This window comes from Manacus candei, unplaced genomic scaffold, assembly GCF_025592945.1.
Source record: "Manacus candei isolate 608988 ecotype Guabito, Panama unplaced genomic scaffold, ASM2559294v1 h1tg000113l, whole genome shotgun sequence".
Classification (NCBI taxonomy): domain Eukaryota; kingdom Metazoa; phylum Chordata; class Aves; order Passeriformes; family Pipridae; genus Manacus; species Manacus candei.
Window position 1 is genome coordinate 206,926 of NW_026138161.1, and position 288,358 is coordinate 495,283.

The 288,358-nt window shown below is 43.4% G+C and overlaps 4 protein-coding genes and 2 long non-coding RNA genes across 21 annotated transcripts; 3 read left to right on the forward strand and 3 right to left on the reverse strand.

Annotated features, from left to right (window-relative positions):
* Positions 1–18,558: 18,558 nt before the first annotated feature.
* On the reverse strand, positions 18,559–139,441 carry RTN1 (reticulon 1). 2 transcript variants are annotated; one of them, XM_051769872.1, is made up of 9 exons: positions 138,879–139,441; positions 71,118–71,855; positions 65,794–66,576; positions 23,400–23,607; positions 22,448–22,586; positions 21,498–21,567; positions 21,066–21,112; positions 20,917–20,975; positions 18,559–19,393 (listed from the first exon to the last, which is right to left on the reverse strand). In XM_051769872.1, the coding sequence occupies exons 1-9, from the start codon at positions 139,066–139,068 to the stop codon at positions 19,351–19,353; spliced, it is 2,277 nt and encodes a 758-aa protein (XP_051625832.1). In that variant the 5' UTR covers positions 139,069–139,441; the 3' UTR covers positions 18,559–19,350. The 2 variants fall into 2 exon arrangements, with proteins under 2 accessions (XP_051625832.1, XP_051625833.1); XM_051769873.1 differs by lacking the exons at positions 65,794–66,576; positions 71,118–71,855; positions 138,879–139,441 and adding an exon at positions 34,997–35,410.
* LOC127461834 (uncharacterized) lies at positions 33,260–38,268 on the forward strand. The gene is made up of 3 exons (XR_007900212.1): positions 33,260–34,384; positions 34,521–34,647; positions 37,753–38,268. It is a non-coding gene; the product is annotated as an uncharacterized LOC127461834 (long non-coding RNA).
* A 38,887-nt stretch (positions 139,442–178,328) lies between the features above and the next one.
* LOC127461810 (inositol 1,4,5-trisphosphate receptor-interacting protein-like 1) lies at positions 178,329–182,117 on the forward strand. Of its 4 annotated transcripts, none has more exons than XM_051769887.1 (2): positions 178,329–181,354; positions 181,445–182,117. In XM_051769887.1, exon 1 carries the CDS (start codon positions 179,480–179,482, stop codon positions 181,034–181,036), a length of 1,557 nt encoding a protein of 518 aa, XP_051625847.1. In that variant the 5' UTR covers positions 178,329–179,479; the 3' UTR covers positions 181,037–181,354; positions 181,445–182,117. The 4 variants fall into 4 exon arrangements, with proteins under 4 accessions (XP_051625847.1, XP_051625849.1, XP_051625846.1 ...); XM_051769889.1 differs by having other exon boundaries at positions 178,329–181,265; XM_051769886.1 differs by having other exon boundaries at positions 178,329–181,178; positions 181,359–182,117.
* Positions 182,118–217,795: 35,678 nt separating this feature from the next.
* On the reverse strand, positions 217,796–226,840 carry LOC127461830 (uncharacterized). Of its 2 annotated transcripts, none has more exons than XR_007900207.1 (4): positions 226,701–226,840; positions 225,582–225,721; positions 224,042–224,076; positions 217,796–220,958 (listed from the first exon to the last, which is right to left on the reverse strand). It is a non-coding gene; the product is annotated as an uncharacterized LOC127461830 (long non-coding RNA). The 2 variants fall into 2 exon arrangements; XR_007900208.1 differs by having other exon boundaries at positions 224,042–224,489.
* Positions 226,841–236,139: 9,299 nt separating this feature from the next.
* On the forward strand, positions 236,140–253,112 carry PCNX4 (pecanex 4). Of its 10 annotated transcripts, XM_051769861.1 has the most exons (13): positions 236,140–237,135; positions 237,597–237,758; positions 239,690–239,742; positions 240,378–241,104; positions 242,732–242,911; positions 243,000–243,514; positions 244,353–244,453; positions 244,602–244,724; positions 244,966–245,329; positions 248,500–248,603; positions 249,056–250,092; positions 250,614–250,800; positions 251,153–253,112. In XM_051769861.1, exons 4-13 carry the CDS (start codon positions 240,416–240,418, stop codon positions 251,402–251,404), a joined length of 3,552 nt encoding a protein of 1,183 aa, XP_051625821.1. In that variant the 5' UTR covers positions 236,140–237,135; positions 237,597–237,758; positions 239,690–239,742; positions 240,378–240,415; the 3' UTR covers positions 251,405–253,112. The 10 variants fall into 10 exon arrangements, with proteins under 10 accessions (XP_051625821.1, XP_051625818.1, XP_051625819.1 ...); XM_051769858.1 differs by lacking the exon at positions 237,597–237,758 and having other exon boundaries at positions 236,140–237,301; XM_051769859.1 differs by lacking the exon at positions 237,597–237,758 and having other exon boundaries at positions 236,140–237,290.
* A 1,817-nt stretch (positions 253,113–254,929) lies between these two features.
* DHRS7 (dehydrogenase/reductase 7) lies at positions 254,930–273,020 on the reverse strand. Of its 2 annotated transcripts, none has more exons than XM_051769928.1 (7): positions 272,867–273,020; positions 267,984–268,136; positions 262,372–262,478; positions 261,812–262,051; positions 257,468–257,590; positions 255,846–256,061; positions 254,930–255,140 (listed from the first exon to the last, which is right to left on the reverse strand). In XM_051769928.1, the coding sequence occupies exons 1-7, from the start codon at positions 272,994–272,996 to the stop codon at positions 255,105–255,107; spliced, it is 1,005 nt and encodes a 334-aa protein (XP_051625888.1). In that variant the 5' UTR covers positions 272,997–273,020; the 3' UTR covers positions 254,930–255,104. The 2 variants fall into 2 exon arrangements, with proteins under 2 accessions (XP_051625888.1, XP_051625889.1); XM_051769929.1 differs by lacking the exon at positions 272,867–273,020 and adding an exon at positions 269,006–269,051.
* Positions 273,021–288,358: the final 15,338 nt, after the last annotated feature.

Below are 288,358 nucleotides of genomic sequence, written 5' to 3' on the forward strand. Positions count from 1 at the left end.
TTCCAAGGAAGAACCTTTTGGTTATTTCCATTATAACTTTTTCAAAGCTTTACTTTTTTTTTTCTGATATGGTCATTTTCCACCGGTTTCATTAAAAATGGAAGGGCTGCTTGCAAGCACTGGAAGAACAAAGAAAGCAGGAGCAGGCTTCCCTGAAGAATGGGCATTGTGATTTATTTTCAAACAGCTCTAGCAGAATGGCAGAAGGTGACAGTAACATGAAATCTGGCAGGGAGAAAACAAATATCTCCCAAGTCTCCGTTGGAGCAATTCTTGAAGAGGAAGATAGATCTCCAGAACAGTTACTGGTTCAGAATTCATCTACTGACCTTATTTTTAACTGAAAACTATGATTTTTGATGAGGAAATTGCCTCAAGTTGTGCCAGGAGAGGTTTAGCTTGGATATTAGGAAAAATTTCTTCACTGAAATGGTGTTCAGGCACTGGAACAGGCTGCCCAGGGCAGTGGTGGAGTCACCATCCCTGGAGGGGTTTAAATGACATAGAGATGTGGCATTTAGGGACACAGGTTAGTGGTGGGCTTGGCAGTGCTGGGTTAACAGTCAGACTCAATGACTTAGAGGGCTTTTCCAACCTTGAAGATCCCATATCTCTGTGATCTTTGTCTGCAGTGGGTCCTTAAAATTAAATGTTGAAAGGGAAAACTCTCCCTGACAGTGTGAGCAGCAAAGCTGCAGACAGTTTTCCCTAAGCGAGCTCAGCAGGGCTGCAGAGGGCAGGCAGAACCAGCAGGCTCTGCTGTTCCAGAAAAAAAAAAGATCCTAAAAATCTGGCTTGTTGCTGCAGCAGAGAGTTGCCTAGGAACATCACTGGCTACCTGCAGGGGTGAGGGTCAAGCACTGCTCACCCTGTTCTGATAACATTTCTGTTTTCCTTATAATCTCGCCGGTATGATTTTCCATACGTACCACAACGCAGCATTCCGTCTTTCCAAAGGGTTTCTTTGATTCTCCCACAGGAATTCGATTCCATAAGCAATGCTTTCCAATGCAGGCTGCAGCTGATCCATCTGAGCCACACTGGATTCATGAGCAGCAGTAGTGAGGGCTAAAAAATAAACGCAAAACATGCAGAAGCTTCTTAGCTATAAAAAGCTATATAGATATACAAGATAAGGCATTAAGAGATTGATTCATAATCTTTAATTCTCTACTATTGGTGCTGTCAGCTGGTAAGGGATAGCTGTGATTCTAAGACACCAACACACCTGAAATCACACACTTTTTTCAGCAGTTTAGTCTTACCACATTTTTCCCGAGTCATCTGCATTTATCAACAAGAAGAAGCCTGCTGTGTTCTCACTGAACAACTACTCTTCATACTATTTATCTAAGAAACTCTCTAGACATATAGAAAACTGATAAAAATTACTCCTTTTCCCCCCAAAAAAATCTTCTGCACAACCAGCTCTTGCAGCCAGGGACAAGGAGCAGGATCACACGGCTTGGAATTCAGTATCTTTACTCCCAGCAGAGCCACTGCTGTGTGGAAGGGAAGAGCCTGCGTGGAGGCACTGGGGATGAAACTCCTCTGTGAAGGGGTGTTGTACTACAGCATCTCTTCAGCCTTGGAGATAACAGTCTCCTCAGGGTGCATGCACCCTGCAAAAATAATTTGGGAGTGCAGGATGGGAGCAGCAAGTACAAACAACCAGCTGACTGCAAAGCAGCCACTCTGCTGTGGGCAGAGAGAGGTGAGGGGGGAATCTGCCTGTAAGAAAGCAAACAACAAACACAGAATGTAGCTGGGAGGACAAAGAAAGAAAAAAAAAAAAAAAGAAAAGAAAAGAGGAAAGATCTGGTTGTTGCATCTTGATGAACTTAAAGCTGATCTCTAACTCCAAAAAGGAGCAGTCCCACCCTCCCTGGCTGCAGTGCTACATTCTCTTCCCTCCTCCTGTGCCACCACTAACAGTCATGCAGCCTCATGGTTCACTGGATGAACAATTCCAACTCCCTTGCTTCTCCCAGGAAAAAGAAACCCTGACATTTCTTTTATCTAGATCAGCTCCCTGAAAAATTTGTTTTGTGACTACAGTGCAAAGAGAAGGGTGGTGGCAGAATATACCTTGATCATCTTAAAAGTCAAGACACATCTGAGAAAAAAAGAGAAATAGAGCTCAAACCTTATTTCATCTGGACATCTATATTTGAGCTAAAGCTTTAGCCTCCTTTCATAGTCAGTGGAGAGTAAGAGGAAATTCCAGCTCACTGTGAGCTCCAGCCCAGAGAAAAAGAGGTTCAGGGGGGACCTTATCACTCTCTGCAACTCCCTGACAGGAGGCTGTAGCCAGGTGGAGGTTGGTTTTTTCTCCCAGATAGCAAGGGATAGGAAAAGAGGAAAGGGCCTCAAGTTGTACAGGGGAGGTTTAGATTTGATATTAGGGGAAATTTTCTTCATTGAAAGGGTAGTCAGGCACTGGCACAGTCTGCCCAGGGAAGTGTTAGATTCACTGTCCTTGGAAATATTTAAAAGACTTGTAGATGTGACACTTGAGGACACAGTTCAATGGTGGGCTTGGAAGTGCTGGGTTAATGGTTGGACTTGATGATCTTGAGGTCTTTTCCAACCTAAGTGACTCTATGATTCTTCTGACTCGCTTTAAACATCTATTCTGTGATGAAGGATTTCTAGAAGTGCCTCTTTCCCTTCACTGTCTAAAGGAGACAGTTGGCAATTATTTGGTCAGGTGAACCCCACCCAGAAGCAATGTCAGATCAGTATTATTATTATTCCTCCTTCACAGAGAGGAAACTTGCAGCACAGAGCACTCAAGTGCTGAGATCAGAATCGAGTGCTGCAGTTATCCAGTCATTCCTCTACTGCTTGTGCATGGTCTTCAGTGAAGATTTCTCTCATTTCCACTCTTGGGTGAGAGAATAACCCCTCACAGTAATATCATCAGCAAACTCCTATCTTCTTCCATCAATAAGTTAATATTGGAAGCTGTTTACTTTCAGCAGTAAGATTTTATAGAATACTTCAAATTCTTTAAATACACATAAAATTCCATTCTCTTGTGGTTTGGTTGGTTTGTTGTTGTTGTTGGTGGTGGTTTTGTTTGTTTGTTTTGTTTGTTTTGTTTTGTTTTTCCGGGGTTGGTTAAGTTAATACTACCTCTCATTTCTGCAATAATCTCTCCTGGAAAAATCTGCATTCTGAAGCAAAGATTGCTGTTATTTACAGTCTCTCCTAGACATTCAGATGTATGACTTCAAATTCATTCCTGATAATTAAAAAATCAACAAGTGAGAATGATGTAACACAACTGATGAAAAGACCACGTTTTCCTTACTAAATATATATATTTTTTTCAAATTAGTTGATACTGGATATTTTCCATGTCATTCCTCTTGTTATTCTTGCTCAACTGCCCAGACAAGCTGGGGCTGTCCCATCCCTGGAAGTGTTCAAGGCCAGGTTGGATGGGGCTTTGAGCAACCTGGTCCAGTGGAAGGTGTCCCTGCCCACGGCAGAGGGTTGGAACTAGGTTAGAACTGGTCTTTAAGGCATCACAATTTATGTATAAATCCAAACCGGTCCTTCTCCTTCAGTTTTCTGGCATTTACAATCACCTGCTGAGACACTGTGGGAAGAAATGATACTGTTGAACTTTGCTGTCTACAGAGCCAGTTCCGTATGCATGCACATAAATTACTCTCATTTCCTTGGGAAGGTGAAATATTTAGAGGTGTAAAATAAACGTGTAAAAGGTTTTAATTTCCTAAGAGTTACATCCTCAATTAGCTGAAGCACCGAAAAAGAAAACAGCTTTATGATTTCAGCACATTACATAAAACACTCACCTGGTAGACTAATGCAGTCTGAAATAGGTGATTTAGAGAGGCAGTGAGGGAGAAAGGAAAGTTTTAGCAGATTTACACCTACCTAGATAAATACATTATGGAGATGCTTTTAAAACACCTTCAGTTTGAAGCCATTCTGGCTTTGATGGCTTCAGAGGTCCTACAGCAGTTACCTATGAACAGCCATTCTCAGCTCATAATTGCTGTCAGGTCTTTTATTGTCAAGCCTGCCACAGTTCAAGAGGCATCGGGACAACACTCTCAGGCACACGGTGGGATTCTTGGATTTGCCCTGTGCAAATCATTTGAGTTGGACTCAATTATCCTTGTGGGTCCCTTCCAACTCAGGGTATTCTATGATTCTGTGAATTTATGATTCACATAACAGTCATAGGGCAAATCACCCACCTGCTGAACTCTATGCACCTGCAGAACCCGCTAACATCAGTGGGCAAATCCTCACAGCAGCCCTGAGAGAGGGAAGTGTTGTTTTGCTCCCTTGCACAGACAGCATTAAGATCCTTAAATTGTAAAAAGCTCTACACAAGCAGACCTTTGCCTTCAAGTGATTTCTGTGATGCTTCTACCAAGTTGCTGCAGATTCAGAGCACAAAAGTAGACCATGAAGACACTATAGAGTTGAGAACTTCAACCCTGAGTCCCAATTTACTTTGCTGACCATAAGAACTTTCCTCTTTTTATTCTGACAAAAGTCTGGGCACTCAGACAAGTTTCCCTACCCTTTGCTTAAATGGCATTTACTGTTCCCCCACAAAACCCCAGCAGCTGGGCTAAAGCTTGGATCAGCTGTGTGACCTACACTAGTCAGGCTGGCTGGTTCTGTTACAGTCAAACTTCTGCAGGCAGCAAAGCGTGTGCAAGCAACCCCCCACCTTCATCCAAAACTGCCTCTCTCGCTCTGGAGGGAGAATATAACTCACACAAGAGACCATTTCTAATAGTACAGCTGTGAAAGATTAATTCCACCGTTACCAACTAATTCATTCCCATGTATTTGAGACTAAATATTAAATTTTCCTTACCAATTTCTTAATAGAAGCAATTGTATCTTCAAGACACTGCACGATTTCCCCACTGAACGCAAAGCCTTCATTTTCCGAGTGTTCTGCTAAATGAAAAATACAGTGAAATTAGAATGTATGGTTTTTAAGTGTCAAATATTGCTCTATTGTTCTGCAAGAATTATTCTGAAAGAGGATTTATTTTTTTAATTAGTTGCTAAAGCTGGTTTCCCTTGTTCTAAAGTAGGTCAGCATCTTTCATGCTCCTCCTCTTCCTGGTGCACAGAAAAGGCAGATGCACAAGTGGCCTTTGAAGTCCACAGGACCTGGTAAAATTTTCAGACACAAAATGCTTGCAACTAAAATTCTGCCAAAATAATCTTTTAAAATAGTCATTCAGTGAAGTTTACAGAGGTTATTAAACTGAAGTAAAAGATGTGGATCAAAACAATTTCCCTTTAAGCAGGGTGTACCTAATCTTTAGAATTTTTCCAAGCAGTCATGTCTTCATTACTTCTCTTTCCAACCAAAAATACTAATCCGGATTCATCAAAGCCTGAAGTGAGATTTACGTTACTCCAGAAGCTACTCTTTGTGTTGTAAATTTTAATTTAGCTTGAGTTGGAATAATAATTGCAAAGATTTGAATTCATCCAAAAGATTATTGTACCTGTTACAGCGGCATGAAATTTTTTTATACCCTAATTTTGTAACAGAGTCTAAATCCTCGTAGGAGGGGGAGAAAGAAAATTTGTAATCCATGAATAAGTGAATTTGTAGTGAAGATGAGGCACTTGGCCAGCTGAGATTTGAGATCTGTTTTTTTAATCCAATCTACTAACTTGTTTGAAAAGTAGCAGCTGTCCCATTTCACTGGGATCTTTATCCAGAGGATCCAAAGGATCTGGTGGGAACAGAGGACAGCAGCAGCCACTACATCAGCTCTACCTGCCCCTCCTCATCCCTGACCACCCTACAGCACAGCGTTTTCTGTGAACTGTCACCAGGAGAGATGGAAAACAAACTCACATAAGCAGCAAACAGCAGTGTGTGTTCTGTAAGAGCAGAGTTACTGCTCTGTAAGGGCAGAATTTCACCAGTTTCACCAATTAGCAGCAATTCCAGGCAATTCTAACAATAGCAGTCTGAAATCATAGATTTTTACCACCTTCAAATCAACAGAACCAGGAGCTATTTTACTCGGAAAATAAAATTCAAGACATATTGTGTATAAATGAAAATACATGTTGAAATCTCATTTAAGTTCTTCTTGTGAAGACTCTTTTTCCAGTCCTTTAGGTTATCTCTCTTCCATAGTCCCTCTTGATTTCTTTTTATCTGTTTGATTATTTCCTCCTCTTTCATACTAATATTTTCTCTCACAAAAATCTATATTTCCCAGGGAAACATTCTCCTTCAGAAAAAAAAAAAATGGAGACAAAGCATTCAGGTATTTTTGGTTTATTTCTATGTCTGTTATTAAGCCAAAACTAAGTGCCAGATGTAAACTAACATTTGTGAAGTACAGGTTTCCCAAATGCAGGGTTTTTATTAAAAAAAAGATTCCTCCTAAAAGTCTTGCCATTTTTCCCCAACATCCTGCTCTAAAATCCAGCCAGCCTTTTATGCCTATCTCTTCACTGCCAAAGTTTTTCTCCTAATCAAACCTTTAAGCCTTTTAGAGGTGGCATAAAAACCAAGGTGATATGCAAAAAAAAAAGTTCCTTTTCCATCCCTCCTGGACTCACTCACTCAGTGCCACAGGCACAAACTTCTGGCTTCAGAACATCATCAGTTCTTCTCTGCACAGCTTGCACATCACGTTCTCAATATTATGGAATTATTTAGGTTGGAAAACACCCTTAAGATCATCAAGTGCAGTGGTTCCCCCAGCACTGCCAGGCCCACCACTAAGCCATGTCCCTGAGTGCCACATCTACATGTCTTTTAAATTCCTGCAGAGTTGTTGACTCCATCACTTCCCTGGGCAGCCTGTTCACTGGCATCACTCTCATGGACACAACTGAGTCACTGCTTTGTCCCACTTGAAATCCCTCCTCCTCCTCCTCCCCCTTGGCTCCTTTGGGCATGGGATGAACTGCAGTCTGACAGTGGCCAGGAGGATGGAGTGCTGAGATCATGGAAATTTACTGGTCAAGTGTTTCCACAGCATCTTAGATCTCATAAAACAGCTCATCTCACCCCAAGCCATTTGCCTCATCTGTGAATGCCTTTTTCTGACCTCCTGGTTATAAGCTCTTTGAGGGACATTACAAATGTACAGCATTTGAAATCGAGCTGGTGGGATAAGGCCCTGCAATTCATCCCAAAGGCAAGAGGGAAGCTCGGGGCCCCATTCCATGCAGTCCTTAACCTGACAGCTCTAGAAGTGAATATTTTGTCATACACATCTATAAGCACAAACTGTGCCCAATCCTCACTATTTGTAAGAAACCAGTTTTGTTAGACAGGAATAACTTGCCATTACAGTTAAGCAGATTTGACAGCGATGGAAAGTTTTGAATGTTCTGAAATTGGACAACTTGGAATGATAACCAGAGGCAGTGTGGAATCCATCCCTTGAGACCTATACATTTGTCTCTACATCTCAAAAAAGAGCGTTTTAGAGCCAGATAAAACTTGTTTGAAATGTGTCTCCTGGTACTTAGTTTATTTGGTGCTTTTTCTCTGGGCAACTTTATTACTCATAGTGCAATTTCCTTGCTTACATTTCAAGCAATCCTTCTTCTGCATGATGATTAATCTTGCCTTCTAAAACAAATTTATTCTGTTTTTAGCCATTACCTCATCTCCTTCACGAAGGCCTTCACACCGAGTTGCTGATTGCGACTTGTTCCAGTTTGGCATCCCTGTAATCCATCAAGGTACCTTGACAGCAGGCTGTATTTCTTACAGGAGTCACAGTGATAAATGTGATTTTATAGGTCACATTTATCTTCCAAGAAAGCTCCATAAGCAGGTTCTTGTCCGATACGGCACAAGGAAAAAAGAAATTAACATTCAAGACAGTTCGAGAGCTCCCAACCTCCCGAGACCTGAAAAGAACGAATTTGTGCTTGGAGTATATTTAAATTTCCTCCTGCCTTCAGATCCCACGCCACATGCTCACCTCAGAGGCGGAGGGGACAACGAGCATCTGTCTCACACCACCTGCCACAGCACCTGAACCACCGTGCGAGGTGCAGTCGCTTCCTCAACGTGCCACCAGACTTGCAGGTGAAGGAGAATTTTCCTCAGTGCTGCCCTACAACGTCAACACTGGTGACAGCGAGGTTTGTGTCACAGGTAGAGGCTGCAGCTGCCCGTGAAAACACTTTTTAAAGCAGGGTTTCCAGAAATAAGATGTAGCAGGAAGGCTCGAAGAGGAAAAACCCCAGACATCTTCATGTACGTGCCTGCCAAAAAGTCTTGGGAGTCCCACAGAGGAACCAGATGGCCCCATATGTGATAGTAAAACCAAAAAGACAAGGATGAAATGCATTAATAACCATGGCAGCCATCTCATTAGAAACACATGGACTCCACATGGGCTCTTCCCCACTAAACACTCACAGTGACCCTTCCCTTTGGGTTTTACATCTTCAACATCAACCCCAGAAGACAGGAAAAGACAGTCCATGGCCACAGTAGCCAGGGGGATAATGTTTGCCATATTTTCTTTGGCAGATATTTAAAATGGCAAAAAAAAAGTAAGGCAAAATAATACCCATTTCCCTATTAATCTTCGGCTCTACACATCCCTGCGTTAGAAAACACCTATAATACAAGGAAATTATCATCTTACAAAACACAGAGCATACAGTACCTCTAGGTTCTACCAGTTAAATGAAATAATTCCTGGCTTTGGAGACTACGGTGGCACCCCAACCTTTCAAAACATGCAAGATTTAAAAATACAAATAATAAAGCTTAGATTATTTTCTTTTCCAAGCCTGTACATTGCAGTTGAGTTGCATTTTAAAGCTTTCCCATGGATTTGTTTAAATGCAGTCACCTGTGTTTTAGATTTTTCATGGTAAAAAAAGGGGGTCTAAGAACAAATACCCTCTATTCAAAATGGTAGATAGAATAGTGATTCTATGAGGGAATATCAGGTGGCACTGCTGATTATTTCTGTGTGAAATAAGCTCGTAGAGGCAAAGAATCAGCAGGATTTAATTATCTAAAAAAGTCTAAGAAAATGTGCTGCAGGTTTCCTCTGGAGACAACCAGCTTGACAGGACATGGGTCCCTTCCTTTACACCATATTTATGGCTGCTGCCACCTTGCCAAGCTATTCCTGGAGACCTTTGTTCCCAATCAGTATCGATTTACAGCTCAGCAAGGGACAATCAGCAAAGTCGGCGCCATCCTTCACCTCCAGCACTCTGAGAAATTGCTCTGGAAATTGAGCAGTGCCAAGAACAGCCACGTGTTAAACGATTTGCTGTTAAACCTTTACGTTGGGCACACACACACACGCGGGACCTGATCCCAAGCGAGGTGAGCACCCTCCCAATCCCTCCTCCTCATGTTTGCAAAAGATGAGGGAAATCAGCATCCACTGCCTTGCAGACTGTCATAGTGCTCTTCTGCAGTATAAACATGCAAAATATCTCCAGTTCACCCACAAATGAGATGTCTTCAGGTCCCTGCAGGCAGAACATCATTATCTGGGTGAAAACAGTAATCCCTTACCATTATCTGGATGAACATAATAATAATCCCTGGACTAGCAGAAGACCTGCCCATAGACCTGGACTAGTAAAAAAAACTATCCTACCTGTCTCCAAAAAAAAGAAAAAAAAAGTCATTGTATGACAGCCAGATTGATAATTGCAAGTTACAACTTTGCTAGGAAGAATGGAAGGGCCCTCTTCTTATGAATATCTTTTTAATTCTGAAACAGGACTCAGGCCTCGATGAGCCTGGTGGTTGCAGTTTTGTACCTGACTGAAATTCAAGCATCTCTGGGCCAAGTAAATATTCATTTGGAATCATAGAATTATAAAATCTTTAAGGCTGGAAAAGACTTCTAAGATCATCAAGCCCAACCATTAACTCAGAAATATAATACCAAAGTACTGGGGGCAAGTGCTTAATTTTCCTGGTGAGTTTAGCCCCTCAGTGGGAAATCCCATTTGAGGAAGAACTATAGGTTGTTTCCTTTTTAAACAATAAAGCATTTCTAGGTAGAAAACTTATCTGCTCTTCCCAGGTTTTTTTTTTTTTGGTTACATTATGGTCACACTGTTGTGGCACAGAGAGCTTTGTAAAAATGTTTCAGTGGAATTACAGATTTTAATGGAAAAATAATAGTAATTTTCCTTTTTCTTTATGAACTATATAACCTTTTTCTTATCTTCAAAAACAGCCTCAAAATCAGGACTTGATATGAAATAGTAATTTTTTTTCCTGCAGATATTTCAAACCTGGGCTTCACTAGAACTTAAAACACTTCTGCAGAGTTACAAAGGACTTCAAGCCCTTTAACACCTAAATGAAGATGTCTCGTGACTCCTGCACAAAAGGCCCTCCACAGGGCTCTCTCCTCTCCTAGAGACACACCTTTTCCATTGCTGTCACGCTGCCTCTGCAAGTCGAATAAAACCTTATCTGCAGGTGCTGCTTTCAAACTCCTGTCAGAGATGAGGGTAGTAAATAAGGTGCAGACACATAAAGTGCATAAGCAAAGGATAAGTCATGAATTGGGATGGTTTTACTATTGCTGAAGGACACTTCAGCTAAGAAATACTCTGATTTCTGGACCCAGACTTCTAGGAATTTATTGCTGCCCTGTATCTGAAATAAATTTAGCTACTGCAATGATCATCAAATGGGGACAGATAAATCCCTGCCCAGCCTTAAGGTGAGAGTAGCTGGACAGTGCAGCACCAGCTAAAAGAGCCACCAGGATGTTAGGCCTGAGTAAGCAGAGGTAATTTTGTCTAAGAGGGTCTGCTCTCTCCTTCCTTGTCCTACAACTCACAGTCTGAACGTGGATAAAGCAAATGTAAATGAAAATTTACATCTCTAATAAATCACCTGCTTCCTGAAAGCTTTATTAGAGTAAAAGCCAAGAAGGGAATTCTAGTATATTTTTTCCACTTTTATTTACTTATGCCAAAAAACCCCTTCAGGTTTGTTTGCACTCATTTCTATTAACCTATCCATCACAACCTGAATCTAATCTGGTTACCCTTTTCCCTGAGAATGAAATCATGTCAGAGCAAACAGGATTCATAGAGGGAGACATGGACCAGTCTTTCTTCATAGCATCTTGCTAACTCTCAGAAAACAAGAGGAGGCATGAAGTCCCACCTGCATTCACAAGAATTGAGAAGCCACTAAAGTTTGTCAGAAGCCTAAGGATGGCATCACTGGTGCCTGCATGTCTCTGCTGAGCCTGGAATACCCTTGTTGGGATCACAAAGACTACCAATGAATAATAAATGGCAAAGGTAATCTTTTCTTCCCAAAGACAATGGTCAAATTTTGAATTCATGTGATCTGGAGAGAGTTTCTCTGACTTCAGCAGGTCTACTTGTCCATATCCATGTGATATCCTTTTCCTGATAAATATAGACAGAGGCTCTCTGATGGTTGATGCACTGGTGCAATAATTGCTGTGGGGAAAGAAAATGTGTGTGATTCCCTTCAACCATCTCTTGTAAACTCACTTTTTGTAAACTCAGTTTTCACATGGGGAATTGCCACCTGCTTATGTTATCAACAGGATGCTCAGCATCTTACATTTGTATGTAATCTATTTCCCACTTGGAATGACTCAGAGATTCACAGTGCTTGTTCCTAACTCCTATTTTGGAGCAAGTGTTAATTTCCACAACCAATAATAAATTTCAATTTACAAACCAAAACCTTGGAATGCAATTTTTTTTTTCCCTGTGTCATCATATAGCAGCTTAATTAAGCACCAGATTAAACAGATTTTAGTCTTCCTGCTTTTTATGCCCAGTGTATATGTAAAGAGCAATGGTGTCCCCCTTTCCCAGCCTTTGGTTTGCTTCAGGAATGAAGCTGAACTCTTCTGGACTCCACTCCTGCTATGGCCCCCACATTCCCTTGGATACCCCTGGCAGCACTTCTCTGCCCCACCGAGCACTTTCATACTGTGTTTGACCAGTTTTTTCATCAATATTTGTTTCTAACCACCAATGTTCTAGCCAACAGGGAATTTTCTGTTATCAGTCCAGGACAGAACCCTGCGATGCAAAAACATCACCTGATTTTTACTGCTCATAGGCTTCAAGATTGTCCAGCTTCTTCCCATATGACATCCCAATGGTCTCCTCTCTACACCTCACCACTTCTTATCTTGAACAAAGCTCAGTAGCTCCTTCATTTTCATTTTACGTGGGAAAAATTGAAACATGGCTGATATTTGGGAAACTTCAGTACAGACCTCTCAATTTTAAAGCTACCAATTACCATCTTCTCCTTAAGATCTCCTTAAAATCTTCTATTAATCGATGTTTTATCTGCTTCACTCGTAATTTCTCTCATGGCACCATATCCATGATACCACAGCTCCAGGAACATGACCCTAAAGCAGCTTTTCTGCTTGTTTTGTTTTTTGTTTGTTTGTTTGTTTTTTGTAAAACTTAAGGTATGAGACTGTAATTCATCCTGAATAACAGAGACCACAGCATTTCCCTCTGGAAGACCGACTTACTCAAGTCTCTTGTGACTGGAGAGCTGTAGGAGTACTTTGGCTAAGTGGCAGCAGGAACAATGTTTTCTTTTAATTTGCACTATTGGTGTAGTATGTGAGTCACAGACTTGTGATTGCTGAGGGGAAAGTGGGCGAGATAAAACACTTGAGACGAAGAGAGATTCTTGATTATATGATGATGTCAGAATTAAAATTTAAGCCGATTTCCTGAAAGTCTGGTGTTTAAAAGTGACAGTAGTAGTATCAGAATTTTATAGTCCTTAATTTTTTTTTTTTTAAGCTGGCACATGAAAACTTGGAGTATACATTTTGACAGTTTTGCTCTTCGTAGATAATCACATCTCTATACTTCAGCTGGGAAAAATAGTAAATTGTTTAGGGTTTTTTGGGGGGGAGATGTGAAGAAGGTTTCCAGGACTTCAGGACATTCCAAGAAGGAATACAAGAGGTACTTCTCCAGACAGGTTCTTCTAAGAAGGTTACAGCCCACCTCTTCCTAACTAAGTGGCTCAAAATTTGCTGATAGCTGACAAGTTAAGCTGATGTTCTGCTGATAATGGTTCAGTAATTATGTTCAGTCTGTGCCAAAAGTGATAGTTTTTCACTCAGCCTAACAATTGTGTGGATGGTTTCTCCAAGCAAGCATCTGTGGAATTAAGAGAAATGTAATTAGGCCTCATGTCTAACTTGGCAAATGAAGAATATTTTGTGTAAAGACATCTGCTATTCAAATCACTCCACTGCCTGAATGTTATATATCCTTTTTTTTTTTTTTTTGTCACAGCTATGAAACATTACAGTAATTTTTGATGATACTGTAGATAATAGACCTGTTGGAGTGATTCCAGAGGAGGTGATGAAGATATTCAGAGGGCTGGAGCACCTCTGCTATGGAGACAGATTGAGAGAGCTGCAGTTGTTCTGTTTGGAGAGAGAAGACTCTGGGGAGACCTCAGTGTCTTCCAGTGCCTAAAGGGGCTCCAAGAGAGCTGGAAGAGGACTTTGGATAAGGGCCTGGAGTGACAGAACAAGAGGGAATGGCTTCAAACTGGCAAGAGGGCAGCGTTAGATTAGATCTTTGGAAGAAATCCTTGGCTGTCAGGGTGGTGAGGCCCTGGCACAGGTTGCCCAGAGAAGCTGTGGCTGCTCCATCCCTGTGAGTGGTTCAAGGACAGGCTGGAGTCGCTTTGAGCAACCTGGTCTAGTGGAAGGTCTCATTGCCCATGGCAGAGGGTCAGAACAAGATGGTCTTTAAGGTCCCTTCCAACCCAAAACATTCTGAGATTCTCTGATTCTGTGGGTTTTTTTACCAGTCTGGGCTACTTTACATCACTTCAGCTAAATTAGAGGACTGTACAAAAGAAATAAAAATGTATTTAAATCCTCTTTACAGCTCCCTCATAAAGGGAAATATATGCAGGGGGACCTTACTCTGAATGACAATTAGTTTCACTGGACTGAATTATTTTTTCAACTAAAACAAAAAGACCCATGAGGAGGCATAAATTGCAACCTTGAGGCTGAAACACTTTGATATTCAATGAACACAAGAAATGAGCCTGACTTGCTGGTTAAAGGGCAGAGAGGAGGGAGAAGCAATGAAAGCATGCCAGCACAGTAGTGCTTTGTCTTTTGGTTTTCTTAGACAGACTCCTTCTACAGCTCTATCCATCCTCTTATCCCGACCCTGGTCCCTGCAGCATCTCCCGGTGTTTGGGCTGAGGCAGAGCAGGAGTGAAAGGAAAGATGAGAACATGGGCAATGCAGAAATGAGCACATCCCAGCTACAGAGAGCTTGCCTGAGTGCTGGACAGAACAGTCTACCCATGTACCCATCTTGCCTTGCACACACACGATGATGTCCCCAAATTATAAATCTGTCATAGATTGTAGATTTAGCACTTTCTAGGGGAGCTACAGAAGCAGTGAAGATAGCTGGCAGTTACTTGGATCAGATGCTGATGAGGGGGGAGCTCCAACAGACAGTGAGCTGGCTGTTCCCTTGTGAGCAAACACCAAAGAAAAGGAAATGAACAGCTCAGATAAGTGGAAGAAGCAGGTCAAGCCCACGTACCTACTTACAGTCAACTCCCATTTCCCTGTGCACCTCTGGGGAAAGGCCACCCACGCTCAGCATCTTTCCCCCTATTGTGCCAGAGAGCAAGGTATTGCCACCCTTTCTCCTGTGCAGGTGCTGAGCAGCAAGGAAACCTGGCAGGAATGAACAGAGCCCATTCCTCCTGCCATTTCAGGCACTGCAGCTATTGACTCTTATCAGTGGACATATCTCACCCCTATCCAAATACCATATGTCCCACAGTGCCTGCATGTGCCAGCCAGTCTTACCAGGCTCCCTCATGCCAGCAGCCTCACTCCCCTGATTCCCAGCATTCCAGGAAGCTTGTATGCAAGCTCCCTAATGGAGCATCTTTTTATTCTGGGCCTAAGAAAACAATATATTAAGAGGAGCCGGGAAGAAATACATCACACTTGGTCTTCTCAAAGCTGCACTGGGCAAACACTGGGCACAAGCTTGCCACACATTTTCCCAGGTCCATATGGAGAAGGAAAGGCTGATAAGCTCATAGTTGACTGACTTGTAGCCCACCAGGACAGGGATGGGGGCCAGGTGACATCTGAAAGCACGCAGGGAGACAGCAAAAGCTATGGGGAAGCAGATTTTCTTTAACTGGATTAGCTGCTCACAGAATATTATATCATTCTTATCTCCTCCCAATTCCAGGGCTTTCCTGACACTCGTGTTTTATGATCCTACTATCACTAGATTAGTATTAAAGAGCAGAGGGAGCCTAAAAGAAATCAGTAAAAGCTCAGAGGCAAATGCGCAGGCTAAAAGAATAGTAGAATACTGCTGAGGCACCAAGAAGCAGGGAATCAAAACAAATGATCTTAGAGAGTATTCAAATTTCACATCAAACTACCGATGGAGTATTCATTTCAAGGTACAAGGACAGACATTCAAGTAATAAAAAGCTCTGACAGAACTCTTAAATAACCATTGAACCTCTTTTTTACAGGCAGCAGGTTAGGACCAGGCTTATAAAGTTTCTGGAAGGTACAAGTGAAATAGTGGAGAAGATATTTTAAAGACACAGAGTATAAAAAAAGACACATGTAGATGTTCTAACAAAATTTTGTCTCCTGCCAGCACTCCAGCCACTCCTGATTTCATATCCCCCGGCCAGAGTTAAACTAGTTTCAGCTCAAATTAGCACAGTCATTTGGGCTGGATTTCAAAGGTGAGCTCAGCAGGCAGACCTGTTGCCTTCCTTGAAAGGCAGCACCATGTTGAGCAGATCAAAGTGCAGCTGTATTTACATTAGCCAACTAGTTCCGAGCCATGGAAAGGCCTGGTCTGTGACTGCTCCTGCATCTAAACAAGCCTCCCAGCTGTGACATCCACCTTAGAGACAGACCTCTTACCTTCTTCTCCAGAAAGGGAACATCAACATTGAAAACTCTCCAGAGATGAGGATAAGATGAGGATAATACCTGGCACATTGGGACAGGTATTTAGCACACACCTAACTCCAACCACCTGAACAATCTCACTTGTTTGGGGGGGGTGTCTTCAAAACATCCATCACTTGCCTATCTCATTAAAGCAGCCTCTGAACCAGGAGGACAAGCTGACTCCTGAATCACCCATGATGTGCTGTGATGTTCAGGTTCCTCAGGCAAGGAATATTTTGAAGAGAAAAGAATGGTTTAATATCCTCCTCTGCATTTTAATCAGGCAGAGTGAGCTACTTCCCAGGTTTCACCTGCCTAGAAACCTTCACAAGTTTGCTGGTTTTACTATGCAAACTTGGCTGCTGTTGCTCTTTGCTTTGATTGCAAATGAAGATCAGAAATGGCTTTACAGCCTCTGCATCTCAGAAAACAGCTCAGCTCATTCTGCTACCTTCAGCTACCTACTGTAATCACACTAAAATATTCTAAAAATTAGAGCTCATTGTTGGTCATTTCCCCCTGCACTTGTTTGAAAACCAGAAGAGATGGATGTACAACACCTCCTCAGGTACTGCTCTATGAACAAGACTTATCAGGGTATCACAAGCTTTCATTCCCCTTATGCACAGGGACTCTGGGATTGCAAGCTGTGTAGCAGGACCAGGAGTTAGTAGAGGCTGGCTTTCTCCAAGATTCCATGTTCAAAGGTATCATGGAAACTGCTGCTGTGATCCCAGTAAGGAGATAATGGCCATGGGCAACATGAGCAAGCCAAACCCTGGCTGAAGCCCTCTGTTTTTCCCACATCCCAGAATGGGTTCCCAGTTGGTTCCACCCACCAGATTAACCCACCCCAGCTGCTCAGCAGAACTTGCAGGTTGTTATTGCCAAATATGTGGTAAGTCAGAGGGGCTGCAAGATGGGATGTGAGAAAAGATAAAATGTATGGGTTTGAGAGGTGTGTGTGCAATCAAGGTGATGAGGGCTTCTTGGACTCTATTGATTTAGGTTCTTAAGAATATTTGTACTCTGCCAGAAGGTTTTATTTTGCTTTATTTCCAAGTATGAAGGAGATATAGCCTTTAAACCATGCTTAGGGTTCAGCATTGCAAAAGGCCAGTCTTGGATATGACTTGGTGTGAGGGAAGAAAACACTTCTGGGACCAACAGGATGGGATGTTGAATGGTCTCATTTTCAAAATCAACATGTGGAGCCCACGTACTCATCTGAATAAGAATTCTGAAGGTCAATATTTATCCTCAAAAGATGCTTGTATGGTCTGTACTATCTTCCTCAGAGACACAGGGAACTCTAAGGCAGTAAAAGCTGGGGGTACACATTGCATTTTTACTCCTGGTTGCAAACTGCACATGCTAAAACAAACACATTCCATTTGATTAAAAGCAACTTCTGCCCTTTCAAGGCACACAGTTTTTCACTGAGGAAAAATGTTCCTGTATAGCTTCAGGTAGTTTTTCACTGAGGAAAAATGGTCCTGTCTAGCTGCAGGTGACATTTAAAAGATGGCCCAGTATTTTTAAATATGAAAAAAAAAAAGAATTTTTAACATAAAGTATCAATGAAAATAAGGCTATTTGAGACTCATCACAATAATTAATTAGCCCACAGCCATACCACTCTTTCTAACAACTCCTCATGAGCATTTGGATTGTGCTTTTACACACGAACAGAACTGCAGCCTGACCTAGGACAGATATCACCATGTCCATGTGTAACTGAGATGGTGAATTAATGAACAAATCTAAGGGGACTTGAAATTCAAAAAGTTGGGTTTAAGTGTTGAAAGATATAGTTTTTTGTAGAAAAAAAAAAGTTCTGCATAAAAACTTTTGTGATAGAAAAAAAGAGATAAACAGTGATTCGGCTGAAAATATTTTGATGTTTGCATTATTATGCAAAAAAAAAAAAAAAATCCACAGGTGTGTTCCACAAATGGACAAACCAAACACTTAACCAACTGTTTGTTTTGAAGCACTTTGGATAACACTCAACAGCTATTTTTCTCATCTGATGGTTCTCGAACAGCAAATGCTGATTTTTAAAAACCTTCACCTTTGAACAAGAGTAAATGTTTATTTCAGTTCCCAGCCTCTGGATTAGGTATAGATTCCACAGTTTAAAGCAGGTTTCAAAAAACAGCTTTGGATAAGAGTAACTTGGTGATAAGGAAACTGAAAAGTCCTTTGTGTTGTGCTGATGCCTCCATAGTGTGCTGCTCATGATTTGCACGACCTGCAAACGGAGCATCAGACATTTATTCTGATATTTTCTACACCAGAAAAGCCCAAACTGTGTGCTAAGATCCTTCTTTTACTGCTGTAAAAGGATCAGGATGTGAAAATATTAGATGAGCTAAATACTACTATGCATCTACTACTTGTTGGACTGCACCATTGTGGTCAGGGAGTGTGTGCAGATGTCCGGGGGGGGAGGGAGAGAGAGAGAGAGAAAATGCTCCTTTTTGCAGAGTATGTGTCCAGTTTGCAAAAATCAAGATAAACCCAGTGGCAACAAGAGTGAGAACTTTTTACATTTAGTAACATTTATTTCTGCATTCGGTATCAAGTACATAAGTGCAAATATTCAGAGTCCATAATTAAGTCCATTAGGAACTACAGAGAATGTAATACAAATCGTAATAAATTGAACATGCTGGAACTTTCCAGTTACCATACATGTAAATCAGCCTGTCAATCCTTTACGACAAAAGTACTGGGTCTTGTTTTCTTTTCATTTTTTTTCTTTTTTTTTTTTTTGAGTTATACAAAACTGATTACCATAAGTACCGATTACTGTTTATTTTATTTGTGCTGGAAAACACTAAAACATCAGTCTACAATTCTATATAGTTAATAAAGATGAATCCAACCAGCAACCCAGTGACGTAGAAGCAATTTTAACTATTGCATCAAGTGCGCTAAGCAGGAAAGCCCCTAGCCACATGTAACATTAAAAGTTATAGAAGCAATGCCAATAGAAGAAGGAAAAACACTAAAAAAAAAAAATAAAAATAAAAAGGTCAATATTATTTAGGCTCTCACCATCATGCACTTTATAAGCAACACAAAAAACCACATCTAGTACACTTTTCTCTTTACTATACTTTTAGTGCTTGACACAAGTGATTGCAAATATTCTAAGTGCAGAAGCAGCAGGGGAAAAGCACTGCTTCTGAGTTTTATGTTTCTAAGATTATGGTGTTGAGAAAAAAAAAAGAATGATAAATTTGCAGTAAAGTGTAAGAACAGAGCTGTTTCACTCCAGATTTCCCCATTTTTTACTACTGTGGTCGACGAATTCTTGACGTCTGCTTTACTCTGCCTTTCTCTTAGCACCTGGGATTTTAGCTTGAATCCTAGAAATAAAGTAGAAAAAGAAAAAGAAGGATTATATGGTGAGGTAGTTATCCCATCCCAGTGGACCCCCACTTGGATTCTCATTCAGGGTTAACCTCTAGCTCAATTTCAGTGTGTTGTCTCAACAGGTGGACTAAAGTGTAATAAGAAAAAGAAATTATGGCCATCTAGGTGTTCTTGCAGGCCTGGTTTTTGGTGGTCCATGTAACCATGGGATTTTCTCAGTGATCTTCTCCCCCCCCCCCTTCATTATTCCTCCATGGTCTATTGTCTATTGGAAGCCAGGAATGAAGACTAAAAAGAAAATTTTCAGAATAAACTTTTAGTCCTGCCCAAGGCTAGGGATTTTGCAGAACAATAGAAATGTTTGCTACAAAGAGACCCTGAAAATCTTTGACTCAGCTTCCTACATGAGGCAGAACTATTGCCAATGCTAAATCATGTTGGCCACGTCTTTTTCTTGCTGCCTCTTGAAAACCTCCAAGGCAGGAGGTTTTGGGTCCTCTCTGTGTAGTCTGCTCCAGTCCCAATCTCCTAGTGAAAAAATTTCTCCTAATGTTCAACAACAACCTCCTAAACTGGATTTATGTTGTTGCTCCTTGTTATAAGCAACATCTGCCACTGCTGAGAAGAGGCTGGTTGTATCATCTTGTAACTTCCCATCAAGTACTTATAGGCTGCTGTGAAATCACTCCCTATCCCCCTCCTTGCCAGGCTAAATAACCCCATTTTCCTCAGCAGCTTCTCGTGAGTCACTTGGTCTCTGTACCTCACCATTTTGTAACCTTCCACTGGGTACCTGTTATGCATCCAGCTTTTGCAAAGCCATGGATAAAAACTGCTGAGATGTATGGATCTACCTTCCAGACCAGCTATCCCCTGCTTCAGTAATTCTCAAGTTTTGAGAGTAATGCTTAGACCCTCCCTGTGCCCTTGGGGATCCCACGAAAGCTTTTGGTAAAGGCAATGCATTGGGAACTAGAGCAGACTGCATCAAAAATGTCATCCAGGTGCTCCATCCATTCCACAGGGGTTTGAAACACTAAAGATGATGGTGCTTCCAGGTATTTTCTTGCTGTAACAGCTGTGGTGCTCTAATTCCCACTTAGTTCACTAATGGTAGTATTAATTCCCTGAATGCAAAAACCCAGGCTTAGACTGGTCAGTGGGGAAGGGAATTAACCCATTCCTTCCTGTTTGTCCTGGCCACGTATGTACATATGTATGGACTTCATACATGAACATCAGTCCCTGGTTGGGCTCCTCTGCCCACAGTTCCCCCAAATGGCAGGAGAAGGAAGAGAAGGATGTAGGGTCACAGCTCTGCCTTAGTCTGCACTCAGCTGAGGAGGGCTGTGTTCCTACAGGGGTCTGCCCTCCCACAGCCTCTCACATTCCAGGATCCGGGGAGGACATCACTGATAGGACACGGTGTCCCCTGGCTGACACCCAGGTCTCAGCCACCCCCAGTGCACCACGACCTCACAGCAAGAGTTCTGGCCAAGTCTGCTGCTGGACTCACTTTGCCACGACAGTGTTCATGTGGGTCCGCACAAGTCCCAAGTATTGATCAATCTGTGCCTGCAAGGAGCAAAAGGACACCAAGTCAAGCAGGCAACAACAAGGCAGAACCACCCAGACACCCGAACTGCAGCGAGAGGACAGACCTACCTGGTACTTGTCATATACAACGGGGAGAGTAAACATAGACACCACAGCTGAGGGAGAAAAAGAGCACACTGTTATATTCCTGCAGACCAGATTCCTCCAGAGAAGAGACCTACTTCAGTGACAAACACGTATCGTGCCACTTGGTCAGCTGATCCACCAGGGATCTCTGCATCAAAAATGCACTTTGCTGAAACCTCCCAAATATGGAATTTCCCATTGCTCTGGGACTAGTAGCTGCAAAGCCATAAACTGCAAAATAGCTCTGGCAGGAGGGACAGCGTAAGGGGATAATGAATATTTACTGGGAAGGCAAATAAACGTTGATGGTTTAACTGTGGGGGAGGCACGCCGAGGATAGGCTGTTTTGTCTAAGCCAAAATCATGAGGGAGTTCAAGTTAAAAGTAGATTTTAAAAGAAATGTTGATTTTTACCCATTATCAGAAGAGTCAGGCCATTGAAGAGGGCTCCCACGTAAGTCAGCAGCCACATTAGTACTGCAAACTAAATTGAAGATGGATCATTACATCACCTCCAGTGTCGGCATAAGAAGGAATTAGATTGCTTAACTAGCTAATATAACAGTACATTAGCCTTTTTTAATGTGGAAGGGAGTTGTTAAATAAGGCACATTAGGAACTAGGCAGTTTTTCTGGGTGTATAAACCCCATTCTCCATTCTAATCACTGCTTCTTACCCTTTTAGCTGATTTTCACGTATATTTAAGGCTTAATTGCATGCATGTAGGACTCTGCATTGAGAATGGCACAGACAGATTTCTGCATCCAGTTTTTATGATGGTAGGAGTCATCCCACACAGGTTAAGCACAGCCCCAAAAGTGATAATTTCAGGGACTGAAAACCCTTGACGCTGAGAGATGGGTATATTTTCCTAAAAGTTTTTACTAATTTAGGAGCCTAATCCACATCTGCTCTCTTAACGATCTTCCTTTCGCTCTGACAAACACCTGCCTGGGTTTAAGGCTGAAAATCAATAATTATTTCAGCAGGGAGTGAAAAAAGACCTTCCTTCATAGTAGAAAATGCCACAGGTAGAGGAAATACAGATTAACAGAGGGAAACACCATTTTGTGGCAAAGTAACAGAAAGCATAATGCAGAGAAGCTTCTAGAGCTGTGGTGGAGCTAAGCTGGTTCTGCACATTTATAAGTCCTGTATTACGCATCAATACATTCAAATGCAGAGACCCAAACCTCTAAAGTGCTGGAAACAAGCAGTTTTTAAATCAAAAAGGAGAGCAACTTTTATATCCGGAGCTACACAAAACTAGGTTTCGTGACAACCATGTCAACACGGGAAGCAACTCTTTGAAATGGAGATTGATCCTCTAGAGAGGGGTTAAAAATATTTAAAGCAATCCTACTTTTAAAGAGTCCACGAGGTCCTGAACGAGAAAGAGTCTCCTCAGCTCTTTGACTGTGCTGTTGACGTATAGCTGGAGACAATCTGTGTATTTCTGGATCTGGTCCTGTGAAAGATTCATCTCCATCTCCAAGTAGGCTCTGCCAGAAACACAGGTCCGGTTACAAACCCAGGCAGGTTCACCCCCTCCCCCCAAGCAGAGCCTGGTCTTGATGGGATTTGTCTCTTTAGCGCACCCAAAAGGGGATACAAATCCTGTCTGGGGGGTTTCCTCACAAATTTCTGTGCTCTTTGAGCTACACTCATGAGTTGCAGCTCAGAACTGACTCAAGTGAAGCAGAAAGAGGCAGCACCCCAACCAGACTTTTTTTTCAGTGTGTGTTTTTTAAAACCACACTAGTTCCCTGACCTGGTTTACCAAGTAGTTGGCACAGCAGAGGAGAATGGATCACTTGTTCTCTTGGAGCAAACCTCCAGGCCCTGCGGAGTGTGAAGAGTGCACCAGCATTGGTGCTGGCACCATCACCTAGGTAAGGGGTTGCTGCAGAAAAGATACAGGTAGTTTCCCCTCTGTGCCCCACAGATTCTGCCCAGAAACAATACTCCTCCTGCTTGCAGAGATACCGCATTATCATTAGCTCTAATAAAATCCTTTTTCTCTGTTTCCTTAAAATTTTCTGGAACTTTTGAATTTCAGAGGAAAAAAATCCCACGTCTTAGAGGACAACGATTTTTGCGTTGTCTTTTTTTTCCTTTTTCTCTCCAAGATCTGAGCCAACACAGCCTCACATCTCTCGAGACACTGAACTACAGAAAATATTTTATTATTTCCCGTTTCGTGAGCAAGAGGAGAATTTCATCCAGCAGAAAAGCTACGGAAATGCGATTTGCCACTGGGAATGGATCGTTTGTAAGACAAACAGCCCCCGGGGCCACGACAGCAGAGCACTCACTTGAAGGGGTGGCCCTCGTCCGTCTTCTGCACAGCCTGTAGGACCGATTTGTAGATTCTGAAGCTAATGGTGGCCGAGAGGCCGGCCAGGGCCAGGTAGGCCACGACACTGACGACGCTGAACTGGGTCAGGGAGAAGAGCAGCAACAGGAGGCTGCCGAACACGATCCCTGTCTGCTTGATGTCGCGCCAGTACAACAGGTCGATAGCTGCGGAGAGAAGACCGATACGTTAAAGGCGGGAGCTGGAAGGGCATCGAGGGCGGCCAGCGCGGCCGCTGCGGCGCTCGGAGTGCTTGCAGGGGGGTGAAGGGAGGAGAGGTGCTCCCGCTCACTTCAGCACCAACGGGAACTCCCCAACAGAAGCAGCAAAGTGAGTTGTGCGACACTCTGAGGAAATTACGACCAATGACCTACTTGAAATCCTTGTTTTCCTTGCGTCTGTGCCTGGGTTAGATAAGATGGATGAGTATCTCCAACCGCAGCACGGTGGGTGGGTCTCTTGCAGCAGCAAGGCAAGAGCAAGCCGGGGTTTGTGTTGTTGCTAGGGCTGTATGGAAGACTTCAACCTACCTTACTTAGCCCGGGAACTCCGGATTGTTTTTTTGCCACAAGTCCGAATGCCAAATGCTTGATCAAAACATTTTCCAATTTTGGTTGTTGATAAACGAATGAGAAAGTTTGGGACTAGCTACAATAAACCACTTTCCCATTCAAAGTTCTGATAATATAATTTTGTTCTTTTCTAAGTTTTGAGAAAGGAGAAGACTCCTGGTTTTACCACCGCTTAATAGTCACATGTGTAAGAAAGAATTTTTCAGATGAGGCCTTAAAATACAGAATAAACCTCTCTTGCTAATCTATTGCAACCATCTCAGAAACATTAAAAACAGAAACGCTTTCTGCTTGTTATGTAACTTTCCATGGGAGAAAGTTGTTCCATGGGGGCTATTGTTTAGAACAAAACAAGTGCATAAAACCATTTTCAACTAATGTCATTTTACATTCGTAAAGCAGTTAATTTTTACAGGGTTTTTCATACATTTTGTATAGTTTACTTCAACCTCTCCAGCAAAAAATCTTACCATCAGGAACAGACACTATAAAACCAAAGTTTTATGAAAGGACTGTGGAATATCTAGTCCAGAAAGGTGAACTGAATTTATTTTCTACCGACAGCTTTTTTCCTGAGAGGACTTTCTATCCAGCCAAAGAACATGCTCATGACAATCTAAACAAAACAGCTTTAATTTCACACACTGCACAAGTCCTCATGAACAGCTTGAACACAGCACCAGCCAAACAGATTTTAGAGATGCCTCTTGTCAAATCATTCCAAACAAAGAGTAAATTCAGGAAAATTGCAATCTGTACAAAATAAATAAAAAAAAAAAGTCACAGATACAAAAAGAAACAAAATTAATCCAGCCTAGTAGTTCTTATCATCTAATCTCCAAAAACTGTGAGTCACCATGCCTTGTTTGCCTTGAGTCAATGAGGTACATTACTCATTAATGTTCATGTGTAAGTGTTGCTTTTCAAAGTGATGGGCTCGAATGCAAAAATTGCTGTTGTATTACTGAGCTCTTTTCTCCTCATGTAACATTCCCATCCTGCTGTGTTCTCCATCAACATACACTACATAATAACCTTTTACTATTTTTGAGTGCCAACATTCAGCACCAGACCCGTGATCATGAGCACACATGACCAGATCTCTGGGCTGCATGGAAGCCACGGGACAAGGGACCTTGGTGCATGTTTTGGGATCCTGTGTGCTGACTTCATGGAACAGGGACTAGGCTGGAGTCTTTCCAGATATATGCCCAGGTCTCCTTCTTGCAGAAGCCCTGGGGCATGGATACTTAAACTTTCTATCACACAAAACCTCCACATTAAATTAAATAAGCACAGGTGAGCTAGCTCAGGATGCTGTACATGGCACATCATCTGCTGATGACAGAAAAAGGCCACCTACAAGTGGAAAACACTCCCTGGGATACAGGCAGCAGAGAGGCAAAGAAATGAGAGCTGAGCCAAAAAATACAAAACTCACTCCAGTAGAGCTCCCTTAGTCAATCCCAATTAATGATAAGACCCAAAATGAGCAACTAAACCTCTGATCTTCCAACTCATCCTCCTGCAGACAGGCAGTGGGCTGTATTCTCATGCAGAGAGAGGCCAAACTGCATTTTCTCGTTCCCCTCAAAAAGGAAGATCCTGAGTTACTCAAGACAGACTTGACCAGGTGTGTATATATCCTGAAAGTTGTTTAGTTCCTGCCATGGAAGGACTGGGGTATTTATTAAGCTGTATCAGGCAAGGAAAGGGTCAGAGCGAGATGGACAGAGGCCAAATGACACAGTTCTGGGGACATGTGCATGAGGGAGAGAGCAGATGAAAGGGCAGCTGGCCTCCTTCACCAGCCAAATGAGATCTGGGAGAGAGGGATCCTGCGCCTTTTAGACCTGAGGCAAATATTCCCTAGTGCATGGAAAGAATGTGTGCCAACTGCTAGGTGGAAAATCTCAGCATACAGAAGGGAGACATGAGTTGACTGATTTTTACGTGGTTGTCCCAGAGCCCAGGTCCAGCCTGGGAACACATTCCCCCTACCCACAGCCTGACAGGTCCATCAGGATCTTCAAGGGCAGGAAGTACATCTGCCTTCTCCTCATGTCCCCTGAAGGGATGGGGAGCTGCAGCAATGCTGCCATGTCCAGCTGTTTGGGCGGGATTTGCTGCTCCTGCAGCCACTCCTCATCCTCTTCCTTAAGGAGAAGGGAGTGAGCCAAACCACTTGGCAAAACGTGATGCAGGAGGGAGGTGATCCTCACAGCTCCTTGGGCAGGGAAGGGGGAGAAGAAGAGTACAGAGCTAGAAATCCATGGAAACTTGTGGAATCCAGGCGCAGTCAGTGAGCTTCCCTGAAGGAAACACTTTTTTTTTTTTTGCTGACAGGCTTCAGGGATTTGAGCCGTATCAGTTCCCTGGGAATTCAGATGCTGCTAAAAACACCTGCGCTGTGTCAGAGCCATGTTTTCTCCTTCAGCTGCAGCTTCAGTCACTCTAAAGGCCTTTTACATTATTGGAATGGAATGGAATCAAATAGAACAGACTAGACTAGACTAAAATACAATAGAGTAGACTATTTCAGCTGGAAGGGACTTACAAAGATCATCTAGTCCAACTACCTGACCACTCCAGGGCTGACCAAAAGCTAAAGTACACTGTTGAGGGCTTTTTCCAAATGCCTCTGAAATACTGACAGGCTTGGGGCACTGACCATCTCTCTAGGAAGACTGTTCCTGGGTTTGACCACCCTCTTGGTAAAAAAATGCTTCCTTGCTGAGTCAGTAGTCAAACACATTTTTGTCCTATATTTCCTTACATAAACAAATCTCCCTTATAAGCAGGCAGACGTGCACTAGGTGCAGAATGCAGCAGCTGGGATCCTTTGCCTGGCTTCCTCTCAGTGCCATTTTCCCTTGTAACCATTTACACCAGAGTCAAAATAACTGTCACATCAGTGGCTGGTGTTGTAAATAGAGACTAAGCGTCAAAGGAGTGCTCCTTCAACAGCAGGTGAACCCCAATTTGGGAATGAAAATGAAAGATGAGGTTGTCCACCACATTAATACATCACCTTTGAGTTTTACCTCATCCTATATTCACATAAAACTGATTAAGATACCAAACAACTCCTTCAAACATTTGTTGACTCTAAGAGTTTACTGCCCTTCAACAGGTCACTAAATATGGTTGCAGCTGTGTGTTCCTGCCTGCACCCCTTCCTTGGCACCCTGAAGACACAACCACCCAGGCTCAGACCAGCCTCCCTAGCACATGGAGACACAGTGGGTATGAGGATGACAGGGCTAGGAGCTGAGCTGGAGCTGCAGCTTTCACACACACACACTCCTCTGCAGAGACATTCACCAGTACACACTGGCCCCAGGCTGAGACAGGCTTTGAGCCCAGCTCTAAGGTGGGTACAGCATTCCCCAGATAAATTAAAGGACAGGGGATCCCTCACAGCGTGGGTTAATGACATAATAATTAAGTGCTTTGGTCAATCTGCAGGGAAAGAATGAAAGGTCCTAGCGTGGTGCAAGGTCCTGCAAGCACTGGGTGTGTTGCTGGTGGTGTGTGAGTGTGTGCACGGCGCTGCCCAGACCCCACCACAATGGCACAATTCTGAGCAGTGCACACTGAATATGCATGAAGCAGGAGGCTGGTGCCACGTGAGGCTGTCGATGTGTGATTTGCATGCAATTGGACAGGGGCTCAGTCTGTTTGGCTCAGCAAGATCCACTTCCGAGAGCCAAAACGCCAACTTCGAACCACCCAAAGTTTGCAGCTCGGATTTGTAAAAAGGGTTTGGGCACTGAAACCAGCTTTGGCTTCACTGAGGGTTGGGCTCCTGCTGTTTTGGAAATCACTACTGTAAAATCCTGGCCATGCCCATTAACATGCAGAAGCTGTTCAGCAGTAGCTTTCCATGATTTCCCTTTGGCCTCTTGGAAGGAGGGAAGCAGTGTCGGTCACTCTGCACTCTTTCCAGTACAACTCACCAGAGCTCTGACTCTTTTGCGGAGGTATAAAAGGACTCTGGGTTTTGCCAGAGCTGTCTCAAACTCAAAACTAGCTGTGTTTATTACAAAGGACTTGCCAGTCATCTGCAAGACACTGCCACAGCCTTTGAAGAATTTTTCTGGAGAAGTGCATCTGATGAGCTACTTATCTGCAACTATCACCTGCTTGTGTTTTTAACTCACAGCAAAACTTGTAAAGTGTTGCTCACGTAGTTCTTCTAGTTGAAAAAGTTTTCAAGGGTGCCAAATTGGTGTCTCAGCTATACATTATGGCATAATCTCTCCTAACTAAATTAATGTGACCCTCCATTTGGGGCCAAACCCCAGACAAGCGATGCAGAAAGGTGAACTCTATAATACAAGCAACCACCTGTTAATATGAGCAGCTGGTAAATACCCATGTTTGTGAGGCAAGCTAAAATTAACCCCACAAATATAAGAAACAGCAGCAGCAGACAGTGCTTGTGCCAGCAAGGAATGCCTCCTAACTACAGTGCCTCAAAGCTCTCACAGCTTTCATCGTGGCTTTCAGCAGAAAAATGTTTCTGCTCCTCAATATTTGGCATCAAAAAAGCCAAAAGACAGACCTGGGGGCTGGAAAGGGTAGTGCTGGAGCAAGGGGTGAACAATTTGAGACAGCTGAGGTGAACTAATCAATGATGCTCTGAGTCCATTCTCCCCAGGATCTGGTGGCTTACGTGGTCCCCAGAAGCATCATGGTGTGGGGCAGCTGCAGGCCCAAGGTCCTGAGGGAAGATCCCACAGGGAAAATAGAGGATTCAACCAACCTGTAGCTAAAAGGTCCTCACACCTTCAGACTCCTACATGGTTATGTTTTCAAAATACACTTTCGTAAGAGAAATGGGGATCTCTCCATTCCACATCTCAAGGAAAGATGAAAGATTTTAAGATAAAAATTAATGCAGATCAACTGAGCACAGGCTGGACAATTCACTTCTTTCACAGCTTCTCCCTCCCTTTCTCTGAAAACGTCTGCTCTCTCCTTCTGGTTCTGCAAGTTTTTCCTCTACTGCAACAACTGTGTGAAAAATGAGCACGCATCAAGCAGCATTTACATGGAAGTCCGTACAAGAAGTGTGGCAAACCCCTGGTATCCAGCCCTAAAATGAAGCTCACAGGTCTTGACGACTGCCTAAAAGGTTGTATGCTCTTCAGCATACTAACAGCACCCTTGAATGTCATCAATACATTGTACAGCTTCACTCCTTATCTAATGCTAGTTTTAAAGAGAAGTGAGGAAAACCTGTCTACACACAGCCTTTAATTCTGTACACAGTGTAATATCATGACTTCATAAAGCATTTCTCAGACCTACTGGGAGTGAAAAGAGCAGGAAACATAATTTAAGAACAATCTTGTTTACAGCACTGTCACAAAAATATTTGACAACAAAATGCAACAATTCTGTAGGTTTCTGAGTAGAAATAAATATTGCTCACACTCAAAGCAAGTCCAGTTTGCAGCTTTAACCACGGGCTGCAGGACCAGGCCTTCCCTCTTCTCTCCAGTGAAGGATCCAATGTGGACATTGCTCCTCTCACCACAACAGATCTGATTCTAATGTAATACAGATGGATACACAGTTGAATGAACAGTTTGGTGCCTTCAGGAGACTGCTGCGATGAACAGCAGAGCCAAGAATGAATATATGTGCTGTTTCATGAGGCATATCTCCGTATCCTTTATCTCCAGCCTTGAGGAATCTCTCCCTACGTCTACCTCTCGTACATGCTCTGCCCATTAACTTCCTGTTCTCAGGTCAGCTTTACATCTTTACCTGACCCAAGACTTAACTTGAAAGTTCAGACCAAGAAGATACCTGGAGCGTGAACAGGACCAGGGAAATGGAAAGTCTTGAAACAGTTATACCTTCCACATTATATCCTACTCCATCTGTGAGATCAGAATGTGAGCAAAAAAGTATTGATTGATTTTCTTACATGAGGCACCAGAGTGGGCTTGGGTAGACAGAGGAGGATTGGCAATAAAAATATCAGCCCTACAACCACACCTCACACAAGCCCATTGTAGCATTATTTATTATTTATATTAATTAGTATTTAGTAATGTTGTTTTTGCTGTTATTAATGATTATGCTGTTGTTATTTTCATGTTCAAATGAGAGGTGCTTGAAGACCTGGATTAAACACAGAGGCCAGAGAAACACACACCTCCTGCTCATCAAACTGTATCATTACCTGTCTTAGACAGTTTCTGTGGAGGATGATACTGCTCTCACCTTAAGTGAGCAGAGACCAAGCAGAGTCCCTGAATGCACATAATGCTATGGAAATGCTAAGATTTTCCCAAGATGCCCCTGGACTAAAATAACAGACCTGGACCCTCTCTAATTCTATCCAAACATTAGAGAATCTGCAGATTTTCAAAATGAATCAAGGTTCAAGCCTATATTATTTGTGATAATTAAGTGGGATGTGGAGAGTATCCCTTCTGATACCAAAAAACCTCACTGGAACTTATGTCCCAGAATCCTAATGAAAACAAAAGCAGCCCTCCAGTATTGCCTTCAGCTATTGCCCCATCAGCCTCTTGTTGGAATTTAAATTACTCCGAGGGGAATACCTTTAAATAATCTTATTTTTGCAGAATTTTCACCTTGTTGTAGCAATAAAAGAATATTGTCCATCTGTTCTTAAAAGACATGGCTCTGAGCAACCTGGTCCAGGGGAAGGTGTCCCTGGCCACGGCAGGGTGGTTGGAACTATATAGTATTTAAAGTCCCTTCCAATCCAAACCATTCTATGATTCTATGATGCACAGCAGGTATGCAGAGCACACTGTCTCATGGATTTTTTGACCTCCTAGGTCAAGGTGTTCTTTGGGATGGTTGGCAGACAAACAGTTTGAAGCACATCTAAGAGAATTTATCCTCTAACCTTAAGCTCTTGATCTTACAGTTGTATTGCCATCAACAGGAATGTGCTGGAAGAAGAACTGACACGAATTAAAATGAAAGTAAACCTGAAAGTGGAAAAAAATCTTGACAAATTTCAATCAAATTTCACAGGAAATCTTCTGTGAAATTAGGAAATAAATTCCTCCTGAGTTACTGTAGTTTTGTGAAACTATTAGTTAATTTGGTTACACCAGATGATGACTTGGTTACAAGATTTTAGCCCTACCAAGAACCAAACACTGGGACATATTTTTATTGCGTGCATCCCAGCTGAGAGATCAGCCCACACTATTTTCAGGAAAGCACTGAAGGTACCAACTGGCTAAAGTTAAGTTTTCATTATAAAGCTGTAATTAAACAGGCTTCACAACTGTCAATAAGATTACAGATTAACTGCATGCATCCATATTATTGCCACTGAACTCCTCTTTCAGCCTTAAAGCAGGGAACATCACCAGGAACAGCTGGTGCAGCTTCTCATCACCCTTTCGAAACCAATGATATATCAATCAAGCAAGAAAGCTGGTTCTCCAAAAACAGCTGTCAAGAAAATGCTAATCAATAACTCCAGTCCCAGCAGTTATGTCAGCCAGATGGATTTGATGAAGTCTGCAGTCCTTTTCCACATTAAGTTATAATTATAATGTGGATAACACTTAGGATCATTTCTATGAACTGTTCACAGGCCTGTTTCTCTGGATCTTTCCATGCTTCTTTTTTACTAAGTCTTGAAAGAGGTTGAAAGTGAAGGAACAGGCATGTCAGTTACTACCACACAAGAGCTGGCATGTAGAAGAAGAGAGTGGAAAAGGGAATATTCATGGGGACCAGTGAACTGACATGAAATAGCTCCCTCCACCAATTTGGGGCAAACTTGGGTTCTGATCTCTTCTCTCTGGTGATCAGTGATAGGACCTGAGGGAATGGCATGAAGCTTGGTCAGGGGAGGTTTTAGTTTGGATACTAGGAAAAAGTTCTTCACCCAAAGGTGGCTGGGTACTGGAACAGGCTCCTCAGGGAACTGGTCACAGCACCAAGCCTGACAGAGTTCAAGAAACTTTTGGACAGCACTCTCAGGCACATGGTAGGATTGTCGGACTGTCCTGTGAAGGGCCAGAAGTTGATCCTAGTGGGTCCTTTCCAACTCAGGATATTCTATGACTCTATGTCCTTCCTAACCCAGAGAAACCTCTCTAGCAGGGTGTGAAGCTGTGTCCTGCTGAGCAGGGCCGAGTGCCTGGGGAAGGCACCAGAAGCTGGAGGCACACCTCACCCAGCAGGGCCCCTCTGGAAGCTGCACACTCGGTGTGTCACACGGCTGACACTGGCTGTAGGTTGTCACACCAGGGCCCGCAGCCACCAGAATGCCCAGTCAGAGACGTTCCTACACACGCTCATGCATTATGCATGGCCCCATCCCAGCCTGCTTCACATGCATCACCTTCCAGTGCAGGGAGATGACTGGGGCGTGGAAGTCGGCTGCGACTCCCCAAAGCTACCTGTGTTAATATTTTGAATTAAGCAGACCCCCAGTGGGGCCAAATTACAGTCCTGCTCACCCAAGGGCTGGATTGTGATCTCCCATTGCTATAATCCTGCTGAACCTGCAGCATGGACAGGTAAAACACTCTGCAATATTCCTAAACATATGCAACAGCGGCAGTTGCTTCACAGCAAGGAAAATAACAGCACATTGGTCTAGTCGGGCAAAGCCAAAGCTTCACCAAGTGCCTCTGCAGCTCCTCAAGATCCCCAACCAGTTATAAGTGCCCTAAGGTCAACCCAATGATACAGCTAGTTGTAGGCTTGACTGTTTAGTAATTAAAACTTATGTAAACCTCAGTGTTGTATCTCCTTAATTTCAGTAGAAATACGCTCTGCATTTACTGAGGTTTCTGTCTGCACCTGTTATGCTCACAGACATTCCAGAGTTTTCAGGGAGGAACCATAATTCAATTGGCAATGAAGCTGGCAAAATTATACAACTCCAGGTTTGCACGAAACTGATATTCTGGGTTGAGACAGAGACTACATGAATAATAGATATTAAAAGAATCAATGAATTGAGTCTCCATTCTTTTGAATTTTAAATTTCTTCTATTTTATCTGGACTGATCAAAGAATTTTGCTGACAGAAATCATATTCTGTGACTATTTCATGTTTTCTGCAGGACCATTTTTGAATCATAAAGCACCACCCAAGAATAAGAAAAAAATATGCAAATTCAGTGGAAGTGAGGCAAGTGATTTATTTTAGCTGCGTTGATTTTTTCAGACCTGGGGCTTTTTTTTCAAACCAGCATGGGACATATTTTGTCATGTAATTTTCAGCAAACCTACCACAGTTTCAAAAAGGAAAACGCTGAAGGAGAGAAACCACGCTATTATTATTATCATACACTAGCAGCATGCCCTTCATTATTCCCCTTATTTATTTTATGAAAAAAATTTTTTTTTCTGATAAATAAAGAAAATACTTCGTTTGCCTCTAAATACAGGTGGTTCAACAATCTGACTCAGCAAATCAATGTTTTTATAAAAATCAGCAAAATATTGAGCATTTTTGGGAAAAATAAACCAAACAAAAACCCCAAGCCCCACCCTACGAGGAAGTTTATCTGCAAAGCTCAGATGAAAAGACCCTGAAGTTTGGTTGTGGCTCTCCCGTGTAAGCTTAGTGAATCAGGCAGACCTGTGGAAAACCCTCGCCCTTGATAACGGCATGGAAAGCTGGAGCTGCTGGAGACTGGCATTTAACAGGTGCATCTGTTTACTTTCCAGCTACTCATCTTCCTTAAAAAACCCTCAGTCCGTAAATACAATTAGATGCTGAATTAAGATTGCAAAAATATCAAGCTCCCCAGAGACAACTGCCTGTCAGAGGAGATCTCCCCCTACCCAAAAAACACTTGAGGAAGGTTTTCCAGCTTCTGTTGCATCGAGCTGCGTTTATGAAACTATGTGTGCAAGCACCCTGGACCCTTTAATGAGATGATGCTATGGAGTAATCTCTCTCCCAGGGACCCTGTTGTCAGCATCAACATCATGAACTGACTATTCAGCATAAACACGCACTTTAAAATTAAAAAATACATCCAAACAAAGCCTGCCCGGAGCAGCCTGCCCGGCAGGATCAGCCGCTAGCTTTTCTCCCTCTAATCTGCCCACCAAGCAGCGTCACAGAGACTGTCTTTTATCAAAACAAAGGCTGGATGCTGCCTGGGAAGTGTGAAGCCCGACTAAAAATGGCTGAAAAGCTGTCCGAGGCACCCGGGAAGGTGGCCAGCCCCACCCAGCGCAGACACCGACCCGCTGGAAATACGCTGAAAATCAGCCCAAAAGGGAGATGCTATTGTTCCCCTCGCCTACGCGGCAGCGAGAGACAACATCATCGCAACATTTCACCCCCGAACGGCTCAGCGGAGTGCTCGGCAGCATAATGAGAGGATTAATGGTTTGTTGGTTGGTTGTTTGTTGTTTTTTTTTTTAAAGCTATCCTAGGGCAAAGTAGGAAGCAGGGGGCAATCCCGCGGCGCCCTGGAGCTGTCGCCCTCCTTGCTAAAGCTGCGTTTTCTTTGTGTCGACACTAGGCTAAGCCTGGCTCTGGGTGTGTCCGTGGGCAGGAGGCACCCAGGCGCCCAACGCCACCACCTCCAACCCTCGCCAGCCCCAGCGGGCACCAATTCACCGTCACCCGGCTTTCCTAAAGCCCGAAAGGTAGGAAATCATGCCAGCGATATCCCGACGGAGAGAGTCAAGGATGAGAAACGACGCCGCTAACGGCAAGGGCGGATGCTTTGGGAATGAGCTGTAAGGTGGGAAGGGAGGACCTGTATCCTGGATGCTTTCAGGGTGAGGCAGCTGGAGATGGGAGAAACGCATTCAAAGAATTAAGGGCTTTTTATCTTTCTTTCTTAAATTACCCCAAAAGAAAAGCTTCACGGGGAGGGAGAGAAAACAGCATGCAAAGGCCCACAGGTGAACAATGCAAAAATGGATGGATCCTGCCTTTGCCTCCTCTGCCATGCAGTCCTTCTAGCATGCAACACTAGAATAGATATAATACCCTGACATTTCCAGTTGCTCCAAAGACAGTCCATCTTGGTGGAATCGGCACTGGCTTGCATCTCGGAGAGCTGAGGAGCTGCCGGTCCTTTTCGTCGGAGGCACTGCGTTACCAGTCAGGCATTCCCGAGCATGGGTGGGTTAGTGGGTATCGCTCCCGTCTCCCCGCTCGGCTCCGGACTGATGCTGTAAGCAGCACAGGCGGAGGGGGAGGGCATATTGTACGCGCTGCGGTCTCCACTGCAGCAAATCAGCAGTGTGATGTGGTTGCCCTAGGGAGCAGGCTCCTTTGAAAAGGGGATGCAGTCCCTTTTCAAATCAAAAGCTTGCGCTCGGCGGCTTAGCCTCCCTAAGCCATGGAAATGGTTAAGGCAACCTGATGGCAAAGAAATAAAAACAAATTGGGTGTGGGTGGCAGGGGGGGGCGGCGGAGGGTGAGCAGTGTTTGCTATGTGTCTCTACGGTTGTGACTATTCGTGTTCCAGAAATTTCTTGACAGTGATGGAATCTGGTGTTTTCTTCACTTTTTTCTTTCTTTTTTTTTTTTTTCTTTTTTTTGGCGAGGGCCAAATTTCACCCAACCCCTTTAGGATTTGATGCCCCCCGCCTCTCCCCCCCCCCCCCATCTCTGCCCAGCTGGGTGAGATCAGGGAGCAGGCAGGAAAAAAACAAGGTCAGGATCTGACCCCAACAGAGCAAGCCCCATATTGCTATTTTTTAAAAAACAGTAGAAAACAGCAGAGTATCCATAGCACTGGGGATCACCCTTTTCCTCCTGTAGGCACAGGGTGACCCATGTGGCCCCTCATGCCAAGCCCTGCTACACCAAGATGCTGAGGACTGCCAGCTGCACCCAGGTTTGGGTGTTCAGTGTGAGTGTTGCCTTCACTCACTGCTCAAAATGCTGCATAAACCAGGATTTGAGGTGTAGGTGTGCAGGTATACAGGACAATTTGTGAAAATGTATCCTTTCTGTGAGCCCACTAATAGCTGAATTTTAACACCCTCCCCGACACTCCTCCCATGGTCTCTGCCTCAGTTACCCCACCAAAAAAACTACTGTAAGTAGCCTTACAGAGACATCATAACTAAGCACTGGAGCATACTTGGCAAATACTGGGAAAGAAAAATGCTTTGCCACCCAACTTGTTTGCATTTTCAGATTTTGGGGTCATTATTAATTACTGAGAAACTCCCCCAAAAGTCACCCCACTTCACTGAAGAGTGACCTGAAATACATCATATCTGACTTGGTCCAGTCATCATTGGCAGAACAATCCCAGCTGGGGACCTCTCCTCTCTGAGTCTGTATTTAATGTTTTAGATCATGACAGTTTGTGAAATAATTTTACTTTAGTCATGTTATGCTTAATTTAGCTTTTTTTTGTATAGAAGCAGACACCATTGCAGACACAGTGGGTCAGGTACCCATCAGAACAGGGAATAGAGTTTGAACCTCTGCTCTTTTGGCTCCAAAAACAGTCTTTAATGCCTGAGTTAACAGATACATCCTCCAACTGGCAGTAGTAGGTCACTTACCCTTCCCTCAGGTAACCCATCTCCTAGAAGAAAGCCAAAATTGGAGAGATTCACCATACTGTGATCTTTCCCTTTACCTAGGAAACTCTGCTGGGATGACAGAGGCCAACAGCTTTTATTCATGTTTCTAAACCATCTTTGATATCCCCTCAAAACACTTGCTTAGGCTTGAATTCCCCTAACAATGAAATAGTTAACTAATTGGTGCAGAACTGGCTTCAACTATCATTGCGTATAGTAAGATTAAATCATTGACAAACAATGTCACAAATCTGGATTTTGTGTTCTTCCTGGCTTTGTTAAAAAAGGGAAGAAACAGGTTGGCAAGGGATGACTTCTAAGCATGGCTGATTGGTTTAGACCCTTTGCAGGAGCAGAAAATATCCCTATTGATACATTTTGCCCTGCACACTGTTGTGATGGTGTTCCCAGCACCAATCCATCATACAAGGTATTTAGCAGTGTATGTAAAACAGAGCCATCACTCACATGAAACTCCTAAATCCTTGAGTACCTGGAAAAAAGCCAGAGACCCCAAACATAGTGCACAGGTGAAATTCATGCCTATTTGGCACATACCACCAGCAAAACAGGAGAGAGAAGGCAAAAGATAGCTGCTTAGTCTCACTGGAAACCACATTTCTCAGTCAGGTATAAAGGAAAAATTCCCTTTGGACAGAAGAGTGGGCCATGTACATTTAACATCCCACTGATGATCTCTCCTTGCCTCCACTGTTTATAGGAATTTGTCTTGCCCCAGACTTCATGTCTCCATTTCCTCTTCCAGGCTACTAAAATGAACCATATCATCAGGTTTCCTGCCTCAATTCTTACTTCCCTTTGGAAAAGCATCACTTCAGACCTGGCCCATGTGACTGGACTGTCCCACACTACTTCCAGAACTATTTTAATTCAACCAGAACCCATCACTTTACCACAGTAACAAGAACATTGCATTTGCACTCATTTATCCCAGGAGCTGAGGCAGGTGAGGGACAGAGGCAGTGTCTCACACATAACACTGTGTGTGTGACTACATAGGTGTGCACAAAAAGTGCCAATCAGCCCTGGTGGATCCAGGACTGAAACAGTTATTGATAAAAAATTTATTTCCACAATAAGAATTTAAATTATGCATTCAGTAAGTAGTGAGCCAATATTAGGACTAAGCAGCTGGTTTTCAATAGTCTGAGGGTAAGAACTGCTTCTTTTCACCAGAACTAAACCAGGACCACCAATTCAAGCTTTACTGAGCAGACTGGAAGGCACGAATAAGCTTGGCACTGCCTGGATCTGAAGGGTGAGACATGAACAGAGATCTTGGCATCAACTACAGGACACTGCAGTGTTGGAGGAGAACTTTCCTGTGATCATGGATAGAAGCAGGAAGAAAATCAGTAAATGGAATTTGCTTCCCTTCCTTTCAGAGCACTGTCCATTGGAAGCTGCCTTCTCCTGTGGATGTCACTGAAATTATTGCAGATCTTAAGATGTGTTAGTGAGGTCACATGAAGCGCAGTGTTGATGGCACAGCCACAAGCCAAGTTGGCTCATCAGTATTTGCATGTTAATTAGCTCAGCCAGAGATAATGACCAGTGTATGTAGGATGTGTAGGGTAAGGAGTCAGTAAAATAGTTACCTGGTTGTTTTCAGCCCTTTCTAACCTCCTTATTGCTGGAAACCTCTGGCCAAGTTAACTCATGTGTAGGGTACTGATGGCTGGATTGTTTCCTTCCATCCCTCCAACCTCAGCAGGGATCGTAGAATCATAAAATCACAGAATGGTCTGGGCTAGAAGGGACCTTAAAATCATCTATTCCAAACCCCTTGTCCATGGAGGGAGTTGCCACCCACTAGACCAGGTTTCTCAAAGCCCCATCCAACCTGGCCTTGAACACTTCCAGGGATGGGGCAGCCACAACAGGGATGACTGGATGAGGTGCAGAGTGCAGCTCAGCAAAAGACACAAGCACCTTGCCATGGTGTGTGGGCCACCAGGGTTGTGCTTTTTACAGGGGCACCAGAAGTCCTGCATCAGGACTCCAACCTTACCTTGTTTCCCTCCAAAGGTCCTCCCACTTCCATAGTGACCCAGCCTGCCTGTGCACCACTGATGAGCTCTGATGAGGTCAGAGTTAGCAACATTTAAGGCTTTTTAGGTAAATATACTTGAACTGGCATAACAGTCCATATGGGGTCAGAAGTACCCACTGTTCTAACACAGGAAGGATCACGCATAAAACTAAATAAACTTCAGGGCTGTCCCTCAACAATCCCGCCGGAGGGCGGGGGTGAAAATGAGCATGGGTTTCAAAGGCTATTTAATGACTTAAAACCCAAAGGCAGAGCTGAAACCACTGCTAGTTCTGCTCAAAGAGCAGTGACTTTGAAGGCACTTTGGACTGATTACGTTTTTCGGAGCAGCGCTCCGCATCACTCCGCGTCAACGCTCCGTGGGACACATTGAGGGCAGCGCCAGATCTGCAGGGTGGTGCTGTAAGATCCTGACACTTAGCACTTCAGGAGAACAATAGCATTAAGGGAGATCATTGGGTTTTTCTTCTAAGCTAATTTGTTCTTAGCATTAGCAACAAAAATAGAGAGGAGGCTATTTTAAAAGTTGCATTAATATGTCTCGAAGCTCTAAAGAGCAACGGGGAATTTTTGCCTGAGTACTCCAAGCCAAGGGCAGCCAGCAATTCCATTTTTGTAAGGAGGCTGTCAATAGCAGAGGGATGGGCCAGATCCTGGCTTTGCTTTCATCCTTTTCACTGTCTGGTGCTCATTCTTGCACATTTTGTGGTCTGCAGAATCACTCAGAGGCAGCTCAAGTGGCAAGGCCACGAGCCGGGAGAAGCCGATGGCTTTTTCAGGTCCATCACTACATCTACTGCAGGTAGAACATAGACAGCTCCGTCCTTGTTGTCTTTTGCCCCAGGTCTTTGGTATTTTCTCTTAGGAGATGTAATGCAGTGATGAATTACCTTTTTTCTCAGGTCTTCAGACCACAAAAGGAATCAATAAACTGGTAAAAAAGACAATATGGTATTAAACTGGTGCAATTAAAGTCTGGAGCTGAATACTCGTAACAAAAGAAGCCCCATGTCCCAGCCTGTCACACAATGTTCCAGTCTCCTTGCAATTTCTTTTATAAGTCTTGAAATGCCTGGGTTTGTAAGGGTTTTTTTAAATCATCAATCAAAATATTTGGATGGTTCATGAGGACAAGAAGTGTGATTTGGAGATGCGTTGCTACGCTTCTGCTCTGCTGCCTCTTTCACTTTCTGCTCAGCAGAACTATTCTTCGTAGCCATTTTTTGCTCCAAGTCTGAGATTATCATAAGGTATTCACCAGTAACCACGTTGACATGAGTCAAATAAGTGTGTGAAAGAATCAGGTGAGACACACTTTGCACTTGCTTCCCTTCCTGGCAACAAGGTGGCCCTTCCTTGAATCCTAGTAAATGAGCCATGTGGGGGCAAGTCCTTAGATTTGACGCTATTGTTATTAAACAGTTTTGAGTTTTGAACATCTGATGTGTCTCAGTGGAGCTGGCACAGACCCTCTTCACAGGCCATCCCAGAGATGGCCGGGACTCCTGTGGTGCTGTTTGAGCTCCCTGATTACTGCAGGTAACAGCATGACTTACACATAAGAATCAGTTTTGATTTATCTTCAGTGGGATAACTTCTCTTTGTTGTTTAATGTTATTTTTGAACTGTGAGGTTCATAGAAATAAAGGCTCTATTCCTGCCATTGACCTAGAAAAGTCTTTTGATTCTTTCCAGTGGGACTACTTTTTTTTCAGTTGCTGGGAACCTTAAAATTGTGTGTTTCTCTCCTCTGGGGGAGGTAGTGGCTACATTTTCATTCCTCCTTTAAGATTCGATCAGTAAAGCCGAAGAGACCCTAAAACTCTGGCTGACCTCCTGCACTCCCCCATTACAAAGGGCTCTCATGGCACTCACAGCCTACTCCCATTTTCAAGCCTTCTGCTTTTAAGTCTGTGCTGTGAAATTTTTCTCTCTCCTACAGCATTGCTGGTGCTGCAGCTGGCATTATTAATTCCATTTCATTAACTGATCTTCCTAATGGACTGGAAGACAAAAGAAAAGACAGTCCTGAGACCACAGTGTGGTTGAGCCTCAGGAGATCTGTGTTCAGTCCTTGCGTCCGCCACAGGCTTCCTACGTGACCTTGGGAATCACCTCCCTTAGGTCTCCGGGTCTGCTTGGTCTATTTAAATTTGGGGCATTGTCTGCTTTTTAAGCTTTGTTTTTGCAGCACCCAGCACAACATCTGCGGCTCTAACAAAGGAGCCTGACTCATTTTTGCAATACAACTTGCAGGCTGGTAGGCTGTTGTTCTTGGACCAGGGGGGATCAAGATTGTAAAGATGAATTGGGATTGCATTGCTCTTGGAAATGGTGAAATCCTGCCTAGTGCTGCGTAAAGATCCTGGGGGACAGAGGAGCCTCCTCTCTGGCCAACCATGCCCAGAAGAGATGACAATGATGCATTTTTAGCAGAATCTCAAAGCAAGGACTGGTGGACAGTGCCTGAGCTGGGAAATGAGGCCTGGGTTTTGCCACATGGCAGTGCCACAAACCACCAGGGCTCTAGAGCAGCTCATCTTGCCGGCTCTCTCCTTCTGCTGCTGGCACTCTGGAGGGCAGGCACAGCCCCTGAGATGCTTTGCTGGGAGAGGGAGAAATAAGAATGTGAGCAGGGACCATGCCACTACAAGCACATGGCACATGGTGCCCAGAGAGAGCCGTGCCCCAGGCAGGCAGCCCTCTGCAATCCAGACAAAGTGCTGAGCCAACACAGCTCTGCCACAGAGCTGCACTAGACAGATCCTGTCCTGCCCTCTGCTCCTCCACATATCCAGGTCCTGAGCTCAAGCAGCTCCAGTGCACCCCCAGGAAAGATGTTCCCACAGAAATGCCTGAAGCTTTGCTTCCAGCTTACATGGGCCACCTCGTGCTCCTGCCCTGCTGGGATCAGGCCCAAGTTGTGAAGCTCCAGGTGCCGATTCAGGGGCTGGGATGCTCTGTCCAAGTGCAAAATACAACTACAAACTGCGTGACCATGACTGCAAACTAAACCAACAGCCTGCAGGCAGAGGTTCAGGAGACTGAGGTTTCATTTGCAGCAGTGCCACAAGCCCTTAATTCAGGTTGAGATTCTCATAAGCAGCCAGGGGTGCTTGCAAATGAGCTGTGGTTTGCAGTGTTCTCTTGGTTCCTCTGCTCTTGTACCTGGTGCTCCTCCTGCCAGCCCAAACCTGGCAGGGGGGAGAAGGTGCAGAATGACTCAACATAGAGCAAGCCCCTTTCTCCAGCCCCAGTTCTTCCCCCAAAATAATTTATTTCAGGGAAGAGTGTAATCCAGCAGGCTCTGAGCTGCTCACCATGCTAGAGAGCTGCTTCAAACATCCCACCATGGGCATCTTTGCATCCCCCACCCCACTGAACAGGGAGGCTGGGAGGAATAAATGCATTAGTGAAGGAGGTGTGCAGATGCTGTGGCCATGCACACACAGGCTCGGCCGACACACAATTGTCATGGCAACCCCAGCTTTCCCTGGAAAACAGCAACAGATCACTAATACACTGCTGGATCCAATAGCCACACCGCCTGCTCCATGGATGCGAGACACCTGGGTACCAAGATGCCACAGCCCAAATCGTACTCAGGCTGGGAAGCCGGCTGTTAACACGCAAAAATCTTGGCTGAGGTTGCAGAGGGAGGGGGGACAGGTTGGGCAGGGGCAGATTAAGAAGCAGCTGCTTCTGTCCTGAGCAAAAGCAGCCCTGCAGCACTTGCAAAGGCGAGGGAGGAGGCAGAGAGTGTGGCTGCTTATTGCAGCAATGCCAAGAGTGCTGTGTGGCACAAAGGGATGATGGATAAGGAGTGCATTGGTGCTGTCCAAGGGGGGAAAAAAGCCAAAAGGAGAAATGAAGGACATAAAATACTGGCGTGTAAGACAGGAGTGTCAGTGCAAGGCTGTGGGAGGGAGAAAGCAAAGAAAGAATATGAGCAGGGCTCTGGTGAGAGTCGGTATGAGCACTGGCTACAGAAGCGCTTTGGACACTGAAGCAGCACTCTTGAGTTTTAAATGTTATTATGGGCCTCTAGGGTAATTTAGAAGAATTAGATCAGGAAATGATGTGCCAGAAGCATTGGCTGAAAAGTGGTCAGAATTGTGTTTGCTGGGGAAACGAACAGGGAAAATGGTTTTGTGGGGCATTTTAGGACATCGGTTGGAAGAAGAGCTACACAGAAAAGCAGCGGTGATTTGGGTACTGAGGGGCTCTCCCTGCCCTGGCACATCCCCTCACATGGGGCAGAGGGAAGAGGAAAGGATGGATCATATGTAATACGTATTTATCTTATGGAAGATACCATAAGCAAGGTCAAGCAAGCTTCCAGCATCCAATCAGCAGAATATGCAATGAAAATCCACACCCTGGAGCCAGCTCATTAGACACTTAAGATCAGTCATCCCTAAAACTAGTTATCTCACTCAAGCAGATGCAAAATGAGGAAAAAAGAGAAGGAAAAAAATGCAGAACTGAGTCTCCACACTGAAATTGTGGAAATGGGTTTCTCTCTGAAGAACAGATCCTATCTCTGAGTACTTGAACATCATATATCCTTGCTCCCCCTCTCTGCACACAATGAGAAAGTCCTGATTTGGATGCTGACATCAAGTATCTGAGAAAAGACAATTTAATTTCCCATTCTCAAGGCCAAAGGATTAAAGATAGGTCAGCAAAACTATTTCACATTTAGAAAACCAAAGGAAGAAAAACTAAGGAATTCAGATTTTCCTGATGATATCATTAAACACCATAACCCACATTTTCCTGAATGCTTCTGCAAAAGAAATGGTAGCTCTCTACTCTGAGATGAGCATGCATATAACAGGAGATATAAAGTGAATTTGAATATATATATATATATATATGCAAAATAGAGTTATTTTGCTATCTTTATCAATTAATAAGTGTCATGGAAGTCCACTGGACAAAACTGAATAAGGAAAAATGTTCTTCTTGTTGACAGTACATTTAACCACTCTGCTGCAATAATAGCTCTTCAATATGGTAAATTAGCAGGAATTTCAGAGTAACTGTGTAGATTTGCAGAGATCCAGAAATAACTGTTATCCCAGAGCACTGCACATGAGCAATACAAGGTGAAAGGATAACATACTACATTTTCTGCATGAATAGTGAATTCCCTTGCAACAGGTTTGGCTTTTACAGAAATGGGGGAATTCCAAAGAGAACAGTAAAATAGGTCTGGGCAAGCATTGCAGAAGGCCTGCTGGGATTTCAGAACTGCTTTCCCAAAGTGTTTCACTCCTTGAAAACACTGAAGTACACGGGGCTTTGATGAAACTCCCTGACTGAGACAGGTACCACCAAACATCCCTTTGTACTGCATCAGTTACTTCATTCTTAATAAGTGCATCCAGGGACCAAAAGCATGATATCTCTGTGTCCCATCTGAGATCCTCGCATTTCATATGCCAGGTACTTAACTTAATGCCTTGAAAATTAATCAGAGATAAAACATAATGGCATGATATTAATTTTAAATTATGAAAGATTCAAGAAAACCACAATCTTTTTTTTTGTTTGCAAACCAAACAAACCCAAACCCCAAACTCAATTGCCATATTTTGTTTTGGATGAACCTCCTCTGTCACAGGTGCAGTACATGTGATCAGCTCCTCCTGAATGGTGGGCAGGGCTCTGAGTGCTGCTGGTGCTCAGCACCTGCAGGTCCAGGCTTTGGAAACCTCAGCCTCTGCGTACCCCCAGCTTGAAGCTGAGAGACATCAGCTTAGGATGAGGGCCAGAAGAGAAGGATTTACTTAATTTTGGAAGCAGCAGCTCTTCCCTTTTCCAAAACACTTGATTTTCAGCTGTGCTTTTTTTCCCCCCTCGTTCTTTCCCCAGATCGCCTGACATTTAAAGTGATCAAAGTTTCCTGTGAACCGCAGCTTCTAAATTCCAGATAAATATAGCCACCCTGCTCTGCATTTGTTTGTTTTTCTCAGGTCGCAAACCTGCAGTCGAGACCTACTTATTTTGGAGCAGGGAGAGCTGCTTGCTGCCTGTCACCACGTGCTCCGGCAGCCGGGAGGGGGGAGCAGAGCCCTCCGCGCAGGATGCGGCTCAGCACTTCTCCCAGCACAGGGTCTAATCCTGCTCTGGCAGCTCGGAGCAAACAAACCGGCAGCCCCCGTGTTGGCTCGAGGAGCCAGAGGAGCCCTGGAGCGGGCAGGAAGCAAACGGAGGCGTGATGCTCGGAGGCAGACTGCACGGAGGGGAGGATGGAGATGGCCGTGGCCGAGCGCTGTGACATGCCCAGCCCACGCTGACACACGGGGGGGGACAACTCTGAGCCCTTTGAGACATGGTGAAGCTCTGTGGGTTCTGGAGTACGGGTTAAACCACATGCAAGGGCAGGAAGATCCTGCCCCTGCTTCACCCTTCCCACTCCCATACCCACCCACACGCACCCACTCAGCCCAGAACAATTTATTTTGGCCTCCCCATTAGCTGGGAAGTAAATGTGGCAATTACTTTGTATATCTGAAGTGTCAGAACCGTTTGGCACATTTCCCTGAAGCTAAATAATTAATGAAGTGCTCTGATTAGTGTGAATCCTGTGGAATCATCAGGCAGCATGGAGTGACATTTGTTTTTACCTCGATGCCTGAGACAAGGCTTTGTTAAGAGGCCAAGAATGGATGGGGCTTCCATACTTTCCTGCAGCTGAAAGGGCTTGGCTTGGGGTTTATTCTGGAATAAAAGGTTTCTGCCCTGCTTTGTGCTTAGGCTGCCACAAAGAGAAGCAGCCCTCAAAATTTAAACTCTTTGCAAGTGATAGAAGATAAAATACATTTCTTTTCCATATAGGAAAAATCTCCGATATATGTATCACCCAGAAACTTGTTTCCTTCAGTGCCTCATTAGAGGCACTACATCGAAGAGGGCTGTTTTACCCCTCTTACCAACAAACAGGGGTCAAGTAGAAAATCCTGGGAGTGCAGCTGCCAAGGTGAGGTTCAGATTCTGCCATCCAGAGCACTAAGCAGGATCCATCCCTGTGGAGTCAAGCCTGTGCCAGTGGGTTTCCAGCCTAACCTCCAGTGACAGAGTGAACTGATGCCCCTGTGGGGTCAGAGAGCTTCTGGTAAGAGACTGCTACATGAGCAGTGCAGGGGGAGCTGGTGGCTGCCACTTAGGGTCCATTTTCTCCTACAATTTCTTTCTTTCTGAATCAATTCCCCACACAAAACACTCCGGCCACCCAAATAGCTGTACTGAGCCCTGCCTGTGCCGTGCAGATCTGTGTGAGCTGCTGCCCTTTTCCCAGCCCTCCCACATTTTGCCATCAAACTGCAAATAATCTGCTTTCTGCCATGACCCAGGGAGGAGAGGCTGCCCAGAGAACACACAAAGCTATTACATGTGCAAATTGGGTGTCTTTGGGGTCCTGAAGTGCAATCTTCACCTCTGCAGGGAGGAAATAAAAGTATAGCAAAGGGTTTACATAAAAAGCTGAACCCTCCTGATCCCAGATGCCACAGCCATAATGACTCCAGCTCCAAACCTGCCTCATGCATTTCACCTTCTGAGCAGCACGTTCACATGCTCAGGGATGATACAAAAACATCAGCACCAGTCAGGCACCTCGAAAAGTTGCCTCTCCCTAAAGGGCTTTACCCCTCACACAGAGTTTTGTATAAACAAGGCGTAAAGGACTCCTTGCAAGAAAAAGCAAATAGTTTGGAAATCATGTACTTGAAGTCTATGCCTGGTTTTGCCTCATCCAACATGTGTTTCCATGGAAGCAGAGGAGGGAGCGGGCAGCCTGTGGCTGCAAATCACAGCTATCTAGCCGCCTGCTCCCGAGTCTGAAGAGACAAATGGATCATTAAAAATAAAACAAAACTGAAATTTAAAGCATCCCTTTTGACGGTAGATAGCTGGATATTTAGTGCTGCAGTTTGTTCAATGGGCTGAGGCCCAAGTGCATATCACAGCTGAACGAAACCAAACTTGGGCCCAACGTCAGAGGAAATGAGTATGCACCGAATAAAATGATTTCTGTTCTTGTGTTGATCACACTGGTGTAGTGGTTGTGTGAGCACAGAGAATGGCAGTGCAACACAAGAAGACAGTTACGTAAATGGATTAAAAAGATGTTTTCAGCATGGTTTGGAGGAGTGTGTTGCAGAGAGAGACCAAAACAAGGATGGTTTAGAAAATAGGAATTGTTTAGGAAAGCTAAAGGTTTATCTGTTGATCCAAACCTGGTTTTCTGATCTCAGGAGTGAGTCTCCTGAAGTCAGTCTGAATATCTGTCAGTTGCTCTTATCAGTATGTCCTTTGAGCAGAAACTTGTTTTTGACTATAACCATGAAGTTTTCCTGGCCTCAAACAAGCATTTTGAGGCATTATCACTTCCAAAGAAAACATGCAGTTCCTAACAGCTTGCAAACCAGTTGCAAATACATCTTGCTGCTGAGCCAGGGACATTTCACTGGGAGTAATTACCACATATCCTCAGGTAAGAGCTGCTTCTTACCCAAAATGTGGCACTCGGTGACTTGAATGTAGCTACTCTTGAGGGACCAAACTGGATCTTCCCAGTGGCCTCATGAGGGCTCCCAGCAAAGTACCAGGGCTGATATGTGTGTGTAGCCATCATGTGAGCAAATGCAAAATGTCCTTTCTGCACTTACCTCCCTCAGAAAAAAAATACATATCTGTTTTACAGCAACCTGCCTTGTCCCAAAAGGCATCAGGATTTCTCACCAGGAGGTACTTTTTTCTTTCTTGGCTACCAGGCAAGAAAAATTAGGCACACTTACAAAAACTGCCAATTAGAAAACATGGTTGCAGGCTCTAGTGAGTTAAAAATCCCGAGTTTTTAGTGCTTGTGAGATTTCCTCCCCATAGCTCTGTGTAATGGATTTGGAGCTGTTGTCTATAGCTGCCTGAATGTTGAATTTCTGAATGCTGTGATCAATACTGTATTGAATAACAATACCTATTATCTAATGACAGCTCTGTGTGCATCTAATACTTAAGTTTAGTAGATTGTTTTCAGGGGGAGAGCAGCAAAAGTTGAAAGAATGGGTCAAAGCAACTTGAGTTTGTTAGAAACTACATCCCAACAGGGAAATATGAGAGATGAAAATGAATCTATTGGGGAAAATGAAGAGATTTAGCTTGGATCAGGCTGAACCTATTTCCAGAGCCTCCAAAGGTCCTAGACATTTCTATACCACCAAATCCAATTGAGCAAATGGCAATATTACCAAAAGTGTCCTTCTTGCCTTTTGCAGCCTGTGAAGCACATTGCTAAAGGGGGTTTGAGCCAGCAGACCCAGACAGGGCAGGGCCCTGCAAACACCTTTATGTACAGGCTGGAGGCAAAGTTGCCATGGAGGCCATGGTGTTGAGTACCAGCAGCAAGTAGGGAAGCCCTGGGTTGGTTTTCATCTCTGGTTGGTGCTTAGTATTTTTCTTCATCATACCAATGTGAATTGCCTGCTGGTACTGGCTGATACCATGAACTGTGATAATCCAGGATTTTTATTTTTTTTTTTTAAATATAGATGCCAAATCGTAATAATGATCTGTGCATTTTTATGATTTGATCAAACCATAATAGCAATTTGTGGCTTGTTTCTACCTATGTCATGGGTAAGTGAGCCATTGAGTGTCCACTGGGCCCAAAGGCCTGAAGGTGAAAGGCTCCTCTATCCCATTCCCAACTTCGAGCCCACAAGGACATCCTTGGGAATGTTCAAGGCCAGGCTGGATGGGGCTTTGAGCAATCTGGTCTAGTGGAAGCTGTCGCTGCCCATGACAGGGGGGGTGAAACTATAAGATAAATTTAAGATTCCTTTCAACCCAAACAATTCTCTGACTCGGTGATTCTGTGACAAGGCTCTGCAAGTTTTGAAAACATGTAACTCAGCAAAGGAAGAACAGCGCACCTGAATTCTGGGATCAAGTAGGAAGGAGCTGAAAGGCGAACAGAAAACTAGTGCAGATTCATCTGCACTAGGAGGATGTCATTTGCTTCCAGACAGTGTGGGATATTGATCTGCAGTCACACAGCAGCACACGCTGGACAGGAAGCATCATCAGAAATTGGCTGAGGGAAGGGGAGAAAGATGTCAATAAAATCAAGTGGTGTGTCAAAGAGAGGAGGAAGGAGGAGGATATCAGGGCAGCCTGCACTGGAGCCACAGTGTTTACCTCATGCTGTGTATCAGTGACCTTGAGAGTGATGCCATTATCTAATGATGCCAAATTGTAAGAGGCACAGAACAAATTAATTACAAATAGGAGATTAGGCTTACGGTCTGATAAGCAGCTCACGGAGTTCAATGAAGAGAAGTTTTAATGAGATTAAGTGACAAAGCCATCACTTAGAAGGAGGCATTAGACAGACTACAGACAAGGAGAAAGAACTGGGGGCGAAGGCAGAGAACTATTAAAACCATCTGTGTTATTAAAAGAAGAGTAAACAAGGCCTGTGCCTCTCAGGGAGAAATGGAGATGATAGTAAGGCGTGCTGGCACCGCCGGTGGGAACTCTCCCCGTGAACGTATTGTGTGCAGCATCTGAGTCAGACTCGGGGGGGATAGTGATGGAGCACAGCAAGGGAAACCCAGCACGCACTTGGGACTAACAGGAGGAGCAAAGCACTGTCTGGCTTGGTATAAATAGTTGCAAACAAGAGCCCTGAGAAGCAGTCCAGGAGGCCTGGATGGCTGGGGTACGGCAATGGCTTGGAGCCGGCTTGATAGAGAAGAGCAAATGCAGCAGGAGATTGGATGGTAGCAAACAAGGGAAGAAAGAGGCTAGCAGTTGATATGTCAGCCTAAGAAAGGCAGCTCTTAAATAATAATAGCTAATTGGTAATGATGAATAATTAAAGCAGACCACTTGGTCCTCTGGCCCTTACGCAGTTCCGTTCCTCTAATGCACAGCAGAAGCATCATTTATAGTACGTGACAGGAGAAATCTTGTGCTACCAGGGGCTGGCTGTGCTTCATCTCCTAGCAAACCCACTGCACCCTTCTGCATGAGCTGTATTTAAAGCTGAGTCCAAATATGAAAGGAGTGGGAGCATCTTCGAATCAAACAGATAAGAGATTTGGGGCGTAGGGGTTGGAGATAATGTCCCATGTCCATGTTACTTACAAGTAAAAGGCCAAAACAGTTCCTGAAAAAGAGGAGAGACACATCTCTTCTTTCAACAGCAGTGGGTAGACTTCTGTATGTCGTTTTTATGAAGAAAATATTAGGCATGTTTCCTCATCTTTCCTCTTTGTGATGATACAGGTGCAGTTGGGGTACATGGCGCTGACTGACATTGTCAGGCATGTAGTGACTCACTAACACAAGAATTTACCAATTCTCTGGAATTAGATCAAGTGGATCTAATTAGGGAAAAGGTTTGGGAACACAGCAGAGCAGACCACAGATCCCTCATTTTTCTCCCTTCTCCCTCACCCACCACTTCACCCGAAGGGTAACAACCATGGTGAGGGGACTGGGGGACTGAAAAAAGGAGCGGACACCAAGCAAAGCAGAGCTGTGCCTCAGCCAACGCAAAATGGTGGTGTTTCCTGCATTTCATAATCCTCCTTATACTGAAATTCATCCTGCAAACTCTCCAAGGAAAGGACCTTACTGCTTGCTCTCATCTTGGCTAACAAAAGATCCTGGTCTTGGCTGCGTCTCCAGGCACTACAACTAAAATAAGATCTAAAAGCAATAATCAGCACAGAGCTTTCTTTTTCCTAAGAAATCAGGGAGCATTTTGTGCGTGCTAAGAAACACATGTAGCACTACAGCCTTTCAAAGTCATCTGCTATTCCCTTGACTTGCAATGCAGATTATCCAAATGCGGATCCCTGAGTGCTCTCTGATACACAACTCCAGTAAATATTTACAATCCCTCTCTTCCTATTTTGGGTTGAAATATGCTAAAAGGATGCACAGGGGGTGCCTCAGCATCTTACAGACTCTTCTCTTTGGTCAGCAAAAGCGAAATCCTGCTGGAGTGACAGCCAAAAGTGTGTTGCAGTCTCACCCTTCTGGAAAGATTCAAACCCCCACACTTAACTCTGATTTTTATAAAAAAAATGCATAAAACTAAAGTGTGGGGCAGAACCTTCTTCAGTGTTTTGATTTTTCACATCTCTTTTCCCTTTGGTGGGGATTACCAAGATAAGCTAACAGAGATGGACACTCCCTATTTCTTAGGGTCTATCCCTTCAGAAGGGAGAACCAATCTTAGGAAAACACAAACCTTGGTGGTTTAGGATGCACGTGGCTGTGCATACTTCCTCGTTGGTACCTCATTTTCCTGAGCCAGTGCTATAGGGATGAGGTGATGACTTGGCCCACAGGCCTGGTCACACCTGGCTGGACTTGGATGTGAGATCCTGAGGAAACCTGAGCACGGGTTGGGGACTGTGGGTCCTGCTGACAAGTCCCTGAGGTGACGGGGACCAGGAACTCAGGACTCACCACAGCACACTCCAGCAGGGATGTCTTTAGAGATGGGTCAGGTATGAACCCCAGCTGCCACAACTGTTTTACCACATTTGCTGGAAGTGGATGGGATGGACTTACCCCGGGTCTGCTGGGGATGGCACAGAGGCTTGCTCTGCTTTTGGCTCTGGAAACAGAAAGGAGCATTGGACTCTGCAGGAGCCCAAAGAAGCAAAAAACATGGTACTTGGATGCAGCTGAGCACAGCTGGTCATGCTGATGGTGGGTTTGCAAAAGCCCAGACAGTTCCTGCTGCATGATTCTCTGCTAAACCTCCGTTTAGCAGCACTGGGAACTCCACTGAGCAAGCACAGAGCAGGTAGGAGATAACTCAGGTATAGGACTATACATGCAAGTATGGTACAGATCTATGCCTGACTCAAATCCATTAATAGAAACTGCTGTCTGAGCTCCACCCTTGCCCACAGGGCAAAAGCATAGCTCGCATCTGAATAATTCCTGAAAATCTCAGCTGCTACCATCTCCAAATCAGAGCAACAACAGGAGCTGAAGCCAAGTGCTCTGAATATTTTCTTCCAAAATACCCAGGAGAGCACAGCAATATGCAACAGAGACATTTACACAGTGTTTGAGGCAACATTTCTAGTCTTAGCAGACAGAGAGGTGCCAGGAAATGATTCTACTCCCCAGGCAGGACTCAAACCACAGCATAGCCAGGGCTGTGAGGCCCAATGATTATCACATTGATCTTGTCAGCCCCACTCCATGCAGCATCAAGCAAGAGTTAAGTGAGGACTCTCATCCAAGATACTCCTCTTAGCTACTGCTGTGTGTTGTAGTGCAGTGAATACTACAAAGGCAATGTCCCTGCCCAGACTGTCCCTGAGAACAGGGTCAGACCCTAACCACACTAAATAGCCTTCAGTTCCCCCCTTTCCTTCAAATGTAGTGATGTAATGCAGAACAGTTTGACGAGCCAGTGTTGCCCTGTTTCCATGGGATTGGAAGTGCAGGGAAGAGGGGGAATACTTCCAGACAGCTGCCCAGATTGGTCAGGGAAAGGGGCTCTCACCTGGAGAAGAAGCACTGAGAGAAGGCACTGCAAAACTTGTGACTGATTTACCAAGGGGTGCAGGAACAGAAGAAAGCAAGACTCCTTTAAGAGGGGTAAGAGATAGCATGTTCCCCAATCAGATGTGTCAGATAAAGGTTAACCTTTCAGTCTTTATGGCTCTACCTGCTATATGACTTGCCCCATCAATGCCTCTGACCCTAAACAGCTGCTTGCTGGCCATCCCTGCTCTTTACACAATGCCTCTCCTCAAAGGTCTCACGTCCCAAAAGGTGCTAATCTGGGCCCACAGACATCACCAAAATCACCCCTGTGTGCACGGCCAAAACATCCACTCTTTCCTCTACAAAAGGCTTGCACCAGGCAGCAAATGGTACTTAAGGGGTGGGATCCCAAGCCTGATCCTCTGTGAACTCCGTGCCACTGGGACATTTGTCTAACACATCTTTTAGCATTTTTCCTCCGGCACCCTCATTTATTTCCTTTTGCAACATCAGTTTGCCCAGCCAGCTCAATGAATAATTCAGCACCATTAAGCACGTGCCAGAGCTCTTTCAGCACTTAGTAGGATCAGCTCTTTGGTCCTTTTCTCCATTTAAACTTCATTCCAACATAATCGCCCTTTCATTGCTGCTGGAGGAGCAAGATCTACAAGTAAAAGCACATTGGCATAGCTATATGGAAATATAACTATATATATGGAAATCACCCCTTTGATAGGACTGGTGTGCTGCTAACCATTCTGATGGATGCAGGGTGCCTTGCTGCTCCTGCTAACTGCTGCTTTGAATGATGGAAAAAGCTGCCTTTTTTTTTTTTTACAGACATCTATTGGATGTAATGTTCAATAACCAGGCGATAAAGATGATTTCACAAACCAGAATTCAGGAAAACCTGAGGTCATTTCCCGGTTTTGTTGTGCGTTCCTGGTGTTATTGCAGTGAAATCAATTCATCACACACAACAAATCAATTAATCATACAATGAATTAGCCAATCTCAGCCCTTTTTCAGCAGCTTTTCTAGACAAAAGGGTGTGCACGTGTTTCAGCATCCCATCTGTAAGATAATACTCATCTCCTTCCTTGCTTTGCCTGGAGGTTTGGACAGTGCCACTGTCCCTTGCTGCCAGCATGCAGTGCTGGGAAAACTGGGGCTCTCAGTGAACCTGTGGGTTCACTGCTTCCATCAGTCCTGTCACTGTGACTGAATCATCTTTACTCTAAACCCCCAAAATGGCACTACTGAGTATGGACAGGCTCTTTCCCTGCAAGGACCGAGGGCTGTTTCTCTGGAACATCAGACATAACTGCACACACAGTTCTGGGCCAGTTTGCATGATCATGATGTCTGAGAGCACCAGGCAGCAGAGTCAGTGTGTAACACCCAGCTGCAGTGACTGTCTGTGCACATGAAGTGTAGGGGTGAGTTCTTGTTTCAGAAGGCAACATTTGCTACTATGGCTTTTATTAAATCCCACTCATTTTATGACTCCCTGGTTGGAGCAATAAACCTTTGACTTTCAGCTAAGGGTATACAAAGTCCTGCTGTTCCAGCAGCAGCAGCAGCAAAGCTCCAGTGCAGGCATTCCAGACAAAAAGGGAAGGCAGCCCATTCTCTGCCTTTGGGAAGTAACTCCCATTCTTTGGAACAACTGCACTTAACCTGAGCAAGTAAGCATAGCTGCTTGTTTCAATGGTACATTACCTGACAAAGTAACCTTCAGAAATCCTGACTATCGATCTCCTCTGGCTTTTCTGTGAGCACTCCTACCTTGCTGGTTGCCCAGATACAGCCCTTGTTTTGCTGATTTCATCAGGGTGTATTGCAAGGACTCTCCCCTGCCTCTGTAAGGAACTGTCTGTATTTCCAAAGGAGAGCAGAAAAACCTGTCTGTGCAACCCCTGCCTCTGCCAGCATCACCCAGTGACTGAGCAGAGCTCCTGGGCTGCTTTGAAGTGAGTCGGTGTGAAAACAGTGTCTGTGGGATTGTCAGAGGCTGGGTTTAGGTCTTACACCACTGTGGATCCCAAGTAGCACCAAGCAAGGCAGAGTGTTTATACCAGCTGTGATGGTACCAGACCTTGGAAATCTCAATTTGGTTTATCCCTTGAATTTTACAATCTCATTGCACCCTCTATTCAAAAGATAAGCAGCAAACATCAAAAGCTGTTTCCCTGCAAATTATTCTTTAGGATCCATTTTGAAAGGGGATAGTCTTTACCGAGATTTCTGCTTTACCTGGCAATCTGAATAGTCTAATGCCAAATCCTTAATGCAAGCTCAGTTTGCTGCATTGGAAGCCTTATCTCTCTCTCTCTCTAAGACATGGATTTTTGCAAAGGTAATACTGATTATCTGTGTCCTTTTAGTGCCTCTCAAGTTACCCCAGCTCAGAGGACTCCTGAGGTCATCTCTTGCTGTACTTTGCACTCTCATGAACTGAGTTGTGGGATTATTTTCACATGAACTGTGAGAAACCTTGTACATCTTTTCAAGTGATGTTGGAGAATTGCGTGAAAGTACTGGAGGACTGGCAGCACCCAGATGGACCTAATCAGTTTTCCTGATACAGAGGACTCCTTACAGCTGCACATGGAGCAAACTCCACCTGCTGAAACCTTTGGAAGAGATCACCAATTCCAAATAAAACCTTATGGCACCAGCTGGGAAAGGGTTTCTCTGAGACAGTGACACCAAAGGGCTTTCAGTGCATAGACCTGTGAGTTAAGCTGAAGCTGCAAGGAAGATAAACTCTAGAATGAGGTTTATGGTTAAGAGAAGCAACCCAACTAGCAGGGCTTTTTCGTCACAAAATATTCACTGCTGTGTAAGGTAGCCTGAAATCAGTCATGATTTGTGTCCTCTGAGCCCTGAACAAGCAGGAAATGAAAGCTCAGCCCTCTTGAATGGAGAAACACCTATTTCAGAAGCATAAGGACCTTTGTATGCCAAATTTTCAAAAACGATGCTCAGCTGGAGCCTCCCTGACTCAAAGCACTTGTGAAATCTATCATCACTTCCAAAATGGCAAACCTTCACTTTCATTGCTACAGCTGATTTAAGCAACCTTGACATCCCCAGACATCCCCACCACAGGCAGGATTGTGTCTGGCAGACCTGTGGTGAAGGTAGAAGATTATTGGCATCCAAACCAACTTGTCTTCTTGTAGCATTAGTTTTTTTCCATACTTGTTTGTATTCCTCACACAGAAGTAAAATGCTGCAAATGCAGAACACCAGAATGATCTCTCACTGCTGCAGCTCCCATGTAACCACCGAGCTGCTGGTCAGAGCCAGAGGGGAAAGGGAGAGTATCTGTGATACCTCTCTGGAAAAAATAGCAGACTAAATTACCCAGGTTGGGTAAAGGTCAAGAGAGTTAGAAAAAAAATATACTGCAGAGGAATAAAACAAAGAAAAGTGGTAACCAAGGTAAGATTAAAAGTGACAAGAACATGAGACACTTTCTTCATGGGGGGATTCAAGACCTTTGGATTGTTAGACCATTATATATCTTGTATTTTCTACATTGTTGTGAACTGACATGAGCTCAGCAGCCTCCCAAGAAAAAACTAAATCCCCTTTTCAGTCAATATTGCTATTATGTCCCAATCAGCAGTGCACTCACAAGCTAAGGAAAAACACCAGTAAAATCAATACCCACCTCCAGGTTTTATTCCCAAAGGAAACCTATCGCACGCACACCCACCCTTCTCTACAGTCAAATACATTCATTCTAACCTCATGCTATCTATAAGACACAAATAGCAGTACTTAGGGAAGTCCTTATTCTGCTTAACATCTGAAAAATTAGAGCCATCCTGAAACAGGTAGACACACTCAGAAATTTGTATTCCACCTTGTCTTGAGACCTAGAGATGTATCCCCAGAGCTTAATCATAAATCTAAATCAGTCCCAAAAGGAGTCCAAACTCTTCATTTGAATTAATCAATGAAACTGGTGAAAACACGTGATTCCCAGCTCACAAAGCATTGCAGAGATTCAGAAACAGCATTTCTTGATCAAAAAGCAAAACGTTCCAGAAGTTCCCTGCAAAGCACTAAATTTAGGAGAGGACTGCATTGACAAGCAAAACATTCTGTGTTAATAAAAGCAAAATGTTTTGATTTTTTCTTCACCTAATCTGTACTTTAGTATATAAACTTCCCTAAGTACCTTCTGAGCTAAAAACCTGAATTGGTGTGGATGTCTCATCTCTGGAAGTGTTCAAGGCCAAGTTGGATGGGGCTTGGAGCAACCTGATCTAATGGAAGGTGACCCTGCTCATAGCAGAGGATTGCAACTAGATAATCTTTAAGGTCCCTTCCAACACAAATTATTCAGTGATTCTATGAAAGATCTTTAATATAATTTACAAAAAAAGCCTTGCAGGTCATATAACTTTTCTACTTCATTATATACAGCTTGTTTTTTTTTTTCCTTTCATGTTTCTGTATACCCAGAATAAACATCCATCCTTACCATACATTGTGTCAGCCACAGAAAAGCCATCATTGCTGGCTTAGAGATGTTAGATTTCTCTGTCAATAAGAGATCTCTGAGGTCTGCTGGAGTATCCAGGCAAAGCATTGCTACGTCAAGGCCTCTGCAAAATCTGGCCACCATCAGCCTGTCAGTGTCACAGCCTTCTCTGAAAGCTGAGTCACGGATCGCTGACAGCCAGAGACATTGAAAGGGACACAGTGTCAAGATCTTGGCCTTTGAAATGTGATTTTGCAGTTGAGGTGTGTCTGAATAAACAGAAAAATCACTCCTGAAGAGAGCCTTCCCCAGGAAGAGAACTGAGCCAGCCTTGGGTGCTTGTCTTGGCAGGACATGGATATGGATATGGATATGGACATGGACATGGACATAGACATGGACATGGACATGGGCAGAGCAAGCAGTGGGCTCCCAGAGACAGGTCTTTGCACATAACACATCTTACTTCTCCATGCCTCTTGTCAGCAGGTACCTGTTTGTAAGATACCCACCAACTTGCTGTGCTTGGCTTAGACTTGGCCATTCATGGCTTTGATATTTAAACATTTGACGTAACCATCGAGCGCCTGCACAGAGTTAAACAACTGGATTCTGGGGGGGGGGTTGTTTGGTTGTTTTTTACTGGTCACTATGTAATCTTGACTTGGCAGAAGGGTTTTGTAAACACCGTCTTGTGTCTTATTTATCAGAATGGTTTGTACACTTTTGTTTGAGTGCTACGACTGATGACAGCTCGTCAGAGGCAGCGCCTTGCTCTGAAAGGGAAGATATATGGAAACAGAAGTATAAAGCCTGTAATTTTTTATAGCTCAGTACTTAACACATACAGGCAGTGGAGTAGAGAGCAGTCCCGAGAGAAGACATATGATCCTCCTACATTAAGCTATGCCCAATTTTAAAAGCACCTCTGAGCATCCAGTCACTGTGGTTAAGACAGTTTGACACATACGCATTAGAAGTTTGACCTTACCCAATAGATGGGGAGTAATTTCCATGAAAAGAGACAAAAATCAGGGGAGTAAACAGATGCTAGAGGTGAACTGGGCCAAATACTCAGGCTATGGATAACACAGGTTGTGAACTGAAGGCGTGGGATTTACTGAGGCATTTCTGAAGGTCATATTAAGGTCATGCTCTGGTAAATGTACATGGTTCTAACTGCTTCAGGGATTATTGCAGTAATCACCACTGCAGTAATCCCAGTCACTGCCCAGGCAAACCATTATCTGGGGAGAAAATCCCCTGTTCTTTGCTTTGTTCTGATCCTTTCCAGGGTTCATGCATCTCCTCTAAGTGACCACTCCCTGCTATGCTCCCACCAAACCAGGACTCCAGGAAGAACTCCACAGTCAGCATCTGACTATCCATCAGTTCTTCTTGTCCCCTCTGCAACCACTCCTGAGGCCAGAAAGGGCCAAACTCACTCCTTCCTTCCTGAAAAAAAGGGGTCTGAGAGGAGTGAAGAGAAATCATGTACGACACAAACCTGCTGGTGTGTACACTATTCATTTCCACCACCACAACCTGCACGTCTCCAGGTCTCTCCTGCTCAGCTCTGGTGGAGTTATCACAGCTTGATGGGTATAACAAGCTGTAAGGTGGCAGCTGAATTGTATGAGCTGGCCAGAAAGGTGGGGAGGTGAGCCACAGCCTGGTTCAAAGGCAGAAATATGTAGCTGTGAAGTTCCCTCTCCTCCTCCATGGGCACAGGAACATGCCCATGAGTTGCTGCTGGGATAAGGAAACTCCTCCAGTCACAGTGGCTGGAGATAATGTCTCCCCATTGCCTCAGTTGTCCAAAAGTCTCTGCAGTGAGACCTTGTGAGTGTGTCTGCAGAGCCCATGTCATCACAGCTCCCTGTTTATGTACTATCATGTGTTCAGTTATTTTTTAGATTCCTTGAATGGAGTGAAAGCTGAATGGCAAAGCAGATGGAAACCAAGACCTCTCAGTCTGCCATCTACTGCTAAACCTCCCAAAATACCAAGAATGTACCATGGAAAGGTGAATCCCAAACTGTTGTCTGCAAGACAATCACCCCTCACTCTGCTGCAGCTCTGCATGCCTCAGACGCTTTCATTTAAAACTCTTTTCTTACTCTTTATTGGCCATTTTGATCAATCTAGCCAATAAATAGCTAATTGACCATTTTTGCCATAATTTCAGGTTGTAATTACCAGTTCCTGATTCTTGGAAAACAGCTAATATCTAACACATTCAAGTTCTCAATTTCTCAAAAATAGACAAAATTATCATAGTTAACTTCAATTTTCTGTTAGGCTTCTCCAACTCTTCAAAATTTCCTCCATTGCTATTCTCATGCAGAAAATTAAGAGTCAAATGACTTCAAGTAGGGAAACTTTGGTCAGCACAGCCTGTTGCATAAGTCTGAATAGACATTTCCAAGTCATATGGAAGAGATTCCTCTTGCAGCAATGGAACTCAATATCATAGAACCATAAAATCATTAAGATCAGGAAAGATCTCTGAGTCCAAACATTAATGCAGCATCACCACGTTCACCACTAAATCACGTGCCCAAGAGCCTCCACACACTTTTTGAACACTTCTAGGGATGGTGAATCTACCACTTCCCTGGGCAGCCTATTCCAATACCTGAGCACCCTTCCTGTGGATAGATTTTCCCTCATAACCAATTTAAACCTCCCCTGACACAACTTAAGGGCATTTCCTCTTGTCCTGTCACTTGTTACCTGGGAGAAGAGACTGACCCCCACCTGGTTACAGCCTCCTGTCAGAGAGTTATAGAGAATTACAGGGTACCCCCTGAGCCTCCTTTTCTCTGGGATAATGTTGTGCTGCTGCAGTGGGCTCTGGAAGCCCAGTCCCAGCCTGTAGGGCAGGCAGTAATCCATCATCAGCATGGATGATCTCCATGAAAGTAACCTCCAAGGATTCAACCACTGGCAGAAAAGAACAGAGGGAACAACAAGACAGTTCAGAAAGCTCCAAAATGTGACCACATAGGGGAAAAAATTAAGAAACTAGAATTGCTTAGCCTAAAGCAAAGAAGGATGGAAGAACAGCCAACTGTTCTTGATACAGACCTGGGAGCTGGTAGAGGATCTGCCAACAGAGGCCTTTCCAAATGAGTCACAAGCATCTGTCAAGAGTGCTCTACCAGGAGTCCTGGCTGAGGGCCAGGAAATGGGCTCTCAGGACCTTGTGAAGTTCCTGCCAGCCCACTCTGTCTGAAGATACACTGAGTGGTATCTGTTCTTTACCCTGCTCTGTGCTGTGCCTGCAGCTAATGGTGCTGAGGCATCATCACGCGACTGACCCAGATTTTCAGGCTCCAGCTCTCAGCTATCCCAAAACCTCTGCCTTTGCTGAGAAGATGGACAGGCCAACAAGACCCTGAGCAACCTGACCAAATTGCTTTGAGAGCCAGGGGTTGTACCAGAGACTTCCACGGGTCCCTTCCCACCTGAATTGTTCCATGTGTGAGGCAAGTCCACAGAGGTTCACCAATCTACTCCAAGATTTCATGGGAAGGCCAGAACTAGATTCACATGTTTACTTCTCTGGACAGATTTTATCCCACTCCTCCTACAGCATCACAAGGTGCAGATGCTCCACCCACAGGCAGGACATCCCTCTCCTGTACACCTTTTCCAAGCAGGGACTTTCCAAAGGATGCAAAGCTACCGGAGCCCCATAAAAAGCAAACTGAAGCACGCAAAACAGATGGGCCAGGGTGTGGAGGCACTTACAGCAGATGGCACTAAAATATTAAACTAACATTGCCGTATGCTTAAGCCTTGGCCTGGCTTGCTGCTGATTGCAGAGCCAGCCTGGTGAGAGCATGCAGATGAGAAATGAGCCTCAGATTGCTAAATCACCCAACCAAACACCCCCTTCCCGTGGAAAAATGCGTCACTAGCAACTCCACCAGCAGCAGGGATGTGCTATCGCAATGCAGACAATGTTTAGCTGAACAAAAATAATTCCCAATAACTTCAGATCTTTCCTGGATCTCTGCTGGAGAACCACCTCCTTGAGAAACTGTCCAAAATCAGTTTGTCTGTGGCACCAAGTGGGGGAACACAGTGAGAAATCAAAGGAGAAACGCCCACATTGCTTAGTGTTTGCCCACTGTGTGATGGGACAGCACAAGAGGCACCAGGGAGAAGGGAAAACACATTCTTCAACCCAGGGAATTCACCAGTGTCACTCCAAAATCAGAAGTGATCCTGACTGCAGCTTGTGACACCACCTGAGAGACACCAGGCCACCACATAAAAATGGGTGTCCCTGAACCCTGGTGTCCCTCATGGGGGCTCAGAGCCACAGCTGCCACCAAGGGCGTGTTTTAAGGACATGCCCTTGTAGGAGACTAACCAGAGTAATGCTATGAAAGCATAAGGCATCAAAACCAGAATGCCTCATAGCAGGGTGGCATAGGACTGTGCTGCAGAATAATGCACTTGAAATTATTAATTTTGACTGTGTTTTCATCAGGATCTTGCCTGGAGACTGGGTCCTGACAGTTGTGTCATCTAACATGTGAGTGACAGCCAACTCAACAGCCCCAGGCCTGTAGTTTCCTTTTCCTAAGTGAAATTTTGCCATAAAATAAAAAGAAAAACAAAGTTACCATTACTATGAATGTCCACATCTCTTTCTTTTTTTTATAACTTGGGCTCAGACATCAGATCTGAAAGGTAACAAGCTGCATTTCATGCAATGGATCAAGAAGAAGAAATCTAATACTGTCACTGAAGGAGAGGCTGAGGAGGGACAAATTGCTCCAGCATAAGGGAATTCTGCCCAGGACCAGGTCCATAGGCTGTGGGACACCAGCCAGGCCTCCCTGTCAGAGAGGAACCTGCAGGCACTACAAGAGAAGATAGGAAAGGACTCAGCCAAGAAGCTCCTTCCCAGCTTGCCTTGGTCCAGGCTTCTTTTGGGCTTCTTGCAGACTTCTCCAGGCCAAGGGATGCACATTTCCAGCACAGCAGGTCTTTTCCTGAAATTTCCTGTATGCCCAAGCCGTGTGGAAGCCCAGAACATAATGAAACAAAAATAAAAAAGAAACTGAGCTGGCACCCTCCCTTCCTGCAGAGCCACAGCCAGATGTGCCCTAAGCCCTGTTGCGTAAGGGCTGTGTCCACCTCTGGGAGGAGATGCCAGGAGTGATGTGAGGGCAGCAACAGCCAAGCAGCAGATGTTTGGCCACAGCTCTGCCTTCCCCTCTGTGCTCTGCAGGAGGGAAAGGAGTTGGCAGCACTAACACAGGTAGCAACTGCACAGCTCCAGCCGAAGCCAAGCCTGTGTTGCATCAAGCAAGGCGATTGTTCTGACCACGTGGAAAAGTGGGAGAGGCTGCTTGGCAGTTCATGGCATGAGAAGAGCTCCACTCTATGAAATCATGACAGTCAGCCCCAGTAAAATGGAGGTAGGAAGTCACTGCCCATTTTTGTTATTGCCACTGGATGGCAATAGACGTTAAGCAGAGACATTGAGTTATCACTGCGCAAACCACACGTGCACTTGCTGTGCTCCACCTTGTTATTTAGGGGGATGGCCCTGGTTTCAGCACGTCTGGCAGATACAGCAGAAAGGTCTCTGAGGCAGGAAGCCACAGACTGGCAGCAACACAATCAGCAAGACTGTTCCCGGGGCCAGATTGTACGCTGGGCTTTCCCTTTGCACAGCTTCTCCACGTATTTCCCACACTCAAAATCAATTTTTGTCTTGCCAGCCCAGGGCAAGCACTTCTGATGAGCCATGAAAAGTGTATTTAATGCCATGGATAGGAGTGAAAAAACACTTGGTGGGATTACAGTACCAACAGTGAAATAGTTAACGTTTCCGTGTGAAGCTGTTGGCTGACTTTTTTAAAATTACATATACCTGGCCAGAGGCCACAGAAAGATCTATAGCAGGGTGTCAAAAACACAGCCAGGGATGTTGAACAGCTTCATTTGATCATCAGTTTCCTAATGAATCTCCAGAAGTGCAGGGCTAGCACTGCTTGCTGTGGCCATAGGGGATCAGTCCCCACCTGGACTCCATGAACATCTCTAAAACCTTGCCTTAAGAAGGATGTGCAGTGGTAGCATAACACTTCCATTGTGATGTGTAACAAAGAGGTAACAGGAAACAATGAAGGCTTTTCTGTTTTCTGTTTTTAAGAAGTTCATATTCACATTTTGTTAGTATTCTTTTAATGACAGATAACTGTAATTAAGTTAATTCTCTTAATGAATGATGACACTGCTCCTGCATGATGACATCGCTCTGCTGCACCTCTGCTGTGTGCCACTGCCACATCTCCCTCTGTTCTCATCACTTGGGCCAAGTGTGGCTGGGGCCAAATGCCTGCCAGGTGCATCTGAGTTGGTGTATGATACATATGTGATGCCATGATGTAAAGCTCTGCCAGGACCTCAAGCTGATGTTATGAAAGCTGTTCCTGTCCTCTTGGATGTTCTCTGCCACATCATTTCCCTGCCAGCCAATGCAGATCCAGGCTGATGGATCTTGGGAGGATCCATGAGGGATGCTCTGGTTCCACCAAGCCACTTAACACAGCTTGCAGTTTACCTCTGCTAACTGATAAACTGCTGAAAGATTTCATGTGAATTCTCTGAGTGAGTGTCGTGAAACAAGTTGTCCCAGAAGAAGAAACCCATACTCTACCTTCAACACAAAAATTTAACTACTCCCCAGACAGAGCAACCCACTCAGCAAGTACCTGTGACTGGAAGGCAGCATAAACCAGACCCCACTATCATCCACACTTTCTTATCTTGACCACACCTCCCCATACCTTAAAATCAGCTTTAAAAAAAGATACACAGGTTTTAGCAGCAACGCCCTTGAGAGGCTTTATGTTTTTGTTTTCCTTGCCTTAGGCACCAGAGTGTCTCAAGGGAGAAAAGCACATACTGAAATAGTCTTCTTTGCACCGCCAAGCAGCAATTAGCTGTCCTGTGAGGAAAAGTTCCTGCCACTACTGACTGTCCTATGGGAATAAAGAAAGGAAACATGGGAATAAAGAAAGGAAACGCTGCTCATGCACGTGGATTTTCCCTGACCACCATATGAGAACAAGTCTCTGTTATCATCGGGCTGGGCAATGACAGAAATTAGAAGAGACATGAAAGTTAGACCCCAAAAAAATCTGAATACAATTAAGGGGGACTGAAAATTGTAACCGAGCCTGAAATCTCAAAACTGAGGGACAGGCCACTAGCTGCCCCTGGGATAGTCCCCAACTACTTTCCCCAGTCCAAGACCAAATTGCTGGTTGTCTGCCCAGAACATACAACACATGGTGGTTGCAGAGACCCAATGCCAGACACTGCGGGAGCAGTGTTTAAGGTAAATTTAATCAGCCCTACAGCTGCTGTGGTTTGGGCAGGGCCTCATCTAGTCCTGCAAAAAAGGGAATTTGGGAAGGGGGAAATAATGGTCAGAGCTCATCCTGTTTGTGAGGGAGATGAGATGCACAGCATGACATTGCAAGCTCTGAGAATCTGGCAGGAAAACACACGAGCAATAATCATATGTTTCTTGTTCAACCTATTAATGTCATTAGTTCATTACTGCTAAGAATCAGTATTAATGTATTTTTTTTGTTGCAAATCTTGCAGCCCTCAGCACATCATGCAAGTTCAGGCTGTTTCCTCACTAGACTTACACGGTTGAGTTCACAGCAATAGATAAATTGGTTTTAAGTGTGCCATTTTCACATTCCTGCCACATCTCCAGGCCATCGTGTGGGCAACCTCTGCACAAACGCAGACAGACAAAAAAGATGCTCTTTAAGCAGTGGGTGTGGGATTCTCCTCCTCCTCCAATCCCTATCCAGCTGTTTGCAAGGAAGCAGCAGCTCTCTGAGTTGCAAAAACAACACCTGACAAGAGCCATGGACAGTCTCTGCCCTTCAGCCCAGCTGGGGAGAAAACAGAGGGGCAGGCATGGGGCAGCCCAGTGGCCCTCCCTTCCACACCAGCCTAGACAGCCAGAGGCACACAGAGGTTCCGGCAACTTAAAGCTGACGTCTTGCAAAGAATAAAGTACCTTTTTCTCTTGTGTGCTTTGTGAACTAAGCCCGTTACAGGCTGCAGGGACCCCCGGCAGTGTCACTGTGCAGTGACCGTGTGCTGCCCCTTAGTCCTCAGGGTTCAGCTCAGGCTAAAACCTGGTGGTGGTGTGTCTAGAGGTTTGGTGGTTCCTGTTAGACCACAGTGCCTGGCACAGCAAGCCTGGACCTGGCTAGCTCTGCACTGGCTTTGAAGGGATCCCGTGGGGAGATAAGTGCCCTCAAGCTCATTTGAGTACCAGGAAAGTGTCCTGCCCAGTGCTGATTAGGGAAGGGGTTCCCAGAGGGGTGCACAGGATGCCCCCTAAGGAACGCAGAGCTGGGAGGAGCCACTCATCCCCCTGCACTGGAAGCATATGCAAAACCCCTTGTTATATTAAGGATGGAGGGTGTCAGTCACCATGAGAGAGAATCGTTTAAGCTGCACCAGTTTCAGTCATAGAATCACAGAATGGTTTGGGTCAGAAGGGACCTTAAATATCTAGTTCCAAATCCCTTTCCATGGGCATGGACACCTTCCACTAGACCAGGTTGCTCAAAGTCCCATCCAACCTGGCCTTGAACACTTCCATAAAAACCCAGACCCATCAAACTCAACTCCTCTCCTCCTCCGAATCTTTCTCTTTTCCTAAATGTATCCTGAAAATCATTAACCTCACAATTCTGAGAGGTGCAGCACCACCTCCCTGACTGCACTCCTTCCCTGGGACAAGGCAGGATTTGTTCTTCTTTGTCCTCCAGATGTCTGATATATGAATCAGCCTTATCCTACTGTGGTTCCTGCACGATTCTGTATCTATTTTCTTAAGCCTAAAAATTATTGTTGCTGGTTCCTTTTTCTTTCCCTGAGAGAATGGCCAGGTCAGGAATGATATATTTGTTACAGGCATACCCAGCTTTCAGCTGAGGATATCCAATGCCAGCAACTCCCCCTGCTCAGCACTACTAGCATCTCCCCTGCAAGGAACAGGCACTTCTCCCTCCTCTCCCTTCTAATCAGCACTGCAAAAACCAACATAAACATCTGGATTTACCTTTCTGCTTATTTAAAAACGGCAGTAGGAACGAAGCCAAGGGACTTCTTTTGCCAAAGTCCTTGGAAGACACTTTACTTTGGTTAACAACAGTTTCTTCGATGGGTTTCTTCAGGATTACTCTTTCCTTCAGCTCCTCGGTGCTGACGGCAGAGGTCGGGGGCTCAGCACCTATTTTTGGTGCAACAAAGGAGCTTTTCAGGTAGGACGAGGACTCTGCCAGGTTTTCCCTGTTCATCCTGCTCTCTGTCATTTTACTGGCTTCATAGTCTGAGGCGTCGGTGCGCGAGCTGTTCTCTTCCTTGATAATGTCCATGACCTTGGGCTTCATCAGAGGGGAGTCCTGCTCCCTCTTTGGGCTCTCTTCAGAGGCCGAGGAGGCGTCGCAGGACTCGATGATGAGCTCGCTGTCGAGCTCAGCCTCCCGCTCCTCCCGCAGGATGCTGTACTGGATGGAGGGGGAGGCGGGCGATGGAGGGGGCCCTCCAATGTGGCTGAAGGTCATGTAGTTGGAGTGCAGCACCTCCTCGGCAGCCAGGGGGTCCTCTGAGACCAGCTCGATCTCCGAGTCCCCCGACTCGGCGCTGCTGGCCTCGTTATCCCCGTGTGAGGAGCCCGCGGGGCGCCCGGGTTTGGCCCGCTGGTCTCTCTTCTCGGTGGGGAGGGCTGGAGACCGCTGTGCCTCTGAGGTCTCAAAGGAAAAGCTCTTTGCTTCCTTGATGGCACTGATGAGCTCATCCTCCGACAGGCTGCCTTTGCCCTGCGACTCTGAGCCGGACGGTTCTGCCACCAGGAAAAAAAAGTAGGGGGGGAAAAGAAAGAAAAATTAAGAATCATGTTTTCTGTCTGCTTAGGGAACAAACACAATAGATTTCACACCAGCGTATTTCCCTCTAGCAGGGCTGTAACACAGGCACAAAATCTACCCATCTGGGATGACTAACAGTAATAACAGCTTGTCCTTACAGAGTTTTCCCATGCATGTACTCTTTATAAAAGAAGTATCATTAACATCATTTACTGAGGAAAAGGCTGAGGTACCTGGCAGTGCTGGTCCCTACTTGACCAGTGGCTCAGCAACATGGTTTTCACCAAGAAAATCACCAGTCATGAGGAACATGGGCTCATGGCACATATGAAAGCATCACATTTTCTGTTCTGGGGATACTGATACAGATCTGCTCTGGGGACAAACACACACACAGGGCTCGTGGGTTCCTGACACTGCTGATCCTAACAAACCATGTGTAGTTACTAATAGCTTTGTCTATTTAAAAAAGCTATTTTTATTTAGCTTTCAGGTGTGGAAAGTTCCAGGTCAAAAACTTTTCTCAGTTGTGGTTTGGTTTTGGTCTTGGTGGCTTTTTTGTTTGTTTGCAGGTTTTTTGTTTGCTTTGTTGTTGTTGTTGTTGTTTGGTTTTGGGGTTTGTGGGGTTTATTTTGTTTGGGTTTTTTCCCAGGGTGTGGGTGGCGAATTTTTAGCTTGGTTGGGTCCAAGAATGAAACTTAATTTTTTTACCATAATTCTTAATATAATTGTGAACTACATTAACCAAGATAATTGCTAACTTGTCACCCAAAATTCAAAACAAAGAAAACCAAAACAATGTAGTCTGCATTTTCTGGCTCACTCTGGAAGAAGATATAATCAGAGAGTGAAAATGAGCAAGTGAAAGGTCTGGGTGGTCACACAGGATTAGCATGGAGCCCACATCCTGTTCTGGAAGGGATATATCTCCTTGTATATCCCTTTACCATGTGAGATTCTGTAATGAAATAAGAAAGGAAGTGAATTTGCCTGTAAAGTGTTCACAGTAAGCAGTGACAGAGGCAGCATGGGGTGCATCAGCAGCTGTCTTGAGTTACTCCATTGGGGAACAGGCTTTCCTTGGTCATTCACAGAGCATCAGCCAGCCCCAGAACCCAGACTGCACCTGGTGCATTGACTGTAAGGCCAGACAGGCCACCTGAGCCTGTCTGTGCCCAGAGGGGACCACGGCAGCAGTTTTACACCCATTCCCTGCTGTCACCTGGCCACTGCCACCTCCTGATCACCCATTTCCATCTTGCACTTTCCTGAGCCAGAGATCCCTGCTATCCACACACAAGACCTTCTCTTTGCAGGGGAAAAAAAGGGCTGAATTTCCCCAGTCAAGGACATGTGGAAATTTGCCCCCTGGACTCCTGGGTGGTCATTCTCTGATTTTAAGTCATTGTTAATGTGATGGCACTCACTAAGTGGCATTGCAGATTGTGGTGTGTCAAGAAAGCCATCAGGAGAATAGACCCCCAAGTTTCCTCCTGCAGATGCTGGTGAAGAGGCCCATGGTAGGACACTGCCTGCATCCACACAGCTGGGTACCCCAGCAGAGTGGAGGAAGGTTTCCAGCCCCTTGTTTACAGATGGGGATCCCTGAGCTGAACTGCCCCTGGCTCCTAGTGGATATTTGCCTTCAGCCCAGCCCTGCTTTGCAGCCACTGGCATCAGCCCCCTAAGCCCATCCAGCTGCCCTGGCCACATCTGGAAGCTCCTTTAAAACAGAGGGTGGGAAAGAGACTTTATTAGACCTGACCTGGGATAAAACAGCACCAAGGCTGACAGAGTTCAAGAAGATTTTGGACAACATTCTCAGGCACATGGTGTGATTCTTGGGGCTGTCCTGTGCAGGGCCAGGAGTTGGACTCAGTGATCCCTGTGGTTCCCTTCAAATTCCGAATGCTCTATGATTCTATGAAAACCATTATTTCTGGATACTTCCTGGGTTAATTTCTCATGGCAGTAGTATAGCTGATTTCTTCCTAATCCTATGCCTTCCTCAAGATGATTCAGGTAACGGGGGAGGTTTTGATGATGGCACACCCCTGTCATCACATCTTGTTGGGAGATGGGCAAGAAAAACAACCTCCCTACAACCCCTCCAAGCAATTTTGGTTTGTGTATCTAGCAATACATGTCATCAATAATTTCAAGCACATATTGTTGGCATATCTGCAGCTCCTCCAACAAAACAGCCCTCTTGGAGCACATCTCTCTTGCACAAAAAAGTCCGTCTGCACCCCAGAGCATGGCTGTGGATGGGATTAAGGTGTCAGAGCTGTAACAATGCACTCCTGTCTGGATGCTGGGAAGTTTCTGTTGCACTGGGAGCTTGCGCATCCTTCTCCTCTGGCTGCGGGAAGCCGCATGAGCCGTGCTGCTCTCTTTCATCCCGGCACAGGAGCATTTTCTCCCTGAGCGATGACTTAATCCGGCACACGTCCAAACAGACATGTGACTTCCAGCCCTCGTAGCGCAGCAACGCGCCGTCCCTGGGCTTCACCCCGCTCCTGCCTGTGCTGGCAGTCCGTAACTCTCAGCCATGGCATTTACCTTGTGAATAAAACAGCCCTTTGTGGCCAGCAGCAGGGTGTCACATTTACTGCTGGCACCGGCAAGCGTATAAATACCCGCGGCCTTTCAGCGCCAGCGCAGCGCAGGAACAGAGCCGCGTCTTCCTTCCCCAGAGAGATGACGGCCAGTAATTAGAAGCAAAAAGTTTTCAGAAGTCTTGATCCCAGCAGGGGGTAGCCGGGGGCTTTGCCAGAATGCTTGAGGGGCACCGAGGAGCGGCGACTTTGCTGGGTCACTGGGTGGGAATAGCGAGGGCAGGTTTTTAATTTCTCCCTCGCTTTTGAGTGCGGAGTCTGGGCGCAGCACATCCCAGGCTGTGGGAAAGGGGGGATTTCCAGAGGAAACACCCTTTGGGAGCCAGCCCTTAGAAGAAGACGCCTGCTTCTTTCCTTAATGTGATGGACAAACAGTGCTTCTGGCTTTCCAGCATCCCAGTACGAGGCAGTGGGACCTCCCAGGGCTGTTTGGGCAGTGCTGGGGATCTTTGCCCATGGAGGGGGACATTTCCGTGCTGTCAATTATGCCGGCCACACCAGTGCCTCCCAGAAAGGCAGCAGCCCTGAGGCTCTGCCACGGACTGTTCAGCTATTTTGCTGGGATACATTTATCAAGTGTCCCAAAGGCGGCCTTGAAGGGTTGCCAAAAACTGAATAAATAACAGTCAGTGCCTGAAGTCCTTAATTACCTTGAAGTGCAAAATAAATAATTGATAAAAAACGGCGTGTCTCAGGAGTAGCATGTGATGTCACCCAGTCAAATAAAAGAAAAATGGGACTCTGGAATCTATCCATTATCTAAAGTTTCTGGCTGATACAGGCAGGATAAACTCACAGCTGTGGTTGGTCCTTCTATCTCCTTTTCGTGTGTGAAAGTGTAGAAATGCACACTAAGGAACTAAATAATTCTCTGAGGGTAGGGATTTCCTCTCTGGGTGGAAATCCCAGACTGTTAATTTAATGAAATTCTAACTGAGTTTTTTAAATGCTCCTAGATGTCATCAAAACAATGAAAATTTCAGCTCAGGAATGTCCATTGTCAAATGTCAAGTGCTCATTGTCAAAGGATTTTGATCCAAGATGCTGAAATTTAATTTCCAGTTTGAAAACTCTGCTTCCTGTCACAGAACTTTATGATGTTTTAAAACATTATACTACTTACATATTTTAGCAGTGTATAACAGGGAAAATGAGGAATAGATGTTATGTACTACTGCAGTAACCAGACAATAAGAGAAGGTATAAACATGGGATTTTGGTGCCCCTCCAACAGAAATTATGAGCCTTTAAAAGAGACTGGCCCTTTTTCCCTCCAGTCCCCTTTGTAAATGAGGTGACAGCATTTCCCTCCTCAGCACTTCCTAAAAGCAGCACTTTCACATGAAAACAGTACTTATATTTAACAATGTAACCTTACTCTCTGCAAGAGCAAAGAGGTGGCAAGTCAGCCATTAAAATTTTTAGAAAATGAACCCAGACACTTGCACTGCCCTGATCCCACACACCTCATTTCCCTTGGGGAGCCTGGACAGCCAGGGTGACCAAGAGACCCCCACATCATCAGGATCTAGCTCAAGATGTTGCCTAGATGAAGACACTCCCAGAGGTACACACCAGTACACAACTTCCCTTTGAGGAGAGATCTCTGGGGAGACTGGGGTCAGCAGTCTTGGATCTCTTTCTATACAGCAAGGGCAGCTCATCCTGAGCGGTGTGTTGGTGATGGGTGACTCCGTTTGCATTCCCTTTCAGTTCAGCAACATAAAGTGGTGCCCAAGCAGAGCAGAAACACCTGAGCCATGGAGTCTCATTAACGTCCTACCACACTCCCTTACACCCACCACAAACCCATAGTAATTCTCCAGTGTGCAGGGCTACAACTGCAACCACTTTCTGAATAGCAAAAAACCAGTGCCCTGTCCCAGCATCAGCATTACCTGTGCCAGAGGATGGTGGTGTGACAGACCCTGGGCTCTCATCTTCTGGCTCTGACACCGTCACCGTTGGTACCACCTCACGGTTCGGCTTCAGACCAGTCTCTGGATGAGTGGGGCTGGACTCTTTGCTGGCAGCTTCCCTGGCGCTTTCTGTCTCAGTGAGTGTGATCTTGACAGGGGCTGTAACCACAGAGGCACCGTGCTGATCTCCAGACTTTCTGTCTTCAAGAGGGTCTTGCTCTTTGGCTGCCTTCGTGCCCTCTGGCGCCGTCCGCTGAGGTTCAGCAGTGTGGGTGGACCCAGCGGGTACTCCCCGGTACTTCTCGATAAGGCCTGGGCCCTCATCTTCTGAGTCAGAGTCATGCTTGTCTTGGTATTTTATTTCTTCTGATCTACTCATGTCCATGTATTTATAACCTTCTACTTTCATGGGATCTGCTAAGGTTTTATCGACTTCAGTAGACTCTGCAGGAGTCATCTCTATTCCCGAATCTGAGCTAAACAAGCCACGGGACTCAAACCCAGTCACATCTTGAACAGGATGCCCCAGAGTGTTAAACCCCTCTGTGCTGCCTGAGCAGGGAATGGGAGTGTTTTCCTGCTGATAAATGCCCATGTAATAGGTGGAGTCCCGTGGGGTCGTGTAGTGGACATCGGAGATCAGAGAGGTGTAGAAGGAGTTGTCGCCCCCGTTGGCAGTGGAGCCATAGTCAAAGAGGTGAGATGAGGCTGTTACACCTAAAGCAAAGACACAAAAACGAGGCACAGTAAGAGACAAGTGCCTGCATGCATCAAGTTTTCTGCAAAGCTGCACTTACCCCCTGCTGATTTTATATTTGGTCTGTGTGCCAGACTTGGCTTCGCTTGCAAGCTCTTTGGGACTGTCTCTTTTTATACCTTTGGGCAACATAGTAGTACAATCTGTCAGACAAGGCTTCCAGCTGCTGGTCTATCTTAAAATAGCCATAAATGATCCTGATAGTTACTAACATTCCCGGCCAATGTTTTCCCAGCTTGTGAATAAAAACTTCCAGTGATGGCAATCTCACAGCCTCCCCCACAATCCAGCTCAGGGGCTCAGCATCCAATATTTTATTCTATTCTAACAGAATATTCTGAGCTGGAAGGGACCCACGACGATCATTGAGCCCAATTATGAAGTGAATGGCCCATACAAGGGTCAATCCCGCTACTCGGTGTTATTAGAACCATGCTCTTACCAACTGAGCTAATCCTTGAAAGAAATATAATATCTAATACAAAAACTATTTTTAAAAATATATTTTAAATACGAAGCATTGGAGGAGTTTCATCCTAAGGAAACTTTTCATTTAGAAAAAAAATCTGCTGGACAGAAATCAAGAGGGAAAGTTGGTAGGCAGATTTAGATTTCATTTTCTCTTTTAGGAGTAGCCGACCTAAATTTGTAAAACACCAAGGCAGAGACTAAACAACCTAATTTAGTGATTTCCACATGTTCAGAAAGCTACACCCTGTGTGCATCATCTACAAATCATGCTGGCATGAAGGTGGTTAAACCTCAACCCACACCCATGCATCATTTTCATACACTGCCTCTAATTCCCTCTGTCACGCTTTCAGTTCCTGGGGATAACACTAATTAAATTAGAAGCAATGGCCACTCTCGCTTTGCAGCATTCATACAAAGCACAGCTCAACAACAGGAACAGCAAGATTCCCCATGAGGGAGGCGGGAAGACAGATCTTTATAGGGGCTGAGGGAACGGGATGAGAAGGAACAAAGCCAGTGTCTGCAGGAGTTGGTGCCTGCAGGAGGGCGTAGCCTGTTAACCCCTTGTGTGCTGATGCACCCTGCAACACAGGGGCGGCTTTCTCTGACCTCTCCTCATCACCTGCAAGGGATGGGGTGCTCCTGACCTGCTCCACATGTGCCGTGTCCTGGGCTGCCATGCACAGTGCAAACTTCACAGTGGCAAACTGCCCCCCCCAGTGCAAACTTCACAGTATATATTAAAGGGGACATTGCTGCAGTTGCAAAGCCAGAAGCTGGGAAATGTCAGCGTGAAAGCTTCTGAGCTACTTGCATTTGAGTACTTGCTTTCTCTTTGCACACACAGGATGATACTGTCTCTAGACACCATCACACTGCCTTTTCCCACAGTTCTGCATGCATTAGGCACACGCAGCTCATTTAGTGAGCCCTGAAGCAGTTTATTCTCCAATAACACTCTTCAGCCTATAGCTGCAGGCTTTGTTTTACTGCACAGCCTCACTGGATTTGACATGCACATCCCAAGCCCTGCACAAAGGCAGAGTGACCATTTCCCTCGTCATTTTTGCATTGTTGTGATGATGTGCAAGCAACTTCTCTTCCCTGGGCCTCCTTTGAGGTGGGAACAGCATGTTCCCCCTTTTACATGGGGAAACCCGGTAGCATAAGGGAAAAGCAACCCAGAAGTGCCACACCTTGCTTTTCAGCCTACCTGTGCTCCCTGATCCTGTGTCCCCACCCTCACTGGCTTTGGGTACTGCTTGTCCCCCACCAGCCCTCACTGCTCATCTGCTCCTGCACACAGGATGCTGACAGCAGCTCCATCCCCACACCCTGAGAGCCCAGGGATTCGTGGCAGCTTCCTTTGCCACGGGAGAGCACAGAATGAGGGGAACTGCAGCTAGCAAGTGAAAAATCATCATCACCATTCCCAGTCATTCCCAGCCTTCAGCTGTGTGTTCTCCCTACCGTGTAGCACTGCATAGAACTTTTCATAGAAACATTTATCATCAAGGCAAGATCTTGCCTCAGAGTGGAGAGGGTCACTGCAGGGATTTTTCCTATACATGTGAATTTGGGACTTATTCTTCCCTCTCTATCTATATAACTTTACCTACTCTAAATTTCACCTTCTATTATCCTGCCAGCTCACTCAGGGCTGCAAGATCCTTCTGTAACTTGCTGCGGGCAACTCTCATCCTCACTGCTTCAAATGACTCAGTCCCAACAGCAAAGCTACTTGAGAATGAAGCCTAAGAGGAAAACCACAGGGAAACCAAAGCAGAATAAGGGATAAACTGGGCTGCCAACACCCAGGTCTCATGTGAGGTCATCCCGTGCCTCTCAAGGACAGCTGATACCTAAGACACATTTCTAAATTATCAGCAAGCCAAAAGGGAGAGGTTCTTTTCCTCACAAATGCTTTTCTTGCTGAACTTGCTTTTTTGAAAATTATCCATAAACAGGCTTGGATTTTCACAAATGTGTTGGTTAGCTGGAATTATCTGATGCATTGTTTACGCCAACAAATCTCAGGCTGTGAATTGCTGACTACAGACTATTCGTGCCTGTTGCTGCCAGTATCTGCTGTTTGTAATTTACTATTTGTGCTGGGTGAGTGGCTGTCTAAATCACGGGGTTTCAGGGTTGCTCTTTCATTAGATGCTTCCTCAGTGCCTGCTGAACCTGATCCAAAGCCCACTGAATTCACTAGAAAAGTCCCACAGACCCTGAGTGGCTATGGACCAGCTCAAGATGGCTGTGGAATACTTTCCTGCTCATGAGAAACACACTGTCACAACACCATCAGTGAGCAAAAACCCAGTTTTACAACCATCCCACTCTTGCTAGCAAAGAGGGAGCACAAACAGAGTCAAAGGAGATTGAAGCTGCTGTCAGACCAATATTCATAGATGCTCTTTGCAGCTTATATTTGCGCTTTGTCCGCAGTATATGTGAGCCAGATGCACAAGCATTTGCAGCTCTTAGCGATGCTGATCAATAGAGCAGTGAAAGGGTTTCTGATGCATTTGTGTCAGGTGCTTCATAGCAGGAATTATAGCTAGTCAGAAGAGCTCGCAGAAGAGCTCCAGTGATAAACAGAGGCTGGGAAAATATCATCCTATTCTCTGGGCTATTCATCAGCAGGAAAAAAAAATAACCCTGAAATAGACGACAAAAGCATTACACTTTTAAATAGTACAAACCCAATGTTGTAGCAAATGTTAACACAAGAGCTGATTTAAAATGGAATCACTGTCAATCGCGAACCTTTTTTTTTTTCCTGCAGTGGTTTTGCAAATACTGCTGAAAGCAGAAAATGCATTTCCTACTGGGATTCAGGAGGAGACAAACTTACAGGGGTGTGAGCACGTTTGAGCAGAGAGAGGGTTCACATTAGCAGGACATACGGGGATTCCTGGTCTCAAGGCAACAGCAGAGTCAAAAGCACTGCAGACAGCTGAAATTGCCTAATTAATAGGATTTAATGCAACTCTCTATTTCCACTGGGAATGATTTAAAGCCATCGGTAAAACTGCCTCATTTGGGAAGCGTGAATCTATCAGCTATTAGGCTGCCTATTAAAGACATGGAAACCTGTAATAGCTGAGCAGGTTTTTGCTGAAGAATAGTGTATTCAGAGCCTGGTGATTAAGCAATGCCCTCTCTGACTTTTAGTTTATTTGGTTCAATATCCGTGGGAAGGAGAAGCCCTGAATAGCACTGGTAACAGATGACAGTATCAGGTCTGAATTTACCCTTGTTACAAGGAGCTGGGCTTTTTTTAATCTGGATTTCACTCAGAACTGCCCAAAAAACTTGCCTGCCAATTCAGGTAAAGGAAAGCTATTCAGCTCCTGAGAGCAGCAATCCTGCTTTCTTGTAACACGAGCCCTCGGGAAATAATTTCACTTCCTGCGACCAACTAAGAAGTAATGGCTCTGATTCAATCACTAGAGCACAGCTGAGATGCTCAGCAAGTTACATGTGTTTTCATCAGCTGTAAAGAAAAAAAAAATATTGGAAAATGACTGTTTTGTTTCCTCAGATTAAGTGAATGCTCCAGCAATCCTCTGCTACAGCACTGGGTTTAGAGCTATTCAGCAATTGACACAGGAAATAATTTAGAAATCATTTGTTTCAAGCAGAGTAACTCTTAATTTAAGAAATCCAGCTGAAAACCAGTTTGGATTAAGGCAAGGTGAACTGCTGCAGCACGCTGGAAGAAGAAACAAAAAGTTAGCTGAGGATCACAGACAAGAAAAAGAGCTAATTTAATTTCTTTTTTCCCAACTGTGTTAGTCTTATTAAAATTGATCACTTCAGAATATTGTGTTCAACTTTCAGTAAAATAACCTGTTTTCAGGTTAACCTGTTGAACTTCAATGGCACAGACAAGACTGACACAGAAGGACATTTGAGCAACCTGGTCTAGTGGAAGTTGTCCCTGACAGTGGCAGGAGGGTTGGAAGGAGATGATATTTAAAGTCCCTTCCAACCCAAACCATTCAATGATTCTATGACATGAAATATTTCTGTGATCCTGTGACATGAAATTTCAGTTCCCCAGAACAGCTGGCAGCCCTGCAATGCGAGGTTCAATATTTATTGCGTGTCAGTGATTTGGTCAAAATCATTAATTTTTCAGAAGAGGAGAGAGGGAAATAGTCTTTAATTAGACGATGCCATTTTTACAGCCTGGAGCTGTGCTGAGAAGAGAAAAGCTCTTTGGTTGCAACTGGAGGAATCAAGGTTTCAGTGACCTTTTCAGACAAAAGCAGAATAGCGGGAGCAAGCTGCTTCCAGCAAATTCCTGTAAGTCTTTTAAACAGTTGGCTCTGAGTTTTGCTTTGGATATTGAGCCCCAGGAGCCATCACCAGCTACCCCAGGGCAGCAGGGCTGCCAGCTCCCAGAAGCAGGGTCTCCCCAGGTCTCTCCTCTGTCCATACACATCACAGTCTCCTGGCAGCAAGGTCTGCCTTGACCCATCTGGACAGTCCCTGACCTGTGTTAATTCATGCTAGAGACAGTAAAAAGCATAAAAAAGGGGAGTACTGTTGTTTGCCTGACCCTAAATGATGCTAGAGGGTCTCTCATGCTGCATGTCACCTCCAGTACCTCAGCCCTTTAGATGTCACCCAGAGATCTTAGACAACAAAGAAGCCAAAGCTGAGTGACGAGAATTTTCCAGCACAGCAACTTTGCTCTGATCCAAGACTCCCAGAACTCAGGGATATGCAGTAACTAACTTTCAGCACTGAGACTGAAGCCTGACTCTTAAAAATATGTCCTATATTCTCTTAAAGGCTCAAGGACGTGGTGGGGCATTTTGGCAAGCTTTTTATTTTCTAATTGCCTAGACAGGCTGATTTCGCAGCAAGGCTGTGGAAGCCATCAGGGCATCCCATTGCACCTGACAGCGATGCAGGGGAGTCCCACTGCCCAGACCTTAACACCACCTAAACATCTGTATCTGGAGACCAAACCACAGCTGGGAGCCCTCTCTGATGACCAGCAGAGATATGTTTCTCTGCCCCACACCATCAGTTTTACATTCCAACCTCTCCTTCATTTTTGTCATTCACCCATGACCATCATGTAAATGCATCTTCCTGCTTTCTTCCAAATACACAACAAAAGTAGCCATTAGACAGTCCTGCCTTTTTTGTACCAAATTTATAATTTTGTCATCAGCCACTAGTTAAAATCCTATGCTCTTTGTGAAAAGCTTATCTCTTTTTATTCCTAACTTAGTCTTAGGAAAGACTTTTTTTTGTTCTTTTGACCCTGTTACATGATGTCTCATTGTTTCTTTTTACTGTCCCACTTCAGCCACCTTCCTCTTCAAAACTTATATTATGTTGCCTTACTGTGTTCTTATCTCTGTCCATATACATCTTTATACAGATGTTCAGTGTTTTATCACTTTTACACATCTCTTCATGGTTCACAGGGGGACTAGCAGTCCCAAGCCTGTCTCCAAATTCAAAGCACACTCTGTTTTCTTGGAACCAGACCAAGCTGGTTTTTCCTCTCTGCTTGATTTCAAGTCCAACTCAAACCTCATGAATGCTCCACAGATTTCCAAGTGTCTTTTGCTAGTACCTTCCTGGTAGCAGCAAGGGCATCTTGCACAAGGGGCAGAGGCATCTCTCAGCCCCAGCCCAAATCACACAATACTTCGAAATAGGTTGGTTACCCCCATTGATAACCACTCGGGAGCCATGCTCTCAATTCTGCAAAGACCCTTCTTCATGATTTTCCTAACCCAAAACACTTCAATATCCATGCCAAACTCAATAGTACTTGAGCACTTGTACATTAACTAAAGTAGAGCTTGAAACCCAAACAGTAGAGAACTTCCATGCCAAGCAGAGGCATCACTGTGCTGTGTATAACACCACTAGATCAGCTCCCAGTGTCCCTTGGATTAGCCTTTCTCAGTGTCCAGAGCCAGCTGTCAGCCCTGAGCTACCCCACCTCCAGATGCTCAAGGTTTAGACGCAGAGAGCAGCAAGCTGCCTGCAGGAGAACTGCACCAGGCAGTTCCAGGCATCCCTGGAAGCAGTGCCAGCTATTCCCAGCTGCCAGGAGATGGTGCTCTTTTGTTTTAGCTCAGGATTTCCAAACCCGCTTTACAGGATAGCAACTTCTTTTCCTCCAGAATTCTCATAATCCTGACTGCAGAAAAGGTATAAATCCACAAATCTTACACTGGCAAACGTGAATGGCAAACGTGAATGGCCATACCCCGAGAGTCGTTTTGGGATTCATTTGCACAATAGATGCTGTGAGAAAAACGGGTGTATCAGAAGGATACATGCTCCTATTCTGTTATTACTTCCCCCTGGTTCTCTGCATGGGTCCTGGATGTGTTGGGGAAACTCAGAGCAGCAGGAAGGCTGCGCCCCGCTGTCTCCGAGCAGCTGACAGTCTGAGCTTAGCTCCTGGGGACAGGAGTGAGTCAGTGCATCAGCTGTGCAAGTTATTCAGCCTTCCCTTCGAGATCCTGCAGCAACCAGAGGAAATATTGCCATGCAGAAAGGCAGGTTCTGCCTCCTGCACAGGTAGGAGGGCAAAAGGACAGGGTGGAAAAAACCAGACTTAATAGTATTGACAACCTGATTACTCCATTGATTTCATTGTAGTGGCTTCTGATTCCTCCTCCCCCCCCCCCCCCACCCCGAGATGGAAGCAAGTCCTAAACTCAAACAAGTTAATTATAAGTTTTGATGCATGTGAAACCCCTTCCCCAGGTAATTTTGCAGAGGATATGAGTTACTACAGCCTCCAGCCCCAGCTGGAGTTCTATCACTTTTCCACATCTTTAGCTGTCTATTGTAAACAGGCATTGCAGCTTCCAGTTCCAGGAATTTCAGTCCTCCATGGGCTAAATGTATGGGGGAATGGGGATCAACTGAGATCCCAGCCCCAAAAAGCTTGCCTGCTGGGGATGAGTATCCTTTATCAACTCCCCACCTCATTGTAAGCACAGAGGCTGGAGCAGGGGACAAATTCCTTTCAGGATCCAGTTCCTGGAGGCCCTAACACTTTTGGGAGTTTCAGTTTGCCTGGTTGAGACAGGTTTGCCTGGTTGACACCCCATCAGCAGGTGGCAGGTCACCATCATGTTACATCAAAGCTCGGTTCTTCCCTGTGGCTTCCCAAAGTTTGTCCTGTTGCACCAGCCAGCTCTGGTTTTTTCCAGCAGCTGGGCAGGCATGGATCAGGTCCTGGCTCTGCTGAGGAGTGCTACGGCCCTGTCTGTGGGAGAGATGTGCAGGATACACTGTTGAGCTTTTAATAAGATTAAGACAGATCCACTCTGGGGAGCGCAGGACACATTGTGCTGCCGGCACTGCCATCCTGGCATCTTCTCTTTTGTCAGGGATTCTGCACCACATCATCTGTTGTCTCCCTGTCAGTGCCTCTCCAAAAAGATACCAGGGTCCACCTTTTTGCTGCTACTGAGTAGCCACTGCGGGTGTCATGGTGCACCCAGACCAGGCCAAGTCAAACAGAGGAGCAGGGCTTGGTTTGGTGATGCTGAATATCCTCAGCTCCCATGGACATCCAACAGAGCTCACGGCATCTGGCAGGGGATGCTCAGCAGGTGCCCCAAAGCCAACCAGCCAGTGTGCAAAGTGAACCCATAGTAAATGATTTGACACTTCCCACCCCCACATGCCCTCCAGGCTTTCTGCTTCAATAAATGGTCTCCAATTTGCTCTGGCAGTGAAACCCTGGTATAAGGGCCGTGACAGCCCTCCACAGTACCCTGGACAGCATGAAAAATCCGGAACATTTTAAAAGGAGCCTTGAGGGGAGCACAAGAACAGTTTGAAAGATGCACAAAGTTGCAAGTGCTCCTGCTAGATGTGTGACATTATCAAAAGAAAGGAGACAAATATCATTTAGTGAGCTTTAACAAAAACCTGGTTCAGGAAAAACAAGGTTTCTACTCTGGTGATAGTAAAATGACTAGTCAGTAGGGTTCAGTGACACTAAGATACTACCTAAAACATCAGCAAATGCAATTTCCTAAGGATAATTAAAGCCCACTTATAAGATTAATTCATTCTTATTTCACCGTAGGGACATTTTCCCTGGAATGATAAAACTCCAAGTCCCAAAAAACTCCTCCAAGCACTTAAGTGAATTAGCATCTAAATCATGCTTTTCCATGACTTGAAATGGGGCCCAGCTCCCCTTAGAGCACTAGACACCAATCTCACAAAATCTATATGTGTTTGACTAAGTCTCATTCATCTTTAAGTTCTAAAACACCTAAATCCCCTTTCCAGCATGATTCAGGAACTTCAGCTGCTCACTGCTTTTAACTCCAGACTGCTCCAAAGCAGTCTGAACTCAGACCAGGTTGTCCTCCAATCTCAGCTGCAGAAGCACCCTCTCTCCTGGCCAGGCTCCATCCCAGAGCCCTGCCACAGGCACCTTTGGCCCATCCAGCCCCACCTTTGCTAGGTCCCAGTCACTTATAAATTCAGCTTCTCACAATTGCTGTAGGTCAATCTCCAGCCATGTGGCTGCAGATTCCAAATCAGCCTGGAAAAGGGAGAAATGCCAATGCCAGCTGCTTTTGATGCTGTGATAAACCCAGGACAGAAATCATTGCCCTACAGCTTCAGGCTCTTTCACAGGGAGGTAAAATCCAGTGTTGGAGAAAGACTTTTGCTGAAATACAAGTATTTTAGTAAGAATCTGATACAATCTGGAGGGACTGCTGAGTTTTCTCTAGGTTACTTATACCTGACCACATGGAAACCCAGCTATTAAAAACTGAGGAAAAAGGCAGAAAGGGTTGTCTTGCACTTGATCTTGGCTCCCCATCCCCCAGGGTTGAAGCCACTCCAGCGACATGAATCTTCCAGAGAGACAGAGCAACAATTGCAATGAAGTTCAGCTGAAATCACTGAGGGCTCTCGAGAGGAAAATTAATTTTGTGACAATGCATAACACCTACAGTAATGTGTCAGGCACAGTAATTCAGGGAGAAAACCAGCTGTCAGGCACTGCAGGCTGGGGTAAATCAGGAGTGACTCCACCAAAGGCACAAGAGTTACACCTGCATAAAACTGTCGCCAGGGAAGGAAATACGAGGCCCTGGGAGCCAACAAATACAACCTGAGGGCAAGGCATTGCTGGCCATAAATTAGGATCAAATCTAATGCCCAAGGGACAGCAGGGATATCTAGGTCAGAGGGCACACATCGGAGCGAGGCTGACGCAGGCACAGACAGAGCACAAAAAATCACCATGTAACCAACTCTCTTTTCACCCAAGGTTTCCCCTGCTCCAGAAAGACCTGCTCCACAAAAGACCTGCTCCAGAAAGACCAGAGGAACAGGTATGCTGGCTCCTGGTGTCTACTGGCAGCAACAGAAACATCAGGAGAGAAGACCCAGTATGGCATCAAGTAGGATCCGGAATACATAACATCAGAAAAGGCATAATGGAAAAAAAAAGAAAAATGGGGAGGTTCTGCTGAGGCGGGTGAGGAAGCAAACTCTGATCCAAGCACTAATGTGGTTTCCTTGCACGTTAAGTGATTTCTCTATTTCTAGAAGGTGGTGGCACCAAGGATGCATAAGAAAGTCAATCAAAGAGTTTTCAAAAGTATGTTAAACTTAAACCTCTCAAAGTAGTGCAGAATGTGGGGCAGGGCCACTGCAGTCATAAATCAGCATCAACCTCCTGTCTCCATCTTCTGCTTAAGGAGGATTGGGCCATATGTGCTATAACTAATGCTATAAATGTTCTTGCCTTCAAGGTATCTCCTTTCTTTACCTGACACTATCTCTCTTCTCCTATAAAATATGAGTTTACTCCAAGCCAGACAGAAAAAATCCTCCCCAGACATCTAATTTCCCTGAAGGACATTTTTTGAGATTTATCCCACCCCTCACTCTAGCTTAGTGAAGAACCAATACAACTACAAACCCTTCCATTTCCTGACTGTGAATACATGACACCAAAACTATTCATCCACCCAGGAAAGCAGCCAGAAATTTTTAAGTCTGTGCTCCAAGTGGAGGCATAATTAAGATATTAAAGATGTTTTGACATAGGTTAGTTTGACTGTCACCCTCCCTGAAAGGAGGTGCTCCTGCTCCTTTCTTACTTGGCAGCACTCCATTTCTTTTCATTTGCAAAGCTTGAAGGCTTCCAAGGGTGCTGTGGGACCTGAGCTTGGGCCTGGTCAACAGGTTGGCTTGTCCTTGAGCACCTTTCACAGACACCTTGAATGTCACTCACAGGCTCTTCACTCCTGGATAACCTGAGGATACTGCAGACTCACCCACTGCTTCCTGGGATAAGGAAACCTAGGATATGGGTATCTTTGGCTCTGGCCCTCTCTTGCAGCCAGCAGGGCAGGGATAGGGGCATTGCTTTGCTCTAGGGCAGGCAGCTGCTGATCACTGCTTCTCTGGAAGAGCGGAGGAAAGCCACAGCAAAGTCCCGCCACTGCTGTTTGCAGGCTGACCCAGCTCCCTGCAGTCAGAGTTGGTGGCTAAATCACAGTGTTCTGCAGGTTTAAAGACAGCAGAGGCTGCACTCCTGAAAGCTTCTGAGGTTGTGGTGGAGCAACCTTGAGCCAAACCACCTATTTGCTGGAATTACTGTGTGCAATTAAAGCAGGAGGGGGGCAGCAGCTTGACAGCAGCGCCAGGACCAACCTCTCCGTCAGGAGCCTCTCTCTGCATTCGGCAGCACAGTCTGGTGTTGGAAAAGCTGGGAATGATTACACAGATCGTGACGCCTCGTGCAGCTTTCCCTGAGTCTCTGCTGCAGGAGAAGGGTCAGGTGCTGGCAACTGTGGAAGCTGCAGGGAAAGGCAGGAGCAGAGATTTCTCCCCTTGTTCTTCCCCATCAGTGTGCCGACAGTGCTGCTGAAGTACCTGTGAAGAGGTTATTGCACACAACTGCCTCACCCACATCTGCTGGAAGATTTCTAGGAAAAGCTGCAATGAAAACTTAGATTTTCAGTCACAGGGAGGTCTGTTTTCCACCAAAGAATGTCCCTTCCCCCAGAGAAACACCCTGCTGCCACCCTGACCTGAGAAGAGGCAGAAAGCACTGAAATAGTTTCCTGTTCAGCCCAGGGAGGTTTCAGATCCTAAACAACTGAAGGTTTTTAAGAGCAGTTACAGAAGTAAATCTCAAATATTATCAGTAAAGGGGCTCCTGCTTGAGGAGACAGGATAAATACATGACCTCCACAGCAACTCTCCTGCTTCAGATTTTAGCAGGAGCTACTTTTGGGAGACAGCTACGGTCAGATTTGCGGCTGTGATGACTAACAAAAACCCTTCCATCCCAGCAGATACAGCAGGTATTGCACTTCAGCTGAGAAGAGAACAGGTTATAGGACAAGTTCTGGACAGGACATCTCTGCAGATATTGATGATTCACCCACACGTTTGTGCCACAATCATAAAAATGTCCAAAGGGAATACAAAAATATGGCAAGCAGTTTTTCTGCAGTGCTTTCAAAGAGAGAGAAGAGGACATCCAGAAAACCTGAGGGCAAGGGAAGCAATGTGTCTTCTGGGAAAAGCTCATTTTTAGAGTCTACCACTGTGAGCCAGAGGGTATTCAGAAGCTCACTGCTACTAGGTAAGATTAAGCATTAGAATCAGAGAATGTTTTGGGTGGAAAGGGAGCTCAACTATCATCTACTTCCAGCACCCCATCATGGGCAGGGACACCTTCCACTAGACCAGGTTGTTCCAAGTCCCATCCAGCCTGGCCTGGAACACTCCCAGGGATGGGACAGCCAGAGCTTCTCTGGGCAACCTGTACCAGGGCCTCACCACCCCGACAGTAAAGAATTTTTCCCTAGTATCTAATCTAACCCTGCTCTCTGTCAGTTTGAAGCCATTCCCTCTTGTCCTGTCACTCCATTCCCTTGTAAATAGTCCCTCTCCAGCTCTCCTGTAGCCCCCTTAGGTACCGAAAAGCTGCAATTAGGTCACCCCAAACAATCACCAGGCTGAACAATCCCAACCTTCTCGGCCTGTCTCCATAGCAGAGGTGCTCCAGCCCTCTGAGCAGCTTTGAGGTCCCACTCTGGACTTGCTCCAGCAGGTCCATGTCCTTCCTGTGCTGAATGCAGCACTCCAGGTGGGGTCTCACAAGAGTGGAGTAGAGGGGCAGAATCCCCTCTTTTGGCCTGCTGCCCACACTGCTTCTGGCTTTCTGGGCTGCCAGTGCACATGGCCAGGTCATGTCCAGCCTCTCTGTCTTGTGCTTAAAAAAAAAAAATTAATTAAAACTAATAGCCTTCATGGCTATAATCTTGGCATTAGGAAACAAAGGAAAAATAGTGAGTGTGGGAAACTTCACTTTCTCTTGTAATTTTGGCATTCAGTTCTCTCTGGTAACCAACTCATAACATACATGCAGTACATCAGTCAAATGGATAAAGTGATAACAAGAGAATTAAGACACTAAGATGTCATGGAGTGAAGTCTTCACATGCAGTATTAGGTATTGGCTAATCGTTCATTGCATTAAAAATCTCAGCCAGGGTAGTGTAAATGCATGAGTGGATAAGTCTTTCCTCAGGAATGCAGAATATTCCCTTTGGCAGAGGCTCAGAGTGCAAGTGTATGTTGAGTGCTGCAGACTGGGCATGACTGAACACCCATCAGGACACTAAAGGAGGCAACAGGCATCCTACAAACAGAAATAAAATAAGTAAGAGCTTATGAACTAACTCTGCAATAGAAAACAAAGAAGGTTCCACACAGGGATGGACAGGGCAGGGAGAAGAGACTCCTGCTATTTATCCGTTCCTTGTCCTCTGGCACAGGAAAACCAGGAGCCAGGTATTTGTGTGGTTTATTTCACTCGGTTAAGAAAAGCATAGAAAAATGCAGAGAAGCTACAGAAGATGCTGATGGCACAAGTACTAGAGGACAGGACACCTGGGACCAGCCTGGAGGAGGGAACAACAGAGATAAATTTATATTGTATGGAAGGGGGAAGGGAAGGGGAGAACAGGATCACAGTCTATAAATATTCTCAAGGTACTGGTAAAAGAAAAGGAAGGAATTAGTCACAGTCTTAGAGGATGGGAGAAAAAATGGCTTGAATTAAGATATAAAATTAGGCTGCATGTCAAGGTGTATTTTTTGATGGAAAAGGGCAGAGGAGTGGAACAGGGAGCGCAGGGGTGCCCATATACCATCTGCCTGTTACATCTGGATGGGCCTTAGCAGGGAATGAACTCCAGTTCTGCCCTTTGAGGTGGTTCCAGATGCCTTTTTCTGGCACCACTGCAGACAGCCCCATTTTGCTTCTTGTAAATTAGCACTACAGATGAAAACTGGTCAAATAAGAGACTCTTCAGTCTGGCAAGAGAGAAAATTAAAGGGAAGTAATTCTTCTTGGAACTGAGCTGCAACAGATTTTTTTTTTAACGATTTTTTTTTTTTACGTGAAACAAAAACAAACCAATAAAAATCATTCTAGGTCAAATCAATTTAATTTGACCTGAAGCTAAATGTCAGATCTGGTTTACAGCAAACTCTTAATGTAAAAGGGAAATGCTGTGCATCAGAGTCCCTCATGGCAGCACGTGCAACATGGTGCATAAGGAGGGTGTCCTTAATTTTCCCTACCCCACCTCAGCTGCACCCAACAGGCTGCAGCTCCCTTCAGAGCCAGAGAAGCACCTTTTATCTTCTACCCTAACTTCTCCCCAAGACCAATCAGGCCAGCATAGAACCCTCATGACCAAAGCCCTAAATGATGCTCAGACCCATCTTATCTCCCAGTGTTCTGGATTTAAGCCCATGAAATTATTCACCACATTGTATAGTTGCTATGGTAACATCCTATTGAGTATTAATATAAATCACTGTCCCAAAATCCCATCTATTGGAAGGAGTTGTGCAGGAGATGTAAAAGCCATCTTTGCCTGCACAGATTTCCATTCCCCTTGCTCCCAATAGCAGGTGATCCAGGCAGTGTCCTGTCTTTCCTCAGCATTATCAGTTGTGGGGCTGAGCTGTGGAGGGCCAAAAGCAGAGAGAACCCCACTTCCAATAGGCCCAGCTTGTCCAAAGCAGCTGCTGTTTAAAGCTGCCTCTTCACAGCAACTTGCTTATGCATTTTCCAGAAGTGAATGAACAAAATACTCTTTAATTTAAAAGCAGGCAATGGGCATTTTTATTAGCCCAAGCAAACAAGGAAAAACTGACCCCCTTTCCCCTCCTTTGTTCACAAGAATTTAGAGTATGACCCTGCAGACATTAAATTTTTCAGTGAACCTTTCTGAACGCTTCCTTTTCACTAAAAAGAACAATCAACCTTTTTTTCTTAATGTTGAATGCTAGAACAGTGCACATTCCTTAGCAAACATGGAATTAAGTCTGTTCAGGGTTGAGGATGGACAGAAATTGAGGAAGGACCATGCTGTACTCTGCTCCAAAACACAAGCCACTACATTCTTCCACTAATTTTTTTCAAGAGGAAAACTGGCTTTCAGTAGTTAAATACAACTAATTATTAGGCAATGGCTTTCCACAATAAATTAGGAATTTCAAGAAGTTTAAAATATCATGTCTTCTTATCCAAATGCCACATAGCTCAGGTGCTGCTTTTCTTACTGCCCAGCAGATGCTCACATCGGCCACAGGGTTGTAACACAAAACCAGCTTCAGAGATCCACACAGTTCCCAGACTGTCCTGAAATATCCCAAAGACAATAAACCAACATTGGGGTTGGGACTAGATGTTCTTCAGGGTCCCTTTCCAACCCAAACCATGACTTTTCTCCCTTAAAAACTGGAAATGGGAGATATGAGGGAAGTTGAGGATGGGAGACTGCATGAAGAGCATTTCCAGCAGGCTATTTATACCATCACTGGCTCGAATCCACTTACCCTGGAGCCATTTAACACTGTTTTGTAGTGTGAAAGGGTATTTATGTGGATAAACATTCAGGTCTGTCACTGTAAGGTACTCACAACATATGGGACGACTCTTCAGCTCTAAAGTTTTCATCCAGTTAAATACATCAGATACAGGCTTAAGGATTTTATGCCAGCTTTTGACCAAGTTGACAAGTGTAAACAGCCATTCCAGTGAGATATTTCTGACTGCACATCCAGGATGCAATGAAATGCCTCCCTTGGCTGCCATTCCTGCTCCCAAGCCAAAGGCTATGCTGGCAACCCAGGCCAGGCCTCTGTCTTTGGGGATCAAGAGTCCCTATCTCCTGCCCAGACCTGCCTCAGGGTATCTCCAGGTGGGTCTCACCCAAGCTGCAGACCTAGGTCAGCCTAGTCTTCAAGGGGGAAAGCAGAAATGGCTTTTCCATTCTAATTACAGGTTTCATCCCCCAGCCCAGTTTACCCAGTCTCTCCATCTTTCAGCTAGTTCTCAAGTCAGCTTTTAACTTCACATATAGTTTTTTTCCCACCTCTGTACCAAGTGGCTAAACTGCACTAGAGATCTTTTTCACTTGCTTACCCCAGAGGCTACCCGGACAAGGCAACCCCAACAGATTTTGGGTGTGATGATGAGAAGGAAACAGCTGAGAAATGAAGAGAAAAAGATGCAGAGACGAAAGTAAGAACAGGGAGCACTGGCTAAGAACAGGAAGAGGTGTTAGGAGGGAGGACAAAGATGAGGTGTGGAGGAGCAGGATGGAAAGCAGAGGGGGAGAAGGACAGTGATGTGGAGGGAGAGAAATAGGCAGAGCAGAGTGAGAGTTAAATGAAAGAAGAGTGATGCAGAAGAATTAAAGCAAAGCCATGGAAACAAAGGACAAGAGAGATAGAGAAGAAAGGAGAAACTGGAATATGAAATGGGTGAGAAGAGAACAGAAGAAATTTTAGAAGCTCTAGGACACACATACCTGTCCATATGTACACTCTGAAGGTTACTACATTTGATCTACACTTTCCTCATTCATATTTATCCATCATACATTTCTAGGACACTATTTTTAACCATGTACAAAAACACACTAGGAGCTTTTCTCACTTTCATTTTGGAGGAAGGGCCAGGCACTTCCCAGGCACAAGGCAAATCTCTTTTTAGAATAAATGCAGAGAGACTATCAGAGCAAACCCAACGCCTATGAATAAATAAGTCTGTTCCTGCGGAGGAGGCTGTGGCAAGGAGCTATTCTCAGATGAGCACACAGCCCCGAAGAGGAGGATGTTTGGGAGTGACTGAGGAGGTGGTGGCCTCCCTGCATGGAATTTTACCTGCCTCCTCAGGCATTTTACCTGTCTTCCTGCAGGAAAGGAGCTTTTCCAGTCTGGAGCAGCAAAGAGCATGTGTATGAAGGCACAGTGAACACATGTAGGTCCTGCTGCCTGGACCAAAGCAGCCACGCCAGTCTGCTGGATAACAGCCTGAGACAGGTTCAGCATCACCAGACTGATGCTAATTTTCCTCCACATCAGGTGTAGAGACCTTGGCTGGAGCAGGCACACTGCTGGAGGCAGCAGGGAGGCAGGATGCTTTGCTCTGTGCTGCTCATCAGCAGGGCTGGGATATTGCTGGCTAACATGGCTTTCAGTGGGAAACACTGGGCAGGGAGAGGATTAGCTTAAGGCAGAACTGTGCTGATTTAAGACTGAACCTTCCCCCAGTGTCATCTATGTGCTTGAATCAGTCAAATGAGCTGTTATGTCTGTTCCTGCACATTACAGCTGCTCTGCCCCTCACTATAAGCATCAGCTGAGGACGATTTAACCAGTTACAGGAGCAAGAACCCAGAAGTTTGTATAAAGCACTGATTCCTTCTTGGGTAGGACAATAAGGAAGGCAAGGACTGAGTCTGAGGAAACATCAGCTCCAGTTTGTTCCCCTTAGGGCTGCTAAAGTCTGACATAACTTAGCCTTGCCTCAAGGCTGATCTAACTCCAGTTGAGTCGCTCTCGTGACTCCACATGAAGTAGTGGAGATGCACAAAGCCATTTCTACCCACCTTTTCCCCCCAGACCCCCTTCCCCAGCCACATGCCATTGGACCATAGAGTGCATTCAGCCTGCTTTGGAAAACATCTGTCCCCCTGCCTGGGCAGTGGCTGGGGACAGCCATGAGCCAAGACACAGGAGCTAAACAAGGTTTGACAGGATTCATGCAACAGTCTTCCAACTATCCTTTTTCTACGTTCCTTCTTTTTGGCTGTTATATTTTATTGATTATCTAAATTGTGCAGCCTTGTTCACCTGGAAGTGTATGAAGGACACTGGTGAATTTTATAAGATGACATCACTTTCATGAGAAGTAAAAACAAAACTTTTGTCCATCTGCAATCCAGCTTTACTCAACTGCCTCTTACAGCAGCTAGGCTGACAGAGATGCATCCTCCTGAGAGTCCAGATGCTAAAAATATCAGTAATGTGCATCAGAGTGTGAGTGCCTGAATAGTTTATACTCATTAAATTGATGTACGATCTGAAGGTACAGATTCTTGCTCAAAAGCACTGGTAGGTTTCCCAATTCTGGTCCATTCCCAAAGTCCCTGGGATTGGAGCCCCAGAGGGCCAGACTGCAGCAGAGATGGCTCTAATGAGATTGCAGGCTGGGCTGTGTCCCGTGGCCAGAGGAGGATACCAGAGATGCAGGGAGAAGGCAGGAGGGTGAAGCTGGGTGGAAATGCAGCAGCAGCAGTGCTGAACTTCCAGACAGGGCTGTGGCTTAGCAGCAGAGGCTGAGAAGATGCAGAAGTGCAGTTTGATGGTTGGAAGCACATTTTCTTAATGAATTCTACTGCTCAGGCACATGCAAAAAGTGGAGAATGCACAACTGTCCAGATGGGAATCAGTCTCTCCCGTGGTACTCCTCTGCCATACAAAGCCATGCAGAGCAGGGGCAATGCAGGAACAAAAACCTTAAGAAGGTCTGAGATATGGCAGAGGCTGCAGAGTTTCAAACACAGCCTCCCAAAGAAGGAGATGGATATCTCAGATCTGAGGCTTGTTGCCAGCCTTAGAAATGGCTGAAAGTCCCTTCTGCTCATCAGCACTTCAGCCCTCAAAAATAAACCTATTTCCTATCAGTACTTGGCAGGAGATGGCAAGATAGCTTTTCTAATGGGCTAATGGAAGTGGGGTAAATGCCTCCCAGATGTGAAAGGGCTGACATACCCCAAGGTGATACACTCTAAGCTAAGCTCCTGCCTTCTCCAGCCCCACCACGACTGGCATCTCCATGACCTTCTTCTCAACTGCACTTTTTGGGGTCTACAGATGAGACGAGGCCATCTTATTTGTCTCCAGTTACAACACCTTTAAACCAAGGAGTCAGACTTTTGGAGGCTGCTGCTTTCCAACTCATTTTAAGGACACTTCATGGGCAATGGAACCAGTTTTCAGCAAAGTTTGAAGATATAAGTGGGCAACATTGGGACCACTAGGTAGAGCCATCCCCTTCCCCAGTGACAAACAGTGTCACAGGGCCCTTTTCAGGACATCAACCCCTGTCTTAAAAAGCAATTTGACTTTTGGTTCCTTACACTGATTAGAAAATTTTTCCACAACATGGACTTCTATGATATTTAGGAGTCTCCTAAATTTCCAGACTAAATTTATTCATCACCAAGCTACATCCATTAGTTATTTTGTCAGCATCAGCTCTTGCCCCTTGAAAATATTTATAGGAAGCAATCATTCCCTTGGAGCTCTCATTTTGCCAGACTGAAGAAGTTACTGTCACTATTCTCCCAAGGAAAGCTCTCCACCCTTGGACACTAAATCTCATGAAGAGTCTAGGATGCCTGGTACCACACTCTGGGATGTTTCTTCTATTTTTTATCCTAAATGTTTCTTTAGTGCTATGTACTTTAAGCCACTCTTTAATGATGTTTCTACACACAGAAATGCATTTTAGTGCAGTGTAGACAGCTCACACCATTATCTCAGTTGGCTGAAGTAGCACAAAAATCCACTGATAGCAGTGAGTTAGTTTCTGAAGCATTGTTCTTCCTGATTCAACCATCATAATTTCTGCTCTGGTATCATGAGAGGAAGAAAAGTACTGATAAGAGTCAGAAATGATGCTGAAATTGGAAGCATAAAGCACTGCCAGGGTCAAGAAAACAGTTTATCAGAGTTTCCATGGCGAGCGTGGCCACACAGTAAATACCATGTCAAAGAATCAAAACCTTCAAAACACATACATATGTACATGTGTGTATGTGTGCACCCACAGCTACATGCACATCCCTTTCTCTCTGGAACGGAGGGATTAACTCCCAATCTCTAAAATTGCTGGAATCACATTTGAGGATGACCACCACACTCAGTGCCTTTGTCCAGTCTCTGCCTCACCATACTTGAAATGGAAAGCCCTGTGTAAGTCAGCATGCTCACACTGAATTTTAGCCAGAGCATCCTGGACCATCTGTTGGAGATTAAGACCACAATGGAACAGAGCATTAATAAATGATCAGCAATTCCTAACCTCCTCCCCTTTGAAATACTGGGGAGGAAAAAAAAAACATATTCCCAACACCCAAATGCACTTTTCAGCAATAAATAATGATTTGGTTGAGCATTAAGCACACAAGAAAAAAGTTTAATGCAGAACCTGAGCACCATCCTGTCTCATGGGGCTATTGTTTCAGCATGAAGAATTATATATAGCTGAGTCTTTTTATTAGATTAATTCAATTCTTCAGCTGCTTAGACTGCTGCTGTATATCCTTTCTAAATTAAGTTTGGTTTTCTATACCTGCAGCTATGGCTATCCTGCGTATTTTCCCGTGTATTCCACTGTGAAAATCATGATTAAGTTCATTTGTCATAAAACAAACATGATGCCATGAATGATAAATAAGCCCAGAGTACTGCAGAGACTGGCTGTGCAGCTCGGCTTCCCTGGTGCCCAGGGGGTGGGGAGGGTTTCTGTGTCGCTCATGCTTGAGATTAGAAAGCTTCCTAATGAAGAAATCTGCCTAACAAATGATGTCATTTCTGACAAAGCCACAAGCCTAATTTGCAGGGAAAAAGGCCCAGCGACCCCAGCATCACCTCCCCAGGCATGCGGAGGAGGAGTTGCCTTCGCTGGCTCTCAGGCCAGGAGGACACAGCACGGAGGCAGCAGCAGGGGCTGCCTGCCTGGCCCCTGCCCCTCAAACCCACATGCATGAGCTGCATGCACCCACACACCACCCCAGGGTTTAAGGGGGGACATTCATCCCAAGGGGACACTGCCTTCTGTCACCATCACTGCATGCCGGGGGATCCAGGGAGCCCATCCATTCCCCCACCCCTGCTCCTTTCTATCTCACTTCCAGAGGACAAAGGGGATCAGTGTAACATTCACAGCCATGTTTTGTTAAATACACCTCAGGATAAACTGTCATATTAAGGAGTATTTCACCAGCACCCATGACAAGAGCCCCAGTCCATATCCAGCTCCAAACCAACTGCAGCTGGCTGGAGTCTCCCACCTCCAGCATGGTACCATAACCAACAAACTGTGGGATCCAAACCTCAGGAGGTGCAAAAGCAGCCTGATCCACCTCCAGGAGAGTCACCTCAGCAGCCTGATGAGATCCAGGTCACAGGCAGTTAGAAACCAGGTCCCTCAGCTCTGCTGAGCACCATAAGCTCCCTCTCCCAGTTCCCTCACCTTCTGTGTGCTGCCTATTTTATAACCATCCCTGGATTTCAGCACTTCATGGAATTGAAGCCCATTTTCCCCATCATGATTATTTAACTGAGGACAGGTTAAATGCTCAGATCCCAGAAACCTTCAGTGTTTTGTGGCATCCCATGTCTGGATATGTGTTGCAGTTCTTAGCCTGTGCTGCCCTGGTTCTGCTCTTTCTTCCAGCCTTTGTGCTGGAGTTTCCATCCCTGTAGACTTGATCTGCACCAACTTGCTTACTTTTGCAGAGCCCACAAGTTCTTACTCAGACCTCTTAATTACATGTTTAACACAAAACACAGAAATAGCCAGAATACAAGCTCATGGTTTGCTAAGCCATAGCAAATAGAAAAAGCTGTGACTCACAAGCTATAACAAGGTCTTTGCTGCCTATAAATCAATCCTACTCAGGCTCTTCCTTCTCCAGTTCCAAGCCCACCCAGAGAATTTTGTTGCCCTTAGGTTATCTCAGCCCTCTGGCTAGTTCTTCACCTAGCAATCCTCAATAAAAACATTTTTTTTGCCATTTTCACTGCCCTCTTGCTCCAGAGATCCCCAGGCTGATCAATGTGTTTTTCGCTAACCTCATGCTCCAAGGCATCCATGGGTCCTTGTGTTCAAGATCACCTCAGGAGATGACAAGTTCTAAACAAAAAAAATCTACAGAAGCAGCTGCTCAAATATTGGCCTGCTCAATGCAGGAGCTTCAGACCAGCTGAACACAGCAACACAGCCCCTGGGATGTGAACCCATGAGAGCTGCCTCCAGAGCAGAGACAACTCTCCTTTCTTCACAAGGTAATGGACAAGACTGAGATAGGAATCACCTGCAAAAATTCAGAGCAAATTTGTGACCTCCCTCTGTGGGTTGTCAGAACACTCACTCTGTTCAGCTGTAGGTTAATCCTGCTTGATTTACCTTATTTACAAGTACCATCACCATGTTTGCTTTATTCCCCAGTCCTTTCTGTCTTCTGTATTCTAGAGTGGGTTCAAATTCAGCTTTCCCTATTCCCAAAAATCTCTTTGACCAATTGTCTTCCCAGCTCCATTTAAAAATCTTCAGTCAGTGGCTGTTCAGTAACTTCCCATTAGTGCAGTATTTTCTCCTCCATCCATAATGAAGGCAAGATGCAAATATATCCTGCTTCCCTCTCCAAGAGCAACATCTCCTCTTTTAGAGCCCATCAGACATGTATTTTTTTGCCTTTCTGATTCGCTGATCGACAAGGTGTCCTCTCTTTCCTTAATTGCCCTAATTACATGCTGTCTGCTGTGCTGTGAGAAGCTGTAAATAAAAAGCTACTCACAGTATCATCTCAATCTATACTGTCCTCCAAAGCAGCCCATTAGTCTCCATAGCCTCTGCTTGCAGTGCAGACAGATTGGAGATACATTTCATGCAGAGCTACCTAAACAGTAGCTCTCTAACACAGAAAAGCAAATGCTATAGGTTTGTGTGTTTCTGTAGGGGCTCAGCAAAATATTTAGCTGACCACAGACCATTCCTCATGTACCTAAACTGCTCTCCACATCCAGCTGCCTGATTGCAGCAAACTGAGTCCAGGTCTGATACGAACTGCATTTTCACCTATAGTGTTTTTTAGGAATGATATCCCAGTTTTGCTGCTGTTCACATACTTTAGACTTAACTGAAAGTTCAACAAAGCCAGTTTGAATTGTTTCAACTTAAATAAAGCTTTCAGTCAGGTCACCTCCATCCCCCATAGGAACAAACCAGGGGAGGAATTAACAAGTTTCTACAGAACTTATCCTAGAACTGGTATAAAGACACATTCCAGCTACAAACCCCTTTGGAATTATCCAAACAGTACACAGGCAGACAGGAAGACTGTGCCAAGTGCTGGGAATTTTCCCATAGACATTATTAAATAAGGAGAGGCATTGCTCTTTGTGGGCAGAGGCTCACTGCTTTTTAAATTCTGTCTCAGGAAGACCCGCAGTGAATCGATGCTGCATCTCTAACTGCAGAGTGGAAGCTCCCCAGTCAGCCAGTAATGGGGTTTGTCAGAACAATTAAATTAGAAAATGCATTTTTAGGTGTCACCAAGTGACTGGCAACACCAGCAAGACAGACAGTTAAAAAAAAAAAAAATCTAACAACCTGCTGCTCAGTGAAGGAGACACAAACAGCAAAGCTCTCCATCAGGATGCACACAAACAACTCAGGCACCACACAGTACAGAGAGTGGAAATTCACAACTCTACAAGGCAGTGCTGCAGGTTTGTATCCCCTTTTTCCTAAGCCATGGAGCACTGCAGGCATGGCAGAGCAGGGACAGCCTCCAACCAGCAAGTCTCCAGTGCGGCAGCCACTGGGCAGATCATCTTTGCTGGAGAGAATGACCCCAGCCCAGGAGAGCGCTTCCTCTTCCCGTTTTACAGGTGAGAAATCATGAGACTGAAAATTAAAATGACCTGCCCAAAGCCACACTGAGATGTCAAGGAAGTGAATGGATGTCTGAAGTCACGGCTCCTCCTAAAAAATGGGTGTCTACCATGTGTCCCTTCACCGGTGTGCACTCAGCAGGTGACTCCTGACAGCCACAGCAAACACTGCTGTGTTTGCACAGCACCATATTTAGAACAGACCCAAGGTCTTCAAAAAAGAAGGTTTTAAAATCTAAAAATTGCTTCTAGGGCATTACTTTTGCATTTAGACAAAGCAGCAGCAATGGAGAGGCATTTACTGAGCTTGGTCAAAGTGTGATCATAATAGTTTCCCCCTCCAAAGGAAAGCTCCATCATCATAGCTTAAAAGTGGAGATAAATGGGTTCATGCAGACATTCAAGGCAACAAGCTCCTCACTGTAGCACAGACTTTGTAACCCACTAACCTGACATGTGATGGCAGAATAATATCTAGCTCTTAGACAGTCCTTTTCATCAGTAGATCTAAGAAAACTTTCTAAATGCTGGTTGTGCCAGTGTTTGTAACTGCCTGGGGAATAGGGAGAGTGCAGCGAGAGGGATTTCTGAAGATAGCTTTGGAGCAGCAGGTTTGATCGGTGCCGTCATACAATGGGAAAAATCGACTCAAAGGCTGCTAAAATTCAACATTCAACAGAGCCATTATGCAAACTTCAAGGGGCTTTGAAGCAGAACACCAGGGATTACCGTAACTTTTACTACAATTGCTTTTACAACAATAAAGCCACATGATGATAATACGCTTTGCCTCGTACACCCTCATATATCCAAGAGCTTAAAATGAACTCTCATTGTCTGCTCCCAAAGGCACATCCACAGCGCTTCTATGTGTCACATGTCCAGCTGTAAGAGATGATAAGGATCCTGCAGCAGACTAAAGAGACTTTAAAAGACCAATTTAAAAAATGCCTTTTCTAAGCTTCAGGGCTTCTCAGTGTTTTGCACAACACGTTTGAGCTTTAGAACAATGCCATCTGTCATGATGTCGTATTTCTTGAACTGACACCAAGAAGGATGGGATAGCTGAAAGCCCCATCAGTCCAACTCAGATGTCATTCCTCAATATCTGTACAACAACAGACCTCTTGGATGAATCATGATGCCCATGAAGTGCTTTGAGGTTTTGGTTGTTTGTTTTGCTTTTTAAAGCTAGTCTTGCTACAGTATCACACATTTGTGTACAATACACTCCTCCCAGAGAAGAATGAGTACACTCTTCAGATGCAGCAGGTCCTCTGTCTACATTTTCCTTCTAATTGCATTTGCAGACCAAGGACAAAGAACTTCATTTCAGGATTCCATAAGCAACCAGGCTGTAAGAAGGAAAACAGTTTTAGAGTAGAGGAATAGATATTAGGAAAAAAATTCTTGACCATGAGGGTGGTGAGGCCCTGGCACAGGTTGCCCAGAGAAATTGTGGATGCCCCATCCTTGGGAGTGTTGCAGGCCGTGTTGGACAGGGCTTGGAGCAACCTGGTTTAGTGGAAGGTATCCCTGCCCATGGCAGGGGGGTCTGGAACTGGATGGTCTTTAATGTCCCTTCCAATGCAAGCCATTCTATCAATATTCACCTACTGCTGAAATTGCTGCTCTTTTGCAAGAAAGAGTTGGACCAAAAGTGCCTTTAAATTAGCAAGTGCCACTTGTCCACAAAGCTGGCAGGGGTGACAGAACTATGTCCAGTTAGCAAGAATTCAGCTAGCAGCAACTCTGGTGGGAAGTGTCACCCTGCACGGAAAGGCTGGTGAATTACCAGGATGCATTTCCTTGCTGATTAAAAAAAAAACCCAACAAAACAACTCACAACTATATGTTGTGTTGCTCATCACTTTAGCTAAACCATACCATACAAAGGTTCAATTTTTATGCCAATCAAGAAACAACAGTGTCCAGTATGGGAGAATCTAACACAAAAAAACCCCACATAGAAACCAGTCAGTCAGACCATGCACTTGGAAGCATGAGGCACAGGCTCCACTGCCTGCTCCAAAAATCACTTTATACATCTTTAATAGCTTATAAATAAACCAGTACATGAGCAGGGACTGAAATTGGGTCCTTTGCCTTGGAGGTGTGCCTGAAGCACTAGTACTCTTCATCTCCAATTTGGCTGCATGCAGGCTCCTGCACTTACCCTTATGTGGTGCAGGTTGTACCCAGACCTCCCAAAAATGAGGATAAGGCACTGATGTCCTAGGCAAGGGCAGATTCCCAGCCTATCCCTTTTCTTCAACCCAAATCAGCTGCTTCATCAACTATTTGGGGTGTGCAACCTGTGTGCCAATGGCCTGGGTGCCAAAGTTGGACTTGCAGCTTTTTAGATGGCAAGTTCAGTACCTCCACTGTTGTGCAGATGCAGTTGGAGGTGCAGGTGACCCCCAAAGGAAGAGGTGTTTGAAGAAAGCATGGGTGGGACCAACAGCTCTGTTCTGAAATGTCTTTACTCCCCATCACGTTTATGAATATCTCACTTGTCCAGCTTTAAGGACAGGGCAATGTTTTAAGTGCTTTTACTAGCCTGGTGCCAAGAATAAATTAATGATGTATATTAATAATATACCACATTCTTAATGAAGCTAAGGCCATTTTCTGATGCATAAAACACCAAGCTAAAAAATGACTAATTTTAAAATCAATACAAAATTCACTCCCCAGTACTGCTGCATAAACTGTAACTTTTATGCTGTGTCTTAAATATTAGATGAAAGTGGATGGAAAACTGACTGAGAGAGTTCTCCTCCCCTTCAGTCTCAGAGGTGAGCTGCAGGTTTCCAAATAGTTTTGGGCCTCCCTAAAGAAGAAAAACAGGAGAATCACTGAACACAGTGAAAGACCATTCAGAGCACCAAGTGTTACCCAGTAATAATACATGAACGCTGGATAAACACAGAGATGTTACTTTAACTTGCAACCTGCAGCACAGGACAACACCAATAAAAAAATTTGGCTTTCTCCCCTCCAAATCATCCTATCTGGTCCAAATCCACTCCTAACACTCCTCTCTAGCCTCTATCCTCTTAATTCACCAGGACAAGCTCACAAAAACTAGTATGATCCTTCCCCACTGTGTCCAGTGCACTGGCTTAAATCCAGGAAAACAGGTTTTTCCTGTCTGCCAATGCAGGCAGAGGAACAGCTGGGGCTACCAGGGCTACCAAATACTCAGGTGAACTAGGAGCAAGGGAAGAGGGGGCCGTTTTTGACCTTCAGGCTTTGCACTGGAGCAGCAATCGCACACTGCAGTTTCCCACAGTCAGCTCTGACCCACCAACCGTGAAGCTCCGTGAAGCAAAGAGGTGTTTAACAAAAAACAAGCACTGCAGAGAAAACCACCCGTGAAAGAAACGTGAACAAACCCACCCCCATGAACAAAACATGAAGCAGCTTTTGCCAGGTTTACCAAGTACGTGCTCACCTTTATGTACCCTCGTCCCTCTTTTCACCCTCTTTTTAGTGCTATAGCACTAAAAAAATAAAAACAATTCAGAAACACCACTGAGTGCTTGCCCTGGGATTCCTCTTGTCCCATCTCTGGCCATAGTTTTTGTTGGTGTTTTTGGTTTTTGTTCTTTCGGATTTTTTTAAAGCCTTTTCTCATAGGCATGAACACAGGATGCAAAATATTAAGAAAAGCATTTTCAATGCTTTTGGAAGAAAAGAGCAAGCATTCCTGCTCTCAAATCTTTTTTGCTTCCACCCAGCAGAAATTCATCCTCATGCTTTTCTGACAAACAATGTTTCTGTCTGGCTGTTTTAATTTTGAAGAAAATGCCTGTGACCCTTAGCTATTTTAATCTGGACAGAACACTGACATTAATAGATTTCCATCAGTAAAGGACTGTATCCTCCAAGCACTTTGTCAGTAAGAGCAGGACTGATTTGCTCTGCATGAGTTCTTAACACACGGCAACCTTTACTGAGCACATACATGAACATGGGTGTGCAACACCACCATTAAACAAATTGCTTTGGTTACATCAATCAGGAGGATTTGAGCAGTTCCAGCACTAATTATGAGCCCCACACAGACCCTTATAGCATGATAAAGGTCAATTGTCTGTACTGCAGGTAACCATCATCTACTACAGAGAACCGGGGGCTCACTCCTGTCTCCCCTTCACACAGGAAACTATGCAGATACACTTTGGGCTGAAACAACATTTTCTACCCACAAACATAAGCATCCAGCAACATGCAGACAGAGAGGCAGATTCATCAAGTGTACATGAACCAACTAAATGGGTAAATCCCAGTTCTGCACTAAGCAAATGGAGTTTTTCTTATCATTAAGTTAATGTAATCTCTACTGACCTCCCTAAACACAAATAATTCTGAGCAGAACTAACACAAAGGAAAAAGGATATTCTTAATGTAATACAAATATTAGAGACAGAATAATTTGCTTTCTGGGTGTGCCTTATTCTCCACTGTCTGTAAATAGATCTTATTTCATTAAGTTAAACCAGAATGCCAACTTTTAAAATACTAAAGATAGATGAAATTAGTACTATCAGTAAGAGCATGATATCTTGGGTTATAAATATATTTAGCATCTCATAGTTATAGGCTCCTAGAAATATGCAGTGCTTCCTCTTATAACATGAAACCATTGCTCCTTCTAGCCATGTCCCCAGCTGGTAACAAGCAACAGAACAGAGTCTTAAAATAGATGTGGATGTAGGACACACTCTATTTCCCAAGGCAAACTACAGGCAAAATACCATGACCATTATAAAAAAGAAAAAAAATCCCAGACACAGTAAATTCACAGAAAAGAAATAGGTTGGCTGGCACAGTGACATTTTAGTGTAGGTGATGTCCAGCTTCTACATCAGCCAACAGAGTAACACCAGTGCAAGAACACACTCACACATCTTCCCAGTGCACAAAGGTGAGGACACACCACACAAACTCCAGGGAAGAGCTCTCCCCTGCTTCTCCACATAAATCCTTAGCTCTGGGCTCTTTGCAAGTGCAGAGGCAGCCAAGAGAGGTACTCCTATTTGGGTGCTAATTAGATAAAGCTGAGCTAATTAGCAAAAGCTGGTGTTCAAATCAAAGGGGAGACCAGAGGGTTGTAGGAGAGGAAATTCTGGTGTATGTGTGGCAGGATGAGCACTGCTGGCCACTGAACAGCTATGTCCTTATGTCCTCTCTGTGTATGTTTCTATTGCTTACATTAGCCCAGTGGAGCAGCTATTGCTGTTGTAAGCTCAGAGGTGGAAGAAGGCAGGACATGGATCAAGGAATTCCCTGTGGCTATGGGTCCAGCAGCAGCAGCTCCCACAGCTGCACAGGCACAGGCACCAGTCCATGCACCCAGCAGAGCTGCTGGCTCTCCCCACACAGCTTTAGAGTGTGGACAGCTCTGCAAAACCAAGCAAAGGATCAGGGAGCCATGTCCAAGCACAGGCACCTCTGAACTGAAAACGCAGCCTTGGTGTTTGCTGCTTATAAAACTGCACAGGAAAACCTTGGTGCTAAAGTTTTCTGCCAACACACAGCCTCCCTGAACTAAAAAAGGCACCTAAAGCTCTCAGGACGTTTTTGAGTTCAAGCAAGAGCTTTGGCTGAGCTTCCTTTATCATGTTATTCTGTGCAACGGGTAAAACCAGTGCATTTTCCAGGGTGGCTTCAGTGTCACACACACCTTTGCTGTGCACAGAGAGCCATCAAACAGAGATACATGTCACCTGCATCATGGACACAGCACTGTCACATCAAACAATGTGGTGAAAAGTTGGATGTTTGGGAAGATAATCAAGCACGGCGTGTTTCATTCCAGTGAAATAATTCATATGCATGATGCACCATGCCCTGTGGGGGGGGGAAAAACCCCCAAACACCCAAGAAATTGTACATGTAACTTGCTGAAATCTAAAGATTTTTTTTTCCTGGAGCAGCATGTGGGAGCCCCCAGCAGAAATGCCTTGCAAACCTCACAGGCCGGGCAACAGTTTTACAAGTCCTTCTGCACACATTATCTTGAGATCATTTTTATTCAAGTACTACACTGCCAGCCTGCATTAATGCCGGAATGTTAATATCTAGGGAAGCCAATCTGACTAAATACCATGCTGCTCTAATGAGCAATTTCTCTGTATTCACCAGCAGTGAGGCTCTGTTGTCGAATGTAGTTCTCCATAATTAGCACCCACTCGTCGCACTGCTGTGAGCTGGTGTCTGAAGGCAGAAATAAGAAGGGAAGCCCGTAAAGTTGGAAACGCTCCTCCAGCGAGAGCTTTATTGGGGATAAAGATGCTCCACAGCCATTTTTAGCACAGAGAAAGGAGAGGGATGGAGAAAGAAGGGAAGGTATCTTCAAAAAGATAAGGAATATCTCAGCAAAGCATATACTGGGCTGAAAAAAACCTGCAGCTATGCTTTGAAAGCTCTCTCTGTAGATACCTATAATGTCAGGGCACACCTTAGGCTCACAGATGAGTTTCCCCTCTGAGTCAAGAAATCCCAGTGATTTTTCCTCTCCTTGAGATAAGGGTTTTGGTGGGAGACTCTAGTAAATAAACGAGCCTCTGTATTGCACAATTCACCTACAGATCTCAAAGCAGTCAAAGGTTTTACAAAGCTTGTTAGGAACCAGCAGCTTTAAAAGGCTCTGGCTGACCCAGTAGGTTGTTATGTGGCTCAGAGGATGGTGTTAACAACCTGGATGGTTTTGATCTTGGGCACTGAATGAAGCAGATCTCATACTCTTCTGCTCTGAGCAATTTTGGAGCCATGCTGGGGGTTACAGAAGTGCTTCATCTGAGAGATGTGTTGAGGGAAAAGCAGTGTAAGAACGAGAAGTACTTGAATCACCTTTGGCTGTGTGGAGGAGGCTCTGCACAACCTGCTGGCATTAGCACTGGTGTTCTTGCTAACCATGTGTTAGCTTGCCATATCCTCCCTACCCATGGTCACTGAATAAAGATATATAAAATTAAAGCCAAAAATTATGTCATGGATTTATGGATTTTTTTTATTGTTAAAAGATCTTTTTTTTTAGGCTTTTAGAACAGCACCTACAACAAAATAGGGCACATTTGTGGACCATCAAGCACATATTCAACAGTTTCAGACATCTTTTCCCTCAAATCCCTGACTAATTAATTGCTAAAAACCTCAGGCTGAGGGGAAATTAATGTGTAACCACATGTGATAATCCTCAATACCACTTAAGAAAAGGGGGGCGAGGGTGGGATGCTGGGAAAGGATCTAGGATGCTTTTTTAGTTTCCAAGTTTTAGCTTTGACATTCCTGTTCTTCTGTAATTGTTAGGGGGAAATAGTGAGATTTGTAATCAGGCATTTCAGGCATTAAAGAAGCTGCTTATCCTGGTAAATGCAGAAGGCAGCACAGTTTTGTGTGGCTTGGACTAGCCCAGAGCCCTGTCCTTGCTACTTGTCACCCCAGGTCCTTCCTGTGGGACCTGGAGTCCACCCTCCAAGTGTAGCAGAAATGGGAGTGCTGATGCTCCAGTGCAGGGGAACGGGGCTGATTTCTTCTGCACAGGCCAGATCATAAGAAAGCTTAGGGTTGGGACAGAGCCCTGACTTTGGTATTTCAAATGCTTTGGCAAAAGCTTCCAAGATTTAAGACATGAAGATGTTAGTCTATACTGAGTGTGTTGCTGAGGTACAATGTGCTGTAAGGGAGGTATGCAGGACAGGACCACTCAAGGCAGGTGAACCCACTCTGCTTTGTCTCAGCAAGCGATGAAGTGGATCAGTGTGTCTGCTAAAGTATTTGGCTGTCAGCAGATGCATTCACAAGTAATGCATTGAAAACCTCAGCTCCCCATTTTTGGTAGTTTCAGCTCTTGTTCTGTAATAAATCTTCATCCAAAACCACGTTACCTCAATAGCATCCCCATTTGCAAACTTAACAACCCAGTGACAGATCAGATGTGAATCCTCTGCTCAGTTGCAGGCACATGTTTTGATGAGTTGTGAGCTTATGGAAACCATGTGTACCAGCTGACAGCTGAAACAGCAGGTCATGCTAAATCCAATCCCTTTTTAGCCCCTGATCTTCCACATGCATGAGACCAGCTGAGTCACTGCCTGTGCAGGGTAGAAAACACTGGCCTTTGGTAGTGACAATAAGTATTTTCCAAATAAAATCTCACTGCATTACAGGTCAATCTAACTCCCTTTGATACAGTCCTGGTACTGGACATCATAGTCATCCTGGTCTCCTCCTACAGGAGCTCCTCTCCTGCACATCAAGGTTATAAAATAGACAAAAGGGTGAAAGAGCATCAAAAATCAAATCACTTTCCAGTTTACCCTCATGATTCTGCATGTCCCCTGGTACTGCTGGAATCAGTGAGCACACAGGGCATAGCAGAGTGTATCACAGGGTGTTTTCATTCACAGGGTAGAAAACCACTTCCTATGTAGTGACCAGGCCACATACAACCCTAATGGGTCGACAGAGCTTTCACTGGAGGTTGCCTGTGTTTGAATACAGCAAATAATATTGTAATAGGGATGTATTTTTTTTTTCTCTCTCTCTCTCTCTTCCTCTTTCTGTAAATGTCTTATGTGTGAAACCCACGTCCTTGAGTGCCTCCACTGTGCACCCATCTTTTGGCTTGATCTTCTCCTTGCTCATGTCTCTCATTCAGCAGTCATTATGCTGATACATTCATAAACATGTATTTATAACTCTCTTCAAGTATACATCAGGCTACGCACAATGCCACCACTCAGCTGGCTTTTTTATAATGCTGTTGTTTTTACTATTTTGCTAGACCTTCCACTGTGTCGTGATAACTCCAATCCTCCATGAAGGCACACTAGCGGGATTAAGGAAAATACAGTTCCCACACATCTGTCATAGAAGGACTAGCAAAAGCCTACTGACTGCTAAAAGAACCTCTCCTTTCCTTTATTGCAGCAGAACAGGCAGCTTGTGAGTCTGCTCCCAATAGCCAGCTGAACCTGATTAGTGTCCTGATTTGGCCAACCATGTGGGAAAAAAAAAAAGGTTTCTCCCCAGGAATGCAACAGAATTGCTCACTTTTAACAATCACTCTGCCTTAGCTGAGCTTGAGGAGCTGGTCCTTTATCCTGGTCAGCAGGAACTTTGTGCCCTGAAGATGCAAATCTTCGTTCTGAATGCCCATGATGCTGAAGAGAGCCCCTGGCAAACAGGAGGAGACATGAGGGAGCACTTGTGCCTGGGAGCATGTCTGTTTTCCCAACCAATATTAGCTGGTCCATTAAAAGTTGATATCTCTCCTTACCAGTTCTGCCTCATGTATCCTCAGGCCACCATGGCTGCTGCACTGTTCGGACTCTGGCAAACAGCTCTGACAGCCAAGTTTGAGCTGTTACAATAACATAAAGATTGGGCTGAAGGGTAAGGGAGAGTAAACACATTAACTAATCCATGCACCCTTTTCCAGATGTCAATGAACTTGCAGCAACATTTCACAGGATGATTCCTGATCATTGCACTTGCTAGAAACTCCACCAGCCTTCAGTGTGATCAGGGTTCACTCATCATTTCTTCCCCAACAACATCAGTTTGACCCCTTCCTTCACCTAGATTGTTCCTTCCTTTGCTAAAAAAATAATAAGCTGAATGTCGTTTCTCTCTTTTTTTTTTTTCATTTCAACTATGGAACAAATAAAATCCTTTTCTTATTCAGCTCCCAAAGGCCAGCAAATACCTGCACATACCATGTGCAATCAAAGAGCACGTGGCTGATGGAGACAGGGTTAGCTATATGGAAAGAGTGCTCAGAGCACAGACCTGTTCATGGGGACCTAATGGAATCAGAAGAATGAAATTAAAACTTGGGGGTTTTTTTGAAGATAAGTATCTCACTCCCCATCAGTGTCCTCACCACAAAACGCAATATCTGCGATGAGGACAAACATTTATATGCAAAAGCAAAGAAAGTCCAACGTAGGCAGCAATGGGCTGAAAAACCTAAAAATAAAGGCACAGAGGAAGACATCTGGATTCTCTTAGGAGAGAGCCATGAGCAGTGTTTACTGCAAAGCAATAGTGGCGCTTGCAAATGCAAATGTGTGTGTGAATCCGAAAAAGCAACAGACTGCAGGAGCAACACGAGCGCGTGGGATGCGACACAGCATTAGCTGTATCTGCCTGGGGATTTTTCTTTTTTTTTTAAGGGAAGGGAAAGAAAAAGCGAGTTAGTAATGCCAAGGGAATTTAGCACGCTAAACCTTGCAACTATAAGGATTGATTCTGGCTCGGGTGTTTCAGAGAAAGAAAGAAACCAATCACCCAACTAATTCATTTATCCTTCTGCTTGAAGTCGGTGGCTGTCGTTGCCATCAAGTATGGCTAATGTCCTTTGATCACTGTGTCAAGGGGTCACTGATACCTCTAATAACTTAGATTTAGCAGACAATTACAATGAGATGCCCTTTGAAAAAGTCAGCTTAGAAAGCCTTGCCTGTCTCCTAAAAAGCAACATGGGAATTTCAAGAGCTCTTCAAAGGCTCTGTTGTGCTCGCTAAAAGCAGAGGTGGAGCAGTAGCAACTGCTGGTGCTGATCTACCGTCGGGAGATACAACTGCTCCCCACTCATGCTCAGTCACTGTGGATTGCAGGTGGGTTTATTGTCTCATGCATTGTCTGCACACAATACTGTTCTTAGAATACATAAGCTCAGGCTGCTCAAAATGGGTTCAAAATAGGTTCAAGTCTGACTTTCAAGACATACTTTCCAAAGAGAAATGCTCTCAAAAATGTCTTCTGCCTCTCTGGTGCACATCTGGTGCAATGGTACCTTAGGTCTGTAAAAACACATGCCCTTGCACACAAGAACACAATCCATTAACTATAGTGCACTATTATTATTAATAATTATTTGAATTTCAATAAACTCTAGGAGCCCCAATAGTGATTTATATTCCTATGTGCTGGAAACTGAGAAAAGAAGATAGTCTTGCCCCAAATGACTACAGTCTGAAAAGACAGAGGCAGCAAGCAAAGGAAAAATGGGGAACACAAAGAAGTCATGTCACTGTAATTGGGAGCATTTGCTATTTTGGATCTGTGCACCTCTGAGGAAGGATCTCTCTTATTACATATCCACAGAGTATCAGTCTCAATAGTGCCTTGACCTTGATTGATGTTATAAGCTAGATTTGATAATAAGACAGACATTTTCTGAGTGTGCTCACCTGAGATCCATGGTTTTCTGAGGGCTGGAAGTAAGAATCAAGCACTGCCTTGCTGAAACCCTGTTGGCAAGAAACTTACTTTGTAGGGAACTGTATCACCAGTGCCAGACAAAAAGGCTGGATTGTTTTTAAGCAGACACTGCACAGCCACATCTTTCACAGATGTCCTCCCACTGCTTTCAATAGGACCTGTGAAAGGCTTGAACTTTTTTTAAAAAGCTAGGAATTCCATTTGGGTTCCCAAATGGCATATCTGGGTTTTTAATCTGGGTCTCCTTTACTATCGTATTGCTAGTTCTGAATAAATTATCCAGGAACCTGGGCCTTTTTATTGTCCCTCAGTTCTGCTTTCTATAAATATGTTCATTATTTGCATGTTGTCACCGAACACTTAATACTCTCTCCTGTGGAGCTGTGGCAAATTGTTAAGTTTGGAATATATACACCACTCATTAGGCGCTGTGGAACTAAGCAATTAACTCACATTATGTCGTCTCCTTCAGCTGATGATGAGAATAACCAGCAGCATATTATGAATAAAAATACCCCCATTACCAAGGAATAGCCATGTACAAAGAGAAGAAAGGCATCACTTTCATACTGGTGCACTGGGGGCTGGATGACCCACCTAGCACTTGATCAGAACTCAAGCAAACACTTGAGAGTGCTGCTTTATCCCACTGTCATAACCATTTTATTTTTAAACAAAAAAGTTGTCAAAAGAGATTAAAAGAAGCTCTGTGAAATCATTTTCTGCTTTGAGCCACAGAGCAGAAGAGGACTTGATAAAGAAAAGTCTCCGTGTGTTTTCATACTGGTGTGTGGTACAGAAGATAGGGAAGGGGTCAGGCAGCCTGCACATGAAGCAAGGCAGCAAACTCTCATTCTGTGTCTCATTTTGGGAGAGCTGTGTGGCTATGGGCACCCTACTTAATTTCTCCATCTGTTCATTCAGTTGGCCTTGATGCTTCCACACCCGCTATGGGAAGAGGTGGCACGTGTGAATTAGGATCCATATAGAAATGTTGAAGAACCATACAAAATAGGGGGAGTTTCTTATTTCAAATATACCAAAATCTAGGAAGAAATGAAAAGGATTCTTCTATTTCCCATCCCTTTTAAATATGGACATGCACAGAAACACACTCTTCCTTCCAAGATAATTACTCACAGAGTGAGTTTGACCTTGCCATAGCACTGTAAGATGGAATATTTAAGTGTGAGTTCTGCAGGATGTCAGATGAAATGATGTAATTTTTAATTCTCATTTAAATCCGTGAAGGACCATTTCCTTCCACCAGTAATCCTCCATCCATGAAATGCAACTGATCTTTAGCTCTGCTTTCTTTTTTTTTCCTCTCTTCACATTGAAATGCTGCAGTGAATGGAGAAGGCCACGTGCTCCTCCACCTGAATCTCCGTCTCAACTCTGCTGTATCCAGAGTGCCCACACTGAATTCCCAATGGATTTTCAGCCCCCCCAGATACCTGAACTCTCCAGGGAGGTAACTATGATTTCAAGTTTTGTAACCTCCCAAGCCAAGGAGCAATGCACTAATGCATTAGGATGTCTCTGTAAGAGCCCTGGCGCAGCATATTGCTTATTACCTTTTCAATAATAGATGGATGCAAATCTATTCACTTGGTTTTAAAGAAGGAACAGTTTTTACTTTGATATATTACTTTATCATAACATCAGCAGCCATTAGGACTACAGGCTTTAGCATCTCATTGTCTACCTGTAACACAGCACAGGGCGTCTGATCTTCAGCAGATTAATCCCACTTGCAGTGTCAGTCCCAGCCCAAGAGCCCCAAGTAAACTGTGTCCCTGTGGGAATCAACCACCTTTGCATCTTGCTGCTCTGTGGCCCCTGGCTTACAGCAGATGTGGCAGTGAAAGAGCAATGACAGGAGTGTCCCAAGAAGTACCTCTAAAAGTGCGTTGGGAAACTGCGGGATGCTGATGACCTGTGTGACTCACATGGTTCCTGCCAGCAGAACCACAAGCTAAAGATGCATCAAAAGTCTCAGGCGTCAAATGGCTATTTTTAATTTTCACCTTAACCCTTGAGAGACGTGTCAGATGTTTATGGCTGACAGGATATGCCTGTGTTCCTTTGACCCCGCAGGGGGGACAAGCCACTGCCGCGCTTCACGCCGAGGGCAGAATTCTGATGCCACGTTGCAGGAAGATGGACTGAAGGCACAATACTAATTCCAATATACATGTGCACAGAGCATCTAGCAAAGGAGATAGAAGCTCTGGGCAGGGCAGTCAGGCATGTTTTGATGATAAAAGAAAGGAAAATTCCACCCAGGTATTCTATTAAAACTCCCTTCGCAGGTTTAATCTGGTCACATATTTACAGATTTACAGACAGTCTCAGACCTGCACCCCCCACCTCAAAAAAAAAAAGAAAAAAAAGAAAAAAAGAATGTTGGTCTAATTTAATGGGAAAGTAAATCCTGACACAGCCCTCGAAAACTGTGCTGGGGTATAGCCATACAAAAAATTAACATGTGAAACTGCCCTTAACTACTTGTGCATGGGCAGTGCAATGGTATTTTGCACAAGTGAAGAAGCCTCTTGGTCTGTTTCCGTAGCAGGACACTGTGTTTTGGTCTGTTTAGGAGCTCTCCTGTTTGAGTGCAATATGTTATTCACCACATGTGTGCAGTCAGCACCAGCCACATTGTGTTGTTCCTCTCTGCTCCGTGGCCAATGGCACTACAGAAATGATCTTTTTTGTTTTCCTGCTTACTTTGGTGTTTCAGCCTGTGGCAGTGGAAGCTCTGGATCCCCAGTGCACTGACAGCAGGTGTTTATCTGAACATGAACTGTAGACACATCTGGTATTTTCAGATATCCAGGTGCAGAGCTGTTGCTACAACGGGCTGGGACACCAGGCCTGTAGAAGTGTATCAAATCCCCTAATTCTCTTTGGAAAAATTTCCAGGTGGGAAAGGAGGTTCAGCTCAATATATAGATGATGTCTGCCCTCTGTGCAAGCCCTGCTCCAGCAGCCTCCATCCCCGGGGATCTTGCCCTAATTCTGCCCTAATTACTGAAAGCTGAAGGGTGCCTGGGGTCAGGCAGAGAGAATGGCTGGGGGGAACCAGCTGGATTGCTCTGCCCTACATGGCAAAGCGCTCCTGGGAATAAGGAACGGTGATTTCTATTCCTGGCTCTAGAAAGCAGTGTAGTCTCTTGATGATGAACAGCCAACCCACTGCAGGGACGGGCAGATGTCTCCTGCTCACTGCACTGGCCAGCTCCCATGGGATTTTATTCTTTATTGGTTTTTAAACAAGGTACTTTGTTGGAAGAACAACTTAAGCCAGGATTTTCTCATTCTTTTTCAAGCATAAATCTTACACTTAAAATAATGAGTTAATCTTTAAAAGAGCTACAGTAGGAGGCTTTAAAATGACTCAATGCTGTATTTTGAAAAGAACTCGTGGATCACTTGTGTCTCAGAGCTATTTATATGCTACCTGCCAGGGATATTCACAGATGAACGAACTAGCAAGAAACATGCTATTCAAGAGAGACATTCTTAGGATCTAGAGTCAAAAAAACACACATAATTGCATAAGGGTTCTGGTTCAGAGGGCTCTGCTTGCTCCAACATAATTTGTCCATATACTGCTGTAAAGGGGCTCTTCCTTCTGCCAGAGAAGTCACTACCAAGCACGTTTGGAATCCAATACATTCTAAAAAATTGTTATTGTAGCAGCATTATCTGTGCTGTAGCTGTCATGTGAAACCAGGCTGCAAAAAATGGAGAAATGCCTGTGCACTAACTGGTTCATGGCCTGTAGTTCCCATAGGTGAATAGTAACAAACAAAAGTGGAAATCCAGCATGCTTCCTTGCCTTCCCTTTAATAGTGCACCATTAAAAGATGTTATTCGGAGGGGGCATGGTCTCTGTGTGTCACTTTGCTCACCAACTAATAACCTAAAGAGTTTTTCCACAGGTGAAAGCTGGATTTAAACATGCTTGGTGCAGCCTGCAAAATGCTGGAAAGGCAAAGAGGGAAATTTTGGAAGAGGGGGAGAGGCAACAGTAAGACACCCAGCTCCAAGATTAAGATGCAGACAGGTACCTTGTGTTAGGCTCAAGTACTTACTGTTTTTAACAGCACCAGAATCAATGCAAGGCATGTCTCCAAATTCCTCCTTGGGGTGGTCCTGACAGCCTCAGCCTGGGCTCCTAATTAGCAGTTCAGTGCCTGCCCAGCAAGGGAAGGCAGGGGCTCTCCCACACATCCACATTTGGCACGGGGCAAAGATTAAATCTCTGCTGATGCTGACACAGAAAGCAGGCTGTGATGGAGCATTAGCATGGAACTGAGGTTTCAGTGCGGCACAGAAAAGGGGAAGCACGAGAAGCACGTTGCATCGGCAAAAAGAGACCTTTTGGGGACATCCCCTCTGAGAAGGGCCTCCCCACACCTCCCACTACATTGTAGAGAAGGCCTTGGAGATTTCTTCCTCCTCCTCCTTCTTTTTCTCCTCTTCCTCCCCTGCCTCCTCCCTGCAGGGCAGACGGCAGGGCTGCAATGCCTTGGGCTCCCAGGGGACACCCCAGTCTTGCTGCAGATCATGGCTTGGAGGCAAAGTCCTCAGGTTTTGTCCTCCTTGCCATATTTCCCTCTTTCCTCAGGTATTTTCTAGGCTTTAGGGAGGATCTGTCGTTCTTCATCATGGATCCCTCCTTCCTGGGTGGTTAAACAGACTCACTGCACAGTTTCAGCCAACACTTGTGTCTTTGCCCCCACAGCTTTTATCAAGCCTGAGCATTGCTAACCTCTGTGTTCCCAAACCAGCATTTATTTGTGTGAGAGCTCTCTGCAACCTAATTAATATGCACAGGGCTGTTGAAGTGATGCTTCACAATCTCTCTTTAGGCAGCCACAGAACTCTCTGGAGGGACTGTGGTGGCTGGGACAGCTGATGGGCACTCATCCACCTAACAAAGAGTAAAACCCATGCCATTTACCAGATCAGCTGCATAAATATTGCACAAGCTGGAGACACAGAGGTCATCCCTGTGTATCACTGAGGCATGCAAGCCTGCTAGGCTGATCTCTCCTGATGGGTAAATGGAGGCTTTACTTCCCTGCAGCATTGCCCATGGAGGGTGCTCTCCCAAGAGCACAAAGTCCCCTGTGTGGTACAGCCCAAAAAGCCTTTGTACTCATGCCTGACATACCCACTCACCAGCTGTAAACAGTCCAGCAATTTTCCTGTCCTCTCAGACCTGGGCTGGGTGGTGGTCGGTCAGATTTGACCCACTGAACCTTCCCTTCCCATCCCAAGAGAGACCAGCTGAGGGTGTTTGCCACTGGGAAGGTGGATAAAGTGCCTGGCATGCTCAGATGCCTAGAAAAAGCTGCTAGTTAGACATCTCAGACATCCCTGGAAAACCCCAGCCCACACAGAGTCAGCAGTCAGGGCCTGCCACCTGCACAGACGCCGCGTGGGGTGAGGAGAGAGGAGGGAAGCAGCACAGGGACCACAAAGCCCAGCCCTGCTGTGGGGTCCCCTGAGCTGCAACGAAACCACCACCTCAATAAGAGTGGTGGTCAAAGGGCATCATGAGGGCGAAACCACAACAAAAGTGTGCAATGTGCTTCCACTGTTCTCTTTTTAATACATCTGTTCGGCTCCTTGCAGGTTGCAGAGGAACTGGCAGAACTGCTCCTGGAAATTACACCTTCTCTATTGAAAAGAGTTGAAAAAAAACCCTCCTCCCTCTGTTATATGATCAGCTGTTCTGATTTTGTGTTTGATGAAGTCTTTGTTTCACATAACTCCCCCCATTCATGGCAAACTTACAATGGGCATATTTTAAAGTCAGCAGGATTACAACCCCGCGGGGACAAGTCCCTTCCTATCTACATCCCTTTACGCTGAATGTTAAGAGACAATGAAAGACAATTAATTTAAAATAGCCTCCTTTTGAAAAGGTATTTTAAAATGTTCTTAAGAGCTTCCCAGTAGCTTTAACAGGAGCAGTGCATAGGGGATAAATGTTAGGGGCCAACACTGCAGGCTCATCTATACAGGCAGGTGCCTATGTCCCTGTCTGTGCTTTGAGAGGGGACCAGATCCATTCACACAGAGAACTGCAACCCTGGACCATGTTTGTCTTTCTTAAAGATCTTCATGATCAACACCAGTCAGGGCTCCTGAGTGTGTCCAAGGGCCAGCCTGACCTCAGGCTCAGGAGAATTTTTGTCTTTTTAAAGGTGAACTGCAAAGCAACTGCTTCAAATCCAAAGGACTGCGAAAATAGCAGCATCCCAGCAGGGTTTCCCTGTTTGCCTTAAGATGCCTGGCTATTTATAAAGTGAGACACAAGCAGAAGGCTGAGGGGTTTCTATAGGCTTCAGAGCAGGTCAGGGCATTAAGGGCTAAACCCCAACAGACCTTTGAGGTCTGCTTGTTGCAGTATCCTACTTGTGCATCCCAGTGATGGAGAGGCAGTCAGACACAGAACGGGCAGTCAGACACATAATGGCTGTTACCAGGTGCTCACAGGCTAACAGGCATCGAATCATAGGATTGTTAAGGTTGGAAAAGACCTCTAAGATCATTGGGTCACACTGTTAACCCAGCACCAGCATGTTCACCACTAAACCACATCCCCAAGTGCCACATCCACGTCTTTTTTTGAACGCTTCCAGGGACGGCATTTACAACAATTCCCTGGGCAGCCTATTCCAGTGCCTGAACACCCTTAGGCACTGGGTGGTCATTTTTCCTAATATCCAATCTAACCTTCCCCCCTGTCCCCCCTTACGGCACAACTTGAGGCCATTTCCTCTCATCCTGTCGCTGTTACCTGAGAGAAGAGACCAATCCCCACCTGGCTACACCTTCCTGTCAGGTAGCTGTAGGGAGGAATGAGGTGCCCCCCAAGTTTTCTTTTCTCCAGACTAAACACCCCCAAGATCCCTCAGCTGATCCTTGTCAGACTTGTGCTCCAGACCCTTCCCCAGCTCTGTTGTCCTTCTCTGGACACGTGAATGGAGATAAGAACCTAATAACATAGAATATAAAAGAAACTGTTCCAGGGTGCACTTTGAGTTTTTCTTGGGTTGAAGCCTTTTTTTTTCATTCCAAACACAAAACAAGTTGCTGTCCAATGACATGGAAATTGTTCCAGGAAGGTTGTCCCCCTTCCTGACAGGGGTTTCTAACCCCTTTCCCTCTCCCTGTCCTACACTGTGTCTCTGTTGCTTTCAACAGCCCTAAATGAAAGAATTTTTATTTTCTGAGCAACAGGTTCCTGGAGATTTGGGCTTCTGGCTGCAAAGAACATGAAAACTTTTGTGGAAAATGGCAAGACAAAGTTATAGCAAATATACCATGTTTTTCCAAGACCTCCAGGATCTTTCCCCATTATGGATGGAGAAAATATTCCCTTGCCGTATTTACAGGGATATTTTTTAATGCCCGTGAAGATTACCAGGGCAGTGACCTTGTGCATGGTACAAGGCACTGCCATGTGCCAACCTGGGACTCTCCCTGGTTTAACATAAGAGCAGGGACAGGGGAGAAGGTTGGGAAAAGAGACTCTTCTTCGGGAGTGCAGCTCTGACTGTTGGAGTGGGGTTTTGCTCTCAATTTCAGTATCCCAGCTTGAGTCTTCTTGCACAGTTCAATATCTTCTGGAAGAGGCACCTTTCCACAGTTTATTTCCAAACCAAACACAAAAACAGCAGCTAATTCCTCTTTCGAGCAGACCAAAGAAAGCAGCAGAAATATTTCTGAAACTTGCTCAAAGGCCTCAAGGGCCATTTATTTTTCCTAGCTTATCTTGAAGATGCGTTTAACTATTTCTTGAGCCCCAGATGCCTGCCTGGGTGGGCCAGAGAGGCCACAAAAACAGCATTCAGTGTTGGAGAGTAAATCCTGTCATGCTGCTGAGCAGCACGAGTATTCAGCTGGAGCCACTCCCACAAGGGAAACAGCATCATACAGGGGGATCTGAAGTTTTTTTATCCTTCAGTAGAGAGGACAGTAAATACAATGTACACAACAATGTTCTTGGGTTCCCAGGTCTCTTACACAGGAGTTTTACCGGTTTATAACAGCCAAAAATCAAGCCTGTGGATGGTGGTTACCTTTCCATTCCTGGTATACATGATGTTCTCCCCATCACCTGCCCAATGCACCACCCAGTCCAGATTTATTTAACACGTCTTCCTGTCCACTCTCAACTGGTCCCATCTGCTTTCCAGGAGGAGCTCTCCTCTGCAAAACCCTGCCTGTCACAGCAGATAACGATGCTCTTTGTGCTTTTTCCCAGGAGACAGATGGAAGGGAGGGGAGCGGGAGGCATCTCAGACACACTGTCGTGGTGTTGGGAGGGTTCGGCTGTGACAGGCTGGTGGAGAAGAGTCCTGTCTGACACTGGGGCTCTTCCAGCAGGAAGGCACTGATGGGGCCCCTGTGACTGTATGTGGGGAGCTACAGGAGCAAATGAAGGGATTTTCAGCTAGTGCTCAGGGGAGGAAGGCAGATAAAAATGAGCCTGATGAAGTTACAGTCCCCAGCAGAAGCAGAACTGCAAGGTTGCTTGCAAGTAGGACACACTTGGATGCGAGGGACGACCTGCAAACATCACATATCCTTGGAAATGGCCTGGATAGCAAACCACATATTAACTCCTACAGTAACAGAGCATGGTGACAGGGGCTTTGTTTTCCTACTCAGAATGTAAACAAAGAAATCCTGCCTTGAATGTAACATTTAAAATAGACTGTGTACACTCTCCCACAGTGCATCCAGCTAATTTTACAGTGGGGGGAAACGTATTCCTGCTCCCAGCCTGTGAGGAGCTCAGCCAGAGCAGTTGATGGCCTTCAGATTTTATCCTTTCTGGAATAATCCCAGTTTCGTAACTAAGGGATATAGCTGACAAATTTCTCAATTTGAAGATTAGAGAAAGGTCAACCCCAGCTTAATCGGCTGCTGCGAAGGGTCAGGAGGCAGAGTAACTTGTAAACAGTGTGAAATTAATAAAATTATTTGGCATATTGTGTACGCAGTTTTCCATGCCTGCAATCCAAAGAAAACAAAAGGGGGGGGGGGAATCTTCCAAGCAATTGCCCAGTATCTTCTTGGAAAAATCAAGATAGGAATGTAGCAGGGAAAATTCAACAGAGTGCAAACTGTAAGGGATCAGATTCACCCTTCCCAAGGATAGGGTTTTGGAATAGGCCTTTGCAAGTCCATGGTCCACCTGAACTCAAAAAAACAGACATGAGACCTCAGTGGAGCTCTGCTGGCTTACAGTGACCAAGGGTCTGAGTCTGCCACCCCGCATGTCACCCTTGGTACTCAGGGAAAGACACAGCCCATATGGGGGTAGCAGAGATGTTATGGATGTCATTGGTCTTACTGGAGGAACTCCAGCAGAGATTTTTTAAAGGAACAACAGAGAGGCAGATTTGTGCAAAAAGAGGTAGTAAATGTCTGTGGTAAATATTTCTGCTTTATATAAACCTCCTTTCAAAACACATTTAGAGCTTAACAATAGGCTTCATATTTTGTTCAGGATTCAAATACATGTGTTCATCCACTCCATCCAATTAAGGGTTGCTGGGGTTTCTGCCATTATAAAATACTCTATTTTGTGCAGATAAATGGCACAGCAGATTATATTTGGGGCAGACTGTATTAGGGTACTTCAGAAACCAAGGCTCGGGGGCACAGCTTGACTTCTGGAAAACTGCACTCAAGAATGAAATGTTATTCAGCAGGGCTGCACACTTCATAGTTTCTATAAACCAACAGCAAAGCACAACGGAGGTTTCTGTCAATACCTTAATCCCTCTGTCCTACAAACCTTTGTGTGCCATTCCCATCCTCCACTTGACCTACAGTCTCCATGCAATCCTCCATAACAGGACGTCCTGATGAGTTTCCTGTAGTTTCCCAAGCCTTCTGCAGAGCAGTTACCACAATCTGGAGACCGACTGCCTCCTCAAACACACTCACCTTTTGCAAACTGAATGGTGGCAAGTGTCTGCCTTGTCCTTGGGCACATCTGCTCTGCCCAAGAATGCCCTGCATCCCCCCAGCAGTGCACAGCATCCCCACAGCACTAAGCCTCAGCTGCTCAGTCCTGCTGAGAGGCTTATTTTGTGCAGACGGGCAGAGCACTGCAGAAGCCCAGCTCACAAGGCCAGGATGGCCCCTCCACAGAGCATGGCACTGCCCAGGATGCATGGAGAGGTGGCTCATCCATAGGGCACTGCTTGCTACTGCCTGGTTTCAACTTCCTACAGCATCTCTCATACCACTTTCCTGTTCTTTCTCTACCTGGAGATCCTGCTTGTGTCTCCACATCATCTGCAGCGCTCTCATCCCTCTTAACTGCCCTCAATGCAAGCAGCTACTAGCTGAACAGATAATGGTGCTCCTTTTTCTTTTCTGTCCTCCCTTGTTAAAATGTTGTAACAACCACACAGTGAGCAGAACAGTAGGAGAAGTGGCTCATGGAAATTAAACCAGGAATATAAACAAGCCAAGCCACAGCAGGAGAGATGTGGCAGACACTCTTGCTATCCTCCCTTTGCCTTGGTCCAAACCAGCTGGTGTGAGCTGGATCCCACAACAGGACAAACGGAGTAACATTCAGAGAGGGCAGATTCGTGGCCAAACACTTTTTCCTCTGGAGGAATCAAGACTTCTCAGGTGTTAATCGAGTTTTCCGCCTGTGAGCTGATAGCACAGCACATGAGCAAACATCAGCACTTTTGTCACTGCCTTGCCCTTATTCTGTTATCACCACCCATCAGCACAAAATGCTGCTGGCAAAGAGTGCCAGTTCCAAGAGGAAACCATTCCTCTTCTCTGAGGATGGGGAAAAGAGGGAGAAGGACAGGAAAAAAGACATGCACAGAAGGGGTGCCTGTCCCCATTCCAGTTGCCCAGTCGAATCACCTCACAGCAAACTCACCACTGCACTTTCACCTTTTTCCCTGGCTTCAGTCCAACCTTTCACTGCTATAAAACAAGAAAAAACACTCCATACCAGCTTGTTCCTCCTTGAAGCCAGCAGCAGCTTCACCAGTGCAAATCTCTGCTTTACCCTGTTAAAAATGGAGTTTGTAGCACAAATAAGGGATACAGGATTTCCCCGCTGCTCTGCCAGAATTGAAGATGGGTGGGATCTGGGGGCTTGATAAGTCACTTGGTGGAAAACTCACACTTGATTGACCCCAACGTTTAGAATTTTCTGCCAAATTCAGGCAGTAATTTTAGCTAAGGAAAAAGAATTTGCTGCACAGTGGTTGTGGCAGACTGCACTGCAATTTATGTGCAGTGTCTTTTGCCCAAGCTGACTTTTGATAGAAATAATAAGTAGTTTCCAAAGTAAAGTGAAAGGAATTGGCAAGGGGAAAATTGAACACCTGGGATTTAATAAAAACAACTTTTTGTTTGTTTTTGTTGTTGTCGTTGTTGTTGTTTTTCTGATGAAAACGAAAATTCCTTGTCTCAGGCAGACCTGCAGAAATACATATATTTTTATTTCATTATTCAGCCTGTGAACCAGAAAGAGAGAAGAGCCTTACTCAGCAGAGCAACAAGACACACAGCTGAGTTTGAGAAGCAACCCAAGCCTTTTGTTGGTGCAGAATTGCCCTCAAGGGCCAGTAGCTAACTTTTAAAATAGCCCTAATTACCTTTATATTTATAATGGGAAAACAGGTGGAAGTGGTCAGGAATAGTAGGTAGAAGCACAGCAGAGAAAACAGTGATATAATAGAGTCTTAAATGTCAGAATCATAGGAAAAATCAGGCTGGAGGGGACCTCTGGAGGTCTCCAGTCCAACCCTTGCTCAAAGCAGAGGTATTTCAAAGCTATCTTAGGTTGCCCAATTCTTTTCCTTCTATCCACCTTTGGCTGAACAGAGGGAATAATCTCTTCTTTCAAATCCCTGGCTCTTGCTGAGTCCACACTGCTCACTCCAGCTCATATTACTGATCACCAGAACCTTTGCACATCATCCTGGCAAAACAATTGCACCACATGTTTGCAAAGTACCCATGTATGTCTGCAGGAATAAATGCATTATTCAGATCACGCTAGCAAAGTTTTAAATTAATTTTAAATTAATTTTTTATTAATTTATTTATTTATTTATTAATTTATTATTTTATTAATTTATTATTTATTTATTAATTTATTAATTTTAAATTAATAAAGTCCAATAAAACCCTGAGAAAGACCCTAAAAATTTTTAATACTATTCACTGCTTGAATAGGCTGTTATTTGCTTTCAGTGGCCCATAAGACAGATTTTTGGCCTTCTTTCAGTGACCTCCGTGACACCAGGGACATGCCACAGAGCAGGACAAGTTATGTGACAGGAGGGGGACTCAGGGCTGAAACAGGACCTGGAGCCCGCCCAGATGTAACACACCCACAACTGTGCCACATCCTCTCCTCAGCTCCCCAAAATATGAGGCTCTCAGCAGGTGGTGTTGCACCTGGGGGGCCCTGAGATGTGGTAGCATCTCGATTTACAGAGGTGATGTCCATCTGGCTGGGAACACCACATGGTGATGGCTCAGTTGGAGCATCCTCAGGATATCTTTGAGAAATCCCCAGCGAAAGGTCCCAGGTGGAAAATCACACAATAACTTCTCTAAATTCCTCAAAAATCGTGATTTTTCTCCATGGTATAATGATGCTAACTATTAGCCCCACTCAAATCCCAGCATTTGAATTTCAAACTGGATGGATGTTTTTCTCAGTCTTGCATACAATGAAATGAAAAAATACTCACAGTTCAACACCACTTCAACAGCATGACTTATAAGTTTAAAACCACTGATTTGTGAAAGAAAACTGAAACATTCTGTAGAAAATATAATCATTGTTTATCGTAGCTATCCAAGGTTATATAAAATGGATATGTTCCCTTCTAATTGTGGAAAACAATGTTGCCTCAAAGCCACATAACAAAAATCTAGGGATCTATTTAAAAATGGATTTTGTCCTTGGCTTTTCATGGTGGTTGATGGGGGAAAGTGTATGTTTGCAGCTGAAAACATCTTTGAGGGTCCCAAATCTCTCAAGTAACAACTGCCCCACCACCACCAAGCAGAAACTAAGAAAGCTGATTCCAGTCAATGCCACCCTGATACCAGCTCAGCAAGATTTTATTGTGGCAGGAACATAAGCTAAAATTTTCTAATCATGAGTGCCCTCGGTTTGCCTCTCTAAATAAAATCCTTTCTGTAATAGGGGTGTAGCATTCTCAGATGCCAGGAACTGGAAAGGGATTTTAGATGTTCCCAGCACTTCAAAATCTCAGTCCATTTAGGTTGAGTCAGCAAAGCACAGAATATCCAGATTATTTTAAGCATGCAAAGAGTTCTATTTGTGACCTTATTTTCCTTCTTACATGCAGACTGAGATCTGTAAATATTGAAAAACATGAAAATTGGGTCTTCATATTTTATGAGAAAAATACTAGTCCAGTCAAAAAGGAAACAACCATCTGGCACCACTCCTTCCAGATGTTTTCCTAACCATCCTCCATCTTTCCTTCCCAAATGCATGTTTTCTGCATACTCAAAGAACTGCCATGATCCCCTCTTGTTTATCCATGCCCAGTTTCAGATTTCCAAGCCTGTTATTTCTTTCACTTTTCTTCTTACTTAATCTGTCATCCCTTCAGTCAATGAGCAGAATCTATTCAACAAACACTACTGTGTTTTTGGAAAGAATTTGCTTTTTTGTTATGTTTGTGGGTTCAAGGGATTGTGGCTGACTTGGCAGCTGCGTTTGAAAGGACAGTTTGTTAATAATTTAAACCAACACCAAGGACCACAGACCGAGGAATTTTGGAAGTAACCATGCCACCAAGATGCATTTACAACATTCACTCGAACTGGGAAGTAATCATCAATGTTTGGAGTGGTGGATTCATTGCTGGAACAGAAAATGAGTGTATTGTACCTCTGGATTCACTTTCCAAATAGATAATCTCTCCTTTTTGTACCACATGAAAAAAAATCTATAACTTCTGCAATCATGTAGGTCAGGTATCGTGGACTGGTGCAGCTGTACTGACCTTTACAGTGTAAAAAATGAAGATTATTTTTCAATCCAGGCAGTTCACTGACTGTCTTGCATCAGCAGCAGCCTTTGCTGCTAGGCAGAGGGAAGATCACATATGTCATGTTTTATATTCATGAAACAGAGCTTTAAATCCAGTGAAAAGGTACTTCAGGGAAGGCTCTTCTGGAGTCTGTTGTAGCTGAATGCTGTAATGAGATCTTCAGGAAAGATAAAGTCTTCTATTTTCCCAGACTTAATAAACAAACTTCCATGAAAAACTGTTGCACAAGCAGTGTGTTGCAAATGGCAAAGCTACCTGACTCCTCACAGGAGGGTTGGAACTAAATGACTTTTGAGGTCCCTTCCAACTTGAGCCTTTCTGTGACTCTTTGGGGACCTTTTGTGGACCTTGTGATTCCCTATTAATGCTGCATGCAGGATGAGACCCAGAGATCAGCAGGAGATATGGCCTTGGAGCAGCTATACTGGAGCTGCAACACCCACTCTTGTTCTGAGGAGAGAATTACAGCCACCCTAATGCCCAGGAGAAACCTAAATACACAAGAATTGCAAAAAAAACCCAAGCTCCCAACTTACAGAGGTAAGAAAGCAAATTAATCAGATGTTTCTGAAGAGGGTTCTGACTTCACCTAATAAAATTCCCACAGGTGGACACATACACTGCTGCCACACAAATGTTTCTCACAAGTGAATCTCAGTGTTATGTTCTTAATTTTGGTACAGAGGGGATGATAGGGAAGTGGTTGAGCCATCATTCCTGCAGGGATTTAAAAACCATGTGGATGTGGCACTTGGGGACATGGTTTCGCAGTGGGCTTGGAAGTGCCAGGTTAAAGGTTGGACTCAATGATCTTAGAGGGCTTTTCCAACCTAAATATTTCTGTGATTCTATGACTCCATTACACATTTAAATGTTTTTTATATTTGTTAAATCCACGTATCATTTTTCCTCGATACTTGAGAAATGGTTTTTTGGCAAAAAAAGGTTTGCCAGGGCCAATGACAAACGTGTATGTATCAGCACCAAGAGAAAATAAGCCCTGAAATTGGCACAGTCAAGTATGTATAAAAGATGTGTTTGCTCATGCCTCCAATCAAGGATCCTCATTAAATAACCATGTGACTCATAGAAGAAGCTACAATGAAGCAGTACAGCTCACATTTCAAATATTCATGAGCAGTCCATGGATCCCAAATAGAAAGGGAATCATTTCCAAATTTGGCTCCTGAGCTAGTCTGAGGAAGTGCCGTTTGCTCACTGATATTAACACAGCTGGGAAGAGGTGCTATATTTCTCAAAACAAGGTTCATTGGTTATTTCTTTACCCTCTGAGGGGCATGGAAAATTTTACTTAAGAGAATTGTCTGGAAAAAGTAATTTCTATGAAACTGGACTTTTTTTTCTTTTCTTGCATTTTATTGAATTAAAACTGTTTCAAAGCAAATAAAAAACATCGAAACCGAATGTCAAGTACCTAACATTTCAGTTCTTTTTCTCTGAAGTCATTCTTATTGCTTTCACTGTTTTGTCAGAGGGCAATAGTGACTCTGTGCATAAGCAGTGTGAGCACCAGTGATGATCCCAAGGTCAAAGCAGAAGCTGAACCAGCACTTGTACAAGCATACACAACCTCATTCTAGAGAGGATACACTGCAATAAACACAGAGTTCTCACAAAAATATTTTACAAAAGTATTTAATAAAACAGACCCCAAGACTGACTGAGCACCCCACCAGCAGCTCCCACACTGCCCAAGCATTTTCCTTCCAGCACAAACTGTCTGCTCTGTAGGCAACACATCATATGTATTGCCCTCCATCTTCTCCAGCTCAGCCAGCAATTTTCCATGGGACTTTAAACTCATCCAGTTCCTATCCCCCTGCCATGGACAGGGACACCTTCCACTAGACCAGGTTGCTCCAAGCCACATCCAGCCTGGCCTTGAACAATTCCAGGGATGGGGCAGCCACGGCTTCTCTGGCAACCTGTGCCAGGGCCTCACCGCTCCCACAGGGAAGAATTTCTTCCTCACATCTAATCTAAATCTCTCCTCTTCTAGTTTAAAACCATTCCCCCTTGTCCTATCACTATCTACCCATGTAAAAAGTCACTATCCCTCTTTTATATAAACTCCCATTAAGTACTGGAAGGCCACAATGAGGTCACCCCAGAGTCTTCTCTTCTCCAGGCTTAACAGCCCCAACTCTCAGCCTGTCTCCATAGCAGAGGTGCTCCAAGTAGTACTGGGTTTTACACTTCACTGAAACCCAGTCAAAAAACAAACAATGTCTTACTGAAGTAAAGTATCAAGTTTGTCTTCACAGTGCACATTTATAAATCAATGATGCACTTTTTCCATTTTCCTTTCACCTTAATGTTCTTAACAATATTAATTAAATCAATTTAATAAGCCTGTACTTGCTGTATCTTTTTCCCTTTCCTCCTTCCTTGGATGCAGGCACTATGCTCTTAATCTCCAAGTATCACTGCACACTTCATCTTTTATAATTTCTCCATGCCAAGCCCGCATTTCTTTAAAAATCCTCATTATTAGTCATTTATCTTAGAGCTGAAAATTGCTCTGTTTGTCCAACATTAGCCACTGAATGCTGTGTTTATGTTTGTCTGCAGGAGGCAATTCAATCCCTCCCAAGGAAAGCAGGGCTTTTCCTGCAAAACAAACAAAAAACTATTTTTCTTTTAAAAAAATTACCCCCAAAAGACACTGAAACACAAAAATATCAGCCATTACTACTTTTCTGTGACTCATGGTTGATGTGCACTTTCAAAGGGTAAGAGATGAAGATGCTGGTTTGAACCAAACAAAGACGAGAAAAGAAGGTATCAGCGTATTTCCTGCTGCCATCCTTCCTCCCACCTTATAGACTCACCAAAAACAGGGCCAGAAAGGCCTGAAAGACATCACCTAGTTCCACTGCTGGCCCTGGGCAGCAGCATCACTTCCTATGCCATCTGAGTGATGCCCCTCTGCACTGCCCACTCCAGCAAAGGAGCTGCAGCCACCCACCCCCCAGAAACCCGTGTTTCTCTGTCCTACACGTCCACATTCTCTCGAAGTTTTTTCCAAATGATCAGTTTGGATCTCTTATGTTGCAACTGAAGCCACACCCATTCCTGGACATCACATTAACTCAGGCTCTTCGCTTGGGCTTTCATGTACTTAACGTACTCACAGACTGCTCTGCCTCAGCAATTCTCTCTTTTAGCTTAAACAAGCCCAGTTCTTTCAATCTTCTCTCTTAGATCGTATTTCCCAGACATCTGATCACTCTGGTCACCCTCCTTTGGGCTTTCTGCATTTCTCCTGAGGCGCTGTGCTCCAGACTGGACACCACGCTCCTCCCCAGACCATTTGCTGCATCATGCACACAAAACACCCAGCACCATATCTCAGTGTGGCACCTGCTGTTTACCAACAGCAAAACAGCACAAAATTTGCAGCCCATGGTGGCTTGAATTTGACTTGTGTCCCTCAAAACCTCAGTCCTTCTCTGATGGACTCGTCTGGGGTTTCCCATCATGTGTTTTTGAAATTGCTCTTCCTGATGAGATGCCCTGTCCCTGCATAACCTCTTCCTATTTATTCAGAATATTTATACAGGTGGCCAAGATCATTCTGATTTTTCATGGTATTCCTTGTAGTTTCCCAGTGCTAGAGGTAGAACTTGGGAGAGGTCAGCCAATCTCCAAGGGTCTGGAAAGTGAAGCCAGCACACCAGGTCCTGCTGTGGCACAGAACTCCTCCAGGTACTACTCACATGGTGAAAGGTTGAACAGATTTATCTCTGCCTTGAAGAATGGGGATTTCATGCCCTTCCAGCTGAGTAAAAGAAGTAACTGAAAAACTAAAATGCATTCAAAGGCATTTTTAAGAACAATTATGTTAATAGCTCCAACTGAACAAAAGGTGGAGGGAGATGGTTTTGCAGGCAAAGTCCGTCTCCAGAGCTCATGAGCACGGGAGATGTGGACCAAAAGGCACCTGCAGAGTTTATAAGCTTAACCCCCTGCCACTGTAAGCATCAAATTACCTAATTCCCTTCATAAATTTATGAGAAATCCATTGCTTGAGAAATGCAAACTCCTGAGAGGAGTTTGGATTTCTTTTTCTTGCTATTCATTTTTCTCGCTATTCATTTTTCTCTCTATCCTGACTTCTCCTTTACAGCTTGACACTCCTGTGCAATTTATATGATTTTATCCTTCTACCTGCACTGACTTTTAGTGTAGCTCATTTCTCCTGCCAGTTTCACCAAGCAACAGGAGAAAACACCCTTTTCCCTATCAACTTTATGTTGGACAAGGTAAGAAACCAACTCCTCTAACTTATCTTCTCAAAGATGGCCTTGTACCTGGCACTGCAGGGCAGTTGTCACCAGAAATCTGAGCAAGCAACTCTGCAGACAACATGGTGCTTTGCTCACATCTGGCTTTTCCATTCCTAAAAGCTACAAAAGCTTGGGACACCTGGTGCTGAGTGCAGGCAGGAGCAGAAGATTACTGGTAAACTTTGGATCTTTCCTGCTCTGGCAGTTGCTGCCATCCAGCTTAATGGGTCTGAAATGGATTGAAAACTTCTGGAACAGGCTATTTTTTTTCCTGAAAAGCTGGTTAAAACATGCAGCACAGAAAGTCTGAGGGTGCATTTCTCACTGCAGCTCCAAGTTCAGGGTGGGGAAGGGGAACCTAATGGCCTCTAGACTCTGCTTCCTAAGCATGGAGGACCTCCATTGCTTTCCTGCTCACACAAAGAGAGAAAGGGAGGGCTTTTCAAAAAGAAATTGTCTCGTATAGAAACTAGGAAGAAAGAGTCTGATTTGCTGTCTTCACAAACTTTCCTTCCCTTGTTTAGCCTTGACAGGCAAGTCATACTTGTAAGTAAGGGAGGGAGCACTATGTAATGGTGTTGACCTGTTTGAACGAATCCAGAGGAGAGCCACTAAGTGGATCACAGGTCTGGAGCACCTCTGCTTTGCAGACAGGCTGAGGGAGTTGGGATTGTTCAGCCTGGAGAAGGGAAGGCTCTGGTGAGACCTTAGTGCCCTGTCTAGTGCCTAAAGGGGCTCCAAGAGAGCTGGAGAGGGACTTTTCACAAGGGCCTGGAGTGACAGGACAAGGGGGAATGGCTTCAAACTGATAGAGGGCAGCATTAGATTAAATCTTGGAATGAAATTCTTATGGTAAAGTCACTGGAACAGGTTGTCCAGAGAAGCTGTGGACTCCCTATCCCTGGAAGTGTTCAAGACCACGTTGGATGGGGCTTTGAGCAACCTCATCTAGTGGAACGTGTCCCTGCCTACAACAGGACTGTTGGAACTAGATGATCTTTAATACTCCTTCCAACCCAAACCATTCTATGATTTATGATTCTATGCTAATTATTTAAATCCAAGGATGCTGGGCAGCTGCTGGCTTGGGGAACTGTTGTCTTCATGCCTTCTTCACCATAGAAGTGGCAAAGTCATCTGCCATAGAGAAGAACCTGCTTGGTGTTATAGTTCAGCAGCTGTTAGATGGGCTGGACCAGGAGGCAATTTCATTTTCACCAGTGACAGAGAACCAAGGTCACACTCCTGTTGACTGCATTAAATAGGTGCCCACAAATCCTACTTGTTGGTGCACTAGCTCTCAGTTTTAAAGAGCATTTTCAAGCTAGGAGTATTTATGTTGTTACTCTTCAGACAGCAATGTCAAAGAATAAGTCATAAATGCAGAGTTGAAATTAGGCCTACTGATTGCAGTGGTTTGTGTTTTTCCTGACATTAGCTGGAAGTGGAGCTATTGCAAAAAAACATTCTGTCCTGTGGGAAAATTTCATATTATTTTCAATTTTCTTTTCATCTCAAATCAGGGAGAAACAGAAAACCTTTCTATGGAAGAGAAAGCTCCACAGGAAAAACATTTGGAAATGTTGAAACACGTTGCTGCAGCAAATTTAGCAATGTCAGTAGAGATGGCAAATGACACATAGTATCCCCTCTGTGTTGCTGAGCTGGAAGGGTGAATGCCTTTGCAAAACATAACTAAGGATTCTTAATAAGAATTTAAAAGTGAAAACATGCAGAAAAAAATTAACTGTCTTCAGGAACCTAAATAAAAATAGCTGCCCTACATTTTTTCAGGAGAGAGGAATGACTTTTTGGAGTCTCAGCCTGAGAGGCCCCCCAAACTGAGTCACTGATGATGAAGCTGAAACCCCTTTTGGAGCAGCCTGGCACTGCCTGGGCCTCAGCAGAACCAGACCTAGTTCAAATGCAGCTTTTGGGGACTATTTATAAGACTTTTCACTCCACTGTGGACTAGTTGTCCTATCAACAAAGCAGTAATAAAGGTTTCTTACACCTCCCCAAAATGCAACCTGAGGAATAAGAGCTTAGTCTTGCATTCTGTGCTTTTCACTGACTCTTGGAAAGCAAAGGGAGATGTTGGCAGAGAGCTGGCCAAGAAAAAGAAAATAGAAACACACAGACATTATGAAGCAAGACTCCAAGTACAACAAACTACTAGTTCCAGTAAATGCCAAAGACCCAAGTGGGTTATGGGCAGGGAAGGGGAAAACTGAGGACTAAGAAAGTGCTGGAAGATGTGGCAGTTCCATTTCCAGCACGTTGCTTATATGCTGAAAAATCCCTTTTCTGCTCATTTAGCACAGCTGGAACATTGCTAAAATCAAACCTTCCCTGTGAAATATTTTTTGCAAATCAGCACAATCTGCAGCCCCTTCCCTTGTGGGGAGGGAGGTGTCGGGAGTTACCATCCGGCTGTGATGGAACAGTCAGAAGAAATTCCTGAAATCCTGGTTGCTGAAGCTCAGGCTCTGGCCAGTATCTCAGAGCGACTGTGTCCACTCTCTGCTGACAGCTGCAGCCAGTTATCTGCAGGCTGAGGTGGGAAAACAGGCACCAGATTTTATGCAGACGTCAGACTAAGGGAACAAGTAGTAGAAGAAGGAGCGACTGAAGCTGCACTTCTGGGATCAATTCACAGAGCAGTGTAGAAACAGTTCATCCAGTGCAGATCACATCAGAAATTATCTTGATGACAAAGGAAAAAAAATGAAGCTGTTCTGTGCGTCTTCCTGCTCTTTAGGGTGCAATCAGAGCACATCTTCAGCATTGCTATTAGCATTCCTCCACCAAAGAAATCTCAGCAAAGCACTGAGCTCTCATTTTCAAAAGATGATGCTGGAAACCTTCCCAGATTATATATTTTCCTCTTTAATTTATACCTCTGAGGATAATGCTAATCAAGGATGCAGCAAAAGTGGTGAGACATCCTCGGACCCGGGCTGATTTATTAACAGTGGTTGCATTATTCTCACTTGGAGAATGATGCTAGTATCCCATGCTTCCATAAAAAAAAAAAAAAGTCCTGCTTACTGGTAGGTTATCAAATACAGGCTGACAATGTACTTGCACAGCAGATATGCATAAGTGCATTGCACAGTGTGATTCATCTGCAAAACATCCAGCATGCTAGAAGCTCATTTTAAAGTAGGTTAGAAGAACGATTCATTAAAAAGCAAGGGCAGAGAGAAAGGAGGGGGGAAAAAAAGAAACCCAAACTCTAAAATCTCCTGCTGGGAATGATACATTTTCTTCTCACTCTTTGTTCAGCCCCCTTCTCCTCACATTACTTTTGAATAGAGTTTGGATGGCATAGGGATGGACAACCATGTAAAAATACATGTAGCTAGACAAATATTACAAATGCCATCTTCCAGGCCTGGCAAATCTACCAAATATTCCAGGGATTATACATGGTCTGTTTAGCACGTTCAAAGTGGAAGGAGGTTGCATATATTTCACAGAGCATAAATCCCCAGGCCTGTCTCCTTAGCTCTGACCTGAACTTCTACTACACAGACACTGGATTATAAAGGCTAATGTCAAAAGGACTTTCAAGAAAAAAAGGACTCCCAAAATGGCAACTGGCTTTTACTATGATAACTGCTCAGATAATCCGCCCTAATCTCCAGCAGTATTTTTTAGGATAGGAAAAAAAAAACAACAACCAAAAAAATGTACATGACATGGCAATTCTAAAATAGAATAAAGGACCTCGCAGGCCAGAATTAGTGCTTTTAAAATGGAATTTATGTGTATTTGGAATAAATGTGCTGCTATAAAAGCAAATGTAGGCAAGATACATTTCTAAACACTTTGGTGCCAGCCAAATGAAGTGAAACATATGAGTTGATTTCAGAATAATTTGAAAATATATTTTTATTAATATTATTTTAATCTGTGTATCTCTTGCAGAAACATTTTTTTTGGTCTAATGACAAGTTTCTAAAAAAAATTTAAATTTCAGAAAATTCGGTCCTTTCTCCTGGCAGCAGCAGAGGTAAGTATGCATTTTCAAAAGCAGGTTTCCTATGAAAAAATAAACCAGGTTTTACTCAGGGACTCCACATCTGTCCATGTGATCAATTAACTGTTTGCTTGACTTTTCAGTTCTGTGTGAAATATACACACATTAAACACACATGAAACTTTTTACATAGAGATTTAGGTACTAACTACTCAGGATCTCCAGAAATCCTATCTTGCCAGAAACAAAAGATGTCACTTACAGCCATTTTGCTACAAGGATTTAATTAAATTCATAAGCAGAGTTACTGCCCAGAGAATCCAACCCCCTCTTTTTTTTTTTTCATAAACAATGTGTTCAGAGGAGATGACTCCTCTGGAACTTCTCACTCTCACACATCATCTTGGAGCTTCACCTTTGGGCCCAACACCTTTCCTACAAACTAATTACAGTCTGAGAATCACAGATTATAAACACAGACTTTCAGGATAACCAGGAAGTTCTGAGAACTCAATTCTACATTCAACCCCAGTGATCATTTGCTAGAGCAGTAGAGAAATCAGCAACTATGTAAATACTGCATTATGTCTCTTTATAAAGAACTGCAAAAGCTGCAAAAGAGAGGAGTCAGCCTCAGCTTTAGGTCAGCCCTACATCAAAGGCAACTGCCTCAATTAAAGTTTAGTGCACAGCAGTACTGCAGTTTAGAGCATTTGGTCAATGATGTTTACCAAAGCTATAAACTTCTGTAATAAAAAGGGAAAAAACCCCAACCCATCAAAATGGCAAACATGGTACATCCTAAGAGAAAGATGAGCGCTAGCCAGAAGATTAAAAAATTGAGATACACATTTTTATAACTTTTCTCAGGGGCAGCAGGAGACATTTCCCTTTTTACTACAGTCGGCAAATAACAAATGATTGCTGCTCCTATCACACAGCTACACCTGCATGGAGCAGTTCAGCTTCCAGTTCAGCTGAAGTGCACATTTAATTTCCAGCATGTTGCATCGTGCTTCACTGCTGAAGTCAACAGGAATGAAAATATCCTGCAATGCAAAACGTTTCCTACGCACACAAGCAGCAAATGCATCTGTTTAGCCTCCACATCAAGGACAGCAAGGGAAAGGCCTAATTAAGACTGATTGGAATTCAGAGCCCTCCATGCTCCAGTAGTCAGTGGAGAGATGGTGCCTGTGAAACCTCATTGCCCCCTCCCAACAAAGCACACGGAATGCTGCTCAGGAGATGAGAGGAGAGATGAGACACTGCTCCCCAGGTCTGCTGGTTGCAGGTTTTCACCTCCCACTCTGGACGTGGCCTTGGTGCGTGTTGTTCACGCAGGGAGAAGGATGCAGCTGACCTGAATACGGGTGAACACTTGCACAGTGGTGGCAGATTTAGAGCAACTTTTAGGCTGTGCTCTGCATCCAGCCCTCTGCCCTGCCAAGGATAAATAATTTCCAAGCAAAGCTGCTCCGCTGGTTATGTGTGCATCAGGACCTACATGGGGTGAGGGACTCCCCACCCCCCTGACATACAAAATGCTGTTTGTGGTGTGCATGGGCATCCCCCCTGCACCAGCCTTGCTACCTCCTACTTAGGGGATGGGATTAGGCCTGTAAATGGCAGAACTCCCTTGCTGATCACAACCCATAAATGCAGCCTGTCTCTCCAGCAGCGCTTTTACAGATGCCCCTGAGTGCTCTTGGGAGCAGTGTGGAGGGGATCAGGCTCAGCTGAAGAACATCAGCACAAACTCTGATGGCTCGGGCTGTCTGCAGCTCTTCTCCAGACAGCTGTGCTGCAGAGACTGCCTGGGGTGAGGATTTTAAGGGGTGAGGATTTTCAGGCTGTTTGGTCGTGCAGCCAGTGACTAGCGCAGTGCAGGCAAAGCTGGGGATGTCGTTCAGCTCTGTAACTTCTGCATTTGTGGCTTTGGAATGTGCTTCCACGGGGTGAGGGACAGCACCCCAGGCTGTGTTTGGGATACAAAGCAGTGGCCAGACACTGTGCCCTGGTGCTGTGTTGTGTTTCCTCCTCCTCAGCCACGGGGCTCACCCAGGGGCACCCACATGTGCACCCGAGACATGGAGTGATATTTGCACAGAAAAAAACCTCAGAGACAAGCACAAGATCCCCAGGGGCTGGCAGGAGGAAGATTTCCAGCCTGACAAGGCTGACCCATACATTTGCTTTTTACTGGCTGCAGTTAACAAGCCCTTCTATGTCTTTTTACAAACAATAAATCAGCTGCAGTTAATAAATTCAGCACTGCTGAAAAAGTAAGCCATAATTCACGTCCTGAATGGCACAGTAAAGCCTCGAGATGACATAACTGAGGGTCTGCAGAGTCACCCCGGTGCAGAAACCATCCTTTGATGAGAATCCTCCCCTGCTCCATCCTCACCTGTACCCAGGCAAACACCCCACTGCAGCACTGCATCCAGGATGGGAGTCACCCTGTTCAAAGGACATGTTGGGAATGCTGCAGCAGCTAGTGGCAATTGTGTTGAAATAATCTCTGAAGAACCATCCACCTTTTCCAACACAAGATCTCATGACTGTTACAGGCTGTATCAAGGGCAGGCGACTCATTACAGCAGCGAAAGAAAGATTCAAATACCTCTTATATCAGCTGTTATTTAAATAAAGATGGAAAAGCCCACTCTTTAGGAATATTAAAGTATAAAGACAAATATTGAGATAACACCTCAATATTTGAAAGAGACAGGCTTATGAAGGCTGTAGTCATTTCCAACAATTTTTATTCTCACCAGGACGCATACAATGGATCAAAATAAACAACAGTAACATTATAAAGACTTTCACTCTAAGTTTTCAATGTATTTAAATGTTATTTTTTACAGTGCTGTAATGAGGTAGGTAAGAGCTGGTGCCTTCATTTTACAGACAAGTGACCTGAAGCAGTTTAGTCTAATGGGTAATAAAGCCAATTTATCCATGATATATCTTCTAATTCATTTACCCCTAAATTCAGCAAAACATATGCTCACCTTTTTGCATATGCTTAAGAGCATCCTAATTTTTAATAGCAGTTAAGAATATGCTTATGTTCCATATAATTAGGATCTTAAATACTTGATTGAAACAAAGAGGACTGAAAAAGGTGATTAAGGTCCCCTCTATTTCGAATCTTGTTTTGCAAGTGAGTGCCAAGAATTTACTCTCACTGTTTGTTGGAGATAGGAGGATTCTTGGAGGAATAGGTTGATCCTAAATCAGAAGTGTCTTAAAAGAACAAGAACACTAAATGTAGGGTGTGTTCCTGAGTGCTGAATCATGCCAAGTCTACAGAAGCACATACATTTACTTTTCCTAAATTAGAAAACTAATAACAAATAATGCTTCATTACTTGAAACGTGGTTTGCTGTGTGAGGGCTGCCTTTTCTTTTGCAAAAGACAACAACAGCCCAACAACAAGAACACTCAGAATTTTTTAAGCAGTCTTGATCCGGCAGTAAGAATAGAAAATGAAAAACAGACACAAGGACATAACTGCTGTATTAAAAATGAAAAAGCTTAGTATGTACTTGGCCCATTTTAGAGGTACTGACTACTCAGGAGGGAAAGTGAGGCAAATTCCTAAGAAGTCACCCATTTAAAAGTCTCCATTCCCTGTTGATGATGTGGATCTGTGGCACAACTCCTTGAATATTTCAGGAATTTTGAGCTAAAACACAGGTAAACAAAATAATTAGGTCCTGGGGCCAAATCAGGTCTCAGGGCTTAAAGCAGAGCCTAACACTAGTCCTGAGCATCGTGGGCCAATCCAGGCCACACAACTGGGCTGGCACTGTTTTGTGGGACAGTCTCTGAGGACATGATAAACAGACTTGTGGGATCTGCCCAAACTTTTCCAGGAGGGCTGAGACAGAGGCAACACACATTTGCTGGGATCACCATCTGCAGACAGATAGAGAGCACGTGCTGAGTGTACGTGTACTGCACACTGCAGCTTTGGGGGGAAAAATAAGGCATAAAAATAAGGCATAAAACATGTCATTGAATGGCATTTCCAGAGCAACACTAAAAAGGAGGCAGATGTGCCTCCCAGGACCCTTAGACCAGTGAGATATAATGAACCACCAAGCCCAGGGGAGATTCACAGCCCAGAAAATACCGCAACATGCCAAACCCAATGCTTGCCACAACTGGGACATCCAAAGCCTCTCCCCTCCAAGCTGTTCTCCTCCTCAACCTGTCCTCCTCAGTTTCTTGCCTATAAATAAAACATCTCATTACTGAGTGATGAAGATTAAAATAAGGCAGGTGAATCACCCTCCCTGGTACTACTTTGCTCTTTCATCTGCCTCATCATCATCCTCAACCTATTTGCAGCCCTGAAGGCTGAAGAGAACTCATCAGTGTGAAAGCCAAAGCAGGGATGGAGCTACCTGCATTCCTGTTGGGAACAGGGCAAAACCAGCTGCATTTTGATCTGTATGGAGTTGAGGACTACATTGCTGCACAGATTTAAAACCAGGAGTTTTTATGCACCTCTGAGTGCACCCTCAGATGCAGAGCACTTGCTGGAGGAGCTCAACAGCAGCTGTTGCTCCTACTTTACTCAAGTGGGAATAGAGGATGGTATTTCAATAGGAATTTTTTTTTTATGAAATAGAGGATGGTATTTCAATAGGAATTTTTTTTTTTTTGATGGCTGACTGTGGGCTTTGGCCACCTTGTCAAGCTTCATGAGGATTACAAAACCAGAAAGATCCAAGAAAAATCCGCTGTGTTCCTCTCTCTCTCTCTGCAAAATCTGCTTGCACTTACAAAGCCCTGGGGAATGCAAAGGGCCTCCATCAAACAATCTCTGTCACCTTCACTCAAAACCAGTAGATCAGAACGTCTGAGTGACTAATCCAGGGAGCAGAGAAAAAATAAATTCAATTCCCTAAATCAGAAAGGACTAAAATGTCAATAATAGAATTGGCTTGAATAGATACTCTTCCAAAGTGAGACTGAATCTGGCCTCAGTTGGCTAAATCTGAGCAAGATTGCCTAGCAGCTGAGGATATATTTCCAAACATCTGCTGAGGCTCCCCTGTGACATGCCAGCGAATCCACCAGATCTAGACTTTCTACAGCAACATGAAAAAATCAGGGTTTGGACTGTGGCCTTTACAGTGCACGTGGCGTTGAGCAGCAAATTGCCATGGATGCTCAGGGAGTGGAGCTCTTGACAAAGCACAGTACCTGGAAAGGGAAAGGGGTGGGAAGGCCACAAAAGAGCCAGTTGCCTTGGGGAACCTGCTGTTTGTTCATGATCTGACATCCCAAAAAGTGTCAGTGCCAAACCCAAGTAGTGCAGACATACATGTTCATACTCCCTTCTCTCCACCTAGATGAACCACTGAACTCTCATCTGCCTCAAAACCATCAAAAACTTCCTTTATACTGCAGTGTAAAGGTGTCAGTAACTCGCCCTCTCCAGTAACAGGAGAGAGACAATAAACTGATATTTACAGGTGATTGTTTTATCAGTGCAAACACAGTCTTTTGGCAGGAGCACCTCAGTGCAATCTCGTGTGGGCAGAGGGTTGGTGGGTTAGCTCATGGTGAGAGCATGAAGCTACACAGCACATGCCTTCAAACTCAACTTCTACAAATTAGAGAGATGCTTTTTAAATGTCTTTACTAAAAGCACTGAGCCTAGAGAGTCTGTCCTTGACATGGATCAGCAAGAGCCAAGTTTGCACATGGTCTTGGGTGCTGTATTTACGTCCATCAGGGAATGAAACACTCCGGGGGTCTGGTTCTCACTGCTCCTCAGCAGGCAGGGGCTGTTCCTCAACTCATCTGCCTCATCCAAGCAGCTTCTAGTCCCTCCTTTCCGCCTCTCCTCACTGGCACATACCACATGGGTGCTGTTCAGTCCCATAAGCACAGGACTTTTGTGCCACTGAGGCACCCCAGGGGACGTGGCTGCTATTCCAGAAGGGTTCTCATAGGCCATATTTGCCATTCCATTGTGTCCCTGTAGAAGTGTCCCAGTTATTAATGCCATCCCCTGTGACACTGGCCACCTCTCCTTTGGGCAGCTGGACTCCACATGTGAGCTGTCTCTGGAGGCAGCTGGAAATGAGATAGGATTGTCAGGGATGTCCTGACTGCTACAGCCTGTCTGATGGCAAAGAGCATCCTGGAGTGAATATCAGCAGGCAGGGTTCACTGGCAGCAATCTCAATCTCACCTACATGAACATAGGGGCATAACACCACTGCCTAAATCACTTCACAGAACCCCACCAATGCACAACACTGCCCACAGCTTCTGAGATCCTTCCACAGGAATCATCATTTTTATGACTTTCTGCCCTATTCCCACTCTTTTTTCCCCTAAGCACACCTTGCACCATGGAGGTACAGTCCGTTCTTAGATTTTGCCACTTCTCTGGAGGAAACCATATGTATTTATCTTGGGGAATTCCTGGTAGCCTGTGTAATATTTTTGAAAATAATTCTTGTCAAGGGATTTTAATCACTGTTGATGAATAAAAATGAAATAACAGAATCTATGACCAGATGGTGTGTTGGGTGGCATGGGGCTCTCTTCACTAACATGCAACTGCTCACCAGCCTTTCAGGACCACTTCACTCACCAGTCCTTGCAAGAGCTCCCTGCAATCTCCTCTCAATCCTGAACCAAATTAATTTTTGGGAAGAAGGAAATCTCCACATTTAAGGGAGAGAAACATTTTCAGTAAAATCCAGAGGCCAAGTACAAGGGCAAGAGAAACAGCTTTGTCCCTGCCTAGAAGCTACTGGAATTATCTTCATTGGATCTCTGCAGGAGGAGAAGCCAATGTGGGGTCTGCAACTTCTCATTGCCCTGACTTTGCTTGAGAAACCTCTGAGCTTTCCACTCTTCATGGGAATTTTTTCCTGCAGTCTCAATCATTGCCGATTTTGGTTGATCCAGAGAATGGGGAGTGAAATCCATTGCTTTTCATCATTCAGAAACCACTCACAAGGTTTTGACACAAAGCCAGCTTGGCTCAAAGCTGGGCCCACAGCCAGCTTGAAAATATTCCTGAACCTTTCAACAGTCCCTGGCTGGTTTTCAAGCTTAAAACAAAAGCCAAGATCAGGGAAAGTTTGCAAATTTTTAGGTTGTATAAGAAAATTTCTGTACAACCTGTGATAAATTCCCACCATTTACTTTCAGGTATTTTCATGCTGGGAGAACCTCTCAGCCTCCAAACCCTGCTCTTGCCTCAGAAAGCATAACCATATTTTTCACAAAATAAGACTGGTCTGATAGGTGTGGAGGAAGATATGGGATGTGCTGGGAAGCTACCTGAAAAACATTCTGTCCAGCTCATTCTTGTTTGGATGGATTGCTCATTGTCTCAAGTGTCCCCAGATGGCCCATTGTACAAGGAGTGCTCGAGTTTATGGCAGCCTGTGTCAGTGTCATAAAAAGCTGGAGTTGGGTATCTCCTGCTGGGTCCATTTCTACAGCTTAGAAACAGGCAGGAATCCCTTTCCAAGCAGGAGAATTAGAGAGTTTTCTGAAAAACTTGACAGTTTTAGATGTTCAGCAATATTACAGTCTTCTTATCCAGAAACTTATGAATACTTAGTCACACAGAGAGAACAGAGAAATTATTTACTTCCCTGGGTGAAGGGAGCAGGAGCTGTAGGTCTCTGGGTGGTGTGGAACAGAAATACAGATGCTGCAGCCACAAACAGAGACAGAGACTGCGTGCGCAGGACTGCACTGGTGGGGATGCTGCTCTGTCTGCCATGGTTGGCTAGACATGCACACAGCCACACAACAGTCCTTTATTGAACAGGGAGAACAAAATGGGAAATGTTTAAAGCACATTACTACTCTTATGATATCGCTAATTTGACAGTCTGACAACCCACGGCCAGCAAACACCAATAAAGGTCTGTATTGCTCACTTTACCTCCTGCTTGACACAGTTTGACACATGCAAACATGTCTAAACCCCCTTTGCAGAGGATTGCAAAAGCTGGAAATTTTCTTTGCTTCTCTTTCTCTCTTCTTTCTTTCTTCTTTCTTCTTTCTTTCTTTCTTTTTCCTTTTTCTTTTTCTTCTCTTTCTTTCTGCCTGTCCAATCTGCATTTTATAAGTGTTGGTCTACAGATCAGGTTAAGCCTGAAGAAGCCTTCATTAAATGTAAGCAGTATCACAGTGATTCCATTTGATGGGGATCTACACAATTTAAGAGACCACCTCTCTTTGTTCTGTATGCTAAGATTCAGCATGGCCATATTTTCATCCATCGGTGAACAAAAAAATCTCACAAGATTCTTTTCCCCCTTCTTTGTGTCATTATACTCTTGAGGCAACCCTACCTGGAGCCCCCAGTCCTGCCCCTCTTTGCACACTGTCAAACAGCCTCACATTGCCAGCCATCTGCCTCTCTCTCCAGTAGAAAGTCACGTTTCACAACCTAACACTCAGCTCAGCGAATGAGCAGCACATCAGCAGATTAGCTGCCTGCCCAAAGCTACAAAACAGCAAAACATTTCCCACATCAGCTGATGGGCGTTAGATCCCATTTTACTACTCAACTCAGTCACATCAAGCAGACAGAAAAGCACCAGGGAAACATCCATGTTGAGAGCACACACATGCACCGGTGTACGCTCAGACCCTGGAAAGCCATACATGTGGGCATCAGCAGAATGGCACATGTAGACACTCAGGCTGTGCTGTTTCTGGCCAGCTACCCTTTGTGCTGATTGACTGAGGGGATTAGAAGGGACTCAGCCCAAAAACGCAGTTCCTAATGCTCCTGCAGCTATTGCATAACAGAGATCGATTCCCATCCCAAGCCCTGACCCTCAACTTACTCAAGACAAGTTTAGTGCTTCAGGCTGTATAATGGAAACATCTACTTCCCAGTGAAGAGGAATCTAGATGGGATGCATCAGCTCCCTCAGGGCTGGGTTATTTGGCTATTTGGGTTCTCTGACAGGCAGCAATGGAAAAGAAAGTAAGAAAGTGGCACCAAGAAGGAAAGAGAGTCATTTTCCCCCAAGCATTTCTACCAGGAGCTACGGGAAGCTGAAGCCTTCTTGGATTCATTAATAGAGGTATACCTGCTACCAATGCAACTACCAAAGAAAGGAACCATAAAGCAAGGGAAATCGAACACTTCCCAAAAGTAAACTGAAAATCAGTGAACCTGCAGACCCTCAACTAAATGCAACTGAAGCCAAACACACCTCAAAAACCAAAAGGAGGAAAACACAGCAACCAAAAAGTCCACAATTAAATGAACAAGTCTCAAAAGCATGCAGAAAATGTACAAACACTTCAGAATAGGCACTCTATTAAAAGCTGCATGCTGAAATAACATAAGAGGCCACGCAGGAATTCCAGGTGCATGGGGAATGGCTGAAGTAACTCCGCTGAGATCTGTCACTCCAGGTGTGAACAGGTGTACGACAAACGAGGACAGAGCCACATCAAATCAAGTGAAATCAAATGGCCTCCAACATTTGACTGAAATCTGGGTGTCCCATGCCTAACAAACTGCAAAGAGCTTTAGTGAACTTGGCTGGCTCCTGCATCACTCCTCCCCCACATCAGCAAAAAATAACTATTTGCAAAGGCCGCAATTCCTCGTTATTTTCTGTTTTCCTACATGCTCTCACTAACTCCTTAGTAATGTTTCCAAGCAGCCAGGCTGGGAGAAGAACATAGGAAGGGATAGAAACGAGACAACCAAGAGATGCTGTTGCCAGGGCCCCTTTGTTGAGCATCTCTGGGTACCCCTCGCCTTTTACCTGGGGATGCAGTCGCCATGGTAACGGGCGGGTGTTCCCTGGCGGAGCCAAAAACCAGATGTTCCCGCTGCTGAGCCCCGTCGCCATCCCGCAGCGGAGCCCCAGTTGCGTACTGGTCCGCCCCGTCCGCAGCCCAGTGCCCGCCAGTGCCCGCCAGCAGCAGGTCCTGGGGGTCCGGCGGGGCTGACATGCTGCCTGCAAGGCGGCCGCTGATCTCCGGCTCTCGGGATGCAGCGGGAGCCACCGAAGGAGCTGCGGTGGCCGCCGGGCTCGACGGTGCTGCGGCCGCGCTGGAGTGTGGCCGGCTGCGGGGACCGGGAGCCGCCGCTGCCGCTGCTGCTGCTGTTGCTGTTGCTGTATCTCCACTAGCGCTTATTACGCAGGTGAAAATGGCTTGTTAGTTGGAGCCTTCCAGCCCTTGCGTCACCCTGTGGCTGGCATATCACAGGGCAGGAATCTGCCAGCCGGGCTGCTGCTCTCCCCCGTTTAACTGCTTCGGCAGGGTAGGCATCGGCTTGTGTGGATAAGGGAAGAAATGTCCCCCTTCCAGGCGGGCACACGCCTCCCTCTCCTCTCCTGCCGCCCCCCTCTCGGCGCGCATCCCCCTCCTCCGCATCCCTCCGCTCCAGAGCATCCCGCAGGCGCCGCAGCCGGGCACGGCAACGCGCCCGCCGGGAGAGCCGCCGGCTCCTCCTGCACCGCCGGGCTCGGCGGAGAGGGCACACAGCCCTCAGCGAAGAGCACCCTACAATCACCCCATTCCTGCCCGTCTCGGCCAGCCCCGACCCAGCGAGGGAAGCCGCGCTCTGCTCCCGGGTTTGTTTACCCTGTTGGCTCCTCTGTGTTTGCAGCCCCGCCGGAGACAAGATCACAGCTTATTGCATCTAAATGACACTTGTCAAAATAAACTCACAGCAGGTGCCTGTGTGCCTTTTTTTTTTTTCTCTTGTCTTTTTCTTTCTGTTGTGCCATTGTATTTGCTTATTCTCTCACGGAGGAAATGCGTGCTCACCAAGGCGATGGGATATGTCAGGGATCCTGGCTGTTAGTGAAAGCAGCAGCGGCAGCATGAGAAACAGGAAAGGTGAAAGCACAGGGCAGAATCTGTGCCACTTCTGAGGTGAACTAGAAACAAGTTTTCTTGCTATCCTTTTACACATGGGAAAACAGACTCAGGTAAATGATATGGGATCATTCCTGCATTGCACAGAGCTCTGGCACTGACAGGTCAAAGAAACTAACTCTGCCTTGTAGAAGGATCTCTCTCATGCCGTGTGACAGGTTAAGCTACAAAGTGGACAGTAATTGCCCCAGCCAGACTTCATTCCCAGCTACTCATTGCAGCAGCAGATCTCCATCTGTGATCTTTATGTCACAGCCTCCCTAGGCAGGCATCAGACCCTCTACAGCTCCAGCAAGCTTGTGCCTGGGTTTGAAAACTTAATGTGTTTCCACTTCTTCCAGGTAAGAGGGGAGGAAATCCAGGGTAAGCCCACAATGCAAGGTGAAAAGCCTCAGAAGAAGCCCTGAGCATTTGCATTTGTGTTATCTTCACATGGAATTGTCATCCTTGTCCTCACTCCAGTCCAGAATCTATTTTTGGGAGCTGTCCTGCTGCTGCCTGAGTCATAGAATTAGAGGATCATAGAATGATTTGGATTGGAAGGGACATAAGAGACCATCTAGTTCCAACCCCCTTGCCATGGGAAGGGACACCTTCTGCTAGACCAGGTTGCTTAAAGCCCTATCCAGCCTGGCCTTGAACACTTCCAGGGATGGGGCATCCATGACTTCTCTGGACAACCTGTGCCAGTGCCTTACCACCCTCACAGTAAAGAATTTCATCCTAAAATCCAATAAAACTACTCTCAGTTTAAGAACATCCCCCCTTGTTCTATCACTCCATGACCTTGTAAAAAGTCCATCTTTCCTGTGGGTTCCCTTCAGGTGCTGGAAGGCCACAATTAGGTCACCCCAAAGCCTTCTCCTCTCCAGGATGAACAATCCCAATTCTCTCAGCCTTTTAGTCCATGCTGTTCAGTCCCAGCTCACCAGGGCCCTTCAAATGTGGGTTCCTGTGCTGGTTTAAAAGTTAACCAGCAGGGGGAATGAACCCAACTCAAAGGAGAGATTATAAGTCAGAATAACAATTTATTAAAATAATACAGTAAGTACAATAATACAAACAAACAATTGGTCTCAACCCACAAAAACCCAAATGTGTAACCCAGTACCCTGGGGCCTGAACAAAGTGGTGTTCCTTGGGCCCTGTTTGAGTCCAAAGTAAAGGGAGAGGGGAAGAACCTGCTGGTGGGAGAGCTGCTGCAGTCTGGCCAGAACTGGTGATCGCAGTCCAGTGGTGGTCTAAGTCTGGTTGAGAGCGATGAGATGCAGCCGTCCTCTGGATCCCACGAGTGGGTTGAAAAATGTTCCAAAACTCCAAGATTATATATCCTCCAGTTCAGGCAGGAATGTTCAGTGCTCCCCTCAGGGCGGGGAGTTCCACAAAGGGTGTGAGGACAGAAACATCCTCCTATCTCACAGGCCTCTTAACACCTAGTTTATAGCCTGAGGAGTCAGGCTCTATGGGCAGAAGGTGCGAATAGTCTATTGACAACAATAGTCTAGTTTCTGGGAAATGACATGGAAGGCTATAGAATACAGTTTTGGGTTACACCCACCATGCTCTATGGGCAGAGGGTGCGAATAGTCTATTGACAACAATAGTCTAGTTTCTGGGAAATGACATGGAAGGCTATAGAATACAGTTTTGGGTTACACCCACCATGATGAACTGATCTCAGCTGTCCTAACTAGGACATTATCCACCCCTTATTCTATGCCATCCATGTCATGCCCAAATTAACCCCCTTTAAAAACTATATCCCTTTAAAACTATATACATCTATCTATCTATCTATCTATATATATACAATGAAACATTACAGACCATTCTCACTCAAAATTAGGTCCCCTTGTGGTACACAACGTGTCTCCCCATCTTTTTGCATTACCCACCACGTGGAACCAGGTCCCTGAGCAAAAACAATCCCTCGGATGGGTTTGCCTTTGCTTGAGGTGGGACTAATCCAAACAGTCTTCCCTAACATTCCTCTCATATGTACCACGGGGACTTTATCTCCATCTACAGTATGCAAAAGTTCTGATTGGGCAGGGCCAGCTCGATTGATGGAACCTCGGGTGTTGACCAACCAGGTGGCCTTTGCTAAATGCAGCTCCCAGTGTTTGAGAGTCTCCCCACACAGTGCCTTCAGAGTGGTTTTCAGCAGTCCGTTGCACCACTCAACTTTTCCAGCAGCTGGTGCATGGTAGGGGATATGATACACCCACTCAATGCTGTGCTCTTTGGCCCAGGTGTCTACGAGGCCATTCTTGAAATGGGTCCCATTATCAGACTCAATTCTCTCCGGGGTGCCGTGTCGCCACAGGACTTGTTTTTCAAGGCCCAGGATGGTATTCCGGGCAGTGGCATGAGGCACGGGGTATGTCTCCAACCATCCAGTGCTTCCTTCTACCATGGTCAGTACGTAGTGCTTACCCTGGCGGGTTTTGGGGAGCGTGATGTAGTCAACTTGCCAGGCTTCCCCATACCTGTACTTTGACCACCGTCCACCATACCATAGAGGCTTCACCCGCTTGGCCTGCTTGATGGCAGCACATGTCTCACAGTCATGGATGACCTGTGAGACAATGTCCTTGGTTAAGTCCACCCCTCGGTCACGAGCCCATCTGTATGTTGCATCTCTCCCCTGGTGACCGGAGGCGTCATGGGCCCATCGAGCCAGAAATAATTCTCCTTTGTGCTGCCAATCCAGATCTACCTGAGAGACTTTAATCCTGGCAGCTCGGTCCGCCTGCTCGTTGTTATGATGCTCCTCATTAGCCCGTTTCTTGCCTACATGAGCGTCTACGTGACGGACCTTCACACTCAGCTTCTCTACCCGGCCAGCGATGTCTTGCCACATCTCCGCCGCCCAGATGGGTTTCCCTTGGCGCTGCCAGTTGGCCTTTTTCCATCTTTCCAGCCATCCCCACAGAGCATTGGCCACCATCCATGAGTCAGTGTAGAGATAGAGTCTTGGCCACTTCTCTCGTTCAGCTATATCCAAAGCCAACTGAACGGCTTTAAGCTCTGCAAACTGACTTGACCCACCTTGTCCTTCAGTCGCTTCTGCAACTCGCCGTGTGGGACTCCATACAGCTGCCTTCCATTTTCGGTTTGTCCCTACAATGCGGCAGGAGCCATCCGTGAAGAGCACATATCGCCTTTCATCTGCGGGTAGCTTGTCATATGGTGGGGCCTCCTCAGCCCGTGTCACCTTCTCCTCCTCTTCTTCAGAGGATAGTCCGAAACTCTCACCTTCGGGCCAATTGGTGATAATTTCCAGAATCCCAGGGCGATTAGGATTCCCTATCCGGGTTCACTGCGTGATCAGAGCCATCCACTTACTCCATGTGGCATCGGTGGCATGATGTGTGGAAGGAACTCTTCCCTTGAACATCCAGCCCAGCACTGGTAGTCGGGGTGCCAGGAGGAGCTGCGCTTTGGTGCCGATCACTTCTGAGGCAGCTCGAACTCCTTCGTAGGCAGCCAGGATCTCTTTCTCAGTTGGTGTATAGCTGGCTTCAGATCCTTTGTATCCCCGACTCCAGAATCCCAGCGGTCGTCCTCGGGTCTCCCCAGGCACTTTCTGCCAGAGGCTCCAAGAAGGGCCATTCTCCCCGGCTGCGGTGTAGAGCACGTTCTTCACATCCTGTCCTGTCCTTACTGGCCCAAGGGCTACTGCATGGGCAATCTCCTGTTTAATTTGTTCAAAGGCTTGTTGTTGTTCGGGGCCCCACTGGAAATCATTTTTCTTCCGTGTCACAAGGTAGAGAGGGCTTACAATCTGACTATACTCGGGGATATGCATCCTCCAAAAGCCCACAGCGCCTAGGAAAGCCTGTGTTTCCTTCTTGCTGGTTGGTGGGGACATGGCTGCTATTTTGTTAATCACCTCCATTGGAATTAGACGGTGTCCATCTTGCCACTTCACTCCTAGGAACTGAATTTCCTGAGCAGGTCCCTTGACCTTACTCCGTTTAATGGCAAAACCGGCTCTTAGGAGAATCTGGATTATCTTCTCTCCTTTCTCGAAGACTTTGCCCGCTGTGTTCCCCCATACAATGATGTCATCGATGTACTGTAGGTGCTCTGGAGCCTCACCCTTTTCCAGTGCAGTCTGGATCAGTCCATGGCAAATGCTGGGACTGTGTTTCCACCCCTGAGGCAGTCGATTCCAGGTGTACTGCACACCTCTCCAAGTGAAAGCAAATTGTGGCCTGCACTCCGCTGCCAAAGGAATGGAGAAAAAGGCATTGGCTATGTCAATGGTGGCATACCACTTGGCTTCCTTGGACTCCAGCTCATACTGGAGCTCCAGCATGTCCGGCACAGCAGCACTCAGGGGTGGTGTGACTTCATTGAGTCCACGGTAATCCACCGTCAGCCTCCACTCTCCGCTGGACTTACGCACTGGCCATATAGGGCTATTAAAGGGTGAGCGAGTCTTGCTGACCACCCCCTGGGTCTCCAGTTCGCGGATCATCTTATGTATAGGGGTCACAGAGTCTCAGTCGGTGCGGTATTGCCGACGGTGCACTGTTGCTGTGGCTATCGGTACCAATTGTTCTTCAACCTTCAGCAGTCCCACAGCAGAGGGGTCCTCTGAGAGACCAGGCAAGGTGTTCAACTGTCTAATTTCCTCCGTCTCCACAGCAGCTATGCCAAAAGCCCAACGAAGTCCTTTTGGGTCTTTGAAATACCCACTCCTCAGGTAATCTATGCCAAGGATACACGGGGCCTCTGGACCAGTCACGATGGGGTGTCTGTGCCATTCCTTCCCAGTCAGGCTCACTTCAGCTTCCAGTACAGTCAGCTGTTGGGATCCCCCTGTCACCCCAGAAATGGAGATGGATTCTGCCCCTACGTATCTTGATGGCATTAATGTACATTGTGCACCAGTGTCCACTAAAGCCTTATATCTTTGTGGCTCTGATGTGCCAGGCCACCGAATCCACACAGTCCAATAGACTCGATTGTCCCTCTCCTCTACCTGGCTAGAGGCAGGGCACCCCTAGTCCTGGTCATGGTACTCATTGTGCTCTTCTTGTGGGTATGACCTGGAGGTCCCTTCAAGAGGATCAGACGTATCATTATTCCTGTACCGTCTGGAGTCTTGCCCACGAGAGACTGGAGCAACGTTTACCCTTGAAGAGTTCTTTATGGTATTTGTTCCTCTTTTCAGTTCACGTACCCGGGCTGCTAAGGAAGAGGTGGGTTTCCCATCCCACTTCCTCATATCTTCTCCATGCTCACGGAGGTAAAACCATAGATCGCTACGTGGAGTGTACCTTCTCTCCTTAGCTGGGGGACGCTGGCTCCTGATAGCAGAGACTCTTGTTCGTCCTGGCGAGATATGGAAAATCCCTTCCTTAATTTCTTCTCTTAGCTTCTGGTGTCCCTCTTCAATTTTCTCTTCTAGGCTTCGGACGTGTTCAGCCAGTTTGGTTTCCACAGATGAGACGTGGGCTCGTAATGGGGCGGTGACAGTGTCTTCATAAATCCTGAGTTTACTAACCAATGCTCCCACCTTGTCCTCTCCCTCCCTCCATTGCAGCGTTGCTAAGTAGCGGGAATACATTTCTGGCCCGAGTCGTGCAAACTTTAACCACATTTGGGAGGTGCACTGTACGCCATCTGGACTCTTAGGGAATCTTTCATCCTCTGAAAAGATTATCTCCAGTACAGCTAACTCCCTTAAGCACCGGATACCTTGTTCCATCGTGTTCCACTGTCCTTGCTGTACGTGGAGGTCCTCCTTGCAAAGGTATCTCTCCCTCACACTGGACAACAGTCGCCGCCAGAGGCTGAGAGTTTCCTGCCTCCTTCCAATCCCCTGATCAATGACTACATCTCGAGACAGGGATCCCAGCTGTCTGGCTTCACTCCCATCTAGGATCGTATCGTTAGCTGCGGCATCCCAGATTCGGAGCAGCCAGGTCAGAATGGACTCGTTCGCCTGTCGTGTGAACTCTCTCCGGAGCTCACGTAGCTCACCCAGGGATAGGGACCGAGTGATTATTTCTGGCTCTGTCTCCTCCGGTGGATGTGAAGGTCCCGCCTCTTCGTCATCATTTGCTATGCGAACTGATTTAGTCTTTGATTTCCTTTTCTGGACAGGGGCGACTGCTATTGGTTTTGCTTGTTCTTCTGGCTCCTCGATGGTTTGTGTGGACACGGTGCCGGTTGGTTTATTTCTTTCTCCCTCTGACTCAGCTGTGGTTTGGGTGGACGTGGTGTCTGCGGATTTGGTCCTTCTCTCCTCCCCCTGACAGTGCTGTATCATGTCAAGCAGTGCCCGGTAGGCAGTGGCCAGGGCCCAGCAGGTTGCTGTGAGCTGGCCATCTCTGGAGCTGCCAGAGCATTTTTCCTTCACCAGTCTTATCATGCTAACAGGATCCTGCAGTTGTTCAGGGGTGAATTTCCAGATCATTGGAGGAGAAAACTTTTCCAAATACTGGCTGATGTCCTCCCACTTCCCGTGCCACTCAGCATTATCTGCTCCCAGGGCAGGTGTCCAACCAACCTCCCTAAAAGGCACTTTTCTGACCCTAAACATGGTGTACACAGTACAGAGCAGACAGAGCAACACTAACAATAACATTATGCTGTCCTTAACATCAAAAGGGAACTCAATATTTTCAAAAACTGTTTTAGCAGGTCTGAAGGGGAAGAAGGAGGTGGGAGGCTGGAAACCATCCACCCCTGTTCCCCCAAAAAGCTGGGTACGATTTTTAATGAGGCCCCAGAGGTAGCAACCCAAACCAGGACAGGCAAACAGGACTGAATACACATTTACAATGAAACTCATTGCTTCTGATGTTAGAATGACATAAACATAATATACTAATAAAGCAATTTGGATCCCTCTCCCTGGTCTTAAAGAGAGCATCAAAAAAGGGAAATAATACGCCATCTGTGGAAATATGAACAGGCTCAAATACAACATCCATGTGAGTGCATCAAACAACATGGTGATCAGGGAGTTTCTATATTCAAATAGACAAATGCTTCAAATGAAATTGTGATTCTGACTTCTCTCTCTCTGCCCGACGTTTGGGCGCCAAAATGTGCTGGTTTAAAAGTTAACCAGCAGGGGGAATGAACCCAACTCAAAGGAGAGATTATAAGTCAGAATAACAATTTATTAAAATAATACAGTAAGTACAATAATACAAACAAACAATTGGTCTCAACCCACAAAAACCCAAATGTGTAACCCAGTACCCTGGGGCCTGAACAAAGTGGTGTTCCTTGGGCCCTGTTTGAGTCCAAAGTAAAGGGAGAGGGGAAGAACCTGCTGGTGGGAGAGCTGCTGCAGTCTGGCCAGAACTGGTGATCGCAGTCCAGTGGTGGTCTAAGTCTGGTTGAGAGCGATGAGATGCAGCCGTCCTCTGGATCCCACGAGTGGGTTGAAAAATGTTCCAAAACTCCAAGATTATATATCCTCCAGTTCAGGCAGGAATGTTCAGTGCTCCCCTCAGGGCGGGGAGTTCCACAAAGGGTGTGAGGACAGAAACATCCTCCTATCTCACAGGCCTCTTAACACCTAGTTTATAGCCTGAGGAGTCAGGCTCTATGGGCAGAAGGTGCGAATAGTCTATTGACAACAATAGTCTAGTTTCTGGGAAATGACATGGAAGGCTATAGAATACAGTTTTGGGTTACACCCACCATGCTCTATGGGCAGAGGGTGCGAATAGTCTATTGACAACAATAGTCTAGTTTCTGGGAAATGACATGGAAGGCTATAGAATACAGTTTTGGGTTACACCCACCATGATGAACTGATCTCAGCTGTCCTAACTAGGACAGTTCCTCAACCCAGGGAGGGGACCAGGGATGGGAATGTCCTTCTGGAGGTCTGCAGCCAAAGGTGCAAGTAGAGCAACATGCTCCAGGTTAGCCAAACCACATTAGAAGTGGAGTGAATGCTGTGAATTCAGATGAACCTTGCTGTCTCAAGCTCTAAGCAACAAGGGTGATTTTAGAGACTAGGACATTATTCTGCCTGTGTTGCATGGTACGATTCTACTGTGGAGGATCTGTAGGCTACAACCAGCAAGATCTGGCTTTAAAAAGGGGAAATCACATGACTTTTTCTATATTGTTACGACAAATCCCTTCAGGAGTATATCAGAAGTATGTTCAGAAGTATGGATTGGTGAGTTAGTACTTGAGGTACATCTCAACAGATAGTGTGGGTCTAACAACCAATAACTTCCTTCTTGTTTTAAGCTTCCTAGTGTGATCAATTACTGAAAAACAACAATATCAAACCAACTTCTCCCTTTTCTATGCTTTGTGCCCTCTTTCAAAATCAGCATTATTATATAGGTAATTTTACTTTCAGAGCAACATGTGCTTTAACACAGCATGCAAGACCATCGGGGCTAGACCAAAAATCTTGTCTGAAAATGGATATCTACAGGGTGAAGAGGGCAACAGAAAGTGAAGGGTCTAGAGCACAAGGCTTGTGAGGAGCAGCTGAGGAAGCTGCAGGGGCTCAGCCTGAATAAAGGACACTCGGGGGGGACCTTCTCCCACTCTACAACTCCCTGAAAGGAGGGTGGAGCCAGGTTGGAATCGGTCTCTTCTCCCAGGTAACAGTGAGAAGACAAGAGGAAATGGTCTCCAGTTGCACCAGGGAAGGTTCAGATTGGATATTAGGAAAAAATTCTTCATGGAATGAGTGGCCAGGCATTGGAACAGTCTGCTGAGGGAAGTGATTGAGTCACCATCCCCAGAGAGATGTAAAAGACGTGTAGATGTGGCACTTAGGAACACGGTTTAGTGATGGGCTTGGCACTGTTTCATTATCAGTTGGACTAATTGATCTTAAAGGCCTTTTCCAATCTAAATGATTCTCTGATTATCAGAAAACTTTCTATTTACCTACTGCTTTGTTAAAATAATTACAAAGGCAAGTGTCACACAGCATGGTCTATCAAATTCATCTTTACTTATGAGTTAATTCCAGGTAATCCATATTCCAAAAACACCAGAGATATCTAGAAAACATATCTTTGATAATAGTTTTAAGGTTTTTTGATCTAGGGTACCACTATGGAAAAAACTACCTAACCCATGCAGCTCCACTGAACCCGATTGTGAATTCTGACTCTCCTGTAACTCAAACATAAAGCATATTATTTGGCATATTTGGGAACCAATGGTGAAAATATTCCCCTCCAGTGTGCACAGCCTACCTTATACAGAATCACAGAATCATTTAGATTGGAAAAGACCTTTAGGATCATTGAGTCCAACAGTAAAACTAACATTGAAAAGCTCGACATAGAATGGTTTGGGTTGGAAGGGACCATAAAGACCACTTAGTTCCAACCCCCCTGCCATGAGCACGGACATCTTCCACTAGACCAGGTTGCTCCAAGCCCTGTCCAACCTGGCCTTGAACACTTCCAGGGGTGGGGCAGCCCCAGCTTCTCTGGGCAATGTGTGCCAGGGCCTCACCACCCTCAAAATGAAGAATATGCCCAGGTTCATTGGATTTTCTTTATTTCAAGGTAGGACATATTTGCTGCAAATCAGTAGCAATGGTTTCACTCATCACGTTTGTGTTGCCAAATCCCATACCTAGGGCTCACCTCATGAGCAAAAGAGATTAATTTTCCTAATTCATGGTTCCTCCTTTGACATGTACCATGTCATGCATCTGATGACGATTCTGGCAAGATTCTGATGACTTCGAAGTTCCTATTATGTTAATAATACACAATACAATATTTTTTCAAAAATATGTCTTCCCATAGATCTGAATACACATCCTTGGTCAGATTTTCTAGTTTTCTTTTGTGTCCATCCCTCTCTGGAGCTCCCTGTGATACTATTTGTGCGAGTGGGCAATGGACTGAAGTGCTCAGGAGAAGGCCTGTAAGAGCACTGAGCCCCTGACAGCTTTGCTTGTGTGAGCAATATGTGATCACAAAGGTCTTCTGATAATGCAGCATCATCAGAATGTGTGCACACCAGCTAGGAATGATTCATTTCTGCAGACCAAAAAGGTTATCATGGTCTGAGGGCTGCTGGCACTAACGCAGACAGTGTTACTACAGTAAAAGAAGAAAGAATGTGGACTGTATGCTCTGCTTATTGAATAGAAATGGGGACAAGCAGGAGCCAGCAGTGTGTGCCCATGTGACCAAGTAGGCCAGTGTGGCCAGCAGGACCAGGGAAGTGATTGTCCCTCTGTACTTGGCAGTGGTGAGGCTGCACCTCAAATCCTGGGTTCAGTTTTGGGCCCCTCATAACAGGAGAGACATGGAGGTGCTGGAATTTGTCCAGAGAAGAGCAATGGAGCTGGAGAAAGGTCTGGAGAGTGAGTCACATGAGGAGCAGTTGAGGGAGCTGGTGGTGTCCAGCCTGGAAAAAAGAAGGCTTGGGTGGACCTTCTCACTTTACAACTCCCTGACAGGAGGATGGAGCCAGGTGGGGGTTGAGCTCTGCTCCCAGGGAACAAGGGACAGGGCAAGAGGAAACGGCCTCAAGCTGTGTCAGGGTAGGTTCAGGTTGGACATCAGGAAGAATTTCTTCACAGAAAGGGCTGTCAAGCATTGGAATGGGCTGCCCAGGAAGGGGTGGAGTCAGCACTCCTGGAGGTGTTTAAGGAAAGACTGGACGTGGCACTTAGTGCTGTGGTCTGGTTGACCTTGATCAGCCAAAGATTGGACTTAAAAACTTTGGAGGTCTTTTCCAGCCTTAATGATTCTATGATTGTAAGTTAATAAAGAAAGAAAAGAAAGCTTTTTGCTTTAGGGATCTACACTGTATCTCAACCCAGGACTTTATTTTACCAGTTCCTGAACAGTCCTCAGGTGACCTGGAACAGTCTCACGCAATACGATCAGCTCTGTTCTCCTCCACATAACATCAGGTGGGAAATTAGAGGTCTGATTTCAAGCCTTGGATACAAATCCTGAGCTCCTGCTGACCATCACAGGCATGGTACATACATTTCTGATAGCAAAGCTTTGGTTTGCCAGGATGAGGGGGGAAACAGGAACAAGAAAAATACTCGAAAACCTTGATTAATAGATTTTACTGTACAGAAACCTCTAAACATGGTGAAACCTGGGCTGTCATGTATGAAGTTACTTTACAGGGGTTTTAAAGATTATCACAGGAAAATCAGGCTGGATGAAGATTTAATCAAATATGTACTTAAGACAGGTGTGAGTTTAAGTAATACTCAGCATAAGGGAAAAGCTGAATTCTTTCTATTTTCATTACGCATTTTCACTGCATTTACAAAAGCTCCTGGTAGTTTGTATTGTAGTATGCAGCAAACTGACTTGTGCAGGGCTCATCTATCTCTGCTCATTGGTATTTAATTATCTTGATCTACCCTTTGGACATTATAAGCCTCTGAGTGTATGAAGTCTGAAAACATAGACACACAAATTGCTTCCCTTTCCATTATAGCCCTTTGTGTTTTGGGCTGCTGCATGCTGCTGGGTCAGAGTGACTTTGAACCTCGAGGGGATTTGTGGTCTTAGATGTAACATTACCAGCAAAGAGCATAGAACCTGACAGGGTATATCAACAATTCAGCAACAGAAAAAATCATCTCCTCTTCCTTGAGGATTTATTCTTGAGGTTTTAGAATAAATGAATTGCAATAGGAAAGAGCAAAGGAGAAAAAAAAAGAGGTTTCTGACATAAATAGTAAAATGAAGATAAGTAAAACAACCTCCACTACCCCACAGAAAAGACTTCAGCACTGTAGCAGCTACAGCCTGGTTTTCAATTCACCACATGTGTACTGCAGACCACCTGCTTTCCATGTGTCTCACATCCTCTCCCTCAAACAGGCAAACCTCTGGGAGAGTATGGCAGCACTGGGCTGGCCAGTGTGCGTGACTTCCCTTCCAGAGCATTCGATCAGACCCCATTTTGGCACAGGTAGGAACCCCAGGAGCCATGCTGTGGGGCAAATCAGGCACATGCTTGCCCTATAAGGCACAGAGTGATATTGGGTCTCCCAAAAGAAAGGTTGGAAACCCGATGAGAGTAATGACTCCTCCTGGGAAAGCCAAACTACTCAAAGCTGTCACTACAGAGAGGCAAATTACATGAGACAAAAGGTGACCTTTCCCCACAGCAAAGGCCATCCATCGTCTTTCAATCCACCAAGCAACCCTTGCATAGTGGTCCTTCTGAGAGAATCCCTTGGACCTTATGTTTTCACACCTTCTCCCTCTCCATCCTCACAAGCTCTGGCAATGAAACAGGTCAGGGCAGCCTCTCCAAGGTCCTTGTCCTCTACTCCCATTGCTACAACTGCCAAGGCTAGTGCTTCAGTCCTGTTTGGAAACACGTACCCCAACCTCCTGCTGAGCTTCAAGGCATCATCCACCTCCCCACCTCCCCCACAGCACTCCTGGGACCCACCACACAGGCTCCTATCCCAGCACAGATTTGTAACGTGGAGTAAATTGCTGCGCCACTCAGTGGGTCGTAGACCCCACTTTGGTCCTGAAAGCACAAGCATCCCAGTGCCAGGAAAGTGGCAGGAAAGTCCAGGAAAGACAGAAGGTTGAGTACAGGTGTAATCACAGCCTTCCCAGACAGTGTGGAGTGTGCTCTTCTTCATAATGAATGGTTGCAGAGATGAGACAGGTACTCTGTCCAAAACTGCAGCCCTGGAAAATGATCTCCTGGAGAGTCTCACCTCTTACCACATGCTGTAAAATGGGGAGACTGGTTCAAGTGGGGCCTTTAGTAAGTGCAATTTCAAAAATCCCAGACTCTAAATAGGAGCATTTTTACTGCATATTGTGTAATTTACCCCCCCTTCACTTTCCAAGCTCACACCCTCGGTTTTTAACAGACAGTTCATTGCTCTGAGGTTCCCCTGGCAATGTACAAAGTCCCTGCCTGGCCCTTTAATTCCCACATCATGAGAGAGCTTTCAGCATCTCTAGCCCTCCAGTTGTAATGAAATGTGATTAAAGGTGGTGCTTTTCCTGGGTAAGCCTGACTGACTGCTCTGTCCTTCATCCCCCTCCACATCAACAGCCGCTCCAGGAGCAGTGAGGATTACCTCTGTTTCTCTGAAAAGGGAGTTTTACAAGGAAATCTGGTGACAGGAGCTTAAACAGCAAAACTATTGCACACGTGATCCGGCACAGCCATGGGGTGGGTATTTAGCAGGTGTCAGACAGGAGGAACCCAATGGGCCTCTGATGAACACGGCCATCTCCCCCTTCCTCCCAGCTTCAACCTCTCTGTAGAGAAGGACAGCTGAGCAGAGTAGACAGGTGAGTAGGTGGGAGCTCTGTATATGAAAGACACATCAGTAGTGGCCTAGTTTCAGCAGTGCTTGGTAGCTGGATTGCCATCCAAGTGTCTGAAAGGCTCTGTAGTCGCCTCTAGAATATATGTCTATTGAAATGACTCCTTCTCCTGGAGGATGCTGGACCAGGAATCTGAATCCGAATCCATGATTTTACCTTAAGATATTATTTGCAAGTGTATCCTCTATGTGGCAGCAAGGTCTGTATGCTATTGCAAGTGTTGTTCATGAGCATCTTCAAAACAGTAATATTTTTCTGTTTTTACAGTGCTTGTCCTGGGAGCCCAGCCCAGGGTTATTAAAAAAAGAAGCATTAGAATTTGTCCTGTAGAGATTCCCAGCTGCTTCTTTAAGCTCTGGCAGAGCAGTTTCAGAGGCCAGGCATCGCTGAGAAAAATATTCACACTGGCACCAACGGGTCTGGTGCTACTTAATTTCACTGTTAATGATCCAGCTGAAAAGAAAGTATGAGACAAGAGAGTCTGTGTGAGCTCTGAACAGATCACACAGTGACCAGAAGTTTATATGGTTTGATACTGGTAGAACAGTGAAAGTAAACCAAAAATAACTACAATAAAAACATCCACAAATTTTCTTCCAGGAGAAGCTGAAGAAAGTGAGGCAAAGGTCTAGCCAGAATTGTATCCATCATCAGATAGTTAGGTTGGCACCCAAAAGGTACAGCCAGAGATGCAGAAACAGGGTCTTTTTTTATGAATTCTTATTCCCTTGCATTACATCAGAAGGCATTTGTGCACAGAGTGCTCTGTGCACTTACACAGCTCCTCAGCAAGTCCATTAGGGGTTGGCTTTTGAGCCCTGATTTATGCTGATACATGCCTTTATCAGGCTCTGAGTGTTGATTATGTACCATTAGCACATCTCCGGAAACTCAGAGATATTGAAGATTACAGCTTGTGAGCTGGAGGAAACAGAAATGGTTTTCATTTGTAATTTGTCGTGGCACAGAGGGTATCAGAGACTCAGCCTATGGAGATAAAACCTACAATCACTTCTAAAACCAACAAGAGATTACTGCTTTTAGTGTAACTGGGCGGCACATCCACCATCCCTAGGACCCAGAACTGCTGTAATATGAAAATATTGACAAAATTGCAGTGATAGGGAACACATGTTAGATAAAAACAATGCTTTGTGCCCAGAGATACCTCTAAGCAATTGTCACCTGAGGGTAATCAAGGCTTCTGAGATTGCTATGAGGATATCCGTGTGCATGCCATTGGTTCATTTAAAGATACGGTGCCCATAGGTAACCTGAAAGATCAAATCTAATCTCAGTGGTTTTAGGACAGATAAGTTTGAATATAATAAAACTGAACAGTGCAATAGCTGCCTCAGTGTAACCTTGATAGCTGAGACCCATATTCCCTTAATGAGCAACATACTTGCCTTTTCTTCCATTTTTATAGCACAGACCTAATTTTCTTGCCTTGTATACAAATGAGAACCAAGAACTCCTTTACAGCAGCCACTGGGGCCAATCCATAAATCCAAATCAGGCTCAGAACTCCCCATTTCTAACTATTCACTTATTTATTTCATATGAGAAGTTACCTGAGCAAGACGCCATTGCCTGTTGCCATTGCCTGTCAACCCTGAGCATGCCTGCTCTGCCTCAAAATAGACAATAAATAATGGATGAGTCCAGCTGCCCTTTGGAGCTGGCTCTACCTTCCTGAAGGTTGGGTGTTATAATAGTGAACAGTTAGGCTGTAATACTGAACACAACCCTTTCCTAGTCAGTGCCCCCATCCCCCATCTATGGCATGAGAATTGCAAAGCCCTGCAGTGCAAAGTCAAACACAGTCCTGAGGGATTTGGATGCTGGAGACTCACAGATGTCTGAGTCAGGCAGGATTTGTGTTTTGTCAGTGTGAAGCCAAGCTAAAGTTGTTCTGAGAACTTCAATCTATTTTTTATTAAATTCGTAAAATTAAACTCCAGTTAACAAGAGTGCCATACAACCAGGCTCTATTTTACATTTGTAATTAGTCCCATTGACTTCAAAGAATCTGTTTTTGTATAATAGTTGCAGGGTTGGGATTTGGTTTTGCATCCAATTGATATATCATTTAGCACTTGATATCAGCCCTTCAAAGGGAACATTATTGCTTTACATTTCAAAATCACTTTGTAGTGCATTCTGTATATCTTATTATTCAAATTGGAGAGAACAACCTGCAAATTCTCACCAGCTCTAGTCATCTGTGGCTTTATTTTGTGAACTAAATGTCTGTGATGAACACAAGGCTACATTCCCCAAACTCTAGCTGATGTCAGTGCTGAAAAAGCAAAACCAAGCAGGATTAATCCCTGATAAAAATAACCCCTAAAATCATCAATTTTTATTCTCTGCCCTTTGCAGTGGAGTCAGTAGATGAGTAAATACGTCTGATTACTTGTTTTTATAACTTGTGGCATGTTCTTTTCTTAATGTAACTGGACTTCTACAAAAAAATTAAACCTGAACTGAAAGCAGGGCTCTGCTGGTTTTACATGAACAGCTCCATTGTATAATTAAAGTCATTCTCGGCCAAAAAAAAATAAAAAAAAAAAAAAAAAGGTGAAATCAGATCCAGGGCCCTCTGGTGGATTGTGAGAAAATTGTTATCTTCCTTAAAATGCTGAGATGAATCACTGCCTTACAAAGCTCAGAGTTTGCATCAACATACAACCTTTGCCCTTTAACATTAGCTTTATGAAAACAGAACTACAGATTACAGCTCATCTCTGTGACGACTCACAGGCAACGTTACAGGGAAGGTTTTCCAGAGTAAGGCATAAAGAACCTGTCCAAAAAGGAAAAAACAACAACCCATTCACTGTAATTTCTTTATCTGAATGCTTATCAGCTCATTACAGCTGAACACCGCAGAGGAATAGATAAGAAAACAGAGGCAGATCAGAGCCAGTGAAAGATTCTGTAAGAGGAAATGAGCTTTTGACCTTCACACAGTTTGGGGAGTTGGCAAGAAAAATTCAAGCAAGTGGAATGAGTTGAATATATTCTGTGCTTTACACTTGGAAGTCTTACCAACCCTTCCCTAAGGATTACCCTGGCTTCAAGTGCTGGAAAGACCACATGTTCTCACAATCCTGTCATCTACCCCAGGCAGCAGAAGTTTTGTGAGGTCTAGGACCTCAATCAGCAAAGAAAACTGGAGATGGGCTCTAGGGGAGGGGGGGGAAGTGAGATAACTGGGCTCCCAGGGCAGCATGAGCAAGGATAACTCCAAATGGAAGGAGGATTGTGATGCTAAAAGGAAGCATTCCAGGTCAGCAGTGTCTCTGTTCAGCTGTTAGTAGAACAGGTTTCACAAGCTCTTTCTGGAAAAAATTAACCTGGAAACCACAATTGATTCCTTCCTCCATGTCATGTACAGAAGGTAAAGAAGCTTCTGTAAAAGGGTGGAATCCTGGAAAGCCTGCCTTTCCAGCCAGCGGTGATGAGATCAAAATGACATGAACACATAGTAAGTGACCATATGATTCAATATAGAGTTGAAAACTAAAAAGCTGAGAAGAGGCTGCTTGAGGTTTGACTTGTAGAAACAGGGAGGAACCATTTGTGATTCTCGGTTTTTCTTACTTCTCAGAATTTTCTAAACATTTCCTTCTTGCAGCTGTGATAAACTCCTAGGTTATTTGCCTTTGTGCTCATTAGCACAAAGGGGAGGGGGTTTGCTGCATCTTTAAATGTTCCCTGTTCTATATAAAAGAAGTTTTGAAATAGTTTTGATTAATATAATCACTTCTGTGAAAGTTAAACATTTTAAATGACACTATCTCAAAATAGCGGTTTGGATTCTGGATTTGCATTTCCAGCTCCCAGTTGAAGCAGTTCAGCAGAATCAGTAGGAGGTAATTCATGATTCTGAACTTATATTTTCAGTGCTGAAAGTATTGCTGTCAGGGCTTTGTCCAGCTCTGGTATTCTCAGTATTGAAAGTTACTTCCAGTGAGATCATGAAAAAGAAATGTGAGAACCTGAAGTCTTTTTTACTTTAATTATTCATCTGCTGCTCTTGGACAGAGCCCAGAATTTCAATGCTTTTAGCAATTTGATTTTGTATTAAGAAGAAAGGGTAACTGCTTGACATCTGTTGTGTAAGTGGGCATGGTCGGATACTAAATGCTCCCAGTGCATATTTATTTAATCAAGGAATGCAAGTTTCCAAGGGGGAGATTAAAAAACATCTCTGAGAAAAGTGAAAGGAGCTTGTACTGATATGCATGGCAATGAGTCTTAAAATGTAAAGACTCAAAACTTTTTAATTAAAATCAGAAAACTCATTTGGAGAGCTTAATTTCCCAAAAATGTCTGCTTTAGCTTTGGCTTATTTTCCACGAAAACATACCATCAATGAAGATAGAATTTGTGTCTTCATCTTCTGTTAAAGCTGTGTTCTAGTTCACCAAAAACATCACTGTGAAGCCATTACCTGTTTGTGTGGTAATGACACTTTCTAAAACATGCCTTGTCCCTGGTGCCACAGTGATCCACTGCAAAGGATCCAGGACGCTATTTTAAAAATGCATTAAATCTAAGCACCAGTGACTGTTCTTGTCAGAGAAAAACGTTTCAACCTGTTCTTCCACCCTACTGTATCTTCCACATGTTCCAGTCTCCATACCATCATTTTCACCATTGATCTGGAAAACATGTTCCAGCAGCTCTAAATAGAAACCCACTGCTGTGTTTGTCATTCAGGTGACAGGAGACCCTTCTGTGTGCCCAAGAAAGGGAAGAAGGGATTGTTGAGCATTTCCAACATTGTATTTTCCCAAAGTGAAACACGAAATTAAATGGCAGCTTAATATTAAAAAAGAAACAACCAAATAAGTCATCTTCAGAGAGAACTATTAAGCTGTTTAAAATTAAAATTAGAAACTAATTCTGTAGTCTGCGCTGGACAATCTTTATACCTGAGATCTGATCTTTCAGGTGGTGACTTTCATGGCTAGTGCCTTAGTTTTATGAACTTTTCTGAGGCCACCTGGTCTCAGAATCTGAGGTTCTTCCATGACATTTTTAATGATGTAGCTGGAAATGCTGGTCCTGAAGCTCCTTTTGAAATCGTAGAATCACAGAATGGTTTGGATTGGAAGGCACCTTAAAGATCATCCAGTTTCAAACCCCTGCCATGGGCAGGGACACATTCCACTAGACCAGGTTGTTCAGGGTCCCTGAGAACCCTCCACATGACAAGTGTGCCTCCTGCATGCTTATTCCCAGGATGCAGACTCTGCTCACACCAACAACACAGAAACCTAACAGCACTTGCCTACAAGCTGAGGTGAGCAAGCAGGAATCCCCAGCCCAACATTCGTGACTTTTGACCACTATTTCCTCCTTTTCTGCAACTTTCAGAGAATCCACCTCCCTGTGTACCATACCTCCAAGGCCCTGTGGCATGGCTCATGTTGAAGAGTGACATTCAAACTGCCTTGTTCATTAACCAGCACATCTTGAAAGTACCTGGATTGCTGCTTTATTCAGGTTTATTTTAGACAACCCAAATGGTGAGTTGTCCATGAGTCCCTTTGAGTAAATATTGCATAACCAGTCTCAGGAAGTTTCTCAAGAAAGTAATTCTCTTTCTGCCCTTCAAATGTTTATGTTCTCAAATCTACCTTCATCTTATAATGCAGAATTGCTTAAAACAATGATATAAGGGACTTCCTGGCTTGCCAGACAGTACTTTTCTATTTCAGGAAACAGTATCATATAAACTATTCACTGTCATTTTAAAACGAGGTAGAGTGTTCTGTCCCTCTTGTTTCTACTGAAAAGCTGTTACAAAAACTCACTCCTCACAAATTCTTCTAATTTCCATCTTAAATTTATTCACGGTCAGTTTACAGCCATTTGTTCTTGTGCCAGCAGTGTACTTTAGTTTAAACAACTTTTCCCCCTCTCTGGTGTTTTCTTTTCTGATGTATTCATAGCTTCCCAAAAGTCACTCTCTGTTTTCATTTTGCTGTAGGTTTTAAACTTTGTGCAATTTGTTCAGGTTTTATGCATAACAGTATTCTGAAACTAGCTGCAGTGTCAGAGATGTGCTTTTACTATGGTTAAATTAAAAAAGACTTCATGACATAATGCCTCTGTATATGTAGATCAAATACATCCCTGTTTTCTTTTCAATGTGCCACTGTAATTTCATTTTCCTGCTGCTGTTCACTTAAACTCTGGTTTTCTATGTACCTACTTACATTTCTACCTCCCATTGAGAATAAGAATATAGGGAAGAGGAAGGGCAAAGCAATTTCCAGAAGTATTGGTTTACAAGAGAGAGGTCATTTTTTAAAACTAATTTCCAGATTCCATTTCCTAGATGCTCTTTTCCACCCCCCCCCGCCCCAAGTTGGTGTTTGCATCCTGTTCCAGAGCTGGATCACTCACACATTGTTTTAATTGTGCCTTGAATTGCTCTTTTAGATGATGGAAATTCATTAATGGAGAGTAGCTCTGATATAGATTTTTCAGTCTAGCTCAACTCACTAACTGTTGTCCCTGTGCCCTACTGCAGTCATCTCCAGTAATCAGAATTGTACCTTCAGTCTGTGGTGTGTCTCAGACAACTGCCCACACTAGCAGTGTCTTCAAAAGCCTTTCCAAGATGCATCAAGGAAAATGAATTCCAAAGGTCACATACCCCAGAGCTAATTAGAAACCCTCCTTGCTTTTTCCAGGTGCTGAGCTTTAAGACAAGACACAAATAAGCTGTCCAACACTCCCAGGAGCCAAAAGGGGTTGTGAAGTCTGGTCAGCCAGCAGCTGCACTATTGTGTGCCTTATTAACCCAACGATTTGGTTATAAAAACTGAAGACAGATAAAGGGAAAAGAGAAAGGAAATAAAGTAAGAATTACAAAGAGTCATAATGAGTCAAGCCAAAGGATTGTTCAGGATCCCATCTCTGAGAAGATCCAGTTGCAGCTGCTTAGAGAAAGTGCACACAGGGAGACCAGGAGCAAAAATACTCTCTTTCACAAGGACTGAAAATCCTCTACCCTCCTTCCTTAATATATCCTTGCAGATTTCCTGCAATCTTTACTGAAAGATTTCCTGAGTCAGACGTTGGAAGCACATCCTTCATTTAACAGCCTTTGATGGAGGTATATCCATAAATTTGCCTAATCACATTTTTAATTCGTTTATGCTTTCAGCTTCCATGGCATCCTGTAGCAGTGAGTTCCACAATGTAATTATAGGCTGCTTGAAGAAATATTTCCTTTTGTTTGTTCTGGACCTGCACTACAATTTCATGATGTCCCTGTATAGTAAGAAATAATGGCTATTGTTCCCTATTTACATCTTCATGCCACTTGTGGGATATATTTTATATATTTTATATACCTCAGTGATTTAGTCATCTGCTTTCCCAGGGGAACACTTCTATTTAGCCTCTCCCCATATGGAAATTATTCCATATTGCCAGTCATGCTCAGCACTCTTTTCTGACCATTATCTAGCTATATTAAAAAAAAAAAACAAAATCAAAAAAACAACAAAAAAATCAAAACAAAACAAAACAAAACAAAAACCAACCAACCAAAACAAACAAAAAAACCCCACAAAACTTGCCAAGGAGGAACTGGGAAGAGGTCAAACTGCTTGTATGATGTAAGGTGTGGGTACACTGGGGATTTGCTGTTGCAGTGTGATGGGGTTTTTGTCTCACTCTACAGTGGTTTCTAACTTTTTTATCTGTTTTTTTTTTCCTTTTCATTGCTCCCAAACATAGAACTGATATTTTTATTGAATTATCACAAAATGAGTCTGAGATCATTTTTCCTGAGATGTGATAGCTAATTTGGAGCTCACTGGTGCATATCTACTCGTGGCTGTTCCTCCTTGTGTGCAGCAGTTTGCAGTTATCAATGTGGAGTTTCAGCTGTTGTTTCACGATCCGGTTGCTTGAATTTTATGAGGTCCCTTTTGCATCTCCTTGCAGACAGCTTTTGTTTTCAGTAGCCTAATTCCACATAATTTTTAATACTCGTCACATCACTGTTCTCCACTTTCCACATCATTTATGAGTATGACAAGCAGCACAGATGCAACACATATCCCCCCTGAACTGAGAGGATCTGTCCATTGAACATCATTGTCCCCTCTGCCTCCTCTTTTCAGCCATCATCTCCCAGTCTTTCGCCCTGCAGCTCACTTTGTCTTGCCCCCACTGCCCTCCCTCATGCCCAAGTTGCTGATTCTTCTCACAGCACAAAGTCTGTGCTCCAGCACTCTGCTGTGACAGATGTTTCAGCCATTTGTGTCCTCTGGTTTTGGAGAGACTGCTCTTTAGGGAGCCTGTCTCAGCCCCTGATGTTCCAGTAATGGAAATATATGGAATTATAGAATCGTTTAGATTGGAAAAGCCCTTAAGAACATCGAGTCCAACTGCTAACCCAGCACTGCCAACTCCACCACTAAATGATGCCCCCAAGTGCCACATCTGCTTGTCTTTTAAATCCTGCCAGGGATGATGACCTTGCCACTGCCCTGGGCAGCCTGTGCCAGTGCTTGACAACCCTTTCCATGAAGAAAGTTGTCTTAATATCCAATCTAAACCTCTTCTGGCACAACCTGAAGCCATTTCCTCTCATCCTGGTCACTTGTTGCCTGGTAGGAGAGCCCGACCCTCACCTGGCTCCACCCTCCTGTCAGGACAGAGAGAGCAAGAAGGTCCCCCCTGGCCATCCTTTTCTCCAGGATAAGCTCTCCCAGCTTCCTCAGCTGCTCCTCATCAGACTTGTGCTCAGACCCTTCCCCAGCTCTGTTCCCTTCTCTGGACTCACTCCAGCCCCTCAATGTCTTTCTTGTTGTGAGGGTGAGGGCCCAAAACTCAACTCAGGATTTGAGATGTGGCCTCACCAGTGCCCAGCACAGGGGGACAGTCACTGCCCTGGTCCTGCTGCCACACGTGACTGGACTGCATACAGCATAGAGAGAGCACATCACACGTGTCCAGCAAACGAGGATAGGCATTACATGAACCCCAGACTCAGGTATGGAGGAAGCAGCTCCGTGTCTGCTAAATTGGACCCTGCTGCATTCATCCTTCTCTGATGACATGGTGAGTGACAGAACTTCTTTTGCACACAAGGGTGTGATCACCTCTCACTGATTCTGCCTAGCGATACCTCAGTCCTGTGTGAGAGGCTGGAGAACAGGGTTTGCAGCTTCGCAGGCACATCCCAACAGCTGGAGAGGCTGCCTGGATTTGTTACAACTGCCTTAGCAGGAGTCTGGCCCATCTCTTCTTCTAGTGAAACACTAGGCAAAGGGGCAACAGGACCTAAGCATCTTTTGAATCGAACTGCAACCCCAAAACTCTAGAGAATAAAAGGGTGTGTAAGCTGATGCTAAAAGAAGTTGCTGCTTTCTGCCTGGGCTCCCACCCAACTTGGACCTCTGATATCTCCTCTGCTGACGGAAAGTCTAGAGGCATTAGCAACACACAGAAAGACGAAATTGGTTTTGCCACGAATAGTGCCAGGGCCAAACCTCACTGCAGTCAATGAGCAGCGAATGTTTCAACCATCAAACCAGAATTCAGGAGCGTGTTGTGCACTGTTTGCTGCCTCCCCAACCACACATCACCAGTTTCTGATCTGCCTCTCTCACCATAATCTTATAAATAATCCTCAGGCATACATGTCATTCAGGGAAACTAATTTTGCCATGATTTTAAGGGGAAGAGATCAAGACAGTGTGGACTGTATTTGATGCATCTGGGTAGGAAAGTCAGCAAGGCCATTCCTTCCCCTGCAGCAGAAGCAGCATTTGTCTGTGTGCTCCTGTGCTGTCTCTAACTGATTTGATTGAGGCATGACTGTATTATACCATCAGTAACATCTGTAAAAACATCTGAGATGTCTTTGTTTTATTGGAAAATGAAGACTTCACTTGATCAATGGCTGGTTTTATTATAAGATTTCATGCAGGTATTACCACTCAGCCAGTGGCAGTTCTCCCACCTAAATCCCCTTGAATTAAGTTTTGAGAGGTTTCAAATACACATTCCATCAAATACAAGGGAGATTTTGGATTCCCTCTTTCTATTACATTTTATAATTCTATTAAAAAAGCAATCAAATTTCCCTGGCAAGAGAGAATGAGTCTAACTTGATCCTAGTTCAATATGCAGAGTTTCATTATCATCGCCAAATTTAACATCTTTCTCATTCCTTCTCCTCTATTTTTTCAGCATGTCCCTAGAAATGTGAGCTAGTTTCAGAAGGGGAAAACTGCTGCCTGAGCTTGTCTTTGTTACCTCTGTGGCAGCACAGTCCTAGGTCTGTCACACTGTAGAAGCTGCTGGGGTGTTGGGTGGCCTTTTTAAAGCATCCTTTGTGGTTGACCAGTACCAAAGACAAGTAACAGTAACAAATTAATTCACCTCTGTCCTCAACTCTTGTGGTCTTGAGGCTCAGAGCTTGTCTTCCAAGCATGCTAAGGCAGTCCTTAAGGCTTTATTCACTTAATTCTACCACCATCACAGTACAGTACCATACCCTCCCTCTGTGGCTTTATTCATGGGTGTCATGAGTTAGTGAATATCTTAGCATCCCATTATCTTTACACACCTGAGTGTTTCTGAAATAAGACTTGAAGAAAAATTTTGTTCAAGTTTAGCCCTGAACTAGCATATCAGCCTCCTTCATGGTTTTCCTGATTGTTTTCAAGCATCTTAATTGATTTAAAACTGCAGCCTAAAATTTGGGAAGAAATTACTTGAAAGTATAGCACTGAATTTTTAAAATTACATGTTTCATCATAGTAAATCCAGTGTGTTGGCTGCAAACAGCAGAGGGTTATATCTCTATTTCTTCCAGCACAACTATTTATCATACTTATCTTTTCCCCCAAAATGTGATGGGGAGATGTGATACAAACTACTTACATGTATTTCCCATGAGACTATCTTACACTCACAGCCAATTGAATCTAACTAGCTAAGTTCTTTTTTATATTTTTCTCTAGATTTCTCTTTTCCTTCTATCCTTGTTTTTCATTACGTCTTTTGTTTTTTTCCTTCTACATATAAACTGTAGGAAAAGCAAATAAATCTTGGCTATGTCTCTTGGCTTTTCTCCTCTTGCTGTGGTTCCTCCCAGACTCCTCCTGTTCTGTTCTCCCTCAGTTTATTGTCTCACAACCATGAGTGTTTTCTACCACTCTGGTACAATGATCTTAATGATTTGTAACTCTCTGTGTTCTCTTTACCTTTTCTGTCTTTCAGGAAATCTATTGTGCTGTGTGATTCCCCTGAGCTGTAATGAAAGAGTGCTGTCATTATCTAGACAGTATATATAAGTATATATATATATAATTCTTCAATGTATAAGTAAAGACTATATAAGTAAATATCCATCAACCCAAAGCAGTTGACTTCAAGCAATGGAAATACAGGCACATAATACTTTTAGTGGAGAAACAGAAACTTCAGCCTAGGCCTTATCTAGAAAGCTAATTAGATTTTGAAGTAGGGAACTGGTTCATTAAAAAAAAAAAAAAAGAGCTGATAATTAGCATGTCTTTCCATCTTTTACTCATCTGTTGGAATTAATTTGGTCTGTGGGCAGCACGATCAGGAAACAAGTCTCATCAGCTCTCTTCATTATGTCTGCTCTCCCTCATAATCTCAGAAGGTACTTTTTCTGCTCACATGTGCGTGCTGTCGATAGCAAACCAGCCTTTGTTACTGTTGCTCTAGGGGGGCTTTATAAGGAGTTTAGTTTAGTGAAATAAATAATGTGAATCACAGCTGGCCCAAGATGTGGTCAAGAACATGATGCTGTGTTGCAACCAACATTCTGGGGAGCCACATTTCCTCTTTTCTGCAAGAAGCCAAGCACCTGATGCTGTCAGTTTTTGTGCCTCTTCTCCTGATGGAGAAATTCTCTTCTTTGTTGGGCTGGCTGGAAATTCTCTACTGAGACACACACCCATGATTTATCCCACTCTGGGAATGTTGATTGGCATTAGGCCATGTGACCCTTATGTGCGAATTTTGCTTTTTCTGTGGGTTTTTTTTGCTGTGTTTTGCTTTCGATTGTTGGTTTGGGTTTTTTTTGGTGGTGGTGGTGGTGGTTTTAATTTATGTTCTTTTCTTTGTTCATTTAAAAGAGCAAGGAGATCCAGGTCCAAGTGTGACTTCTGATAGGACAAGGGGAAATGGCTTCAAGCTGTGCCAGGGGAGGTTCAGGTTGGGTATTAGGAAAAATTTCTTCACTGAAAGAGTAGTTAAGCACTAGAACAGGGTCTCTAGGGAAGTGGTGGAGTCACCACTCCTGGAAGTGTTCAAAAAAGCAAGTAGATGTGGCACTTCACACAATATAGTTTAGTGGGCGTGGTGGTATTCGGTTGAAGGTTGGACTTGATGATCTTGGCGGTCTTTTCCAACCTTAACGATTCTATTCTATCATTCTATTCTGTTCTATTTTATTCCCTCACAAATTATGACAGAATTAGTAAGATGAAGGCCTGGAAATGGAGCGTATGTGAAATTTTCAACATCTATTTCAACAACAGAAGCATCAGAGAAAGACACTTTCTTCACTTCAAAAATGGAGCAATAGAGTACCCTGAGCCCCAATATCTGGTTCTTGTATTATGCTCAGAAAGACTGGTGTCTTATACTGCTAAAAGAATTTTCCAGAAATGTGAGTGCAGCCTTTCAGCTGCACTTTTGAAATCATAGTCCCTCTCCCAGAGCAACTGAAGGCAGTTGTCAGGACTCTTGATGCTCAGGGGCTCCACAGCCCTGACACCTCTCTTGACAGAGTCATTCTGCATTTCAGATGGACTCAGTCACTTGGGCTCCTCGAAATTCTCCTTTGCCTTGGCAATATCAGTGTCTCAGCCTGTCAGAGCACAGTCACTTCCCTCACAGAAACTCGTACATAATCCTTTTGCCCCAGAACATTTTTACCTATGGTGATACCAGAAGGAGAATTAAAGACATGTTTTTGCTGCATCTTTTCAAAGGAAATATATAAATTGTGGATCTCAAAACCGGGCAGAAATTCTTCACTTCTTTTTAAATTAACTATAACACAAACAAAAGGCCTTAAGTCCTTCTTTGAAAAGTAGAACTGTTTCATAGCAATAGAAGTTGGTCATCTCTCAATCTTCCTTTCCCTGGAAGATAAAATTGTTTAGCAGCCTTTTAAATGTTTCATTAACTTAGTCATTCACAACATTAACTTAGATTACTAATTTTATAATTTTAGTAATTTTAAGTCCTTTAGACTGTGTTATAACTATTTTACAGTGGGAACCTAATGTCAGTTATATATGATTTCCTGTAAGATTATTTCAAAAATGGCTTTATGTTTTGGAGGTTTTCACTATTTATATTTTGGTGGTTTTTGATATATTAACCTGTTCAAAACTATACATTGGGTTTTCTTCTCCTACATCACAATAATAACTCAAAAGCCTACTCATTCAATTTCCTACTATCAATCTTCAGTTCAGGAATTTGAACAAGAAATGGATTCCTGACATAACATCAAGGGATATAAACTTGCACAATTAATTCAGAGACATGAGGGAAGCTCCTGACATGGTCAGATGAGACTTTGAAACTTCCAGGTTCTTGCTCTCCTACAGGAAAGTGTAAAAGGTAATGTAATATGAAAGTGTCATGGAGAATACCACTATTTTCTCTTGCATTCACCAACTTTCTCTGCTCTTTGGGATTAAAATTTGCCATTAGTCTTTGGTTTTGGAATTTCCACTACCAGTGACTTATAAAAACAGGTTACAGAAACAGTACATAGGGAGTGTTTGAAAGAGTCCATTCTGCCTTGGAGCAAAGGGGTGAACTAGGTGACTTCCCAAGGTGCTTGCTAGTCTTGTTTCTGCAATGCAGGGAAAAAATATTAATGAAAAAAAAAGAAATACAAGAGAAATAAAAATATTCTTTTTAAGATTTCTTTAAGCTGGTTATGTAGGAGTCCATTACATACCCAAAACAGTGTCTTAAAGTATCCTTGTTCTGTGAATTACATTAGAAGTTCTCTCCATTAAAAGATACAAATAGCTCAAGGAAGGTTTGCTGACACCAGATCTCGGATGCTTTTCTCATCATATCTGTCAGACTGAGATGATAGGGCTTGGCATCCATGCAGACAGACCAATTAGGGTATTATTTCATCCTGCAAAGCTCAGGGCACTTGTTTCAGTCCGGCAGGTTTTCAATTTCCACGGTGCCTCAGAGATGCAGAGATGTGCTATTCCCCATGGAAGAATGCAAGAAAAGAAAAGCAGGTGCAAATTCCTCACTGCATTTGATTGTTGCTCTCAAGTGTGATTCTTCTGCCCCAAACAATAGACAAAATATTCCAATGACACCTTTTTGAGGTTCACATTTCCTAGAGACCCCTGGTAGCTACCATTGGAGTGTGACTGCAGGATGTGCTCAAGAACTCATGAATACTTTAGTTTGCTTCTCCCTACCACTCTGTAACTAGTGTTCTTGATCTCAGTGTATCCAGGCTCCAGGAAAAGAGGATTCTTAAGGATGCCTCATAAGACTGAAATTATTCTTCCACACCTACTCTGACACTTGGGTTTCATGTCCTGCGTGTAGATAAAGTCAATAGCAGGGAAGAATACGACCAGAAAAGAGTTGTGGTCTTCAGCAGGCACAAAATAGCATCATTTCAAAGGGTTCAGTGGAGCTATGCAAGTACACACAAACTGCAAGTTAGAGACAAAATTAAAGCCCTTGTGACTTCATTGTGGAGACCCCATCCTTGTAAGTGTTCAAGGCCAGGTTGGATGGGGCTTAGAACAACCCGGTCTAGTGGAGGGTGTCCCTGCCCATGGCAGGAGGTTGGAACGAGATGAACCTTAAGGTTCCTTCCAAACCCAAACCACTCTGTGTTTCTATGATTTATGATCCTGTAATGACACCAGGTCCCATGAAAGATTTACTTTTGTTTCAATTAAGCTTGTTCAAACCTCCGATGAAAAGAAAGACAAAAAGGATGGAGAGAGAAAAAGGTGATGTTTTTCAAACAACAGTTTGTTCTCTTATAAAGATTGGAAATATTCACTACCAAGAAGAGAAACACACTTCACATTCCTGTATCTGCAGATCCTCCTGGAAAGCATGGAAAGTTTTGATCCCCTCTCTTGGAGAAATTAACTTTGCCACCCATAAACTTTGAAAAATATAGATTTTTAACTTTAAAGAGTTTAGTGGGTTGGATATGACTGATAGATTACTGATATTATTGATTTCAAGGATAAATTTTAAATTAATAAAAAGCAATACCTTGGAACTGTCCATGTCAAGACTCGCTATGAAAATATCAGGTTGAAATTTCACAAGTTCTGATTTCTAAGATACCTCAGATCCCACTGAGATCAATGGTACAAAAAGATTCGGCATTAACACAACACTACCCTCACTGATGCTCACAATACTTTATATGCCTGTTACAGCACATTGATCAACTTAAAACATCAGTGGCTGGATATTGTTGCACTTTCCTCTATCATACCCAAAAGCCCTGTGCTATCAGCTGTAATTTTCCCTGCTAGTATTCAGTTCAGTCTCAGCCTTCATCACTGAGGATCTGTTAGCAGTGCATCAGCAAGTTTGGTTTCTGGTTCATAGCTAAGTTTGTGGCCCTCTTTTCTGGATCTCAGGCACATTAAATCAACACATTGTTCCAGGAGCTGTTTTATGAGTGCTGCGTGCCAAAGAAAAATCCCTTCTTTGGCTTTTTCTCCGTCTTCATCTACTTGATAAACCCATAGATCACGTTGGTTAATTTAAGTAAAGCTCTACAGTAGGAGCTCAGGCTGAAGCAGTTTGCTATGGATGACCCTATATTCCTTCCCTGAGCCAAAGCATCTCAAGGTGGAATTTTTCATCGTGTAGCTGTAGGTGTCAGACCACATTTAGCTGCACTGAAGTGCACATTACAGGACTGTCACTGTTTAATTAGGTGATTCAAATAAATTTGTAGGTGTAACTTTATTACTTACTGTTCAACAAGCCTGTGCCATTCACAGATGTAACTGGAAGAGACCTATGCTGCCATTTAGATGCCCAATAAAATGATTAGACAGTTTCATTAAATTGGTCAATAATACCTGAAATTATTTTTCCCATTTTGAGACCCGCTTTTAAACCAATTTGTAACCCAGTTAACATGTGCTCTGCAAATTCTGTTTTATTCTACGCTGCTTATTTTCATATATTTTTGTTGATAATTTGTGTGTGTGTGTGTGGTTTTTTTACCTTGCAGTGTTTTTACAGCAACATTCCTCTGTAGGTACCTAGCTGATGGTTTGTCAACAATTCCCTGCTTTCACTGACATTTCCAATTTCAAGTTACTCTCCCTGTCAAAATTTATGTCAAAAATTTCTGTCAGCTCTGGGACAGTGACCCTAACAAAAAATTGGCATATATCCATTACTGCATAGTGCTATTTTTTGTTTGCATAAAGTGAGTGAGCCAAGACCATGAGTCACTAGGCAACTGCTAATTTATAGATCAATGCTGAGCTCATTTCTGTCTGTTAACACAATATCCGGTCCAGAGCTGGCTGAAGAAGTCACTGCAACAATAAAATATTTTATAAGTAATGCCTTACCTATTGTTTTTAGAAGTACTAATGAAGTTTTATTGGTTTATGGGTTTTTTTTTAATCTCCTTGCAGACTTTCAACCGCTATCCCAAAACAATCATCTGAGATAACTCAGTCTTCCTTCACAACTGCCTCCAATAACAGCTGAAGGGGTGACATTTTCCAGTTGCTTAATGGGAAACCTGTCATTTTAAACACTTAAAAGGTGTTTCACATCAAAATGTTTCTACTGATAAAATTATTAGGAAAAAAAAAGCAAAAGCTATCTCATATATCTTACCTGATACTAAAAGCTGAAGTGATAACAGTTCTATTAATGCTGAGGCATAGAGAGATTAGTTTCCAAAATGTAATCTCTCTTAAACATTTACACAAGGTCTACCATGACAGATTCTTGCTATTTCATCTGACATTTCATCTAAATATGCACTGGTTTGCAGAGATGATTCCAGAAGCACTTGGATTAAAAAATGACACAGTGAAAGTCAGAAATATCCCAGTGACACAAAGCAGAAGCAGACAAAAAGCTGCAGATAGGTTACAACCACTATTTTTTAAAGGACTGAGATTTTTCTAGAAACAAGTACAATAATGACTGCTTAGCAATGCTTGTGAAACCATCAAATATCGACATCAGCATAAGGCAGAAACACATCTGTGACACACAGTGATCCATGAGATCGTGAAGAACATCAGTTTCAAAAGTTTCCATGACAGTCAGCAAACATACAAGGACAATTCCTAAAGTAAATAGACAGCAGTAAAGTACCATCAGCACTTAAACAGTTACTTTCACTATGCTATTAAATTATTTTAAATTATACTAAAAGGCATTAGCAGAATCAGAGCAGAATGTGCCACAGCAGAAGGTGAAAGATAACGCACTCAGAATGATTAATCCAGTCTGAGATAGGTTTGAAAATCCTTTACATTAAAAGAGAAACCTAGCAACTGCTGCCAGACATTTTTAAAATACTGTACATGCAAATATACATTTTAATGGCTTTATAAACCACCACAAGATTATGTAGCAGTAACATTAGCAAGCTCTTAATGAGCTGAGTTAATGATTAATACAGTAATGCTGCCCTGCATGTTTGCTGCAGTTAAAGAGCTCAGGAATATTATGCACATAGATTCTAGTCTGCCAGAGCAGGTCTCTGTGAGATGATTTAGTTACCTAGGAAGGGACAAAAGGGTTGATTTTTACAATAATTCCCTTCTGGTGAGATAACAGTGCTTTCCATTCAACCAGAAATCCCTATACCCAAATTAGATCATTTGGCTTTCCTCACTGCCAATACTGAGTCATCCCCTTAGACACTCAGAAACAAAACCAGTTGCTACTGACAGTACCAATGCATATCTGAATTTGGATGCAATGTCCGATTTTAATGCTTGTTCATTCAATTACTGTTTAAAAATATTAAACAGATCACAAAATGGTATCAGTTGGCCTTGCTGCCTAAACTAATTTACTGAGATTCTTTGTCAAGGAAAAAGGAAAGAAAAACCAGGTAATTTGCTAGACAAGACCCTCTTTCTTGCAGGATCTGATGTAAAAGCAACAGAATACTTAAGCAAAATTACATAAAAATTTCTCTGGAGAAAGCTCACAGTAGATATTTCGGGGGTTTGGGTTTTTTTCCTCCTTGAATTAGAAAGTGTGCAGAGTTTTCAGAGCATTAATTTCAAATTGTACTATTATGTACTTTTTATAATATGTTAATTCAGAAAAGCCTATTTGTATTCATGGACTTAATTTGTTACAGACTTCTGCTGAAAGAAATGGTACATTTACATATGTATATATATAAATGTGTGTACGTATGTATATGTAAATATATAAATGTGTGTGTGTGTGTGTGTATGTGTATATACATATATATATAATGCCTTTGGGTAAGTGAAATACAGCACCCATGAATAGGGAAGTCTGAGACTAAGCCAAAATATCTTTTTCAAGGTAGAAATAAACGGACGGTTTTGCCTTAAGTGGACTTGGAGTGACATCTCGTGTCGTATAAAAGAAGTGCAAGTAACGAGCTACAGACAGACCCGCTTCGACAGAACTGCAGGAGCTGCTTGACCAGTTTTCTCCCTCTTCACTAGAAATGTCAAAAAACATTACCAAGAAGACTTTAACAAAAGTCTTTCCTATTTTCAATACATTTAACCTCCATACTCACAAATCAGACGTCTTTGATGGCATTTGTTTCAGTGAGGATCCAATTTTCTACCACTGGGAAGTGTTCAGCAGGTCTGACTGCAACAAAATGAAAAAAAAAAATAACCAAAAACAAACCCACACAGGGATTTAATCATAATTACTCTTAATTTGATAAAATTCATCCAGTGCAACTGACTCAGTGAGCATTTTTTTTCTCCCATTTTAACTGATGCTGACATTTGCAACTGATTTCAGTTAATCCACACCACAGTAAGGTCCTGTGCTGCACTTTGGCACGGTTAATCTCCACTGCCCCCCCACAAGATAATCTGCTGTACAGGAATGACACCCTCCCATTGCACAATCCAGAGTAAAACTCGCTAATCCTCTTTTTTTGACACTTCACAAACCAGCTTATCACCCCTACTCCACTACCCTGCACATGAAAAGAGCAAGAGGAAAAGTCATTGCAGCTTGAATTAACCACCAGCACTGGGTCAGGTGAAGGGATAGGGAAGCTGTCCAATGTGTTGCTGTCAGACTGTTGGCCAAGCACAGCTGAGGAGCACAAGCATCCAGTTTCCACTGTCCCATTAGGACTGGAGCACTAATCCTACAGAGACAGACTGAGAGAACTGGGGTTGTTCAACCTGGAGAAGGCTCCAGGGAGCACAACGTGAATTGGCCAATCTGTAAATGTTGGATAAAACATGAAGTAAGAAATCTGTGAGGAGGTAGCATTTGGAAAGTGAAAATTCAGTTCATGACAATGAAGATACACAAAATGCATATCTTGAAATATAAGCCAAGCTTCAAGTCCTGTTGCCTCTGAGTTATTTATCCTGTTACTTGATGAGTCCAATACAAGGATAAGTGGGTGCAATCCTCAGCCTTCCTTATGAAGGTGGTCAGAATATGTTATACTCCACTACTTTCTGGATGGATAGAACCTCCAAACCACCTGCCACCATCATACCTAAATCCAGCAAGACCTTGAAGGACCTTCCAGTGTCTAAAGGGGCTACAAGAGAGCTGGAGAGGGACTTTTATAAGGGCATGGAGGGATACAACAAGGGGGAATGGCTTCACACTAGCAGAGGGCAGGGTTAGATTGGATATTAGGAAGAAATCCTTGGCTCTGAGGGTGCTGAGGCACTGGCACAGTTTGCCAAGAGGAGCTGTGAATGTCATATCCCTTGGAGTGTTCCAGGCCAGGTTGGATGGGGCTTGGGGCAACCTGGTCCAGTGGGAAGTATATTCAGGGTGTGGTTTACACAGTGTGTGGTTAATACATCATGTAAGTGCTTTCAAAAGGAAAAAAAACCAAACCTGCTGCAACAGTCCAGCTCATTATTAGTAAGTGTTTAGTAATTCTGAAGATTAACCGTAGCAGTTGTGTGATTACTTAAAAATATTGTGACAGGGGTTTTTATGCGCTTAGTTATATTCTGACACATTTTTTCATACCTATGGAGGGGATTTTGTTCAGGTTTTTGGTGGATTATGAGCTCTGACTGGTTTGTTTTTACTGTATCTTTATGCTTTGTGCAAATACAATTTACTGAGCTCAGGGATAAGGGGGTGCAATTCCTCACCCTTCTTTATGAGGGTGGTCAGAATAGCTTGTTATTATTTTCTGGACTTTTAGAATACAAAAAAAAAAAAAGGTTGCTTAAATTGCTTTAAAAAGCAATTAAGTATTCCAGGCAATTTCAAATTTCTTCTATTGTAATCCTTGTGATTCCATTAGAAATACAGATTCTGGAATGCAATCTTTAGGAATTTATATCTTCTTTCCAAATTCCTTGGAAATCCAGTGACTTTTACTCTGTGTGAGTGGCTACACATCTGATAATATTACTATACTTTTCTAATAATAGAAAATAATAGTCACTACAGAGAACTCAAGAGAAGATGCAAGTGATAACTAGAACCAGAATCTTGAAGAAATAATTAAGGAGTCATGATCTGGAACTTCTTACTGAAGTATCAAAAAAATTTCCATTTTTAGATATGTATCAAATTGTTTATTACAGTTTTCTGTAATTTAGAACCTACTTCTGGAATTTTTTTCTTTCTCATTTGAAACAACATTTCTTAAAAATAGAATAATTACATTGAAACCATTACCAGTTAGAAGCAGATATTTTAATGACAATAATACTTTGCTTAAAAACACATAATCATCATGAATCATTGTAGCTGCTACTACTTTCTCTTCGTTGGCATAATTGAAAAGCTTTCTCAGTCAGCAGAATTCTGCACAGAAGGTGGGGTCTCAAATTATTTGGAACTACCTAACAATGTTCCATGCTAGTTATTACTCCCTTGACAAAAAAGAGTGACTTGTTCAGTGCTGCAAAATAATACCTCTTCTGAGAAAATAGATGGTCTTCAAAAATGTGCAAATTTGCAAAAGCTTTATCTTTATCGCAGTAAAATTTCCAGGATTGAAAATCTGAAAGCCCTAACAAATTTTAGTCTACTTTGGTTGAAAAATAACTGATGAAGAACACAGAGGTGAGTCTGGTGTCCTTCTTATGATTTCTTCTCTTCTAACTGGTCTAATGTATGGTATTTTAATAGTATGATATATAAATATGTCTTATAAGTGGGGAATTTTTAGAATTATTGAACAACAGAAAGGAAAAATTTTAACTTCAATTTATGAAAATTAAGGGTGAAACATTATTTGGAACTACTCATCTGTCAAGGTTTTCACTAAAAGACCTCTGAGGTTCTTGGAGTCAATAAGATTTCTTTCAGTTTTCTTATAACTGCAGATTTTTTTCTCAATTTCACTATTATGTAAAAGGATTACCATGCAATTTTTTATGGGAGTTTTTTTGTTGTGGTTTTGCTTTGGGGGCTTTGGTGGTTTTTTTAGTGTTTGGAATTTTTCTTATTTTTGTATAACTTGGAGACATTAACTCCTTATCAGGAGGAAGTTTTATCCTGGCTTCTTCTTATGCTATTATATATCAAATTAGCTCCTGTGAAGAATTAATTTCCCCCCATGCCAACCTTCAAATTGGAGGGTGGTCCAGAACCAGTGAGAGTCTGCAATTAGTAGTTTGGAACATAAAGGAAGAAGGAGAAATGTCTAAATGCCCATTTCTACCAAAAAACCCATGTAGCTTTCTCAATTCCCTGACTCTCCCCCCCCAACAGGGAGATGGAATTGCTGCAGCTCAGTCCATTTTCCCTTGGGAGAGCACATGAAAAAAAAGGGAGATACTGATGCCAAGACAAAAGCAGTTAGAGCAGAGGGAGGTGCTGATAAGGATGAATGAGACCAAATCACTGTGAACCTTCAAACCCATAAAAAAAGAGGAGAGAGAAATTGAAGCACGATGACAGGTAAGGAAAGGGAAGGCTGAGAAATGACAACCGACAAAGTACGAGTGTAAAGGCAAGCGAGCGTTTCCAGAAATGATTATTTACTAGCAAGGATGCTACAAACACCAGGGGCATCTCACTGCAAAGAACTGTGGTGTCATTATGGAGAAGAATGACTGACATCAGTGATTTAGTTCTCATGAGATCCCCCAGGCCAAGACATGGGCTGCAGCCAAAAGCTAATGAGCACTCATGACATGAGGCATGATCTGTTAGGTTTCTCCTGCACAACTGTGAAACTAAGGCTAGGGGACTGTTTATTTTCATCACAGTATCATTTACAGAGGCTTTCCAAGCTAATTCCCTTTTGGCAAAATGCATTCTCTCTTTCCATGTCAAAAGAAAGCTATAGTTTGCAGCAGAGGCCAACATTGTTTAGACTCCAGTCAAATTTGTTTTTACATTTGAATGATCTGCCTCTTAGCCTACAGGCTCTTCAGCATTTGCAGTGTTATATTAGATTAAAACTGTATTGTTTAAAACATTCACAGGGCTTACACACTCTGCAGAATTTGCAAGAGGTCAAACTCACTGGGAACTTAGGAAAAATAGGAAGGTGATACCAGTCTGTCATCATTCTCATTACTGCCAAGTACATGGTTTCATCTTTCCCTGATCCTAATAAAACTTTCCTACCAACTTGCATGGTTCAGAGTCATACCCAAAAAACACTGATCACTATAAAGTCTGTGTGAAAACTCCCTAGGGCTTGTCTCTGTTTAGTCCAAAATCCTTTCCATTGATGAAGGACAGAAAATACATATCAGTGGGATTTGTGCATAAATTTATTCTTATTTTTCACTGCCTTTAGTACAAAGGGCTTTTAAATTAAATCTAAATCAAGACTGTTCAGGTGTAAATGTAAATGGAAATAATGACTACATTTCTAAGCAGATACTAGATAATTATTAATTTTTCTTTGTTTATCTTTATCTGTATTAAAAAAAATCTTCCAAATCTATCCCTTCATTTTGAGTGGAAATAGAAAACAGTTAATAATTATTATTACATTTGTGATTTCGTTGTTCGTTATTCTTTAGCATTATCAACAAAGAACTTTCTAGAACACTTATTGTGTTGCAGAGCATCCCCTTTCAGTTTCAGTTCTGCCAGATTCTACTTATTTAAATTTAATACCTCAAGCCTTAGGTAAGAGCTTTGACCAGTGGTCTCTTAAATGGAACTGCATCAAAAAAGACGCCTGAAGAGATCCAGTCCAGAACTGTGGACTAGGTAACATACTTAATGTGGTAAACTGGATTTCAATTAGCCACCCAGTAAAGGGGTTTGCAGAAGATCCTCCTACAGAGTTCCCCAATTATTACAGTTATTGGTTGGTACCACAAACATTTCTCAAATGTTTTGGATATTAGAAATGTCTTTCTCACCCAGCTCTCAAGTTAATGGGTGAGTTTATGGGGTTTTTTCCTGATTTCCAGCTGATCAATCTGTGTCTCCTCTTTTAAGAACAATACAAGTAACATAAATCAGAGTCAGACTGTAGTTGCCTCAGTGCAACCACAGTTATTCTAAGATGAAAAGATCTGTTACTGACTTCCTGTACAGCAGTTTTTAAACATTCCTAGTAGTCTTTAATGTATTCTGAGTGAACTCCTTGCACCTATATCTGTAACTGGAAAATCTTACTGATTACATAAATCGGACCCCTTAAAAGTACTTTGATCCAGAGTCAACAGATTCTTTTGACTGAGTGTGCACAGACCAAGGACTCTTGCTGCAAGATCCTGCCATTATGGTCATATCTTCCTCCTTTAGTTGCCATATGTAGATCAGGTCATCTTGGAAGCAGACATGAGCTTCAGTAACCTCATCTCTCTCAGAAGTGCCTATAGCTACTGCATATATGAATATTTTAAATAATAATCTCATTTAAATAATAATCTCATTGGGGTGTATAGGCAGAGTGCACTAAGTTGTCTTAAGAAGAGTTTTATGGAATTTTTATACTTGAGAGTCAAATCCTTGATAGTTATTCAGAGGCAGTGAGTGGTTTATGCTCTTGCTTTACCTTATCTTAACTGTTTAGCAGTTTGATAGATCCTAAAGATTTACCTCTTAAAATAGAATGCAAAAGGAGTTTTGCTTTCACAAAGCAGGGAGTCATTATTATGCCAGCCAGTGATCAAACATGTGGAGAGAAGTGATCACTGGCCTCAGGTGTCTGAAGAAAAGCTGCACTTCCATTTTAGCTGTAGCCTCTAACTCTTGTCGCTGAGACCTGCGTTGGAATGAAGTCATGTTGAGGGGTCAGTCCTGCCTGGGTGAAACAATAGCCTGAAGTTGTGTCAGGGGAGGTTTGAGTTGGACATTAGGAAAAGGTTCTTCACCCAGAGCGTGGTTGGATGCTGGAACAGGCTCCCCAGGACAGTGGTCACAGCACCAAGGCTGCCAGAGCTCAAGAAGCGTTTGGACAATGCTCTCAGGCACATGGTGTGACTCTTGGGGATGGTCCTGTGCAGAGCCAGGAGATGGACTTGATGATCCTTGTGGGTCCCTTCCAACTCAGCATATTCTGGGATTCTGTGATTCTATGGTATAATTGATAGGAAAAGGAATGGGATAGAAGCCAGCCTACAACAGAGGAGTACATGCAGTAGCTCAAAGCAGAGCTGTCCCTTTAGCAAAGAAATTCAGCTTTTTCTATTGACAACCAAAAGTTTGAATTTATTAAAATAATTTTCTGTTGTGATGTGGAAGAAACAGGTTTGCAGTGCACAAGGGGGATTCTAGCATAAGAAATCAAGCCATTTTCCATGCAGAACCTGTCCCATCATTTCCTCAATGCATCCATGCTTCAGAAATCACTGTTTTCAATACTGAGTACATGGAGCCGGCAACATGATCAGGGAAGGCCTTTGAACAAGCTGGTCAGCTGCACAGTGGGGATGAGAACTGGGATCAACTGAAGCTCTAACACCACTGACAAGTGAACAGGGCCTCCTCACCGAGTCAGTCTTTCTCAAGGGAGTGACAGGAGCAACCAAACTCGCAAGATGCTGCACTGAAATAATCATTAGAGCACTTGTTTGGACATTTCTGGTCCAGAATGACCTGAGAGTAAAGTAACCTGGTAGCCTCTGGCCTGTGGGCACAGTTCACCAAGCCCCAAGAAACGGCATGGGCACCAGAGCCAGACCTTGTTTTGCACATATCGAAAGATCAAGAGGGAAGGAAGTCAAGGGAAAGAGTTGCATTTCTTTGAGTCAGACATCAGAGATAGGCCTCCCTCTGATTTGTACCAAACGTGCGGCCTTGTACCAAAGAGGCCCCCACAAGAACAGAGCTCAGCACCAAAGGAAGCCATCCCAACTCACAGGAGGGGATCTCAGGGAGCAAAGCATCCATCAGTCACACCACCCAATTGGATGTTTGAGAAGGCTTTGGGGGCTTCTGTCTGCTTTGGAAAGGGGGTCCCCGAGACCCATTGCAGAGAGGTGGGCCTGCATTTTGGGGGTGTCGGGCCTTTGGTTGTGCGGGGGCCATTTTGAGTCCTGAGCCGGGGTGGGGACAAGGGGCGGGGCTGGCCTGGCTGTGATGTGCTCTGGTCCCTGTGACATCACAAGGCTCATGTCACAATGGGGGCAGCTGCAAGCGGCACCGGCAGGTAACGCTGCCCCAGTCCAGCCTGGGCGAGCGACGAGTGCGCACAGGTGGGAAGCTGCACCTGAGCGAGTGGTTCTCACTTGGATTTCAGGAGCGACCTTTCACAGGAGTATCTTGGGTGTGGAACGGTGCTGCTGCAGGGGCAGTGGGACGGGCCTTGCTACTTGCCAACTGCCTGGGCCCTCTCCTTCCTGCCCCAACTTTCCTGCAGCTCCCATCCACCCCTCCCAGCCTGCCCATTCCTCCCCCCCCACCCCCTAAACAACCCCCCCCCTTCCTTCTCTTTCACTCTCACTTAACCCCTTGTCTCCCTAATCCTGCAGGCCATGGAGGCCTTAATAGTCCTTGTCCTTCTCGTGCAAACCTTCATCCAGTACCCACACGTGGTGGCTGATGGGCTGGATGAGGCCACCCATTTGCGCCTGGAGATGCGGGAGAAGTATCTCAACCAGGAAATGACTCGGCTGCTGCAGGAGCTGGAGCAGAGCAGCCTGGAGCCCGGTGTCAGGGCCTGGGGAGCCCTGCTCTGGGCTACCATGGAGCAGTGGCACTTCTGGGCTCTTCTTGGAGTCCTGGGCCTTCTCTTGGCACTGGCCTTTAGCCTCAGGAAAAGGAGCCGTGAGCCACATGGCAGTGCACCACAGGAGAATGCCAGCAGCAACTTGGAGGCACAGGAAGATCAAGTTAATGGCCATGCAAATGTGGAAGAAAACAATGCTGCTGGAAGAGAAGAAAGGAAATACGGTGCAAATGGAGACCAAGAGCAAGATCCTGACAGTAAGCTTGGCAGGTTTATAGAGGAGCGCATTCGCTGGCCTGTTCTGGACAGAGGTTGCATGATAACTGACCTGATAGATGATTTGACACGTGCCTTTGGACACCACTTGTCAAGTCGTTTCTACCCAGTGCCACAGCAAGCCATCGGCATGGGCAGTGCCTTTGAAGGTTGGAGTCCCCGCAAGGAGGATGTTGTGTACCGTGTCCTCGTACCCCTCAGTCCTCCCCCGGGGCACACCTTCCACCTGGAGCCGAACACTGCCGCAGGCATGCCAGGAAAGAACTTCTGCATCCGTGTGGAGCAGGTCCACATCCCGGAGGAAAAGCTGAGGAGGAATAAGAAGTCCATCCTCCTCTACAACCTCTGTACTCGTTCCTACCTAGATGTGGAGAAAACTACCCTATGGTTCCGTCTGATGGCGAGAGCAAGTTGGTCGCGTTTGCCTCAGTCCAAGCACTGGCATTTAAGGGTGCTGCCCTCCAGACGCTCCTGTACACTCCGGCTGACCAAAGGCGGAGAAAGCTTCTGCGTTGAGGTGTTGTTTGGGGTGCAGCAAGGAAACTCAGACATCTATGTGAGCAGCCAGTCTAGAGAGGCCCTCTTCACCCCAAGCACAGTGTGGCCGGAGACCTATGGCGTGGCAGAGATGAAGTTCTTCAGCCACATTGCCTGGCAGGCTCCACCTGACAGCTGCCACCTCAGATGCCTGCAGCTCTTGGCCCGTGCTGGGGTGGGCAGAGCCTTTTCCAATTATACCCTCAAGACCATCATGATGCACCTCCTCAACACCATCCCCATGGCCCAGTGGTGCAGGAGGCATTGCCGCCAGCGGCTGCTGGAGAGCTTGGATTACCTGCGCTGCTCCCTGCAGAAGAAACGCCTGGACTGCTTTGTCATAGGCAACCAGAGCATCCCACTGCAGATCGACTTGCCTCCGCACTTCCAAACGCTTCAGCCACCCAACCTTTTCTGGCACCTGGCACAGGATCCAGACGCCCACAGAGAGGCCTGGCAAGACTTCCTTTTCCTCCGCTATCGGCTCAAACAACTGCTCAAGGCCATTGATGGACAAGCCAGCTCTGCTCTGGGGGCTCACATCACATAAATGAAGAGCTCAGATTAGCAGTAGTTAACATCTAAGTAATTAATTGTAGTTAGTCTATTTTCCCCCAGAAAATAGATAAATAATTAATATATAGTTGGGGCACTTGTTCCCAGAAAATCTAGAAGTAGCTATTATACAATTAGTATATATTTCCCCAAAAAACAGATAAGCAATTAATACATAGTTGGGGCACTTGTTCCCAGAAAGTGTATAAGTACCTATAATGCAAGTAGTATACTTTTCCTCATAAAATAGATAAGTAATTAATACATAGTTCGGGCACTTGTTCCCAGAAAATCTATAAGTAGCTATTATGCAGTAGTATATTTTTGCCCAGAAAATAGATAAGTCACTATTACATAGTTGGGGCACTTGTTCCCACCAAATATATAAGTAGCTCTTATGCAGTTAGTATATTTTTCCCCAGAAAATAGATAAGCAATTAATACATAGATGGGGCAATTGTTCCCACCAAATCTTTAAGTAGGCATTATGTAGTTAGTATATTTATCCCCTCCAGCAGTTTAATTACCTAGGTAGCCTCATCTCCTCGGATGGTAAGATTGAAGGGGAGATAGACAACAGGTTAGCAAAGGCATATAGTGCTTTCAGAAAGCTTCATAAAAGAGTCTGGCGAAACAAACACCTGAAGAAAAGTACCAAGATCAGTGTTTACAGAGCCATAGTGCTGTCTGCTCTCTTAAACAGATCTGAATCCTGGGTCATCTCCCGCCACCACCTGTGACACCTAGAACGCTTGATCAACGCTGTCTCCATACAATCCTAAACATCCACTGGTCAGATTATGTGACCAATACATCTGTTCTAGAACAAGCAGCAGTCACTAGCATTGAGGCCATGTTGCTGAGAACTCAGCTGCTTTGGGCAGAGCACGTCTCCAGGATGAAGGACCACCGCCTCCCTAAGAGCCTGTTTTATGGTGAACTTGCCTCCGGCTGCCGCAAGAGAGGAGCCCCGAAGAAAAGATACAAGGACTCCCTGAAACAACATCTCAGCCTTGGCCACATTGATCATCATAACTGGTCTACTCTGGCCTCCAATCGGGAGACCTGGAGGCACACCACCTCTTGAGCTGCTGATGCTTTTGAGAAAGCACGCAGGATCACCCTTGAGGAGAAAAGGCAACGCAGAAAGAATCATGCCCTGCAGATTATACCAGCTAAGGAGTCTTTCTGCTGTGTCTTTTGCAACCACCATGCCTATCTCTTATTAGCCTCCTCAGCCACCAATGCGCTTGCAACAAACGTGGGTAGAGTCCTTCCCAAATCTTCGTTCGCGAAGCCCAGCCATGATGATGATGATATTTATCCCCAGAAAATAGAGAAGTCATTAATGGGTAGTTAGGGGATTTTCCCCCAGGAATCTTCAACCTGATGGCCTGTTATTTCCATCAAACATATTGTTTCAATAAAACTTACTCATTCAAAATCTGCATTGGCATGTTCTTACTGTACTCGACCAGACCTATAGTGCTGAATTGGTTTGAATCAGAAATCGAGCCCAGTTGCACCCAGCCCTACTCATGTCTGAGGACCAGCTGGAACTCCAGGGGCTTTCTTTCCTGCTAAATGTCTATGCCTCAAATGCATCAGACACCCTAGAGCCTCCCCAGGGATCTGGTGCCGCACAAGTGGGCACCCTGGCTACAGAGAACAGGCTGCTCTCTTGGCAGTAGGATTTGCTGCTGCCCCTTCCCTTCACAGCCAAAGCAGACTCTGGGCACTCAGAGCTGATGCAGCTGAAGAGCCCGTGGAGGCTGACTTCAGTGGGGATGCTGTGCAAGGAGAAAGAACTTGACATTTGGGACAGTGGTCACCTGTGTTTTGCTTTCCCCTCCCATCACAGAGCAACCTCTGCAACCAAGGGGAGAAGGTGGCCACTTAGCTCCTAAAAGTAAACACTGTTCTCAGCTGCACTCCTGCATGCAATGTTTGCACATCTGATATTCAGCTTTGCCACTCTGGCAAGCATTAGTTGCCTCAAATACTAGTACAACACCAGGGGCTTTGCTGGTGCAAACAGACTCTCAGAAAGTGTGCACACTGATACATATTTTTAAAATCTCAGACCTGACGTAGGATTTAATACCCAGTGGAGTTTTGTTGGTATGTGCAAAAAGCAAAGCACCACAACCAGCTGCTGCAGGGAAATGGAGTGGGATTATAGCAGAGACAGATCAAGTCCCAACAGAGGATGACACCACTGTGCTGCCCAAGGCAAGATGGTGGAGGCTTAGATGAAGGAGGGGACAGCTACTTGCCACCCTACACCCGTGGTTCCACATACACAACTGATACTCTGAGATGACCCTGGGTTACCTGAGGATGCAGATTAGCTAACTATTTGTTTGAAAGGGCAGTTCTCTTGCAGTAGTGTGAGTTACTTGAGATACAGGCTATCTGCATGAAAATACAGTTCTTTGAGCTCCTCAATTCAGGGCATTGTGATGTGATAGTGAGATACATATTAAAGGGTATTAAATCATGTCTACAGCACTGATTACAAATTCTCATAGTCCTTTGTCAGCATGCATGGTATGCTCCAAACTGTTGCTCAGTCTCTGGGAGAGGATGCTGCTTAAGTGATACCTTAATTTTTCCAAGCCTTTGGAAAACTTTCTGAGTAGGTACAGCTTGTAGAAAGTCCATGCCACTTGCAGAGAAGGTCCAGCAGATATTTGGGCACAGCAGTTACATCCAGCCACTGCCACTCTCCTCACGCAGAACTACAGACACAGGCCAGCTGGGAGTCAAATTCTGGCCCTACAAAAACTTGTGGATTGACTTCTGTAGGTCAGGGTTTCACCAGACACATTCCTGCTCAGCTTCATAGCTTTCTTCATTGTTCATTAGAACCATGACAAAAACCACACACCAGGACAGACACATAAATCTGCAAATAGCAAATATATCCTGTATCCCTGAGGTCTGCTGTATTTTCCTGTTGTCCCTCAACCTCCAGGACCTCGGTTGTTACCCAGGGCTGTTGTTCCACATACACATTCTTGATTTACAAAGCTTTTGCAGCTTGTCAGTGAAAATATTACCTTTGATGCAGGGACCTCTAAGAGTACAGGGCTGCATTAGGTTGGGCTAAATAAGCAGATTGAGGCTGCCAGTCTCCAAATTTTCAGGTGAGAACAATGTCCCTTGTAAAAGGCCACCAAATGGTGGCTTGATGCTGGGAGGAATTTTTGACCAATCTACATGTGCAGGGCTGGGTGCTGAGCCTCTCCCTGCACATCCATCTGTTATAGCCTGAGATGACACAGTTCTTCAGGCTGGGACTTTCCTTGAAGCTCTGGAAAGCCCAAGGTCATAAAGGGAATTAATTCAAATTGCTTGAAAATAAGCTTGGTTGAAAACAAACAAATGAGGCATCTCTCCTGGAGTCGAATGTTCTTTCTGGAGAGCTCAGCTGGGCTTTAAAGGGTTTTACTTCTTTCAGAGGTCTTGGAGAGGTCTGTGGCTTCTCTGACTTGCAAGTGTAAGCCAGGACGTATTTCAGCCCCTTTAATGATTGAAAGGCATTGAGTCTTCTTACTCCAAAGGAACAGATAAGCAGCTTTCTGAGTACTCAAACTCAGGCTGGTTTTATAAGGGGCATTAGTGCAATAGTCTTTCTGTGCTTAATAATGCGTCTTGTAGCCTAACAGGAATATCAGTGTACACACAGGCTTAGAAGAATAGTCTAATACTGTTATTGTTTGGCATTTGCTTTTCTTTGAATGGTAATACCAAACTGTTGTAAGCTAAGACAGCATATTATAAGCTGAGATGCACAATCTTTGTTGTATGTGAATACACTGTCACACTAAACAGCAACAGCTGAATGGTGTCATTTGGAAAGGAGGAGGTGAGTAAGCACTTTCAATAAGTCAGTGCTCAAACACAGATCCCATGGCAGAGCGTATATGGATGAATCAAGGAGGAAAATGGGATCCCAGCCTTTGTGCTCCAACACAGTTCCCAAAATCCTGGTTTTTTGCTGACTGTTTTTCACTTGTTGGACTTATGTACACAAATGCTGGAAATTACAGAAATTTTAGAAGAATTCATTTGATCTAGAGCATCCATGATCTGTACACAAATGGCTGGTGAGTGGGCTGAGCACTGCATCAGTTCAATGACCTGGAATGCTGTTGAGTCGCTCCATATCGGATAACAGCTCCATATTGGATGCTGTTTCAAGAGATCTAACATCTTCGGGTGGCACAAAGGGGCAGGCACACTTCCTCGTGATCCAGCTGGCCCAAAACTTGTTAAAGGGAAGGAAATAGTTCCCAACTTGCATAGATGGCTCCTGTTAACTCGCCTGTCTCATCCCAATGGCTCAGCCTGGTGTCACACGGCAGAGCTTGTGCTGCTTTGCTGTCAGAATGAGAAGGGGTGTCAAATGGCCCAAGCTGCTTTTGATTGCTGTCCTGTAGACAAGTACTTAGCTTTTGTTTTGAACAAGGAATAGGATGGATACTTGCAGCTGGAGGAAGGCTGTAGCAGTCAGGCATATTGCACAAGGCACCAGATTACTGCCCTGACAGCCTTGTGGGCTCTTCCCAAGCATTAGAGGCTGTGGGAGTCTTGGCTAGAGGTGGGTCCTGAGCCCCATGAAACATTAAGAGTGGTCCTGCTTAGCTCCATATTCCCCTCCCAGACCTGCCTACTCCCAGGGGCTCAGCAATCTCTATTTTTCTTGAAAAAAAAACCAAACAAATTTTTATTCCACATAAGAGATCTAAATATGGTACCCGAGGAAAAAAGTTCCTCGTTTTTGTATCATGAGTAAACTCTCTGTGTTAATTCTGCCCTGCTGTGTGCACGTTCTGGATGTGCTTTATGAAGTCAGTGAGGCAAAACCAGCCCTGGGAGCTCTTCCCACTTCCCTCAGAGTGACACTCCTCTCTGGGTGCCTGCCCAGCTGCTGTGGAACCCCCTGACCCAATCCAAAAGCTGCTCAGGTTGATTGTTAGGATTGAGGAGGTAACAAGGAGGATCAAGGAGGTCTCAGTTTCTTTATCCCTTATAAGAGGGTTTGCCCTTTAAGATCATATCTTACTTCAGAGCATCCTGGTCAAGTGGAAATCAACACTAGCTAAGTAAATGCTGATCATCCTGCTTAGCAACTTGAATTAAAAAGCTTTGCCAATCAGCCTTGATTGACAGAAAAAGGACAGGGCATTAGGATCAGTCATGAGGCTTTAGAAGGCAAGAACTTCGGTTCAACCTTATAGTTTCCACTTTAATCAAACTCAAACAGACCTGTATCATCAATTGCAGAATACTTACACATCGCTTTTGCCAGTGAGAAAAAACAAATCTACATATTAGGGTCCATGTAGGAGTCAAATCTGTGCTAGAGAGAGCTGTTGCTCTGCTGTGATCAATAAGCCCATTACCCTTCACTCAGTGCCTTGGCTACGAGAGAGCCCCGGGAATCAGATCTGATTATTGTGATGTATTGGTGTGATTTTGCCTGTGCTCCTCTGAGAGGCTGGGATGAGATTGCATGGAAGAGCAATAAAAGGAAATAAAACCAGAAGGTAGCAAACACCCTGAACAAAGACATTAGAGGTAAAAGAAAGCCATTTGGAAAGATGAAGCTGGCAGCACGATCGGGAAGATGCAGCAAATAAGAACATTGGGTACAAAGCTGGTGCCTGCCTTGGCTGTCTCCTGCATGTTGCTCCAGCTGAGAGCTGCCCAGAAGCTGCTTGGTGTGATGCTGCTGCTGCAGATGGGACAGTCTACACTCCCACAAAATCAGCTGGTCAGGGATGCAAAGGGTCGAGGCTGCTTTAGAGGGCCAGCACGAGGCTTTGCAATTTTCATACACACCTGACATTGACCTTACACTGCTCCATTGTTTTGCCCTGGGAGCCATTGCAAACCCCCCCTGCTCTTAACAGATATTGCAGAAATATTGGACAAAAGTGTCAGAGGGAGAGGTTGCTCACTTCAGCAAATGGGGGTTTCTGAGGCACTTCCACAACTAAGCACAGGTCTGGGAAACCTGTGCCAGGGCCTTATTACCCTCACAGTCAAGAATTTCTTCCTAACAGCCAATCTAACCCTGCCCTCCTTCAGTTTGAAGCCATTCCCCCTCATCCTGTCACTTCAGGCTCTTGTCCAAAGTCCATCTCCAGCTCTCTTGGAGCCCTTTAGGTACTGGAGGGAGCTCCAAAGTCTCCCCAGAGTTGGGTGTGATGGTGCCTTGTGGTTGGGAGATCAACGACAGGACTTCAAGCCTGTCTTGCATTTGGTTTTCATAAGGTCCAAACTAGGAGTATTGCAAATATCAATAAAGTGGCAGATATTATGTGGTCTGATCTTATGTGGATCCAAGCCAGCTTCTAGTAGGTTCCTAGATGCTGCCATTCCCATTACTCGTGATGTCAGAAAACAGGAAAATGATTGAACAAAAATAGCTGGGATAAATAGTTATACTGGACCCACACCTGGAAAAGTTTTCTGGGCCTTTAAACAGCAGAGATCCAGCAAAGAGCTGGGGTTTTTTTTGTTTGTTTGCGTTTTGGAGTGGGAGAGTTGCTTGTAATTCCAGTGTGATCTTAATGACCTCTTTTTCTTGTCATTCTCAATTCTCTCTTAGGAATTCACGAGTCAAATTCATCTAAAATCAATGGCCAGCACAAAGTCTACACACAGAGAATCCTTCCTGAAAGGGCACGTGGAGGATGTCAGTGATGCCACAGACCTAGTGTTGGATGCCAGCATAACCCTGAAGCTCATGCATCAGAATGAAACTTGGTGTTATGGATCAATACAGGATCAGTATATCCATGTATTAGGATCACTGTAACCACATTTGTAGTCTGGCATCATCTATCACCTTCAGATTAATAAAAAATAAATCCCAAAAAGACCCCAAACAAACAAACCTTTCTGTAATCATTCATCTCTCTAAATTCGTTATTTACAAAAAAATCAAAATTATGTCAATTTACCCTTTCTGTTGTCGTTGTTCCAGGCAGAATTTTAAAATATTTCCAAGTGGAAATTAGGAAAAGTTTTAGTTTGGCAGTACAATTCTTGTTAATGTAATTGGAAACAGTGGAAAACATTCCCTTTGATGAAGGTTTATCAAACAATCCATGGTAAACTTTTAAAGGTACTTCAATTACCTATTTCTTATGATTCCAAGTTGATAGCTTTTAACAAAACAGATTTATTACAAAGATCTGGAGTATTTTGAAGTATCAGTGCTCCACTTGAAGACAGCTGACAAGAAAGAAAACACTCCTCCTCTCTTCTCCTCTCCTTCTCTTGGTGGTGTACTGGGCTGAAGTTTTGAGCCCACAAAGACCAATTTTTTTGCTGCCTTTATTTTACTTTACCTATATATGAAGGTCTTGATCTTAAAAAAGGAGGGTAAAAGAATAAGCAAGCTATCCAATTGCTTTATAACAATGGCAATGTGATTATTCTAAGTTCCTACACTTCTTTACTTGCAAAGAAGCATTAGAAGGCACTTACATAACCTTTGTATGAATAACCTTGATGCTCGGTTGAGGGGAGATTCAAATTTAGACTGACAGTATTTCAAGGACTGTTTTCTGCTTGAATACTCCAAGCTTGTCCACCTCAGGTAAGCCTTTTCTCTGTGTTCAGGGATGTTTGTTAGAGCTGGAAGTACTCCTGTGCTTACAGTTTGCATTTGAGGTTGTTTATAAATAGAATTCCCTTTACTTCTAATGCCACTTTCTCAAGCCAAGGATCTTTTTGTTCTGGCAAGGAGAAATTAATAAATCACTCCCGTAGGGATGAAAGCCAAACCAAAGGTTTTTTGGATGAGCAATCTTAGCACAGAATCTTTTCTTTTTGAGAGAGATAGAACAATAGTTTTAATAGTTGTAGTACTGATTTTGGCTGTTATATATTATTCTTTTTTAAGAAAACTTCCCATTGACTGAAAAACTGGGGAACCTACCTCATTTCTAGGATGGTTCTCATTTTAAGGTGATTGATTACCCCATAATCTTTAAGGAATCTTGTAGCACCAGATGGAATATGAGAGCTTATTGTCTTCATAGTCAGACATAGAGAAAATGGCTAAGTATTTTCAAGCTATTTGCCTTGTGTACCACAGAGAATAGGTGAGCTCTTCCCCCATGTTTGTATGGACTGTCTCCTCTTTCTCAAGTCTGACTATAGATACTGTTGTAGGTACTTGCAAACTATGATTGCTTTAGAAGGATTTAAACAGATTTAAAATATGACAGTGCAAAGAGACAAAAGGAACACAGTGAATCGTGTATGATTGGATATTGATATTTGGTGCTTCACTTTGAATGCAGCCCTTGAATAATAAAAGGTAAATTTATTTGTCTCTGCTTGTGAGAGCAAAGTAATAATGAAATGAAACAGGCTAGAGGTACCTCTTGTGATTCTTCTAAATAGGAAACAGAAGAAGATCATGTAGAAAGAACTAAATTGTAGAAGATATTTAATGTAGCATTGTCCTGGTTAACTCTGGACTTACAAGAACAGAAACATTTTGCAAAGCATCAAATAATTTAGGATTGTTAAGAAATTTTACCCAGACAGAGGTGGCTTGAAGCTCCCCAAAGTCCCTGTACTTGGTGTTTCTGTGACTGGCTCTTGGATTCAGAGACAAATCAAATCCCACCCAGACACACCTGCATCTGTGTCTCATTGCATCGCAGGAGAGCACGTGCATGTCAGGACAGTCACAGGGTGGATTTGTATCCATGCAGGTTAAGTCCCAAGATTTTCTGGGTAAGTCTCAACTTTGAAATTTTCATTACTGCACTTATTTACTTCACTGCCTTACAAGAATCAGTTTGAGACCCGTGACAGAGCCAAGATCTCTGTCGTAAGCACTGGGGAACATCTGCCCTGAGCAACTTGTAGAACTGTGTCCCCAGTGCAGCAATGGTCTTAGGACACCCAGCTGCCAACTTGTAGCTCTGAGACAGAACTGATGAATCCCTTTCTTTGCATCCTTGATATTTGTGATGGTATTTTCACAATTTTAACAGTTAATGCAGTGCTTTCCATCTTTTCAAGTGCATTTACTCTAAGTATGTGAAAGTTTATTTTATATGTAAGCCAAGAACCTGAAGGGAGCTAGAAGACCTTTTCAATCTTCCAAGCAAAACCTTTTCTCCCTGAGGGATAGCAGGTGCCCTCTGAGCTCAGAACATTTTAGCTGCCAAGATCAAAACAAATTCCCTGGGATTCAGAGTGTGCCCATTCTGAGATGCAGTGTTTCAGTTAATGGCATAACAGTCTGGAGAATCATTTGAGGGGTTTTCTTTTTGTTTAATTGTGTATTTGTGGTGGTGAGGCCCTGGCATAGGCTGCCTAGAGAAGCTGTGGATGCTCCATCCCTGGAAGTGTTCAAGGTCAGGCTGGATGGGACTTTAACCTGGTCTTGTGGAAGGTGTTCCTGCCCATGGCAGGGTAGTTGGAACTAGATGGTCTTTAAGGTTCCTTCCAACCCAAAACACTCCAGGATGTTATGACTCTTCTATTAGACCCCATTCCAGTTGGTGACAGGAATTTATGTGTCTTTCCTGAGAAGCAACTATCAGGCCCACATTGTTAAGTTGAAACCTCATGGTCTTCCTTTTATTTTAGCAGACAAGTTCAGCAATAATTAAACAGATCATCACACTAACATGCAGATGCTCAAACTGCAGTGTTGTAAATCATCAGAAATATCAACCCTATGAAAAAGAATTTTAAGAAGAAAATAAACCATCAACAGTGTTGTGGTATTTGTATGTGGTTTGGGATCTGCTGTCAACACTTATTGTACTATTCTCTTTCTTCTTATATTATTGCTACCTCCCTGGTTGGGATCTTCAGCAAAGACAAGAATTGTGGCTACAGAGGTGAATAACTTGGTTGGGTTTTGGGGATGTTTTTTTCGTAATACCAAACATAGAGACTACTCTTACTGATTATAAAGAGGCAAGGGGGGGGGGAAAGTCTTACAAGTGATCTCAAGGTGACTCTGAAAATCAGTATTATGGAATTTGTGTCAATCCTAGTCTGTTGTCCTTAGTAAATGTTGTTCTATGTGCAAACTTTAAATGGTCAGAATGTCTATTCTTGTCTTTTGCCTGCTCTTGTAACAGCATAATGAATACCTGGAGTCTTTCCCTATTTCTTCTGTTTGTAGGTTATTAATAAGAAAAGATGGAATTTCTCTCTTGTGTATGCAACCCTGAATTGCCAGTTAAGGAAAAGCAGCTGCCTCAAATGCTGGTGGATAGTTTCCAGGGTCTGGAAGTACGTGTGTTATGCTGCATCACGGACAGAAGAATGCTGTTGTTTAGTAAAGGATAACACAGAACACTGCAGGCAGAAAATTGCTGCTCCCCTTTTTCTCCTTCCTCTCATCATTTTTCTAGTCATCTTTCTGATGTTTTCTTCCTCTGTTCTCATTATATTTCTTGGTGTTACCTCTTCTTCATTCTTCACATCTTTATGCGATCTGTGGCAAAGGCACGATTAACGCTTTACAGTTTTTCTCATTATCTTCTTGTCCTTTCCTTGCCCTTTCTCTTATTGTTGCAAATTGTCTCTTCACATTCCTTTCTCACCAGTGCCCCCCACTAGAGTTTGTGAGAACTGGTGCAGGACTAGTTTGGAGGCCTCCACAGTAATACCTGCAGCCTCTGCCTTTACTGCCTGTGGAACAGATTTGCTCGGTGGTTTCTTCAGCCATTTATTTTATAATTTTCATTTGCAGTTGTTTGAACACAATGTCATTTTGCTAATATTGTGTTCTTCCTACCAGTGCTACACAGAGCACAGCATGGGTTTTCAGTTCTTGCAGTCTCAGTTCCAGTCATGGAACATTTGAGCCCTGCTTGCAGGCCTTGTCCTAAACTCTAAGTCGCCGCCTCCTTTGTCCTTAATCTTAAATTTAATCTTAGTCTATTTTTCTCTGGTATTTTCAGATGCTTGACCCTAAATGTAGGATCATTCTGGCACAGCAAGTAGGAAAATCAATCAGGACAACTCTTCTCTAGTCCCCATTGCTCTCCTTTTCTTCTTTCCAACCTTTTGCACGTCTGCCTTTCTCTTTTTGCTCCGATATCGGATTTTTGGTCTGCAAGCATGTATTTTCAAATGCAGCATCTATTGTCATGGTTTACTTTATTACTGCTTATATAACACCTCTCCTATAAGGAAATTGGGCTTGTTCAGTCTGGAGAAAAGAAGCCTTAGGGTGACCTAACTGTGGCCTTCCAATACCTGAAGGGAGCCGACAGGAAAGATGGAGAGAGACTATTTGTGAGAGCCTGGAGTGATAGGATGAGGGGGAATGGCTTCAGACTGAAAGAGAGTAGGTTTAGATTAGATATCAGGAAGAAATTCTTGACTGTGCCTTGGCACAGGTTGCCCAGAGAAGCTGTGGATGCTCCATCCCTGGAAGTGTTCAAGGCCAGGCTAGATGGGGCTTTGAGCAACCTGGTCTAGTGGAGGGTGTCCCTGCCCATGGCAGGAAGTTGAAACTGGAAGATCTTTAGGGTTCCTTCCAGTTCAGGCCATTCTATGATTCTCTGATATGCCAGTTTGCAAAGCCCCCCTGAGGTCCCTTTATCTGATGTTAAATGCTGTATGAACACACAGAGCTAACAGGATGATTTTCTTGTATGTATCTCTCATTTTGTTGGAATAATGACACTATAAATTATTTTCTTATTCATTGTTCTTTGCTTCCCCTGCCTGCCACACCTTATCATACTTCATAGTTATGTTTTCATGCTGCTTAAATTTGTTTACATTTTTAAGGGATGGTCTCAGTCAAATAAAGACACTTGGCCCTTGCTTTAATCTTTGCAGTAGTCTGACATAAAAAAACCTTCTCTTCTCTGTAATAGTCTCAGCTTATGTGCATGTCCCCAAACAGACTTTCTGAAATAGTAAGCTAAGACAGAAGGCAAAACCAGCAGGGGTCCTAAGAAGTTGCTCAAGCATGGTAATTCAAAGTTTGGAGAGGTCTTGTAAAATATGTGCTGTATGGCCTGAATAATTGCTGTTACAGAAAGGACAGTTTGTAGATACTGTAGATGGCCATGAGGTGGCACATGCAGCCTTGAAAGGAGCTCTGAAATATTGCTGAAATCTGTCCCAGTGGCATTTCAGAGTATTAGGAATTTCCACAAAGGGTTTTAGCTGCTGGGAGTAATTCCCAGACAGGAGTTTGAAGAGAGAGAAATAACTAGATATGCCCGATCTTTTCGTGACACCAGTCACTTTTTGAAAAAAAGTATGGAAGCTTTTAAGGTAATGAAGTATTTATGACACAAATCCAAACAATACCTGGCCTCACAGGTTCCACTCTTTATGAAATTACTTCCATATTGGATTTCGATTATTTTAAATATTAGCCACCTACAAATAGATCTCATAGTGTAATTTTTTTCCAATTTGTTTCATTAAAAAACCCAATAAAACCAGAATCATAACACATATAAAATATTCTTTTTATTACCATGTATTACATACATATTAGAGCATTCATTTGCCAGACCAAGAAGTAGCCTGCCTTTTACTACATTAAGCATCACAATTGTATTATCCTCTCTGCACTCCCATGCTACAATTAAAGGCACTAAGTGTCTTTTCTCCCTCCATTAGGGAAAGTGATAATTGCAAAAGTGTTCCTTGGCCACAGTTCTCCAGCTTGTGCAATGAATCCCATCTATCAAGTCAACTACCCAGGAGCTAATTCAGTGTTCAGGTCATGGAAATGCCAAGAAAGTGATGCATCTACTTCTGGCACTGGTGTGTATTTGTAGGCACTTGTCAGCATAAAGTTAAGGCTGAATTAACAGTTGTATTCTAAATTCATCTTTGACTATGGGTTGTGTCAGAAGTTTCATTCCTCGGGACACAGTCTCTGCTCAGCTAAAGTGCATTTTTTCCAAGACAGTAACAAATAAGAAGATTCTTCTCTGAATATTCTCTTAAAGATTCGTGCTTGTTTTGTTGACAGGGAGAACATGAGCAGTGCCACGCTGCTATTTAGGCAGGAGTCCACACTAAAAACAGCTCACTTCATGCAGGTTCACACCTCCTCTTCACACAGCGGGACTGAGTGTTGCAAAGGGCAATATACACATACCACAGGGGAAATCTTCACCCCTAAACCCCACAGACTCTTTCTTTAAGCAAATAAAATCAAGAAATAGAGTTGTAACCAACCAGATTAAATCACTGTATCATGTGTATCCTCTGAGCAATAGATTCTGCTTTACCCCATTTTTTGCAAGAGAACAGAGTGGGATTTGAGTAATAATTTTACCTGTTCACTCTGATATACCGTCCAAACTTTGAAATGCTAACAGGGAACAACATCTGTCTCTTTATAAAGGAACTGGGATTGTTTCTGGTTTCTTAGAAGGATGGAAATAAAAGGTAATTTGTAAGGTGATGGCACCATAAGACAGAGTAGTTTTGGACAGTGCAGGAAGGGAAGCACTGCTGGAGAGCTGTCCATGCTTTCAGGATCTAAGATAGGCTTTGACAGGCTGAGATCTTCATGCTGGAATCTGACAGTTGTTTATTCTGCACAGGGTATTAGAGAGTCAAGGCAAACTCCTTCATTAGCCTGTGTGAATCTGTATGTCAAAGAAGTCTAGTGGTAGAACAGGATTAAACTGATAGATCTTCATGGAAGAAGATACCTTTGACTCATTCTGAAATTACTGTCAAATTTAGCTAAAAAAAGCAATATATTTACCCTGTTTTGTCCACAGAAATGTGGGCTTCCTTGGAATGGAGGAATTGTGACTGCAGCCCCTGGCATTGTGACAGGTTTGTGTTTGACCAAGAACTGGTCCTGACAGAATACATTGCTGGATTTGAGTGTGTTACTCTGCTACTTGCTACACTTTGATTATGAGGCAATTAAACCCAGTTTCTACCAGATTGGTGTTATAGAAAGATGTTTTTCTGACTTGATTGCTATTCATTTCCTAATCAAATATCTCTCATTTTACACTCAGTATTAAATGCATTATTTAATTAAAAATTTAAAAGTTTACAAATTTCAAATTCCTTTTATTTTATATAGCTCAAAAAACAGTGTCTGTTTTCTATGTGCAATATAATAGTGAAAGAGGGAAAGAGAAACACAGAAAGATTTATTCTGTCTCATGATTTGTAACGTGATGGTGTTTTGAACATGGAACTGACAGTAAAGGTCAGGCCTCAGACTGCTTCAACAAAAAAAGCCCACAATATTTGCAGTGTTTAAGGCCAATATTTATTCAGGTACAAGTGAGATAGTTATGTCAAATTTTCAGTAAAAATAATGTATTATGTAATTGTTACTTTGTTATTCAGTTTGGCTCATGACCAAAACCAAACACAAAAGTTAAAAATTAAAGTTTCCACTTGGGCTTGATTCTGATGCTACTTACATTTATTTAACACCACTAGATCTGGTGTTCCTCTGCCTATCAGTTATTATGCAATGTGAATTATAATTATTGGGATTAAGCCTAGGGGAAAAAAAATCAGCAATTTTAGGGGCAATGTTAAGAAAGAGGAGAAAGAGGAGGATAACATTTCTCTTCCTATTTTACCAAAGTTCCATTTTTTCAGTGATCTCTGTTTACACTGAGATACTAACAATTCTTCCCTCTCTTTTCCTTTTCCTAAGGATCTGTTCCCTGTCTTTGCTCAGCTCCACTCTTCCTTTGTTGCTCTTTCATAATGGAAGAATTGCCAGTTTCTTAGTGCCAGCAGCATCTGTTCCCTCCTCTCTGACTCCCCATCACTTTTATTTCAGGGAGAAGTTAGAGAACGAATAGTTTTAAATAACTGAAAAAGAGTCATCATAGCCTATATTGTCTTTTCATTATTTCATGTTAGTTTTTATTCATATTTTATGGTATTTTTATGGTTTAGCAGTAGGATTGTATTTGTATTGGCACACCATCAATTGAAGCTTTCTCATTTTAAGGGCAGCCATGGAGTATTATAGAATTTGGCTACAGGTCTGGCAAAATTGTTGTTTCTGATCTACGTTTGGCCTAGGTTTTGAGTTTGAATGGGAACAGCCTGAGCATGCTACAGGACAGCTCTAGATTTAAAAACACTTCTAAAGCCTATCATCAGCTTTCTTGAATTTGCTTCATTAAATAATATTTATGTCCTGCTAAGAAATTAAGCTCTAATTCTTTTTTTATAAGGAAGATTTAATAACATAAATATTCTTTGTACTCACAAGACAGGATTGTGCTGGGATGCAGAGAGGAACAGAATACAGGGCCAAACTTGGATCATAAATACAGTGGTATCATTAGCAGCCCACAGTTCTGGTGCCTGTTGATATTATCTCCAATTTGAATCACAATGCTACAGTGGTATCACTTTATCACCCATTTGACCTGTAGGATGGTTGTTTCATATGAACAAATAGAGAAATAATTCTGGAGCACACTCCCTCAATGAGCCCAATACTGAACAAGGGGAGTGCCAGGCTCTGGATCCAATTAGGTCTATTTAAAGATTAAATGTGTCTGATTACTTTAATCAGATATTTTGATGTGAATCATAACCATGTGATCACTTTTGAGAGCATAAAAAGCTTAAATAAAGTGCAGTTCTTCAACCTGAGAGGGAATCAGCTGAAGAAGTCCAGAGAAGACATAAATACTTTACAAAAACACACTCCCAACACACTCAGTCCTGACATCACACACAACCCATGGCATAAGGTATGTGTCAGCCCTTGAAATTCCTGGGAAAGCATTCTAACAGTTATACAGGCCTAAAATCTGGTCCTCCATCCTAATATTTCTAAGGCCCCTTGCAGTGTAAGAGGCCCTATGGTCACGTTATGGCATCTTTGTTCTCACAAAGGGCCTTCACTTCTTTTTATGATCCCAATCCAACCAAATGAATAAACCCGGCGGCATTTTTGGCCTCAGGCACCTCTGAGGCATAATTCCTTACTTTTTGCTTCCCTTAGGAATTAAATACATGGTGGTCTGTGCTGAATATCAAAACCAAGCCCTGACTTTAATTTTGCTGCCTCGGCTGCCCTGAAGAAGGGGTGGGAGCAGAAGCATTCCCAGCCCTGGGAGGTGCCCACACACCATCAGTCCCTGTTCCTGCCTGGATCTGCCTTCAGCAGCACAGCTGTGCTGCCTGGAGCTTCCACGACACAGCCAATACTCAGCCCTTTTATTGACTCTCATTCATTCCTGTTGCCCAAACAGCTTCTGGAACAAATGCTTCTCTCCGTGCTCTATCCCCGTTGAATTGGTACATTTTAACATTATATAAATGGCTCAGTCAGAATCAGCAGACTTAAACATTAAAAATTTGAGGCATCGAGAGACTCTTTAAAAAGTGGGGGCTTTTAATGATCATTTAACACTAAATTTAGTATTTTGTACAAGTCAAAGCCAGGCCAACACAATACTATTGGAATAGAATAACTCTCAAAGAATTTAAGTAATAAACTAACACAGGAAACAGAACTCCATTTGGGGCACCCAGGAAGCATCTAAAAAGATGCTTGTCTATGTGGTTTGTCAATTAAACTTCAATGAACCTCTGCATTAGATATAGATATAGATACCTAGATATAGAACCTAGATATAGATATAAAAAGAAATAATAAGAGAATATATATAGAAGAGAGAGAGAGAGAGATTGGGAGAGATTGAGAGAGACAGACAGTATATATATCGAATATATAAAAGAAATAAAAAGAGCCACCAGTTCCAGTCTCTGGTTCTTTGTTGTTATTGCTTAGGTGTTTATCAGATTAAACTTTTAATTTTACTATGTTTTTTGTATGGCAACAGATCCTGAGTATTACACATCATTAACCTCAGAAGTGATTGGGGGTTTGCAACTAAATGATCTTTAAGGTCCCTTCCAACCCAAACCACTCAATGATTCTATGATTGCATTTGGCTTGTTTGGTTGTTAAAATTCCATTCACAAACAGAGACATTTTTAGTCATTATGTGAGGAGTGTATATTTCATGTATTATACACTAAACTAGTGGGCAGTCCAACATATTCTGTGTGTATAGGGTAGGCTTGTGGTGATTTCTTGAAGTTTCAGTCTCACCTCTAAATCCTTTAAACATTTCTCAAGTGCTCTATGATGCTTTCTTTGGTTTGTTTTGCTGTTTGTTTGTTTGTTTGTTTCTGTGAGTGGTGTTTGATTTTGGGGTTTCTTTGTTAATATTTCTAGGTCAAAAATGAAACTCCTGGATTTTAAAAACAAATATTTATACATCAGTGAGCTTTGTAAGATTAATAAACTTCTGAGTTAGCCCATGTGACTCCAGGGCAGTTTATTACCATCAATGTCACAATCAAAAGGGGCCCAAAGGTTCCTTGTCTCACTTGTTTCAGGCAAACAGCTCAGGAGGGGATGACACAGTGGCTCTGTCAAAGATCATAGCAAAGCTCTAGTTCTTGACATCCACAAGGTGACAGCACACCAAACAGAAAGGAAATGCAAGTCTCTTTCTTGTATGTAAATTACGTTGGCAATTAAAAAAAAAAATCATTCTTCAAGCCAGCCTCCTTTCAGCTGAGTGTCACCAGCCAGTTAAAGGCTCTCACTGACTCAAATGGAGTCCTGATTTCTAATGAAGTTGCAGAAGCATCACAATATATTGCAGGATCAAAGATGAATGAGGGTTGTTATTGTTTTTTGTAACTTATCCCAAGTGCTATGGAAAAGGAAAGCTTCAGGAATAATTTTGCAGCCGTTTTTTATAAAGAACATTTTGTTTTCTGTTTTTTGTGAAGACAGAAGTTTTGTCCTTGCCTCTGGCAGTAGCTCAGAAATTATATAATAAACACGGATCTTAAAAAGATCTTTGCTGGTACCAAAAATTATATTCTAGCGTGATCTTGAAAACAGTTTAGTTCAAGTTCTTGCTGAATTCAGAATGCAAGAAAATAACTATGTTGGCGAATAGAAAAAAAATGAGGAGGGACCTGCTTGTTCTTTCAAAGGCAAGACCAAGTCCTAAATCTACTTGCTTCATTTAAGGATTCCAGGAATTCTAAATGCTCTGGAAGTGTTTCAAAGGAGAGTGTCAGTGAAGCTTCAAGAATATTGAGCAATTTTTTAAAGACCTTTGGTGGCAAAGGTAGTGACAGAACCAAAGTGACCCAGGAAATTGCAGCCAGCTACTTTGCATTCTCCCTGTGATCAGCAGAGATTGGCCCTGTGAATTTTTCATTAGAAAATTCAGTAGCTATGCTTACTTTATTTACTCTGCCAATTCAGAACGTGACATTTTTCCAGATGTCACAAAAGTATAATGTTGAAACATGTTGAAACATTAATTCTTCCAGTAAATTTATAAACATAAATTCAGCGCCAGAGTTTTCTAACACCGACCCTTCAAATATACCCTGCCCTAAAATTTCGAGGCTTAGGCATATTGCATGTCTAAAGCCAAATGAGCTTTGTGCATATTAAACTCTCTACACTAATCCATTTCTTGTGATCAGGCAGGATTAAAATTTCACAGAGTTCTACTAAATACCCATATGAAAAACAGATTGCAAGAAGAGAGCCAGTAGGTCTGATTTCAAGCCACCAAACTTTGAGTACAGCCCTTTGAGCATTATCCCTCACCTTGAAAGACCACCTAAAATTTTGAAGTAATTAAGTAGTCAGTGATGAGCAGCAGGACTGAGGGAAATTGGTTTGTCTTACGGAAGAGCCTTGTCTTTGGGTTATGCAGTGCTTAATTAGGTGTGAACTCCCAGAGTTTCTCGGATCAATCAGGACAGGTCTCTTCTGGATCCTCAAGTGTCGGGCGTTGTAGCTGAGCCAATATTGCAGCTGTTCCTTCACTGGGATCATCGGTTTAAAACTCTAATTCAGCTGCTCACTTTCATAGAATTTGTGTGAAGTCAGGGAGTGCTGGTCTGAAAAACTGGGCCAAAACTCAGCAATAGGTTTAAAAATCAGTGGTAAGGCTAGCAGAGGGATATAGAGACAGCACAATCCCATTAGCCTTGTTTCCTTAGGAAAGGGACCTAGCAAAAGGCCACAAGACTCAGTGGAGGAAGATCCAAGGTCATCCTAACCTGTTCTGATCCATCAGCTGAAATCATGTTAATCTGCCCAGTATGAAAGGTTAAAAGCTCCTCTGTCAGTTCAATTTGTTATTGGAATACAGAATAGCTAGAGGAAAACACGTTTCTGCTGATAACTGTAGCATTTCATTCTGTGTGCATTAGGGAATTCATGTTTAGAAAAATTGCCAGGAAAATTAATGCCTTAGCATATGTCATAAATGTTTTGTGACATCAGAGAGAAGGGATTCATAAAGGGTACAATACTTTGGGAAAATAAAATAATACAGCCAGAAAATGCTCTTCAGTTATCACCAAAGCCAACCTAATGGTACTGATTATTTAAGTGATTTCTGTAGAGACAACCTAGATACAATACTGGATTTGGGTCCCTACAATACAATTTTAATGTTTTGATTGGGACCCTGATCTTTTCTCAGCTCTACAATGATTGCTAACACACCACAGTATTATGGAAAATGGAGAGTCATGGTCATACAGATTATAGACAGGATCCCAGACAGCCCTTGTGGGAAGCAAGTCAGAGCCTTTCTAAGAAACACATTTCACAGCAAGGACAGCAAAATATATGTTTGGTATTGACATTTATTTGTTTCTGCTCATATTTGTCTTTTTTTGCTTAATTCAGAGCTCTAGATCTGGTATTAGCAGACCAGTTTAGAGATGTCTGCAGCATGAATCTACAGAACAACAATCTCCTGTCTTTCAGTGATTTAATCTTCTTCCTAATGCCAAGGGGGGTTTGTGACACAGTCTTCTATTTTTTTTTGTAATAATACTAATGATAAACTAATTTTCTTTGATGGAAAATGGTCTTTAATCTCCCTTAATACCCTGTTGTTTGTGGGTTTTTGTAACAGGAGCAATCAATCAGCACCAAGCTGATTGCAGCCACGGTTTCCATTTTGTAGTAGTGTTGCAGTAATCTGATCCAAAATCAGTGAATTGCACCAAACTTTTTTTAACCTGCCCAATCATCTGTCTAAAGATCAAACTCCCGAATCAGAGAAATGCAATTGGCAGCTTTGCTAATGTGTTAGCAGAGGAACACTCTGTTTGATTAATCACGCTTTCTCTTTACATGTATTATGGCTGAGCTACAGTCAGATTGAATCAATACTGCCTGGACAAAAGCTCCCAAACCAGGGAACAAAGAGGCAGCAGCTGTACTGAGAGGTGGCCTTGTGGCTACAGACAGCAAGGGTGTGCCAAAGGAAGCTTTTAAAACATACTTTTATTTCTCCTGTACTCCACTGAGTAGGAAGGAGGTGCCTTCAGTGTCAGCAGCTTTGGATCTCCCTTTTTTACCTCCTCCCAGCTGAAGAAACCCAGTACATTGGTGTTCCTGTTTGTTTGTTTGTTTGTTTGTTTTGCACACATGTGGTACGTTCTGCATCATCTTGTTGGCTTTTCTTAGCTGAGTTCTTTGTGAGCAACTTGTTAGGCCACTTCTTCATCAAAGCAACTATGCCAGGCTGCTGCCATCTGCTCTTTGGACCTTATTGGTGGTCAGGCTACACGGAAATGTTTTCACCTTCCTACAAAGAATTTAATTCTGAGCAAGGGAACCGCCTGCCTCTCTCTGCTGGTTTGATCTGGGAGAGTGTGTACATGTATCTCTGATCAGCTTGATCATTGATATTCTGTTTTCATTCTTAAATTTGTACAACGTTACACAACAAAATTTTAGGAATATATTCAGACAGTGGGAAATATACTGAGATGGTATTTCAGTCCCTTGAGCCTGACCTGTGAAAATTCAGTTGTCTTACACTGTATAATGTTCTGATGGCAGTCACAACCCCTTGTTAGAATCATTGAGTTCAGTCGGTTCAGATTACTGCACCTTTTATGAGCATTAAGAAGGCTTTTCTATATTCATCCAGAGTTCTTCTGCAGCGCTGTGTGTAGTCTGAGCAATCACTCATCCTGCCATTAAACCTCCTTTCCTTTGCTCATTTCATAAGTGATATTCTTTTCATCATCCTCTGAAGAAGACAGTTGTACTCCTTTCTTCTTCTTTTTGCCATCAACATTAGATCAGCCTGTGTCCTAAAAAGCATTTTCAAATCACCTTTCAGTCTGCATTTCTCATCTGTGCACTTTTTCAGGACTGAAACTTCTGGGACCTGTCAGGACTCATTTAATCATTTCTGCATATATAAGGCAACATCCATTGTCAAATTCAGTTTTATCTTCTCAGACAAGTCTTGCAAAGTCACCACGCAAGAATTCCCTCTATATATTGAATTCCCTCTACACATTGGTCAAGTTTTGTAGAAACAACAGAGACAGAGCATGAGAGAATCCCTCAGAACCTTGTTAGCATGTGCATCCTTCTCCAGACTTCACCCACCTCTTCTTGCCTTCATTCTTTGCACATGTTCAGCACCTGGAGCATGGGAAAAACATGAATTTGTTTTCAGATTTTCTGGGGGAAAGGGACACTGGCAGAAGAACACATAGAAAAGGGATGTCTGTGAATTCATCATAATATCATAAATTTCTGTGCTCATTTTGCTTATCTGCTTCCTCATGGGACATGAACATTCTTTGCACAGACTGGGGGCTCAGAAATTACTTGAGTAGGAATGCCTCTCTTGATCATGGGAGGGTTTTTTTTTTACTCCAATGCCTTCCAGCTTCGTCTCCTTTTCTTTTTTAAATAATGAGAAATTCTACCTTTCCTGAATGCCCCTGAAACTTGGTTGATGATCCCAAATATTAGTGTAAGTCAACATAAATATTCCATCATGTTTCTCAGACTGCTATTTTGAATATGACCTACTCAGACTCACTGATTAGAACATGTCACATTCTTGCTCAGTAGCTGCTACTTAACAACCTAAAAGTCAACACTGAAATGGAAATTATTATTACTGTGTGATATGAATAAGACTGGTTTTTTTTACTCCCAAAATGCAGCACAAAAGTATTTAGCAAACAATTATGCTTCATTTCAGGTTTATTGGTACTTCTACCATCTTCAGTTAGTAATGATGCAGTAACATCATCAAGATTGCTTCTGTCATTTATATACTTTCAAACTGTTTCTCACTGTCCCCTTTTCTGCATTGGCTCTTTTCATCAGTTTTTGGAAGCTTTTACTTCTTATTGTCCATTCTTTTTGCTCACTTCTTTATTTTTCAATTTCCTACTAAGTGGGTACTGTCTTCTTAACAACTGTTGACTTCTTCCTCAGTTGTGAGATATTCTAGGAACAATGTTCTTAAGCACACTCCAGATCCTCTTGACACTGTCTCCAGAAATTGAATTAATTCTTAATTTTTGCAGCTTTGTGAGATAAGCCTGCGTAAAGCATGAAGTATGCATAGCACATATTCACACATCTGAACACAAATTAATATTGCATATTAACATACAGTTTGGATATTGTTTTGTTTGCAATGTATGAATGTAATCAATTCTTGTCCACTACCTTCTCAGCAGTCACCAATATTTAAGGGTTTTGTGGAAACTGAGGTTGCCAAGGCCATTGTTTCATTAGCTGGGATGTAAGGAAGAAGGAAAGTTAAAATGAGGGCTCTTGTTTTTCCTTCTCTTTATTATTAATCTATCCACCCATGCTACCTAATTACAGGTCAGGCATAACAGAAAGGAAGTTTTGACAAGCAGATTAAGGGAAGAATGCACGTGGATTTGTTCTGCCCTATTGTCATTCAAGTGTTGTGAGAACACACACAAAGGTCACCTTATCGGTCCCTTCCAACCCAAACTATTCCATGAGTCCATGATAAGTATTTTACTAAATTAAACAGCAGTTTAAAGACGTTTTCTCTTCATGTCCTCTGACTTCTGTGAGCAGAGGAGTGGGTTTATTTATTTGCTTGGTTTTCATTGTCTGGATCCCAAAAATTCAACCCAGTTTCAACAGAGTGGAAGGGTATATATGTAGCATTTCCACCTCCAAGTAATAGATTTGTTTCATTTTTCAACATATTTCTTTTATCATATACAGGTTTAATTCCTGTGAAACCTGCTCCAGTGATTGGTGATGTTGCAGTCATCCCTATGTACTCTTCATAATTAAATATATAAGAAATACCTATGATAATGACTGATCTAGGTTTTGTTTCTCAAGATGTCCACATTTTATTTAGGAAGATTTTTTGCTTTAAATAGATATGATAGATACATAGATAGATAGATAGATGAAATCAAACACACTGTCTCACAGTGTCTTCCACTGTCACTGAAGTGGTCCAAAGCAACACATGGAAGGTGGCACTTAGTTGCCAGGTGAGGTTAAACCATAACAATATGTCATGTGGAACAGAAGGAGCAGAAGTACCCATATTTTCACAGGGTATTTTTGTCAGATATTTTTTTATACAAGTTTCAGAGGAACCTAATTCTCTTACCTCTTAATGTTACTACATAATACAGGTTTCCAGCAGTGCTGTGTCAATGTTTGAAACTGTAATTTCAAGGTGCAATGCTGTTAAAACTTCTTCTGTTAAAACCCAGCTATGATTAAATGGGTCTCCAATTTATCTTCTTTACAATAGTCACCTACATAATTATTTTCAGCTGTAATTTGATAATGCAAGAACATATTGTCTTGTCTAAAGATACTAAAGATATTATCTCATCCCATCTGTACCCACTGGAAATACTTTCAACAGGTAACAGTCTTCATTTATTGCTTTTGTTGCTGGTTTGTGTTAGCTCTCACTGTCCTTCCTCATCAAAGTACTTGTGGTTCAGTCCTGCCTATCCCCATCCTTCTTGCTGAGAGGTCATGTCTTACCTATGTCTTGAGATGCAATTGTGTACCTTGAGCTACTGGAATTCAACATCCTTTTTGCCATATTTCTACCTTTGCCACTCCTGTTGAGAAGGGCCCCCCCTGGACAAGCTACCTTGTTGTTCTGCTCCAGACCTTGCCCTGAAATCCTCACTGACAGTGAAACCAAAAGAAAGCCTCCCAACAGTTGGGCATCTGCTGTGATCACTGTCTGTCACACTGACCAATTTAATTGCTCATTTTCTTGTGCTCACCCATCTGTCAGTCTGTCTGCGTTCATTGGGTGCCTCTCATCTCATTTTACAGTACTAATTCACTGCAACGGAGATTTTTAGTAGGATTCGCTGTTAGGTTTCCTAAACACAAGAGTAACAACAACAGCAAGGAGTCAGAGAGGAGGCCAGCCCAGCACGTGTCTCCTGTGAACAGAAGGGTCATTGTCTCTGTAGCCCCGTTTATCACTAAGACCTCACTGAATGAAAGAGTTTATTGTCCCACTGCAGACCTGTGAGTTCTGTATCACAGCATGAAACTTCTCTGGAGATTTGTTTGATGAACTGAATTCCTTCCTCCCAGCTCAAAAGCCGGCAGTATTCGTTTTAACCATCGATTTCCACCGCAGAGGAAACAGAGTAACAAGGACATCTAGAGTCTGTTGCCACTCCGTGTTCTGTAGGCCAGTTCTCTCCTCATGTCTCAGCTTCACATTTACGAAGCACAGAAACAGTTCTTTCACACATCTGAAACACAAGTCCTAAGGATGATGAGAAGAACCTTTATAATCAGTTTTATTCTCATATCCTCATCAACCTCTTCAGCTTCTCCTCACACCTCTTTGCTTTACAGATAAAGCTGATGCCAATATAAGATATATCTGTATCTACAGATATAAATACAAGCTGAAAGAGGGTAGGTTTAGGTTGGATATTAGGAAGAAAATCTTCCCTGTAAGGGTGCTGAAGCACCCTCACAGGTTGCCCAGAGAAGCTGTGGATGCCCCTTCCCTGGAAGTGTTCAAGGCCAGGTTGGATGGGGCTTGGAGCAACCTGGGCTAGTGGAAGGTGTCCCTGCCCATGGCAGGGGGTTGCAACTAGATGGTCTTTAAGGTCCTTTCCAACCAAAGCCATTCTTGGATTCTATGATTCTATGATAAGAAACTCTACCAGCAGACACCTGCATCACAAAGATATTCTACTCCAATTGTCTCCTTAAATTTTTTACAGCCAGGATGCTGTCATCATACCCAATCACATCTAAACTGTTGCTGAGCTGCAAACACTACTTGCAGCACTGAACCTAACTCTTTTGCTAATATCTTATACTTCTCACGCCTATGGGTTTATGTCCTTATCGAATCCTTGTATAAATTTCTTGGCATAAATATTTTACTATCTGAATAAAGCCCTTAAGTAGGATACTAGCTTCTAGGTCCTACCAGAATAAATGCTATCATTCAATACTATCTTCACTGCTTTGCCAAATCTCAGTGTTCACATTGACAGCAGGTTGCTGCTGAAACCAGGTAGGTTAAAATTCATGTACGCTCAGGTTCTGTTTCAGAACTTCATCTGTCAAAAACGTGTTATCACAGATCTCTGTCTGGCTACATTAATATGTCTGTTCACAAACTCGGGGCCTTCATAAGTTGGTGAAACACATTTTCCCACTTGAAACCACAACGCCTGTATACAGAGTTCAAAGCACTTTTGGATTGAGTCAATTCACGTGTAAATGTTCTATTTCAAAACTGACCTGTGCTTTTACTCATTGGACATCACTTAAATAAAAACATGGCAGAATAAATGAGCAAGGAAACAGAAGCATGTCAAGACTTTATCTTCAGAGAAATATCTGGTTTATATTCAGGTTCAGTGAAGATGTTATACCTCATTAGCTACGACAGAACTGAGCCATTTTCTCATTAGATCATCCAAGTGGAACAACACAAAAGATTTTTCAAGTTTGTCAGTTGCATTTTAGTTGTGCTTTTTAAAGTGCTTGTTCGAAAGCAAGAATTGAAACCGTATGGTGTTGCTTAAGCTTAAAAAGTGCTTTTGATCCTAAACTTCAAAAGAGATTTTCCCTGCATTAAGTAGGCTGGCACTTTATTCAGTACTGATTTAGGTAGACACCAGAACACTCTGTACATAATAATATTTTCTTGTTTCATGCTATTGATTAAATCTCTTTTAATGTTGTCACTGCTAAATTTGAGATGATTTACAGTTCTTTTCTCACAAGAAGTTGATCATTACTCTTTATATTACTGCAAAACCAAACAGACATTTCTATCATGAAGATTAAGATATAAACTCCTTATTTTATTTTTTTTTTCTTGTCTTATGAAGTGTTTTCCAGTTGCAAACTCTCCAGAGGACTCCGGATTTCCTGAACTGACAGCAAACTTTACAAGACAAAACCCTCTCAGAAGAACACATGGGAAGCTGAACGAAAACAGTAAGCATTTATTGGGCTCTGATCTTATATTTGGCCACGAACTTGGAGAGCCTCTACCGAATAAGTCAAATGAAAGTGAACATAAACAAATGGGATTACAGATTCCTGAATACCTGACACAGTTACAGTCCTTCGTGCTATGCTCCTTCATTACCCATCCCCATCCCTGAAAGTGTTCAAGGCCAGGTTGGATGGGGCTTGGAGCAACCTGGGCTAGTGGAAGGTGTCCCTGCCCATGGCAGGGAGTTGGAACTGGATGGTCTTTAAGGTCCCTTCAAACCCAGACCATTCTAGGATTCTGTGATGTTCCTGACACTTAACATAATTATACTCCTTCATGCTGCATATTACATGGTCACATAGAGCATTTTTAACAGGGACATCTTTATCTTTCCTGGATATCTTGCAAATCCATAGCTTTCACACAACCTCCCGAGGGCTGGCAAATGTTTTCCTGGAGGAATACATATCTTTGTCAGTTCTTCACCTTTGGATAGATCTTCAGATTCAGTATGAACCATCGACAAAAGAATTAGCCTTTCAGTGCTTCCAAAAGCTTTGGCTTTTTGTTGGGTTTTTGTTGTTGCTGTTTGGTTTTTTTCTTAATTTATTAATCAATTTCAGGCCGTAAATTAAAGTTTTAACTGCACTAGGAACTGAAAAGAAATGATGTAACATTGTTCTGGAGAGGAAAATTAAGAAGAAAAGAACAAGTGCAGTACTTGGTGACGGGCAGCTGGGGAGGCCGTGCAGGGATAATATCCATGTGCACTTTGTGTTACAGATAAGCCTAAGAACACGGGAATTACAACAAATAATCTTTGAAGCATCCATGCAGAAAGAGCTCTTGGGCAAGCCAAAGGAGCAGCAACTAATCTTCTAAACCATTTGGTGCATCACAGTGCTGCTGCTGCTCAAACCAGTCAACTGCACCAGGGCCACATAGAAAATCCAGGCAGGTGAGACTCTTTCCAGCCCAAAACACTCTGGTTTCTTTCCATTTTGGGGTTTTTTTTGGTGGGTAGGGGCTACAGGCAAAGCACTTCTCTTCAAACATTACTTTTCTTTCTCTGCTTTCCTTATCTCAGTTTCCAGATCCGCCAAAGATGTGTTTAGTCTCTTTCTTCTGATAAAACTTGCAATGCATTAAAGAAAATATTCAGATGACAATTTAAAATTTTGAAATTAAAATGATGACTGTACTATGAAATGGAACCAGCTGTTTAACTGAAATAAGCTTGTATCTTCCAAATCCACACTTAATCCTGTTCTATCCCTAACTCAAGACTTTGCTTCATTTGTTTGTTTGCTTTCTCTTGCATGAAGTCTGGTTTTGCTTAGTAATTAAAAATATTAAATATGGAAGCAGAAATGCAAGGGTAAAGCTGTTACTGGCATTAAATATACCTAATAATTATGATATAAACAGGAATATCGTGCTATTACTGACTGTCAACAGCTGCAATGAGACAGTGTGTGATTGAATGTTACACCAACTTCTTAACACACCAAATACTTCTCCACAACAAGGAAGTGAACAAACCTGGAACTTAGACTTTTACATTTCCATCTTGATTATTAATATTTACTACCTAAAGAGATTCCCTCAAAATCAGCTGTGTAAGCCAGTGAGGTGATTCTTTCTGGAATCAGACTGCATAGTTGCTTTTTGTGTAAGATTAATCTCAAAAAAGCGATTTTTCTCAGGCATATTTCATACATTATTCCATCTATACACCATGGTATAAGCTGTGAATTTTCCTTGCTAGAAAGATGTTTAAAAGCTGTAGGTCATGTTTGCCAACGAAAAAGTGCTAATTAAGGGCTTGTTCCCAAAGGTATTTCCCCACAACCATCTTCAGACAGCGTTTATTTACATAAGCACAGTGGTGATGGGAGCGGTTTCCAAAGGAACGCGTATTTCTGGTGACTGGTACCACCAAACCCCTAGAGAGGAAACACTTTAAATAAACCTCGTTTAAACAAAGCAGTGCTGTGCTGACTCAGATGAGGCAGATGAGAAAGCAGTGCTCAGAGGAAGCGACGTTACTCAGCGTGACCAATTTGTACAGAACTCGATTCCCCACAGCCTTGACCTCAGCTGGTCTCTTCACAGGGCTGGGTTCCATCTTTCCTTCACACTGTCCAGGATCCTGGTACAGGTATACTTCTCTCAAGTATTTAAAACGTGGGCTTTTCAGGCTTAAAGTTCTGTAGGCCTTTTTCCCTGTGTTGTAAATTGATCTTCACACATTAAAAAAAACCCAAACATATGGATTTTGAAGTAAAGTAGCTGAGCTGATGTAGTAACCATCCTCTATCAGTGGCAGCTTTGTTTGCATTTCCTCACATGGCACACGTGCTCTTTGATCTTCTCCCGTATCTCTCAGCCTGCTGTAACATTACAACACTGTGCTCAGTGTCTGGGTGTTTCCAGTTTAACTGTGCTTTTTGTTAAATCCAGCATGCTAAAATTAGGAGAACACCACAAAGGCACCTAGAGAGTAAAAAAAAACCACCAAAAAACCCCACCAGAAATGTTTGCCTTTGATTAAGCAACACTAGTCACATCAGGTAAAGTGATGTTTCAGGACAATTCAGACCTTTTTTAACTTTTCCCCTCATGGCATGTCTTCAGGCAGAGATAAACCTATTCAGGTGTCTTAACAGCCTAATTCTTACCTTGCTGTGGTTAAATTTATTTGAAGTACTGTGTTCCCTACACTTCTTAACTGAAATTATATTTGTAGCATCTTTCAGCATTTTACAGTTGCTCCTGATGTTTACTTATTAATTTCTATTTTAATTTTGTTTTTTTTTAATAATGGTAAATCTCGCACACAACCCTAAAGTAAAAATTAAACAAGAATGTTGTTATGTAATACTTTTCATAATTTCTATTTACAGGATCTGTCTTTAAGCAGTACTTATTTTTTGTACTCCTGATACATCAAAGTAGGAAGACTACAGTAATCATTTAAGCTAAATTTGTGGTTTCATTCCATCCCTAGAAAACATACAAACTCATGTATTTCTCTTTTATTCTTTGGTAGTCACAGAGTTATTTTGCATGGTAATGCAAGTTCAACTTTGACTGTGTATTCTCTGTAGGGAGGGAGATCCCAGTTTTCTGAGTCCAAAAATTTTCAGGTTGCTTCTGGTCTTTTGCCCACTCTCTTCCAGTTCCCAAAGTCAATTCAGTGTCCTTTGCTCCATTGATACTCAAAGTACCATGCAGCCATGAGGTTTCCTAGGACAGGAAGTATCCAATTAACAACTTTATGCTACTGAGTATAAAACACTTGGAAATATCACATGAAAATTAGCAGTGGAAGCCACAGCAGGAGTGGTTGATGGATGCATCCTAAGAAAGTCACCCTTTGGAGTTTACTGAATTTTTATCCTAGGTTTATGTGTGACCTAATTAACCATAACACATGTGTATTATTTGAATTAGTAACTTAAATTTACTGTAGACTAATTTATACAGGTGCATTCTATGTATAACATATAGATTTCCCTTGAAAGTTTGAAGTGTGTGTATTTTTCCTTTGCTATGATCAGAAGAAGAAGCAACCCACACGGGAAGGCAAAGATTATTGTACTTTAAAAAGTAACAAATGGATTTGCTTGAATTTTCTCATTCTATTAGAGAGATGATAATCAGCTGTTTAATGTACAAAAGAAGGAGTCTGGATCCTTGCTCAATACAGAAAACAACTTTGTTTTACCACTGGAGTCTTCCCTGCTTAAAAGAGAACATCACATGTCTCCGCCTTTCTGAATATTAAGACCTTCCAGGCTTTGTTTTGTTCAGTTTTAAATATTTTAGTTGTGAAGTATATTTCAAAAGAAGGCAAATTCTAGCAAAAAGAGATGGTTTTTTAAAAGGATAATTTGGACTCAAATGGAAACACCTGTGTTTTAAAGTGTTGGGGTTTTATCCCTCAATGGTACCAAGCAGTAGGCTCGGAGTAAGTCATTCCACCCACCTGCTGCTTGTAGATGAGAGTGATCATGAGATAATATGTTATTATCTGACATGTTCTTCCAGGTCACCTTCTGGGACACATGTGCTCTAGTATCAGGTCAGTGCTGGTTTCATGTTAACACAACTGGAACAGGGTTAAAAGCTTTCTCTTTACCCAGAGAAATCAAAATGTTAGAGTGCAGTTAAAAGATGCAACGAGATGCTTATGGACCACTAATGGCACATTTCTCTGCTTGTTATTTGTGGAATGACCTGTTCCTATGGGGAATATAATGGTTGATTTTCAGTAGAACTAGAACTAGTAAGATATTGAGGCCTTGAAGGGCTATCAGAGCAACACCTGGGTATGTTTATAAATGTGATCCTAGGGGAATTCAGTATTTCACAGAATCGTAGAATCACAGAATGGTTTGGGTTGGAAGGTTCCAACCCTGCTGCCATGGGCAGGGACACTTTCCACTGGATCAGGTTGCTCAGAGCCCCATCCAGCCTGGCCTTAAACACTTCCAGGGATGGGGCATCCACAGCTTCTCTGGGCAACCTGTGCCAGGGCCTCAGCACTCTCACAGTCATTAATTTCTTCCTAATATCTAATCCAACCCTGCCCTCCTTCAGCTTAAGGCCATTCCCCTTCATCTGTTTACTACATGCCCTTGTAAACAGCTCCTCTCCAAATTTCTTGTAGCCCTTTTAGGTACTGAAAATTTCATCTTCTTTGTAAACAATCTCTTCTTTATAAAACAAAAAAAGTTCTAAAAATACTTGTAGAGGGATGTACTGAAGTAGATGGTGAAACCTTGGCTTGTCTGCATTAGCAGCAGAGCTCCAAGTTAATTAAGCAAAGTCCTGATTTCATCCGTGAAGGGAACATTATAAAGTTATTGTCATGGGGGTACATGATAGGACTGAATGTCATGTTACTAATGTATTAAATACATATTATTATGATTATTGCTTCTCTAAATTCATGGATTTTTTAAAAACAAAGTCTCTGTGGTTTGACGTGGAATTGTTTCCAGCATCTCCACCTAAATCAACCCTGAGAGCCAAAAGCACTGCAAAAATTAGAGAAATCCTGGAGGAAAAAAAAATCTTCCTGATGATTGCTCCACAGACTTAAGTGGTGTTACCAAAGGGAGAATTTGGGCATTTGTACTTTCATTTTAATACAGTGATTGTGAATGTATAATGAATAAGAAATATCAATTATGTAATGAAATTATTTAATTCAGTGAAGCAACCATTTATGCATACAGAGAATACCTGTGGGACTCAGAGATCCCTTTGGTTTGTTCTGTTTTCACTCACCCTGGTAGAAATCAGCAATAAAATCTCAGAATTTAGTTTACAGTAAGTCTAAATTAAAATTATTTCCTCTGATTCGCACTGTGAAAACTGGAAGGCAGAATTTGATCCCCCCAATTTTACTACATAGTGAGTTGGTCTATTTTCCAAGAGCTTCATGATCTTAATTTCTCATATTTACTGAACTGGGAAAATACCATGCGAATTTTCATGCAAAGGTGAGGAAGAAAGAAAAACATTGCTACACACCAGCTCAAGGTTTTGTGCTGGTACATTCACTGTGCAAGATTTTCTTTTGCTCTTCAGAAACAGTTTAATCACAAAAATTGCCACTTTGTTACACTAGATGATTCTTACCATATCTGTAGAGCCTTTCTCAGATATATGTGTGTGTGAACTGATGGAAGGAATGGCAATGAAACTGCATCTGAATGTAATGATGGATTTTATTATTCCACTATTTAAAAAAAATAAATTTCACTTTTCATATTATATTTTTTTTAAATATAGTGTTTGGGGTACAGTGTATAGGATTATATGTGGAGTTAACAAATATACTGGTATACAAAGCTATAAGCATGTATCTGCTGATTTCTAATAAAATTATAAGTAGTTTAAAAGCAAACGTTGGTAACTTACCTTGTTATAAAGTTCCTAGAAGTTCTTAGTTCTTAGAAGACTTTAGAGGACTATCTCTAAAATAAAAGCTTACTTCTAGACGTGATAAATATTTCATAGCATTCCCTTCGCATATCAGGTCAAATTAAATTACTACTAGAATTATTGAGAGGGATTTTTAATTTAATAATTTGAGTTCCCATGCTAATTTGGAAGCCATCATCAAATTTCTTTGGATTATATTATTTAATTTTTACAATTCAGATGACGTGTTCAATTTGTACGCATTAAGTTTTGTTTCTCCTAAGTGATTTGAACCAGGAGTTAGTATTAATTCTACTTACAAGTAGCTGTAGGCAGGAAGTGTGAAGATTGCTGCCAGAGCAGACATTCCCCTTTCTGGCTGGTGAGTTCTTTGTCTTGTGTGTGGTTTGCAGGGCAGCCACGAGGTGTCTTTGTTGCACCACTGAATTTCTACATCAGGGATACCGACACACGCTAAGAGCGCACTGGGGAACAAGGACTCTCCCCTCACTTCAGCGGGGTTATGGCAGATTTGCACCAGAATAAATCGTATATTTGGACGCCATTCTTGCAATTTTGGGTTTGTTTTGGTACAGACAACTTGAATCACAGTGGTCACTCCTGTGAACCTTTAGGTGTGTTCACTGAGCCAGAAGGACCCCAAAAAGGACACAGTAGTGTCAGGGAAAACAGTTTGTACCTCTAAGGTGAGCCAAAAGGAGGGAGAATCACAAGTGTAGCTGAAGCAGAGGAACAACACAAATCAGAATACAGTCCTTTATGTCGTAAAAATACAAAGTGGAGGAAAAAGAAGAGTAGAACTGCTCATGCAGCATGTGGCATCCATGGCCTTGTGTTACTGATCTCTGCACAAGGTCAGTCCCAGCCCCCTCAGGTAACAATGGGATTTTAAGGCAAGACTTAACAACTGGTCTTAGGTGGGAAAAGGGGAGAGGAAAGGGCTGAGTGAGCTCAGATAGTTCTCTGCAGAGATTGCTCGGAGCAGCTCTTTGCTCTTGTGCTGTTTGTGTAATTCTGACCCCTACAGAAAGCCCCTTGTATAAATCCTCAGTAGAACTATTCTGTGCCTTAAAGAAGCCAAAGTTTCCTAAGGGTCTTGGAGCTTGGAGCCTGCTGCTTCCACTGCTCTGCCAGCCTGTTACAGGTGAAGAGTTCTCATCTCTGTAGGCTGCAAAAGCACAGTGTGGTAAACATGACATCTCAAATACTCCTGTACCCCCTATAGCTTGGCTTCTTTTTATTTCTCTGAACTTAGCTATGCTTTAATTCTCTTGAACTGATTTATGCTGCAAAATACTCTTTCAATTTTCCATCTCTGCCTATTGCCAGGGCTTCTTTAAGTGCAGAATTTTATAATGGAAGCCTATTTCTGTTGGGAGAGCTAACTGCACTCCATTTAAACACACTTTCAGTCCCTCCTGGTTTAGCAAAAGAAAATTTCCTTTGCAAATAACAGTGTCATCAAAAAAAAAACCCAGTTAAATGCAGAAGCACCATAAATATACAGGGTACTCACATTATAAAGCTTTTAGAAGAGACGTCTGTATGTCTAGAAGACAAAGTTACAACACTGGATCTGGTATGTGAGTTCCAGGAAATACAGATTCAAGATGTGAGAAGTTTCTTAACTCTTGGCTGTTGTCTCCCAAATTAAGTTGAAAGACTGAAAGAAGGGACATGGTGGGCTTGGCAGTGATGGGTTAGTGGTTGTACTCAATGTCCTTAAAGGTCTTTTCACCCTAAATGATTCTATGATGCTATGTTTTAATAACATTTTGTTTGTTTTTGATTCACACTCCTTGCACACAAAGAGTAGCAGTGTGGCAGAGGGGCTGCAACAGGACACAGACAGAAGCCTTGAGGCTTTGGTCCTGTTTCTGTGCTTCTGCCTTATTAAACAGGTATAAAATCCAACGTTATTATAAGATTCTGTGACTGATGTTGGAGCACACAGGACGATGGAGGTTTTCTCACCCCAGCTGACCTGCTTGAGTTCAAGAAAAGCAGCTCCACCACAGCCTCTGCAGTGCAGAGCATTAGTGGGGTACCACCACCTCTGAAGCTGACAGTGCAGACCCAGACATAAGTGGCCAAACAGCCTGCAGACAGTTCAGCAGGCAAACCACCATTAGCTGACTGACAAGAAAAGGGATAAACCTTCAAGTAAAATCCCAGACAAGGATTTAAAGGCTCTCAACAGGGACATGATCAGTTCTTTGGCTGGGTTCAGCCAGGATTGTCTGCGTTTACTCATCAATCTCTTCTGAGGGAAGAATCTCAGAAGAAACAAAATGTTCTCAGAGCATCATTGTTGAACTTCACTCAGAGCTTACTTCCTGAGGGGAATGGAAGTGCCTCTGCACACAGCAGTAGAGTTTGGGCCCATGAACTGTACTGGGGCTACAGCAGAGTTTTGATCCTATATATGCACTGAAACCAACAGAATGCTTTGATAAAAGAATGCAGGAGCGGCCCTCGGTTTTTCTGTGACTCCTGACTCCGAAGAGCAGCAAAGTCTCTCTTTAGTACAAACACATTGGCATCCAGGCTTGCTGCAAACACTCCCTGTAAGATACAAAATGAGAGCTTAGAGCCTGCAGAGCACAGACAGATCTGCTACAGAGGCCTTGCTTCTCAACTGTCCCCTGGGCAGAACTGGAAATGCTGGAGTCTGTGTCTATTGCCACCTTCTTTAATTCTGTATAAAGTTGATTGTCAAAAAAAAGCAAACAAAACTTTGACTCTCCCCATCTGTGCATGCACACAGACATTTAGAGAGTCCTGGTACTGCACCACTTCAATAGCTTTTGCCTGCAAAGTGTCACGCTTTTCATCTACCATTTAATTCTCCTAAATGGATGTTACTCCTCTTCCCATTATGGATCTCCATTGCTTCCATGAAACATTATTTGCATAAAAGGAACTGAATAATTGATAGAGGATGTGAGCAAGAGCCAGCAGACAGCTTGGTAGGGGTTTGCTGGTAATCCCAGTGAGTCCAACACATAGCTCATGGCTCGTTTAATGGGATGGAAGCTGACAGGGTTTCCTTGTAGCTCTGCCACAGAACTCAGCGCTGCTGCATGACCTCCTTGTACTCAGCTACTTTGCTTGTTGATCTCACTGCTCCTACCCTCCATTAACAGGAGAATTCTTAAAGCAAGTGATACAGTCTGCTACAGTCTGTGCTCACGTACACCATCAAACGCTGCCGCAGCCGAGGTCTGGAGCATTTATTCTATTGCTTTTATAAAATAAAAAGGAACAAAAATCTTAAATTCATCATATTATTAAAGGCAAAGCCTGGGAACAGTTGTTATTTACAACTTTTTTTTTTTTATTCTGAATTCAAATCTGAGTTTGATTTCAGGGCTCAGTAGGTGTGGCTTTTCAATATTAAGATTTGGGGGTTTTTTAAACAGTCCTTTAAAACTGTAAAACTCACCCTATGCAGATTTTTTTGCTCCTATTCTGCAATGTAAGTCTTTTACTGAAAGTCTTCTGCATTTTAGATGTCTCCACTTAGTGAGATGACTGTCAGAATGAATATCCAAATTTCTGAAAAGAGAAAAAGCCGTAGAAGTAATACATCTTGTAAATAAAACATGTTTGGCAGCTGTCTGAAAAAGATATCTAGAAATAAACTAAAATCAAATAATTTTTCTTTTAGAGCTTTCCACATTTCTATAAAGTCTGTACTTTTTAATGACAAGCAGCAGTATTAGGAGAGCCTGGAAACAGCTGGAACTATTAGTATTTTGTTTGGTGAGGAGCCGCCTCAGCTGCTCTGACAGGCAAGCTGCCATTTTCAGTGTAATCACTTTTGATTCTAAAGCACTTGCTTTGCTTTTAACTTTGTGCAAATCCCTCTTGATATTTCTCTTTTTAAAGCAGATGCATTTCCATATGTCCATAAAAGTTTCCCTGACAATTCAGCCCAGTGTTCAGAACGACTTCCCTGATTCCTGGTGGGGGATTCGTGAAATGAGGCTGCTTTGTTCATTAAGGATATGTGTACATAATGCAAAACATACTTTATATCCTTGACCACTGCACAGATGTTTTTGTTCTGAAAGGCACTCAAAGTTTCACCGACTTAATTAAGCTTTTTTTTCCAATTTGTAGAGCAATTTATTACGAACTCCTCCTATTCCTGATGAATATGCTATTCCATGGTTCAAATGTCACTCTTAAAGAAAGACTTTGCAGTACTCTTTGAAGAGAAATATTTGAGAGTAAAAAATATTTTTTACAACAGAAAATCAGGAAAAATAACTGATCCAGATACTTCTGTTCATTCTGCAGTTTTCTCTCTTCAGAACTGTGCCTGGTGTTTTTTTGGAGAAAAGGCTTTCTGCAACAACAAGCCACTGCACAGCACATCTTGTTAACGTCTCAATATTTTATTCCTCAAAATGTTTTACACGCGCTTTTTCTATTCTTATAAAAAACAACTCACAACAAAATACATATCAGTAGCACTTTTAAATTTCAATTCTTATTCCCTCCCATCAATTTGGCTGAAAACAGGTATTTGCAAACACTGGTAGCCTAATTTCTTATGGCCTTTCATTTTTTATGAAGTGTTTTCAAAAGACTTCAATCAACCTTAATGGTGCGTTTTTAGTTAAGGAAACAGAATGGAGAGAAGTCAATTTAAGCTCCCCAATGAACAAGTGTGTACAGAAGAAAAAGCCATAAATGGGTTTAGAAAACAGAGCCAGTACAAGCAAAATGCAGCAAGCAGAGCGCTCAGGGAAGCCAAGATATAATGGAAAGAGTAAAATACTGCAGAGCTTTTTAAACTATATACAATTGGAACAATGGGCTGGACCCAGACATCCATGTTAAACTGTTAGGAGATAGGTGAAAAGCAAGCTGCAATTCTGTTAGCAGGGCTGGAGAATATGAGAATGAAAGGGCTTAAAGCTGAAGCAAATGAATGTGGGGTAGTTTAGCAGCATTAGAAATCAAGTCAAAATTGGCATATTTCACTGTGTAATGTACCATGTGAAGAACCATCTTCTGGCTTTCTGTATTAAAGGACTATTAATACCAGGCTCCCTAATGAAGCTGCTTTTATGCCACCTGTAAAATAATGATATCTTTTTTTGCACACTTATTTTTACCAAAATTCTGTAAAAGCACGGGGTAATTAAGTAATGTAGCCTCTGTGAGAATACAGTACAGATCTACAAAACATATCAAACAGAAATACACCTGGGAAACTATCACCCAGCGATCATTTAATTGTCTCTCATTATTTAAACATGCCATTAATAATACATAGAACATATTTTCTCCAAAGCATCACAACCGCACCGGTAAAAGGGTAACTACATAAATATTAAAAATCCAGAGACTGAAATAATTCAGTCCTGCTCAACCAGAGTGATGCACTCTGTCTGGGCCCCCACCACTGCTCTCAAACAAACTCCCATACAGGGTCCCAGCGATTATCGCCCCTTGTAGCGCAGCATATCGGGTTATACGTGGCTTTTATGCATCTCACAGCTGAGTGCAGTTGTTTTCAGTGCCTGCCTCACGGTAGGATTCAATCCATTTGGGTGGCTTAATGCAAAGATTTCGTAATGTACACAGGGATGAGCAGCGCTGAGGCAACGAACATCGTACTCATTATTCTTTTAACGGGAATGTCAACAAGGAGAGGAATTAGAGAGGAAATCGTTGTAACTCCAAAAGAACATCTGACTAACCACTACAGATGACATGTTTTTTCCCTTTTTATCCTCTTCATGATCCATAAAGCGGGATTTTTCCAAAACAATTAATTTGGTTGCCAAACCCTTCTTAATTCTAAGGAGATTTAAAACTCATCTACTTGGAGTCTGTCTCATGGAGTTAGACACAACCGGATTACAGGCTATTCCATCATATGGCTGGTGTTAGCCCAGTTGCTGCTACGTGGTACATAATTGGACTGTTTAAAAAAAAAAAAAAAAAAGAAGAAGGAAGACATATAAACCTCCAAGTCTTCTTTACACTAAGCCCATGCATCTCTGTATTTTATTATTTGTGTTACTTTCTCCTCAAAATAAAAGCTCAGCAGCCCGAAAGAATGAGCTTCCAAGAACTTCTGAGTAATCTTGATATCCAGCTCCCACAATCAATTTGCTTTAAATTAAAGGAGCCAATCGACAGCACTGGGCTTTCCAATCCTACAGCAAAACGGAGGTTTAAGTGGTAAAATGGTCCTTCTTTGTGTCTAGTGTTGGAGAGCATATGGCAAATTTCCACCTAACAACAGCCTTGGTTTGCAACACAAACTAATTCCCATGTTAATTCTTTTAATTATTGTGTGTGTGTGTGTTTGTGCACACACGAGTCTCTGTGTTGTTTTGTTTCTTTAAAGGGAATCAGTGACCTTAAAAAAGCCAAGGCAGACTTAAATCTCAATTCACCCCTTTGTACCATCACTGACTTAGGGCTGGGGTCATGGTGGTGCCTTTGTCCTCTCTGCTGGTGGTGAACAATGTTCTGTGCTTGATCTTTGTAAGCCAAGATAGAGCAAACAGTTAGATAATGTCTATACTGGGTGCTGTGGCCTTGGGCCTCTGATGATCCAAACATGCTGAATACAACATGACCCTCATCTTGCCTTTATGTGGGAACTGTAGGGCCCAGGGAATACGGAAGAATATCCTGAAGTCTTGACCTGAGATGGCACTAGAAACATTGTCCCTTCAATGCTCTTCCTTGGTAACAGTTTTCTGATTTATCAAACTTAAACCAATTCCAAAAACTAGAAGCTTGTGCCCTTTATCATTCCCTTCAATCATCCTGTCCCCTCCTAACTCTGTGACTGGACATGATATTGACCGCACTGGATGCATCCTCCCTTCTTTTTTTGGTGTTGGCTTTTTATGTCTGTTATTCCCAGGGTTAAATATAAACTGAATTCATAGGAGTAACACAAACAAAAGCAACCTGGAATGACCTGATTGCTCAATATGCACTGGCAAAAAGACATGAGGCAGCCAAGGAATTTGAAAGAAATAATGAATCAATTACAGAGAATGGAGCAGAAGAGGTGTTTGACTTGCAGTTTGAACTGATTATTTGAAGACCAAATATGGTGCAGTCCAGACAAAGTATCTGCCTGGGAAAACCCTACTCATTTTGCAAACAGAAGGCAAGAAATATTATAAGTCAAAGGGCTGCTGATGCATGTGAGGACAAACCATTCAAATTCCAACAGAGCAGCTGAATTTTTACATGCACTTGAATCATCTGTTTAGTTTGTTGTGCAAGGAAATAAACTGCTTAAATCTAGATATTTAAATTCAGATAAGCTCATTTAAACTATTTTATTAAAAAAAAAAAAAAAAAGAAATGCACTGGTATCAGATTTCCACCTTTGGGTTTCAGTTTTCCAGCTTGTAATAAAAGTTCAGGTTCTCCTGTGTCTACCCTTGTCCCAGGAAAGGAGTTGTCCCATAGCGCCTCTACCCCGATGCTGATCCTCTTGGGAGAATGAGGCTGAAGTGTGAGTTTAGGATGAATTCCAGCTCCTGAATCCAAGGTGAGATTTTTCTTCCCCATCTCCAACATGCAGCTTTGACACTCCCTCTGCTGCTCTGCTCAGCAGAGATCTGTTTTGCCCTGACACAGAAAAACACAGGGAAATTCTATTATCATTTCTCATCCTCACTCTCTCCAGGGCTCAGAGGGAATGACCCTTCTTCACATCCTTCTTTTTGTGCAGCTCAAGCCACATTTACCAAGAATAAATAACAATACCCCCTTCCCATCACTGTTTTTTTCAGCACGTTACCAGAACCAAACAAACTGCGGCATTTCCTAAAACATAAATTGTCTTTAAAAAATTCAGGCTGGCCAGCTGTTTGGAGTCTCCCAGCTAGGAATGCTGCCTTCAGAACCCACACTTGATGCTCCAGCACGGTCTCTGTGTTGCTCACCCATCTGTCCATCTGTCTGCGTGGCGTGTCGCCAGCTCTTAAGTTGGCCCGATCTTTATCCGGGGTACCAAAGCAACACGGATTTGGACTGACAGCCTCAGTAACTGCAAGTGTCACTTCTTGTGCTCAAAGTCCCTCTGCAGTGACAGCACTGCCTTCCTTGCTAGGCTGCTATCTCAGGTTGGTATTTCGCTCCCGTTGGCCTTTCTGCTCTGTTTCAGAAAACGGCGGAGAGATGTGGATGCAGAGCCATAGAGCTACTAGTGAACATAAAACAATAGACCCTGCATTTTTATATACATCATTTTTACATATATAAATGTGTTTCTTACACTTAGGAGTTACATATTTGAGGGACACAGACACGTAAGAAAATTCAATTGTTATATGATATCAAAACTCAGTCACAAAACTCCCATCGGTCTTATTGTGACAAGAATTTGCCCCTAAGGGTAATTTTGCTAAAGCTGTTTTAAATCAAGCAGGTTAGGACCCAAATTTGCAGTCATTAGTTGAGTAGTACCACACTCCAAGGAAGTCCCAGCAAAATAAATTAATTTCTAATAGAGACATTATCCATTGTGGTTCTGGGAACCGGGTTAAGGTTCTGAGTGCAGTGAGTGTGGTTTTGCAGTATTTTTCTTTCTTCTGTATAGTTCAAGACGTGAATGATCTTGTTGGAGTTGCAAAAGGCTTCTTGTTGGGACCATCACAATTTATAAATAACTCCTAAAATCCCTGGCTCTGAAGCAGCTTGTTTTCTTTACAAATTCCTCTTAATTTCAGTGGGCATATTTGCTCTGCAACCCTCACAAAGCAACAAGGCACTGCTTTTTTTGTCTGAGATCTGAGCAGTTTATGACTTGGGTTAAGGAGAGCATGTGCCAGATTGTCACTGTAACCGTAATTTATCTCTCAGACAATTGTTATACAGTGAAACATAGAAGTTTAAATCTTTAATCTGAGAATAATTGATTTAGGTCCTTGTTTGCTATGATGACCTGGTTTATGCAGAGTTAATTGTATCTGAGTGGAGAGATCTTACACTAACTTTCTATCAATTAGCATTATAATTGAACATTTACATTTAGAGCCTTTTTCATTAAAATAAAAATCTTTAAAAGGAAAAAGTGCCCCATGGAAAGAAAACAGTAAGATAAGACAATTCCATGGGAAAATTGCTGTCAGGGAAAGCTTGCATCACTTCTGTGGATGTACCACAGCCCCCCCATCTTACAGCTTTCATGACACTGAGCAGAGGAGTCAGGGCTGGTTCAGGGAAGGTTTGTTGGGCACCACATGGGCAGTCAGATGAGTGCAGGGTCCCCCTGTGTCCCTCTGCACTCCAACCTGTGCTGGGGAACAGCAGCAGCTGGGCCAGTGTTCTCTATCCTGGCAGGAGCCAGAGATAAGGGCAGGGCTCATTCCCAGGCACCATTACTTACTCTGGCAAACCAAACCAGCTACAAGAGCTCTGCAAGCTCACTGTACTCCTGTCTGTGGGAAGAAGGCTACAAAAGTGAGACCACTTCAGCACTTCAGGAAATTTCTTGAGTCATGTACTGAAACCTTCCCGAGCCTAACAGAAAGTTCTTTAAAAAGTATCAGTGGTGAGCTGTGCTTTCTGCAGAGGGACAGGGGTATAATTAGACCTGGATAACTATTTCCAAATTTCCCTATTTTCATTCTTTCCATTTTTATGTCTTTGTTTTTATTTTTAGCTTGCTCGTATGCTCTGCTCTTTTGTTAGCACAGGGTCTCGCTGAGATTCTTCATCAGATTAAGCTTTAAGAGAAAACACATGCACAGCGTAGCTCACAGTTTCTCTGCTGCTTCTGTAGAGAAACAACACAAGATCTGCAGCAGCACAGAGCCATCCTCAACCACCCTCGTCCTCACGCCGGCATTCAGGCTCTGTCAGTCTCCTCCAGGGGCAGTAATAACGTTATAATGGGACCCGGGGACAAAACTGTCAAATTCTTTCCAAGACAATCTTCCAGGCTCATCAGCATAGACAATCATTCCTTTCACTTCTGGAGTAATAGGAAGATTTTAAGCAATATCTTTTGATTTGAGTTGGACTTGAAAAAATGACATAGCTGGGGGCCTTATTTGAAAATGCAATGAGACTGAAATGTAAAGTGCAATTTCCCATGCAGTCTGCTGGGAGAATGAGGCACTTGTCCCAGTTCTCTTAATTGTCTCTGATTGCTGTTTGTGTAGCACAGTCACTTCCTCGTCTTCAAAATCACCTTCAAGGGCTCCAACATTTTTCACTTCACTGTTTTAAATCAAGAAGGGCTAAACGCCCACCCATTCAACCATTATGCCTCTTTTATGTTATTTGTGTGGTTTATGCTATTAGGCTTTAAAATTTTGTTTATTTAATTGGCCTTAACAAGTACTTAAGTAACAGGTTTGAGGACACATCAGTGGGACTCGGCACATGTTGATGAAGGTGTGCTTAACCTGACAGTTAATACTTTGTACCATTTTCCCAGCAGCCTGTTACTGTTATGGAAGAAGTGCTAATTTTCCCAAAATGGTTAGACCTTGATTATTATGTTGGTTCTTTATTCACATGGCTTCATTATTTTGTTGGCTCTGCTCTGTGAGAGATGAAGTAGTGCTATTATTTCTACTCCCAGCTCCTTTCAGTCTCTTGCAATCATTTAGGCACACGTGTGACATTACTCAGATAAGCAATTCTGTTTGCCTTTAATGAGAGTGGGCAGATGAATACACTCTGTAAAATGAGCTGCTTACCTTCAGGGCTGACCACAGGATTTTCTGGCATACACCTGGGAATGAAAACGAGAAACAGCAAAAATCACAGTTGTATATCCCACCAAATCTTCTGTGTTTAAGTAAAGAGCTTTCATTCACAAGAGATGTTCTGTCAGCTGGAAGCTCTAGAGCCTCTTTCATGTTTTGGGGAGCCTGAAGCAGCCAGGTAGTTAAAGGAGGAAAAAAGGTAAGGTATTCACAATGAGTGGAAGCCAGAGAGGCCACTTTGGCCTCTAAAACTGGAAAGTCTGCTTCAGTCTGTGGTTGGAATATTAGAAGCTGGTACTTCCAAGTTAACCGACACAGCAGAAATGCAACTTAGCTTTTTACATCAAATTATTCATGAAAGTCAGCAGGAGCTGGAGATAAACTATTCATTCTGTGCATATCTATGTGAAAGGGACTCTCAGGAGAGCTCCTCAAGGTCCTGCCAAGAAAACAAGTGAAAACATTTTAAGAATGGGAGGAAACATTTATAATTGAAATCACCAACAGCATACTTTGATTAGTTAATTCTACCAGAATAAAGATGCCACCTTTCCTTAGATGAGGGGGTGGCACAAAGGAGAGCAGAGGAGGGTATGAGGGCAGGAGGAAATGTGGCTGTCACCCCAACATATTCTGCCAGCCTGCTTTTAAACATGACACCACAGGACCTCTGTGACCCTGATGCTCAAATCCTGACCAGAGAGTACCCAGACACACCTGCCACCTCCCTCCTTCACTTCTTCCCTTGCTCTCAGATAATACTACAATGTCATCACACCACTGTCAGCATCTCATGGAGATGCATCTTATCCACCTCATACTAATCCAAAGGGTTTCCAAAACCATGTATTAAGTAGCCTCTGATTCCACAACAGCACAGTTGCCAATGAAAGGCAACATTGCAGACAGAAGCCATCTCCTTTTTGTCCTTCTTTGCTGGAGAATTAAAAAGTGGAAATGGTGATTCAATGTCGCCTTATTTTTCCATGGCTTTTTGTTATTATTATTCCAACTACCATAGCAATTCTGTCCGATCGTGGCTCTGAAGGAGCTGACAACAACTACAGATGGGCAAAGCCCAGCAGACCACAGGGAAGGAAATAATAAAATAAGCCTGGTTAGCACGTGTTTGGGGAGACTCAGAACACCTGCACTTTCACCTTAAAGAAAATAAAACTCTGTTAGTATTAAAGACAGTGCCAGTTCCAGATCACTTAAGCTAACTTTGTTTTTTCCCCACAAGAAGAAAGTTAATGCCACATAAAATGTGAATTTGCTTTAAAGCCCCTAGTCTAGCAACAAGGAAAGCGAATAAAGATGTGTTTAAAATGAAAGCTTTTGCTTTAAATACAGCATTCAAAATGAAAAGTGTTAACTGGTTTTTGTTCTTTGTCTTAAATAACATGTTAAGGTGTTTCTTAGCAGTATTGGTGGCAATGGGAAGAAGTCAGGGTTAACTTGGCAGAAACCCCAACCCACACTTAGCTGTTCCCTTTTGTAACAGTGAACAAAGGTTTTATTAACATCTTACCCCTTGTTGGGCTCAAAAGTCCCTTTTCAACAAAACAGGAGCCTTGAGTCTTCAATTTGCAGTTCTGTGGAGGGGGTTTGTGCCTTCAGAATCGGCATGTTGTTCAGCATTTGCTTACATTTATCCCCTTCAAAAGTTATCTATGAGAAGCAGAGATTTTTATTAAAATCTGTATTTTTAAATAAATTACCGTGTACCCATAGCGTGCTCCTCTCTAAAACTGGATGTCCTTGCCCCAACCTCTGAGTATCAACCCTATCCCAGTCCAAACCCAAACTGATTAATTCACTGCCTCTTGAGGGCCCACTATATTGCCAGTCCTTGCTCCTTGCTGGATTTAAGATGAGGCATTTTTGGAAGGATAATCTGCTGTCACCTGGCAAGAGATATTTCAAGACTGAGCATCTAATAGTCACTTTTACAGAGAATCTTGCAGTTTGCAGTCCTTCACAGTGAGGTGGTGATGACATCCAAGGCATTCAGACCTCCCTCACAAGCACAATACCCTCTGTTTGACTCGAGCCCTAAGGTCAGCCTTTCTCATGTGTCAAGGTTTCCTAATCCACTTTAATATCCAAACACGTCAGCATTTCCTGATGCATTTTGTGCTTTGCTTCAAGGGCACAAAAGCATGCTGTGGGAAATGTGTTCCCTTCCTTCATGGAAACAGCCTTTAAGCTTGTTCATGCTCCAAGGAAATGCACCTTTGTGGCCTCAGGGCACTGTGAAGAAGCATCCCCTGTGCTTTTTGCATCCTTTTGAGTGCTTGATCTCACTGAAAAGATGGAAACAAAGAGACTGGCGTGCTTTTTTTAAATGGGAATCAAAAGAATCCCACTTATTTTGCAAGGATTTTTAGCAAATTTAATTTTTTTTCAAAGCAAATAGCAATTTCTCAGCTTCTTCACGGAGGTCTGTGCTTCCAGCTTGTGTTCCAGCTGCTGTAAAACAGGGAATAAAAGGGGCTGCTCTCCTACCTCGAGAGGGCACCACGAGACAGTTGAAAAAAGCAATGGAAGCAAACAAGCTTTACACCTCAGGCACCAAATATTCCTGTCATGAGGATGTTCAATTAGAGTAATTAGCAATAATCACATAAGCAACAGGATCTTCCCTTACCTCCCTTCACCCCTCGGAAGAATGGAGTCTGCTTCATTAAAACCTCCGCTTCCCCCTTAATCCCAGGGACCCGTTCATGGGGGCTTCCTTCAGAAGGAAGGAAGGAAGGAAGGGAAGAAAACCGGAGGACCTGGATTCACCAACGCAGCTTCCCAGTGCTGCTGCCAAGACGCCGGGTCAATGTGTTAACTGCAAATGGGAAAAAAAAAAACAAACGTATTAAGAATCATCTGACTTCAAAATGGAAGCTTTAAAAGAGGGGAAAACTGTTAAACATTAACAGGACCTATTAAACACACCGTGTGACTGCAGCTACACTTTCTGTGACGACTCTGACCCACTTACAAGAGATGAGTTCTGTCTATAAAGCAGGATTTGGTTTTTTTTAATAAATAATTTCGTGTTTTCCTTCCTACCACCTGGTATCCAACCAACTTAGCTGGACAGTACCCAATTTGCAGGGGGAAAGCTGAAGTTTTGGCCGATTCACTGAAGGTCACATGAAACCATATGTGTTTAAAGAAAGGAATTTTTGACTTTTTTAGCCTGGGCGCACCTCAACCCAGCATCTTAAACTCAAGGCCATTCTTCCATCCTCCAAATCAAAATGTCCCGATGGGGAGGTGCAGGAACTTGCAGGGAATAAAGACAGAAAGGCAGCCCCAGGCAAGGCTGGGCTGTGTCCAGACACACAAGGAATGGAGCTGAGGGGTTCAAATCTGCTGCCCAGATCTCCATGAACTCAAAGTGAGTCATACTACCATGCCATGAAGACTTTCTGCCCTGATTTGCTTCAACAGTGAAGTTAGGAGTGAGCATATCGTAAATACCCTAAATGAATTTCAGCAACATTTCTACTTTTTCTTTGCTACATCCCTTTATAAAGTTATTCTTGTTGTACACCCTCTTGACAAATCTAATTTTTGGTGCTATTGATAAATTTGCAGCATAAAACCTGAAAGAAGACAAAGAAATTTCAAACCAAAGGAAGAAAAATTAAATAAAGTAAGTAAACTGTGTTAATTACTCTGTGAGTCTGGGTAAAGAAAGGTAGCTAGAAGGTTTTGCATGTGCTTAAATTTCTCCGTGTGGATGAAAGAACAAGCCTGGATTCTCCTATCTCCAAACATTTGAAAATAAAGGCTGCCTCCAACACAAAGGCATTTTCCTTACTCACTTCCAAGAAACCAGGATTGTTCTCTTAATGTCCTTAGTTCATTGTCTGAGACATCCAATATAGACTGGAAAGTTTGGATTCAAGGTAAAGCCCAAAGTAACAAATTTCACAGTTGGGTGTAAATCCCTGTCGTGAATCAATGACTGTCCTGTGAGAATGGCAAAAGTAAAGGAAAAAAACAGGAGTTCTCAAACAGCTCCATTAGGCTCCAGGTCCCTTCTATCCCCAAAATAACATGTAACAGGATAAAGACAAAGAAAAAAATTGGACATATTTAGGACATTTGGCAATCTGATGGCGATTCCAGTTGGTGACATTTCACAGCCAGGATTTTGCTGTATCCTCTGTACTCAGGACACCACATGGACACTACTTCTCACCATTGGTGAGCTGAGGGAAGAGGCAGTGAGGCCTTGTTGTTGGAAAGAACAACCATGCAGAAAAAAACAGGATACGGAAGAAACTGTGAATTTCAGTCATATAAATAAAGAGAAAATAAGTAGTTCATTCATAACCACGAGGATTTCATTCACACATGTTTCTTTTGGGGCAGAATTACTGTGATTGAAACAGAAGTGCTATAAATACCACATTTTAAGACTCAAATTACAACACAGAGAATTAAAGAACTGCAGTTGCTCATTTCTGTATAGATTTACACAGGTAATACTTGTATGGGTTGCTTTTGTCCTCGTTTCAGATTTCTGACATCCTCCAGAGCTCTGAATGATGACATGGTCTTACAGATGTGAGGGTCATGAAGTTAAAAAACTAGACAACTAATGATGTGTGCATTTTGTGGGGACCTCAGATACTTCAATCTCCATCCCTCCACCTCTGTCCCAAGCAGTTCTTTATAAAGATTTCCAAATGGCAAGCAGCAATCTCATCAAGGGCAACTCAGAGAATTGCAAAGTCCTGCATACAGAGATTAATAACCCCAAGTACCAGTAGAGGATGAGGCCAACTAGTTGAAAAGGAGATTTGCAAGGATTCTGGGGACCCTGGTGTTCAACAAGCTGCCCACGAGCCAGCAATGTGACCTGGCAGAAAAGAGAGACAACAGCCTCCAAGGCAGTATTAGGAAAAATACCTACAGCAGGTCAAGGGAAGTGATCCTTCTCCTCTCCCCAACACTAGTGGGGGTCACATCTCCAGAGCTGGGTCCAGTCCTGAGCTTTCCAGTACAAAAGATACATAGACATACTGGAATGAGTCCAGCAAAGGGCCATGATGATGATTAAGGGACTGGAGAATCTGTTATATAAGGAGAGACTGAAGGAGCTGGGACTGCTTGGTGTGGAGAAAGACAAGAGAATCATATCAATGTACATAAACACATGATGTGAAGGAGTAAGAAGAGACAAACTCTCCTCTGTGGTGCCCACTGAGAGGACAATGGAAATGCAATGGACACACATTGCAATAGAGGAAACTCCATTTAAATATGAGAAGTTTATCCTGAGAGGGAAGTCAAACACTGGAAAAGGTTACCCATAGAGGTTGTGGAGTCTCCCTCCTTGATGATACTCAAAATCTGACTGGACACAGCCCTGAGAAACCTGCTGTAGTTGACTCTACTCTGAGCAGTACTTGGACTAGACAACCTTCAAAGGTCCCTTCCAGCCTCAACACTCCTGTGATTCTGTGACTGCCTAGCCAGTTTGTTTTTCCCAAGTTACTGATGTGTTTTGAAATAGGAAGAGCCACAAGCTGTATAAACAAACTTTTGTGCCTGGAAAAGCTGAATTAATTGCTAGAATCACACCAGTCAGCTGGAGAGAACGCAAGTTTCTGTTCCATGGCCTGCCAACATAAACATTATTGTTGCAGAATCTGAGCTGTAGCCGTGGGCTGTATGCCAGATTTCTTGATGTGTCTCCTGAACATCGACATTGTGAGCCACAGTATCAGCTCCCTGATAAGAGCTGCATGGGATAGCAATGGGAGAGGCTGAAATGGGGATTGAGCCCGTGCCACCAGTTCCCCTGCACCAAAAGGGGTACAGATGTCTCAGCCCAGCCAGAAAATCACCCCGTGGCAAACAAGTGCCAGACATGGGAAAGAACTACGGAGATGGTTCCAAAGCACCCAACAGAGACACCTGGCAGAGCTGGCCTTCTTGTACTCTGGGGAAAACTGCCAGCAGCCCCCAGACCCTCCTGTTCATTTCTAGTCTTCCACCCAGCCCCTGGATGAGAAGCATTTCATGACCGTTCATTTCAGCAGAAATCTCGTGCTATTTGGTGACCGTAGGTGGAGTGGGAGCAATGGCCAGGCACCAGAGCAGGAAGAGGGATAAGCAAGACTGAACAGTTCTAGAAGGGGTGGGCTGGCAGTCACATGTATATTTGCTGTGGCAGGAGAGGGAGAGGATGAAGAGTTGGCTCTTGTTAGCACCACGTGGTGCCACGGGCGTGGGGGACAGCGTCCTGGGGACATCCATTCCCACCACCTCAGGGTGGAACCATCCAAACCTCTTCACAGATGGAAAACAGGAATGGAGAAAGAACGGTCCCTCCCTTCCATTTCCTGGTTAAATGATGAGCTGTTTGGTCACAATAAGGGAGATTCTGTTGCCAGCTTTACTTGTTTGGCAGAGGGCTTTTTAAAGCTGCAGTTCCTGGAATACATTTAAGCTTCTATTTTTTTTCAGGCCTAATGATTTCAGAAAAAGCCATCTAAATATAATTCCTAAAGACACAGAGCTGAGAAGCAAAACTCTTCACATCTCAAAATCGTTCAGCCTAGCTTTTAAATCCATCATGTAAGTTAGGGGAGGAGGTCTACCTAATTATTTCATCTGCAAAGACAGATGAAAATACTATTCTGAAGTACATGGAGTGTATTCCAAAGTCCAATTTTAGGTCTAATAGTGTGGTCTGTTACATCAATCATCATATGGCTGTAGGTTCCATAGATTCAATTGCAATGCTTGTCTGCCCCCTTCGATAATGATGACGTGAAACGAAACAAACTGGAGACAGATACTAAGGAATTATTTGTTTCGAAAAATGATTGCACATTTTTAATCATGTTTGCCATGGTTGGTTAAGTGGACTTGTTCAGGAACAAAATTAATTTTAAGGCTGGTTTTATTTTTCATTTTGTAATATACTATGTCTCTAAATGTTGAACTATAATTTATTTCTAACCACGGTGGTGTTTTTGTAGTGTACATGATAAACATCCAACAAAGCACATCCTCTGCATTTTCTTACTGCTCAAGCAATTTTCACTTCAAACCATGTTATTCTTTAGTCTTTGCTTTCTTGTCCAGTTCTGCACATCAGATGTCTATAATTGCCATCCCCCAAATTGCAAACACAGCCTGTTTATTTCTCACATCCAAAACAGAAGCACAAGAATAAAGGTTGACTAACACAACTCTAATTGTTGTTCACTAGAACAATCCACCGAGATGCAAACCTAGCAAAGTTTGTAAGCATATATTTAATTGAAAACATGTTAGTATTTCCATTGCCTTTGAAAGAATATGTTTTTTGTTAAGGCTTCTCTATAGAAATTCTCACACTTGAATTACGCACAGGCTTAAAGACCTTCAGTGGATTGAGGTCTGAGCACCTCACAAACTGAGGAGACCTACTTGCACAGAAATTAAATTCCTTTATTGTCTTTACGTTGTAATAGACTCAAACTCCAATTTAAGTTTTGAAGTGGAGAATAGAAATATGACATACATGTTAAGTGAAATTTCAGATATAAGGGTTTCTAATCTGCAAAAAGCTTCACTGGAAGTGGTTTGTTCTCAGCAAATTACCTGTGACAAGTCAGGATTTCACTGATCAACCTCTCAAATATTCAGTGTCTGTTCAGAGGAGTATCTTAAAGTCATCATGCCCAGTCCTTGACGAGGAACAAGAATTCAATTCAAACTGAAAAGAGGCAGTGCAGGAAGAGGTTCTGACATTCAGAAAGGGTAGGAGGATAAAAGAGAGAGAAAAATGACAGACTCAGTCTGCACCATTACTAAAATTAGATCACTTCTTTTGTTCTCCTGAACCTTCTGCTCTATTTGCCAGGAATCATATTAGCAACAGAAACTGTGAGAATCTGTCCAACCTTATTAGAGAAGCTGGACACAAAGAAATTATGAAAATCTTTTCTAGATGTACTTGCACATAAAAAGAAAAAAGGCAGAGTTTTAGAATTCTGCAAGATTAGATCAAAACCCCATGTCAGAAAAACTGGACATCAAACTAACGAAGCTTAATTAACAGTATTGCAGTGTGCTAAGCACCAGCACGGCACAGGACTTTACCACTTGTCTCTCTATATATTGTTTTACTACTTAGGACAGACCTGGATAGCCTTTATCAGAGGCTGAGCTCTTCTCAAGAGCAACCAGTTCACCCAAAATGTTGCTCTCCTGTCTAAACATGCTGTACAATACTGCCACCTGAGAGAACTGTGAAGGGCCAGTTCTGCTCCTGGGAAGTATTGGGATGGTTGGTGGTGAATCCTTTCTCCATGTGGATCCTAAGAGTCTGTAATGCTGTAAGGACAAGAGATGATCCTGGTGTATACCAAGGCATCAGGGCTGAACTCCTTGATATTGTGGGAATTTCACCTGAGAAACCTCACACTGAGATCTTCCCTTGCTGCCCTGCTTTCTTGAAGACATAATTAGAAGCAACAGGTAAGGACTAATTAATACTTTAAGTCAGGCACACAAGGGAAATGCTTGTCCTTGGTTGATGGGATCAGACTCCTTCTCTAGTTTGATTGACTAGAATAGGAGATAATGGCTCTTCCATAGTCTCGTCTGTAGCTCCATGGTTAGGACATCTTTCAGGAACAGCACAGTGAGCTAAGAAGGTCCTTGGCCTCCTTCCTCTTGGGGTGGGCAGACACCAGCCCCCCTCACACAAAGCAGTTCCTGGCACCACACCACTGCTTTTTAGTATTTGTTAAGCAGGTACCAGCCCTACCAGGGGCATCCCTGCTCTGAGTGGATCAAGGCACTTTATGCCCCATCACAAAACAGCTGCACTAAGACAGCAGCTCAGACCTGCTCCTGCAGAGATGTTCCCTAGTGACCCACATGGCAGCTCTCCACTCAGTGGGCATCCAGCTCCCTCCAGAGACACCTCCTTCACTCCATTCCCAACACTGCACAAAGCCCAAACGTCTTACTGAGATCTCTGAATTTTCTTGGTCAAGAATATTTTTAAGTTGTTGCGAAGTTGGATGCCTTACGGTGGTGACCCAAACCTGGTCCTTAACAAGTAGCACGTGTGTGTATGACCATTTTTAACTGGGTGAAGTGCTCAAGGACACAGGACACGCTGCCTCGTAGGTGATACAAACATTCCTACTGCAATGGAAGCTCCAAACTGTCCTGGAGCTCCAGCAGTAAAGGGTTGTGTGTCGCTGGGGTGGAGTGTCTCACACACGATCTGTCTCCGTTTATAACCACAACATCCGTGTGGCCACGGACTGTGGTGTAAATGACAACTGTGAAGGCTGCATGGCCACAGGACTGTTGCACCCTGTCAAACTAAAGATGCAGAATATCCCAAAGTCAATCCTGGGCTGTCACTTACGATTCCAGTAGTACCACAAATCTGCAATTTGTAATTCTCTCTCTGTCCCTTTCTCCTCAGATCAGTGACAGATTCTCAAAACACAGCAATTGAAAGAGACTTCCACGGGAAGCGAGCCTTTCCCAAAACATAAAATATTTAACTAGATTGCTTCCAGAATCCAGATGTTTTCGGCACTAGATGCAAAGAGGGGGGAAAAAAGGAAAACCTTGCCGTGTTAAACAACAAAAAGAATTCCACTCCCAGGTCCTGATTTTAAGAATATCCTACACAAACTGAAGGGAAATCTGCAAACTCAGACTACTTTATCCTTCCCCGAGAAGAATACAGTTCTCATAAAATCCAAACCACAAAAATTATACACAAAATTAAATTTATAAGAAACACATTCGTATTTTAATATTGTAAAAAATAGCTAGATAGCAAGTCTGAAATGACTTGAAGCATATGCTCAGCTGCCAAACAGGGAGGGCAGCTGAATGGGAGCTGACACTTCAGTTGACGAAACTCATTACACAGATGTTCCCCTTGAACTCTTAGTGGTCACTCTTGAAAGTCATCAAAAGCCTTTGCCTTTGGGAAAACACAGGTATCCTCCATGTGTAGGAAAGGAGTACCTTTCCATAAAGTTTATTTTAAAGGGATAAAGTCACCCAGAAAGAAGCGAGCTCCTTTGCATGTTTTTCTGCCAGCCTAAGGCCATGTGTCAAAAGGCATTACTTCCAAGGGAGCCACAGGAAAGTAGTCATGGATAACACACATCCAGCACATGCAGCTTTCCACAGCTACACAGACAGATACATCCCTGTAGGATGTGGGACAAATAGATTGAGTAAAACATTGAGTCAGACTTCACTCTGACATCTCCTGTTTGGGAATGCCAGCCTACAGATTGCAGTATAACAATAATTAACTTTGGGCATCAGGAAAAAGAGAATAAACAATTCCATGATCTAATTTTAAAGTAAACTTTTTTTTACCTAGCATTAATTGTCTTTAAAAAATAATTTCCTACAAGCTCTCTCTTCCTTAATAATCAATAAAAGCAAGAAAGCATCTGTTTCTCTTACCCCTATAGCTGCACACAAAGATGCATTCCAAACAGAAATCACTTTTTCTGTTTACCTTTAAAGAGAAGAGAGGTCAGCAAGAAAAATATTTACACCTGCACTCAGCACTCTCAACAAAGTAAACATTAAAAATATAGAAATGTGCATATTATTATTATTTGGGGAGTCAGGACTAATAGCTTTTTCACAAACTAAAAACAAGCAAGTCAAAACCAAAGTCCCAAATCCGGAAATAATTGCGTCATAAGCAGCAAAGGACAGCTGGAGGTTGGCAAAATTCATCTAAAACAGTTTCCTCTGTTTTAGCAGGTTTTATCTTATTTTCTATGACCAAGAAAATTCTTAGAAGTCTTAAGAGAAAAAAATTACTGTGCTCCATTCTCCAGTAAATATCTCAGAGTTTGCACTGACTGAAATTCCGATTTATTCTTTTGAGCAAGAGCGAAATCACAGAAAATGATTTCTCAGAGTTTTGAAGAAGCTTTCTCTGAGTTCTGAAACACAAGTGACAGAACTGGCAAAGAAACAAATACAGTGTCTGCCTCCCCCTGATGCAATGTTATTTAGGCTTTACATATTCCAGAAAGGAATCATCATCTTTACAAAACTGTAACTGAATTGGGAAACTGGGACAGGATGAAACTTGCCAACTAAAAAGTAAATCCCTGCCACCAGCCTTTAGGGAATTGCACAGAGATGCTATTTAATGCTTGGAATACCTGTGAGATGTACAAATAATTTTAATAGGATAGCAACAGATACATTTGAAAGACAGGGTGAATAAATATTAGATCAAAAATACTGAAAAAAACTTGTATTTTTTTTTAGATACCTTTATTTGTCTTCTAAAAGGAGTCATTGGTATCACTGAACCTCATTTAAAAGAAATTCAGTAGAGATAAATGAGCATTTTCCTTTTGTGGTGTTTCCAAGGTCTTACACTGAACATCCCAATCTAACTGCCTTTTTATTATCTCTGAAGAACAAAGATACACAGACCTACAAAAAGGTTATGATGCTTCTGATAAGACCTGATTGCAGTGAATCCTTTGTCTATCTAAAATGCCAAGCACATGCCTGCGTATTAAATTAGGGATTCACATTAAAATGGATATAACTTTTATAACAATTTATATGGTGATTTTTTAACAGGTATTAAAGGTAGACATGAATGCCCTGGTGTTCTAATGAGTACAGCGAGTTATACATTTTAGTATTATTGGACGTAAATTATATTAAGCATGATGACTCCATTAAATATTCCCAATGTTTAATAGGCATAATTTGAAGTAGTAAGTAGCATTGCAGTATTGGGATTTATATTTCAATTTCCCAGAGAGTGCTCACGTTTTAATTAACCTAGAAGAAAACTGAGAATGCATTTTGTTCTACCTGAGGCTAAAACCAGTGTCCTTATCTTGAACTAGTTAAACATAAAGGAACATCATTAATAGCCAAGATTAAGGGAACTGTTAAGTATTTTGGTTTTATGTCAGAATGCTGTGGATTGAGTATTTGTGATTAATGTTTTAGTATCATATTAGAATGTTGCGTATTGGATCTTAATGTTAAATGTTGCAATAATTAAAGAAAAAACTAATGTGGTTGGGTTTGCACTTTTGTTAATGTGGGAAGATTACAAATAGGATCAAAAAGGCGATGAAAAGTAAAGGCTCCAACACTTCCACACCAACTTCCAGCGGGTCGGAAAGACACTTGAGGAAACCCAAGCTGCCTGGTTGACAAATTATTCACTGAGGGGGTTCCCTCGCCCTTCTCTCCACTCCGGGAGCTGCTGCTCCGGCACAGCCACAGAGACGCCCCTCACCGCATTTTACAGCACAGGGACGATGGTTGTGTGTGGAAGCCGAGCTGCGAACGCCCCACCTGGAGGGGCTGGAGCGCAAGTTCTGTGAGGAGCGGCTGAGGGAGCCGGGGGGGCTCAGCCTGGAGAAAAGGAGGCTCGGGGGGGACCTCGTCGCTCTCCGCAGCTCCCTGACAGGAGGTCGTAGCCAGGTGCGGGTCGGGCCCTGCTCCCAGGGAACAGTGACAGGACCAGAGGACCTCGTCTTAAGCTGAGCTAGTGGAGGTTTAGGTTGGACATTAGGAGAAATTTCTTCACAAAAAGGGCGATCGGACACTTAAACGGGCTGCCGTTCAAGGGAGGTGGCGGAGCCGCGGTCCCTGGAGGTGTTTAAGAAAAGACTGGATGTGGCACTCAGTGCCATGGTCTGGTTCGCACGGTGCTGTTGGACTGCATGATCTCAGTGGTCTTTTCCAACCTAATTAATTCTGTGATGCCGCCGCGGGACGCGGGCTCGGGGCACAGCCCGCTGTGAGAGGGCGGGAAGGCGATCGCCCCTCACCGCCCCCGTGCCGACCCCGCCGAGGAGCCGCCCGGGGCAGCCCCGACGGCCCCGCGAACCGGAGCCATTTCCCGCAGGCAGCGGGTCCGCGCCGGCTGCCTCAGGCGGGCAAAATGGCGGCGGCAGCTGAGGGGAGGGAGAAGGGGCGGGGAGAGCACGGCTGCGCTCCGCCATCCTCCTCCTCATCCTCCTCCTCCCGCCGCCGGCTCGGCCCGGTCCCTGCTCCCCCTGCCCCGCTCCGAGCCCCGGCCACAGGTAGGTGCCCGCCTCGCTGAGGCTCTTTGTCGCGGGTTTACCTCCCCCCGGGCCGTGCTGCCCGGCGACCCATCCTCTCCGGAGCTGAGATCACAGAGGTGTTTTTTGTGGTCGCTTGGCTGGGTCTTTTAATTTATGTGCCATCCGCAGATGAGGTGAGACCGAGGTGGGTTGGTGGGAAGAGTGGCGGCTCCGGTGGGAGCCCGCCTGGTCAGGGGCAGAGGTGCTTCGGGAGGAGGTGGCCTGTGACCTTTCCCGAAGGTGGTCCTGAGATGCTCATCCCAAAGCTGGATGGGGAATGTTGTCCCAAAATGCTGCGTCCCCAGCCTCAGTGAGGGGTGGCATCAGCGCTGCTGAGCAGAGGGCCCCATCCTGCTCTGGCTGGCTCCTGGCTGGAAAGTTGGCCTGTGGAATCCTTAACCAGGGATGTCTAACCAGTGGGATCTCTGACCGGGGTGCAGGTGTCCGGGCACGCAGGTGGGCACAAGGTGCGTCTGGGTTTGCCTGGACAGGGGATGCCACAAACTCTTCTTTATCTTCCACCACCGTCCACCCTCCTGTGCTAGCAGGGGGTTTGTAGTCCTCACTTACCCTCACGTGAAAACACCGGGAAGACCACCGAGGTAAGTATTTTTAAGACTTATGTGTTTCAGCTGCTTAGGTGGCAGTCAGCTGTACACATATTCTATAATCTGCTGGAAATAAACCCAAACCAAACTGAACTGACCCACCACCAGCGTACATGAAGGATGATGTTCATTTAGACCAAAATTCGTGCCCTCCTGTGAATTTCTACCTAAATTTGAGGCGAGATTTGCTTTGTTTCCTTCTGTACTAGGAACAAAGAGAGGATATTGCAGGGGAGAACTGGTTAAGTGACTGTATGGTGTTGAAGCCCTTTTGCCATCCTTGTTGTGGCAGTATCCAAGTCTCATGGATCCCCGCTGGTGATGACAGGCTGTTGTGTGAATTGTTTGGGTAACCAGGCAAGTTGTCAAAGTGGGACCAGGCCTGTATGTCAGGAATGTATATTGAAGCCAGGTCCTGTAAACACTCACTGATCTGTGGAGTCTTGTTGCTAGGGCTTTGCACTGGAATTAAGAGACACATTTGAGTCCCTCTTTGAAGTCCTCATGTGCTACCTGACTGTTTGGAAGCCAGGAGGATGGTTGCGGATAGAGTTTCCGTAGTTTGTGAGCTTCAGTCTCAGGATTTTCATTTATAAATAAATTCACGTCTTTCCATGGCTCGTTTTGGAGTGGAGCCAAGCAGAACTATATTGTTTATGTGTGTAGATTTTTGTGTCTCACACAAAGATGCCTATTGTTTACCCAGAAACTGTAAGAGGAATGTTTTGTTAACATTTAGTTAGCAATATAAACTGACAAACACAAGTGAAGACCAGAAATCAAAACAAAAATAGCCCTTCTTGGAACAGAAAAACACAGCTGCCTGAAAACTGTTTTTCAAGGAAAACTATGCACCTATTGGTTCCATGTTTGTTTTAAAACTCAGGTTCTGTCATTTATGTGCCTATAAAACTTCAGTTGCCTGTAACTTTCACATCAGCTTAGTCTCATACCCATGTACCCTCTAAACAATGCTTATTTTTCTAAAGAAGATTGGCTGAATTGTGATTTTTTTTTTTTAAATTACATTTGAAATTTGTTTTTAGTTGGGTGTGTCACTGTTACATTTTCAAATTCCTGAGCTGACTGGGATGAATTCCCCTCTCCATTGTCAACATGTGCCTTTTCCATTAGGACTTGCTGCCTTCTCCTTGCTTTAAGAAACTTTCAGTGGCTTGAAATACTGTGACCAAAAAATCCCTGTGTTTAAAATATTTTATATTTAAAAAAAAATAAATTCCACATCCTGCATGGAGAGTAGTTACAGAGCCCGTGGGGTCCTGCTTTTCATGGTTGAGTGTATTGAATTAGTGGACCCTGAATGCAAATTTCCAGTCGTGATAATGCCCGTGAATGACCTTTAATCTCTCAGCTGTGCTGTTTCTGACTTCATTCCGTGATGACCAACATCTGCCTACAGTCAAATGATTGATACCTGTTTAAATAAAAGGGGTAAATTGTTCTTAGAAGAGCCCAGAAACATTTGGTATTTTAGAAAGAAGGGATCACAGCAGTTTGGCAACTCCATGGCAGCAGGGTGTTTAATTTTTAGTGCCATGATGGCAATAGGTGTTCATCAGACTGTACGGGTCCAGCAGAAGAAAGTCAGAATTTCAGAACTTGCACATCTCCTAACGCACACCAACATCTCTTTTTTAGAATTATTATTAATGAAGTGCTTTGGCACTGCATTTCTGTGCTGCTTTTTTCACCCTATTTCTTAGCTTGAGTATTTCTACCTGTCATTCATAGGCTCTTGCTTTCATGACTAGTAGCACAGAATTATATTTTAATATCATTGCTACCACCTTACATTCATTATTTCTACACTGCCTGATCCCCTCTAAATGAATATTTGTACCCAATTCCAGTTTGATGGGTCATTGTAAGTGTTTACAGGTTATCTTTTGTTTCCTTTTTTCCAGCTTTCTCCACTGACATACAGAAGAATATATGCTGACTCTGCTACAAACCACAAGTACTGTATTTATTTTTTTAATTTTATGTGTTTTAGGAAGCAGAAAGCGAACTCTTTAGTTCATTGTACTGCTGAGTACAGTGAGATCCTGTTCTGCAACTGGGCTCTGTAGGGAGGACACTAACAATGCTGATGTGGAAAGTAATTTTTAATGCTTCTACTAATATTTTCCTACATTGAGTTTATTACATAAGGCTTTGATTTTTACAGGGACCTCTGTGTGCCTGTAGCCTTGCACTTATGTGGCTACTCACTGAAATCCCTGACTCTTCTGTTTGTATAAGGAGATCCTTAACAGGATTATTTGGAATTAGAGCTCTGTGGCAAGATGCAATTGGAATTAGACCAGGTGGGGAAAAGTGTCACTTTTAGGAAGGTGTTCTGGTGTGGAAATGAGCTGGTTTTATCATCTCCCAAGAACAGGTTATTTGTTTTATTCGGTGCCTAAAGCTTCAGATTAAAGAATATGTTCACATTTTAAAAGAGGTGTTTGCTTAGTGGTTGTATTCTGGCAGATTCTAACCCTGACGTGTCGGAATTCCACTGTAACTCGGTAAATAAAAATTAAGAATCCCCTGGGTCCTGAGCTGCAGAATCAGTAATGTTTCCGTGTTTTCCTTTCTGTTCTCTCACAGGAAAGATGGCACTCAGCCAGCATTCCTGAGTCACAAGGATGGGGCCAGATGTACCTCTGCTCAACGATTACAAACAGGAGTTCTTCTTGAAGCGCTTTCCTCAGACTGTGCTGGGAGGTCCCCGGCTCAAATTAGGCTATTGTGCCCCTCCCTACATATATGTGAACCAGATCATTCTCTTTCTGACACCATGGGTTTGGGGAGGAGTAGGAACACTCTTGTACCAGCTGGGAGTCATGAAGGACTATTGCACTGCAGCACTGTCAGGAGGACTGATGTTTGTCACTGCACTTGCTCTCCAGATGACAAATCTACATGCAAAGCAGAAAACAGTGACAGTAGAGAGAATGCAAATTCAGAATACCCTGACAGATGAAGATGAGTTTGAATTTTCCAGCTGTGTAGGTTCAGAGACAGTAAAATTTATTATTCCTGGCAAGAAGTATATAATCAACACTGTATTTCATTCCCTTCTGGCAGGGGTATTGTGTGGGCTGGGAACTTGGTATTTGCTGCCAAACAGAATAACCTTGTTATATAGCAACATTGGAGGAACTGTTGTGATCTTTGTATTTGGATGGGTGACCATATGTATAGGAGAGTATTCATTAATCATAAACACAGCTACTGAAACAGCCACTTTCCAAGCACTGGATACTTATGAAATCACTGCTCTGATGAGACCTTTCTACATTTTTGTCTTTATTGCAGTGGATCTTGCACACAGGTAAACCTAATAATGCATTTAGCTAATTTAAGTAGTGGTTATTCTGTGTATTTTTGATGAGAGAGATGAAATTATTCTTCTGAGGAAAATTTATTTTGGGATTTTAATCAACTGTAGGAACTTCAAGGAAAGAAACCAGATATGTGTATGGTGAAAATTGAGGCTCTGTGCTGTGTATAAAAGGTTCCTAAATTTTTATAGCATTCCATGTAAATTAGGAAGAACAGTTAAAGCAGTTTGTACATATGATACAGGTAAAATTGTCTTCTACCATGTAATTTTTAGTATTTTTGTACCAGAGCATTTCCATCACTATCCTTTTAAAAAATGTGTTTTGAAAACACATATTCCTCACCTGGAATTGTAGATCTAAACACTGCAGACTGGATTTATGTCCAGATTTCATCCTGGAATATATTCTCATTTAATCTCTGCAAAACAATTGCAGAGTGTTTTAAACAACAGGCAGAAAAAAAAAAACAGGACTCTAAATTTGGTTTTAATGAGTGGATAAGCAAATGTGAGCATTGCTATATCTTGGTTGTATGGATTTTGAACTTGAATTTTTAAATGCTCTTGTAATACAAAAGAGCTACAAATAGGAGACTTCTATATTTCTGTTTTTCAGATGGGTTTTTCTTAACAAGTATTTGCAGAATCTCTTAAAGCAAGATGCTTTTAGATTTACTTTATGCATTCATTCTCCCTGTCGAGTGATATTTATATCACTTTGTCACATGTACATATTTTATGGTTGGGGTACTTCAGATGCATTAAAAAAAAAAGGCATGTTTGATTTTACTAGTTTTGCACTTGGAGATGTCTGTGTTAAAGATTTACCCTCATTTCCACTTCAGTTAAGTTAGGAGAATTATACTCCAAATTCTTCTTTTAATTTCCTGAGGAGAAAATTCAGACATTGTCTAAATTCCTGATAAAATTCCTTTGAGGCTTACTTGCTTATTTAATAAAAAGTAGAGAGAAACCAAATATCTTGGCAGTCCACCTTTAACTGAATTAACTAGCTGGTGAACTACATATGACATAGAATTTATGCAGATTTCTGACACTGATCTTTGTATTTTTACAGGATGATTTTGACACTTTTATATAGAAAATAATATTTTATATTCCTAAAGAGAGTTTAGGTGTACAGGCAACATGCCAGTTCTTCCAGTGTTAAGACTTACCTCTTGGGTCTTGGACTGGCATAAAGTTTTGCTTTTGTGATTCTGAAAAAATACTTTGCATTTTTTTTTGTTAAACTATTGAGGTTTTGGAGCCTGTGGACCTTTCTTTTTGCACAAGTATTTCTTCAGTGTATTATCACAGCAGTATCAAAACAACTGGGATAATTGCATGACTGCATTCATCTGCATAATCCAAAGACTTCAGATCTCTTAAATGGAAAATTGGGCTGTGTTCTGATGTTCCAATTAATGTGTTACTGCCCCAAGCATTAATGTCTGTCCTTATTTTTCCTTTTAAAACATCGTAATTGAGGTTTGTAGGTTGAATATGGAATGGTTTTACTTTGGAATTTGCTGTGTATTTAAACGAAAAGCCTTCCCACACATAAGTTACCCTTTCCTTCACAGAAGTCAAATCCATTTCTTCTTTTATCCAGGTTTGCTGTCAACGCACCCATTCTAGAACAGACAAACCAGATTTTGCACATCCTATTTCTTTTCCTGCCATTCTTGTGGGCAATGGGAATTCTGCCCCCGCTTGACGCACTTTTTCTGTGGGGAATGGAACAACTGTTGGAGTTTGGACTAGGAGGTTCACCTATGTCAAGTAACACAAAGTAAATGTTTATATGATTGTAAAATATATCAGTATTGTTCATAACCTTTTTCTTTTCAAGCAAATCTTTTTTATTTTCTCCTTCACAGGTTATTAGTAATGTTTCTCATTTCTGCTGGAACAGCAATAGCATCGTATTTCATTCCCAGCACTCTCGGTGTGATCCTCTTCATGACTGGATTTGGGTTCATACTGAGTCTTAACCTAAGCGAGATTGGTTTTGCCTTCAATCACACCATGATCAGCCATTTAGCCTCCAGCAAACCTAAAAATATGCACAGAGGTCTTAGGATGCAATTTGGGTGGAGGGAATTTATTTTCTATTTGACTGTGTTGACATTTGCCCTCACGGAAGCGAGTCTGCTGCACCGATTCGCAGGCTCTTCATCATTCTCCCAGGCCAGTCCTCAGGCCATAGCAAGTTACATTCTGATCCTATTACTTGTAATTATGTGGATTCTTAGAGAGATTCAGAGAGTGTACTTGTTTGGAGTCTTCCGAAACCCCTTTTACCCAAAGGATGTCAGGACTGTGACTGTGTTCATGGAGAAGCAAAGAAGGCTAATGAAAGTTGGTGTTGTCAGGAGGATTTTACTAACACTAGGTAGGAATACACACTGTCTGTTGTTTGTTAGATGATGCTTGTAGGGAGATTGAAACAACACTAGAACTGCTGTATGTGCAAGATTCTATAAATGAACTAAAAAAACCAAATAGCTTGAAATACTTGTTGATGTCTTGGTAAATTGTGCATTGAGGTCGAAGTTACTGGTCCAGAATACTTGAAAATTTTATTTATTTTTAAATAAATAAATAAATAAATACATAAATAAAATTTTATTTATTTTTTTTAGGGGTGAACCTAAAAAGTTCAGCTTTTTAAAAGCCCAACTCAGAAAGCAAGGCCTTTTAAAGGATTTTAGTTATGACTTAAATACTCACTTTTGAAAATTAAAAGGTTCTCACAACAAAGTGATCTAAGAGTTTTCAAATGACTAAATATTTGGTTCTTACAACTTGCTAGGAAAGGGAACCTCCTTTCTGGCAGGTCAGGGAGAAATGCATCTGCTTTGAGGGAATAAAAATTTGATTTAAACTATTTCATAAAGAAGCATTAATTTGGGAAAGTGGATTGATGACTGCTATTCCATGTTTATTTTTACTTATTTGAGTATTCCCATTCTCTTGGAGAAACAAATAAAGGCCAGAAAAACTGTAATAGCAAGTAACAACTGAGCACTGATGTAAATGTTTGCTGTCCTGGGCCATTAGTGCAAACAAGCTGTTCGATATCCTGGGAGTGTAACACAAAGAGGAGTTTGATAATGAAGGGAAGAGTTTTTTTTTATTAAGATTTCCATTCTGCAATAAGACTGCTTACCTCTGTAGACTTTTATTATGTTTTTGAAAGGAAATCAATGATTGTTTTATTTCAATTCCAGTGTCTCCGTTTGCTATGATAGCGTTCCTGTCACTAGACCGTTCGCTACAAAACCTTCATTCTGTGTCTGTTTGCATTGGATTCACGAGAATATTTAGGATGGTAATTTGAATTTTAAATCTGTTAGCCTAAGAAATGCTCTTCTGCGTGATTTAAGTATTAAGGTGGCTTGGAAGAAACGTTCCAGGTCATGAAAGCAGAGATAAATAGATACATTTTTAAATGTGTGTCTAACATATCTCTGTTTTAGGTCTGGCAGAATACAGAAAATGCCTTACTGGACATTGTGATTGTGTCAATAGCACAAATGTTGGTGTTTAATCCAGACCTCTGGTGGAACAGAAGCCTTGATACAGGAATCAGACTCTTGCTGGTAACTGTCATAATGTAAATTTAAGCAGGTAGTTGTCACTTAAAGTCCTTATTTCCTTGCTTTCTCCTATTAGAGAATTACAGAGCCCAGAAGCTAAAACCTGTGTAGTAAGATAAATAGTAACAGCAATCAATGATAGCCATACTTAATTTTCATAAAATCGTTGTAGCCAAGGCAGCTCTGGCAGTGCTGAATATGACAACGGGTTACAAATGACCTGCTGGTTGTCTGTATCCCACAGGTTGGGCTCCTCCGGGATCGCCTGCTCCAGTTTGTGTCCAAGCTGCAGTTTGCCTTGGCCATTCTCCTGACATCGTGGACAGAGAAGAAGCAGCGCCGGAAATCCACCGCCACCTTGATCACCCTCAACGTGGTTTTCTTCCCCATCCTGCTGACCCTCATCGCCATCTCCGCCCTCCTTTCCTCCCCGTTGCTGCCGCTCTTCACGCTGCCCGTCTTCCTGGTCGGGTTTCCCAGGCCTGTCCGGAGCTGGCCGGGACCTGTGGGTGCCACGGCCTGTGTGTGCCCCGACACCGTGTACTACCAGCAGCTGGTGCCCAGCCTGGCTGTGGCCCTGCAGTCTGCACTGGCCACTGGGAGCCTGGGTAGGTGCACAGCAACACTGATGAAGCTAAATACCTTAGGAAAGGTGGTTTTGCTGGAGAATGGGAGAACCGTGGTTTAAACCGCGTTTCACGGCGTGGGTTAAATCTGATGCTCAGAGATTGTTCAGTTGAGGAAAAAGCGGGTACTTTGATCCTTCTTGTACAGTCAGCCAGCGATAGGATGAAGGGAAACGGCCTCAGGTTGCACCAGGGGAGGTTTAAGTTGGATATTAGGAAAAATTTGTTCACTGTAAAGATTGTCAAGCATTGGAACAGGCTGCCCGGGGAAGTGGTGGAGTCACCATCCCTGGGGGCGTTCAGAAAATGAGTAGATGTGGCACTTGGTGCCCTGGTTTTGGTGGACATAGTGGTGTTCAGCCAAAGGTTGGCCTCTGATGATCTTGGAGGTCTCTTCCAACCTTAATGGTTCTATGACCTCTACTTGTTACATTCCCATAAAAAAAATAACTGTGGTTCCCTTTAAGGAGAAATTAAATGGTGATGAAACAGTCTCAATCCTAATGTTTTTATACTGAACAAAAAGGATGGAATGTGTTCATCCCACCTAACTGGAGGCAATAAATTGAGTTCTCTTGCCAGACAGCACAGAGGAGGATGTGTGTCAAACTGCTCTCTGTGGCTGTGTCTTTCTCTGCATCAATCCCATTGCTCAGGATCCAGAAGCTGGCTTTGCTGATTTGGTTCTGTTACTTAGTTATGGTGAATATGGACTGGATGTTTATAAAATACATGATGTAGCACAACTAGCAGTATTTGGTTGAGAACAGAACCGGTTGGTAAGACTTAATGTCATATCTTGTGCAGGCAGTCAGGGCAGGATTGTAACAGCACTTGTGGGTTTACAGCCTGTGAAAGGCATCGTGAGGGGGATTTCACAGAATTACAGAAACAGAGGTGAAGAAATGCTTGGTCTTTTTCCCAGCTGGAGACAGGATAACTGTTAAAATTGCAAGCTCGTTGTCTCGAGGAACAGCCTTTGTGTAACCCAAATAATCAGAAGATTGCTGCCCTTAGACAAGAGGCAAGTATTTACATAAGCCTCTTAGAAAATGGCTTATGATTAGACAAAATGGACTAATATTTGAAGGCAGTGGAAGTTAGCCTTAATCATGCTTTTTTGAAGAATATAACCAAGTGCTTTACTTTTACATTTGCTGCACTGTTAGTACTGATTAGAGGGAGGTATTAAACTAGGAAGTGTTTTTCCTCTAGAGAGAGATACTTCAGTTTGCCTACAGCATCAGCCCATCTGTGTTTTATATATACAATAGATATATTTATATAATATATATATGTTTATATCTCTCTTCTGTGTTATGTCTATACATATTTTTATAGGGTGTTTTTCCCCTTTGCCATAATGACTATGATGGCATGTCTGCCTCAGAATAAATAATTTAAAAGACTAGTCTTGAGGGGGGAGAAAAAGTCTTTTCTTTAATGGGAAAATCTGTGAATGAATGTCTTCAAGCAAGAAAAAATGCGATGTTCTCAGATGAGTTCAAAATGAAGCAGTACCACTTTGTGTGTCACTAATTTAAACCCGTACTTTTTCTCTGTGTAAAGGAGTTTTAGTAGCTTTAACAGCTAGCAAGAAAGGAATTAAAATCTTTGCAAAATGTTAGCAAGAAAATGCACTTCATTAGCTCAGTGGGATAGAAAAGGTTACTTAAATTTTAACTACAGCTTAATGGTTGGTTTCACTCATTTCATCTTACAGCGTTCTAAAACTAAAATTCTCTGTGCAAGTGAGTGGTCACTGGACATGAGTGACAGCAGAAGCAGGTCATAAACTGGCAGCAAAGTCATGCTTAAGGATAGAACCATTGTTTTAGGGAAGTTGACATTAGGCTATAATTCAAATACAGTATAACCACCAGTTCTTAGAAAGTTTGGCCTTGCACTTTTTATTGAAATAGGCAGAAAAGAGAAAAGGTACCTTTTGTGTGGCTTTTTTGGACACGAGTGTCATTAATTTTTGCAGTGGGATTTTTGAGTACTAACTACTTCGGTGTCATTCAGAACCCTATTTTCAAATTCCAGTTTATTTTGTGTGGCTGTATTTTTGGCAATGTCAAGCTTAATACAGTGGGATCAGATTTATTTATGCAGAGACACACAAAGGTGTTTCAGATTGACTGCAGATGATTTCCTCTGTATCTGCTGTTCGTGCTCAGTGTGTCTGATGTTGATTCACAAATATTTAAGGATGAGCAGGTGCTCTTGCCCTGTCTCTATTTATGTGTTGGTAAAATGGGTGTGGTGTTGTGTCACTGGTGAGCTGACACTTGGCAGAATCATTTACACTCTGGATTTCACATTGTAGGGGATATTTTAGGAAGAAATATAGAAGATACTTCAGGATATTAGGAAGAAATTTTCACCTGTGAGGGTGGTGAGGCCCTGGCACAGGTTGCCCAGAGAAGCTCTGGTTGCCCCATCCCTAGAAGTGTTCAAGGTCAGGTTGGATGGGGCTTGGAGCAACCTGATCTGCTGGAAGGTGTCCCTGCCCATGGCAGGGGGTTGGAACTGGATGATCTTTAAGGTCCCTTCCAACCCAAACCATTCTGTGATTTCCTAATAAAGCTGGAACACAGACAATCAATTTAGGAACTGGTGCTGTAGGTAACAAATCCTGATTAGTTACGTATTTATTTCTCCCATAACAAATAAACTTCTTACTCCACAGCAAATTGGACCATTGGGGTACTCATGTGCTGTATCATGATTCTTTAATGCATTCAGTCATAAGAATTTTAGGTCTCCAGAGAACATCAGTGGGAACTGAGTGGTTGGAAACGCAGCCAAAGATGATCTTTAATCATGAAAATCATCTCTACAAAGGGAATTAAGGGTGGGGTTGCTTAACCCTAGTGCAGTATTAGTATTGTAGCCTGCAGTTGTGTGAGGGTTTCCCAGTTTTCCACAGCTTTTCTCAAAGTTAACACTGCAGTTTCAAGATCCAGCTTTGCAGCTGGTTTCTTTAGGATTCTAAGGTCCTAGTTAGCCAGTTATAACTGGTTGTGATGTTGATGCAGAAATATTTTGTGTTTGCAGTTGAATCCTTTCATTGGCAGGGAGAAAAGGTCTTCATCACTATGATACCAAAGTAATACATGGTTTTTGTTGGTTTTTTTTCCCTTGTCTAGGTCTCTCTCTACCTGGATCACATTACTTGTGCCGCTTTCAGGACAGGTTGATGTGGATATTGGTCCTGGAAAAAGGCTTCACGTACTGTGGTGTTAACATTAAGGTAACTGTATACTGAGCACTGAGATATTCATGTTTGGAAATCATGAAAACATTTTGCTGTGTAGCATTTCATCAGTGTAACTGATTTACCTGATGCTATAGTTAATTTTTTAAGATGAGGGTTATACTAGCCAGTCATGTGTAGCAGATGTGGAATTTATCATCCAGCTTGTGACACAGTATCTTCAATAAATGGCTGATAAGATCTGCATGGGGCAAAGATTCATTTAAGACATTGATCTGTGTCTAGTATTGCAGTGAGTGCTCTGTTATTGCATCTGCTCATCTAGCTCTTCTCTCCAGTTAGATTTATAGGTTCAGTGGTGGAAAGTATTGACAATGGAACATATATTTTAGTTCAGAAAAAATGTTGTTGGAAGCAAACAGCTTGCTAGCATATAAAGACATGTCCTGGTGAAGACTAAGAGGAGGTTGTTTTCATGTGTGCTTTAGGGGCTAGAACTGCAGGAAACATCCTGTCATGCTGCTGAAGCTCACAGAGTTGACGAAATTTTTGAAATGGCTTTTGAACATCAGGAGCGCACGAAGATTCTCTCTCCCAATCCCCATTTTGGACACATCCTGACTCCTTGTACTGTGGTACCTGTGCGGCTGTACTCCGATGCCAGGAACGTGTTATCTGGGATCATTGACTCTCATGAGAATTTAAAGCACCTGAAAGATGATTTCATTAAAGTGCTTGTGTGGATGCTTGTCCAGTATTGTTATAAAAAATCAAAGATGTGGGAAAGCCCAGGCAGTGCCAACAAGAACAAACAAGGATCATTTCCAGAAAATCAGCACAGCAGCGCAGTAGGAAGATCCAGGGCTCCAAGGGAAGAGGACAGCTTTAGTGTGGATACAGTGGAGGACTGGACTGATGATAGCGACATTTTTGATTTTGAACCCAGTGGCAGAACAAAAGACAGAAAAGAACCTGGGCAGTTGGGACTGACTCCAAAAGTGCATCTGTCCATTCCAGGGTCTGTGGAAACACAGAGCCAAGACTTCACAGAAGAAATGTCACCAGAAGATAAATTGTACAGGGCTGTGGTGCTTGGGCTGCCTGCTGTAGACAAAGGGAAACAGCCAGAAGTGTTGCCTCGGGTTGAATTCAGTTGCTCTTACTCAGAGCTGTTGAGCATCCCTGAGGAATGGAGAACAGCACCGGTACCGCCTTCCAAAGTCAGTGAGATGAGGCAGAGGTTTCCAGAGGAATGGTACCACTTCGTTCTGAGTCAGCTGGACTTTTTCCATCTGAAAGAAAAGCCTTCCAATTTACTTGCAGACCTCATGGAAGATAAAGCTTTAAAGGACTTGTACATCCAGGGAGTGCTGTCGTGTTGCTTTGGTCTGTTTGGCCTGGATAACGCTGTGCCTGCCCCAAGCCACGTGTTCAGGGCCTACACTGGGGGCATTCCCTGGTCCGTGGGTTTGGACTGGCTGACAGGCAAACCAGAGCTATTCCAGCTGGCATTAAAAGCATTCAGGTAAAAGAAAAACATTCCCTCATATATATGAAAAAATTAGAGAGTCCTGTGCTTTGGAAGTGAATACCACTTCATTGAAGTTATGTTTAACCCGTGTCATTTAAATGTGTTTGTAGCTTCTTCCTACATAACCATTGCCTGTGACCCCTGGCAGTGCAGCCTGTGGTATGGAGTTTTCTTCTTTCCTCCCTTCCCCACAGCAGCTGTCTCCAATCTGCTGTGTTAAGTGGGGAAAAAACAACCCATTTTCATTGTCCCCATATCTAAGAGATTTGGATTTTGGCATTTTCCATTATCAGGCAGCAGGAACGGTGTTGGAGGGGAATGAGAGAAGCTTAAGCTGATGTGTTTTAGATCTGGGTGGGATAAAAGCACAGCCAGACCGACTGGCCGTGGCTCAGCTGACAAGCAGTAACTGACAGGGTTTGCTGGAGCCTTTTTCCACCTTCTGTGGCCTGAAGAGTCTTTCTCCCTCCTGTCTTTGCTGCACAAGTGACCATGTGGTGTTCTGCACCTTTCAGATACACTTTTAAACTTATGGTGGACAAAGCCAGCCTGGGTCCAGTGGAGAACTTTGAAGAGCTGGTGAATTATCTGGAGGAATATGACAGCGATTGGTACATTGGGCTGGTGTCAGACCTGGAGTGGCAGCAGGCAGTTCTGCAGGAAAAGCCATACCTTTTCTCCCTGGGGCATGACCCAAGCATGGTAAGAAGAAGAATTACTAGTGAGCAAGGTCTAAATTTGGTTTTCCTTTCCACTGTTCTTTCTTTTCCCTTTGTAATTGTGTTCCCTGACGGCTGTGCAAAGTTTATGTTTGTACTAGAGAGGAACTGACGCTACTGTTGTTGAAAATTACACCACAGATGCAGCAGCATTTCCTGATTATCTCCCTAGATGGAAGAGTCAAAACCAGGAGACTGGTTTATATACTTTGCTGTGTTTAAAGGGATGATATTCGTGGCATGTAGCCCCAAGGTTTCATTGAGCTTTGTAACCAAACTGCTCGTGTCTCGTCTCAGAGAACGCGCTGGACACCGTGATCTGTGTGTTCTCACAGGGAATTTACACCGGGCGAGTCCTCACTCTTCAGGAATTGCTGGTGCAGGTGGGAAAGCTGAATGCTGAGGCTGTCCGAGGTCAGTGGGCCAACCTGTCCTGGGAGCTGCTCTATGCCACCAACGACGACGAGGAGCGGTACAGCATCCAGGCACACCCGGTGCTGCTGCGCAACCTGACGGTGCAGGCTGCCGACCCGCCCCTGGGCTACCCCGTGTACTCCTCAGAGCTCCTGCAGCTCCCTCTGCTCTAGAATGTCCTTCTCTTTTTTCATTATGACTGTTGTTATTTTGTATTTTTCACCTGCATGTTGGGAATCAAATGCTCGTGCTCCATTTGTGCACTGCAGATCAGGTTTTTCTCTCGGTGGCGGTGCCAGGCTGGCCCATGTCCTTGGCACAGAGATGGTGCTGGCCAGAACCTTCAGCAGGCAGGAAGACTGGAATTGTTTTCCTGTTGCTGGAATGTGAGACACCATTGCCTGTGTGGCTGACGAGCCAGATGCTGAAATTCTCTTCTCCAGTTTAGAGAGGAGCAGCACGATTCTGATCATTAACTATTTTTGGTGCATTTTTACTTTTTTTTTTTCTTGGACAGGTGACTTGCACTGCCAGTCAGGTTACAGCTCCCTGTAGTACTGTCTACCCCAGAGTTGGCAACCAAAGTGTACATAGGACTATTTATATGAGGGGTTTTTTATTCTGGCCATTTTTTATTGGACTGAGTTCAGTTCTAGCATTTGTTATATGACTTAAACTGATATTCTGTAGTTGTTTTAAGTTCTCAGCCATGCTTTAACAAAAGTGAGTTCCAAGGGACAATTTTTACAAAAGTATTTGTTTTGGTAAAGAGAATTTATATAAAACAGTGTGTGCTCTGACACACTGATAACCTGTGTGACCTACTGATGAAAGAAGTAAATGTGTATAATTAGGAGAGTACAAATGGAATAATTTCATCTCCTTCTTCCAGTATCCATATGTATGATATATATTATATATATTATGTTATTTGCAACCTATATCCACCTCACTAACCAGTCTTCCAGAAATACAGTGAGAGCTTGATGATGGGGGGGGAGGTGGAAATCCAACTGTCTATGCCAGAAGTAATTTATTTTTTTTAACCTTACCACAGGTTGGAACAGACTTTGGCAGCTGGTTTGCAATATTAGTCTCCTCTAAAGCAGGTCTGGGTCCAGTCTCCAGTGGCTCACTGATCCTGTTCACTACCACCACTTAGTACATGAATGTGCTTTCTCTGTAGGTCAGTAGTTACAATGTAGGTACTGCTGGCAAATGCTGAGCAGGGAGCAGGTAATTATATTTCCTTAACCTATAGAATGAATTTAAATGAGACCTGCTCCTTAACTGAAGTAGAACTGGTTTAGAACACCCAGCCTAGTCTGATTTGGAGCATGTTTATTACTTTTACTCCTCGTTGTCACAAAGCAGTGTACTTGGGTGCTGGCTGTTTCTTCTGGTCAGTGACTATAAATGATTTTTAAAAACTATGCACGTGGTGTAGTGGAATTCCAAAGCAGTCAGGAGACACCTGTTTGGTGCCATGCTCGGCCCTGAGCAGCATCTGGAAATTCAGAGTCATGGAAGAGATCTGGAAGGGGCTTGCAGAGATAACCTATTTCAGCTCCCTCAGAAGGAGCTACCCTGGCAAATGTTTACTCTGATTTAAAACTTCCAATACCAGGAGTGTCACGAACCCCTCAAGTAGTTCACTCCAGTTCTCTGCTATTCTTGCAGCAATTGGAAAGTTGGGAGTTATTTCCTGAATCCAATTAACCCTCCCTGCCTCATTGTAAACCTCTTAATACTTGTCTTCCGTACGGCCACAGAAAATTTAATGACCTTTTTTTTGCAGCAGTCTTTTATTCAGAGATAGCTGTGATTTCTGCCCTCATTCTTTGTCTTTTGTAAACTGAATAAAGTAGTTGAGAAGAAAAATGAGAGCTGTGATGCTTTTCCCTTGGTTTCCTCGGGTTCTCTCCGTATGGTACCCAGCCTTCTTGAGGAGTGTTGCTGGTAACTGGCCCTGGAGTTCCAGCAGAGATCCTGATTGGTACCAGATGGAGGAGCACAATTAGTGATGGGCAGAATTGCTGTTTGTGCACAGGAATGTGGGGCTGGGCTGTAATGCCCTGCAACATCCTGTCCCCTGCTATCACAGGCAGCGTGTCCCAGGCCCCTCACTCACTGCTGCACGGAGCCATCAGCACATCCCAGCATTTTTTGCTGCAGTGTGATCCCAGTTCCCAATGCCCTTTCCTGTTACACTCTTTTATATTCTTTTTTGGCAGAAACAAAAGTTCCAGCCTCTTGTTCTGTGCAGCTGACTGCCCCTGTTCAGCATGTTGGTTTGTTTGCGTGCTCTTGAACCATGTCCTGTTTGGTTTGGAGCATTTCTTTGATTTACCAGGAATTCAGGAATCAGGGCACCTTCCAGCCTGGCCCTGTCTGCGTGCACAGGCTCCTGTTGGGGTTACCCCTGTACTGCACTGAGGATGCAGGCCTGGGCTTGGCACAGGCCACCCCACCACTTCCCCCTGTGACCCCCGAGAGCTGCTCTGCTTCGTAACCACGTGTGTGCACCAGCTGTACTCAACTCCTACCAACACCTCCTTGCTTTACCAGCTGTGATGTTCAGCACACAAAGGTAAGACACCTTCATCCTGGCTTTGGAGAACTTTTATTTAAATGACATCAGTTTTACATCCTTACTAGAGGCTTCTCATCCCCTTTTTTGAGCCTGTGAGGTGGGAGCTGGTGTGCTGCAAGTGGAGTGAACCCTCCACTCAAGACATTTGCCATTTGATTAGGGGTTTTGGTTTGGGTTTTTCTTCCTAGACAGTACTTTCCATCTTTGTCATGGCATAAACATGATTTGCTCTGCTTGGAAACTTCCCATAATTTACAAATGGGTTGTTAGTCTTTTATTATCACTCAGTGAAGTAAGGATTTTTCTTACCTGGACAGTGTGTGGCCGGAGGTACATCCAGAGATTACTGAGGAGCTTGTCAACAGCAAGGTCACCAAGGGTATAAGAGCAGGTGAGTTAACCAATGCAGAGGAGTGGTAACTTAGCCAAGGGCTGAATTAGGTGTCATTGCCATGATAAACATTTTAAAAGTGCAGTTCTTGCTTCCTCATGGCTGCTGCCGCTGCCCAACGCACCACCAGTGCTGCTGAGATTGGCCTCTGCTCTGTACAGGAACTAGAATGCAGCTTCTGTTTCACACTGTAATTGCCAGAGGCTGTCCTGCTGCAGGAACGTTTCCCACTCCTCTCTCCTGCTGCTCTGTAGTTTTAACAAGTGCCAGGTTTAGCACAGAGCTAAGCACTGCCTAAAAAGGGTAGCAAGAACAGCATTGCTCCCTCCCTTTCCCACTGCCCCATCCATTGTCTGTCTTCACCAAAAGCCACAGGACTGAGGCCTGTGGACCCTGGAGGGGTACCAAGACCCAAAGATTAGGTAATTTCTAAACATTGTTTCAGAACTTCAGGGATTTAGCCCTCAATACACATTTTCCTCAAGGAACACTTCACAAGCACAGACTAGACATTTGGTTTTTTGCTCAACAAGAATTAGGAATGAAAGTGAGGGAAACAGGATCCTGGGGTATATAATTTTTAGGCTGCTCACCAGGTATTTGCCAATGTCATAGCAGCAGAAAAACAGCATCACAGCAGCCCAGCCTCTCGTGTGTCCCAATGCTTGTAAACTTAAAAATTCAGCCCGTAGGAATTTTGACACGAAACAGGTGTGTTTAGAAAGAGATTTTTATTTAGTCAAGTGTGGCATCAGCTTGATAGATTTGTCAAGATACAGGATGATAAAGATATAACAAAAAAAAAAAAAAGCTGTTGCTTGCAGTCACACAGTATGAAAAGTTTCTCAGCCTTAGCACAAGAACAGCACAATGTCATACAGGCCCATCCTTATTTCTTCTTTCTTGTGTAAGAGGCATCAGCATCCTGAAGGGAGAAGACATTAAATCAGTATTTCACCCCCCACTTTCTGCTGTGTTAAAGTTCTTCACTCACAGTGTTTTTTCTTTGAAAGAGCTTGTGACGGGGGGCAGTTACACTGTGGAAGTAGGAAGTTTCATTTTTGCATTTCCTGCTTTTGGAGTACTTTTAATGTGGGGTTTTTTTGTGCCAAGTTCAACAAAAACAGAGTAATAATAAATAGCATCTCCCAAGCAGTACTGCAGGGACAGAAGGCAGCACATCTGTACCCCGGGGCTGCCTGTGTGGGTGAAGAGCCCTGACAGACAATAGCACTGTGTAACACCCTCCTGGGAGGTGCTCAGGTTACGTGCCTGACACAAAAACTAGACACGACCAAGGGAGATTTTTTCCACAGTCCTAATTCCAAGCTGCATTAAACAATTAACGCCAGTGACTTATAACTCTGAGTTAGTGGTGAGTCCTGAACTTGCAGCCCATGTGATGGAGATCAGAGCAAGGCCTGGGGCACTGCAAGATGTGCTGACTTTGCTGTGCTGTGACCACACCGTGTAACTCTACACCAGCAGGCTGCAGGGATGGACTCTGGCCGGGCATCAGCTGCTATGGAAGCGAGGAGGAAAAAATAAAACAAACAAACAAACCAACCAGGAACGGATCCAAAACGCAACCCCAACGTTCCCTCGCCGAAAAGAGTCAGTCAGCACTTACCACTCCACTCTTGAAGTTCTGTATCCTCCTCTTGCCCATCCTGTTCATGAGCCACCAGGCCCAGGTGGGCGCGTACTGCCACAGGTAGCACACGGCCAGGTAGGGGTGGTCGCTGATCCAGGCCTCCTTCAGGTCGTTGGCCGTGCTCACCAGGGTGAGCCGCGCACAGCGCTCCGTGGGCATCTTGTGGGACTGGTCACCGCTGCTCTCCAGGGACTGGGCGGGAGAGAGGGCGAGCAGGGATTAGAGCTGGATCCCAGGCAATGACACAAGCTCTGTGTGACAGGCATGCTCCTCCCAGCCTCCCCAGCCGGTACGGCAGAGGCTGGGGCTGGTCTTCACTGTGGGAACACTTCCCGCCTTCCTTTGGCTTAATTAAAGCACCCTTTTAATTAATGCCTTGATTGATGGGTCAAAGGTTTAAAAAAAAAAAAAAAAAAAAATGGATCTCCAAGTTCTGCCCTGCTTCAGCACAGCTTCTACTGGATGGTGACACAGAATATTGGAACAGGTTATCCCATTCCTGCAGCTCCAGGAAATGGGAACACCCCGTGGGAAATGGGAGCATTCCCAGCTTTCTGCCCCCTGCTATGCTACAAGTTACTCAGTAATCAAGTTGGTTGATGAGGACACATTCCCCATTAACTTAAATATTCCTGCCAACTCTCCCTCCAGGGGCAATCTCAGCCAAAGGAAAAGCAGGAGGCTGCTATGGAGCAGGGATGTCTACCCCAGGTCTTGTCCCCATGTATCACTTAGTGAACATAAACCACCCCTGTGACCTTACAGACATTTCACTGCAGCACAAACACACTGCTCTAGCAATCTGTTCTTGTTTCCCAGGGCAAAAGCAGTTCTGGTCTAGATTTGCTCTTCCTCCCTGGTCTTCTGCCACGCTGCAATCTGAGGAATGTGTTTTGCAAGCCTTCCCCATTGCTCAAAGAGTACATCTTTTCTTTCACGCAATTATCAAGCTTTGCAAGCCAAAAATCCTTCCAGAACTGGATTCAGCAATGGGAGAACCCCTCCCTCTCACTGGTGGGTTATCCTGAGCTTCAGATTGACTGAATTTAGGGCAGATTACAGTTTGATGTATCACAGTGGCAATTTTTTGCCAGCTGCTTTGTTAGGACAGCCTTTATTAAAAGCCATTGTGCAGTTGGAAGGTTTTGCTTTTCCTCCTGGAACAATCCCTAACAGGAAAGGAATGCACAGCTCCTGTCAGCTGAGCTGGGGCTGTGCCAGCAGCAGCGTCACCCACCAGGGCACAGCGTGACCAGGGTAAACAAAACCCTACCTGTGCCCAAGGACAGTGTTCTGCAGGCAGAGCTGTGTCCAGAAAAGCCTGGACTTTCCCCCAGAACTGCAGCACAGTGGCTGTACAGTAAATTTTACCAGACTTGGGGTGTATGTGTTGGAAGAGAGAAGGCATAAAACAATTATCAAACTCAATTTTTTTTTTTTTATCATACAGATTTGACAGTTCTGTACCACTCAAAGCACTTCTTGGTAAAAAGATGAGGTCAGTGTTTGCTGGGAGGAGAAAAAGAAAAGAAAACCACGAGAGGATCACTGGCCCTGCAGCAAAAGTTGGATTTATAACAACAGAACTGAGTTCTTACCTTTGCAAGATTCTCTGTAAAGACATTTTGGATAATCTTGGACTGCACAGGCCCTGGGCAGATGTTGATGATGCTGATCTCAGGGTAGTCAGTCAGCTCAGTCCGTAGGGAATTAAAAAATCCCTAGAAGAAAAAGAATATAATGAAATCTTCCTTTTACCATGTTTTTGTAAGGTTTAACTGACTACCATCTTTTCATACTAATTCATGCTGTAAAAATTTAACAGTATTCCACTAAAATTCCTACTACTTTCTTTGACTTTCCACTATCAATGGCTAATTTAACATTTTATCAGCAGTTACAGACATTGACATACAAACCAGTGTGCAGTGCATTGTGTATTTGGGAAGACAAGGATAATTTTGCTGAACTACACCTGGATTCTGCTGTCCCTGTACTGAGGACGAGCTTTGCTATTCAGTAGTGGAAATGCCACCAATTCTAAGAACTACAATATCATGGAAATTACCTTTTCTAGGTGATTTGCTCTTTGTGGTGAGATGAAAGGTTTTATGTGGTTTCTATCAGTTAAGTGGCTTTACTGAGTAAGTGGCTGGTTTTATGTAAGAGAAGGAGGAAAACTTTTCAGCACAGCAAGTCAAAGGTGCACCCTGACAAATTTAGAGGGGGCAATTCTGCACCACTGAACTCACTGCAAACTTTGAAATCTGCATCCACACAGACATAAATCTTATTTCAGCTCAGGAATATGACACCAGTGTATCCAAGTTAAACTGTAATTACAAAAAACTGCAAGTACTTCTTTTCTTTAAGCTAACAGGATACAAGTTTTCTAAATCTGGGTAGCATTTCACATTTACATGGCAACTGTTATGGGAAACATTCTGGAGGGCACTAGTCAGGCACTGGTCAAGTAATGATGATTTAGCCAACACCCCATCATGTCTTATCTTTGGCCTGCTTAGTAGCAGTTCCCTGAATTTATTCCAACATGAAATTTTGTGTCACAAGAGAGACAGAGAGTGAGCATAGGCTGATAAACTCCCACTGTAGTAAAATGTTATCACTTGTACTCCCCTCCAGCCTGGGAAGAGGGCTGGCTGACCCAGAGCTCCTCACTGAGTAGCAATACAGGGCTAAAATCAGTCAGATACGAGGCTGTGATGACACAGAAGCATCAGCTGGGACAAGCCACAGAAGCTCTTGCACACTCTGACCAAGAACATGAGCTCCAATTTCCCAATTGCTGGTGGTTAATTCCACTTTATGGATTGCACACAGGCTTTGCAGTTCAGTTCCCTAAAAACCCTGACAGCATATTTAAAGTCGTAAGTACCTGCAGGCCCCAGAGCTGGTGTCAGACCTTCCTTCGCAGCATGGTAGCAAAGCCTGGACAGGACCAAGTTCTAATGTTAAAGACACTTATGTGCCCAGAAATCTGCTGCTGGACCACAGGAATCTGCCAGCCACCCAGATTTTTTGGATTAAAAAGCCAGGCCCTCCCTTGGATTACCTCCTGCCCTGAGAGGAGCCTCCTCCAGCCCACTGAGCACCTTCAGATGTGGCACCAACACAGCTGTGAAAACCAGAGTCTTACATGTGCTCAGTCCCCTCTGGAGGCTCTATATACAGTTTGTACATGCTCTCTAATTCCAGCACTTATCTTTGATACCCAAAGATAGCTGGTAAGAAATTCCTCCACTTCCTCCCAGAAGACAAGCTTTAAATTCCTAAGAAAGAAAAGCAGTTGCCCTCTTTGAATTCAGGCAGGGACAGACCCAGATTTGGGAGCAGTAGAGTAAATTCAAGTGCAAGAGGAAGAACCTGAGTGTCTCCACCAAGCCCAGACTGCAGCCAACTCTGCCACACAGACACAGGGTGTGTGGGACAGGAACTGCTCCCAGCCATCCCTGGGCCTTTCCAGCTTGGTGAACAAACCCCAGAAGATGCTGAAGAAGGCAAGGCTGAAATGACTCCTATGACAGAAACATTTGCAAATTCCACTAATGACCAGAGAATTGAACAAAAAGAGGAGTTTTTGCTGCTCAGTGCAGACTTATTAGGTAAGTTCCTGATGAAGGGACACTTTGAAGGCCACTCTAATCCACTCCACGTGCCATCAATTAGACAAATTACAACTGGATGAATGGCACAGGATCTCCATGAGCATCATCTCACCAAGAGAGAAACTGCTTCAGTCAGATGCAGACTCCCATGGACTCAACTCACACTCTTACAGCATTGAAACAAAGGATAATTTCATCACTAGAACATTGTTATGAAGAATTCCAGTTGGCATGAATCAAAGCGTGATTGTTTCAAGAACAAATTCTAATTCTGAGCAGAATTCCTTCCTTCCTTCCTCCTCCAACTGCCATTTAAAAGAATTTAAAAAAAAAAAACAAAAACAAAACAAAACCAGCAAAAGGAGGGACTTTTCCACAAAAAGTATGATTAAGATTGCAGCATTCAGGGTGTCAGCTGTGACGGACTCCAAGGCATGAATTAAAAAAAACAAAACCAAACCAATAAACCAGAACAGATGAATTCATGTCAGACAGGCTCACATACTTAATAACTGGTGGCCAAAATGCAACCTTCATTTCAAGAAGGTCTTAAAATACAGGTGGATACATGCTGGGAAAACACAACAGGAAAAGCATCACTTTAAGCTTTGTCTTATTTTTCCCCTCCCTTCTCTCCAGCTTTGTGGGTCCCTTCCAACTCAGAATATTCTGTGATATCTGTGATTTCTTCTTGGTCACCATCAGAGATGGGCTGCAGTGCTATCTGAAGAGGGCTGCCACTCTTGCAGACTTTCCTTACCTGAACTGTACTGGTGAAGTTCAATATTCAAAAAAAAAGCTTTTCCTAGTTTTTGGGGGCTTCCTGCCCACACTTAGCCTTAGCTCCAGACCAGGAGAGACTCTCAGACAGTGTCTTTTTGAAATCTGTGCTGCAAATCACAAGTTTCAACACCTGCAATTGGTATTTGTAGAATTACTGTGAAAGAAGCAAGAATGGAGGTTAAAGCCTGGCCTGGTTATTGAGCAGAGGAAGAAGCTAATGAAGATGTAAGCAGTTCAGAGAGCATATTTTAATTAATTTTAGAAATCTATCTCTTTAAAGCTCTGTCCACGCTCTCAATCTTAACATGAGATTCAGAATTCCAAGTATTTTTAAAGCAGCACATGAATTCCTTGTGCTCTGCAATTAATTAGCCATGCTTAGCCCAACTGCACCACACCCAGAGAGAATTCAACCAAAAGAACACTTCATAAATAAAGGAGCATGAAGGGGATCCAGGCTTCTGATCACTGCATTCTTCTAATTTAAATCTACTAGACTTAACCCAAAAGTTGGTCTCTAATGGGCAATTTCAGCACTGCTACACCAGTGAAGAGCAGCAGATCCCTCCCCACCACTAAGTGAAAACTTTTTGTCAGCAGAGACCTGTCACCATTGCCTACACCTTCATTCTTTCAGGTGGCTTTGCAGTGTCAGCCACTTGTTACATTTTTGTTGTTGTTAGTCAAATCATCAAAAAGATATTGATCCCCCAGCTTAAGAAGTTATTTACTCTGCTGACGTGCTTAAATGCAGCAGGGAGGGCGAAGGTGCCACTTATTTAAACCACCACTGAGCACAGCTGAAGTTTGTTTTACTGAGACCAAAATGTACATTAGCAGGAAGACAAACAGTGGTGAAAGACGAATATGTCTAAACAAATTTACCAGTTAAACAAATAATTCCTCAGCCATACAGGCAGATACTCTTCTGAGCTCCTCTTTTATGTTTTTCCACTCAAGTGAGGCTACTTTCAAAAACCCCTTCCAAGCAATACTGAAAGAAACTTCCTAAGACACTGTGAGCTGCCAGTTCTTCACACCAGAACAACATTCAGAACTGTTGGGAAGATTTGTTCAGATCTTCCCAGATGGATCAAAAATTCTCCTTTCCCTGAGCAGTTTGCTTTACCACTCACTCTTCTCACTTCACTGTCCTAAAGATTTCCTGTAGTCTTAAAACTCACTAGTGATTTTTCCTCCTTCACTGAGTTGAGAACTTCTATACAGAATAATCCTCCTCTTTAGGTATCCCCTCATCTGAGGGCCAAGGTCTTGTGTTTCACAGTGGAATTTTACCCAGGTAGTGGTTAGAACCAACTAAGATGGCACTTGAATTCTAGTCAGAAAACAGATCTACACTGGGAGCTATTTTGCATTTCAGAGCAAATTAATTTCAGGACTTTCAATACCTGAGGACGCTGTGTTTAATTTCTTGGGAGATTTGTGTTTTCTGCACAGAACAGTCCTTTGCCATAGCACTGATGCTGGTCTACTACACAGCAAGACTTAATTAACTTCCAAAATTTAACTTACCTGCAGAGCGTGCTTGCTGGCACAGTACCCAGTGGCAAGAGGAGCTCCCATGATACCCATCACACTGCTCACAGTAACAATCTTTCCTCTTTTCCTCTGGATCATGTGATTCAGGACATACTTTGTTAAAGAGATTGTACCTAGGTAGTTGAGTTCTATGATGGCATTGTAGACATCCAGGTTTGTATCCACAAACAGGGAGCGCTGGGAGCGTCCTCCATTGTTGACCAAAACATCAATCTTGGGAAAGATATAAAGATAAATTAATATAACTTATTTCCTTTAGTTCTCGTGCTTCCTCAGTGACACCAGATTAGTTTTTAGTTATGCCCAGGGATTAGTTTGTTGTTGCATCTCTACAAAGCCTGCTGAAACCCAGAAGCAAGCGATAGAAGGGATAAAAATTCAAGGACTTTCTGGCAAGTTTAATATTGATACTGAATAAAGATGTAGACACCAGTGAACTTATCATATAATAAAATAAAAGTAGAATAAGAACATAAATGCAGGTCTAGGAGGTAGAGAAGAAAAAGCAGTTTAACCCCAGAAGCATGCCTTACCTTGCCAAAATGCTTAAGAACACTGTTGGTTGCAGCTTCATGAGAGGATCTGTCAGTCAGGTCAAGACGTAGAACAAGGATATCTTTTTCACTCAAGCTGCTGATCTCTAAAAACAACCATGGAGTGAATGGGAACCAGTAAGAGACTGCTAATGTAACAACTGTGGGAAACGTAACATGCTTTTACACACCACATTTTCACGAAAAAGACACCGAGAAACTGTAACACCAAGTTGGAAACTAAATGCTTGCTTCGTTTTCATTTTTATCTCCACGAAGAATCCATTTTTAACCTGTTCCTACCAGGTCCTTCTTTTCTCATCATTATGCTTTTGTACATGAAAAGCTTGGACTTTATCAAAACAGGCTTGTGCAGCTCCACACAGACAAATCAATTCTCCAAATAAATTGCAACAGCTGGGAGTAACGTGCATCCAAATTTTTCTCTGAGCCAATCAGAAGCACAGCACATTGGCAGCCCTGACATTCTGCTTGGATGTTAACAGGTCAAGCACGTTTATTCCTGATAACAGGACCAGTACAATTCAGAGCCAAAACACAACATGCATACCTGAGTAGCTATGAGGCAAAGTCTAGAGGAGCTGGATTACTGGGGCATTATTGGAGGAAGCAGGAGGGTTTTGTGTAACTGGCAGTGTTAACATATCGGTCTCCTGAAATAAAAGTCAGCTGCCATCAAGTTCCAGCCCTCATGCTGAGTGCTTCTGCCACTGCCTCTTCAGAACAACTGACCTCTTGCATAGAAAGCATTTCCTGAGCACTGATTTGTTACCCTGGGGTTTCAGGACAGATGACTCACCAAAACAAAATCTTCGTCACTTCCGCCTTTTTTAACCACACATAGCATGATTTTTTTGTTTTATTTATATTAGTTTGATAGTGCCATTTTTGTTTCTAAATCATTTCCCAGCCACAACTAAGTGTACCTGCTCCCCTTTAAGCAGCTGAACTCTACAGAGAGCCTCAGGCCTTGATTTTTTATTTACTACTTCTTGCACACACAAGGAAGGTTAGACTTTGTCTTAACAGTGATGAAGAAATAAAGAGGTTACTTAAATCCACCAGTTGCCTCTGTTCAAAGGTCATTAGTACTTAAGCCACTGGTTAAAACAAACCCATCTGTCTGGTTTAACGCTACAAAGTATTTCCATTTATTGCTCCCTCCAACCCCTCCATGTGTATTTTCCCTTCAATTTCTTCCAGAAATACAGCAGTAAAATCCATGTAGTTTAAGCTGCCCTCTCAGAGACACATCTCCACCTCATGCTGCCTCAAGCAGATTTGCAGGGCTGAAACCTGTCGGGGCGTAGAGTGTTTCTGCCTTGGATTAACAAGACCACGCACTCAACCCAGCCACAAAAGCTACACAGAGGAGAAAGAAAAGAGCAGAGGAAGAGACACAGACTGCTGAAAATGAAGGAAGCGCTCTTTTATAAGATGTGAGAAACTTCTGACATCAGAGAATTTCAAACCAGAAACCTTGTTTTGGAGTAATCCAGAGTCCAGTTTGATTTCCACTCCCCAAAGCACTCAAACTGTATCTCTCTAGCAGCTTCCTTAATTCTTTTCTAGGGTGAGGAATCCTTACTCTAGGCACTCCTCATAGACAGCTTTCACAAAACTTCAAACATTCCTGTTCCCCTTTTTTCAAACTACTTCTCCCATTCACTCATCCCATTTTTTTTTCTGGCTGGGCACAGCACTGTGCCCAGTGCCAAAGGCATGGGCACGTCCCAGTTTATACACTGCCAGAATGATGTTCTTCATTGCTTTTACTAATAACCCCCAACGTTCCACTGCCTTTTTTTGCCTGCTACCAAACTGATGTGTTTAAGGGAACAATAATGACACCCAGAAAAACACTTGGTCCCAAGTGGGAGACCTTAGTTCAGAGTTCATTGTTCAGGTTTCAGATCAACGACTCTCTTCAATACATGTGAACCCCAGATCTGAGTTTCTCATAACATGATAAACACTATTGCTCAGTGTAGTGTTTTCCAGCTCTTCAGCATTTCCTCTTCTTTTATTTCTCCCTTGTGTGATGCCATGAGACAGAAGTTGAGCTTTTAGCAGAGGCTGATCCTTGTGATCTCCTGGGGTCCGTTCCCCAACCTCCATTACTGCACGATTCTTGAACTTACAGATTGCCTGTCACCCATTTGGCCTATCCATATTTAAGTCATATTTGAGCTTTGTCAAGCCAGGAAACATCCCAGTTACTTGTATTCTTTTTAGGGCTTTTGAGAGAAAGCAGCCTCCAACATTTCTGATAAAATTCAGCTCATGTTGCAGAGAGTGGTTGGGGGAAATAGAGGAGCCATTTGCAGGAGCCTTGTAAGTTATACAAGTTGTTTTCTCTCCCTCCTGCACAAGTGCAATGAAGTGTTGAGTTGGCATGTGCATGACTCAACAGGTATTACCATAGCTCTTACAGGGCTTTCCTTCTCTCTGTCCCTCAGCTTTTAGGCAGTGTAGAATGCATCAACCTGTATCACAGGGTGGTGTCACTAAATTTTGAACAAGACACATGTGCTTGTTTCTGACACCCAGTTCAGCTGCTGCTGTGTACAGCCTCTCCAGCAGCCATGTCACAGCCCATTAGCTCCAATTATGCCCCATAATTCAGCCAAATTCACGTTGATGTTACATGTGAATAATCCACCCCCCGCTGCTCAAACCTTGCAGAACAGCCTTAAACTCAACTGCAAAGAGAAAACACGCAGGTGGAAGCAGGGACAAGCCACCCAGGAAGCACATGGACCCACTGCCCAAGCATGCAGGGATGGAATCAGGAAGATCAACAGCCAGGTGGAGTTGAAACTGGTGAGGAATGTGAAAGGCAACAAAGGCTTCACAGGCACAGCAGCAACAGAAAGGAAACCAAAGACACTGAGCTCACTGCTGAGCAGGGATGGTGAGGGGGAAGTGAGGAGGGGCACAGAAAAATGTCAGGTACTTATTGCCTTCTTTGCCTTAGTCTTCTCTGGCAAGATCTCCTCTCAAGTCTCCCACACTCCTGAGGCTAAACTCTGGGGGAAATAAATACTAACAGAGTCAGAGGAAGACAAATTAGGGACAAACTGCACATATAAGCAGGGCAATATATACATCCGAGATTTACAAGAGCTGACTGATATCACTCGTCTTTGGAAGGTCCTTGGTAAGTGCAGTAACTGCCCAGTGACAGGAGAAAATGAAGTGTCACACAGCCTAACCTCAGCCCTTGGGAAAGTTATGTGGCAATTCCTCCTCAAAACAATTTCCAAGTACATGAAGGAGAAGTAGGTACGTGGGAAAATCTGCATGGATCTAGCACGGCCATATACTGCCATTAATGAACCAGATGATGGGACAAAACACAGGTTTTGAGAAAATTTTCAGTTAACATCAAGGTCAGAGGAGCAGTTGCTCTGCTGCAGAGCAGGACTGCCATGGAGAGGCATCTTTACAAGCCCTAAGAACAGTCTGACAAACTTCATTAAGCTCAATGAAGTCAAATGCCAAACTTGCCACCTGGGTCAGCACAATGCTCTGCAGTACTGCAGGCCAACATCCAGCTGGTTACAGATCAGCTCCCCAAACAAGACCCGAGGTCCTGAGCAAGCTGAGAGTAAGTCAGCAATTGGTTCTGGCAATACAAATGCTAATGGGCTGCACTAACAAAAGCAGACTGAGGCAAAGTGATTTTTAAGAGCCTCTACACAGCATTCTCAGACTGTATCTGAAGCACTGTGTCCAGTTTTGGACCCCTCTAGTTCAAAACAAATACACATACACCAGAGATAGTGTAGAATAGGGCCACTAAGATGGTCAAGGAAAGGGGTAGTAGCTGGATTTACGTGGCCTTGAGAAGCAAAGGATGAGAGTGAAGTGTGTTCAATTACTCTCTTCCACTACTGGAAGGCTGGAGATAGAAAACATGAAGTAACTGTCATAGAATTGTAGAGAATGATTTGGGTTGGAAGGGACCTTAAAGACCATCCAGTTCCAATCCTCTGCCGCTGGCAGGGACACCTTCCACCAGACCAGGTTGCTCCAAGCCCCGCCCAACCTGGCCTTGAACACTTCCAGGGATGGGGCAGCCACAGCTTCTCTGGGTAACCTGTGCCAGGGAATAATTTCTTCCAAATATCTAATCTAAACATGTCCTCTGTCAAATTAAAGCCCCTTGTTCTATCACTTCATGCCCTTGTTTTGTTTCTGTGTTACTGAAGAGTTTCCAATATTCCTACTAATCAGACCTTTAGTTAAAAGTTTAGCAGTAAATATTTGCAAAGCACAGGGCTACACAAGACTTTAAAGCTCACACACAGCACAGCTCAGACATTCACAGGGTCACTTAAAAGTTGGCAGAAGCAGAAATCATCTCAGATAAGTCTGTGCTCTTGGGGCACGTGAATTGAAATAATATTTCTGAATATTCCCTTGACACATAACCCTCTTATGCAAGTATTTCCTGAAAATGCCTATCCAGGATTAGAGCTCCTGCCAGCCTATCTTGTGTTATCAGTTTTGCAATGATAACAAACAGCCACAGATGCAGATGTAGTTGCAGACTTCTCCTGACCACTAAACACAGCACTGACATTCAGTCACGACTGACCTTGTCATTGTATGTCCCCTGCTTCTTTTTAAATGTAAACCTCTAAGTGGCTGCTTTTTGGAACCATCAGTAAACAAAACTAAGGAGTTGTGCATTTTTGAAAGTTCCTCGAGAGATTTTCTGAGTAGGCTGCTGCAGCTTTTAGCTTTCTAGAAATGTTCAGGTGCTAACCCAAGAAAAACATTTCAGTGTTCCCTAGCACACGTTCCAAGTAGACTGTAGACATTCTATCAACATTACTAGGAAAGAACTGCTGGTGTGATAACAGATTCCCTATAAAACACTCCATCCTGAGCTGTAGAGGATAAACAGCCTGAAAGAAGTGTAACATTAACCATGTTCAAAACCTCTGTCAGCATGAATTAACTGTATATCCCTCTCGCTGCCAAAACAGAAAACAGGAGGGAAAAAGAGAAACAGGAGAAATGAAACCAGACTACTGACTCCACAGGCATATGAAAGATAAATGGAATAGTAAAACATTCCACTTCACATTTGTCCCTTTTGATCTACAGGAGATCCTTTTTCTTGCACATTTTTAGAATAACTTCTACTGAACATTTCTACTCGTTCCTGTTCTAAAGAGCAAAGTCAGTCGTCGCTCTGCCTGTAACACACACAAACCTGAAGAAAGATTTCTCAGCAGGGTGCACCTACATGGTTTGGTTCTTTACAGGATGATACCCCTGAGATTGTTTCCTCCATTCCCCACAGTATTTATTGCATTTCTTAATCTAGTATCTTACAAGACCACTTGCAGTTGATAAGGAGATTTTTAGAGGCTTATGAAGGAACTTGTAATGCAAGTCCACATAAAGGCTTCTTGCTCACAAAAAGAAAATACCAGCTTTAAAGGTACAGTGAAGCCCTGTATAAAGCTGACTTTCACCATTAAATTTATTCCTGTGACACGTGGGTTAGTGTTTCTGTGGCAATTCCACCACAGCAAGAGTGGAGCTGTTTGCATGAAGTAGTAAGTTGTACTTACCAAGGCATTTCCTTTTCACTCTCTCCAGCTCATCCTCCCTTCTTGCAGAGATGGCAATCAGGGCTCCTATCTTTGCCAGCTGGTAAGTCAGTTCTTCTCCAATTCCACTTGAAGCTCCTGTCACCCAGACAACTTTGCCACGCAGCTCATTTTCTGTCAAAGGAATCAAGACAGCAGTTTACACATTGCCAATGCCAGGATAAACATCTAACTCACTGCAGGAGTACAATCTGATACTGTTTTTAAGAATTCTGATACTGCTTTTAAGAGATATGCTCCAGTTTGAGGGCATTACAAAATCCTGACTTCTTTATTTTTTAGTCACATGAAGTTGTGAAATTGTTCATAGTTGTCCTGTTGCCATTTGAACTTTGTCCCAAGGGTAATCTGAATAAACATGGATTATTTACCTGATGGAAGAAATGTGATTGCATTTCTGCAAGCCATCCACACATAGCAGTTCCACTAACCTCATCAAACAGAGCTTCAGAGGAAAAGGGAAAAGAGAATACTTGGAAGTGACAGGAAATAGTTACTGTATTGTAAATCCAAAGAAAAGCCTAAGCAAACCCTTCCAAATAATGTTTCATCCCAATAACGCTTCTAAGTAACTGCTGACAGAACAGAATCCTCTGAACAAAGACAGCAGATCATAAAAACCCAAATGGGTGTTAATTCACTTTGTTTTGTATCTGATGCAGGTTAATTCCTGCACTGGCCAGAGCACAGCACACAGAGTTCCCAAGGTGTAAGTTCATGTGTGAATTCCCCCTGTAGTCACAGTTCCTGCCCTGACACGCTTTTTTAGCCTGTAGTAAAAATAAGAACATCTTACTCCTCTTACTCCTTTGCTGATAGGCCTGTTCCCCCTTGTTTACAATCATTCCCACTCCATGGTACACCTGGGTACTGGAAAAAGGCTTAGCTTTCCAGACATGTATCCAAAACCATCAAATACAACACATAGCTGAAAATCACCCATTTAATTCTAGAACATGATTTAAGGATGAATGATCACTCACTAATATCACAGTACTTTCCAGAATGTACCATTGCCTGACACTTGTGTTCTCCAAGATCAGTTTTAGTGCACAGTAGTCTTGGGGAAGATCTGTCTCACTCAGAGCACTGCTGACAGGAGCTCCTCCTTCTCTTTCTCAAGTTTGTGAAGAGGAGTATTTCAACATCTTGCCAGCCAATAAGATGTCATGGCATAATTCAAACAGCAGAGCCAAAAGCAGTTCCTGAGACTTTAGGCCAGTTCCACTCTGTAAAGGGCCACAGTAGCATTTTCCAGCTTTTTAAGCTGAAACTCACCCATCATTTAATTTAGCAAAAGTGCTTCTTTTTCACTGCAGCTGGTGGTTGGCACTGCTTTTACTTCCTGCTTACTCCAGGGATTCATTTCCTGGTTTTCTCTACACCACACTGCATTTCAAATTTCTACTTTTGGAGTCTTAATGACAAAAAACCCACAAAGACATCAGCACCAAAACCTTCTACTCTTTTGACAAGAGCAGAGAGCACTCAAGACTGACTGTCAGAGCTCAGCTTGACTTTGTGGGACAGGCAGTGAGTGGTATTTGTCTATTTTTAAGCTGACTGTATTTTAGCCAAAGAAAAATCCCTCGGAAAAACAAGCTTTTGTGGTTTGGGTTTTTTGTTTGTTTCTAAAAACACTAACAACAGCAACAAGAGTCACTTCCCAAAGGAGAGATGTATTCTAAGGTTATGAGCTTGGGGAGTGGAAAGAGATATTGCTGAAGTTGTAGGAATATCCACTGTATTCATCATAATACCAAAAGGTTGCTGCCTGTAAAGCTTATTCACACCCTTTTACTACAGTTTTATTCCAATATATTCCCAATTCATTGAACTAATGACAAGAAAACACAAGTAGACAAACACTACATGAACAAAACAACACATGGACATACTTTCAACCCTGCTTACCACACTCATTCCTCTTGCTACTGAAAACAAATCCGCTTCCTCCTACCCCTTAGTTTCCCAGTTCCCAACCTGTCCTGGGCAGCTTCACAGCAGTTATTCAGGATCTTGTTCTGTGAACAGAATAATTAACTGAGATAAGGCAAGTTTTCCACCAATTCCCCAGCGCTGAGTTACCCAGCACTGAGCTACTGAGAGTTACCATAATGGAAAACCTCCAATCCTGGTGCAGAACAAGTATCAAACCATCAGATTGCCCCAGAGTAAGTGTCCTGCTGTTACTGGAAGCAAGTTTAAAAATTAACCGCGCGAAATTAAAAACTAAAAGCAGATTATACTGTTACTAACCATTAACTACTGTGTTACCAGGCATAACAAATGAAAGGTCAGACAGACAGAGTCACACTGCAAGTAATCCAAAAGGTGGGTTTGTAGCTCTATTTAGAGGGGTTTTTTCAAACATTGTATAGCTCTTATAGCACAAGGCTGCCATGTCATTTCATTCAGGAAAAATATTTGAGGTGGGGAAGTTTACAGCAGAACATCCTACCCACAGATCTAAAGAACCACACCATTATTTCCAAATTTAGGAGCAGGCTTTCATACATAAACAGATCCCCCTTAACTTGATAACACAGGGTTGCCTGTAAAAAGCACAGGGTTTAGAGTGACTGTTGTCCAGCTAAGGAAACACAACACACAAGGAAAGGCACCCAGAAATCCTTCCCTCCTGACCACAAACATACTCAGAAGGTGGGAAGCAATCCAGCATCTGCCAATAAAAAAATCCAGAAGTCGATTTTCTCTATAGAATTGAATCACTGAAATGGAACCAGTCCTACCTACCTTGAAGCCTTTCTCTGTAATTACAGTTTACAGCACAAGAAATATACGAGATCAGTCTGCTTTCTGCCAAATATTTTCATGTCCAAAAACTTCAACATCTATAATAATGTTGTAGAAGTGATAACACGATATAATGACTGCAAGAGTGACAGCTCTAACAACAGCTTTAACTAAAAATCAAGGGTTTTTTTATGGGATCCCCATGTAATTTATGTAGACACACTACATTACATGCACAATATCGGGATGAGTAAGAGAAATTTATTTAAATAAACATCTTTTCCAGTGTTTGTCACTTCTGTTCTCCTACCTGATTTCCCAAATGGTACCATTTCAGCTATGTATTTTACTCACAAACACTGAGGCTGGGGGTAGGGTGGGGTGCCAAAGCACAGCTCACCTCTTACCTAGTCAAATTTCTGCCTGATTCTTCTTGTATTACATGTTGAAACAACTCCATCAAAAAATGACTACATTGCTCTTTATATTGTAACTTTTAGACACTACTTAAAAGTTTTCCAGGCTTCCAATAATTCCCAAGGCTACATTCAGTAATGCTGTCTACCTGAGAGCTCCTACACCTTGATGTGCATTGCACGTAGATCCCTCAGGACGGAGCTTCAATTCTGGTTGTATTAATAGTCTGGTTGTTTCTCTGTAAAGGTCATGGAAAGACTCAGGGCAAAGTCCACACATGAGGATTTTTTGTAGTTTTCTTACAGCAAGGGAACTATCTTCCTGATGGAGTTCGTATAAAACCTTGGGATGCATATCCAAAGTTACACAAGATTGTTCACACTGATTTAAATTTAGTAATTTGTAGAGCTTTATTACTTATGCTAGTCCATCTAATGGAGAACAGAAAAGCATGCACATTTGCAGTAGCCTTCTACTGAAAGCAAAACACAGGGATGTCTCAACGAGTTTGTCCTTCTCCTCTCTCAAGCCATTCCTAACGCCAAACTTCACCTGCACCACCACCCACCACCAAATCACAGTCCCAAGCCAAACCTTACTCCATCATTCCTGATCCACCTTCATTTGATGCAGTCCTATCTCCCTGTCTCAACCCAACAACGTTTCAACTTCCACATGGGACATCTTATAGCGTCCCTTATCCCACCTCATCCCTGCCTCCACTCCCTGCTTCCACCTCAACCACCCGCACCCAGCAGCTCACAGCAGCCCCAAATCACCACTGCTGGCTAGGCTGAGGGGGGATATCCAGAAATTTATGGCTTTTCTGAAAAAAAGCCTCTATTAAGCAAACAAAGCCTATGATTTCCGAAGATCTTTGTGCAGAAGCGGGAAGAATTGCAGTCGGATTAGAAAGATCAACACTTGAAGAACATAATTCCTCAAGAGTTAGAATCGAAAGTCCCTGTTTTGGCAGCATTTCATCGAACTTTCGTACCCACGGGTGACAAAGGCAGCACCGTACAGAAACATGTCCAGCCCCCGAGAGCATCGCGTGGGGCTGGTCCCTGGCACCGCTCGGGGCACAATCCTCGGAAGAGGAAACCCCTTTAAACCCAACATTAATATTCACGTTTACTTCGCAGTAAACACTTTCAACACCCCTGCGAAACCGAGACCTGCTTGCTTGGAGCTGTCAGGACAAGGCGAAGCAGAAGCTAAAAGAGACGACGAAGCCGCCGCACGCCCCGGGCACGCCCGTCCCCTTCCCAACCCTCCCCTCGACACCACCCCCGCTCCCCGCGGGCCCGTGCCAGGGCTGGGAACCTGCCCAGAAACTGTCCAAAACAAGCAAGTTTTGGGGCAAACGGACCCGCGGGGACCCCACGGACGCCGCGGCGCGGCTTTCAGGGAGCCGCTTTATCGCCACGGGAGGTCTTACCCAGGCATAGGGGCAGGTAAACTTGTGGTATTTTTCTGGATAAGCCCACGGGACAGCCGGCGAGGGTTGGTGCCACCGAGCAGCGGCGGCTCTCTGGGCACTCCCCACACGCTGCCGCCACCTCAGAGCAGCAGCGCCGCCCGCCCGCCCGCCCGGCCCCGGCCACACCGCGGCGCGGCCGCCCCGCTCTCGCCCCCGCCCCGGAGGCTGCAGGCGGGGACGGCATTACCTGGCTTCTTCCCCCGCCACTCGGCCCACAGCAGCGTGAGGTCCCCGTCGGCCCGCAGCCAGCGCAGCAGCTGCAGCAGCAGCGCCAGGAGGGCCCCGCCCGCCAGCACCAAGCACAGCGCGCACGCCATCGCCGCGGCCGCAGCCCGCCCGCCCGGGGCGCCCCTTTATCGGGAGCCGCCCCCGCCGCCCGCCGCCAGCGCCGGCCCCCTGCCCGCCTCCCGCCTCCCTTCCACTGCCCAGCCCTCCCTTCCACCGTCGCTGCGCTCCCTCAGAGGCGGGAGGCGCTGCCGGCCGGTCAAGGCTGCGGTGATAAGCGCGGGGTTTGCAGGGCAGAGCCCGCGCGTGTGGCCGCGGGGTGAAGGTCGGGTTCTGGGAGCGGGGCGCGCTGGTTTCCCCTCCCCGCCGTGCCCCCGGGCGAGCGGGGGCTTCCCGGCCTTCCCCCGGGGTAAACAGCGCTGCCCGCCGGGCACCGGGGCGGCCCGCGGGGCTTGGCGCCGGTGTTCGGGCATCAGACACTGGTGCTCGGAGGTCAGACACGGGTGTTTCAAACACCCATGTTCGAAGATCAAAGAAACTGGCCGTTTTCCTGGAAAGCCGCGTGGCTGTCCCTTGAGGAACCCGGCGATTAATCTCCCCACGGGGGCTTCCAACCCACCTGCAGCCACCCCTGGCCCCTGTCACAGACCACTGGCTTTCCAGGTTCCTGCGGGAATGCTGCCCCTGGGTGTGCCTCCTGCTCTGCCACCTGTGAACGCAAACCTCGTTCTCACATGGACCCAATACTGCACACCTTGGATTTAACCCCCAGGCTCAAAAATCCGTGGTGGTGGATACTCACGAGTGCTAAAAAACATGGGCTGCGACGTCTCTGGACATCACATCACTCATCTACAGCTCTTCACTTACCAGTGCTTGTGTGCAGAGGGGAAAAACACCGTTCTTACTGCTTTGATGTACCAAAGTCTTTCATAACAGGAGGTACGGATGCAAAAAGGAGGCTGGACAGGGACTTCTTGCAAGGGCTTGCAGTGATAGGACAAGACGAATTGCCTTAAAATGAAAGCAGGTAGGTTTAGATTAGGTATTAGGATGAAATTCTTCCCTGTGAGGGTAAGTGAGGCACTGGCATAGGTTGCCCAGAGGAGCTGTGGATGTCCCATCCCTGGAAGTGTTCAAGGCCAAGTTGGATGGAGCAACCTGGGCTAGTGGAAGGTGTCCCTGCCCATGCCAGGGGTTTTGGAATGAGATGATCTTTAAGATCCCTTCTAACCCAAACCGTTCTGTGATTCTATGGTTTTATGAAAAGGGTAACTCATAATAATTCCTGCCTTCTTGCCAGACACGACACAAATGCATGCAGAGCTTATGTAGGACAGGACACACAGCCAGTTCCCAAAATCTTGCAGGTTAAGGCCTGTAGAAGGCTTAGCACAGGATGTGTTTACAACACACAGCTGCCTGATCTGTTCCAGTTCCACCAATGACCAAAGGTTTCATGAATCAACTCCTTAATTAACACATTTGCATTACAGCTTTTTGAGGCAAAACACAGCCATTGTCTTCCTTTGAACCTTTAGGTTCTGACTGACTCTTCAGCAAATCAGTCCAAACCTAATCCATACGACAAGGGAAAGGTGACAGAAAATAAAAACACACTGCCAACATACTTTCTTTCTGTAAATAATACCAATCCTCAACCATCTCCAAACCAATAATGGTAAATTAAATGGTTGTGGTGTTTTAGAATAGAAGCAGGCCTTTGGAGGTTAGGAAGGAAGTCACAGGAACTATGACTGTTCACAGTTACACAGCCAGGGGTTACAGTTATTCTTTATATTTCTCTGCTTTCTCCTGCTTTATGAGTTGAGAACTATTTATTTTGTGTTAATGCAATGCATATCATAATAGAACCTTAATGTCATACAAAACATAAATATTATAAACAAATAGCAAGTAATTTGAAGTGTTTTCTCGGTCTTATTTCCTCCTTGTGCTAAGTGCAGGCGGTGCACACACAAATGTGGAGCTTTGTGCCACAGCATACCCGAATAGGCACTACAAAGTCAAAACAGGATGCACATTGAACCTGCACATTATATTCCCAGTGAGGGTTTTCCCAGATATCCCCAAAGACAAGGCATATAGCAGCTCAGGCTGAGCACAGAAAGGATGAGTAGGAGGAGCCCACGAGGTCTCAGCATCCTGTGATCGGTGAGCGGTGAGAATTTATCCTGTTCACTCTGTACTTCAGCCCTTTTACAACAAAATGAGTAAAACAGATTTCTCCTGTTTAAAAAAAAAAAAGGTTCAGTTATGGAATTTTTGTGCATTTGTAGACCTGCACAGTTGCCATCAGTGGGGATTTTACTGCCTGTCCCCAAGACAGGCATGAAATTCCTGCTCGGTGCATGAAGGCATGCTCAGTGTCAACCTGAGCTTGGGAAGGAGAGCACTGGGAAAAGTTGCAAGGTCCTTTACAAGGTGATGTCCATTTTTGCAGTTTTCCAACTTATATAAAGCAAATGTGCTCCTCTCGTTAGTAGTATCTTAATGATAGATAAGTATACTGAAAGAAATATCTATTCAAGTCTATTTAAAAGATTTCTTTTGAGATCCCCACCAGCAGTGAAGTTACCACAGGCTGCAACTTTTACATGTGGCTGCTGTAAGGCATGCAAATCGTGCCAGACTGACTGACAGATTTCTGCTTAACCCCAAAGCAATTGGCAAAAGATTGATGGGCATCCAGGATTGCCACTTCCAGTCCAACCTTTATGGCCAGCAGTGCTCTGGCCTTCCTTGCTGAAGTTCAACATTGAGTGTGGACAGTAATATAAACTCTTTTTGTTGCTTCAGGGATAGTAACTACTTAGAGAAGAGCTGTTTCACAAATACCAAAGCAAAGTGGAACATCTGCCCAAGAAGGCCAATGACATCCTGGCCTTTATAAGCAGTAGTGGAGCCAGCAGGACCAGGGAAGTGATTGTCCCCTTGTACTGTGCTGGTGAGGCCACACCTCGAGTGCTGTGTCCAGTTCTGGGCCCTTCACTGCAAGAAAGACATTGAGGTGCTGGAGCAAATCCAGAGAAGGGCAACAGTGGAGAAGGGTCTAGAGAGTAAGTTGTATGAGGAGCAGCTGAGAGAGCTTGGGGGATTTAGCCTGGAGAAAAGGAGGCTCAGGGGGGACCTCATCACTCTCTACAACTCCCATATAGGAGGTTGTAGCCAGATGGGAGTCAGTCTCTTCTCCCAGATAACAAGTGACAGGATGAGAGGACATGGACTCAAGAAGTGTTGAGTCCACCAGGTGTTGAGGGCACCAGGGGAGCTGGTGCCCAGGGAAGTGGTAGAGTCACCATCCCTGGAAGTGTTCAAGAAACAACTGGACATGGCACTCAGTGCTGTGGTTTAGTTGACAAGGTGATCAGTCAAAGGTTCGACTTGAAGATCTTGGAGGCCTTTTCCAACCTTAATGATTCTATGATCCTATGACCTCTTAAAGGATCATATCATAACAAAGCCCTTGGATTTGACTAATGTCTGAATTCCCAAGGAAAACAAAAAATATTTCCCCTTTTAATGCCTGAACTTAGTTTCCACATGAGAAGTTAATTTTCACTTTCTGAAGAGGCCATTGCTGCTAACAGTTTTTAAAAGTCAACCAAGGTCAACCTGAACATCAGCAGAATGAATGACAGTTCTGTTGCACTTTGCCCTGTGGCTGATGCAGAGAGCACTTTGGAGTTCAGCAAACATATCCCAGTATCTGCACAAAGTACTTAACCGTGGTTGGGAAGTGCAAGAGCCAATGCAAAGCTGAAGTAAAAGGCTCTGAAAACAAAAATCACAAACAGTTGCTAATGTGGGAGGTCACAGTCTTGCTCCACACCCTGCTGTGACCCTTGCTGAGGTTCCCCTGTTTCCTCGGTGGCAGCAGATAACAGAACAATTAAACTCGGCACACAATATGATAACGTGCCTTATTCTCAAGAGTTACACTAATTATATTGACACAATTAGTGTAAATAAAAGCAAGATAAGCTGCCTTCTGTGTCTAAGGCAATATGGCAGAAATAAATATTTGATTGGATTGCTCTTTCTCTGTATTTATATTTTACTCCAGCTGTGCAGTATTGAGAAGACCTTGTGCAGAAGAGGAACTGGAGGATGGAAGGACTGAGAGCTGTCCTACAGAGAAAGATTTGGGGATACTGATGGATGAAAAATTGGGCATGAGCTGGCAGTGTGAGCTTGCAGCCCACACTCCCCCTCTACTCTGCACTACTGAGACCCCCCCTGAAGTACTGTGTCCAGCTACAGAGTTCCTGGGAAAAAAAGATGTGGAACTGTTGGAGCAGTTCAGAGGAGGGCCATGAAAATGAACAGAGGGCTGGAGCACCTCTGCTATGGCAAAAGGCTGAGACAGTTGCACTTGTTCAGCCTGGAGAAGAGAAGGTTCTGGGGAGACTTTATTGTGATCTTTTAATATGTAAAGGGGCTTTTAAGAAACATGAAGTCAGACATGTTACAAGGCAAGTAGTGACAGAACAAAGGACAACAGTATTAAACTGACAGAGGGCAGGTTTAGATTAGATATTGGGAAGAAATTCTTCCCTGTGAGGGTGGTGAGGCCCTGGCACAGGTTGCCCAGAGGAGCTGTGGCTGCCCCATCCCTGGAAGTGTTCAAGGCCAGGTTGGACGGGGCTTGGATCAACTTGGTCTAGTGAAAGGTAGATGGCCATGGCAGAGGGGGTTGGAAAGAGAAGATCTTTAAGATCCAACCCAAACCATTCTGTGATCCTATGATTCTATAAAATGAGTAAATTTTCACAGATTTATGGGTGAGGTGCTTCCTCTTGGAGTGTTCACAAAGTGGGCCTCACATGACTTGCTGCCAGCCCTGCTAATAGTACTGTAAGAGCATTGGGTGTAAGTATTTTCCACAGTACTGTGATGCAATTTCTTTGATCCATGTTAGAGCAAATAAAGCTCCAGTGCAATTATCTGAGATTATTTCAGTGTCTGTGTAAAACATAGATTTGATAAATGCTCTTACTTCACTAAATTATTTATGAGGGTACAATAACACTAAAATGAATTGCAGTAAGTAGAGCAGCACTGTATTTTCTCTTTCACTGTGAGCACAACAGAATAGTTTATAAGGAGAAAAGCTCTTTGCTTAGTTTATGAAAACAAAACTTTTGGGAGAATCTGTCATAAAATGAATGATGAGTAAAGTAAGGCCATGCCTCCAGCCCCTCAGCTTCAGAACATTACCTGTGCCATATGGTTTAGTGTTTCTAGAAGAGGAGACATAAACACACATCCAGGCAAAGACAGTCCCATGTAAATGTAACAGAGTGCCAAAAATACTTCTTACATCCATCTGTCTGATCAGACAGTGGGTATGTACCTTCTTTCTGTAGTTTTTATTTTATACCTGGTTTAACTGCAAATTCTTATTTAAGGAAGTGTTGTCTCTTTTGTAATAGCATTTACTAAAAACCTAAAAGTGTATCTTAGTTAAGGGACATCCATTTGTGCCTTTTAAATGTGGCAATCATTGTGATCTGACACTGATTTGAGGTACAATTCTGCTGACACTATGTCAGTGAAATCGTTCCTGTTGCTTTTAGTATGTTGTTCCATCTTCATGTTGTTTCACACATAGCCCCTTCTGCCTGCTACCTTTCTCAGGCAATTCAGAGACTTGAAAGAAATAACTTCCATCTTTTCTTCCTTCAAATCATTCTTTATTGTTGCTTATGACTTGCATCCATTTCATTTCAGTTTGTTTAGTTAAACTTTTCTGTGTGAGCTCCCATCAAGTTAAAACTCGAAATCTAATTCCAATTATAGAATCACACAATGGTTTGGGTTGGAAGGGACTTTCAAGATCACCCAGTTCCAACCCCCCTGCCATGGACAGGGGCACCTTCCCCTAGACCAAGTTTCTCAGAGCCCCATCCAGCCTGGCCTTGAACACTCCCAGGGATGGGTCATCCATGGCTTCTCTGGACAACCTGTGGCAGGGCCTCACCACCCTCAGAGTAAAGAATTTCTTCCTAAGACCTAATCTAACTCTGCCTTCTGTCAGCTTAAAGCCATTCCTCCTTGTCCTGTCACTCCATGTCCTTGTCCAAAGTCCCTCTCCAGCTCTCTTGGAGCCCCTTTAGGCACTGGAAGGTGCTCTAAGGCCTCCCTGAAGCCTTCCCTTCTCCAGTTTGAACAAACAGAACAAGCTGAACTACTGTGTCTTCTATCCACTTTTACAGCAGTAAATATAACTGTCAGCACTGCTCCCTGGCCACTGCTTTACAGTTTAGTACAACCTGTTCCCAAGCAATAGAAGGTAAGCCAGAGAAATTGCTCTTTTTTTGCTAGAATAAGCTGCATCTATACCAGTCAGTCAAACAGGGCCAAGGCATGGAGTCATACACTGGCATCTGATCATCCGTGCTTTTGATCTGTCATTGTGGGTCATGGTATGGCTTTGCACACAAACACCAGCCCAAGGAGTGTGAGGTATGTCTGAGGGACATCAGCTACACACACAAGCCAGGTCAGTCCAGTTGGTCTCAGGACTAGAAAGTCCATAGATCATTTTACTTACTAGCAAAGGCATAGCAAAGATGGTTATACAAGTCTTTGTGACTGTTTAGTTATGCAAACCATTAGTTAAAGTGATGTAACTGTGAGCAAATCATTCTCTCCTCCTCTCTCCTCCCTACACTTCACTGTTTCCTCCTTCAGAAAAAAATATATGTAGGAAAACATCTGATTACAACAGAGCATCATAGAAAAATACAAAATAATGATAATAATATAAAAATACACAGTGGTAAAACAAGGCTTATTCAGACAGCCAGAACAAAAATAGGAGCATCTTCAGACACAGAAGTAGATGATTCCTGGTTGTTGGTGACTTCTTGTGGCATTCCCTAGACAGGATTTCCTCAAAATAAGAAGCAAGAGCCATTTTCCACTTTGTACCTGGGGTGACCCTTGTGTTTGGAGCTGTAAAACTCTGCAGTGATCCCTGCCACCTGCAGCTACGCTTGGCCCTGCCCTTCTTCCCAATTTCACATCCATGATTTTTCAATTTGATTATAAACTGCTTGGCTTTGGTTTTTGTTTGCAAAGTGCACCGTGAGCCTTCACTGGCACCTGCATTAACTGTATCTGTTTAATAGGGGGCACACTGCTTTTAAAGGACAACATTTGCCTCCAGACAAAGAGCTCCTGCACATCAAGTCTCTCTCCCCGGCCTAACTGGATATTCAAATGTGACTTAAGAGACCCAGATGTGTCCTTCACATAAGGGTCAACTCTATTCAGCTCTGCCTGAGCTCTGCATGTTCATCTAGACACCATTACTTTGACTTCTCTTTCTATTTATTGACATTAAAAGCACTTTTACTCAGAGAAGTAATAAAACAAGAGATCCAGGAAAAAAAAAAGCAACTTTTTCTGCAGGAGATGGGCCTCTCTTTATATGAAGATAACGTTTGTTTATTATGATGGGACAGTGATGGAACCCAGAGTCCTTGAGTCATATTATCCATTTCCTTTTCATAATATACTTTCTTTAGTTTACATTAAGAGGTGTGACTAAATCACCTGTGTTTATATAAATATCAGAAATGCGGAACGTGGTCAGGTGAATTGACAATAATGGCACTTTGTTTGTGTGACATTATTTCTACATAATTCCTCATGATTATTGGAATGAAACATTAGAAGAAGTCAAGACAGGAATATATGAAGGCTTTTTCCTCAGAGGAAGGGCTATAGGTAAGGGTAGAACATACCTGAATGTACTGTGCCATATGAATAAATCATATCTGGAGAAGTGAGGGAAAGCCAATATTTCATCAGAGGGCTGGAGCACCTCTGCTTTGGAGACAGGCTGAGAGAGTTGGGGCTGTTCAGCCTGGAGAAGAGAGAAGAGAAGGCTCTGGGAAGACATTAGAGCCCCTTCCAGTGCCTAAATGGGCTACAGGAGGGATGGAGAGGGACTTTGGACAAGGGCCTGGAGTGACAGGACAAGGGGGAATGGCTTCACACTGACAGAGGGCAGGGTTAGATTAGACATTAGGAAAAACCTCTTCCTTGTGAGGGTGGTGAGACACTGACACAGGTTTCCAGAGAAGCTGTGGCTGTTCCACCCCTGGAAGTGTTCAAGGCCAGGCTGGGTGGAGCTCTGAGCAACCTGATCTGGGTGTCCTTGCCCCTGCATCTAGTCCCTGACAGACTACATGGCCTTTAATGTCCCTTCCAACCCAAACCATTCCGTGATTCTATATTTTGCTTTAAAAGAACAGCTTTCTTGCTTTCTTGGTACAGAACAGATCATCTTCTGCTGGTGAAGAAGAGATAGACATTATCATTGATCTTTAAATTCTGATTCTTAGATCCCTGTTTTGCATCCATCATCTTAGGGTGGTTTTCAAGGTCACCAAATCCAATGGAAAGATTTGAATCCCCTTTCCACATTTGGAATTCTCTCTTTCTCTGTATAAATATATACAATATTTATTCCACTTCAAGCTGTCGTGATGAATCCAGAAGGGTTTCTTCCTGTGTGGACTCTCTCAGTGCACTAGTACTGAAAGGACTGCTCACACGGAACAGGGAAAACTTTCCATCTTGCAGCTTTCAATATTGTGAGACAGGGGAGGAGGAAAGGAAGGTGGTTTCCCAGAGGCTGATTCTGCAGAGCTTTGTCTCCCTGATCACCTGTCAGCAGAAACAAACCCCACCATGGGGGTGGCCAAGGAACATGAATTAGGAGCCTGCTCTGAATCTTGCCCTGAAATATTTTCTCTTCCTTCATCTCCTTATGCAGAGGTAATTTATGGAGTAACTCATGGAGGGAATGTCTCCCAAAACCCATGAAAAGATACTTCAGGGAACCAGTCCTTTAGTAACTGTTATCCAGTGACAGAATCAGATAACTAAAATTCCTTTCCTAATCCCCAAATTATCTTTTTCCCTTTAATAATTAGTACTACTTTTTGGACAGCCTCTTAATAGTGCAGTTTCCCTAAGACAGCTACTTTCCCTTCATTTTCATCAATGTTTTCCTCTTTGGTTTTAGCAGAGAACTAAATTAAAGTGGATTTTGTTTTGCATGTTTTAAACTGTTATTGTTCACAATTCCAGCACAAATGTGGGACGGGGTTTGCTCTCTGGCTCAGGCCCCCTCTGCTGGTCTTCTCAAAGCAAAACACAAAATACCAGAGATTTTTCATTACCAACCAAGATTTTTAAGAGAAAAATCCAGATTTCTCTTTCTAAACCTTTTTCTATCAGAATATAAATCATAAGGAAGATCAGCTTTGGGGCTGTGAACTCAGCATGGGGGAAGATTTTTAAATTAATTCAAGAAAATAATTGCATAATCAAGCATGTGAACCTGTGGAATTTCTCAGGCAAAAAGTCCAAAAGTGAGCATGGCCCAAAAAGCTGATCCCAGTCTGATCTGGCTCTTAGCATCACCCTGTGATTGTCATTTTAATGAAGATATTATGTAAGCTCTAGAAGCCACTGGAGATTGGGGGGTTTTGTGTATCTCAGCTAACAAAAGCCATAGGCAGTGTTCCTGCTCAGACTGTACATATTTTAAGGAGATGAAAAGGTAAGGAAATACAGTGGCTAAATATTAGCTTCCATTCCAGCAACACAATAAAAGAGAGAGCTGATCTAATTATTCTTCTGGGGAAGTCCCTGGGTGTCAGAGAAATGAACTGGAGCACAACACTTTCCTGATCAGGTGAAGGACAGGATGTGCTGGCATTGGGAGAGGGGGAATTTGGTGCACCTGCTACTCCAGCAGTTCCTTTCTGCTATCCAAAACCAAAAAAAAAAAGGAGCTCTAAGGCTGCTCTAACTAATACTAACACCTAAAAATGTATCCTGCACTGCCCAGGATCAGGCAGAAATGTATGGTAGCACGGGTGTCAACCCAGAGAGGTTCAGGACTGTCACAAAAGACAGTAATGGTTTGTTTTCCATAGCTGAGATCTGTAATGATGTTAAAAATCACTTTATATGTCACAGCAACAGGCAAGATACTGGACACAGGTATTTCAATCAAAGCTCTGTAAGCAGCCTCCCGTTACCTTTCCTGGGTAAGTTCTTCAACATACTGGAGAAAGTGCAGTGGAGAGCTACCCAGATGGAGAGAGACTTAGAGATCCTTTGCTCAGCTGTAAGGAGAGAAGGATAAAGGAAGATTTTACTGCTACTTTCAACCACAGACTCTTTTCAGAGATACTAGTGATAAGGGACAGACACAGATTGCAACACAGGAAAGTCTGATGGGAAACACAAAAGCAGGTGCCCAGACAAGTGGAACTTCCATTCTTAAAGATACTTAGGTTGAGTATTAGGGAAAGGTTCTTCACCCACAGCGTGGTTGGGCACTGGAACAGGCTCCCCAGGGCAGTGGTCACAGCACCAAACCTGACAGAGTTCAAGGAGCGTTTGGACAACGCTCTCAGGCACATGGTGGGATTGTTGGGGTTGTGCTGTGCAGGGCCAGGAGCTGGACTTGATGGTCCTCGTGGATCCCTTCCCACTCAGGATATTCCATGATTGTATGGCTCAGCTGGACAAAGACCTAAGCAACTCCTCATTGGACCTGCTTTGAGACAGGAGCTGAACTAGATGACCTGCAGCAGTACCTTCCAACCAAAATTATTCCATGATTTTATGATAAATGACTGCTGTATCATTAATCCAGCTTAAACTGATGGAAGTTACTATGACAGTACTAATGCTTCCCCAAGCAAATAAGAAATTTAAATCCAATCCAGACTCACTGAAGTCAGGGGGAATCTTGAATTTAACTTAAGGGCACTGAATCAACTTCAATGCTTTTAGGATTTGTGTTCAGAAAAGATACTAAACTTTATTTTTGTAGATGACACTAGATATTACTTTTTTTTTTTTTTTAACTGTGGTTTTCTCAGTAGGCTGCCTTTGCAGCTCAATGAGAACTGCTCTCTTGAGCATTCACAAATCCTTCCCAGAGGGTCACCAGCAGAGTGAGGGGTTTGCTCAGTGCTCTGAAGGGGTGTAACTTTGCTTTTCAGTTTACACTTGCACAATTCCCGTTTGCTGAGCGTTATTGGTAATGAGTCTCTCTCATCTAATGTGGGTTCAGCTCAGGTCAACCACGATATTCGTGTTGAGACACTGTTTTATAATAATTGAAATTTATGTCATAGAATGGCAATCTTGTGACCTCTGTAGGGTGAGCTAATGGTTCCAATACTGTCTCCAGCAGGCTGCTGTGAATTAACGTGGCCAGTGCTTTCCCTTTTTCACCTCATTGTTTTCCTCATCTTTGTAAGACAAGCTTTTTCCCTATTCCTTAACTTGTCTTTTACAAGGGGTCACACTATTTATCTTGAGCATAAACCAGAGTAAAACAACACAAAGGAGTAATTATGACAAAATAAATGTCAAGGACTAGCCAATTATTTTGATTATTCCTAGAAAGGTAAAAAAATTAAATCAGTGAGTTTGTAAAAATATAGTATATGCCTTTACACACACAAATAGGATGGAAACATAGATTTGTCTTAATAACTACATGAGTGATATACCACAAAGATAGAAAAAAAGCAAGGAAAGAAGCACATTTCAAGTCCTTAAAAGAAATCACATTCCCAAATCTCTCAAGAAGTAGTTGGCCTCCTAATCCATGGGATTAACTGAAATTTCCTGAGGAGGGTGGAGGCTCAAATTACCTCCAAGTAGCACCCATGTTTTGAGTAATACTCTGATATGAAGCTGCACTTAAACACTCTACAAAAGAACACAGGCTAACGTGACCTGCAACATGAGATTTTCCTTTCTTGGTAGGTTCCTCCTCCTGAAACTCTCAGCTTGATCTGCACAACAAGCAGTCTCTTTTCTTAACAGCCCCTGTTGCTTTGCTAACATTTTGTTCTGTACCATCGCCAAAGAAACACAAAACTGCCATGGTGAGGTGAGGGTTGTCATAAAAATGCTAAAAATACAAATTACAAATTGTTTTGCTTTCCTACGAAAACGATCACATACAGCTTGTGATCTCATATCCATTTTTACCATGTCCCTTATGCCAGCAAACATGAAACAATGTCTTTACTTCTTAGTCATACCACATCAGCACCTATGTAATGAAACTAAATTTAAACTTTGGTTATATTGTCAAGTAAAAAAAGGCATAAGTGGCAAAATCCGTCTTCAGAACAGGACTATCCTTTAAATCTGGACTCTCCAGAATCCTTGGTACTGTGGAAAACTTATTTTGCAAAATACTAATTAATCTTTAGATTTCAAATATCTCCATGCCTTGGCTATTGGATTCTGACACGTTGCTTTTAGCTTAATTTCACTGTTTAATTGACACAATAAATTCATCTCCTCAGCTGTGTCTGAGCTAACAGGCTTGTTAAAAGAGACATAAATATATGAAGGAATGTAGAAAAACCTAAGTTGTGTTTGGTTGTGCAAAGAGCGTGAGTAGACCCATCTATTTAAAGAACGAAAAGACTGGTAAGACAAAAAAAATGGGAGTTTACAGAATATAAATCTTATCCTCCCATCAGAACTAATCTCCTTCACATCTGGAAATTCCAGTCTTTATCAAATTTTAGAATCTCTTGCCTGAATGTTAATAATTATAAAACTCTTAAGAACATCATAAGACTCTTGATGACTCAGGATGAAGTATTCTTATGCATCAACAGTCTGACTTGTAATTTCAGCTGTGATTGCTAAGCTAATTTTTAGGTTAAACAACTGACAGTTGTGGGCAGGCCCATTAAAATTGGCTGGGTAACAGTGGTTTTTACAACGTGCTAATGACTGAGGGATTGATCCTCCAACGCTGAGGTCAGTGGGAGCTTTGTCACTGACTGCAGGGAGGGCACAGGCCTTCCTGCACGGATTACTGACAGCAAAGGAAACCAGCAACTCCCATACACCTTCACATTTTTGAAAGAGAAGAACGTCTAATGCACGGAATAGGCGAAAGCCTGGCTGATAAAATATTCTGGGTGTTCTCTACTTCACAGCTTGCCTTACAGCAAAAGAAGATCTTGTCAAGAAAAATAAACTGTGAGAAACTGAACACCAAGACACAGGCACATCTTGGTGTTCAATGATGAAGATTAACTGAAGTGTATCCCCTTCAGGTTGGAAACAACTGTGGAAGGTATCCCTGCCAGAGTCCAGTTGTGTGAGAATCTGACCCAGCCTTCAAAATACTTCAAATCAACTTCTGTTTTCTCCTAATGTGGCTTTAAGCTGATTGGTGGTTTCTGTGTTGAAGGGAAGCACAGATGATCCCAAAGAGACCATATGCATCACACCACCATGAAGCTGGTGGATAGCACAGGGACAGGCACCAAAATGAGTTGGCACAGCCTGGCAAGTCGTGCCAGTGCTTCTTCAGACATCAAACATGGCTGTTTTGTCCCTTTCTCCACACCAAGTTCAGGACACACAGCCTTTCTACCAAGACTTTTCCATTTCAACTACTGAGGCAGCTGAGATTCTAAGGAGGGGGGGAATCAGTATTTAAATGGTTCTTTCCCCCCCCCCCATTTTTCATTTTCTTTAAAATGTTTGTAGACTGTACTGACATTCTTTTTTAATTTCCCCATTTCACATGAAAAGCAAATTTTCCTGGCCACCAGGTCTTCAGTGACATTTTGCTACAGATGGAGGGAACCACGTAAAATGCAGGTGATTCACATATGAGCTCTGAATACCTCAACAAACTGCATTTCTTTTCCGGAGCTGTCTGGATTTTTGTCATCTTACTTTGGGCTTTTGAAGGAATTGGGAGATGCCATGCTTTTGTCGTAATACATAGAGAAAAGAGTTGGAGAAAAATGGAGGGACAAAAAAAATAACAATATTATAGAATATGGATAATATTAATCTATACTAATTTATATTAAGTATTTTAGTTTTAGTCTTTACTATCTTATATTCATTTATATTAATATATTTTATATGCTTTATATTTTTATTGTGCTTATGTTTTTTATGCTTTGTAGTTTTATTATGCTTCTTTTTCCATGCCTTATATTGTTATTATGCCTCTATTTTTAATATGCTTTATATTAATTTTCAGCATAAAAGGATTTTGGCTCTATTGATATTTTGGTCTTTACTGTACTTTACTTTTGCTGATTTTCCTGAATTGCAGGTTACTTCCATCAGCAAATTCTCCCTGGAAAAATAAAACTCATGACTGAGCATTGTGATGCCCTAATGACTTTGTACCTAATTTTGTAGGCTGAAGATCACCAGCATTTGGTTTTTAACTGATGCCATAACTCTGAATGTTGTTTCTAAAAGAGATGAGGGGAGCACGGATCTCCTCTCAGAGGGGACGAAGCGTGGCAGTTTGGGAAGCACTTTTCAGGACGTGAATTATATCAAAGCTGCTGCATTTCAAGAATGCAGGACGTTTGCACATGGTGTTCTTCAAAAGACCAAAGTCTCTGTGACATCCTTCGGACAAATTCCGTTCGGATACAGGATACACCCTAGGTGTGTGCCTTTGATGACTTAAACATCGTGTGATTATTAATCATCGCTACACTACTGGCATTTTATGGAGTTCCCAGTGGCACAGCTGCCTGAGCAAATCCCTACAGATGTCATCACACCGGGGTGTTGCAGGAATAGCGCCGGGAAGACGTAAAGCCTGCAGCATAGTCATGCAGCTGGCTTTTAGATTCCAAAAATAGGAGCATCCCCCTGGAGAATGGATAGGGCAGGGCAGCGGTACTTCCCAAGCCAAATATAAAGTTTTGACAAGATCACACTGTTACAGGCCACACTTATCATTAATATGAAGATTTCTATTAGATAACTTCTAAGCAGCTCAGGTAAATGATTAATTAATTTTAGCCATCTAAAAATGAAGGTTCTAGTCCAGGTGGTCACCTCAGCTTCTTCTGTACTCACAGAAACTACAGGAGACAAAAAAAGTCACCTCCAAAGAACTCACACAACCTGCTCCAGACATCAGCGAAAGCAGGGGAATAATGATCACCTGCAGGTCTCCTTCTCCTTCCACCAGGGCAGCCTGGACAGCAGCTGGATTATATGTCTGATATTTAGATGAGAATTTATTAGGTGATACAAATTCTGTACCAAACAAAACAAAACCCCACAGTCTAACAGCTTTTTAGGCTGCAAAGTAACTTGGAATGTATTATTTCCCACCTATGTCAGCTATTCACGGCAGACCATATAAGAGAGGAGAAACAGGGACAATAGGTAAGGGAACCTGAAACCAAGGTTTCAGAGAAGTAGCTTTTTTTCACTTAGGAGTCAAGAAATGTAAACAGTGCAGTACAAGAGTTCATGGTAACAACAGTAATCCTCCCCCTCTGCTCTGCCCTAGTGAGGCCATATTTGGAGACTTGTGCCCAATTCTGGTCTCCACCGCTCAAGAAAGACAAGGAGCTAC

Bases quoted from the DNA above. Each gene is read 5' to 3' on its own strand.
- PCNX4 (XM_051769858.1), top strand. From the start codon at position 240,416: ATGGGGCCAGATGTACCTCTGCTCAACGATTACAAACAGGAGTTCTTC. The intron at 242,912-242,999 runs GTAAATGTTTAT...TCTCCTTCACAG, and splicing joins CCTATGTCAAGTAACACAAA to GTTATTAGTAATGTTTCTCA. The intron at 244,725-244,965 runs GTAACTGTCATA...TGTATCCCACAG, and splicing joins CAGGAATCAGACTCTTGCTG to GTTGGGCTCCTCCGGGATCG.
- LOC127461810 (XM_051769887.1), top strand. From the start codon at position 179,480: ATGGAGGCCTTAATAGTCCTTGTCCTTCTCGTGCAAACCTTCATCCAG.
- DHRS7 (XM_051769928.1), bottom strand. From the start codon at position 272,996: ATGGCGTGCGCGCTGTGCTTGGTGCTGGCGGGCGGGGCCCTCCTGGCG. The intron at 262,052-262,371 runs GTAAGGCATGCT...ATCTTTCCCAAG, and splicing joins TTCTTAAGCATTTTGGCAAG to ATTGATGTTTTGGTCAACAA. The intron at 256,062-257,467 runs GTAAGAACTCAG...TCTCCCGCCCAG, and splicing joins TTACAGAGAATCTTGCAAAG to TCCCTGGAGAGCAGCGGTGA.
- RTN1 (XM_051769872.1), bottom strand. From the start codon at position 139,068: ATGTCAGCCCCGCCGGACCCCCAGGACCTGCTGCTGGCGGGCACTGGC. The intron at 71,856-138,878 runs GTAAAAGGCGAG...TCTTTGCTTTAG, and splicing joins CATGGCGACTGCATCCCCAG to GTGTAACAGCCTCATCTCAC. The intron at 23,608-65,793 runs GTAAATCCAGAT...TTCTCTCCGCAG, and splicing joins GTTTTTAAATAAGCAGAAAG to CTATCGACCTGTTGTACTGG.